Source organism: Pseudophryne corroboree, chromosome 7, assembly GCF_028390025.1.
Source record: "Pseudophryne corroboree isolate aPseCor3 chromosome 7, aPseCor3.hap2, whole genome shotgun sequence".
Lineage (NCBI taxonomy): Eukaryota > Metazoa > Chordata > Amphibia > Anura > Myobatrachidae > Pseudophryne > Pseudophryne corroboree.
Genome location: NC_086450.1, coordinates 71,183,788 through 71,427,580, shown reverse-complemented (window position 1 = coordinate 71,427,580; position 243,793 = coordinate 71,183,788). Strand labels below are relative to the sequence as shown.

At 46.8% G+C, this 243,793-nt stretch overlaps 2 protein-coding genes across 25 annotated transcripts; one reads left to right on the top strand and one right to left on the bottom strand.

Annotated features, from left to right (window-relative positions):
- Positions 1-2,649: 2,649 nt before the first annotated feature.
- Positions 2,650-38,169, bottom strand: SLC19A1 (solute carrier family 19 member 1). 3 transcript variants are annotated; one of them, XM_063933285.1, is made up of 6 exons: positions 38,048-38,169; positions 34,622-34,896; positions 17,039-17,792; positions 12,248-12,440; positions 11,029-11,170; positions 2,650-3,631 (listed from the first exon to the last, which is right to left on the bottom strand). In XM_063933285.1, the coding sequence occupies exons 2-6, from the start codon at positions 34,880-34,882 to the stop codon at positions 3,449-3,451; spliced, it is 1,533 nt and encodes a 510-aa protein (XP_063789355.1). In that variant the 5' UTR covers positions 34,883-34,896; positions 38,048-38,169; the 3' UTR covers positions 2,650-3,448. The 3 variants fall into 3 exon arrangements, with proteins under 3 accessions (XP_063789355.1, XP_063789353.1, XP_063789354.1); XM_063933283.1 differs by having other exon boundaries at positions 38,060-38,161; XM_063933284.1 differs by having other exon boundaries at positions 38,011-38,104.
- A 10-nt stretch (positions 38,170-38,179) lies between these two features.
- LOC134944600 (poly(rC)-binding protein 3) lies at positions 38,180-198,981 on the top strand. Of its 22 annotated transcripts, none has more exons than XM_063933292.1 (16): positions 38,180-38,370; positions 62,297-62,417; positions 68,705-68,792; positions 119,290-119,393; positions 120,701-120,724; positions 123,142-123,174; positions 135,059-135,175; positions 136,419-136,550; positions 138,463-138,612; positions 142,242-142,385; positions 146,407-146,448; positions 160,255-160,333; positions 160,676-160,735; positions 180,339-180,391; positions 190,913-191,082; positions 198,809-198,981. In XM_063933292.1, the coding sequence occupies exons 4-16, from the start codon at positions 119,325-119,327 to the stop codon at positions 198,822-198,824; spliced, it is 1,089 nt and encodes a 362-aa protein (XP_063789362.1). In that variant the 5' UTR covers positions 38,180-38,370; positions 62,297-62,417; positions 68,705-68,792; positions 119,290-119,324; the 3' UTR covers positions 198,825-198,981. The 22 variants fall into 22 exon arrangements, with proteins under 22 accessions (XP_063789362.1, XP_063789370.1, XP_063789369.1 ...); XM_063933300.1 differs by lacking the exon at positions 198,809-198,981 and adding an exon at positions 195,583-197,828 and having other exon boundaries at positions 138,463-138,591; positions 142,242-142,316; positions 160,258-160,333; XM_063933299.1 differs by lacking the exon at positions 198,809-198,981 and adding an exon at positions 195,583-197,828 and having other exon boundaries at positions 138,463-138,591; positions 142,242-142,316.
- Positions 198,982-243,793: the final 44,812 nt, after the last annotated feature.

Sequence of the window (243,793 nt, the reverse complement as noted above, 5' to 3'; positions counted from 1 at the left end):
TACAATGTAGGCAAGTATGAGGTATTCTACTGGTAAAGGATGTTTTTGATCCGGGAGGGGTTGTATGTACATACCAATCCCTCAAAGACAACTTACATGTACATGTCTTTGTCAGGCACTTGAATCTTCAATTACGCCACTATGTACAAAGCTTGCCTACCATGTCCCCCCCTACACTTGTTACTGATCCTTCAGTTTCTCTCATCGATTATTTAAGTTCACATTCTTACCATACTAAATTACTGGCTACTTTGTTTACTAAGACTGATATCACCGCTGTCTGGAAGGTTGTCCATGATAGCTGGGTGAAGGATATTCCCCATTTCCCTACTATGGAGGTGCTGTTACGACACTTCCATGAGCCATTTACGTACTGCACCATTGCAGGAAGTACACTATCGTGCACTCAATAGGGCTTATATTTCACAACACCAAAGATCACTTATGGTTGTAGAGGAGACTGCTCATTGCCCTAAGTGTTGCTCTCTGATGGCCACTTTTTATCAAAAAATTTTTGAATGCCCCAAAATAAGGGGTTCCGGTATGAATGGTCGACAGTCATTAGGTCGACCACTATTGGTCGACATTGACATGGTCGACATGGACGACACATGAAAATGGTCGACACGTGAAAAGGTCGACATGAGTTTTTTTTACCTTTTTGGGTGTCGTTTTTTGCGTAATGTGACTGGGAACCCCAATTAGTGCACCGCGTCCCCTCGCATGGCTCGCCATGCTTCGGGCATGGTGCCTTCGCTCTGCTACCGCTTCGCTCGGCACAGATTACCGTTCCAATCGTAGTCCACGTGGATCGTAAAGTATGGAAAAGTTCCCCAAAAGAAAAAAAAGTAAAAAAACTCATGTCGACCTTTTCATGTGTCGACCTTTCATGTGTCGACCATGTCAATGTCGACCAATAGTGGTCGACCTAATGACTGTCGACCATAACATGGTCGACCATCTGAACGGATACCAAAATAAGGCATTTCTGGAATAAAGTGGTAATGTTTATTAATAATCTTTTCACTGTACGTCTTCAGCCAGACCCTCTGGCCCTCCTCTGCTACATTTCAGTAACTGGGATTTTGGCCCTCACTCTAAAACCTTTTTACCACTACTTAATATAATTATAACGGCCGCAAGAAAGGCCATTCTGACCCAATGGATCCACAAAACCCCCCATTTTCTATCTACAGTTCAACGACTTTCTATCTACAGTTCAACTTAAATTCCTTTATTTTGACAGACGAGCTTCTTTCCCAGATGTTGAAAAGGGAGCTACTCGATTTTATAAACGATGGGGAATATATATTGACTCTTTATGCCCTACAATGCAAACCCAAATTTTGCAAGTATTTGAAACCACAACTTGGATTCTACTTAGAGAAACCACTTGACCTCCTTATAGTCGGAGGCAGGCTTTGATACTATTGTTTTGCAGACTGAGACTCTCTCGGGTGTTACATTATCGAATATAGGCTCTCATTCTGAGTTGATCGGTAGCTGCCGTTGTCCGCTGCGTATCGATCATTTAAAAAAAACGGCAAAACTACGCATGCGTATGGGCAGCAATGTGCACACATGGCATACGGGTGCAAAGAACAGTTGTTTTGCACTGCTTCTAGCAACGATTCCATTCGCACAGCCGATCACCAGGAGATTGACAGGAACTGGGAGTCTATGGGTGTCAACTGACCGTTTTCTGGGTGTGTTTGAAAAAACGCAGGCATGTCCAGGCGTTTGCAGGGCGGGTATCTGACGTCAATTCCGGGACCTTCGTCGCTGCAATCATCGCACAGAATAAGTCCCTTCAGGGCTCGTCTTGTTTTGCACAAAATGTTTTTGTACCGCTCGGCTGCACAGGCGTTTGCACTCTTGCAAAGCGAAAATACACTCCCCCGTGGGCGGCGACTATGCGTTTGCATGGCTGCTAAAAGTAGCCAGCTAGCGATCAACTCGGAATGAGGGCCATACTCACTACATGCATCGCTGATCGATATTTCTGTACTTTAACACCCACTGTGCTAACTAGAATCGGATTGTATTATTTCTTTCCTATGCCCCTCCCTCCCTCCTGTGTTTTCCTACCCCCCCCCCCCCCTTTTCAGGCTTATTGTTGATTGTTACTGAGTTATGGCAAGTATGTATACGTTCACTATTATCTTTCTTGGACATACAGATGGGTCCATGTTTACCTTGACCTATAATAGGATTAATTGAGACTGGGCCAAGTCTAGCCAAGATAACCGTGGACCCATCTGTATGTAATTTTATGGAGCGCCCATACTGACTCTTCCTTGATCTGGATGGTAGGATACTCACATGAACACCTCCTTTGATCCCAAGAAATGGATACTCTGACACTTTTATATATTGCAAGCCCTTCGGGCACTAACTTGGTGCCATACCATGGTCTAGTCCGATTGTACTACCCGCCTTTATATACCATGGTAGCTCCTTACATTGATACATGCATTTCTTTGCGGTATGAGCTGGACCATCCCTAATATGTCTTTTGTTCTTTAGGTTCTTATATACTTGCCTGATATTTTTCATTTTTCTAAGACGTGAAAAAAAAAAAACGCAATAAAAAGATTTAAAAAAAAAAAAGAAGAGGGAAGGAAAAAGCCGCATGAATTCAAGCTCACAGTCTGTATCTCTGTATTTATTTTGGTCCAAAGGTACAGCAGATATGAGAAAAGTGCACACAGCACACTTTGCAGGGAAAAAAACCGTGTTTGTAAAATTAACCACATACTTCATTGTACAGCTAGAGTAATAAAAATTATAAGTGCACTTTCATTCCCATAGAGGGAGCCCATCAAATTTAGCTGATCACTGTCCTTTAAAACGGTTTTCATTAAATAATGAACCAGACAATAAATTATCTCTGGTCGGTCATTTCACAGTTTCAAGTGTGCTGGTCTTCCAGTGACTACAGTATACTACTGTAAATTAGTAGACATCCGAAACAGCGTCTCTTATAGTCAGAGTTCCAGTTTGGTGACTCTTCTCAAACTGTTGTGATCGAATAGTCATCCAAAGATTTACCTCCTGGCACGGCTGGTGCAGTGAGAATGTGTCCTAAGGCATATAAACTTACTTGAGTAATTACTTAGCATCCAAGATCAAGAACTCCTGTCCTTTGGCAAAGCCCAATCCCTGAGATTCTTCTGCAGTGGACTCGATCATCCGTTTTCAGTCTGCCAACCAGTGCTAACGGTTCTAGATGGGAATGACCCAAAGCAGCCACGTGTACCTACTCTTAACTTATACAGAGAGGCAGGATCTTGTAGCATGTACAATATGTACCTTGGCACTAGCACAACTTGGTCTCACTATTCCTAAAGATATTGTCCTAACGACAGCGTCTGCTTTCATCACAGGCTGACCTGAGTTTGTGCTAATACTGGAATACTGTCATCTCGTGTTTGGAGACGGACTGGCTTTATGCATGAGATTCCACGCCGGCACTTTTATCCGTCACCGCCTTCTGCTCGGTGGGTGCTTCCGGCTGGGTCTTGCCATTCGCTTCAATACGCTCTGATTTCTTGTACTTGATGATCACCACGGCAGCAGCAATAAGGTACGCCACAGCCAGGACCGTAAAGTAGGCAAAATAGACATAAAACTAAAGAAAACATAAAAGTGAAGAGTCAGAATAGGGAGAGCGCTTCACCGTGTATAGTGGTCACAATACTGATCATGCTGTAGCTATGGGGGAGATGGATCTGACCTTCTAAAGAGGCTCATTTGTTGCAAAAAGCGAATTTTCAGTAGCTCTCATCAGAAGGTTATACACCCCCCCCCCCCCCCTGTATCCTAATGCTAATCACTGCAATCACTGCTTAGTACAATGCAATGTCAAAATAACACAACATTGGGGGTCATTCAGAGTTGTTCGCTCGTTATTTTTTTTCACTACGGAGCGATTAGTCGCAAACTGCGCATGCACAATGTTCGCAGTGGGCCTGCACCAAGTAAATTAGCAAAAAAGTTTGGTATTTTACTCACGGCGTAACAAAGTTTTTTCATCGTTCTGCTGATCGGAGTGTGATTGACAGGAAGTGGGTGTATCTTGGCGGAAACTGGCCGTTTTCTGGGAGTGTGCAGAAAAACGCAGGCGTTTCAGGGAAAAACGCGGGAGTGTCTGAAGAAACGGAGGAGTGTCTGGCCGAACGCAGGGCGTGTTTGTGACGTCAAACCAGGAACGAAACTGACTGAACTGATCGCAGTGTAGGAGTAAATCTGGAGCTACTCAGAAACTGCTAAGAAATTTCTATTCGTAATTCTGCTAATCTTTCGTTCGCAATTCTGCTAAACTAAGCTACACTCCCAGAGGGCGGCGTCTTAGCGTGTGCAATGCTGCCAAAATCTGCTAGCGAGCGAACAACTCGGAATGAGGGCCATTGCTCACAACTCCATCTTACACCCTTACATGCAATGGGATGCGGCTAGGGAAGCCAATCCCTGGCCATTTTTTTCAATCCTGGGTATCTGGATTGAAAAATGGTCAATCCCGGGATTCCCGGAATTGTTTTTTTTTGGCTGTCTGTCCGCCCGGGCTCAGCAGCGGGCGTCTCTCCTTTGGGTTCTATGGCAGGTCACGGGCGGCTGACTGCGCAGCGCGACCTCTGACTTCACGTCACGCTGCGCAGTAAGAAACACAAAGGGCCGTCTGATCCCGCAATCCCCGGGATTGGAGCTTCCAATCCCGGGATTGAATCTCGGCCAATTTTTGGCCTTAATCCCAGGATCCCGCTGATCCCGGAATTGGCCACCCTAGATGCAGCATTTTGGCAGTCTGTATGCCAGTGGTCATGTGACAGATGCCAGAATCCCGACACACCTCGGAACACCAGCGTTGGAACACCGAAGGAGAGTATTGGGGTTAGGGCTCGAGGTGGGGGTTATAGTCTGGCACTAGGGGGGTTTAGGGTTAGGTACTAGGGGGTGGTTAACCGTAGCTGCCACCCCCCAAGGGTTAGGGTAGGGGGCAGGAGAAGGGTAAAATCCCGGTGTCGGGATCCCGCGTTCGGTCATGTCATGCACTGCAGGGGAGGCAGATATAACATGTGCAGAGAGAGTTAGATTTGGGTGGGTTATATAGTTTCTGTGCAGGGTAAATACTGGCTGCTTTATTTTTACACTGCAATTTAGATTTCAGTTTGAACACACCCCACCCAAATCTAACTGCCTCTGCACATGTTACATTTGCCCCACCTACAGTGCAGCATGGTTTTGCCCACTTGCTAACAAACCTGAATAAGGCCCTAAGTTGTAATTGTGAAAATGTATTTTGCCCAAAGTATTCTGGACTGTGGGGTGGTTTGGAATCACAGCTGTTACACATTAAAATAAGAAATTTACTTACCGATAATTCTATTTCTCGTAGTCCGTAGTGGATGCTGGGAACTCCGTAAGGACCATGGGGAATAGCGGCTCCGCAGGAGACTGGGCACAAAAGTAAAGCTTTAGGACTACCTGGTGTGCACTGGCTCCTCCCCCTATGACCCTCCTCCAAGCCTCAGTTAGGATACTGTGCCCGGACGAGCGTACACAATAAGGAAGGATTTTGAATCCCGGGTAAGACTCATACCAGCCACACCAATCACACCGTATAACTTGTGATCTAAACCCAGTTAACAGTATGATAACAGAGGAGCCTCTAGAAAAGATGGCTCACTACAACAATAACCCGATTTAGTTAACAATAACTATGTACAAGTATTGCAGACAATCCGCACTTGGGATGGGCGCCCAGCATCCACTACGGACTACGAGAAATAGAATTATCGGTAAGTAAATTCTTATTTTCTCTGACGTCCTAGTGGATGCTGGGAACTCCGTAAGGACCATGGGGATTATACCAAAGCTCCCAAACGGGCGGGAGAGTGCGGATGACTCTGCAGCACCGAATGAGAGAACTCCAGGTCCTCCTCAGCCAGGGTATCAAATTTGTAGAATTTAGCAAAACGTGTTTGCCCCTGACCAAGTAGCTGCTCGGCAAAGTTGTAAAGCAGAGACCCCTCGGGCAGCCGCCCAAGATGAGCCCACTTTCCGTGTGGAATGGGCTTTTACAGATTTTGGCTGTGGCAGGCCTGCCACAGAATGTGCAAGCTGAATTGTACTACAAATCCAACGAGCAATAGTCTGCTTAGAAGCAGGAGCACCCAGCTTGTTGGGTGCATACAGGATAAACAGAGAGTCAGATTTTCTGACTCCAGCCGTCCTGGAAACATATATTTTCAGGGCCCTGACAACGTCTAGCAACTTGGAGTCCTCCAAGTCCCTAGTAGCCGCAGGCACCACAATAGGTTGGTTCAGGTGAAACGCTGAAACCACCTTAGGGAGAAACCGAGGACGAGTCCTCAATTCCGCCCTGTCCGTATGGAAAATCAGATAAGGACTTTTACAGAATAAAGCCGCCCATTCTGACACGCGCCTGGCCCAGGCCAGGGCCAACATCTTTAAGTGGTTCAAACCAATGTGACTTTTGGAACCCAAAAACTACATTGAGATCCCAAGGTGCCACTGGAGGCACAAAAGGAGGCTGTATATGCAGTACCCCTTTTACAAACGTCTGCACTTCAGGGACTGAAGCTAGTTCTTTCTGGAAGAAAATTGACATGGCCGAAATTTTAACCTTAATGGACCCCAATTTCAGGCCCATAGACACTCCTGTTTGCAGGAAATGTAGGAATCGACCCAGTTGAAATTCCTCCGTCGGGCCTTACTGGCCTCGCACCACGCAACATATTTTCGCCAAATGCGGTGATAATGTTTTGCGGTTACATCCTTCCTGGCTTTGATCAGGATAGGGATGACTTCATCCGGAATGCCTTTTTCCTTCAGGATCCGGCGTTCAACCGCCATGCCGTCAAACGCAGCCGCGGTAAGTCTTGGAACAGACAGGGTCCTTGCTGGAGCAGGTCCCTTCTTAGAGGTAGAGGCCACGGATCCTCCGTGAGCCTCTCTTGAAGTTCCGGGTACCAAGTCCTTCTTGGCCAATCCGGGGCCACGAATATAGTGCTTACTCCTCTCCATCTTATAATTCTCAGTACCTTGGGTATGAGAGGCAGAGGAGGGAAAACATACACTGACTGGTACACCCACGGTGTTACCAGAGCGTCTACAGCTATTGCCTGAGGGTCCCTTGACCTGGCGCAATACCTGTCGAGTTTTTTGTTGAGGCGGGACGCCATCATGTCCACCTTTGGTTTTACCCAACGGTTTATAATCATGTGGAAGACTTCTGGGTGAAGTCCCCATTCTCCCGGGTGGAGGTCGTGTCTGCTGAGGAAGTCTGCTTCCCAGTTGTCCACTCCCGGAATGAATACTGCTGACAGTGCTATCACATGATTTTCCGCCCAGCGAAGAATCCTTGCAGCTTCTGCCATTGACTGCTTCTTGTGCCACCCTGTCTGTTTACGTGGGTGACTGCCGTGATGTTGTCCGACTGGGTCAACCCGGCTGACCTTGAAGCAGGGGTCTTGCTAAGCTTAGAGCATTGTAAATGGCTCTTAGCACCAGGATATTTATGTGAAGTGATGTCTCCAGGCTTGACCATAAGCCCTGGAAATTTCTTCCCTGTGTGACTGCTCCCCAGCCTCGCAGGCTGGCATCCGTGGTCACCAGGACCCAGTCCTGAATGCCGAATCTGCGGCCCTCTAGAAGATGAGCACTCTGCAACCACCACAGGAGGGACACCCTTGTCCTTGGTGACCGGGTTATCCGCTGATGCATCTGAAGATGCAACCCCGACCATTTGTCCAGCAGGTCCCACTGGAAAGTTCTTGCGTGGAATCTGCCGAATGGGCTTGCTTCGTAGGAAGCCACCATTTTTCCCAGAACCCTTGTGCATTGATGCACTGAGACTTGGCTCGGTTTTAGGAGGTTCCTGACTAGCTCGGATAACTCCCTGGCTTTCTCCTCCGGGAGAAACACCTTTTTCTGGACTGTGTCCAGAATCATCCCTAGGAACAGAAAACGAGTCGTCGGAACCAGCTGCGTTTTTGGAATATTGAGAATCCAACCGTGCTGTCGCAACACTACCTGAGATAGTGCTACACCGACCTCCAACTGTTCCATGGATCTTACCCTTATCAGGAGATCGTCCAAGTAAGGGATAACTAAAACTCCCTTCCTTCGAAGGAGTATCATCATTTCGGCCATTACCTTGGTAAAGACCCGGGGTGCCGTGGACCATCCAACGGCAGCGTCTGAAACTGATAGTGACAGTTCTGTACCACAAACCTGAGGTACCCTTGGTGAGAAGGGTAAATTGGGACATGAAGGTAAGCATCCTTGATGTCCAGAGACACCATGTAGTCCCCTTCTCTTGAATTTGAACCTCTGTATGTAAGTGTTCAAAGATTTTAGATTTAAAATCGGTCTCACCGAGCCGTCCGGCTTCGGTACCACAACAGTGTGGAATAATACCCCTTTCCCTGTTGCAGGAGGGGTACCTTGATTATCACCTGCTGGGAATACAGCTTGTGAATGGCTTCCAAAACTGCCCCCCTGTCTGCTTGTAAAGCCCCAGCGTCATGCTGAGGGCTTGGCAGAGGCGGGAGAGGGCTTCTGTTCCTGGGAACTGGCTGATTTCTGCAGCCTTTTTCCTCTCCCTCTGTCACGGGGCAGAAATGAGGAACCTTTTGCCCACTTGCCCTTATGGGAACGAAAGGACTGCGCCTGATAATACGGCGTCTTCTTATGTTGAGAGGCGACCTGGGGTAAAAACGTGGATTTCCCAGCTGTTGCCGTGGCCACCAGGTCTGAAAGACCGACCCCAAATAACTCCTCCCCTTTATAAGGCAATACTTCCATATGCCATTTGGAATCCGCATCACCTGACCACTGTCGTGTCCATAACCCTCTTCTGGCAGAAATGGACAGCGCACTTACTCTTGATGCCAGTCGACAAATATCCCGCTGTGCATCACACATATATAGAAATGCATCTTTTAAATGCTCTATAGGCAATAATATACTGTCCCTATCTAGGGTATCAATATTTTCAGTCAGGGAATCCGACCACGCCAACCCAGCACTGCACATCCAGGCTGAGGCGATTGCTGGTCGCAGTATAACACCAGTATGTTGTGTAAATACATTTTAGGATACCCTCCTGCTTTCTATCAGCAGGATCCTTAAGGGCGGCCATCTCAGGAGAGGGTAGAGCCCCTGTTTTGACAAGCGTGTGAGCGCTTTATCCACCCTAGGGGGTGTTTCCCAACGCACACTAACCTCTGGCGGGAAAGGATATAATGCCAATAACGGTTTAGAAATTATCTGTTTTTTTATCGGGGGAAACCCACGCTTCATCACACACCTCATTTAATTTCTCAGATTCAGGAAAACTACAGGTAGTTTTTCCTCACCGAACATAATACCCCTATTGGTGGTACTCGTATTATCAGAAATGTGTAAAACATTTTTCATTGCCTCAATCATGTAACGTGTGGCCCTACTGGAAGTCATATTTGTCTCTTCACCGTCGACACTGGAGTCAGTATCCGTGTCGGCGTCTGTATTTGCCATCTGAGGTAATGGGCGCTTTAGAGCCCCTGACGGCCTATGAGACGTCTGGACAGGCACAAGCTGAGTAGCCGGCTGTCTCATGTCAATCACTGTCTTTTGTAAAGAGCTGACACTGTCATGTAATTCCTTCCAACAGTTCATCCACTCAGGTGTCGACCCCCTAGGGGGTGACATCCCTATTACAGGCAATTTGCTCTGCCTCCACATCATTTTCCTCCTCATACATGTCGACACAAACGTACCGACACACAGCACACACACAGGGAATGCTCTGATAGAGGACAGGACCCCACTAGCCCTTTGGGGAGACAGAGGGAGAGTTTGCCAGCACACACCAGAGCGCTATATATATACAGGGATAACTTTATATAAGTGTTTTTCCCCTTATAGCTGCTGTATTGTTTATACTGCGCCTAATTAGTGCCCCCCTCTCTTTTTTAACCCTTTCTGTAGTGTAGTGACTGCAGGGGAGAGCCAGGGAGCTTCCCTCCAACGGAGCTGTGAGGGAAAATGGCGCCAGTGTGCTGAGGAGATAGGCTCCGCCCCCTTCTCGGCGGCCTTTTCTCCCGTTTTTCAGTGTAATCTGGCAGGGGTTAAAATTCATCCATATAGCCCTGGGGGCTATATGTGATGTATTTTCGCCAGCCAAGGTGTTTTTATTGCTGCTCAGGGCGCCCCCCCCTAGCGCCCTGCACCCTCAGTGACCGAAGTGTGAAGTGTGCTGAGGAGCAATGGCGCACAGCTGCAGTGCTGTGCGCTACCTTGGTGAAGACAGGATGTCTTCTGCCGCCGATTTTCCGGACCTCTTCTTGCTTCTGGCTCTGTATGGGGGCCGGCGGCGCGGCTCTGGGACCGGACTCCATGGCTGGGCCTGTGTTCGATCCCTCTGGAGCTAATGGTGTCCAGTAGCCTAAGAAGCCCAATCCACTCTGCACGCAGGTGAGTTCGCTTCTTCTCCCCTTAGTCCCTCGATGCAGTGAGCCTGTTGCCAGCAGGTCTCACTGAAAATAAAAAACCTAAAACTAAACTTTTCACTAAGCAGCTCAGGAGAGCCCCTAGTGTGCACCCTTCTCGTTCGGGCACAAAAATCTAACTGAGGCTTGGAGGAGGGTCATAGGGGGAGGAGCCAGTGCACACCAGGTAGTCCTAAAGCTTTACTTTTGTGCCCAGTCTCCTGCGGAGCCGCTATTCCCCATGGTCCTTACGGAGTTCCCAGCATCCACTAGGACGTCAGAGAAATAAAGAATACAAACCGGAGGAGACGTGGTGGACAACATTAGCGGCTTGCTCCTGTCACACACACACAGTGACACTGATTTGTCACCGATTTACAACACACAAACTCACCAGAGCACTACATACTCAGACACACATAACATATGCCCTTTGACACAGATGAACCTCATGTAAACCGATCAAACCTATTAATGTTTCTCCACCAGGTTACACATTTCTGTCGCTGCTGCACATTCACACTTCTGTTACCTGTGGGTGTACAGACAGAGCCAAGCCTCTCTTGTCAGCGATAATAACCGTAATAATTGTTTTCAGGACTGTGGCAAAGAAAGTGTTAACTCCGAACACTAGTGCACAAAGTTCCTTGGATAAAGAGCTTGCAATCTGGAAACTTAAGTAGATAAAAATAAGTTAGTGCACAAGGAGTCTCCGACATGATGATGCCAATCAGATAATATAGGGGTCTATTTACTAAGCCTTGGATGGAGGTAAAGTGGACGGAGATAAAGCAACAGCCAATCAGGTCCTAACTATCATTTAAAAAACCCAGGATGTGACATGGCAGTTAGGAGCTGATTGGCTGAGACTTTATCTCCGTCCACTTCATCTCCATCCAAGGCTAAGTAAATAGAGCCCATAGTTACATGATATTTCCTCTTCATACTATAAACGTGCTTTGAAATGAAATACACACAGTACAACCTAGTCCCAAGGGGATTCTTTACTGGGGTCTGGAGTCCAGATTATGGTGTCCAATCCCGGGGATTTCGGGATTAGCCAGGCCATTGTTTTTTTTTAGTGCCGGGGAGCGTGTAACGTCTTCAGCAGACTCAGACGCTGCCCCTCTCCCTCCTTCCGGCTCCCCCTGCCCCTGGCTGTGCAGTGTGACATGGTGTCAGAGGTCACGCTGCGCAGTCTGCCGCCAGCCGCCCGGACCGCACATCACTGTCCACAGCCTGCAGCCAGTGAACCCTCCCACCCTCCTGCCTAGGATGGTGAGTATTTGGGTGGGCTGGGCGGGTCCAGGGGAGGGGGGAAATCACTGACGATTTTATTTTTAAAGTCTTAAACCCAATTTTTCAATCCCTGGCCTCACTAGTCCAGACTATCTGATGTCAGGCTTCTGCTGGTAGAATAGGTCAAATATTTGGATTGTACATTGAATATTCCAACAAAAAATGAAGTTTCCTTTTATCATCGGAAAGCATTGTCAGATATGGTTAAATCTCTAATACTATAAAACTCAAATAACGTACCATTACGAGTTCGAAGACTCTTACGTTCTACGAGGGGCTGTATATTAATACTTAATACTTCCATGGAAAGGATTCCCAAAGTTAGGGACCAGCAGAGTTTTTTCCCCCCAGCACGTTAGCTAGCTGGCTCCTGTGAGTTATACAGCCCTACAGTGAATGGCTGAACTAGCTGTAACAGTTTTCAGTTGTGTGAAACCCCCCGGTATACTTACATGGCGATGGGGACCAGGAACTGGTAAGAACTGCGGAAAAGGACATAAGCCACATAACACACCCAGATATTTGTGGTCGTGTTCATGAGGAGGAGGAGCCCAGCCTGCAGAGCAGTGACTAAACCAATCACCAGTTCCGACCACAGACTCCAGCGGATCTTCACGTAACCAGCAGCAAATGAGGTCAGGGCTCCTGGAGGGCAAACAGAAAGCAAGTCACTAACATGGAGGTTTAGTAAATAATCCTGGTCACCTGGCACTTTATCAGCACGATATCCACCATTGACTGGATAGCCCTCCTTTCAGAGGTATCACTGTCTATGTACTTATGCAGGAATGGGTTACTACAGGCTTCGGAATCTACAGTACATAGCAGAAATAATTGACCAAACGTTAGGCAGATTAATATCGACCTTTTGGCTAAGACCAGGTGTAGATGCATATGTATGCTGTGGGGCTTAAATGTGCCCCCAACAGGCAACGGACCAGGTGATGGCAACGGACCATCACCTGGTCCTCTGGTAAAGAGACCGGCTTTCTGAAGCCTGAGGCGCCATGTGCCCCTGATACCGCCTATGCACTTCTTCAGGAAGCAGTATTCTTCCATTGCTCTAGCCTTCTGGCCAGGGCAAGGATAATATTTTTTATATTCCCAGCTGAAAGGTTGAGGCCTATTTATTTATTGTACTTTTGTGCACATTTTTTGCACTTTCACTACACCTTTTTGTGTTTTTTGTGTGTCAGTCATGTTTTTGTGGGGTTTGGCTGTAGACAGTTATGGTCCGCCCTTTCCCCAAGTTTCCTGAGAGTCTCTAACTTCTGGGGATAGCTGAAGAAACCGTTTCCCAGGGGGAAGCTTCGGCCAACTCTGGGGAGGATGGAGCGACCCCGAGCCTTGAGCAGAGGGAAGCCTGAAGATCCTTGCCCCCTAAGGGGCCTTTTGGTTCAGGGGTTCAAGGGGACCCCCTGTAGCATCGGCACAGGGGTACCTGAAGATTCCCTTTTACCCCCAATGGTACCTTTTGGCTCCAAGAGGAAGGGGAGAAATGGGGCCTTTCTTCTTTTGGGTGGAAAGACCGATAAAATTATAACGATATTAGTTTGAGGTCAGCTCCACATACTCCCCTGGTTTAAATGCCATAACATTACTGGAGGGAAAAATGTTCTCGATTTGGGACTACTGGCCCTCATTCCGAGTTGTTCGCTCGCTAGCTGCTTTTAGCAGCTTTGCACACGCTAAGCCGTCGCCTACTGGGAGTGAATCTTAGCTTTGCAGAATTGCGAACGAAAGATTCGCATAATTGCGAATAGAAATTTCTTAGCAGTTTCTGAGTAGCTCGAGACTTACTCAGCCATTGCGATCAGTTCAGTCAGTTTCGTTCCTGGTTTGACGTCACAAACACACCCAGCGTTCGCTCAGACACTCCCCCGTTTCTCCAGCCACTCCCGCGTTTTTCCCAGAAACTGCAGCGTTTTTCCGCACACACCCACAAAACGGCCAGTTTCCGCCTAGAAACACCCACTTCCTGTCAATCACACTCCGATCACCAGAACGATGAAAAATCCTCGTTATGCTGTAAGTAAAATACCTAACTTTTTAGCAAATTTACTTGGCGCAGACGCACTGCGAACATTGCGCATGCGCAGTAAGCGACTAATCGCAATATAGCGAAACTCGGCAATGAGCGAACAACTGGGAATGAGGGCCACTATTAATAACAGTAGCAATTTAAAAGCAGACGTCAAAGTGCAACAACAATGGCAGACAGTCATTAACAGTGTGAGGTCAGGCGACTAAGGCGGGGAACACACTTCACAATATTAGCACAATATGTCGTTTCTAGGCAAACTGGGGTGACATACTGTGTGGATCGCACACTGTATACCCGCAATTGTGCGCTCTCCTGCAGGTCATTTACAATACCTTCTGGTTGTCCGTGCAGCACGGTCAATCAGAAGATATCTTGTACGATGACATGCTGCATTCGGTACATTTTGCCATCGTCCACTGCACAGTGTGTACGCACGGTGCCATATATTGTCCCATCGGCCACACTCCTGGGGGAGAGCTTGGAAGACCTCTGAATTGTGGTTTCTCTAATCATTTACAACAGGGTATTTCTAAGCCTGTCTGCACATCCATTATTTATCAATGCCATTTATTCAGGATTATACCCTTTCCAATGCACTATATACTATCAATTATCCTCTAAACCATCCTATTATTATGGCTGGCAATGAAGAGCAGAAAACTGAAAGTATCCTTGGTTCTCATTGATTTAGGCATGGGCCACACACATAGCGTTTTTGCCGGACCCGTTTCGCAGGACCCCCCGTCCGGCAAAAACGATATGTGGATTCACACATAGCCAGTCCTCAAGGACCCCTAACAGCTCATGTGGTGCACAGGTGTACTCATGACTCACTGACACATTTTAAAAGATCCACAGGTGGAGCTCATTATTTCACGTGTGATTCTGTGAGGAGACCTGGAAAACATGAACTGTTGGGGGTCCTTGGGGACCGAGTTTGGGAACCACTGCTCTAAATCAGTGAGAATCAAGGATACTTTCAATTTTCTGCTCTTCATTGCCATCCATAGTAATAGAATGGTTTTAACAGAGATCCATCCTAAAATTGGGTTTGATAGTTGGTTTATATATGGAGACATGAAATGTTCTGGAGATTCTCATGGGTGGGGGTTGGACCAGCAATGTATTTACGATTCCTGGAATAGGGTTGTATAATTCTGATATTCTTAGTAAACTACCAATATAGCGCTTCTATCAGTTTTAATATGTCAGTTGGAAATTAATTTTGAATGTAAAAATGCTGTCCCTCTGCCGGCTAGTAAACAGGAGCTATCACCTTAGGAATGCGACGCAAGGACAGCATCCTCATAACGGTAAGTTAGAACCACCTGCCGGCCAGCAGACAACCACACAGAATATCGGCATGCGGCACATCATTTTACTCAGCAGAAGATGCTTGTGGGTCCTACTGCATTACACTGCGTCTAAGACGTATTTTTCGCGGAAATAAAAAAACGCAAAAAGGTGATCTCCGCTACCGAGTCACACGCCACTCGCATTATATGTAATGCGACTTGTAGCGCAAGAAGCATAGATGTATATCTGAGATTGGGCGGCCATTACTGCATATATCCAGATGCACCCCTGGGATTATGCGCAAGGACATTTATTGTATTCACAAGCAATAAACTGTTGGAATTGCACTTCCTCTCATTGTGTTATCATTCCCGCACACACCAACACATTAATGCATCACCTCGCAAAGACGGGAGTGGTTCATTAGGTCGACATACATTGGGTCGACATGGTCACTAGGGCGACATGAGTTGTTGTTTTTTACTTTTTTTGGTGTCGTTTTCTTCGTAAAGTGACGGAGAACCCCAATTAGTGCACCGTGTCCCCTCGCATGGCTCGCGAGCTTCGGGCGAGGTGCCTCACTCCGCTACCGCTGCGCTCGGCACATGTTACCGTTCCCAGTTGTAGTCCACGTGGATCATTAAGTATGAAAAAAGTAAAAACATTTAATAAAATTGTGAAAAACTCATGTTGACCTAATGATTACGTCGACCTAGTGATCATGTCGACCAAACGCGGTCGAACCAATGTAAGTTGATCTAACTCGTGTCGCCCTAATGACTGCCATCCCGCAAAGACACCGGGTAAGCGCTAGGGTTACCCACTGCATCTACACCAATCTAAGCTTATATTCCATTTCCTTTGTGCCGCCACCTGCCAGCTCGCAGCCGATTGGAACTCTCCACCATCTCCTTCCTTTCCGGCTGTACCGCAGAGAATCTGGTACATATACCACATGGAATATATGGTGTCATCATTTACAACCCTACAACCCACCCCCACTATAGTACTATGCTGTAATCATTCTGTCCTGACCGTGCTCAACCCTCTCCCTCTGGGGCATACCACCTTTTACCCTTTTTTAAAACCCTGCCCTTCCGCCCCTCCCCTTTTTGTATTCGTATTGTTGTTGACATATCTTCTTATGTTCTGGGTGTATTTACTTCTTTTAGACTGGTTACTCGACTTTGCAATAAATAAAAGGGTGTCTGTATTATATCTATGGCTAAATATATATTTAGGATGGCTGTTATATCATTCAAAAATTTAAGGAGAGATGTATAAAGCATTGGAAAATGATAGAGAGAAGTTTCCCATAGCAACTTCTCCACTTTCTCTCTCTCCAAGGGGGCGATTCAATTGCTTTAAACAGCCGCAAAAATTGGTTCCATCGCTCTGGGTGTCCATTCATTATTGAACTTGTCGCGCACAATTAGACCTGGTTTAGCCACGTATAGCAGCTAAGTCTGTATAAATTGCTAGTTAGGGCGCCGAAACCACGGAGTATTCAGACGTTTCCGCTCGCCAGCTCACGAGGCAAGTGTAAAAAAAAATAAAAAATGTGTCGCCCCCCCTGTGTCTGCCTGAATGGAACAACAATTAAATTCTCTGTCAGGCACCATCTAGTGGCAGCTGCAGGGGAAAGCAGATGAATTCCCCTCTAAGACTTGATACATCCCCCCACCTTGTAGTAGCTTCCATACCCTGGACAAGTGTTCAGATGCTCATTTTACTCATTTCAGAAATGTCCCTGATTTCTTCCTGTTTCTGGAAGTTCTAAGAATAAAAAAATACAACAACAAAAAATCCTTCTAATTATCTATTTGTTTTCACAATGCCATAAGGTGAAACCAAATATATAAATTCCAATTAACAATATGTTCCTCAGAACGAGCATTCTTACCAAGAAGTGTAGAAGCAGCGTCAACACCCCCATTGTATACCCTGCGGTTGTCTGTTGCGGGATAGATCTCGTTCCACAGAATCTGCACGTAATACAGCATAAGGTAGTACCCGGCAGAGTTAAAGATCCACCACAGGGACCAGATTCGCAGTCTGGGATGACGGATTGTTCTCTTCACTTCTAAGAGCATACGGACAATCACAAACTCTCTCCACCCTGAGCAGAGACCTTCATCTTTGGCTTCTGGATTTATCTTCTGCAGCTCGGACTGATGCACCCCATTTTCCTGCTTAGAAATAGTTTTATTGAAGAAGAGGCTTCTCTTGGGACGTTGCAGAAAGAATGTGAGGATGAGTCCAAACGCCATGAAACCCAGAGAGATGTAATTGAGAGTCTGAAAAGGAACGCCGCCCACAGTGACACAAAGCTGTCCCAACACAGAGCTCACAAAGACCCCAAAAAGCACAGAGGATCGGGAGTAACTGGCTGCCTTCTGATACCTGGCCGGAGAAACCAATGAGAAGATGTATGATGAATACGCAACACGAGCCGCCATGGTGATGCCGTAGAAGAACTCCATGAACTGCATAGTGAGGACATCTGTGCCAAAGATGAGCATCAGCCATACAGAGATGTGACTAAGGCTTTGCAGGATCAACACTGGTATGTAGCGGAGATAATCGGTCAGAAGGAAAATAGGCACCAACACCACCATGTACGAGTAGCTCAGCACCGGAGTAATTTCATTGGTGACCTAAAAAGACAGAAAAGAAGGTAGTCAAAAACAACGGGAACCAAGTGGGAAGCAGCCTAACAGTCAGCCGGCAAGACCAAACATAAAGCCCTACTTTGATACAGTTCTCCCTAATAGAATGCACTACGGACTAACAAAACTCTGATGAAAAGATTTATGTAATTAAGCAAACAGTAACCTAATACGAACATGTATAACACTGCTGGACTTAACTAGACGTTTGTAATTATGGCTAGCATTGCTGCAAAAGGAGACCTCAGTGACAAAGATGTGCAATTGTTGGTGCACGTTTGAAAGGTTCTCCAACTTGTTTCACAAGCAACAGTGTCTAAGGATGACCAGACTGGCGATCAAGCGGCCGAATTGGTCAGTGTATATGCTTACCTGAATCACCCGGTCTGTCGGTACAACGGCATATCCACTGTTGTCGCAGTGGGGTGTACCCAGCATAAGAGCTGACCCCAGCATTGGATACACCCGCAGCAAGTCCTCCTTTGGGACAGACATCAAAAGCACGTGTACAAGGACCTCATTAACCCCACCCAAATGTTGGGAGTTATGCTTTGACAGGTCTTTAAGTCCTCAACCAGATTTCCTCCTACATCTCCAGCCTCCTTCCCTCACCCTCTTTGTTCTGCTAAGGACTGCCACCTCTCCTCGTCCCTGATCACCCCCCTCCCACTCGTTTTCACCATTTTTCTAGAGCTGCTGTCCACACTTAGTTAGACATTCACCCAGCCTCCCAGCCTTTTATATGTGCCCCTAAAGCTATTCTTTTCATTCTATCTTACCATCCCTCCTCCCAAGTCTTCAGCCTCTGCCCTCTTCTCCCTTTAGTCACTCACCCACAGCTCTTCTAGATTGTAAGCTTTTTTACGTATACAACTTGTTTGTTTTATACTCTATGCATAGATGAAAATAGGATTTTAATACCTACCGGTAAATCCTTTTCTCTTAGTCCGTAGAGGATGCTGGGGACGCTTCAAGAACCATGGGGTATAGACGGGATCCGCAGGAGATAAGGGCACGTTAAGACTTTGAGTGGGTGTGAACTGTCTCCTCCCTCTATGCCCCTCCTCCAGACTCCAGTTTAAGTAACTGTACCCAGGGAGACGGACATTTTGAGGAAAGAATTTATTGTTAAACCACGGTGAGCATCTTACCAGCTCACACCTCCAGTATGCCGCAGAACATGGCATTCAATAGAACACCAGCCGACGGCATGAAGAATATGCAGCAATATGCTGACATAAAGCATAACACAACCTGTGTGTAAACACAACCAATAACAGCATAACGCATGCCACGGCAAGAATAACGTCAGCAACAGGCTGACTTAAACGCAACACACAATGTGTGTAACCATACCCAATAACTGCAGATACAGTACGCACTGGGACGGGCGCCCAGCATCCTCTACGGACTAAGAGAAAAGGATTTACCGGTAGGTATTAAAATCCTATTTTCTCATACGTCCTAGAGGATGCTGGGGACGCTTAAAGAACCATGGGGTTTATACCAAAGCTCTAGAACGGGCGGGAGAGTGCGGATGACTCTGCAGCACCGATTGACCCAACAAGAGGTCCTCACCAGCCAGAGTATCAAACTTGTAAAACTTCGCATAGGTGTTTGAACCCGACCAATTAGCTGCTCGGCAAAACCGTAATGCCGAGACCCCTCGGGCAGCCGCCCAGGATGCGCCCACCTTTCTGGTAGAATGGGTCTTCACCGATTTCGGTAACGGCAATTCAGCCGTAAAATGAGCCTGCTGAATCGTATTACAGATCCAGCGTGCAATAGTCTGCTTGGAAGCAGGAGCCCCAAATCTTGTTGGGAGCATACAGGACAAACAGAGCCTCCGTTGTCCTAATCTGAGTCGTTCTGGCGACATACATTTTCAAAGTTCTGACCACATCGAGAGACTTCTATTCCGTCAAGACTTCAGTAGCCACTGGCACCACAATAGGTTGGTTCATGTGAAACGATGAAACCACTTTTGGCAGAAATTGCTGACGAGTTCTCAACTCCGCTCTATCCGTATGGAAGATTAAATAGGGGCACTTGTGGGACAAAGCCGCCGATTCAGACACACGCCTTGCGGATGCCAAGGCCAACAGCCGGACCACTTCCCAAGTAACGAATTACAACTCTACTTTACGTAAAGGTTCAAAAAAAATGAGATTGCCGGAACTGCAACACCACTTTAAGACCCCATGGAGCTCCAGGGGGGCACAAAGGGAGGTTGGATGTGTAATACTCCTTTTACGAAAGTTCGAATTTTGTAAAGGAGGCCAATTGTTTTTGGAATAAAACCGATAAGGCTGAATCTGAACCTTAATCGAGCCCAACTTAAGACCCGCATCATCTTGTGAAAAAAAAGGAGAAAACGATCCCACTGGAATCTTCCGTAGAAGCCTTCTTGGATTCGCACCAAAACACATACTTTCTCCAAATACGGTGGTAATGTTTTTACGTTACTCCTCTACTGGTCTGAAGAAAAGTAGGGATGACTTCACTGGAAATATCCTCTCGGCTAGGATCCGGCGTTCATCTGAAGATTTGGATACCAGGTCCTCTTAGGCCAGTCTGGAACAATGAGGATCACCTGAACCTTTGTTCTTCTTATGATCTTTTAGCATTTTTGGAAAAAAAATGGAAGCGGAGGGGATGCATAGACTGACTGAAACACCCACAGAGTCATTAGGGCGTCCACCGCTATTGCTTGAGGGTCCCTTGACCTGTAACGTTCTCTGAAGCTTCTTATTGAGGCGAGACGTCATCTTGTCTATTATAGGAATCCCTCAACGACTTGTCACTTCTGTGAAAACCTCTGAATGAAGACACCACTCTCCTGGATGAAGAATGTGTCTGCCGAGGAAGCCTGCTTCCCAGTTGTCCACCCCTGGAACGAACACCGCTGACAGAGCGCGCATATGATTTCGTCGCCCAGCGGAAAATCTTTCTGGCTTCTGCCATTGCTGCTTCGGATTTTGTTTGTAGAAAACCGTTATAAACGGCCCTTACCTCTAGACCGTTAATGTTTGTGACAAGCATCCTAACTTGACCCTCTTCCATGGAAGTATTCCTCCTGTGTGACAGCTCCCCCACCTCTAAGGCATGCATCCGTGGTCCCTAGGATCCAGTCCTGGAACCCGAACCTGCGCTTTTGAGAACTGCGCCGCTACCACAGGAGTGAAACTCTGGTCTTGAAAAAACAGGATTATCCCAGGTGGAAACCGGACCAATTGTCCAACTGGTCCCCCTAAAAACACTCTGGCTTTTAACCTGCTCACTGAATGGCCTCGTAGGCCGCAACCATCTTTTTCATCAACGGAATGTAATGATGGATTGACCCTGTTGCAGATCTGACCCGACTCTGGATCCTCAGAGCTTTTTCCACTGGAAGAAAAACTCTCAATAGTTCTGTATCTAACAGTATTTCCAACGCCGACAACCGCGTCGTTGGGATCAACAGTGATTCTGGCAAGTTCAGGAGCCAACCACTTTGTTGAAGAACTGTCAAGGAGAATGCAACGTTTTGCACCACTTGGTTTCTTGACCTCGCCATAATCAGGAGAGCGTCCCAGTACAGAATAATAATGACTCTTTTACTATCGAAGGAAAACCATCATACCGCCATCACTTCGGTGAATTGGTAATGACAATCCTGAATAGCAAACCCAGGTAAGCCGAATGTGGAAGAAACCGTAATTAGACCCCCTTTCTCCTTATTCAGATTGGAGATCCCTGCGCTGAGAGATTCCAGCTTGTAGTTCAACTTCTTAAGTAGAAATTTTTGGGATTTTAGAGATAGGATTGTACTGACCGAGCCGTCCGGCCTCGGGAGCACGAAAAAGCTTGAATAACAGCTTCTTTTTTTTGTGTGTGTGTGACTTGGACAGCAGGACAATGACCTGATCCTGACACAACTCTTGTATGGCGTTGCACACTACCTCCCCGTCCAGAGGAGAATCGGTAAGGTCTATTTGAAAATAATCGGTGCGGGGAAACGTCTGGAAACTGCAGTATGTCCCCCTTGGGACTCTATTCTTAAACTCACTGGTCCAGGTCCGTTCCAGGACTGACTGAAGAGTATTATACGTGGTCCCACTGTTGTGGGCTCCCGCAAGATAGACCCAGCGTCATGCTATGGATGTGGCAGAAACAGAGGATGATTTCTGCATCTGCGAACTTGAAAAGACTGCTGACCTCTTACCTTTTCACCTTCCTCTACCTGCAAAGAAAGGGAAATCCGTATCTATTCGGTCGAAATGACTGCATCCTACAATAATGCGTCACCAACCGTTGTGAGGGAACATAGGGCAAGAAGGTAGATTTACCAGTGGTATCTGCCGAGATCAACTTAACAAGGCCATCCCCAAACCAGGTTTCACCTTCACAGGGAAGAGACTCCAGTTCTTCTCAGAGTCAGCCTCAGCATTCCATTGGTGAATCCACAACGCCCTCCTAGTCGAGACCGCCATGGAATTGGCCCGCAAACCCAAGAGTCCTATATCCCTTGTGGTCGCACGGCAGTCTGCTGCAATGTTATAGATATGACCCAACTTAAGGAGTACCAACTACTCCCCCATGCGTACGTAATGCAAGTATAATCAACGTACACGCGGATACATAATGAAGAGTATCACATATCTTCCTGCATACAATCCTTTGTGACAGGGCCCCGTGAAGAACAGGGGGTGACTCTCACTTCATTCTATCCACGGCGGGAAAAGAATAAACACTCGGAATCCTCTTGAGGATTTGAAAACATCTTGTCACGGCCGCTCAGCACATGAGAAGGAATAACTTTACCTCAGCATTCATTATAAAAATGTTTATATATACCTTTAAATACACCTATGCACACAAATATCTATCTATCTATATAGCGACTGGTGTCGGATCGGCACTCTCCTAAATGGTAGTAAGTTGCTCAGATATATATATACAGGTTGAGTATCCCTTATCCAAAATTCAAAATCCCACATTTTTGGTTCCCCTACTAAGATAATGACACATATATATGTATATTATATATCTATATAACAAATCTATATATACACATAATATATAATATATAAGCCATTACCTCAGTAGGGCACCCAAAAATGTGGGATTTTGAATAAGGGATACTCAACGTGTGTGTGTGTGTGTGTTATATATATATATATATATATATATATAGGAATATTCCGAAATACGGACTTTTTTGCGTGAGATAGTGAAACCTTTGTTGTTTTTTGATCGCTCAATGTACACAAACTTTGTTTAATACACACAGTTATTAAAAATATTGTATTAAATGACCTTCTGGCTGTGTGTATAAGGTGTATATGAAACATAAATGAATTGTGTGACTATAGATACACTTTGTTCAATGCACAAAGTTACAAAAATTATTGGCTAAAATTACCTTCCAGCTGTGTGTATAAGGTGTATATGTAACATAAATGCATTCTGTGCTTGGACTTAGGTCCCATCACCATGATATCTCATTATGGTATGCAGTTATTCCAAAATACGGAAAAATCCGATATCCAAAATACCTCTGGTCCCAAGCATTTTGGATAAGGGATACTCAATATGTATGTATGTATGTACGTATATATATATATATTATATATATATATATATATATATATATATATATATATATATATATCCCTTTTGACAGGAACAGCAGGGTCCCTAGTGACGTTAATACATTCTTAATGTGTATGAAACATGTACTGAATGCCGATTTTGTGGATCTAGTCAGGAAACATTATGGTCGACATAAGAAACAGTATTCGTGTCGATCTCCGGGAGTAGTAACTGGGCAAAATAACATTTATGCGATCCCGAGGGGTCTGAGGGAAATCTATTCTATGAATATGACACCCTCCATAATTATTGCTACGTCTGTGTTCGTGCCACAGACCTATGCAACCTTACTATACATACATATACATACAGGTATAGCCCTTTCTGATATGCACCACATTATCATGCCAATTTTTACCCAGTCAGATATTGTTGGTGCCGACAGGGTCACCACCACATGTCTGTGTCTCCCATATAGTTTTCTCTTGGGAAGAACATACATCTACTGACATGTTGACACTTATTCACATGTACCAAGTACCATTAGGAGTCAGCGGTACCGACAGAGTCATTCCCACAGCCGTTTGTGGCAGAGCACTCAGCTTCAAATATGCCGACACACGTGTACCAAACACAGTACACTGGCTATAAGGGATAGACTCCAGTACATTCTGTCAGGGAAACACAGAAGGAGTTTACCAGCTCATTTCCACAGCGCTCATTATATAATGTGCTTCTTTATTTTTAACTTATAACTTGCCCCCCCCCCTCGTTTTTCACTGTGATCTGTACAGCAGTGTTTTGGAAGGACGAGTGTTTTGGAAGGAGAAAATGGCGCTGAAATGAGCTGTGAGGGGTAAGCCCCGCCCCTTTAATGGCGCGCTTCAGCCCCGCTATTTCTTACATATATTTATACTGGCGGGGGTTAAATCTAGTGCCTGGGCACTTATACATATACGTTTGCCAGTCTCTGTTGAGGATTTATATGCTGCCCAGGGCGCCATCCCCCGCGCCCTGCATCCTACAGTGCCTGTGTGTGTGGGAGCATGGCGCACAGCGCGGTACCTCAAAGACGTCACTGAAGTCTTCTGATCTTCTTCTACTCACCCGTCTTCTGACTTCTGGCTCTGCAAGGGGGGTGACGGTGGGCTCTGGGAACGAGCATCTAGGCGTACCTAGCGATCAGACCCTCTGGAGCTAATGGTGTCTAGTAGCCAATGAAGCAGAGCCTTGAAACTCACAGAAGTAGGTCTGCTTCTCTCCCCTCAGTCCCACGATGCAGAAAGCCTGTAGCCAGCAGGTCTCCCTGAAAATAATAAACCTAACAAAGTCTTTCAGAGAAACTCAGTAGAGCTCCCCTGTGTGTGACCAGTCTCACTGGGCACAGAATCTAAACTGGAGTCCGGAGGAGGGGCATAGAGGGAGGAGCCAGTTCACAACTCTTCTTTCCGATCTCTTCTTCCTCTACTAACATACCCACCGTTATTAAGTTTCTTTGTGGCATCCACTTTTTTGTATTTTCTATTACGTCCGTAGAGGATGTTGGGGACACCAAAAGAACCATGGGATATAGACTGATTCGCAGGAGACATGGGCACTTTAAGACTTTCAAAGGGGGCGTGACCTGGCTCCTCCCTCTATATCCCTCCCCAGACTCAGTTTGGAGCTGTGCCCGGAGAGATGGACATTTTGAGGAAAGGAATTAATAACAAGGTGAGCATCATACCAGCTCACGCCATAAACATGCCATTCAACTGAACACATGCCAACGGACATGAACAAAATTCAGCAACAAGCTGAAGAAACCATAACACAACCTGTGTGTAACTAGAACTAAACTGCAGATACAGTACGCACTGGGACGGGCGCCCAACATCCTCTACGGACTTATAGAAAAGGATTTACCGGTAGGTATTAAAATCCTGTTTTCTATTACGTCCTTGAGGATGTTGGGGACACCAAAAGAACCATGGGATTATACCAAAGCTCTATACTGGGCGGGAGAGTGTGGATGACTCTGCAGCACCGATTGACCAAACTTTAGGTCTTCATCGGCCAAGGTATCAAACTTGTAAAACTTAGCAAACGTGTTTGACCCCGACCAAGTAGCAGCTCGGCAAAGTTGTAATGCCGAGACACCCCGGGCACCCGCCCAGGACGAGCCCACCTTCCTAGTGGAATGGGCTTTTACCGATTTCGGTAACGGCAAACTTGCCGTGGAATGAGCCTGCTGAATCGTGTGACATATCCAGCGGGCAATTGTCTGCTTGGAAGCAGGATACCCAAGTTTATTGGGAGCATATAGCACAAACAGAGACTCTGTTTTTCTAACTGGAGCCGTTCTGGCAACGTAAATTTTCAAAGCTCTGACGACATCCAGAGACTTTTCCTCAGCCAAAGTGCCAGTAGCCACTGACACCACAATAGGTTGGTTAATATGAAAAGAGGAAACCACCTTTGGCAGAAATTGTTGCCGAGTTCTCAATTCTGCCCTATCTTCATGGAAGATCAAATAAGGGCTCTTGTGAGACAAGGCCGCCAATTCAGACACCCGCCTTGCGGATGCCAATGCTAACAAAATGACAACCTTCCAAGTGAGGAATTTCAACTCCACTTTACTTAAAGGTTCAAACCAATGTGATTTTAGGAATGTCAAAACCACATTAAGGTCCCAAGGTGCCATAGGTGGCACAAAAGGAGGTTGGATGTGCAGGACCCCTTTTACAAAGGTCTGCACCTCAGGAAGTGAGGCCAATTGTTTCTGAAAGAAAATTGACAAAGCAGAAATCTGCACTTTTATGGAGCCTAATTTAAGGCCCGCATCCACTCCATTTTGTAGAAAATGGAGAAAACGTCCAAGGTCAAACTTCTCCACTGGAGCTTTCTTGGACTCGCACCAGGAAATATATTTCCTCCAAATACGGTGATAGTGTTTTGACGTCACACCCTTCCTAGCAAGGATAAGAGTGGGGATGACTTCATCGGGAATACCCTTACGGGCTAAAATCTGGCGTTCAACCACCATGCCGTCAAACGTAGCCGCTGTAAGTCTTGATAGACGAACGGCCCCTGCCGCAGCAGATCCTCGCGAAGAGGAAGAGGCCATGGATCTTCGACTAACAACTCTTGAAGATCCGGGTACCAAATTCTCCTTGGCCAGTCTGGAACTACAAGGAGCGCTGGAATCTGTGATTTTCTTAGGATTCTCAGAACCTTTGGAATGAGAGGAAGTGAAGGGAAAACGTACACCGACGGATACACCCAAGGTGACATCAGTGCATCCACTGCCGCCGCCTGAGGGTCCCTGGACCGGGAACAATACTTTAGTAGTTTTTTGTTGTGGCGGGACGCCATCATGTCTATGTGGGGAACCCCCCATAGATTCGTTAGTAGGGAGAAGACCTCCTGATGGAGGCTCCACTCTCCTGGATGTAGATCGTCTCTGCTGAGGAAGTCTGCTTCCCAGTTGTCCACTCCCGGAAGGAAAATTGCCGACAGAGCGCTTACCCGAGTCTCTGCCCAGCGAAGAATCTTTGTGGCTTCTGCCATTGCTGTTCTGCTCTTTGTGCCGCCTTGGCGGTTTATGTACGCTACTGCTGTCACATAGTCCGATTGGATCAGGACAGGCCGGTTTCGAAGAAGATGCTCCGCTTGTAGAAGGCCGTTGTAAATGGCCCTCAACTCCAGCACGTTTATGTGAAGAAGAGTTTCCTGACTTGACCATCTTCCTTGGAAGGTCACCCCTTGTGTGACTGCTCCCCAACCCCGGAGACTTGCATCCGTGGTCACTAGGATCCAGTCTTGGATCCCGAATCTGCGTCCTTCTAAGAGGTGAGAGCTGTGTAGCCACCACAGGAGTGAGATTCTGGTGTTGGGGGATAGAACTATCCTCCGGTGCATATGAAGGTGGGATCCGGACCATTTGTCCAACAGGTCCCACTGAAACACTCTGGCATGGAACCTCCCGAATTGGAAGGCCTCGTATGCTGCCACCATCTTCCCCAGCAATTGAATGCATTGATGAATGGAGACGGTGGTTTCAGAATGAGTTTTACCAAACTCTGAATTTCCAGTGGTTTCTCCGGAGGGAGTTCCTCAGCTGGACCGTGTCCAGAATCATACCCAAAAATGCCAACCGGGTTTTTGGAATTAAGTGTGATTTCGGCAGGTTCAAGAGCCAGCCGTGATGTTGTAGAAGCGACAGAGACAGTGCAATGTCCTGTACCAGTTTTTCCTTGGACCTTGCCTTTATCAGGAGATCGTCCAAGTACGGGATAATTGTAACTCTTCCTTTTTCTGAGGAGAACCATAATTTCTATCATGACTTTTGTGAAAATCCTCGGAGCCGTGGCCAGGCCAAACGGCAACGTCTGAAATTGGTAATGAGTAACCTGGACTGCAAACCGGAGATAACTCTGATGAGGGGGATAAATGGGAACATGAAGGTAGGCATCCTTTATGTCCAAAGACACCATGAATTCCCCCTCCTCCAGGCTGGAGATCACCGCTCGGAGAGACTCCATCTTGAATTTGCATTTCTTCAGGAAATTTTTTTAGAGATTTTAGGTTGAGGATTGGTCGTACCGAGCCATCCGGCTTCGGCACTACAAATAGGCTTGAATAAAACCCTTCCCCTTGTTGCACCCGGGGGACCGGGATCACAACCTGATTTTGACATAATTTTTGTATTTGCTCCACAGAGTAGAACTCTGTCTGGAAGCGAAACTGGAAAAGTGATTTGAAAAAACGGCGAGGGTGAACGTCTTGGAATTCCAGTTTGTACCCTTGGGTCACAATTTGTAACACCCAAGGGTCCAGGTCCCAGCGAACCCAAACCTGACTGAAAAGCCTTAGACGTGCCCCCACCGATGCGGTCTCCTGTAAGGGAGACCCGGCGTCATGCGGTGGATTTGGCGGAAGCCGGGGAGGACTTCTGCTCTTGTGAACTCGAGGAGGCGTGAGTTCTCTTGCCCCTTCCTCTACCTCTGGTAGCGAGGAAGAAGTTACCTCGGCCTTTTCTATATTTATTGGGCCGAAAGGACTGCATTTAATAGTGCGGTTTCTTCTGTTGCGCAGGAGCATTAGGTAAATAAGTAGATTTACCCGCTGTAGCCGCTGATACTAAATCAGCAAGGCCGTCACCAAACAGTTCCCCACCCTTAAAGGGAAGGGACTCCATATTTTTCTTGGAATCAGCGTCAGCATTCCATTGATGAGTCCATAGCGCACGCCTAGCCGCAATTGATATAGCATTAGCCTTAGCCCCCCAGGAGGCCAGCATCTCTTGCAGCTTCTTTCAAGTACGCAGCTGCGTCTCTGATATAACCAAGCGTCACTAGGATGCTATCCCTATCCAGAGTATCTAAATCCGCAGATAAACTTTCAGCCCATTTTTCAATGGCGCTACTAACCCACGCTGACTCAATAAGCGGTCTAAGCTGCGTCCCCGTGGTAGTAAAAATAGCTTTTAAAGTAGCCTCCTGCTTACGATCAGCCGGCTCCTTAAGAGTCGTCGACTGAGCCGCAGGGAGCGCAACCTGTTTAGACAAGCGTGCTAGGGCTTTGTCTACTGTGGATGGTATTTCCCACTTATCCCTATTCGCTGCGGGAAAGGGGTATGCCACCTTGATCCTATTAGGAATGAGAAATTTCTTATCAGGTGTATTCCAAATGCCATCAAAAAGGTCATTTAGTTCAAAACAAGGAGGAAAAGAAACCAAGCGTCTCTTTTCTTTGTAAATAAAGACCCTCGTTTCTGGTGTAAAGGGGTCCTCGTCAATACGTAATATGTCTTTGACAGCCACAATCATATATTGAATACTCTTAGCCAATTTAGGATCTAACCTAGAATCAGTATAATCGGCACCGGTATCAGAGTCCGTGTCGGTATCTGTGTCATCTAATTGGTCAACACTACGTTTCAGTGACCCTTGAAATAAAGCGTCATCTACTGATTTCTTCCAAATCTGCAGTTGAGAGTCAGATTCAGTAAACTTTTGATTTAACATTGTAACATTAGCATTTAAAGCAGTTAACCAATCAGCCGTCGGCGGTGCCGACAGGACCCCCAAAACATTTGGTGTCCCCAATAAATTATCCCCTTGAGAGGAAAATTCTGCCTCAGACATGTTGTCTCCCTAACAGCACCCAAAGAAAAGCCTGTGAGGGAACAAAAGGAAAGGAGCCAGCTCACACCCCAGCGCCAAAGTGCAGGTCTGAAAACACCCTCAAGTGTCACAGAGCTGCAGCGCTATATTTCTGTATAGAAATAATCTGCCCCCCCCTCGTTTTTATAGCCCCTGGTACTTGTCTGCTGTGAGGAAGGACCAGCGCTGCTGCTTGGAGGAGGAAATGGCGCAGAGTGAGACTGGAGGAAGAAGCCCCGCCCCCAACATGGCGCGCTTCTTCCCGCTTATTTTTACATGTTTATCCTGGCGGGGGTTTGCGGGCAGTGCCAGGGCACTGTACAGATATGCCAGCCTTATTTATGAGGTATTTTTAGCTCCCCAGGGCCCCCTCCCAGCACCCAGCGGTGTGTACAGTCCGGGAGCATGGCGCGCACTGAGCAAATCATGCTGCGCGGTACCTCTATATGCAGTCTTTGTTGAAGAGAAGAGGTCTTTTCCTCACATACTCACCTGTCTTCTGACTTCTGCCTTGAAGAGGGGGGACGGTAAGCTGTGGGAGCGAGCATCCAGGAGAGCCCGGCGTTCATCTCCCCTCAGGAGCTGAAGGCATCCTGTCAGCAGCAGCAGAGCCCTGAAACTCATTAGAAGTGGGTCTAGACTGCTCTCCCCTCTTTCCCACGAAGCAGGGAGCCTGTAGCCAGCAGATCTCCCCAAAATAATAAACCTAACATTAAGTCTTTTCAGAGAAACTCTAAGAGCTCCGCGGAGTGCCTCCATCTCGCAGGGCACATTTTCTAAACTGAGTCTGGGGAGGGATATAGAGGGAGGAGCCAGGTCACGCCCCCTTTGAAATTCTTAAAGTGCCCATGTCTCCTGCGGATCCGTCTATATCCCATGGTTCTTTTGGTGTCCCCAACATCCTCAAGGACGTAATAGAAAATACAAAAAAGTGGATGCCACAAAGAAACTTAATAACGGTGGGTATGTTAGTAGAGGAAGAAGAGATCGGAAAGAAGAGAGGACAGAAAGAAAAGGAGCAAGTAAATGGCAGAGTTTTCTAGAATTCAGATGATATAGAAATGTGAATGACCCCTAAAAAGTTGGTCCATGCTGATCAGGTGCACCGACAATTTAACAGGGTGCCAATTTACACTCATGCCAGAAAAACGGAGACACCTGTCTAGTAATGCGTATAGCCTCCTTTTCGATCAAATTACAGGGGTTTGGTAAGCAGAATCCAGGCGGTCGGGATGCAGACAGCGGCATCGCGGTGATAAAATCCCAACAGATCCTGGTAGGTATTTAAACTCTACCCCTATCCCTAACCCACGCCTCCCGCAACCTATCCCTAACCTTCCCCCACCCCTGCAGCCTAACCCTAACTCCAGTACTTACCTGTGGGATCCTGCTGTCGATATTCAGAATGTCGGGATCCTGAACGTATCCCTACTACAGCAGCAACATGACAAGGCATGGACACCATGAGCTCTCTGAAGTACTGTGCAGATAGTGTACACCAAGCCTCCTGCATAATGGTCAGAAATCCCCTAATATTGGCTGGTGGTGGAATCCTGACATGTTTTCTATGGTGTTCAAATCTGAGGAAGAAGGAAGACAACTCATGAAGTTAAACACTAGAGGAATGCTCCTTCAGCCATAATGTGGTGGCTACGGACCTGTGCAGTGGCAAAATTGCTGCGCTGAAAGAGCCCACTCCCATCTGAATGAATGAATGACAAGAATAGGTTCAAATGACCAACAAGGATGGTTCCGTAGCATCCACCGGTCAGTGATGTCTGCAGATGTACCAGGGGTCCTACTGAGTGACAGCTCTGAACACCCCACACCATAACACAGCTACCTCTGGCCTGGACTGACCCTTGTTGGCATGCAGGGTCCATTGCCTCATTGTCCATCTGCCCAAAACAATTGGAACCTGGACTCATCAGACCAGTTTCCACATTTCCAGTTATCTTGCGTCCAGTAGCGGTGTTGACTAACTCAGGGGATGCGCATAGCCTTGTGCTGTGAGGCTAACAACGGGACTCAAGTGGGTACAAGTTGTCTCTTGTACCCTATAGACGAAAGGGAACGCTATGCTGCTCGAATGCTGATGTTACTTGTAGCCCCAGCATTACATTTTGGTGTTATCTGTGGCAATGTCGCATGCCAGTCAGATGTTACAATGCGTGCCAGACAATACACAACAGAGTCGCACTCTGAATGTCTTCCCAGATGTTGTGTAGTTGCAGCACACCCTTGTTTGTTGCACGTCAAATTCAGATTTCCTGTTAGTTTCGGAGTTGGGGTGAGCCATCTCCCTGGCACCTACTATAAAGCCTCATTTAAAGTCACTCAAATCATGATCCACTGCCACCTTCACTGTGAATTATATGACAATGGAGAGTAGAGATATCTGCCAAGATATAGTAACTCAACTACAAAAGATCCCATTTAATGCAGGGGTGGCATGTACTGGGAATTGAAGCTACTGTCTCACTTCATTATGGCATGCATGTACAATGCTAGCAAGGTCTGTATGTACTCCAAGTGAAGGAAGCTCTGGACCAAACAGTCAGCTGCACTCAAAGTGGGACTACTGAGTTAACGAGGCTGTGGATTTAACGATTATATTTAATCCGAGAGTGCTTGGTTGCAGATTATCTGATTTCAGCCCAACTGAGCAGAGAGAGCTTTACTTAATTTTTTTTAATACTTAAATGAGGAATTAGGTGCTACAGTATGTTAACAATGTAATAACTCAAAAGTGACAGGTGACAGCTCCTCTCAATGCAAAGTCCAGCATACAGCCATGTACACACCTGCACTTTGGCACGACTTCTCCCTTGTCTGCACTGTAAGAGCTGATGTTAGCAATTGAAACCTTTTTAACCACTCGCCTGGCACTACCGCAAGTGACCAGAAATGTGTTACCTGGCCAGGTCACATCACATACAACCGGCAGGCCCCGCTGTGTCCTCTTCTATTATGGAGGAAATCCGCACTGCACAAGTGTACTTCTTCCTGCTGCAGCGGTCCCCTGGAAGTCATGTCACGATCCGTGGCCGCTGAGCGGTTAAATTCCAACAGCGCCACGTTCGTTTACCAATACTAATGGGGGTTACACATGGGGCAATGCGGGCCCACGCGTGATGTGTACTAGCTGCGACGTGTGCTAGCCCGATCCCAACTAGACCGCAAGGCTCAATGAGGGCCTCGCGATCTAGCCAGATCTTGACTGCATGCAGTCAAGATCTGAGCCGGCAACGCGCATCGCTATCACTAGGGGCTATACGGAGCAATGTGTGCTTCATTTCTAAGCAATCTAATCAGATTGCTTAGAAATAAAGCAAAAAATCGCTCCGTGTGTACCCCCCTTACCACTGGTTCAACAGAGAAACACAAAGTCACCTGTTCAGTGCTGTATTCTGCAAGCTTTTGTTTGTTTGTTTTGTTTTGTCTCCCAAAATGTATTGTATGGAACTGAAAGTAAACAAACAGCAAAGATATTAATATACTCGACAAAAATATTTGCCATTTTAGAACACTCGACTCGTGTGTCTTCGGGGTATGTTTACTGAGCATCGGGTGATAAAACCAGGCACTGCTGATTGTTTTTATGTCTGAAATTTAAAACTGCAAAATGTTTGGCAACTTTTGGGCATAAACATGATGAGGTTAGACAACCACATGCTTAGCAAATAAACCCTAGACCCATAAGCTTGCAGCCAGATGACTCAGGTCTGGAGTAAAGGAATGAACAAAGGTTAGAGCTCGCATGCTTAGTTACCCAGCAGGTGCTGCTTAGAACATTCCTCAACAAATAAGACATGAGAAAATCACAACACACAAGTCAACTATAAAACATTGTTCTGCAATGTGGGGCACACAGAAGTGAAATACTTCAAATCTCTTATTACTAGTTACAGGACTAGAAAGGTTCTGTTTATAATAAGCCCCTTACAGAACCTACAGTATGCGCTGAGGTTATTAAACGATTTAGGTGTTTACGCACACTGCTGAAACTGTGGCCAAAGGTTTGCTCTCATTACAGGCATTTAGCCAGGATCTACTGACCAAAATAATTAAAGGACCACAGTATGATTCCTGGGGATAAAGGGAAAAAGCCAAGGTAGCTGTATTGAAAATCTGCAGATACCTCCTATCCACTTGTACGGTCTATGGAACACTTGTGGCGCATTATAAATAAAATATATTATTATTATTATTAAGATGAATAATAATAATAATAATAATAATAATAATAATAATAATAATAATAATAAAGACAATAGGAAGAGACAGGTCCTACAGGGTCACAGAAAGCTTGATTGCTTATTTATGAACCTTGAACAATGTGGAGCGAGTCTGCCATACAGATGGAGCCCTGCTCATCTATCCCTTTAATAGAATTACTTGAGCCAGTGCTGTCGGACTTAGGGAGTCATTCTGACCTGATCACTCGCTGCCGTTCATCGCAGCGATCAGGTCAGAAGTGCGCATGCGCCGGCGACGCAGTGCGCCGGCGCATGCGAGACAGCTGACTGCTGTCGTTGCCTAGCGATCGCCTCTGACCGATTGACAGGCAGAGGCAGTCGCTAAGCGGGAGGGGGTGGCACGGCGGCGTTCGGCCGCCGTTTTGCGGGCGCGGTCCGGCCAACACAGGAGTCGCCGGACCGTGCGGGGGCGGGCCGCAGCAGCTACGTGACGTCACATGCAGCCGCTGCGACCTGAGCAGTGACTAGTAACTCCCAGCCAGCCGCAGGAGCTGCTCTGGCCGGGAGTTACTCCTCAAATACAAAGGCATCGTCGCTGTGCGATGCTTTGTTCTTGTCTTGTGCGGGGGGGGGGGGGGGGGGGGCTGGCCTGACATGTGGGGCGGACTAGCCCTATGCTGGGCGTCCCCCCGCATGTCAGTGTAAGTGATTGTAGCTGTGCTAAATGTATCACAGCTACGATCAGGTCGGAATGACCCCCTTAATCCCCTGCTGTAATGACTAATCCCTTGCTGTATTGCAGCTGAGAACAATAGATGAAAGGCTTATGCTAATAAACCTTGGTGCACCTAGGTGCAGTAGAGAAGGCTAGATGAGCGAGGCTCCATCTGTACTCTACCTGTTCTTTTGTAAAGTTCCTTTCTGGGCTCAGTAGGAACGGCGTTATGAAGCTTTCTCCTGGACGCAGCTGGTTCATAAATCCATAGAAGCAGAGGTAGAAGAGCAGAATCTTCCACTGATGGTTGTCCTCGGCTGCTGCTGGCGGCTGGTCCTCGGATGGAGACTGAGCTTCTTCAGTAGGAGACTGATGTTCCTTCTCCGCCTCTGTAGCCTCCTCTGGAGGTTCTAGATTATCACTGCTATCACATTCCGGAGCCATCTCCGCATGAAATCCTGCGAAAACATCAATATATCATTTCATGCCAATCATGTCACATTAAGACCCATTATTATGTCTTCTGCTTTATGCCCAGCAAAAGAGATCTGGACAGTTTCCTGATGGTAAGAGAACCGACTTATGGCCGCTGTCAGGGAGACGTTTACACACGATTATTGTTATGTCAGACGATGTGAAGTAAGTTTCCCTCAATTATACAAAGTTCCAGAGGGCAGTGAATGTGTATAAGCAGCGCGGAGACTTGCTGGCACCCAGACCCCGGGGTATAAGCAGCACAGGGCACACGCTGGCACCCAGACTCCGGTGTATAAGCAGGACGGGGCACATGCTTGCAACCAGACTCCAGCGTATAAACAACATAAGGCACACGCTGGAACCCAGACTCCAGCATATAAGCAGCGCAGGCACATGCTGGCACCCAGACCCCAGTGTATAATCAGCACCGGGCACACGCTGGCACCCAGACCCCAGTGTATAATCAGCACCGGGCACACGCTGGCACCCAGACCCCAGTGTATAATCAGCACCGGGCACACGCTGGCACCAGACCCCAGTGTATAATCAGGACCGGGCACACGCTGGCACCAGACCCCAGTGTATAAGCAGCACCGGGCACACGCTGGCACCCAGACCCCAGTGTATAAGCAGCACGCGGCACACGCTGGCACCCAGACCCCAGTGCATCAGCAGCACCAGGCACACGATGGCACCCAGACCCCAGTGTATAAGCAGCACCAGGCACACGCTGGCACCCAGACCCCAGTGTATAAGCAGCACCAGGCACACGCTGGCACCCAGACCCCAGTGTATAAGCAGCACCAGGCACACGATGGCACCCAGACCCCAGTGTATAAGCAGCACCAGGCACACGCTGGCACCCAGACCCCAGTGTATAAGCAGCACCAGGCACCCAGACCCCAGTGTATAAGCAGCACCAGGCACCCAGACCCCAGTGTATAAGCAGCACCAGGCACCCAGACCCCAGTGTATAAGCAGCACCAGGCACACAGACCCCAGTGTATAAGTAGCACAGGGCACCCAGACCCCAGCGTATAAGCAGCACCAGGCACACGATGGCACCCAGACCCCAGTGTATAAGCAGCACCAGGCACACAGACCCCAGTGTATAAGCAGCACCAGGCACACGCTGGCACCCAGACCCCAGCGTATAAGCAGCACCAGGCACACGCTGGCACCCAGACCCCAGCGTATAAGCAGCACCAGGCACACGATGGCACCCAGACCCCAGTGTATAAGCAGCACCAGGCACACAGACCCCAGTGTATAAGCAGCACCAGGCACCCAGACCCCAGCGTATAAGCAGCACCAGGCACACGATGGCACCCAGACCCCAGTGTATAAGCAGCACCAGGCACCCAGACCCCAGCGTATAAGCAGCACCAGGCACACGATGGCACCCAGACCCCAGCGTATAAGCAGCACCAGGCACACGCTGGCACCCAGACCCCAGTGTATAATCAGCACCAGGCACACAGACCCCAGTGTATAATCAGCACCAGGCACACAGACCCCAGTGTATAATCAGCACCAGGCACACAGACCCCAGTGTATAAGCAGCACCAGGCACACAGACCCCAGTGTATAAGCAGCACCAGGCACACAGACCCCAGTGTATAAGCAGCACCAGGCACACAGACCCCAGTGTATAAGCAGCACCAGGCACACAGACCCCAGTGTATAAGCAGCACCAGGCACACAGACCCCAGTGTATAAGCAGCACCAGGCACACAGACCCCAGTGTATAAGCAGCACCAGGCACACGCTGGCACCCAGACCCCAGTGTATAAGCAGCACCAGGCACCCAGACCCCAGTGTATAATCAGCACCAGGCACCCAGACCCCAGCGTATAAGCAGCACCAGGCACACGCTGGCACCCAGACCCCAGTGTATAATCAGCACCAGGCACCCAGACCCCAGCGTATAAGCAGCACCAGGCACCCAGACCCCAGCGTATAATCAGCACCAGGCACCCAGACCCCAGCGTATAATCAGCACCAGGCACCCAGACCCCAGCGTATAAGCAGCACCAGGCACACAGACCCCAGCGTATAAGCAGCACCAGGCACCCAGACCCCAGCGTATAAGCAGCACCAGGCACCCAGACCCCAGCGTATAAGCAGCACCAGGCACCCAGACCCCAGCGTATAAGCAGCACCAGGCACCCAGACCCCAGCGTATAAGCAGCACCAGGCACCCAGACCCCAGCGTATAAGCAGCACCAGGCACCCAGACCCCAGCGTATAAGCAGCACCAGGCACCCAGACCCCAGCGTATAAGCAGCACCAGGCACCCAGACCCCAGCGTATAAGCAGCACCAGGCACCCAGACCCCAGCGTATAAGCAGCACCAGGCACCCAGACCCCAGCGTATAAGCAGCACCAGGCACCCAGACCCCAGTGTATAAGCAGCACCAGGCACCCAGACCCCAGTGTATAAGCAGCACCAGGCACCCAGACCCCAGTGTATAAGCAGCACCAGGCACCCAGACCCCAGTGTATAAGCAGCACCAGGCACACAGACCCCAGCGTATAAGCAGCACCAGGCACCCAGACCCCAGCGTATAAGCAGCACCAGGCACACAGACCCCAGTGTATAAGCAGCACCAGGCACACAGACTCCAGTATATAAGTAGCACAGGGCACACACTGGCACCCAGGATAAGCTATGGAGCTACACATGTGGAATTGAAGCTGCCGCCAATACACGCAGTATGCTGTTTGGAGAGTAGTAAGTAACAGGACAATGCAGGAACATTGCTCGCAGCCACCCGAGGGTCACCCAGGGACAGAGATCGTCTGATATATTTATTGCATTGGTTCCCTGACACTCTGTTCTCCATCCATCCTCCCTGTCAGATCCATGCTACTGCCTGTATCATGTCATGTGCTTCGCTTGACACCCCCAATCCATATATTATATTATATATATATATATATATATATATATATATATATACACACACACACAGACACAGATATCTGCTTGTCTTGTCAGTACACCACTGCCGGTGCCTCCTCTTACACAGGCAGGGCAGTAGCCCAGTGGACTCGTGGTCTCTATCAGCCTGGCTAGAGCCATCCCGACCCACCTGCACCTGGCCCCGGTGATCCGGCGGCATTACTCGCCTGTGTACTCACTTGTTGTCTTCCTTCAGTCACAGACACGTTTTAAAATGTCCCTTCTCCAGTGTCAAGTAAATACCCTGCACATTGTGTGGACTACAGCTCCCGACATGCCTTGCGCGACCACATTGCCTATCATTCCTAGCGCGACTACATGTCCCGGCATTCCGTATGTAGCTTGATTACCAGGCATTCCTTTGGCCGACTACACCTCCCATCATGCATCTCTGACAACAACAACAACAACAACAACTTTATTGTTCAGGATGAAGCGGCTAATGGACATGGTCATGCAAGTCAGTTGGCTGAGAGAGGAGAACTGCGTGGTAGGCAGCAGTATTCCCTGTCAGCCTCAGTGCGTTAGGGCAGACCCCCTGCCTTACTAGCTGGGACTATTAGTGTGCTGGAACTTGTAATTCTACAACAGTGGGTGATCCATGCTTGCCTACCTGACCCTCTCCATGAGGGAAAAAATGCTCTGTTCCTGGACTTTCCTGGTAATGTATGATTGCCATCACAGATGATGGCAGTCATACATTACCAGCAGAGGCGGATTGGCCATAGGGTTTACAGGGAAGATTCCCGGTGGGCCGACGCACCAGTGGGGCCTGTTTTGTTTGAGGACATGTGGTCCTTTTTATAGACATAATGAAAAAGATGCAAAATAATTTGCATATATGAAAATGACTTTGCCACTTAGCCTATGATTGCAGATGATCTAGTGCAGTGGTTCTCAAACTCGGTCCTCAGGACCCCACACGGTTCATGTTTTCCAGGTCACCAAGCAGCTGTACTGTGTATCACCAACTGTCACATTTTAAAAATCTACAAGTGACCTGCAAAACATGAACCATGTGGGGTCCTGAGGACCGAGTTTGAGAACCTGTGATCTAGTGTATGCTCTGTCTGCCTGCTTGGCTGACATATAAGATTGAGTGAATAGTGATTGGTATACGGTTGGTGTAATAAGCAAGAAAATATATCTTTCTAAAGAATTATATAGTTTCCTAAATTCTGAAGGTGTATCATATAATGTGCTCATAATATTTAATTTTATTTCTTTTTAACTTCCCCCTTGATGCTGGACATGCCCACTATCTGGAAAGTCTTCGGGGGAGGGTGCTGCTGCCATGGCCCATGGCTAGACCTTACACCTCTGGTGCTGCCCATGTGGGGCCACTAGTACAAAAACGCAGGCGTGCCAGGATAAAACGTGGGAGTGTCTGGAGAAACGGGGGAGTGGCTGGCCGAACGCAGGGCGTGTTTGTGACGTCAAACCAGGAACGAAACGGGCTGAGCTGATCGCAGTGTAGGAGTAAGTCTGGAGCTACTCAGAAACTGCTAAGAATTATTTATTCGCAATTCTGCTAATCTTTCGTTCGCAATTCTGCTAAGCTAAGATACACTCCCAAAGGGCGGCGGCCTAGCGTGTGCAATGCTGATAAAATCTGCTAGCGAGCGAACAACTCGGAATGACCCCCATTATTAGCATAGACCAGTGGTTCTCAAACTATGTGCTGTGGCGGGTGTGGTATGTTAGGTAGACTAGACTTAGATTGACAGTGTCTAGGTCGACCACTATTGGTCGACAGTAAGTAGGTCGACATGGTTTCTAGGTCGACAGGGACTCTAGGTCAACATAAGGTTTTTTTTTTACTTTCTTTGGTGTCGTTTTCTTTGTACAGCGACCGGGATAGCCAATTAGTGCACCGGGTCCCCTCGCATGGCTTACGAGCTTCGGGCAAGGTTACCGTTCCCAATTGTAGTCCACGTGGATCGTGAAGTATGAAAAAGTAAAAAAAAAAGTGAAAAACTCATGTTGACCTTTTTTCATTTCGAACTAGAACTTGTCGACCTAGAGTCCCTGTCAACCTAGAAACCATGTTGACTTACTGTCGACCAACAGTGGTCGACCTAGACAGCGTCGACCTACTTACTGTCGACCTAAAGACCGGATCCCTGCCGTGGCGCCCTGGGGTGCCCCAGGACACTTGCAGGGGGTCCTGGATTGGTGGTCCAGGATCAATTCAAATTATATATTGTCAGCATAATAGGCAAAACCAGTGCTGGTGGCTGCCAATAATTTATTATTTATTTATTACCAGTTATTTCTCTTACGTCCTAGAGGATGCTGGGGTCCATATTAGTACCATGGGGTATAGACGGGTCCACCAGGAGCCATTGGCACTTTAAGAGTTTAATAGTGTGGGCTGGCTCCTCCCTCTATGCCCCTCCTACAAGACTCAGTTTAGAAAATGTGCCCCTGAGGAGCCGGTCACAGCTAGGGGAGCTCTACTGAGTTCTCTTGGTAAAAGAGTTTTATTTCTTTCTTTCAGGATTTTTTGTTTTACAGGGAGGCTGTTGGCGACAGCCTCCCTGCAGCGTGGTATTGTGGGGGGGAGCAGTGTCCGCCCCGTGGGGTCCTGAGCCACTGCTCCCGCTGACTGGACGTTAGCCCCGGAGGCTCCGATCGCGCCCCGCCACAGGAAAACGCTCGCCCCAGCAGCCGGCCGCCACCCCCCCAGATGCTGAACATGGCGAGTTAGTCACTATCCCCCCTTGCAAGCAGGGGGGGGGGGCAGTGTGAAGAGGGCGGCTATTAGGGCGGGAGCGCGGCCTTAACCGCGCTCCTGGGCGGCTCAGTGTACCTTGGTGCGGCGCTGGGGGGAGCGTCCTGGGCCTGCTCCAGACCCCACACTGGTCATCTCCTGACGGGGTCTGCGGATCCGGGTCAGCCACTGTTCCTCCAGGCCAGTATAATCTCTTTACAGAGCGGGAAGCCGGCGCCATTGAAGGGGGCGGAGCTTCTCCTCAGAGCGGACCCAGCAGCGTTCAGCGCCATTTTTCCTGCCTGCTCTCACTGCCAAGTGGATCCAGGTCCCTCCAGAGCAATCTCCAGCTATCTGTACCGTACCAAGGGGGTTGTAGAAGGGGGGGGGGGGGGGGAGCTGTATACAGGCTGTGTCACCTATTAAGGGACACAGTCAGCGCTGGCTAGGGACTCCCTATACCTTTAATAGCGCTGTGTGTGGGTTGGCTCCAATCTCTGTGTCTCTCTGCCATTCTTTGGGGGGAAACTCTGCCTTCATAATACCCTGTGTGTTTGTGGGGTGTTTTGTGTGTGTGTGTGTGTGTGTGTGTGTGTGTGTGTGTGTGTGTGTGTGTGTGTGTGTGTGGTAACATGTCTAGGGACAATGTATCATATGCTGCAGAGGATTTATCCTCACAAGAGGACTCCATTCCATGTAATCAGGATTGCACAGTTTAAGCACAGATCCCTGCTAGAGAGCCAGAATGGTTAGTCTCTCTGAGGGGGACTATTTCCCAGATTTCTGATAGAATTGCTAGGACTGAGCAAGCCACTCAGGTCCTCCAGTCCTCTATGGTTGTTTGGCCTGATACTGCCTCCTCGGGGTCCCCTGCGATTCATTCTCAGAAATGTGCACTTGCAGTTGTTACGTTCCTGATGCTCAGAACTAGAGAGATGTTGTGTAGAGAGTCCAGAGCACCAGGACGTGACGCTGAAATAAGGGATGGTACGGGAATAGCCCCTAAAACCCTACCTCCGTTGTTTTACCCGTGTGGTCAATTCACGCCTGAGTGACTATGGTTTCTTGGGCCCACGGCAGCCGCGTTTGAAGGGCGGATTAGGTCTGCCCAACTCCGATGCCCCCAGGTCTTAGAGTGAGACAAGGCATGAACCGAGACAGGATAATAACAAGGGGACCTCTAACTAAAGCAAACAGAAGCTAGGGGCTACTAACTACCCTAAAACTAAATATATGTGCGGCACGCCGCCAAAGGAAAAGAACAACAAAAGATACCACTGTCCACTCCCCCACACGGCACCGCCGAGTTCCGGGGAGGACAGTGAAAAGCGGAAACCTCCGCAAAAACCACCAATACCAAAGTAAAACAAGGACTAAGCGGCCTAGGCCGCAACACGCGGCAGAAGCCGCTACTCACGAAACCGGGAGAGAACCCCAACAAGCGAGAACCCCCAGATGACCGCAACAGGTTCACTTGGACAAGAAGGATTCCCAGGACCGGCTTCAGTACTCCAGAACTCAGGAGCACAGGGAGCAGGATCGACCAGATACAGCTGACCAGGAACAGACGTTGCAAGGCAGGAACAGCATACAGGAAGCTATCACCGGCGAGGCTGCAGTGTGCTGGCTCCCATAAAAAGACCCTGCTGGCCAATGACAGGAGGGCCAGCAAGACCAGCCCCCAGACCCTAATTACTAGTTGCCGTGCAGCTGCCCTGCTGCACGAGCAACTAATCAATCCTATCTGGCAACGGGGAACGCGGTCCGCCAATGGCGTCCCCGTTGCTATGGACTCAGCGGCTGAGGACGCCCGGCGTCCTAGCGTTGCCAGGGACTCGGCGGCTACAGTACGCACGGCGTCCTGGCGTTGCTAGGCGGCGGGCAGGGAGGGAGGTGCGGCGGCCGTGAGCGTCGCTCGGAAGCAGACCGAGCGGCGCCGTGGACCGCGGCACCTAACAGTACCCCCCCCCTTGAGGAGGGGTTAAAAAAACCCTAAAGCCGGGTTTCTGAGGAAATTCCTGAAGGAATAATCTCTTAAGTTTAGGGGCATTTAAATCGTTATCCAGGACCCAAGACCTTTCTTCCGGGCCATAGCCTTTCCAGTGAACCAAAAAATAAAGCCGGCCCGAGAAACTTTGGAATCTAAAACCTTCTCCACCAAGAATTCTTGTTGCCCCTGAACATCCACCGGAGGTCTACCCTGGGAAGTCTTCCGAGGGAATCTCCTGGAAGAAAAATACTGCTTCAGAAGGGAACAGTGAAAAGTATTGCCAATTTTGAGTGATTTAGGCAAGCGTAGCCGAAAAGCAACTGGGTTGACCTTCTTAACGATAAGGAACGGTCCAATAAATTTGGGTCCCAATCTAGCCGGGGGTTGTCGGAGCTTGATGTTGCGGGTTGACAACCACACCTTATCTCCCACCTTAAAAGTGCATGGGCGTCGGAACCTATCAGAATTTTTTTTTTCTCGGAAGGCAGCCTTCTTAAGGGCAAGGTGCACCTTTTTCCAAATCATTCTGAGACGGGAAGTTAAGGTCAACGAGGAGACTGGAAAATGAGGGTAAAAAGAATTGGCTCTAGGATGAAAGCCCAAGACCGAAAAGAATGGGGACTCCTTGGTGGAAGAATGACAAGAGTTATTATAGGCAAACTCGGCCAAAGGAAGAAATTCAGACCAATCATTCTGAAGTTTGGCCGAATATAGCCGTAAATACTGTTTTAACGACTGATTAACACGTTCAGTTTGTCCGTTAGACTGTGGATGGTACCCAGATGTTAAAGAGAGTTTCATATTTAATGAGGCACAAAAACGTTTCCAGAAACGGGCGATGAATTGCGGTCCCCGATCAGAGACAATATCCCTGGGTAAACCATGGAGCCTGAACACATGGCGGAGAAATAAAACTGCCAACCCTTGAGCAGAGGGTAATCGGGGGAGAGCAATGAAGTGGGCCATCTTACTAAAACGGTCTACTACCACCCAAATGACTCGAAATCCAGCTGAAAGAGGAAGGTCCACCACGAAATCCATGGATATATGTGACCATGGCCTGAGAGGAACGGCTAAAGGCATGAGTTGCCCGACCGGCAACGATCGAGATACCTTGTACTGAGCACAAACCTGACAGGAACGGACAAATTCCCTTACATCTTTAGAAAGATTAGGCCACCACACTGAGTGAGAGATTAACTCCAAGGTCTTAGTGATACCCGGATGACCAGAAACATTATTATCATGAAACTCAGTTAGAACAGTGCCTCTCAGAAATTCAGGGACGAAGAGACGATCTGCAGGAGTGACTTTGGGAGCCTGCTGCTGAAGCTGGACTAGCTGTGTAAATAAATCCTGTGTGAGGCCAGCCCGGATCACAGACGATAGGACTATGGGGGTAGTAGCCGGGTGGTTATTGTGAACCGGAAGAAAACAACGTGACAGGGCATTGGCTTTTGTATTCTTGGAACCGGGCCTGAAGGTGATAATAAACCTGAAACGAGTAAAAAACAGCGCCCAACGTGCCTGTCGAGCATTAAGCCGTTTAGCTGACTCAATATACTGCAGGTTCTTGTGGTCAGTAAACACCGTAATGGTATGCCTTGCTCCTTCCAGCCAGTGCCTCCACTCCTCGAAAGCCCATTTAACTGCCAACAATTCTCGATTACCAACATCATAGTTGGATTCTGCGGAGGAGAATTTTCTGGACATGAAGGCACATGGGTGTAATTCCTGAGACTCCGGGTCTTCCTGAGAAAGGATAGCCCCCACTCCAACCTCTGAGGCATCTACCTCGACAATAAAGGGGAGATCCGGGTTAGGGTGTCTGAGTACTGGAGCTGAGACAAAGGCCTGCTTTAAGGCCAGAAAGGCAGACTTGGCTTCAAGCGACCAATTGGAAGGGTCCGCTCCTTTTTTAGTCAATGCCACAATAGGAGCAACCAAATCTGAGAAGGTATGAATAAAACGCATATAGTAATTTGCAAACCCTAAAAAGCGCTGAATTGCTTTTAAGTTCGTGGGTTGTGCCCAATTTAGGATGGCCTGTAGTTTTTTTGGTTCCATGAAAAACCCCTTAGGAGAAATAATATATGCCAGGAAGGACACTTCTGTGATGTGGAAATCACATTTCTCCAGTTTGGCGTCTAAATGATTTTCCCGTAACTTCTGAAAGACCAGTCGCACATGGGTAATATGTTGTTCAAAAGACTCAGAGTAAATCAAAATGTCGTCTAAATAAACGACTACGAACTTTCCAAGAAAGTCGCGAAGGACGTCGTTAATGAGATCTTGAAATACAGCAGGAGCATTAGACAGCCCAAACGGCATCACCAGGTATTCATAATGTCCCGACTGTGTGCTGAAAGCCGTCTTCCACTCATCCCCAGATTTTATTCGGATGAGATTGTAAGCCCCTCTAAGATCGATCTTGGAAAAGATAACGGCAGTCCGGAGCTGATCAAACAGTACTGAAATCAGTGGCAAGGGGTAGGTGTTTTTAACAGAAATTTTATTCAGAGCCCGATAATCAATACATGGTCTGAGCGACCCATCTTTTTTCTCAACAAAAAAGAACCCTGCACTCAATGGAGATTTCGAGGGCCTAATGAAGCCTTTTTTTAGGCTCTCCTGTATATAATCATTCATTGCCGTAGTTTCCGGCCCAGACAGGGCATATAGTCTCCCCTTAGGCAAAGAGGCATCGGAAACTAAGTCTATAGCGCAGTCATAGGACCGATGAGGAGGCAGAATATCCGCATTACCCATGGAGAAAACGTCGGCAAAGTCCTGATACTCCAAAGGAATAAGTTCTGGGGTGACTGCCGCAACCCGGACTGGACGGGAAATACATTCCTTAACACAAAAGGGACCCCATCGGGAAATCTCCCCAGACCGCCAATCTATGGTGGGATTATGAAAGGCAAGCCAGGGGTGACCCAAAACTACGGGGACAGCCGGACAATGGGTAAGGTAAAATTCGATTTTCTCCGAATGTAGGGCCCCCACTGTCAGTTGTACTGGAGGTGTGCGGTGAGTGATTACCCCATTAGAAAGCGGACCACCATCCAAGCCGTGCATGGTGATACGTTTTTCCAAAGGTATCTCTGGAACACCCAAAGCCTGAGCCCAACCAAGATCCATGAAATTTCCCGCAGCTCCACTGTCGACGAAGGCCGACACCAACGAACTGAGGCTACCAAAGGAAATTTTTACAGGAACTAATAAGGAATCATTAGAGGAGATCAACTGCAGACCCAAGTGAACCCCCTCACAATTCACTGGGTCAGAGCGTTTCCCTGCTTATTCGGGCAATTACGTGCGATATGTCCCTTGCCACCACAATACAAGCAAAGACCAGAATTTGGCCTTCTGGTTCTTTCCTCTGGGGACAGCCGGGAGAGACCCATTTGCATGGGCTCCTCGACGTCCTCAGGGAAAGTATACACACATGGACTAGGCCTGAAACTAGCTCCTCTTTCAGCCCTCCGCTCCCGTAAGACGACGATGAATTTTAATAGCAAGCTCCATGAGTTTGTCTAAAGTCTCTGGAGCGGGGTACTGCAGGAGACTGTCTTTAATAACTTCAGACAAACCGAGGCGAAACTGACTGCGTAGGGCCGGGTCATTCCAGCCACAGGCGTTCGACCAACGGCGAAACTCGGTACAATACGCCTCTGCTGGATTTTTCCCTTGCTTAAGTGCACGCAGGTGGCTCTCAGCCGACGCTTCTCTATCAGGGTCATCGTACAAAAGGCCTAGAGACTTAAAAAAGGCATCTACAGATAGCAAGGCAACATCATCGGCTTTTAACCCAAAAGCCCAGGTTTGCAGATCGCCTTGTAGTAAAGACATCACAATCCCGACCCGTTGAGACTCAGTACCAAAGGATCGGGGCCTTAAACGAAAATAAAGCTTACAAGCTTCCTTGAAATTAAAAAAATCCTTTCGGTTACCTGAAAAACGGTCAGGAAGGTGCATCTTTGGTTCTGGAATCATACTCGGGGAGGCTTGCAAAAGATCTTCCTGCGATCTCACCCGAAGAGTAAGATCCTGAACCATCTGAGTTAGTTCCTGAATCTGGTTGGCCAAAAGCTGGCTGGGATTCGGTCCAAATACTGCCGGATTCATGAGGCCGAATTTCAAGGCCACCAAAAACAAATAACTCTTAATATTATTCTTTTTTTTTTTTGGCCGGTGATAATGTTACGTTCCTGATGTTCAGAACTAGAGAGATGTTGTGTAGAGAGTCCAGAGCACCAGGACGTGACGCTGAAATAAGGGATGGTACAGGAATAGCCCCTAGCACCCTACCTCCGTTGTTTTACCCATGTGGTCAATTCACGCCTGAGTGACTATGGTTTCTTGGGCCCACGGCAGCCGCGTTTGAAGGGCGGATTAGGTCTGCCCAACTCCGATGCCCCCAGGTCTTAGAGTGAGACAAGGCGTGAACCGAGACAGGATAATAACAAGGGGACCTCTAACTAAAGCAAACAGAAGCTAGGGGCTACTAACTACCCTAAAACTAAATATATGTGCGGCACGCCGCCAAAGGAAAAGAACAACAAAAGATACCACTGTCCACTCCCCCACACGGCACCGCCGAGTTCCGGGGAGGACAGTGAAAAGCGGAAACCTCCGCAAAAACCACCAATACCAAAGTAAAACAAGGACTAAGCGGCCTAGGCCGCAACACGCGGCAGAAGCCGCTACTCGCGAAACCGGGAGAGAACCCCAACAAGCGAGAACCCCAAGATGACCGCAACAGGTTCACTTGGACAAGAAGGATTCCCAGGACCGGCTTCAGAACTCCAGAACTCAGGAGCACATGGAGCAGGATCGACCAGATACAGCTGACCAGGAACAGACGTTGCAAGGCAGGAACAGCATACAGGAAGCTATCACCGGCGAGGCTGCAGTGTGCTGGCTCCCATAAAAAGAACCTGCTGGCCAATGACAGGAGGGCCAGCAAGACCCTAATTACTAGTTGCCGTGCAGCTGCCCTGCTGCACGAGCAACTAATCAATCCTATCTGGCAACGGGGAACGCGGTCCGCCAATGGCGTCCCCGTTGCTATGGACCCAGCGGCTGAGGACGCCCGGCGTCCTAGCGGTGCCAGGGACCCGGCGGCTACAGTACGCACGGCGTCCTGGAGTTGCTAGGCGCCGGGCGGGCAGGGAGGGAGGTGCGGTGGCCGTGAGCGTCGCTCGGAAGCAGACCGAGCGGCGCCGTGGACCGCGGCACCTAACAGCAGTGTTGCAGTATGACACGGACACCGACTCTGACACTGCAGACGGTGACGTGGATGTGTCGAGGGGAACGGCATCACTTGCCAAGGGGGTACAGTTGATGATTGCAGCTGTTAGAGATGTTTTGCAGATTTCGGACACAGCTCCTGAACAGGTGGAGGAGGCCTTCTTTACAGAAAACAGGAAGCCCCCCCTCACCTTCCCAGCATCCAAAGAATTAAACGCTATCTTTGAAAAGGCCTGGTAAACTCCGGAAAATACATTTCAGATCCCTAAGAGGGTTTTGGTTGCTTTTCCCTTCCCAGAGGATGATAGGAAAATATGGGAGTTCCCGCCGTTGGTCTATGCCTCTGTATCCAGGCTGTCCAAACAGGTGGTGCTGCCGGTACCTGGATCTACCGTGTTGATAGACCCGGTGGATCGCAAGGTGGATGCTACGTTAAAATCCATGTACACGGCTTCTGGGGCTATATTAAGGCCTACTACAGCCTGTGCTTGGATTGCAAAAGCTATTGCCAGGTGGTCTATCACTATGCAGGGAGAATCGGCTACGCTGGATAAAGGTGACGTTGATATGTTTTTACGCCATATTCAGGATTCTGCTGGGTTCCTAGTGGATTCCATGAAGGACCTGGGCTCCATGGCTGCGGGGATCTCCTCCATGCCCGTCTCGGCTCACAGGGGTCTCTGGCTGCGCCAATGGTCTGCGGATGCGGAATCCAGGAAGAGCGTGGAGGGCCTACCCTACACGGGTCAGGCTCTCTTTGGGGAGGCGCTGGATGCGTGGATTGCCACGGCTACTGCGGGTAAGTCTACTTTTCTCCCCTCAGCTGCACCGGCTACGAAGAAGCCTTTTACACCAGCCGCGTCACAGTCCTTTCGGCCCGCGAGGCAAAGAAAAAACAAGCCTTCGAACACCTCCATCAGAGGTGGTCGTGCTAAAGGAAAGTAACCTGCTCCCGCAGGTTCCCAGACCCAGAAGCCCGCTTCTGATGCCACTAAGCCCTCCGCATGATGGTGGATGGCTGGGCCTGGAGGACGGTCAGGTGGGGGCGAGACTCCGACGGTTCAGCCACGTCTGGGTGTCGTGTGGTCTGGACCCCATGGTCCTGGATATAGTGTTCAGGGGGTGCAGACTGGAGTTTCAAGATCCCCTGCCTCACCGTTTCTTCAAGTCAGTCTTACCAGCTCTGCTGACGGACAAAGCGATTCTTCTGGAGGCCATCAGAAAATTGGTGGTGTCAGAAGTCGTCGTTCCGGTTCCGCCTCAGCAGTGGAACAAGGGTTATTATTCAAACCTTTTCGTGGTACCAAAACCGGATGGTTCGGTGCGGCCTATTCTGAACTCAGGGAGTTCAAATTCAAGGTGGAATCTCTGAGAGCTGTCATCTCAGGGCTAACGGAGGGGAAGTTCCTGGTGTCTCTGGACATCAAGAATGCTTACCTCCACATCCCCATTTGGTCACCGCATCAAGCATACCTCAGGTTTGCGCTGTTGGACGACCACTATCAGTTCCAGGTGCTGCCGTTTGGCCTCTCCACAGCACCAAGGATTTTCACCAAGGTGATGGCGGAGATGATGGTTCTTTTCCGCAAGCAGGGGGTGAACATAATTCCTTATCTGGACGATCTCCTTATCAAGGCGTCGTCCAGGGAGAGGTTATAGCGATCCATCACGCTCACGACACAGCTGCTCAGGAAGCACGGTTGGATCCTGAACCTTCCAAAGTCTCATCTGGAGCCGACGCTGAGGCTGTCTTTCCTGGGAATGATCCTTGACACGGAGGTGCAGAGGGTGTTTCTCCCGGTGGAGAAGGCATTGGTGATTCAAACAATGGTCCAGGAGGTCTTAAGGCCTACCCGGGTGTCGGTTCATCAATGCATCCGTCTTCTGGGGAAGATGGTTGCCGCCTACAAGGCTCTGCAGTACGGCAGGTTTCACGCTCATCCATTTCACCTGGACCTCTTGGACCAGTGGTCAGGCTCTCACCTACACATGCACAAGAGGATACACCTGTCTCCGAAAGCCAGGATTTTACTCCTCTGGTGGCTACAACTTCCACACCTTCTACAAGGCCGAAGGTTCGGAATTCAGAACTGGATCCTCTTAACCACAGATGCGAGTCTAAGAGGTTGGGGAGCAGTCGCTCTGGGGGAAACATTTCAAGGAAAGTGGTTGTTTTAAGAATCCCTTCTCCCGATAAACATCCTGGAGCTAAGGGCCGTGTACAACGCCCTCCTGCAAGCAACACATCTGCTACAAGATCGGGCTGTTCAGATACAGTCAGACAACGTGACCACTGTGGCCTACATAAACCGACAAGGTGGAACGAAGAGCAGGGCTGCAATGTCAGAGGTGTCAAAAATCCTTCTCTGGGCACAAAGGCACGCTGCAGCGATGTCAGCAATCTTCATTCCGGGAGTAGACAACTGGGAAGCAGACTTCCTCAGCAGACACAATCTCCATCCAGGGGAGTGGGGCCTCCATCCGTAGGTGTTCGAGGAAGTAACCGCTTGGTGGGGGGTTCCTCACATAGACATGATGGCCTCCCGCCTCAACAAGAAGCTGGGGAGGTACTGTTCCAGGTTGAGAGACCCTCAGGCAGTGGCGGTGGGCGCACTGGTAGCACCGTGGGTGTTCCCGTTAGTGTATGTGTTCCCTCCACTTCCTCTGATCCCAAGGGTTCTTCAGCTGGTAAGAAGAACAAGTGTTCGGGCAATCCTCATTGCTCCGGACTGGCCGCGAAGGGCTTGGTATGCGGATCTGCTGGATCTTCTTCTGGAATATCCAAGGCCCTTACCTCTTCGGGAGGATCTGCTGCTGCAGGGGCCGTTCGCCTATCAAGACTTACCACGGCTACGTTTGACGGCTTGGCGGTTGAACGCCAGATCTTAGCTCGGAAAGGTATCCCGAGTGAGGTTATTCCTACCCTGATTCAGGCTAGGAAGGGGGTAACGTCTAAACATTACCACCGTATTTGGAAAAAATATGTTTCCTGGTGTGAATCCAAAAAATTTCCTGCGGTGGATTTTCAACTCAAACGTTTTCTCCTTTTCCTGCAAGCAGGAGTGGATATGGGCCTGAGATTGTGCTCCATCAAGGTCCAAATCTCTGCCTTGTCCATCTTCTTTCAAAAGCAATTGGCTGTCCTTCCTGAGGTTCAGACCTTTTTGAAAGGGGTTCTGCACATCCAACTTCCTTTTGTGAACCCAACGGCACCCTGGGATCTTGATGTGGTGTTGCAGTTCCTACAACCAGCTTGGTTTGAGCCTCTACTGGAGGCTGACATCAAGTTTCTCACGTGGAAGGCGGTCACTTTGTTGGCCTTGGCTACTGCTCGACACGTAGCGGAATTCGGGGCTTTATCTAGTAAAAGTCCTTATCTGATCTTTCATGAAGACAGGGCGGAACTTAGGACTAGTCCGCAGTTTCTGCCTAAGGTTGTATCGGCTTTTCATATCAACCAGCCTATTGTGGTGCCAGTGGCTACAGACTCCTCAATTGCTTCAAAGGCCTTGGATGTTGTGAGGGCTTTGAAGATCTATGTGCAGAGGACAGCTCATCATAGGAAAACTAACTCTCTGTTTGTCCTCTATGATCCCAAGAAAATTGGGTGTCCTGCTTCGAAGCAGTCGATTTCACGCTGGATCAGGTTCACTATCCAGCATGCCTATTCTACGGCAGGATTGCAGTGTCCGAAATCTGTTAAGGACCACTCTACTCGTAAAGTGGGTTCTTCCTGGGCGGCTGCCCGGGGTGTCTCGGCACTACAGCTTTGCCGAGCTGCTACTTGGTCTGGTTTGAACGCGGGTTTACAAGTTCGACACTTTGGCCTCTGATGTCCTCAAGTTTGGTCAAGCGGTCTTGCAGGAGCCTCCGCGCTCTCCCTCCCGTTCTGGAAGCTTTGGTACATCCCCATGGTACTAATATGGACCCCAGCATCCTCTAGGACGTAAGAGAAAATAGGATTTTAATGACCTGAAACGGTAAATCCTTTCCTCGTAGTCCGTAGAGGATGCTGGGCGCCCGCCCAGCGCTTCGTTTTCCTGCTTTGGCTTTATAGTTCAGTTCTACCTGGTTCCTAGGTAAGTTCTGCATTGTTTACTGTTTCAGTACTGTTTCAGCTGTTGCTGAGTTTTTACCGGCTTGTTAGCCGGGTTTGTCTGTTGTGTGAGCTGGTATGAATCTCGCCACTATCTGTGTATTTCCTACTCTCGAAGTATGTCGTCTCCTCAGGCACAGTTTTCTAGACTGAGTCTGGTAGGAGGGGCATAGAGGGAGGAGCCAGCCCACACTATTAAACTCTTAAAGTGCCAATGGCTCCTGGTGGACCCGTCTATACCCCATGGTACTTATATGGACCCCAGCATCCTATACGGACTACGAGAAAAGGATTTACAGTTTCAGGTAATTAAAATCCTATTTTACATAGCGCAAACATATTCCGCATCGCTTTACAGATATTTGCCCATTCACATCAGTCCCTGCCCCAGTGGAGCTTACAATCTATATTCCCTATCACATGTACACACAGACACATTCACGCTAGTGTTAATTTTGTTGGGAGCCAACTAACCTACCAGTATATTTTTGGATTGTGGGAGGAAACCGGAGTACCTGGAGGAAACCCACGCAAGTACAGGGAGAATATACAAACTCCACACAGTTAGGGCCATGGTCATAGAAATATGTGGACAAACAGAAGCAAATCTTGTCCCACACCACGCAATTGAACCTAAGGGTGGCATATAAACACAATTTACTTAATTTTTTTTTTTTTTTTTTTCAAATAACTTTTTATTGAGTCATCATGAAAGTTACAAAAAGCACATAAATCATAAGGTTATAATACACAAACATTAAGATAAAGTAGTATACATCAACAGTGTCTACATTAATCATCGGTTAAGACATTATTCTTCCAAAAAGAAAGGTTTACAGTAATCATGCTAATGTTATCGTACATGATATAAGCAACCCAGAGGGAGGCCGCCACAGCCATCCACACCTAGACCAGGGATACCGGTTGTTCCTGTGTGGCCAGTCTAGTTAGATACCACGTGGTGTTTTTGAGGCTGTTATGAATGTTTAGGCGTGTGGTAAGGGGCAGGGTGGGGATGTAGGATTCCCACAGATGAAAGAATCGTTCCACTTTTTTACCCCTGTCTACAATGGCCTCCACCCAGTCCATCCTAAATATATGATGTAACTTGTTTAGGAATAGTGGTATTTGTGGTGGTGTACTATCTATCCAACCCTGTAGTATAGTCTTTTTCCCCGCAGCGCTTAGGGCTATCAGTAGTTTTTTACATTCCGATGGCATGCGGAGGGCAGGATCAATAATGCCCAAGACTGCCCATTCAGGGGTGAAGGGCACGTGGGTAATTAGATTTGCCTCCGCATATCTCCTAACCAGGTGCCAGAAGTATTGCACAATCGGGCATGTCCACAAACAGTGAAAAGTGTCTGCTTCACTCTGATGACATTATGGACAAGAGTGCGAGTCGGTCGCTCCCATGTGGAAGCGCCATAGTGGGGATAAGTAGGTGTTATGATATACATTAAGAAACAACTCAGTGTACATGCTTGCCGGGAGGACCTTTCTGGAGTAAAGTAGCGATTTTTCCATAGTTGGTATGGTCAGATCAGGAAAGGGAGCCAACCAAGAGGACATGCCACCCCTCACAGTAGCGTGATCTAATATTTTCCTCAAGAAAGTGTAGTGGATAGAAATGGCCTTATATCTCGGTACCGGATGTGTTAAGAGGCTATCCAGGGAGTTGGTCCAGTCCCCATCCGCAAAATGTGCGAGGACATGTCTGACATAGAATTGTGTCTGTAGATATGGAAGGGAAGATGAGACAATCACCTCATGCCTCGCTGAGACCTCTGAGAGGGTGAGCGGGCGGCGGTCTCCCACTGCCACTAGTGAGCGAATTGATGTTATGCCCTCCTCCCTCCAAGTCTGGAAGGGGTGAGCATCCATGCCGTCTAAGAAGTCTGGGTTTTTAATTAGGGGTAGATGTAAGGAGTAATACTGATTTAGTTTTGCATTGTGTCGCAGTATGTGCCACATCTTCCTGGTAGACCATAGAAGAGGGTTAGACCGAATGTGTTCAGGTATTTCCCAGTCATGCTGATGGAGGAAACATGTCAAGGCTACAGTCGGAAGGAAGCTTTGTTCGAGGGATGTATTTGTGTAAATAGAGCTGTTCTGCAACCAGTCCCTCAGGTGTCTCAGAAGAGCAGCGTGGTTACAAACCACTACATCTGGGAAATTAATACCCCCATTGGATTTAGGCTGAGTAAGCTTACGTAGCGCGATACGAGCTCGGCCCCCCTTCCATATGAAGGTTCTAATAAGTTTATTAATCTGCTGTGAGTCCTGCTTCGTTAACAGTATGGGAAGTGTTTGCAAGGGGTATAGTAGGCGAGGTATTGCCACCATTTTCAGAAGATTGGCCCTACCAAGGTATGACAGTGGAAGGCGTTCCCATCTCTTGACATCTTCGGTCAAGGTGTGTAATACCTTATGTACGTTGATTTTATAGAGTTCTGAAATATAACCTGGGACACAAATACCCAAGTATGTGATATATGTGGACACCCAATGAAAGGGGAAACGTGTGGCCCAAGTTGGACATGTTACAGCGCCGCACAACAGCAGGGTCTTCGATTTGTCCATATTAATACTAAAACCCGATATGCGGCCAAATGAAGTAATCCTGTCCATGATCTGAGCTAGGGAACATTCGGGGTCCGAAATATAAAGGAGGATGTCGTCAGCGAAGGCTGATAGTTTAATTTCCTGACTACCCACTTTTATCCCTCTAAAAACAGACCAGTCCTGCAGTGTTCTAAGCAGTGGGTCAAGGGCCAAGTTAAATAGAAGGGGAGATAAAGGGCATCCCTGACGGGTTCCCCTTTCCAAGAAAAACCGTTGACCTCTGATCCCGTTAATTAGGAGCGAGGCGGATGGAGTGCTGTAGATATATCGTATATAGTTTATAAAACTCACATCAAACCCCCTTTTCTCCAACACAGTAAATAAGTGTGGACATAGTACCATGTCGAAAGCCTTATTGGCGTCGAGGCTAAGAAGCATGTTAGAGTCTGTGCAGGGAGACTGGGATGCCGCCACCGCCGCCAGTGCCGTGCGGATCGCCTTAACCGCTTGTCTGCCAGTCACAAAACCCATTTGTGTCGTGGTGTGAATATCATGAAGGATGGATTGGAGTCTCGTTGCCATAATCTTAGCTAAAAGTTTGTAATCTACATTTAGGAGACTAATTGGTCTGTAGGAGGAGAGGAAATTTGGGTCCCTGTCAGGTTTAGGGATAAGTGTAATAAAAGCTTCATTAAAAAGCGGGGACGGGGAACTCCGTTCGTGTATTGCACGAAACAGTTCCAGTAAAGGGGACAATTTGGGCCTGTAACATGCGGTAATAATCACCCGACAAACCATCTGGGCCTGGGGACTTGCCATGGGGCAAATTAGAGATGGCGGTGTTAACTTCCTCCACCGTTATTGGACCCATAAGGGCTTCTCTCTGGTCTCTGGTCAGAGGGGGCAGCACGTCATCAGTGAGCAACTGTGTTTGTGTTTCAGTGTCTATTTGTGTCGATTGGAACAAGGACTGAAAATAGGAATGGAATTGTTCTACTATTTCCTGCGACTTTGTGATAACCCGACCGGTCCTGGGGTGATGTATGGTAGTTATAACATGACGTTTTTGGGGAGGTCTAGAGATGACCGCCAATAATCTACAAGCCTTATTGCCCCATCTGTAGAATTTGTTTTTGGTGTAGTCTAAGGAATGTTTCGCTTGGGTGACTAAATAGGTTTCAAGCAGGCGCCTGGCCTGTTTGTATTCGTCAAGAGTAGCCTCTGTAGGGTTAGCAGTATATGTTTGGAAGGTCCTGGACATAGTAGCTTTTAACGTTGTGTATTCCAATTTAGAGTCTCTTTTCTTCCGAGAGACATAACTAATAATATGACCCCTCATCACTGCCTTTGAGGCATTCCAGAAAATCTCGGGCTTGTCCCAATATTCTATGTTGTCATCAACGTATTTGGTCCAATGATAGGTTAGGTATGATTTAAAATCCTCTGAATTTGCCAAATATTGCGGGAACCGCCAAGTACGATCTGTCAGGTGCATATAGGGATGGGCCAGCGCTAGCGTGACGTGGGCATGATCAGAGATCAATATATCGAGTATGTCTACCCCCGCGATCTGGGATACTAAGTCGTCAACTATTAAAAACCTGTCAATACGAGACAAGGTTCCATGTGCTAGCGACAAATGGGTATGTGTCCTATCAGTCGGGTGCAGCAATCTCCATGGGTCAGAGAGGTCTAGTGAGTCTCGAAAGGCCAATAGATGCCTGCTCTGGGAGTCAGTAGTTCTCGGCACACTTGGTGATCTGTCAACTGTGGGGTCGTCCACCATGTTATAGTCCCCCCCCCCACTATCAAGGAGTAGTTAGTTCTGCTTAAAAGAATGTGGGCAATGTCCTGTATAAATGTATGTGTATTGACATTGGGGGCGTATAAATTGACAAGTGTGTATTTGGTATGAAACAGCTCTATGTCCATAATGATGTACCTGCCTTCGGGATCTATGATTTCTGACAGGATAGTAACAGGTAGGTTTTTCTGAAAAAGTATCGCTACCCCTCTGGACTTCGTTCGAAAGGGGGCAGCTATACAGGGGCCAAGCCATGGTGCCTTCAGGACATTTTCCTCCCCCACCAGCCAGTGGGTCTCCTGTAAGAAAATAACATCTGGGTGGAAACGTTTGAGGTGTGCGGTCACACGTCATCGCTTGATTGGGGAGTTAAGTCCCCCTACATTCCAGGAAATGAATTGTATCGGCTTCGGGGGTAGTACCTCATCTGAGGAAGGGACTACAGACGGCATGGCTTCCCAATCCCCTCAGGGCAATGTGAAACTTGACTGGTAATCAATAAATTCAGGCGGATAGCTGCGGCCCCCCTCCCACACCAAGGTCGCCAGGACATCAGCAATTTCAACCATACAAACACCAGCATGACATAAAATCTATAAAACAGTCTTAATGTGTGAAACAACAATAATGAACCATGATGACTCGTAACTCCTTTTTCCAACATTTTCTCAACTTCCAAAACCGTAGTGGGCACCAACTGGGTCCAGTGGTGCACACACAAAAATTCAACAAAATAAGTATTAAATTATTAAGGTGAACACTTATAGTATAGTACTATATTATCTATAAACTGGATACTACACCAATCAATGGCTAGCACATATCCGCCCGAGGCGGGAGTTCCCAATACAATCAACCCGTTGTTCCCTCCCGACCAACATCCTATCCATTAGGTGATTTTGATGGGGATTTATGAGTCAGAAAACGAGATCTCGCCACTTCCGGGTCCGTGTAAAACATCTGATTACCGTTCTCTTTGACCCGTAGTTTAGCTGGGTACAACAGAGCAAACCTAATGTTTTTACTGTGTAAATAGGAACAAACTTCAGAGAATTCCTTTCGTTTCTGAGCCACTGCAACTGAGAAGTCTTGGAATATCAAGATTTTATGACCTTTGACCAACAGTTCTCTAGTTTTACGGTAGGCCGAGAGAACCTGTTCTTTGGCTCTATAATCAAGGTAGCGAGCAATGACCGGGCGCGAGCGCTACCGCGCTCCGTCCTGCATCGCACCCAACCTATGGACTCTTTCGAGATGTGGGATTTCCATATCGTCTATAATTCCCAACGAGTTTGGGAGGTCTACAGAGAGATATGAGGAGAGGGCCTGGCCCACCAAGGACTCCGGAACACCTATAAATCTGAGGTTATACCTACGAGACCTATTCTCCAGGTCCTCGACTTTGTCCTGCAGTTGCTGTATATAGGTATGCTGGGAAGCTATCCCCGCCTGACAGGATTGGACCAGGTCCTCAGTGTCTCCCAGTCTCGTCTCCAACACGGTAAGACACGTTGCATGAGAGTCTATGCGAGCCAGGCCCGATTCTAAACGGGCTTGAAGGTCGTCAAATCGCCTATCAAGTAAGGGCATGAGAAAATCAGAAATCTCTTTAGCCGTTAGAGGAGGGGTTTTGTCACTGGGCAAATTAGGTGGTTCCGAACCGTGTCCAACCGGGGAGGGTGGACCTGATTTAGGGAGGGGCTCTTTCCCCTTTCCCTCCTTATAGGAAGTGTTGGATTGTTTCGGGGGCATGGTCTTGTCGAGGTATTTGTCCATACCCCAGAGGGTGAAAAATGGGGCAATCAACGTCACCTCTAAGTATTGTTTCCCCTAATATGGACAGTGGCAAAGATACAGAAGCAGTTACATATAGAGCTCGGGCGGATGTGCTAGGCCAAGCTTATTATCTAAAGCATACCGCAACCCGCATGGGAGACCCCGACTTGGGTGCAAACCTATATCTTGAAAACAATTTGAGATGTCAAGCTATACAGAATGGAAATATCGAATAAAAATAACAAACGTCACATTTAGGCCACAGCGGGCAAAGAGGAGAAGAAAATTATCTCACACAGAATACTTTGAAGCAGAAAAATAACAAACGTCATATAGAAGTTCCCATATGGGAAGAACAGAGAAATATCGCATAGAATTCCTGGTATGTGCAAAATAACAAACGTCACATCAAGCTCTCCGCAGGAGGAGAAAGGAGAATATATCACGCAGAATCCTCAGCGTGAGAAAAAACAATAAACATTACATAAAAATTCCCAGCAGGAGAAAAACAAAAAATATCACATTCAATAGTGTGAGAAATTCAACTAAAGAACCACTAGATGGCACCACTGCGGTAGATTCAATTCCATACAATCAGTAAGGCCACCAACTTAACTTGCAAGTGTAAGAAAACATATGACTAGAAGCAATATTCTATATATCCATAAACCATATGTTATGTCAAGCAATACAGAATAGAGAATCTGGTATAATAACAAACGTCACAGAAGATTCTCCGCAGGGAAAAAATAAAAATAAAAAATTTAAGATAAAATACGATATTCAATAAAATATGAAAAATAACAAACAGCACAAATAGATTCCAAAAGGAACCACTGGACAGCGGGGTAAAATTAGGATGCGTAAGTCAGATACTGCAAATAAGGTCTGTGGCCGGCAATCAAATAGGCCAAATGGAGAGTTCTCTTCTGAGAGTAGGATGTGCCGGAGCAGTACCACGTAGTGTCCGATGATACGGGAGGCCTCCCAGCAGGAGTAAATAGAGGACAGTTGGGGCAGATTTTGACACAGAAAAAAAAAATGAGATAATAGTCACAAATGTACGACCAACAGTAAGTCAGTCCCACTTTGATTAAGGGTCTCAGTGAGCCCTTCACAGCTGCAAACTAGCTTAAAGGTAAGCAGCCTATGTAAAGTTCCCAGCTGGATACAGTTATTGTGGCCACCAGCAGTCTCTGTTTCCAGCACACACAGCAAGACAAGAAGTAGGGAGTACAGATGGGGTAAATTGGAACATATGATGATGGTAAGGAAGGAGGGGGGTAAGGGTGACACAAGAGGTGGGGAGGTTCAAAGATTCGGGGTGTGCAGAAAGTGAAAATGGGGAAGTTAGTAAAAGAAGCAGTTGGGGTAGACAGACCAAGTTAGTACCTGGGGAGGAAATGTATAGCACAGCGCCCACTCAGGCAATATGCTGCCGGAGACGGAGTGCCAGCCGTGCCAGTCCAATCCGGTATGTGCGTCATGCAGTAGCAGTGACAGGCCCCAGCACCCTCATCCAAGACCGCGGCTCACCCGGGTGGCAGCGTTCAGCGCGCTGAAGTGTCCCGTTACAGCCGCCGCTTGTAGAGCAATGGAGGTGCGTCCCAGCTCCCAGCACCGTCACGCAAGAGTGATAGAGGGAGCTGACGGGCCGTAAGTCAGAGTCCGTCAGGGAAGACCCGGGCCACCGAGCAGCAGGGAGAGTGTCCGCCAGGCTCCCCCGGTGTACAGGAGGCAGGACGATCGCGCCTCCGGAGGTCCCCACACGTCCCGCAGCAGGAGCCGAGAAAGGAGCTCAGCAGAGCATTGGAGATCCCACAGCGCAGCGCCGCCGCAGGGTATGAGGTCGCCCTCCAGGGGCACACCCTGGCCTCGGGAGCGATCCGGCAGTCCCGTGCAGCAGACACCAACGGATCCGCTCGGGGGCACGACACCTCCGCTCGGGCACTCCAAGGTTAGTTGGGGAGCAGGATCGGGAACCGAGGGGGAAGATGCTGTCAGCTCTCGGGTAGGCAGGGAGATCCGTAGCCACACGGGACAGCACTACACGCACTCCAGCAGCCAAGCCGATTTTCGCGCCAAAGTGAGGCGACCAGAGGGTTCACCACTATCAGTGGCCAGACTTCCGTGGAGGAATAGTATCCCGGCCTGGAAAAGACATCACAGACATCACTCCCACTTAAGCTTTTCAAAGATGTAGTTAAATGTTATAGAAAGTCGTGGTAGGGGGTAGATGGAGGCAGATGATTAAAGCCTCTGCTGGGAGAGCTGTTAAAAAGCGGCCATGCAAGATGCCCCGCCCACCGGAAGCCAATTTACTTCATTTAATATTTATTTCTAAAGTTCTCAATAAGAAACTATTGGCCTAGGGGTGCCATGAAAAAAATTCTCATACTCTAGGGTGCCGTGCTTCAAAAAAGTTTGGGAACCACTGGTATAGACAGTGAAAATGTTGACTGAACAATATTTGACAGTGTTGTGTAATAACAATTGTCAAATGTCTGTCTCTATGCACACACGCAACTCTGCCTAAATTCCAAACGCCGGCTGTGAACTGAAGTCTAATGTGGCATAGTTGGTGCCAAAGAGTGTGAAAGACGAAGGCTACAGAGGGTGGTGAGGACAGCAGAAAAGATTGTCGAGACCGATCTCCCCACTGTTCAAGGCCTATACCTGTCCAGAGTGAAAGAGCGTGCAGGGAAAATTGTGGCAGACAAGTAACACCCCGGCCACGACCTGTTTGAAATGCTCCCATCAGGCAGGCGTTACAGGTCCATTCCCGCCAGAACGACCAGAACCACTAAAAGCTTCTTCCCACTAGCTGTTCATCTGCTAAACGATGTCTAAAATGTCTGGTGCTATGTACTGAGATGCAATTTTACACAGTATTCCCATAGTAAAGCATGTTATGTATGTATGTATGTATACATGTATGTTATGTATACATTTGTATCTCCCCTTTATGTTGTTATTCGGCGATGCATTGTAACCGCAAACAATTCCTAATAAATGCGAGTATACCTGGCCAATAAAGCTGATTCTGATTCTGGTTAGCATCGCTGCCTCACACAACAGAGGTCTGTAGTTCGATTCCCACCACCTCCGTAACTGTGTGGAGGTGTTATGTTCTCCCCAGGGGTTTCCTCCCGCAATACAAAAATGTACTGGTAGGTTAACTGGCTCCAAACAAAGATTAACTCTAGTATGTGTGTATATGTGAGCAGGGGACATTGGGGGTCATTCCGACCCGATCGCTCGCTGCAGTTTGTTGCAGCGATCGGGTCGGAACTGCGCATGCGCGGCGCATGGCAGCTTTCGCTGCCTAGCGATCGCCTCTGAGACAGAGACGGTCGCTGGGCGGGCGGGGGCTGAACAGCGATGTTAAGCCGCCGTTTAGGGGGAGCGGTCCGGCCAACGCAGGCGTGGCCGGACCGTAGGGGGGGCGGGCTGCAGCGGCTGCGTGACATCTCACGCAGTCGCTGTGGCCAGCGGCAGCGACCATTAACTCCCGGCCAGCCGCAGGAGCTGCCCTGGCCGGGAGTTACTCCTCAAATACGAAGGCATCGCCGCTATGCAATGCTTTTGTATTTGTGTGTGTGTGTGTGGGTGGGGGGGGGGACTGACATGCGGGGCGGGATAGCCTTGTGCTGGGCGTCCCCCCGCATGTCAGGGAGGATGATCATAGCTGTGCTAAATTTAGCACAGCTACGGTCAATGACCCCCATAGACTGTAAGTTTCATTTAGATCAGGGATAATGTCAGTGATAAAATATTCTCTAAAACGCTGCAGAATATGTATGCGCTATATAAATAACTGGTAATAATAATTTGCAGGGATCTCTGTCCACTAGAGTAGAATCATCACTATTATTGGCTCTTACAGCTACCCTATGCCATAGATATGACTGAAATAGGCGTCCGTTCGGCATATGCACAAATATGGTGCAACTCTGGCAACATATCCAGGAGATGTATCTTTTACGTGCATTCGCCCAGTTCCCACCCGGTAACAGCTATTTGATAGACGGAAGAAACAGCGAGATGCATCCTATTCAGAATCTACTTTTAGGAACTCTGGCATATGTATTTTTATGATGACTTGTTTTGTTTTTGAAGTTTTAGTTAACATTAAAGTCGTTTTTATTTACATAATGTTATCATTATTTAATATGACTATTTAAACATTTTTGTTTCTCCTTTTTCTGCCAAATAGCACTGGCATGTAAAGTCTTCCCACAATGAATCGGGGGGTGATGTAGCAAGCAGTCAATAGAGTGGAGAAGTGGACCAGTGAAGAAATTACCCGTAGAAACTAGAAACCAATCCGCATTGAGGTAGTACATTCTATAAAATGATGGTTAAAATCTGATTGGTTGGTAGGAACCAGTAACGGACTGGGCCTCCATTTCGGCCTGGGCAAACGTTGTGCGGGGGTGTGCCACGAGTCATGGGGGCGTGGACTCATGGCATCCCCCCATTAGCATGGCGACGCTTGCTTGGGGCAACAACGCGCGGCACGCCCCCATTTCCATGGAGACCGTTGGGGGTGGCTCAACCAGAGAGCCAGAGGCTGCGCGCGGCCTTCCCGGCTTTCTGAGGGTTGAGATGGCCAGTGAGGCCCTGGTAGGAACCATGCGAATAAGGAGACTACCAATGTCACTGGAAGTTTTCTGAGGTTCTACTGCATTTTAGACTTTGATAAATCCCGCTCTTATACAGGCAGTCATGTTCATGTGCTTGTCCTACTGGAGGCTATGGTTGATGTTTCCAAGTATATTGATGGTGGACCTAGTAGAAAGCACACTGATGGTTATTGTGCTGGACCAGAAAGTGTGAGTAGACTTGGCATGAATGTGCGCACCCGAGTATTTGCTAATCCAATTAGAAATGACAAATCACTGTACTCGCAGGGAGGGGGTGCAAATTGTCTACTAAATATGTTCTGGGAGGATTGCATGAAAAAGTGAGAAGACCTTCCTGGACCCCAAATAAGTGACTACTCTGTTATCAAGACCATATAGGAGGCTGTTAGTGGGCATACGGAAAGTACTGGATGCTTTTAAAAGGTGTCAGATGGCTGATTTGTGCATTAAAAAAAGGAAAATAATGTTGGTGTAATTAGCTCAAGGTAGATCTCACTTATGTACTCCCTAGGCCACTGATGAAGTGGTGGCAGATATAATAGAACACCCACCAATGATTAAATCAGACTGCATCTAGGCAATAGTACTTCTACACACCAATATGAATGGCTGGATGCAGATGGTGTATTATTGCAGACGGTTGATAACGGTTGTGGCGACTGGCATACAATCAATGGATGGCGCGGGTTTCCGCTTTCAGGAACATATTAAATAAGGTAGGGTAGTAAATCAGCCTTCCGCAGCTGCCCACACCTAAAGCTGCTTTGCTTGCGAATCAGAATCGGCCTGTATATGCGTTCTGAGATACTGTATTTCTTCTTTATGAGCTTATCTGATTAGATTGGAACACTTTTCTAAGTAACTACTTCAGATGCATTTGAAAACATATATAGATGCGCACACCCTCAGTGGCCATTGTATTAGGTGTATCCTTCTAGTACTGGGTAGGGTCCCCCTTTGTCCCGGAATGGCTTGAATTATTTTCAATTTATTTCAAGAACATTCCCCTAGAGATTATGGCCTGTGTTGCTATAATAGTGTCAGGCACTTGCTGCAGATTTGCCGGCTGCACATTCATGCTGTAAAGCTGAGTGCACACCTAAAGATTTATCTGTTCAATCTGTCTGATGGCAACAAAAATCTGTCCATGCTTGTGAAACCAGCTTCAGATGACATGTGCTGTGTTACGTGGCGCGTTATCCCGCTGGAAGTAGCATTTTACAATGGGTAGACTGCTGCTATAATGGGGTACACATGGGCAACAAAAATTCTCAAATAGGCAGGCGTATTTAAGCCATGCTCAATTGATATTGGCTGAAACAGTATAGTTATTGTCTTTTAGACCGCCATTCCCTGGATAAAGACTGCTGTGCGTGGAAATCCCTGCATTTTCTGAGGTACTCAGTCCACCCCGTCTGCCACTAAAAGAAATTCCACAGTCCGTTACCTATATCATGTTTCTTCCCCATTCTGATGTTTGATCTGATCAAAAACTGAACCTCTTGGCCATGTATGTCTGCATCAAAATTAACAGTTTATAGTGGGAGGCATTCATTTTGCCGGCTGTCGGGATCACGGCTGTCAGGATACCGACGCCGGAATCCCCTCACCTGGTGAAATACCGGTCCATGCCACCACCCGAGGATGAATATAGCCCTGTGGCCAGCCCGCGAGGTGACACCCTGCACTCGCCGCCAGTATTCTGGCTGTCGGGATCCCGGTGACGGTCTCCTGTGCCGGGATATCATACTGAATCCTATATGGTATATGATATATAGTAAATATATGTGTATGTGTGTGTATATATATATATATATATATTTAGTTCTTTTTTTTCTGTAATATTGTCATCGTCAATAAGCAGGAGATAAAGATCCGAGTTAGGTGATTTTGTTTATAATAATCGGCAGGCAGTGGTTAATAGTAATCATTATAGTTCAGGTAACGGCAGTAGTTACATCAATCAGACATGAGTTAATGGGTGGTTATTATAGTGCAGTATGAAGTTATAGTTCCATCAATCAAACAGTACTTGCTTCAGGCAGTAGTTGTCATAGTTATATTAATCAGGGAATAGTATATAGGGGGTCACTCCGAGTTGTTCGCTCGTTATTTTTCCCCGCTATGGAGCGATTAGTCGCAAACTGCGCATGCGCAATGTTCGCAGTGCGCCTGCGCCAAGTAAATTAGCACAAAAGTTTGGTATTTTACTCACGGCCTAACGAAGATTTTTCATCGTTCTGGTGAGCGTAGTGTGATTAACAGGAAGTGGGTGTTTCTGGGCGGAAACTGCCCGTTTTATGGGGTGTGCGGAAAAACGCTGACGTTTCTGGGAAAAACGCGGGAGTGGCTGGAGAAACGGGGGAGTGTCTGGGCGAACGCTGGGTGTGTTTGTGACGTCAAACCAGGAACGAAACTGACTGAACTGATCGCAGTGTAGGAGTAAGTCTGGAGCTACTCAGAAACTGCTAAGAAATTTCTATTCGCAATTCTGCTAATCTTTCGTTCGCACTTCTGCTAAGCTAAGATACACTCCCAGAGGGCGGCGGCTTAGCGTGTGCAATGCTGCTAAAAGCAGCTAGCGAGCGAACAACTCGGAATGAGGGCCGAAGTTCAGTATATAATTTTATTGTTATTGATTAAATATATATGATATACTGTACCAGGGGTATTTGCCAAGGATTACCCCAGCATCCCTTGTGACCAGGTGTGTGCAGGGAAGGCGTGAGGATGTACACCTGGCCAAGTATCTCCTTTGAGTCTTCAGTCCATCTGCCTACATATGTGTAGACCATGTACAGTAGTACATCACGCCCATACATACCAGTTGTCTTGTGTCATCACATCCTGCCACTGTGCAGGCAGGAAAGTGCCCTGGAGGAGAATGGGGGGGAGGGGATGGGGGGTTGCTTGCTCTTCTGGGAGTTCTGGGTGTCTCTCCCGAGGAAATGTAGGCAACCGTGCCTTATCTTTGGCTAGTTAAACACAGAACCAGTAACTTCTTTTTAATATTGCCATCTGAGCAATTCAATTTTGATTTCCTTTTTTATTTAGATTTATCTGACAAAAATTAAATCCTCACTTATTTTTGTTCCTTCTGTGTTAGAAGAGAGAGAGATAAAGCATCCCTTATTCATGTACGGAAGTGTTCTGTGCTTATTTGCTGTATTGTTATTAATAAGGGGGAAAAATAGACATATTTTGCTCCAGAAATGCAATCGGAATGATTGCTTATCATATCAAATCTGAAATCTGATGTTGGATATCTGGTACTAGTTTATCTCTGGGTGTTCTGCAATTTTTGTAGACAAGACAGAAACAGGTCAGCTAGGCAACGGGTCATAGTCTACATAGCCAGACATCATCTACTCCCCATGCAAACTCCCCCGTCCTCCACCCCCTTCCCATCTGTCTCCCTACTGTCATATCTCTTTTAACTCCTACGTGTTCTGTCACATGGGAGATCTGATGAGCCGTTCTGTTTGTAACGATCGCTACTCTTCTGTCTTATACGTAGGATGTACTGCTAATGTTATGTTCTTTTCTGTGATACAAATATGTTATATTGTTTCCAAAACCCAAAGATAAACAGGAAATAACATTATTATTATTATTATTATTATTATTATATTAAACTAACATCAACATACTCCGATGCTGTATAATACCAGTTGTATATGTGTCGCATTAAAACACTATCATTTTTATATTCAAGCAAAGAAGTCAACACACCGGGAATGAGAACCCTGATCACAAGAGCTTACAATCATTTTCGTGTAGTATATATAGGCGCTATGGTGTGTCACGTCTACAGGATGCCGTAACAGCTCACATCCCTTTAATCCCTAAAAATGAATGAGGCACATCTGTATAAGCTGTCCTGGGCGCTAGGACCGCTGCCCTTTCCCCCTGGAGACTATGTTTTTTTCATTTGTCATTGGCGTATCTCCGTTGACTCCCTTGTAGGCTGCTACTGAGTATGTTGGTTCTTTAAAAAGCAAAGGATAATGATTGTGAACAGAGCTATGCACTTCTGTAATTAACACATTGTTAGCCATTGGCTCTGCTTCATTAACAGCTGAAGGTTAATTGGAAGGTGCACCATTGATTTGGGATTGAGACAGCATTGTTTCCTGCCCCGAGGATGTGCACTCTATGACATGTGCTCGGATTCCCACTCTCGTCTCCCTGCTCCCCTTCACGCCCTTCTGAAGGGATTAATGCCACAGCAGCGGGGCCTCCTCCCTCTTATAGACCTGACCTTGCTGGGAGCTATGGCAGAGGTTACTTATAGGGTGACAATGAGCGGGCTCTCTAGCACTGGCTGCCACCCACCTTGGTCACAGACCCAACAGTACATGGTGAGTCCTCTTGCATCTTCTTCCCCCTTAACTGTGGCATGATCGTGATCAGATAAAGTTTGCGGAAAACTTAAAGTTTCACTTGTTATATGGCCCACAAGTCCGTTTACAAAGGGAAAGCTGCGACAGAAAAAGTTTTTTAAAAACGTTTTAGAATCGTTAATAAAGATGTTTAAACAGATCTGCTGAAATGGAACTGTTGGCCCAATCTCTCGGTATGTTATGCTATTGTATATAAATATCTGTGCCCCATTGTCTTTAGATATTGCCCCTAAATCATTGTTATATCCCTTTCGTATTCATCATCATTGTGTAAGTAAAAACAGTATTTCTTTTAGATATTATTATGTAGAAATTTAAGACATATTTAGTTTTTCTTTTTGCTACAGCTGTGTTAAAAATGGTTTATATACCCTATAATATAAAATAAAGGAAGTCATCCAGGAATTGCATGACCATATGAAACATCAAGTTTAAGGCCAAAGAGACAACGTTGATTTACCTTTTTTTTTTTACAATATAGTAATTTAAATAAATTATTTTTAGTAAATTATTTTTAGTAAATTATTTCTCACGATAAAGTATATATATATATATATATATATATAGTGTGTGTATGTGTATATATATATATATATATATATACTTTATTGTAAAACACAAGTATATATATATATATATATATATATATATATATTGTGTTTTACTCTGCTGTTTAGCAATGTTTGGATGCAACAGAAGCTGATGTGGGTGAGGGGCGATTTTAGTGACAGCCGAGTGAGTTTAATCTGGGACTTTTAATCCTTATTTCCCCCCATCACTAAAACTGAACACATTTGATATGAAAGCCAGGCTGTCACTTAACTCTTTCCCTGTCATAATGGTGCATTGTGGACTGTTGGGTTTGCATTGTTCTTTAATTTCTACTGGCTGCAGATCTCCCTGGCTTTGTACCCTGACATATTAACGAGTAAGCTTTATTAACGACTTCAAGTTCATAGCTACACTCTACAATTGCTTACCGTATACACGTAGAATCATCTTAGATATGACTATTAGGCCATTTGACACTGATTCCCTCTCTTACCCTTGAGTAATATCCAATAGCTTTTCTGTACTCCAGTTTATCTTACATGTCTTTGAGAATTGTTCTCCCTTCTGAAAATGTAGGTGACCGATGAGGTACAGTACACTGCTCTAGACAGAGCCTAAACTTGTGCGTAACCTGTGGACTGACCAGCAACATGTTTTTGGGATCTAATTTGCTTGGGTGTTAATGGGGAATTTGACCTGATTCATTCCGCTCTCCACAAGCCAGAGCTGTGGTGCATGGGTTTTGATGCCTGTGGCACTTGCCCCATATATGCCTAAATGGAGGCCAGTCACAGCAATCAGAAGCAGCTGGATGAGATGTAGTGTGGGCACCTACATCAGTGAATCAAATTTACAGAATACAAGGGATTTGCAAAGAAAATAGGTCACATGCGCAACGCTGCTGGTCATGTGGCTTCTTCGTAGGGCCAATAAGGTTTTTTCGGCAATATGAGCTCAGAACAAAACCTCTTTTGGAATGTACTTATTTTTTTTCCCTCAGCATTTCTGATTTTTCCCCAGCAGTGAACGGAATACATCCCCACCGATCGGGCTTCACCAAAAGATTTCTCCGACGGTTACCGTGTAGGATCCACCACCAGGCTTTTATACGGTAAGGACATTCCCAAAGTCATCAATGGAAATGGCAGTATGGAGCTAAGACTATAAATTAAATTAAAGTTGAAATATAATATGATTGCGGACAGCAAGGGGTATACTATAATCATATATGGCTGTCTTTTTAAAGGTATTTGATATGTGTTTGCTTTATCACATTTTTTTATTCATAATATTACTTGGCATTATTTGTTTGGAGCTTAATTACCTCACGAATTACATGGATAAAACTCGTATATGAGACGGTGAAATGATTTAATGGCTGCACTGAGGCCAATGTACCATAATAAAGCAAAGATGTATACAATGAAATCTCAGGGTACGTTTGTTCATGCACATTAATATATCAGTATATGATTCACTGACTACAAATAATCCCTCGTTCAACTGTAAAGCCATTATATGTCCGTGCGAATGGTAAATGTGGCCCCGTTCTGTTAGATGGCCCCATTCTGTTGGATCGCCCAATAATATCATCTCCCTCAGCCCCCAGGCATCCATTTTGTGAGATAAATCCAGTGTGCATTTTATACCGCTTTCTCCATCTCTTAAGATGTCAACGGTGCCCACTCTTTACAATCGTATTTAAGTAAGAAAAGACCTAGTATGGAAACAATAGAAATGGCCCCATTCCATATCTTTGAAAATATAAAAAGGTTTAAAATTATTATAAATTATATTTCACTGTTGAAAAGACGTAATGATTTGATCACATTCCGGTTGATATATTTATGTACTGATTATATCCTAGAAAATCACTCCCCATGTTGTAATATACTATAGCTTTTTAGATGGTTTTATTCACTGAAATGGCTACTGGTATTCGTGCCTTTTTTTTCCAGTGCTGTTGCGTCCAGTGATCCTGTATTCAGCATTTTTTCCTATTTGTTGTACGTGAGTACAGTAAATGTCTTACAAAGGATTGTGTATAAAATAAGTCATCCGAGCCTGTCGTTGTGAAGGACAAACCAGTAAATGTGTTTGTTCTACAGTGTGTGTTATGTATCAGAGTACATTATGAAATACAGTACCAGGGAGGCAGAGTCTCATTGTCATGTATAATTTCATAGGGGTTCATTAATGCTATTACTGATTGTAGCATTTAAAAACAAAATGGATTTTTTTCTTTTTTTCCCCCCGAAGGTTTAAGGACGGCTCACTCTACAATTTTTTTTGGTTCAAATTATTTGGAGGAAATTTAAAAAATTATCTCATTTTTATTTACGTCTGTGTGATTTCTGAAAATATAAACACTTCCTCAATACTAATTGATCCTTCAGACAACCACATTTTTGCTTATTAGACAGGAGCATATTAGAAGTGGATATCACGACTGGTTGATGGATGTGACGTGTATCACGTACTGTATCATAGTTTTGTTCTGGGTTTCTGGATTTATTTTGGTTTGCCAGTATGTATCTAAATGTGTGAGTCTGTATAATTTTGTAGTCAGTAATGTGATAAGCAAATATTATATATTTGAAGACCGCCTGGCTTGTTCGTGCCAGCAAAGACTAATGTTCTTTTACAGAATAGTACATATCAATGGGTTGGCGGAACCCATGTTCACTAGACTTGAGCCGTACACTCTATCTATACACGGAGTAATTTGGATGATTAAAATTTGTTATTTTGGTCCAAACGGGGCAAAAAGTCAATTGGTGTATGACCCCAAAATTGTCAATAATCTCAAAGAATAACTCATTAAAATGGACTGGTGGAAATCTGCCGTCTGCCAATGTGTGCTCATCAGCAGACTTCCCTAATTGGATGGTTCACCCTGAGTGCAGAATGATGTAATGTGTCCAGGATCTGCCCAGTTTGGCTGCCAATTGAGCATCCCCATCTATCTGTGTATGGCATCTAAAAAAGTGCATGCTTATAAGGAAGAGTAAAAGAAAGTAGCCATATCTGTTATTGTTAGTCTATCAGTCATCCCAGAATGTTCCAATGTGGCATCCTACTTATTTGTAATTTACAGCAAGGGGAAGTGCTGGTGTGGGACTGATTGCCCAAGTGGACAGTAATACAGATTCACAGAAGGACATACTGTATAGCACAGGTTTAATCCTAGATGAAATCTTTAGAATTCCGGACCAAAGCACTATGAAGTATGGGAGGAACCACATATGTTATGGAGTGTATTTCCACCAGAAGAATGTAAATTTGTACGGTGCCATACCCATATGTGTATTTAACATCATATATAACTTACAATTTATGTATTACTTAGTTACTAAATAAATTTTTGTCTGTTTGACACATGTATATATATATATTATATAGTACAACAACTATCCATGACCGAAATATGCTAATTCTACTTGCAAATCAGTTATTATTATTAACACATAAGGAGTCCAATACACTTAGGCTTGAGGCCTATAGATAGCGTTTATGTATGTCCCACTTTTACTATTATGTATATTTGATTCTTTATTACCTTTTTATTTAGTTATGTTTTAATACTCTTGATAAATGAATTCCTATAAATTGTTTTGTTGCATTTGGAACATATTTAACTAGCACCTGATTGAAGAAAAAAAGTAATACTAGTAAACTCTAGTAAAATGGAAAAAAAATACCACTTTAAAAACCCAATGTTTGCTAAAAATGCCCCGAATATTTATTTGTGAATATATGTACTCTCATCCTAAGCCCTCTGTCCCATGCTCACTGTGTACCCCATCTGTATCACCCCTGTCTGTCTGCCCCTCCTCTTTAGAATGAAAGCTCTCACGAGCAGGGCCCTCTTTCCTCATGTGCTTTTCCTTCTCTTACTTAAACTATCTTCTACTCCATACTTCCTTTCGACGACACCAAATACCTTGGTTTTCTGCCACCCTGATACTTATGTCAGTGTCGTCTGTTGATGTAGTTACTGTATATTAATATACCCTGTACTCATAGGCGTTTCTGTAATGGGTGCCAAATGAAATCCACAATCTCCCACTATGCGGAACATGGAATGCAGTATTAATATTTAACGCTATAGATTGTCTGTAGTATAGGCTGTATCAAACACTTTTAAATAATATAAATAAGGTAAGTGGTCAGGAAAAGGTTAAACATACTACAATAAATATACAAGCATAATAGAACCAGTACTGCACTTTCTAAGCACACATTCTCCCACCTCATGGTAAGGCTCCTGTTTCTTCTTCCTGGTAGATACTCTCTGGCATACCTCCCAACATGATCCTCTCCAGGAGGGACACAATGCTCTGCTTCTGGACTTTTTCTTCATTTATGATGGCCAGCACCTGTGTTGAACAGGTTAATGGATAAGAAAGGTGTTTCACCACAGGTGATGGCAATCATACAGTAAGAGGGAAGTCCAGGAGCAGAGCATTCTGTCCCTCCTGGAGAGGCTCATCTTGGGAGGTATGCTCTCTGGTCCAGTGCACGGATTGAGGACACACATTAAACTTGGTAGAAGAAGCTGCTGCCACTGCAGAAGCTCTGCTCTGTCCGTTAAAAACTGCAATGTGGTGACATCTCTAATAATCGTTTTATATACCATTGCTATTGTCATAATTTGAGCCACTTGCCAAGGGGAGAGGGGTTTCTGGGCAACCGGAAACACCGCCTGCTTTTGCCTATGTGCACCCATGTCTTATGTCCACTCTGCAGTGTGCGATCTACAGTATGTGAAGTGCATGTACGAGCGCGGAACTGTGCTCTATGCCACAAGCAAACTACATAGTGAGGAGGAAGCCAAGGTCAGAGATCAAAGTCAAACTCCAGCCATTTAATGTAGTGGCAGGTAAATCCTGTAGTTGAGGATGAGCTAATGATTAATGGTTTATTAAAGTTTCCAAAAAGGTTATTTATAAAGTTTAATTTATTTAACAGTGACAATAGCCAACTTGCCAGCAATTTTCCATTTTACCATAACACATGTATTTAATGGAACGGAACTCTGTTTTATAGGACTATTCGTAGATTTGCTTTGCAGAATGGTTCTGATTTCAGAGCGAACAATGGTGGTCATTCCGAGTTGTTCGCTTGCTGCCAATTTTCGCAGTGCAGCGATCAAGTGAAAAAACAGCAAAAATGCGCATGCGCGCTAAGTACTTTCACACAAAACTTTGTAGATTTACACAAGCTCGAGCGACGTTTTCTCATCACTGGAGTGATCGCAGTGTGATTGACAGGAAGTGGGTGATTTTGGCCATTTTCAGGGAGTGTGCTAAAAAAACGCAGGCGTGCCAAGTGAAAATGCAGGAGTGGCTGGAGAAACGGGGGAGTGGCTGGCTGAACGCAGGGCATGTTTGTGACGTCAAACCAGGAACTAAACGGACTGAGGTGATCGCAGTCTAGGAGTAGGTCTGGAGCTACTCAAAAACTGCAGGGAATTATTTAGTAGCAGTTCTGCTAATCTTTCGTTCGCTATTCTGCTAAGCTAAGATACACTCCCAGAGGGCGGCGGCTTAGCGTGTGCAATGCTTCTAAAAGCAGCTAGCGAGCAAACAACTCGGAATGAGGGCCAATATTTGAAAGTGATAATCTGATGTTCCTTCAAAGATGGGAGTTGCTGCGCTGCAATCTCAGGAAGGCATATATTTTGAAGAGTTTCTATGTGTACAGGACATCATAAGGCTAATTAGCCATGCAGATTGACCTACAGTCTACACTTAGGGCCTAATTCAAGGTTGATTGTAAAACAACATTTTAATCTAATGGGTAAAACCATGTGCACTGCAGGTGGGGTAGATAAAACGTGCAGAGAGCGTTAGATTTGGGTGGGGTGTGTTCAAACTGAAATCTAAATTGCAGTGCAAAAATAAAGCAGCCAGTATTTACCCTGCACAGAAACAATATAACCCACCCAAATCTAACTCTCTCTGCACATGTTACAGCTGCCCCACCTGCAGTGCTCATGGTTTTGCCCATTAGAGGAAAATTTTGTTTTGCAATCAATCTTGAATTAGGCCCTTAGTTAAGAGGTAGAAGAAATTGATACTCCAATTTAAACCAAGTCCTTTGATAGATATATTATTTAGAAAAAAACATCTTCATTGCTATAAGTTTGGAATACAATTTTTTTTGTTCATACTTACGGTTTTATTATAATGACAGTGTTAAAGTTACTTATAACAAGTTAAGCCCACTTTCTCTTACGTCCTAGAGGATGCTGGGGTCCACATTAGTACCATGGGGGTATAGACGGGTCCACCAGGAGCCATTGGCACTTTAAGAGTTTGAGAGTGAGGGCTGGCTATGCCCCTCCTACCAGACTCAGTTTAAAAAATGTGCCCGGAGGAGCCGGTCACAGCTAGGTGAGCTCTCCAGAGTTTTCCTAGTAAAAAGTTTTATTAGAGTTTTTTATTTTACAGGGAGGCTGCTGGCAACAGCCTCCCTGCAGCGAGGGACTAAGAGGGGGAGCAGTGTCCGCCCTGTGGGGTCTGAGCCACTGTCTCCGCTGACTGGACACTGAGCACCAAAGGCGTCGGATCGCTCCCCGCCACAGGGGATCGCTCGCCCCAGCAGAATGCCGCCGACCCCTTACAGAGCTGAAGAAGTGGCGAGTGATACACCGACCCCGCTAGCAAGCGGGGGGCCGGTGTGAAGATTGCGGCAGCAGGGAGGGAGCGCAGTATTAACTGCGCTCCTGGAAAGGCTCAGCGGTACATGGTGCGGTGCTGTGAGGGGCAGCCTGGGCCAGCGCTTACCCCCTACACTGGTCCAGAAGCCTGTCGGGGTCCTCGGATCTCAGCCAGCACTAATTCCTCAGGCCAGTATAATCCATGAAGAGCGGGAAGACAGCGCCATTAAGGGGGCGGAGCTTCTCCTCAGAGCGGACCCAGCAGCGTTTCAGCACCATTTTCCTGCAACTCCAGCTATCTGTAAGGTACCAGAGGGTTGTAGAAAGGGGAGGAGTCTGTAATACAACTGTGTGTCCTATTAAGGTGCACAGGCAGCGCTGACAAGGGGTCTCCCTTTGGTAAAAGCGCTGTGTGTGGGTTGGCTCCAATCTCTGTGTCTCTCTTGCCATTCTTGGGGGGGAAACTCTGTCTGCCCTCCCCTGTGTGTGTGTGTGGAGTGTTTGGTGGTCTCCTTTAGCTATGTCCAGGGACACTGTGGAGGATTTGTCCTCCCAGGATGATCCCATTCCATGTAATCAGGATAGCACTGGTTTAGCACAGATACCAGCAAGGGAGCCAGAGTGGTCTTCCTCTATCAAATCTTGGATTTCTCAGATTTCTGACAGGTTTGCAAGTAATGAATCTGCAACCCAGGTATTACAGAGCTCTATGGCAGTATGGCGGTTTCCGGTACCTCGGGACGCTCCGCTATATACCCCCATAAGCGTGCGCTTATGCATGTCACACAAGATGACACAGATACCGAATCTGACACCACAGACGATGATGGGGATGTGTTGCGGGGGTCCGCGTCTCTTGCAAAAGGGGTGCAGTTGTTGATAGAGGCTATCAGGTATGTGTTAAATGTAAATGATACCACACCTGAGCAGGTTGAGGAGGCTTTTTTCACTGAAAATAAAAAAGCCTCGCTAACCTTCCCTGCGTCAAAGGAATTGAATGCTATATTTGAGAAAGCATTGGTAAACCCTGAGAAAAAATTCCAGATCCCTAAATGGGTACAGGTGGCGTTTCCTTTCCCTGAGCAGGATAGCAAAAAATGGGAAATCCCACAGATTGTTGATGCATCTGTGTCCAGACTCTCAAAGAAGGCGGTTTTGCCTGTTCCAGGATCTACCGCCTTAAAGGAGTCGGCTGATCGGAAAATTGATAACACACTTAAATCAATGTACACTGCCTTTGGGGCCATATTACGTCCCACTATTGCTACCGCATGGATTGCAAAGGCTATAGTAAAGTGGTCGGCTGCCTTACTTGAGGATTTGGATACGATGGATAGGGATGACGTTGCATTGTATTTACGCAACATACATGATTCTGCAGGTTTTATGGTAGAATCCATGAAAGACCTAGGTTCCATGGCTGCGGGAATCTCTTCCATGTCTGTTTCAGCTCGTCGGGGACTGCGCCAGTGGTCGGCCAACGCGGAATCCAGAAAGAGTGTGGAGTCCCTACCCTATACAGGTCAGGCTCTCTTTGGGGAAGCTCTAGAAGCGTGGATATCCACGGCTACAGCGGGTAAGTCTCCGTTTCTTCCCTCAGCAGCACCTGCTCCGAAGAAATCCTTCTCTTCATCTGCAACACAGTCCTTTCAGCCTAACAAGCCTAGAAAGGTCAGACCGTCCAATACCTTAGGGGAGGTCGAGTTAAGTCCAAGAAACCTGCCGCTGCAGGTTCCCAGGAACAAAAGCCTGCTTCAGGTACACCAAAGTCCTCCGCATGACGGTGGACCGCGCGGCCTGGAGGTGGGGCCGGTGGGAGCGAGACTCAGATACTTCAGTCACGTCTGGGTATCGTCCGGATCAAGCTTACCAGCTCTGTTGGCAGACAGCACTGTACTACAAGAAGCTGTCCAATAGCTGGTGGAGGCACAGGTCATTGTGCCAGTTCCTCCTCCTGCGCAGGCCACAGCTTACTATTTGAACCATTTCGTGGGACCGAAACCGGATGGTTCGGTCAGGCCCATTCTGAACCTAAAATCATTGCACCCCTTCCTAAACGAGTTGAAGTTCAAGATGGAGTCTCTCAGGGCGGTGATATCAGGTCTGGAAGAGGGGGAATTCCTGGTATCCCTGGATATCAAGGATACATACCTCCACATTCCAATATGGCTGCCACATCAGGCTTATCTCCATTTCGCATTGCTGGACTGTCATTTCCAGTTCCAGGCCCTGCCATTAGGCCTCTCCACAGCACCAAGGGTGTTTACCAAGGTGATGGCAGAGATGATGGTTCTCCTCCGCAAACAAGGGGTGAACATCATTCCATATCTGGACGATCTGCTGATAAAGGCATCGTCCAAGGAGAAGCTGCTGCAGTCCATTGTTCTCACAACACGCCTCCTCAAGAGTCATGGTTGGATTCTGAACCTTCCAAAGTCACATTTGGAACCAACCCGGAGGTTGTCCTTTCTGGGAATGATCCGGGACACAGAAGTGCAGAAGGTGTTTCTTCCACAGGAAAAGGCGTTGCTGATACAAACTATGGTCCGGGATGTCCTGAAGCTAGCCCGGGTGTCGGTTCATCAATGCATTCGCCTGTTGGGAAAGATGGTGGCCTCTTACGAGGCTCTCCAGTACGGGAGGTTCCACGCTCGGACCTTCCAACTGGATCTTCTGGACAAGTGGTCGGGATCTCATCTCCACATGCACTGGAGAATTTGTCTGTCGCGGAAGGCCAGGATTTCGCTCCTATGTGGTGGTTACAATTACCTCACCTTCTGGAAGGCGGCAGATTCGGGATTCAGGAATGAGTCCTTCTAACCACGGATGCGAGCCTTCGGGGCTGGGGAGCAGTCACTCAAGGAGTAACTTTCCAAGGACGGTGGTCAAGCCTGGAAGCCGGCTTGCCCATCAACATCCTGGAACTAAGAGCCGTCTACAACGGTCTTCTTCAAGCGGCCCCTCTTCTAAGAAATCGGGCCATTCAAATGCAGTTGGACAACGCAACGACAGTGGCTTACATAAACCGACAGGGCAGAACGAAGAGAAGAGCGGCAATGTCAGAGGTGATGAGAATACTCCTCTGGACAGAAAAACGCACATTGGCGCTGTCAGCCATCTTCATTCCAGGAGTAGACAACTGGGAAGCAGACTTCCTCAGCAGACACGATCTCCATCCAGGGGAGTGGGGTCTCCACCCGGAGGTGTTCAAGGAAATAACAGACATTTGGGGATTACCCCATATAGACATGATGACCTCTCGTCTCAACAAGAAGCTTCGGCGTTATTGTTCCAGGTCGAGGGACCCACAAGCAGTGGCAGTGGACGCCCTGGTGTCTCCGTGGGTGTTCCAGTCAGTGTACGTGTTTCCACCACTCCCACTCATCCCAAGAATCATAAAGCTCATAAGAAGAACAAGGGTTCAAGCGATCCTCATTGCTCCAGACTGGCCGAGAAGGGCTTGGTATGTGGACCTTCTGGATCTCCTGCAAGATGAACCGAGGCCTCTTCCCCTTCGGGAGGACCTGCTGCAGCAGGGGCCGTTTGCCTATGAAGACTTACCGCGGCTACGTTTGACGGCATGGAAGTTGAGCACCTGATACTTGCTCGGAAGGGCATTCTGAAGGAGCTCATTCCTACCTTGATACAGGCTAGGAAAGGGGTAACGTCTAAACATTACCATCGTATTTGATAGAAATATGTCTCTTGGTGTGAATCCAAGAAGTTTCCTACGGTGGAGTTTCAACTCGGACGTTTTCTCCTCTTCCTGCAAGCAGGTGTAGATATGGGCCTGAGGTTGGGATCTGTGAAGGTCCAGATTTCGGCCCTATCCATTTTCTTCCAGAAACAATTGGCTGCCCTCCCTGAGGTTCAGACTCTTTTGAAGGGAGTTCTGCACATCCATCCTCCCTTTGTACCACCTACGGCGCCTTGGGACCTTAACGTGGTGTTGCAGTTCCTCCAGTCGGATTGGTTTGAGCCTCTACAGGAGGTTGAGGTCAAATTTCTTACATGGAAGGCGGTCACGTTGTTAGCCTTATCTTCTGCTAGACGCGTGTCCGAATTGGGGGCTTTCTCCTGTAAAAGCTCTTACTTGCTCTTCCACGAAGATAGAGCTGAGCTCCGGACACGTCAGCAGTTTCTTCCGAAGGTTGTGTCGGCATTTCATATCAACCAACCTATTGTGGTGCCAGTGGCAACTGACTCCTCAATTACATCAAAGTCCTTGGATGTTGTAAGGGCTCTGAAGATATATGTGAAGAGACCTTCTCGTCACAGAAAGTCGGACTCTCTGTTTGCCCTATATGATCCCAAGAAAATTGGGTGTCCTGCTTCTAAGCAGACTATTTCTCGCTGGATTCGGTTCACCCTCCAGCACGCTTATTCTACGGCAGGACTGCCATGTCCAAGATCTGTTAAGGCCCACTCTACTCGTAGGTGGGGTCTTCCTGGGGGGCTGCCCGGGGTGTCTCGGCAGTGCAACTTTGCCGAGCTGCAACTTGGTCTGGGTCGAACACGTTTGCAAAGTTTTACAAGTTCGATACTTTAACCTCTGATGATCTGAAGTTCAGTCAATCAGTTCTGCAGGAGCCTCCGCGCTCTCCCTCCCGTTCTGGGAGCTTTGGTACATCCCCATGGTTACCTACCGGTAAATCCTTTTCTCGCAGTCCATAGAGGATGCTGGGCGCCCGCCCAGCGCTTCGTTTTCCTGCAATCGTTATCTGGTTCTGTACAACTTTGTTTAGTTATGTACTGCTGTGTTACTTGGTATGTTATGTTTCAGCAGTTGCTGAGTTTTTCAAGCTGGTTAGCATGATGTGCCTTGTATGTGTGAGCTGGTATGAATCTCGCCACTATCTGTATTAAATCCTTCTCCCGAAGATGTCCGTCTCCTCGGGCACAGTTTCTAGACTGAGTCTGGTAGGAGGGGCATAGAGGGAGGAGCCAGCCCACACTCTCAAACTCTTAAAGTGCCAATGGCTCCTGGTGGACCCGTCTATACCTCCATGGTCCTAATGTGGACCCCAGCATCCTCTACGGACTACGAGAAAAGGATTTACCGGTAGGTAACCAAAATCTTATTTTTCTTTTTTTTAGGGGTGGTGTTGGAATATTTCATGACTAAGGGGGTAATTCATACCTGATCGTAGCAGCAAATTTGTTATCAGTTGGGCAAAACCATGTGCACTGCAGGTGTGGCAGATATAACATTTGCAGAGAGAGTTAGATTTGGGTGAGTTATTTTGTTTCTGTGCAGAGTAATTACTGGGTGCTTTATTTTTACACTGCCTTTTAGATTTCAGTTTGAACACACCCCACCCAAATCTAACTCTCTCTGCACATGTTATATCTGCCCCCCCTGCAGTGCACATGGTTTTGTCCAATTGCTAACAAATTTGCTGCTACGAACAGATCTGAATTACCCCCTAAAAGCATTACATTATTCAGTGCAAATCAGCCAAAGTGAATTTACACATGCTGGACTGTACATAGGACCTGATTCATGTTTGTAAGTAAAGCAAAAAAGCAAGCAACTGGGCAAAACCTTGTTGCACTGCAGGTGGGACATATGTAACATGTGCAGAGAGATGTACATTTGGGTGGGTTATATATTTTTTTAAACATAATTTTTATTAGTGAGATCATAGAATCAAACAGTGACCAACATATTTGAGTATAACATAATACATTATAAACATAGTTTAACAGTTGGCATTCATAGAGAAAAACAAAAATATGATCGATTTTTAACCCACAAATCGGGTAATAAAATATAGAAAGGATGTCAGTCAGTAGAGAGACTGACCAACTGAGACCGAAGAGTAAAAAAGGTGAAGAAGAGAGAAGAAAGGAATAGAAGAACAGAATAGAATCCACGGGTGGGGTCCATCAATTAAATCTAAAAGTATCGTATACAGCATAGGGCGTTACAAGTTGAAAGGCGAAGGGGCATTTTGGATAGCCAGCCACAGGCTCCATATGTTATCAAAAAACTTAGAGGAACAGTTAATAACACTAGTCATATATTCCATACGGTAAAATTCCAGATACGAGATATTATAGACTGTATGGAAGGAGGAGCAGGGTTTTTCCAGTCTACTGCCAATTGACATGTCATTACAGAGAGCACATGGCGCAGCAGTTTATTTTGAAATTTTGTCTGCTAGAGAGGACGGGGCTCAATGTGGAATGAAAGTGCCTAAGTTGTAAAAATTTATAGAAATACCTGGAGGGAATGTCAATATCTTCTTGAGTCTAGAGTCTCTAGTGATATCATTCAGATACAAAATACCTCTATCCAGCCAAGGGGCAAATAAGGGTTTGTGTTTACCAGTAGGGAATGCTGGGTTATGTAATATAGGGATAATGAGGGAGGGGGTCTGGGCCAAGCCGTATTTCCTATTGGCAAAGTCCCAAACTGTTAGTGAATGGGACACTATGGGGTGGGTGGTCACATTTCTAGGGCGATGGGGCCTTGGGAGCCAGAGGTGTGGTGAAAGAGTAGAGAGACCTAGTTCATCAGCTTCTCTAGATACCCAGACCCTCCGAGAACCCGGGTTGCACCATTGTATACAATGTGCAAGCTGCGTGGCTAAATAATATATTTTAAAGCCTGGAATACCCAGACCACCACTAGATGTGGGGCGCTGTAATAGTTTACGTCGAACTTGGGGACGCTTGTTCGCCCAAATGAATCGTGACGTGTGAAACTGCAGAAATGTAAAAACAGAAGAAGGGATAAATATCGGAAGGGTCTGGAATAGGTAGAGGACCTGAGGGAGCACATTCATTTTCACTGAATTCACCCTTTCTATCCAGGAAATAAAAAGGCTAGACCAAGAAGATAAGTCTGACTTCATTCGGTCTAGACGTCTGGGGAAATTAGCTTGGTATAGTTGATGGTGACGATGTGTTAGGAAAATGCCTAAGTATTTAATTTTTTGCTTGTGCCATTTAAACGGGAAGGAGTCCTCCAAGGAGAGTTTGATAGGGCCAGGAATATAAAAATCTAATACTTCAGTTTTACCGGTATTAATTTTATATCCCGAATGTTGAGAGTAGAGGTCGATTTCAGAATGAGTGGCCGCAGCGATTGCGTCGAGGACCCTAGGGATAATAGGATATCGTCAGCATATAAAGCAATTTTATGCTCAGAAGGACCTACAGTATCTTCACTCCAGATATATCAGCATTAGTTCGAATACTTGCCGCCAGCGGTTCCATAACTAGGGCAAATAACAGAGAGGAGATAGGGCATACCTGTCTGGTGCCATTAGTGATTCCGAAAGCAGAGGAGGGGAGGCGATTGACAGAGACCATAGCAGTAGGGGATCTATAGAGTGCTGAGACAACATCCAAAAACTTGCCAGAGAAGCCCATCCTCTGGAGTACCGAGAAAGCGAAGGACCAGGATATTCGGTCAAAGGCCTTCTCGACATTCAATGCAAGCATCAATGATGGTAGCTTTTGTTTATGAATAGAATAAATTAAATCTATGGTTCTCCTGGTGTTATCAGAGGCCTGACGGCCAGGAATAAAGCCCACTTGATCTGGGTGTATCAAGTGTGTGAGTAGGGGGCTAAGCGATTGGCCAGTATTTTGGCATAAATCTTGAGGTCTGCGTTCAATAATGAGATAGGCCTGTAGTTGGAACATTGTGTGGGGTATCTCTCCGGTTTCGGAATCACTATAAAATCGGCTTGCGCAGTTGCCGGTGCAAACTATGACCCATCCAGAACATTTTTAAAACGAGAAGTAAGACAAGAGGCCAATTCTGTGATGAATATTTTGTAATATTGAGCTGTAAAGCCATCTGGGCCAGGGGCCGCTGAGGACCGCATAGATTTTATAGCGGCAATCGTCTCTTCCAGCGAAATGGCCTCATTGAGTATAGAGAGCTGATGTTCCATCAGACACGGCAAGGGGGTTTCTAACAGGAAGATTGTTAAGGGAACTATAGAAGCCTCTAAATTCCTCTATCATCAGTTTAGGATCATAGGTGAGTGCATTTATTTTGTGTAAATATATATTTTCTATCATGCCTGCAGCTCGCTTGCTTCTCAGCTTTTTGGCTAAAAGACTGTCTATTTTATCAGATTTATTGTAGAACCTTTGATGTAGCTTCTGTAATATAGCTGCTGCACATCGTGACAAAAGGGTATTTAACTGACCCCTGAGGTTATCTATCCGAGAAAGCAGGGAGTCACTCGGGGCAGTTTTATGTTGGGCTAAACGCGCAGAGATTTGAGACTCTAATGAGTAAACTTCTTGTGCCGCCCTTTTACGTATGGCTGAAGCTTTCGACATAAAATGACCACAAATAGTGGCTTTGTGTGCTTCCCTAACAAGGCCGGGAGACCTCGGGGGAGGCATTTTCCTTAAAAAAAAAAATTGCAGGGTTGATTTAGTGTCTACAAGAGTTCAAGGATGTGATAGAATAGTGTCGTCTAAGCGCCATTTACGCGTCCTATTGGGGGCTCTGTAAAGCTCTACCAGTGTTATGCACACCAGTGCCTGCAGGAATGTACTGGTGTTTGAACTGTTATACACACCAGTGCCTGCAGGAATGTACTGGTGTCTGAACAGAGAGGGATGCAAAACAAATGAACTCACAGACAGACTGGGAAATATGACATAACGTACACAGAAGGTGATAGGGTAACAAAACCAACACAGAGTGAACAGAGAAGCCCAGAGGCTAAGAAACTGGGTGTCTCCCTAGTATTAGAAATGCTCAGATGGAAAAAGCAAGATGTTGTGTTTTAATACGTAGAGAACCCGAAATGCTGTTGCTAAGGGCAACAGCAAAACCCTAAAGGGTTACCAACGGGTGTGGCAGTAAACTCCTTGGTCAGAGATGGAATAATAGACACAAGGAGAGTCTCCACAATCCTAATTCTCACTTGCAGGGCCCAGGTTCAGCTTACTGCCACTAAACTGACACATGGACGCCCTGCACAGTGAGAGAGGATTATGCAGGCAGGTCTGAAAGTACAGCCACAAACCTGCTGGGTTCACAGAATAGCAAAAGAACCTCAGCAGGCTAAACGACTGACTCCAGTCTTACTGCTAGGTCTGGATTGGCAGAGTGTAGTACCAAATGCCCAGGCCTATTTGCAGTAAGCAACAACAAAATACAAAGCTACACAGTACTGGCTAACTTTCAGGAACTGATTAACCAACAAAGATTCAGCAGCATCTGCTTAACCTGAGAAGAGGCCTTATAAAGCAGGTGCTGTCCACGCCCCCCTCAGACCTCACAGACTGTGAGCACAAAAACCAGCACCGGATCCCATGCCTGTAACCACTGCACAGCAAAAGACCCGAACCGGAGTATCAGCTGCGCTCAGGTTACTCCGCTAGCACTTGTCTCCCGGTTGCCATGACGACGTGGCAGCACAGGGCAGGAGACCCTAACAGTACCCCCCCTCTGACGAGGGGTCAAAGAACCCCTACCACCGGGTTTATCGGGGAACTGCGAGAAGAAAGAGCGTATCAGTCTGGGGGCATGAGGATCACAACTGCGCACCCACGACCGCTCCTCCGGGCCATACCCCTTCCAGTGCACCAAAAATGACAGCCGACCCCGAACCATCTTGGAGTCAAGAATCCTTTCAACAACAAACTCCCTCTGGCCACGTATCAGAAGAGGGGAAGGTCTTCCTCTGGAAGAAGGATTACTAATCGCCCGTTTTAAAAGGGAACAATGAAATGTTTTATTGATACCCAAAGAACGGGGCAGATCTAACTGAAATGCCACCGGATTGATAACCCTGGTGATCTTATAAGGGCCGATGAACCGGGGGCCTAACTTATGAGATGGCTGTTTCAACTTCAAATTCTTGGTAGACAACCAGACGAAGTCTCCTAATTTGAAGCTGCAGGGTCTTTTCCGCTTATCAAAAACCCTTTTGGTCACTAATGACACAGACACAAGGGCTTTCTTCACTTTCCTCCAAATACCTCTAAGGACCGAAACGACAGAGGAACCACCAGGCGTGGAGTCCAGGGGGTCAAAAGAATTGGCCTTAGGATGATGCCCATACACACAAAGGAAGGGAGAGATCCCTGTAGCAGAGTGAGCCGCGTTGTTATAGGCAAACTCCGCCATTGACAGATGAGCAACCCAGTCAGTCTGACACTTGGAGACATAACACCTGAGGAACTGCTCCAAGGTCTGGTTCACCCTTTCAGTCTGCCCATTAGACTGCGGATGGTAGCCTGACGACAAGCTGACAGAAATCTGGAGATCGGAACAAAATGCCCTCCAGAATTTGGCCACAAACTGGGATCCGCGGTCAGAGACCACATCAAGTGGCAACCCGTGGAGGCGCACAACATGCAGCATAAATAATTCAGACAGGCGTCTGGCCGATGGCAGCCCAACCAGTGGAACGAAGTGCGCCATCTTCGAAAACCTGTCAACGACAACCCAGATGGCTGTCATCCCAGAGGATTTGGGCAAGTCCACAACAAAATCCATTGAAATGTGGGTCCATGGCTTAGATGGAATAGAGAGTGGATGTAATGGGCCAACAGGAACCCCTCTAGGAGTCTTATTTCGGGCACAGATGTCACATGCCCGAACCCACTGATCCACATCCTTAGCCACTGAGGGCCACCACACCGCCCTAGATAGCAACTCCCGAGTTCTGGCAATACCCGGGTGACCTGCCGACTTCTTGGCATGGAATTCCAGGAACACTCGCTGTCTTAACCTAGGAGGCACAAACAAAAGACCTACCGGAAGGTCTGGAGGAGCCTGCTCCTGTGCTCTAAGGACTAATGACAAGAGGTCCTGGGTAATGCCCACTTTAATACATGATGGGGACACAATGGGCAACGGCTCCTCGGTGGTCTCCTGGATTGGAGCAAAACTCCGCGAGAGCGCATCAGCCTTGATGTTTTTTGACCCAGGGCGATATGTTATCAAAAAATTAAAGCGAGCAAAAAACAAAGCCCATCGTGCCTGCCTGGCATTGAGACGCTTCGCTGACTCTAAATATGCCAAATTCTTATGGTCGGTGAGAATTGAGACCACAAACTTAGCCCCCTCAAGCCAGTGTCTCCACTCCTCGAGTGCATCCTTAATAGCCAACAATTCCCGGTTACCCACGTCATAATTCATCTCGGCAGGCGAAAATTTACGGGAAAAGTAAGCACAGGGATGAAGGCGATTATCAGACACTCCCATCTGAGAGAGCACTGCCCCAATACCCATCTCAGAGGCATCCACCTCCACCACAAAAGGACGCTCTGGATCTGGGTGTCGCAGCACCTTGGCCGAGACAAATGCCCTTTTGAGACGGGCAAAAGCCGCTTTGGCCTCACGAGACCAGTGAGCAACATCCGCCCCTTTCTTAGTGAGTGCCACCAAGGGCGCCACTATAGACGAAAATCCAGCGATAAATCGTCTATAAAAATTTGCAAAGCCCAGGAAACGCTGAAGCGCCTTCAAACTAGTGGGCTGCACCCAATCCAGGACTGCCTGTACCTTGGAACCCTCCATTTGGAAACCTTCTGGGGAGATAATATATCCTAGAAATGCGATTTGCTGAACTTCAAATTCGCACTTCTCCAGCTTCGCCCCAAGCCGGTGATCTCTGAGTTTCTGGAGGACTAAGCGTACATGCTTCCGATGTTCCTCCAGGGAATGGGAGAAGATTAGGATGTCATCTAAGTATACAACTAAGAATCTATCCAAATATTCCCTGAGCACATCGTTCATGAAATCCTGGAAGACTGCCGGGGCATTACAGAGCCCAAAAGGCATCACCAAATATTCATAATGCCCTGAGTGGGTATTAAAGGCAGTCTTCCATTCATCCCCCTCTCTTATTCGGATTAGATTGTACGCACCGCGTAGGTCAATCTTAGAAAAAATGGTGGCAGTACGAAGCTGGTCAAACAAGACCGAAATGAGAGGCAGTGGGTATGAGTTTTTAATCGTGATACGGTTCAATTCCCTGAAGTCGATGCAGGGTCGCAATGAACCGTCCTTTTTACCCACGAAGAAGAACCCCGACCCAACTGGAGACTGTGAAGGTCTGATAAATCCTTTAGCCAAGTTCTCCTGAATGTACTCTGCCATAGCCTGAGTCTCAGGACGTGACAGGGAGTACAACCTGCTCTTGGGAAGCTTAGCATTCGGCAACAAATCAATGGCACAGTCATAGGGGCGATGGGGAGGTAGTACCTCTGCAACTTTTTTGGAGAACACGTCCGCAAAATCTGCATAACACCCTGGCAATCCTGGCAAACTTAGCTGCGAGAGCCCGACTGGAAGGCTCAAGCAACTCCTGAAACAATCAGTACCCCAACTAAGAATCTCCCCAGAGACCCAGTCAAATTGAGGATTGTGGGCCCTTAACCAGGGTAACCCCAACACCAATGGGACAAAAGTACAGACAGTCACATAAAAGGACAATTTTTCAGAGTGTGTGGCTCCAATAAACAAAGAAATCTGGCTAGTGCAAGAGGTAATTTTACCCTGGGATAATGGTTCCCCGTTTAACCCACAAATCTCAATTTCCGACGCCAAGGGTACTAAGGAAACAGAGTGTTTCAGGGCGAATTGGCGGTCCATAAAAACCCCGTCGGCCCCACTTTCCACAAAGGCCTCAGTCTTGACAGTTTGACCGAGGATCTTCAAGGTCACCGGAATGATAAAAGTCTTCTTGGGAAATTCTGACTTCTGGCCTGACAGGATATTTCCCATCACCCTCAGGCCCTGAAGTTTTCCGGCTTTTCTGGGCATGATACTACCACATGACCCTTATTCCCACAGTACAAACACAACCCCTGCTGTCTCCTCCGCGTCTTCTCACGCGAGGAGAGGCGGGTAGCCCCAATCTGCATAGGCTCCTCGGAAAATTCCTCAGAGTCTGAGGTTCCCTTGGGAAAGAAGGAAACCTCGGTCTCCCTTTCAAGCCTACGCTCTCTCAGCCGTCTATCCACCCAGATGGATAACTGCATGAGCTGATCCAAGCTATCAGGCAAGGGATATTGTACCAGTTGGTCTTTTATCTGGTTAGAAAGACCTCTTCGGTACTGGTGTCTCAGGGCTGGGTCATTCCACTGGGTATCATGGGCCAACCTCCGAAACTCCGTACAGTAAACCTCAACTGGCCTTCGCCCTTGCTTAAGGATCGAAATCTGAGCCTCGGCTGAGGCCGTCTTGTCAGGGTCATCATACAACATGCCCAGTGCCGTAAAAAAAGCATCAACACTTTTAAGCGACGGACAGTCAGGCTGCAACCCATATGCCCAGACCTGTGGGTCTCCTTGTAGCAAGGAAATCACTATGCCCACCCGCTGAATCTCTGACCCAGAAGACTGAGGCCTAAGCTGGAAATATAACTTGCAGCTCTCCTTGAAACAAAAGAACTGCGAGCGATCTCCAGAAAAACGATTCGGAAGATTTACTTTCGGCTCCTTAACAGCTGAAGGTGCTGCTGCTGCGGGAGCTCCGCCAGCGGCCTGGGAGGTGTGCATTTTAATGGACAAATCATTAAATTGACGAGTCAGGACCTGCACCTGATCGACCACCTGTTGCAACGTATTTTGAGGGGTATGCTCCATATTCCCACAAAATTTCAACAGGAGTATTGGGCTGCTGAATATGTTATGCACACCAGTGCCTGCAGGAATGTACTGGTGTTTGAACTGTTATACACACCAGTGCCTGCAGGAATGTACTGGTGTCTGAACAGAGAGGGATGCAAAACAAATGAACTCACAGACAGACTGGGAAATATGACATAACGTACACAGAAGGTGATAGGGTAACAAAACCAACACAGAGTGAACAGAGAAGCCCAGAGGCTAAGAAACTGGGTGTCTCCCTAGTATTAGAAATGCTCAGATGGAAAAAGCAAGATGTTGTGTTTTAATACGTAGAGAACCCGAAATGCTGTTGCTAAGGGCAACAGCAAAACCCTAAAGGGTTACCAACGGGTGTGGCAGTAAACTCCTTGGTCAGAGATGGAATAATAGACACAAGGAGAGTCTCCACAATCCTAATTCTCACTTGCAGGGCCCAGGTTCAGCTTACTGCCACTAAACTGACACATGGACGCCCTGCACAGTGAGAGAGGATTATGCAGGCAGGTCTGAAAGTACAGCCACAAACCTGCTGGGTTCACAGAATAGCAAAAGAACCTCAGCAGGCTAAACGACTGACTCCAGTCTTACTGCTAGGTCTGGATTGGCAGAGTGTAGTACCAAATGCCCAGGCCTATTTGCAGTAAGCAACAACAAAATACAAAGCTACACAGTACTGGCTAACTTTCAGGAACTGATTAACCAACAAAGATTCAGCAGCATCTGCTTAACCTGAGAAGAGGCCTTATAAAGCTGGTGCTGTCCACGCCCCCCTCAGACCTCACAGACTGTGAGCACAAAAACCAGCACCGGATCCCATGCCTGTAACCACTGCACAGCAAAAGACCCGAACCGGAGTATCAGCTGCGCTCAGGTTACTCCGCTAGCACTTGTCTCCCGGTTGCCATGACGACGTGGCAGCACAGGGCAGGAGACCCTAACAGTACCCCCCCTCTGACGAGGGGTCAAAGAACCCCTACCACCGGGTTTATCGGGGAACTGCGAGAAGAAAGAGCGTATCAGTCTGGGGGCATGAGGATCACAACTGCGCACCCACGACCGCTCCTCCGGGCCATACCCCTTCCAGTGCACCAAAAATGACAGCCGACCCCGAACCATCTTGGAGTCAAGAATCCTTTCAACAACAAACTCCCTCTGGCCACGTATCAGAAGAGGGGAAGGTCTTCCTCTGGAAGAAGGATTACTAATCGCCCGTTTTAAAAGGGAACAATGAAATGTTTTATTGATACCCAAAGAACGGGGCAGATCTAACTGAAATGCCACCGGATTGATAACCCTGGTGATCTTATAAGGGCCGATGAACCGGGGGCCTAACTTATGAGATGGCTGTTTCAACTTCAAATTCTTGGTAGACAACCAGACGAAGTCTCCTAATTTGAAGCTGCAGGGTCTTTTCCGCTTATCAAAAACCCTTTTGGTCACTAATGACACAGACACAAGGGCTTTCTTCACTTTCCTCCAAATACCTCTAAGGACCGAAACGACAGAGGAACCACCAGGCGTGGAGTCCAGGGGGTCAAAAGAATTGGCCTTAGGATGATGCCCATACACACAAAGGAAGGGAGAGATCCCTGTAGCAGAGTGAGCCGCGTTGTTATAGGCAAACTCCGCCATTGACAGATGAGCAACCCAGTCAGTCTGACACTTGGAGACATAACACCTGAGGAACTGCTCCAAGGTCTGGTTCACCCTTTCAGTCTGCCCATTAGACTGCGGATGGTAGCCTGACGACAAGCTGACAGAAATCTGGAGATCGGAACAAAATGCCCTCCAGAATTTGGCCACAAACTGGGATCCGCGGTCAGAGACCACATCAAGTGGCAACCCGTGGAGGCGCACAACATGCAGCATAAATAATTCAGACAGGCATCTGGCCGATGGCAGCCCAACCAGTGGAACGAAGTGCGCCATCTTCGAAAACCTGTCAACGACAACCCAGATGGCTGTCATCCCAGAGGATTTGGGCAAGTCCACAACAAAATCCATTGAAATGTGGGTCCATGGCTTAGATGGAATAGAGAGTGGATGTAATGGGCCAACAGGAACCCCTCTAGGAGTCTTATTTCGGGCACAGATGTCACATGCCCGAACCCACTGATCCACATCCTTAGCCACTGAGGGCCACCACACCGCCCTAGATAGCAACTCCCGAGTTCTGGCAATACCCGGGTGACCTGCCGACTTCTTGGCATGGAATTCCAGGAACACTCGCTGTCTTAACCTAGGAGGCACAAACAAAAGACCTACCGGAAGGTCTGGAGGAGCCTGCTCCTGTGCTCTAAGGACTAATGACAAGAGGTCCTGGGTAATGCCCACTTTAATACATGATGGGGACACAATGGGCAACGGCTCCTCGGTGGTCTCCTGGATTGGAGCAAAACTCCGCGAGAGCGCATCAGCCTTGATGTTTTTTGACCCAGGGCGATATGTTATCAAAAAATTAAAGCGAGCAAAAAACAAAGCCCATCGTGCCTGCCTGGCATTGAGACGCTTCGCTGACTCTAAATATGCCAAATTCTTATGGTCGGTGAGAATTGAGACCACAAACTTAGCCCCCTCAAGCCAGTGTCTCCACTCCTCGAGTGCATCCTTAATAGCCAACAATTCCCGGTTACCCACGTCATAATTCATCTCGGCAGGCGAAAATTTACGGGAAAAGTAAGCACAGGGATGAAGGCGATTATCAGACACTCCCATCTGAGAGAGCACTGCCCCAATACCCATCTCAGAGGCATCCACCTCCACCACAAAAGGACGCTCTGGATCTGGGTGTCGCAGCACCTTGGCCGAGACAAATGCCCTTTTGAGACGGGCAAAAGCCGCTTTGGCCTCACGAGACCAGTGAGCAACATCCGCCCCTTTCTTAGTGAGTGCCACCAAGGGCGCCACTATAGACGAAAATCCAGCGATAAATCGTCTATAAAAATTTGCAAAGCCCAGGAAACGCTGAAGCGCCTTCAAACTAGTGGGCTGCACCCAATCCAGGACTGCCTGTACCTTGGAACCCTCCATTTGGAAACCTTCTGGGGAGATAATATATCCTAGAAATGCGATTTGCTGAACTTCAAATTCGCACTTCTCCAGCTTCGCCCCAAGCCGGTGATCTCTGAGTTTCTGGAGGACTAAGCGTACATGCTTCCGATGTTCCTCCAGGGAATGGGAGAAGATTAGGATGTCATCTAAGTATACAACTAAGAATCTATCCAAATATTCCCTGAGCACATCGTTCATGAAATCCTGGAAGACTGCCGGGGCATTACAGAGCCCAAAAGGCATCACCAAATATTCATAATGCCCTGAGTGGGTATTAAAGGCAGTCTTCCATTCATCCCCCTCTCTTATTCGGATTAGATTGTACGCACCGCGTAGGTCAATCTTAGAAAAAATGGTGGCAGTACGAAGCTGGTCAAACAAGACCGAAATGAGAGGCAGTGGGTATGAGTTTTTAATCGTGATACGGTTCAATTCCCTGAAGTCGATGCAGGGTCGCAATGAACCGTCCTTTTTACCCACGAAGAAGAACCCCGACCCAACTGGAGACTGTGAAGGTCTGATAAATCCTTTAGCCAAGTTCTCCTGAATGTACTCTGCCATAGCCTGAGTCTCAGGACGTGACAGGGAGTACAACCTGCTCTTGGGAAGCTTAGCATTCGGCAACAAATCAATGGCACAGTCATAGGGGCGATGGGGAGGTAGTACCTCTGCAACTTTTTTGGAGAACACGTCCGCAAAATCTGCATAACACCCTGGCAATCCTGGCAAACTTAGCTGCGAGAGCCCGACTGGAAGGCTCAAGCAACTCCTGAAACAATCAGTACCCCAACTAAGAATCTCCCCAGAGACCCAGTCAAATTGAGGATTGTGGGCCCTTAACCAGGGTAACCCCAACACCAATGGGACAAAAGTACAGACAGTCACATAAAAGGACAATTTTTCAGAGTGTGTGGCTCCAATAAACAAAGAAATCTGGCTAGTGCAAGAGGTAATTTTACCCTGGGATAATGGTTCCCCGTTTAACCCACAAATCTCAATTTCCGACGCCAAGGGTACTAAGGAAACAGAGTGTTTCAGGGCGAATTGGCGGTCCATAAAAACCCCGTCGGCCCCACTTTCCACAAAGGCCTCAGTCTTGACAGTTTGACCGAGGATCTTCAAGGTCACCGGAATGATAAAAGTCTTCTTGGGAAATTCTGACTTCTGGCCTGACAGGATATTTCCCATCACCCTCAGGCCCTGAAGTTTTCCGGCTTTTCTGGGCATGATACTACCACATGACCCTTATTCCCACAGTACAAACACAACCCCTGCTGTCTCCTCCGCGTCTTCTCACGCGAGGAGAGGCGGGTAGCCCCAATCTGCATAGGCTCCTCGGAAAATTCCTCAGAGTCTGAGGTTCCCTTGGGAAAGAAGGAAACCTCGGTCTCCCTTTCAAGCCTACGCTCTCTCAGCCGTCTATCCACCCAGATGGATAACTGCATGAGCTGATCCAAGCTATCAGGCAAGGGATATTGTACCAGTTGGTCTTTTATCTGGTTAGAAAGACCTCTTCGGTACTGGTGTCTCAGGGCTGGGTCATTCCACTGGGTATCATGGGCCAACCTCCGAAACTCCGTACAGTAAACCTCAACTGGCCTTCGCCCTTGCTTAAGGATCGAAATCTGAGCCTCGGCTGAGGCCGTCTTGTCAGGGTCATCATACAACATGCCCAGTGCCGTAAAAAAAGCATCAACACTTTTAAGCGACGGACAGTCAGGCTGCAACCCATATGCCCAGACCTGTGGGTCTCCTTGTAGCAAGGAAATCACTATGCCCACCCGCTGAATCTCTGACCCAGAAGACTGAGGCCTAAGCTGGAAATATAACTTGCAGCTCTCCTTGAAACAAAAGAACTGCGAGCGATCTCCAGAAAAACGATTCGGAAGATTTACTTTCGGCTCCTTAACAGCTGAAGGTGCTGCTGCTGCGGGAGCTCCGCCAGCGGCCTGGGAGGTGTGCATTTTAATGGACAAATCATTAAATTGACGAGTCAGGACCTGCACCTGATCGACCACCTGTTGCAACGTATTTTGAGGGGTATGCTCCATATTCCCACAAAATTTCAACAGGAGTATTGGGCTGCTGAATATGTTATGCACACCAGTGCCTGCAGGAATGTACTGGTGTTTGAACTGTTATACACACCAGTGCCTGCAGGAATGTACTGGTGTCTGAACAGAGAGGGATGCAAAACAAATGAACTCACAGACAGACTGGGAAATATGACATAACGTACACAGAAGGTGATAGGGTAACAAAACCAACACAGAGTGAACAGAGAAGCCCAGAGGCTAAGAAACTGGGTGTCTCCCTAGTATTAGAAATGCTCAGATGGAAAAAGCAAGATGTTGTGTTTTAATACGTAGAGAACCCGAAATGCTGTTGCTAAGGGCAACAGCAAAACCCTAAAGGGTTACCAACGGGTGTGGCAGTAAACTCCTTGGTCAGAGATGGAATAATAGACACAAGGAGAGTCTCCACAATCCTAATTCTCACTTGCAGGGCCCAGGTTCAGCTTACTGCCACTAAACTGACACATGGACGCCCTGCACAGTGAGAGAGGATTATGCAGGCAGGTCTGAAAGTACAGCCACAAACCTGCTGGGTTCACAGAATAGCAAAAGAACCTCAGCAGGCTAAACGACTGACTCCAGTCTTACTGCTAGGTCTGGATTGGCAGAGTGTAGTACCAAATGCCCAGGCCTATTTGCAGTAAGCAACAACAAAATACAAAGCTACACAGTACTGGCTAACTTTCAGGAACTGATTAACCAACAAAGATTCAGCAGCATCTGCTTAACCTGAGAAGAGGCCTTATAAAGCTGGTGCTGTCCACGCCCCCCTCAGACCTCACAGACTGTGAGCACAAAAACCAGCACCGGATCCCATGCCTGTAACCACTGCACAGCAAAAGACCCGAACCGGAGTATCAGCTGCGCTCAGGTTACTCCGCTAGCACTTGTCTCCCGGTTGCCATGACGACGTGGCAGCACAGGGCAGGAGACCCTAACAACCAGAATATAAACTCCCGCATGATCCGTCCACGAACAGGGAGTGATGCCTGCATCAGAAACCAATATTGTGGTTGATTGGGACACATGTACCATATCTATGCGAGAGTAGTGCTGATGTGGTCCAGAGAAGTGGGTATGATCCCTAGCGGTGAAATGTTTAAGGCGCCAGGTGTCATGTAGATTAAGCTGTTTGAGGGAGGATGTTAACGTGAGAGAGGCATCAGTTGGGGTTGCTTCCTTGTTTTTTGGTGGGTCAGATTTATCTAAGAGAGGATCAATAACGGTATTAAAGTCTCCACCCAAAATAAGGTGCCCCTGTGCTACGCTATTTAGACGCAGAGAGAGTATGCAGAAAAAATGTCATTGATCTTGATTAGGGGCGTATACTGACACAAGAGTAAGAACTTCTGTACGGAGGGTACCGATCACTATGAGATACCTCACAATTGGCCTACCCTGGAGATATTCATGCCATTACAGACAGAGATCTCCTCATGATCGGCCTACCCAAGAGATATCTATACCATTACAGACAGAGAACTTCACACGATCGGCCTACCCAGGAGATATCTATACCATTACAGACAGATAACTCCTCACGATCGGCCTACCCAGGAGATATTCATGCCATTACAGACAGAGAACTCCTCACGATCGCCCTACCCAGGAGATATCAATGCCGTTACAGACAAAGAACTCCTCACGATCAGCATTCCCAGGAGATATCCCTGTCATTACAAACAGAGAACCCATCACGATCGGCCTACCCGAGAGAAAACCATGCCATTATAGACAGAGAACACCTCGAGATCGGCCTACCCAGGAGTTATCTATGCAGTTACAGACAGAGAACGCATCATCTTGGGCCTACACACAAGATATCCATGCCATTACAGACTGAGAACTCCTCACATTCGGCCTACCCAGGAGATATTCATACAATTACAGACAGATAACTCCTCATGATTAGCCTACCCAGGAGATATTCATAGTGTTACAGGCAGAGAACTCCTAACGATCGACTCACCCAGGAGATATCCATGCCATTACAGACAGAGAACTCCTCACAATCGGTTTTCCAGGAGGTATCCATGCCGTTACAGAACGAGAACTCCACACAGTTGGCCTACCCAGGAGATATTGATTCCATTACAGACAGATAACTCCTCATGATCGCCCTACACAGGAGATATCCATGCCGTTACAGACAGAGAACTCCTAACGATTGGCTTACCCATGACACGCCTGTATTTTTCCAGACACTCCCTGAAAACGGTCAGTTGACACCCACAAACGCCTTCTTCTTGTCAATCTCCTTTCAATCGCCTGTGCGAGCGGATCCGTCGCACAAACCCATCACTGAGCGGCGATCCGCTTTGTACCCGTGTGACACGCCTGTGCATTGCGTTGCATACGCATGCGCATGTTGGACCTGATCGCCCGCTGTGCGAAAACGCACAGCATCGATTAGGTCTGAATTAACCCCATTATCTAATTCTAAAAGTTTTATGTGTGTTCTGGTCATGTTGTATAGAAATAAAACTCACCTATTCCATCTAGTGGACATACAGTATATGGCATGTACAGTACTTGATTTCAGACTGTGACCCCTGATTTGCAGGGTGCTGCGTCAGCGAGCCATGTCTGTAAATAGGTATTCAGCAGTGGCTTCTATCAGCTGATGTACTGTGATTTGTATGCCTGTATTGGGATTGTTGAGGCTGGCTGTGAGCTTTTGTGAGCAGCTTCTGTAAAGATCTGTAAGGATTTTGGGGGTCATTCCGAGTTGATCGCTCGCTAGCTACTTTTAGCAGCCGTGCAAACGCATAGTGGCTGCCCACTGGGGAGTGTATTTTCGCTTTGCAGAAGTGCGACCGCTTGTGCAGAAGAGCGCCTGCAAAATCATTTTGTGCAAAACAAGACCAGCCCTGTAGTTAATCTTCGTGTGCGTTGATTCTAACGATGGAGGGACGGCTTTTGACGTCACACACCCGCCCAGCGTTCGCCCAGCCACGCCTGTGTTTTTCCACCCACGCATACGTTTTTCTAAGCACTCCCTGAAAACGGTCGGTTGACACCCAGAAACGCCTACTTCATGTCAATCTTCCTGCGTTGTGCCGTGCGACTGAAAGCTTTGCTAGAACCTGTGCAAAACCACGATGCTCTTTGTACCAGTACGTCACTCGTGCGCATTGCGGTGCATACGCATGCGCAGATTAGCCATTTTTTTCACTGATCGCTGCGCTGCGAACAACGGCAGCTAGCGATCAACTCAGAATGACCCCCTTTGTCCAGTGGGATTTCTTATTATCTACAAAATTACATTGTTGATGTAAAAAATAAAAAAGTGGTATCTACAGTATATACTGTATGTAATTATTGTGCTCTTTTGCAGAATGAATAATGTGTAATCACTACTGCGGGTGATATTTTGGTCTTCAACCAGATATGGGCCTGCTGGGTGCACTATGGTGCAGTTAGCTGCTGGGACCACTTGGCTCCAGTCTGGTTGCATTTATTGAAGAGCTGTTCTAATTACCATTTGCAGTTCTGGAGATCTGGTTGGCTGCAACAGTTTGGGGGTGGGTGCAATGAGGTGTAGAGTACATGCTGCCAATAGGTGACGCCACTGAAAGTGGTCCTGGAGAGGTGGTGGAACTCATTTTCCTCGCCACCTAGTCCGCCTGTCCCCCATCCTCACATTAAGCGGAGCCAGGGCCAATGGTAGTATTTTTGGCACCCCCCCCTGCAAACTATAAATTCGTGCTTTACTTCCCATACTTTAAAAAAAGGGACACTGATCTCACAAAGAAGCAACGTGGTCACATAATAGTACCTCCAAATTACACGACTCAGTAGCACAATCTTATTCAAATTACACCGCATGTAGTGCCCCTGATTTATATTACACCACATAGTAATGCCCCTTATTCAGGGTTACGTCTCTACACAGTGGTACCCTCTATACATGTTATGCCACACAGTAGTGCCCCTTATATATAACACCCACAGTAGTGCCCCTTATACACAATTCCCACAGTAGTAGTGTTACTTACACGTAATGCCCACAGTTGTAGTGCCCCTTACACAAAATTACCACAGTAGTGCCATTTATACACATAATGCTCACAGAAGGGCCCCTTATACACAAAATACCCACAGTAGTAGTGCAGCTTTTATATTGAATGCCCACAGAAGTAGGGCCTCTTACACATAATGCCCACAGTTGTAGTGCCCGTACACATAATGCCCACAGTAGTGCCCCTTATACACATCTCTGACTCTGTCACTCCAGCAGCTCATCGCCGGTGTCTCTCCAGCAGCCCCATGCCCTGTATCCTTCCAGCAGCTTCCCTACCTCTCTTGTCCCTCCAGCCCCCTCTCATCTTGTCTTCAAGATGCGCAGAGCCTGCTTCTCTTCATGCCTCCTCTTCACTTCACTTGAGGTGACAGCGTTACCTCACATACGCTGTGCCGGAAAAGGAAGCCACTGGAACCTGAGGAGGGGATGAATGCTGTCCGACAGACACAGCATGTGTGAGTACCAGGAGAGGTAGGCTGTAAATGAAGGACCATGGAGCCACCAGGACCCGAGGAAGGGGCAGGTGGCTGCAGCTCATCAGTAACACTAGCGCGGCCTGTATCATATATTGACGTAGGTGATGGGGCAGGTTTTTCTGTTGGATTTACTGTGCAGGGCAATAGAGGTGGTGGAACTCAGTTCCACCTCCTTTCCCCCCCACTTTAACCCCTGGGTGGTGGGAGACATTAGGGATTGGTGGAGAATATGGCAGTTGCATTGGTAATCTCTTTTTTAAACTGTAGTTGCTGTTGGAGCCTGGAGAAGATAAGAAAAGTGGGAGTTATAGAGACAGGTTAAGCAAGATTAAAACTAACTACAACCGAGAGACAGAGGAAGACAAGGCTGTGTAAGGATGCGTTATCTGAAGATGGCAAGTAGTGTGGACCCTCTGTGCAAGGCAGTAAGAAGACAATTGCCAGTTTGAGGTGTGAGGACCATTGGTAGAAGTTAATGCATAGAAAAGGATTACATGGCATTAACATCCCTGTATGCAAAGGGGATAATCAGCGCTGGAGCAGGGCTCCTTGCCACTCCGTTCTGCCCCTGAACATGTGACATCACATGAGGAAGTGGAGCCACCGGCAGGAGAAAGTGTAGAGTTGCCCAGATGCTCTGGGTGGCTCTACAAACTGCAGGGTGCATGTCTGGAGCTGGATGCAGGGACCGTGGGACTGCAGTGGTGCTGCTCCCAGGGCCCTGTGCCCTGGACAACTGCACCGTTCCTCCCTATGGCCTGGGGCTGTTGCTGTGGTGGACATATGTTCACATACCCACAAACCAAGCTGCAAATAGCATTTGACACTTGCTCTTGCTGGCTGTAGAAGAGGCGTGACATTGGAGGGAAGAAGTGATCTAACATTGGTGTCTGTGTAACTGTGCATTTATACACCTGTCAGTAGGCGTATCATCTGCATGTGCCTGAGAGCTGGGGTACACACTGCACCAGCTAGTCGCTTCTGACTGACGGGACATTTACCTCTAAAGCTGATCGCAGCTTTCATCATACTCCATATCATACTACATTCAGGGGAAAATGGAACGGGTTGCGTTTTTGCAAAGAGGCTCGAGATTCAAGACAAATAGAATTCCGCCTTAATCTCCCTGTGACGCAAGTCGCCCTCCATATGTTCCTAATATTAAAGATACAGTTCGCCAGGTGTGATAGTTAGCGAGATGAAAACTCACCGGATATGGGCCAGCATATCAGGGCAACGAGATTGATGAAATCCAACATTTGAGGCCTATTAGCTCACATATATGGAATATTACAACACATGCAAAGCCTATAGAAGCCAGATGGCCATTTCACTATAAATATCACACTTCTGTTGTGTGCGATGTTTAATATTTATTTAAACAAACATTTTTCATGTATAGTTGTTCTACCACTGTTCATATATAAGTTGCAGTCTCTGTTGTTGTTGTTGTTGTTGTTGGTAACTGTGTAAAGGATTTGTCGGTGGTTCTGGAGGCATTACAAGGGTCTCCGTTTGAGCCTCTTGAATCTGCAGACCTTAAGTGGCTTTCTCTTAAGGTATTGTTTCTCTACTGGCTATTGCCTCTGCTAGACGGGTGTCGGATTTGGGTGCCTTGTCTAGTAGGTCCCCCTATCTGATTTTTCACCGTGACCGGGCGATTCTTAGAATACGTCCCGGTTACCTACCTAAGGTGGTGTCTTCTTTCCACCTTAATCAGGAGATTGTGGTTCCGAACTTTATCTCTCCTCAATTGTCTTCCAAAGAGCGGTCTTTGGATGTGATACAGGCTCTCCGTATTTATGTAAAGAGGACAGCTCCTATCAGGAAGTCTGATTCTCTCTTTGTACTGTTTGGTTTTCACAAACGTAGCTGGCCTGCTAATAAGCAGACCTTGGCCAAATGGATTAGAATGGTGATTGCACATGCTTATGTACAGGCTGGCCTTCCAGCTCCTGATACCATTAAAGCCCATTCTCCTCGGTCTGTTAAACCTTCTTGGGCGGCCCGCCGTGGTGCGACCCTTGAACAATTGTGCAAGGTGGCTATGTGGTCCTCAGTGAACACATTCATAAGGTTCTATGCCTTCAATACTTCCGCCTCCCAGGATGCTTCCTTTGGACGCCGTGTTCTTGTGCCCGCTGCAGTGTGTCCCCTCCCATGAGGAACTGCTTTAGGACATCCCCGATGTTATTCCCTGTGGAACCCAGTGTACCCCGCTACAGAAAACGAGATTTATGGTAAGAACTTGCTGTTGTTAAATCTCTTTCTGCGAGGTACACTGGGTTCCACAGGGCGCCCACCCTGACGCACTTAGCTTCTTTGGGTTTGTATGGCATTAGCCGCTGACACCTTCTCCTGTTGTGAGAATGTGGTGTATGTGGCTACTAACGATTGTCGTTTCTTTTACCTGCTACTGCATTGGACTGGTTAACAAAACTGAGCTCCTGTGCACGGAGGCGGGGTTATAGAGGAGGTGGCGCTATGCATTCTGGGAACAGTCAAAGCTTTTAGCCTGTTGGTGCCTCGGATCTAAATCCTACTCTACACCCCGATGTTCCTGTGGAACCCAGTGAGCTGCTGGACCATCCATTGCCTGTTACTGCCTATGAATCTACCAACACTATAAACCTACAGATATGTCACTCACACCATGCCTCCATAGTTACAGAAACGTCTTCACCTAACACTGTTGTTTTATTTATAATTTCTTCTGTTTCAGGTACCGTATCTTATTCACCCCTGGAATACACAACCTATAATGTATATTATTATTACATTTTATTTATAAGGCGCCACAAGTGTTTTGCAGCGCCATGCAAAGGGCATACAATAGAACAGTACAGGGAGACAGAACTTAACATTACAGCAAAAATAACAAATCTCTAGTACAGGTAACTAAGAGCACCACAATTCTCAATACACAATACAGCTAAGATGTAAGCAGCAGGGGAGTAATCAGCATACTACTAGGGTCTGGCGGCAACAGATAAAGATGAGCCTTTACCGGCAGGAGAATATGCGGGTAAAGATAGTCGCTGAGCAGGAGAGGACTGTAAGTGAAATGTGAGGAGAAGAGGGCTTTGACAACAAGAGGGAAGAGGGCCCTGCTCTGAGGAACTATCAATTTAGTGGGAAGGGGCGACAGACAGATGACATGAGATGCAAGCAAGCGGGAGGTAGCCTGATGGCAGGATGTAAGCAAAGCAGGGATGGTCAAGGGATGAGGAAGAGGGTTGGAGGAGCAGCCTCAGGACTAGGTTATGCATTGGAAGGGTATGCTTCAATGAAAAGGTGGGTTTTCAGTGCCCGTTTGAAGCTTTGCAAGGTCAGGGAGAGTCTAATGGAGCGGGGGAGAGCGTTCCACTGAAGGGGTGCAGCACTGACAAAATCTTGAACTCGAGCATGGGAAGCAGTGACCATGGTAGAGGAGAGGTGATGGTCATTGGCCGACCGTAGGGGGAGGGAGGGAGTATGAAGGGAGAGGAGGTTGGAGATGTAGGGAGCAGTGGAATTAGAGATGGCCTTGTATGTGAGGGTGAGGAGTTTGAAGAGCATTCTATTGGGAAATGGGAGCCAGTGCAGATGTTGTCGAAGGGGAGTGGCAGAAGTGTAGAGGCAGGAGAGGAAGATAAGCCTAGCTGCCAAATTGAGGGCAGATTGGAGGGGAGCAAGATGGGAGCGAGTGAGGCCAGTGAGGAGTATATTAATGTGAAGTAGTGACCTTACTTGATCATTAGGCCATGACAAAGTAATTATAGCTTTTATACTTCTGCTGAACAGTCCATAACAATGTGCATAGTCATAACCCTAGTCTATTAACTGAGCCCCATAGGATCCATATATTTATTTATCCTATATAATGTCTGTGGGATACAGTCATTCTGTTGGATGGCCTGAATGGCCAAAGCTTGATCCTACAGGATCAAGGGCTGAATGGCCAGATCTGTCTATATTGGCTCCACACACGTAAGGCATAGATCCTGTTAATAGACACTTGGGCCAAGTCTCAGAGGGTAGATTAATACCCCTTTTTCACCAAAGCCCCGGGTCCGACCCGAGATTTGGAACACGATTGCAATCCAGGTCAGACCTGGGACATACCTCATTACACTGCGGTGCCGACTTGGTTTATTCATGGATCGGCGCCATTCACACTGCACACAGGTGCAATGCCGGCAGTTGGAGATGACATCATCTCCAGGCGCCAGGAAATCCCGCTCTCACCATGCTGTAAACGGGTCTTAGGTCAGAGACCCGGGTTACCCATTTACACTGCAGCTCACCTGGGTCCTCCCCAGCTAAAACCCTGCTAGCTACCTGGGAAGGATTGGCCGTGTCACTGGACCCATTTTTTGGGGGACCCTTTTCCATTGATATCCTGAGTTGATGTGCATTCACTTGCAAAAACCTGGGATTTTCAAGTCAGTGGAAAAGGGGTACTACTAAAGCTTCTAAAAATTAAAAGTGGAACTGTTGCCCATTGCAACAAATTAGATTCTAGCTATCATTTCTCGGTTACACTCTAGAAAATGATCGACTAATGTGATTGGTTGCTTATGGCAACACCACTTTCATTTGTAGAAGCTTTGGTGAATCTACCCCCAGATCTGCAGGCATATGGACGGCTTTACGGGTCAGCCAGAGTGGTGTGTGACTGAGGGTAGAGTTTTTAGTATAATAAGGACTTTAAATAACAACACACTTTAAACCAAATCCTCCCTAGTACTGTATATAGCAGTGTAGTCAATAAAATCCCTTTAGAGCTCTCCCACTACTAGATGGAGGTATTGTCCTAGTCCCACTTATAAAAGGCTTTACTTACCCTCTGAACATTGACATAATTGTCAATTGTACTGAATAGTCAGGGCCCTGCGGGGCTGTTTCTGTGCATGTTCCATTAGTGTACCTGAAAATGGTTAATGTGATTTGTCAGACTGCAATGTACAGAAGAGCCGTGATTTCCAAACACAAAGTGTATGCTGTGTTTAGTCGCCGCTAAGTAGCTTGCAGTACTGCTATTGGTAATCTGTGTGTGTCCATCATTCATTTATACTACGTAGAAATATAGAAATACACTGTTGTTGGGAAAATAAGTCATAGCCATTAAGATGATCTATACTAACATTGCTTTGACAATTGTTGCACACATCTCTACTTCTTTATAGACAATAGTACACACTGGTAGTGCCACAGTATTACACTGTTTTTTGTGTGGATTGGGTGTCAAATGCCAGTGGTCGGGATGCTGACTGCCACATGACCGCCCGTGGTATACCGACAATGAGAACCCTGACATCAGACAGAAGTAAGTATTTTACCCCACCCACCTATCCTACCATAACCCTCCAGGGGTGTCAGCTAGGACTAATCCTTGGGTGAAGTTGGCTACAGCCCCCCCCCTCCCTCCCCATCCTTCCAGTGCCTAGCCCTAACCCTCCCTTGTGCCTAACCGTAAACCTTCCCCCTGCCCCCCTTGTCCCTAACCCCCACCCCGATACTCACCTTCGGGATGTCGGCTTTCAGTGCCCCTATGCCGCTGTACTGAGGGGTGCCGGGAATCCGGCATCAGTCACGTCTGCCGCCATCCCGACTGCCGGTATGCCAAACGCATCCCTTCTGGGTAACATAAAGTAGCTGTTCCACAACAATGTTTGCAGAAGAGCGTTATGTAATAGAGCAGCAGTATTAAACATCCCAAGCATTATAATAACCCATAGCTGGGTAGCCATGGTGGTCACCATATAGCCACAGACTAACCTTATACATAGACCAGGGATCTGCAAGCCGAACCACACATGTCAGATGCGGTACTCGGCAAAGTTTTAAGTGGCACACGGGAGGTTTTAAAGACTTACCACCAGCGAGGACCTATATGTAAATTCCTGACTAGGAAAGCCAATCCCGTGCTTTTAACTATAAGGCCGCCCCCTCGCCCCGCACACATAACTCACCATATTCCGGGGGCGGTCGGGTGGGGAACATCCTCCTCTCTCCTGGCGGCTCCAAGCGGCGTGTGACGGCGCAGCGTGACCTCTCACGCTTCACTGGGGAACCGGAAGAAGGAAGCCGGGCAGCGTCTGCGCGTCCTGTGGACGCTCAACACTGATCCCTCAATCCTCGGGATTGGAGCTTCTAATCCCGGGATTGAATCCCGGCCATTTTTGGCCCTAAATCCCGGGATCCCGCCGATCCCGATCCCAGGATTGGCCACCATATTCTTCACTTAAATTTAGGCCTTAGTATTTTATAATTAAATTAGCAATTTGCTTATTCAGTTGCAGATACTGTAGCAATCAATACCAATACGTTGACACTGATTTAACTGTTGACTGGTGTTTTGGTTTTGCTGGCTGCAAATCCCTTGAGTGTTCCCTGTTTTGGAGTGTGGCAGACAGACAGATTGCCCGTCATGCTCTACATCCAGAGAGCTCGCAGTAGCAGAAGCTACAAGACTGATAATTGGTCTGGGAAACTGAGTAACACAATACTATTTTGTTTTTGACCTTTTTAGCAATCATTTAGTCCTTGATCGCAAGCTTCTTACTGATGAAGCACTCATTGTCTCAGGAAAAAAATGAGAGATACTTATTGCAAAAGAGTCTGCCATCAGCAAGATTACAATACTGCCTACATGTTTATAGAGTAACACGTTTAGGGTTTCACCTGAATTGCCAATTTATGTGACGTGAAGATGAAGTGAAAAGTATTGTAATTGATGTTGGTAGATGGCAGTACGCTTCAAACTACCAAACCAATGTTACTTTCCCTAACAGCTAAGGAAATAAAACCTTATTATGTGTCACGTGGACAGTGATTCCAATAACAAAATGTTTTCCCAAACACTGTCCCTCTCAGCAGCAGAGTCATGCGTGACCCTGACTATAATACGTGTGACAGGGCACTGTACAGATGAAAATATTTTACAATCATAATAATTAGACTATAGCTGAATTGATCACTGTATTTATGTACTGGATTTTATAAATGTAAGGTCATTATGGCACATAATCTGAATGCTCTTTAGTTGGGTCTGGTTGTCCTGTGTCACTTGTCACCCACATAAAGAGGGTCAAGAAATAGCAAAGTTTATTGAATGCAGAGCATGTGGAAGGTTTTCATCATTAGCATGTAAACCACTGTGGAATCCTGAGATGGGGCCTGGGGTAGTTTAATTAAAATGCACATCCCTGTCATTTTGTCCTCTCTATATTTACCTATAATATCGAAACAATGTTTAGTTCTACTTTAGGGATTACGTTCCCATTTTTTTCTTTACCTATCTTTAGCTGTTTTGACTTTTGGACAATCCTTATCCTGCAAATATTTTTCTCTATCGTCCTAGTGGATGCTGGGGTTCCTGAAAGGACCATGGGGAATAGCGGCTCCGCAGGAGACAGGGCACAAAAAGTAAAGCTTTAGGATCAGGTGGTGTGCACTGGCTCCTCCCCCTATGACCCTCCTCCAAGCCAGTTAGATTTTTGTGCCCGGCCGAGAAGGGTGCAATCTAGGTGGCTCTCCTAAAGAGCTGCTTAGGAAAGTTTAGCTTAGGTTTTTTATTTTACAGTGAGTCCTGCTGGCAACAGGATCACTGCAACGAGGGACTTAGGGGAGAAGAAGTGAACTCACCTGCGTGCAGGATGGATTGGCTTCTTGGCTACTGGACATCAGCTCCAGAGGGACGATCACAGGTACAGCCTGGATGGTCACCGGAGCCTTGCCGCCGGCCCCCTTGCAGATGCTGAAGTAAGAAGAGGTCCAGAATCGGCGGCAGAAGACTCCTCAGTCTTCTAAAGGTAGCGCACAGCACTGCAGCTGTGCGCCATTTTCCTCTCAGCACACTTCACACGGCAGTCACTGAGGGTGCAGGGCGCTGGGAGGGGGGCGCCCTGGGAGGCAAATGAATACCTATTTTGGCTAAAAATACCTCACATATAGCCTCCGGAGGCTATATGGAGATATTTAACCCCTGCCAGAATCCGTTAAGAGCGGGAGACGAGGCCGCCGAAAAAGGGGCGGGGCCTATCTCCTCAGCACACAGCGCCATTTTCCCTCACAGAAAGGCTGGAGGGAAGGCTCCCAGGCTCTCCCCTGCACTGCACTACAGAAACAGGGTTAAAACAGAGAGGGGGGGCACTAATTTGGCGATATGCTTATATATATATTAAGATGCTATAAGGGAAAACACTTATATAAGGTTGTCCCTATATAATTATAGCGTTTTTGGTGTGTGCTGGCAAACTCTCCCTCTGTCTCTCCAAAGGGCTAGTGGGTCCTGTCCTCTATCAGAGCATTCCCTGTGTGTGTGCTGTGTGTCGGTACGTGTGTGTCGACAGGTAGGAGGACGATGTTGGTGAGGAGGCGGAGCAATTGCCTGTAATGGTGATGTCACTCTCTAGGGAGTCGACACCGGAATGGATGGCTTATTTAGGAAATTACGTGATAATGTCAACACGCTGCAAAGTCGGTTGACGACATGAGACGGCCGACAAACAATTAGTACGGTCCAGACGTCTCAAAAACACCGTCAAGGGTTTTAAAACGCCCGTTTACTTTAGTCGGTCGACACAGACACAGACAGGGACACTGAATCCAGTGTCGACGGTGAATAAACAAACGTATTCCTTATTAGGGCCACACGTTAAAGGCAATGAAGGAGGTGTTACGTATTTCTGATACTACAAGTACCACAAAAGAGGGTATTATGTGGGATGTGAAAAAACTACCATAGTTTTTCCTGAATCAGATAAATTAAATAAAGTGTGTGATGATGCGTGGGTTCCCCCCGATAGAAAATTATGGGCGGTATACCCTTTCCCGCCAGAAGTTAGGGCGCGTTGGGAAACACCCCTTAAGGTGGATAAGGCGCTCACACGCTTATCAAAACAAGTGGCGGTACCGTCTATAGATAGGGCCGTCCTCAAGGACCAGCTGACAAGGCTGGAAAATATAATAAAAAGTATATACACACATACTGGTGTTATACTGCGGCCAGCGATCGCCTCAGCCTGGATGTGCAGAGCTAGGGTGGCTTGGTCGGATTCCCTGACTAAAAATATTGATACCCTTGACAGGGACAGTATTTTATTGACTATAGAGCATTTCTATATATGCGAGATGCACAGAGGGATATTTGCACTCTGGCATCATGAATAAACGCGATGTCCATAACTGCCAGAAGATGTTATGGACACGACAGTGGTCAGGTGATGCAGATTCCAAACGGCACAGTATGGCCGTATAAAGGAAGAGGACTTGTTTGGGGTCGGTCCATCGGACCTGGTGGTCACGGCAACTGCTGGAAAATCCACCGTTTTTTACCCTAAGTCACATCTCTGCAGAAAAAGACACCGTCTTTTCAGCCTCAGTCCTCTCGTCCCTATAAGATCATATCTGCCCAGGGATAGAGGAAAGGGAAGAAGACTGCAGCAGGCAGCCCATTCCCAGGAACAGAAGCGTTCCACCGCGTCTGACAAGTTCTCAGCATGGCGCTGAGACCGTACAGGACCCCTGGATCCTACAAGTAGTATCCCGGGGGTACAGATGGGAATGTCGAGACGTTTCCCCTTCGCAGGCTCCTGAAGTCTGCTTTACCAAGTCTCCCTCCGACAAGGAGGTAGTATGGGAAAAAATTCACAAGCTGTATTCCCAGCAGGTGATAATTAAATTACCCCTCCTACTACAGAAAAGGGGTATTATTCCACACTATATTGTGGTACTGAAGCCAGAAGGCTAGGTGAGACTTATTCTAAAAATTTTTTTTTGAACACTTACAAAGGTTCAAATTAAGATGAAGTCACTCAGAGCAGTGATAACGAACCAGGAAGAAGGGGACTATATAGTGTCCCGGGACATCAGGGATGCTTACCTCTATGTCCCAAATTTGCCCTTCTCACTAAGGGTACCTCAGGTTCGTGGTGCAGAACTGTCACTATCAGTTTCAGACGCTGCCGTTTGGATTGTCCACGGCACCCCGGGGTCTTTACCAAGGTAATGGCCGAATTGATGATTCTTCTTCGAAGAAAAGGCGTCTTAATTATCCCTTACTTGGACGATCTCCTGATAGGGGCATAGTCCAGGGAACAGTTGGAGGTCGGAGTAGCACTATCTCGGATACTGCTACAATCAGCACGGGTGGATTCTAAATATTCCAAAATCGCAGCTGATCCCGACGACACGTCTGCTGTGCCTAGGGATGATTCTGGACACAGTCCAGAAAAAGGTGTTTCTCCCGGAAGAGAAAGCCAGGGAGTTATCCGAGCAAGTCAGGAACCTCCTAAAAACAGTGCATCATTGCACAAGGGTCCTGGTAAAAATGGTGGCTTCCTACGAAGCAATTCCATTCGGCAGATTTCACGTAAGAACTTTTCAGTGGGATCTGCTGGACAAATGGTCCGGATCGCATCTTCAGATGCATCAGCGGATAACCCAATATCCAAGGACAAGGGTGTCTCTCCTGTGGTGGTTATAGAGTGCTCATCTTCTAGAGGGCCGCAGATTCGGCATTCAGGATTGGATGCTGGTAACCACGGAGCCCAGCCTGAGAGGCTGGGGAGCAGTCACACAAGGGAAAAATTTCCAGGGAGTGTGATCAAGTATGGAGACTTTTCTCCACATAAATATACTGGAGCTAAGGGTAAATTTATAATGCTCTAAGCTTAGCAAGACCTCTGCTTCAAGGTCAGCCGGTATTGATCCAGTGGGAAAAACATCACGGCAGTCGCCCACGTAAACAGACAGGGCGACACAAGAAGCAGGAGGGCAATGGCAGAAACTGCAAGGATTTTTCGCTGGGCGGAAAATCATGTGATAACACTGTCAGCAGTTTTTCATCCCGGGAATGGAAACTGGGAAGCAGACTTCCTCAGCACGACCTCCACCCGGGAGAGTGGAAACTTCATTGAGAAGTTTTTTCCACATGATTGTAAACCGTTGGGAAATACCAAAGGTGGACATGATGGCGTCCCGTCTGAACAAAAAACGGGACAGGTATTGCGCCAGGTCAAGAGACCCTCAGGCAATAGATGTGGACGTTCTGGTAACACCGTGGGTGTACCAGTCGGTGTATGTGTTCCCTCCTCTGCTTCTCATACCTAAGGTGCTGAGAATTATAAGACGTAGAGGAGTAAGAACTATACTCATGGCTCCGGATTGGCCAAGAAGGACTTGGTACCCGGAACTTCAAGAGATGCTTACAGAGGTCTTATGGCCTCTGCCGCTAAGAAGGGACTTGCTTCAGCAAGTACCATGTCTGTTCCAAGACTTACCGCAGCTGCGTTTGTCGGCATGGCGATGGAAAGCCGGATCCTAAGGGAAAAAAGGCATTCCGGAAGAGGTCATTCCTACCCTGGTCAAAGCCAGAAAGGAGGTGACCGCACAACATTATCACCACGTGTGGCGAAAATATGTTGCGTGGTGTGAGGCCAGGAAGGCCCCACAAAGAAATTTCAACTCGGTCGTTTCCTGCATTTCCTGCAAACAGGAGTGTCTATGGGCCTCAAATTGGGGTCCATTAAGGTTCAAATTCGGCCCTGTAAATTTTCTTCCAGAAAGAATTGGCTTCAGTTCCTGAAGTCCAGAAGTTTGTCAAGGGAGTATTGCATATACAAACCCCTTTTTTGTGCCTCCAGTGGCACTGTGGGATCTCAACGTAGTTCTGGGATTCCTCAAATCACATTGGTTTAAAACCAGTCAAATATGTGGATTTGAAGCATCTCACATAAAAAGTGACCATGCTCTTGGCCCTGGCCTGGACCAGGCGAGTGTCAAATTGGTGGTTTTTTCTCAAAAAAGCCCATATCTGTTTGTCCATTCGGACAGGGCAGAGCTGCGGACTCGTCCCCAGTTCTCTCCCTAAGGTGGTGTCAGTGTTTCACCTGAACCAGCTTATTGTGGTGCCTTGCACCTACTAGGGACTTGGAGGACTCCAAGTTGCTAGAAGTTGTCAGGGCCCTGAAAATATGTTCCAGGACAGCTGGAGTCAGAAAATCTGACTCGCTGTTTATACTGTATGCACCCAACAAGTTGGGTGCGCCTGCTTCTAAGCAGTCGATTGCTCGTTGGATTTGTAACACAATTCAACTTGCACATTCTGAGGCAGGCCTGCCACAGTCTAAATCGGTTAAGGCCCATTCCACAAGGAAGGTGGGCTCATCTTGGGCGGCTGCCCGAGAGGTCTCGGCATTACAACTCTGCCGAGCAGCTACGTGGTCAGGGGAGAACACGTTTGTAAAATTCTACAAATTTGATATCCTGGCAAAAGAGGACCTGGAGTTCTCTCATTCGGTGCTGCAGAGTCATCCGCACTCTCCCGCCCGTTTGGGAGCTTTGGTATAATCCCCATGGTCCTTTCAGGAACCCCAGCATCCACTAGGACGATAGAGAAAATAAGAATTTACTTACCGATAATTCTATTTCTCGGAGTCCGTAGTGGATGCTGGGCGCCCATCCCAAGTGCGGATTATCTGCAATACTTGTACATAGTTACAAAAATCGGGTTATTATTGTTGTGAGCCATCTTTTCAGAGGCTCCGCTGTTATCATACTGTTAACTGGGTTTAGATCACAAGTTGTACGGTGTGATTGGTGTGGCTGGTATGAGTCTTACCCGGGATTCAAAATTCCTCCCTTATTGTGTACGCTCGTCCGGGCACAGTACCTAACTGGCTTGGAGGAGGGTCATAGGGGGAGGAGCCAGTGCACACCACCTGATCCTAAAGCTTTACTTTTTGTGCCCTGTCTCCTGCGGAGCCGCTATTCCCCATGGTCCTTTCAGGAACCCCAGCATCCACTACGGACTCCGAGAAATAGAATTATCGGTAAGTAAATTCTTATTTTTATTGTATTATGCAGAACCTTCATAAAAAATATGTTTTAGCTGAAAAAATGTACATCCCTAATGATATCCTATGAGCAGGGAAGCAATTACCTGTGCAGACCAGGTTCCCCATGTGAACATACTATATTTCATGTAGCTATTACACAGGGGAAATTCCACATGTGTCCTCATACATCTATCTTCAATACACCATGCAGAAAGAGTTGCCTGAAAAAATTAGCTGACAGGTCCTGTGCCACTCCGCCAGTGTCGGGAGTCTATTCTTCCCCAGAATGAGTCTTAGTCACAACACGATGCGACTAAGACACACGGGGAGATTCTGCAGAATAATTTGATATGCGACACTTGTATATCTGTGTCTGTATACTTGCAACTGAGTCTGTATATGAAGCACAATGGTACTTGGTATGGAAAAAAAGCCACGGCCACTTCATTTTAGCATTTAGAATACAGAGTCAGAGACTTAGTTGCACACAGATATACACTGTGTCGTATATCAAATTAATCAGCACAGTCTCATTGTGCATCCGAGTTGCATTGGGTTGCGACTTAGACACATTTTGTGCAAAAAAAAGATACAAAAAAGATGCCCGATGCTAAGCAGAATCCCACGGTACCTGGCATGCCAAGAGCGACTGTTTGGCGTGACTGCAGCAAGATGTATGAGTCCACATGGTATGTACAGTCATTTGTAATTAGGTTTAAAGTTACATGGCTAAAGCTACAGTAGAGAAATTCAGAGTATGCTTCAAATGTAATCAATTTATTATTCATATGATGATTAAGGAATGATTGTACTTGTAGGGCTTAAATGTACTTTAGATGAGTACACTACACATTATACAGTAAATGTTTTGGTGTCCTACTATTTCATGGTCAGGGCCGATTCTAGCCCTTTTTGCGCCCCGGGTGGGAAATAGGGGCGTGACTTCATATGGGGGCGTGGTCAGTTACGCCCCCTGTACAGTAGAGTAGCGCCGCTGAAATGCTGTGCGGTGCGCGATGACATCATCGCGCACCGCACAGCAAAGGTCCTCTCCACAAAGGGAAACTAGACGCTATGCGTCTAGTTCCCTTCACAGCGGGACACAGCGGGCAGCGGCAGCGGGACACAGCGGGGGCACAGCAGTAGCGGATCTTGCCATGGTGCGGCGCCCTCCGGAAGGCGGCGCCCCGGGCAAAAGTCCTGCTTGCCCGTGGCAAGATCCACTACTGTTCATGGTGTATTACCCACTGACTTACGTAGATACATCCATCGAGCAAAAAATTATTCCTTACATTTTTTTTTTAGATATTGGCTACGGAGAGGCAAGTACGTATATTGGATTCATAACAAGAGAATAAATGTTTCATGTGCCATGATCACAAACGCATGCAGAAAAGATTATGACTGTCATTATTTCCAACCCCCTCCGTCATTATGTCAGTCCTCAGACTTATCAGAGAAGAGACACACTCCGAAACTGCGTTCACTGAATTATGCATCATGTAAGCTGTAATCTCTCTTTGCTCTGCACTAACCCAGCATCTGCTCTGATCCAGAGATCATGGTAGAGGCTACACAGAACGATTTGTCACCATTACTTATTTATAAAGTGGGAACATATTCTGCAGCACCGTACGCTGGGGATTTGACTAAAGTAATGACGCTTGATTTGCAAATTAGAAAAATCGAGTTTACCTAACATAGGAGACGTAAGCCCTTAAATTGTACAACGCTTTATTGATAGTGCCATAAATTGCCGTTTTTTTTGTGGTTTTTGGACAGGAAACTGTGGATGAGCTTTGTGAACCCTTGATAAATGTTTACTGACAATTTTACTAGTGTTTTTGAAACTATTTATAATAATATATTGTTTATTATTTGTCATATGAAACTGTATAAATGGAATTCTCAGTGATCTATAGGGCAAAGAGTCTCGGACCCAATATAAAGCCTTGAGAGCACCACTGGTGTACTATATGTTAGTGTAGTAGATGTCATTGCTGCCTCCTGTCACTGCCACTATTGTGTAAGTGCATGACACAGCCAATCTAGGACAGTGCTTGGATGTGTGCATTTCAGTGCAGGCCACTGTGTACATCTAGGGCCACTCTCCGATGGGTAAGAAAAGACTAGTGTTCCCGACAGTACAGGGCACATGAAGCGTGAGTAATCCAATAACCCTGGAAGATCTCACCGCCCCAGCACATGACCCACTTTTTCAGTCAATTGGAAACATTTACACAGACATGGGAATTAATTGTGTATTTGTCAGTATGTGGTGTGCTGAATGTAATGGTGTGCTGTATGTCTTGTGTTTCTCCTACTGATTATATATTGTGTTACTGAATCTACCTTAGCTGTAACATTTACACAACAAATTTACACTCCTGAGTGCTCATGCCAGTCTGTCACTCTGTGTGTCTGTCTGCTTTATCAGTATAATCGCAGTGCCAGTTCCTGGAATGAGCCCACTGGTTACTTATCGCTAACAAATGGCCCTCATTCCGAGTTGTTCGCTCGGTAATTTTCTTCGCATCGCATCGATTTTCCGCTAATTGCGCATGCGCAATGTTCGCACTGTGACTGCGCCAAGTAAATTTGCTATGAAGATTGGTATTTTACTCACGGCATTACGAGGTTTTTCTTCGTTCTGGTGATCGGAGTGTGATTGACAGGAAGTGGGTGTTTCTGGGCGGAAACTGGCCGTTTTATGGGTGTGTGTGAAAAAACGCTGCCGCTTCTGGGAAAAACGCGGGAGTGGCTGTGGCTGGAGAAACGGGGGAGTGTCTGGGCGAACACTGGGTGTGTTTGTGACGTCAAACCAGGAACGACAAGCACTGAACTGATCGCAGTTGCCGAGTAAGTGTGGAGCTACTCAGAAACTGCTAAGAAGTGTCTATTCGCAATTCTGCTAATCTTTCGTTCGCAATTCTGCTATGCTAAGATACACTCCCAGAGGGCGGCGGCTTAGCGTGTGTAATGCTGCGAAAAGCGGCTAGCGAGCGAACAACTCGGAATGAGGGCCATAACCAGCAGCAAACACGCACACTGTCATTCGCTGTCATTGTGTAACTGGCACTAGATGGATCAGAGCTAGTTGTAGGTTGCAATGTGTTACCACACATTTCCACTTTATTGGAAACATTCTCCATTGTGTATTGTTGTCTTGTAAAGGTGTTGTACATCTTTGGACAGCCCCTGTTAATTATGATCACCTTTTCCAGACCTACATAGCTAGGCTTGCTGTACTGTGCTCCCTTTAAACTGGGACACTAATGACTTACACAGGTTCTGTGTAATCCATGAGCATTCCGGATTAAAGGGATAGTATGGTAAGCCTATACATAGGGGGTCATTCAGATCTGATCGCTGCATACGCACCACAATGCGTACGTGCGTCGGACAGCAACAAAGGTTAGCGATGGGATGGTGCGAAAATACGTTCGCACGGGCATTTGCAAGGGGATTGACAGGAGGAAGCCGTTTGTGGGTGGTAATTGACCGTTTACTGGGAGTGTCTGGAAAAGTGCAGGCGTGCCCAAGCGTTTTCAGGAAGGGTGTCTTATGTCAGCTTCGGCCCCGAGACTGCACAAGGTGGATTTTAGCAGCTCAGCGTACACATACGATCGCACACTTGCACGACGAATTTACACTGCCCCTGGTGGCGGCGGCTAGCTGAACGCAGGACAGAAAAATTTGCAGCCCAGCGATCAGATCTGAATGACCTCCATAGCTCTCACAGAGTATGGATGGTCATCTTAAGATGGCTATCGAATAGTGGTGGCATTGGAAAATGCTGTCAATGTTAAACCATGCGCATGCAGCAGTAAATGTCTAAACTTTGCATATGCGCAAATGTGCTGAAATGCAGGGACTGCTTCTGGGTTTCCGCAGATGAAATGCAAGCCATCGGATGAGTATCGGAATGATGCATCTGAAGAAGGGCAACCGGCGCAAACCTGGTATTCAGTGGAAAACCATTCCATTGGATCGGGAACATCGATGGCTGCTAACCAGCAGTTTCCAATGTCCATCCTCATCACTGAGTATTTCAGCCGTGTGTCGGCAGCAGTGACATCTGGGAGAGCTGAGAGTTGTCAGAGCTGGAGAACACAAGCCCCCAGAGCTGCTTCAGCAATTAGGATGGGGGTGGGGGAATATCCTCCCTGCCTGTGATAACTGCTCTCTCCACTCCTGGCTGTCAGTGCTGGTGATTCTCGGCTACAAACAGGCAGGTCTGTGTATTCCTAGAGTTTTCCATCAGAAGAGGGTACATAGATGGGGTTGTTAAAAACAAATGTAGAGAAAGTTTAAGAAATGCTCATATGTAAAGGAAAATTTGTGTTTTTCTTTGGGGGGAAAAATCAGCATATTTCATTTTTTGCCAGTGTGGTCAGATGTGTAGATCTGTATGGATGAATTCTTAATTATCTGCCAATACTGTCTCTCTGGCTACTAAGTTGTCTCAGACATTGTATAGGGGTAATATATCCAAACTACTCATAACTATGGAACATTCGTGTTACTCACTCATATGAAGTGAACTGATTGGCAGTAAAAAATGTTCATTAGTCATTAGTGGAGACTATTTTATATTTATATTTCATAGATCTATATTAGAAATAATTAATTAGAATAAAAAGGCCAGACTCTGATTTTGAAGTAAAGACAAAAAAAACCCCCAAGTACAGTAACTATGCACCTGGGTAATACCATGGTGCGCTGCAGATGGGGCAGAAGTAACATGTGCAGAGAGATTTAGATTTCGGTGGGGTGTGTCCAAATTGAAATCTAAATCAAGCTGTCCAGCACTTGTGGGCTATATGCATAAGCAGCCAGTATATAACCTGCACAGAAAAATATAAATGTATTTGCTCTCCTTGCATAGCAACATGGTTTGTTCCAGATATGCAGTTACGTTCCTGTTATTGCTTTACTTCCAAATCAGAATGAGGCCCAATGTTATATCCCGGAGAATTATAGACTGTACTTCTATTGTTATGTAACATTCTTTTTTTTTTTTTAAAGTGTTTTAAGTACCTCTACTGTATGTTACTATGTTTATTGAAGTGGTCTCTGTTTTAAAATGACATTTTGCCATATTACAATTCTTGTGATAATGGGGCAGATGTATTAACTTGGAAAAGGCATAAGGAAGTGATAAACCAGTGATAAATGCAAGGTGATAAATGCACCAGCCAATCAGCTCCTAACTGTTAATTTACATATTGGTGCTGATTGGCTGGTACGTTTATCACCTTGCATTTATCACTGGTTAATACATCTGCCACACTGAATACACCTTATGCATACTTACCGACTTTCTGGCACAACAGGGTGCGTGGCATTGTCCTAGGTGGGCAGGACGGGGACGAGGATGTGTGATCACGGCCCCGCCCCCTTCTATACAATACCCAGATTACCAGGATTGTAAAGTGGGGGGCAAGGCTACGATGATGCAATTCAGTGCATATTGCGTCATCAGCCCCTCTGGATCTCTCACTTTTGCAGATTGCTGCAGGCAGGGGCTGGTGACTGTGCGTGTGTGGGGGGTAGGGGGAGCGGGCAGTGGGGGCCGGCTTCGGGAGACTTCTTGCCCACTTCTCTTGGTGGCTGGAAGTGACACTCGACTTTCGGGAGACTCCCGTCCGTTTTGTCCATTGTGGCATTTAGTAGCAGTGTATAGCGAGCGTTGATTTTGATCACATATTACGTATGTTTCCAAAAGACCCAGGAGATACATTGTATGTAACTTTAATAACATGAAAAACTATTTGTTTCAAACTCCTACTTGTCCCTCTCTGTTATTGGTCGAGCCTTATAAATGATCCATTGTATGCAAAGTGATGACTACTACTTTCCTAAGAAATAAATATTTTTTTGTACTTTCTAAAGCTCTAATATGCTCAAGCACAGTATTATAATATGAAAAGTATATTCATTTATGCTGCTTGTGCGACGTCCTCTGTGTCCATGGAGTCGTGCACTGTGATCACAATGGTATCCGGGTGATAGATCTACATTGTCTAGATAGACGGTTAATAGGTCAACACCACGTGGTCGACATGCATTAGGTTGACATGGACAAAGGTCGACATGGACCAGGTAGACAGCAGAAAAGGTTGACGGATAAAATAGGTCAACAGGATCAAAATGGTTGACACACATATGATCGACACAATTTATTTTATTTATTTATTTTAAAAATTTGCTTTATTTACCATCCACATGAACTACGATTGGGAATAGAAACCAGCTGAACACAGCGGTAGCAGAGCAGGGCACCTTGCCCCGAAGCGTGGCGAGCGAAGCAAGACCGCAAGGGTCTACGTTTGCCATAATTGGAATCACACATCATGAAACATAGAAAATGACACCAAAAAAGTGTTAAAAAAAATAGTGTTGACCTTTTCGGTGTTGACCATTTCAATGTCAACCTTTTGATCCTGTCAGCCTTTTCTACTGTCTACCTTTTCACCCTGTCAACCTAATGCATCTCACCCATATGGGATTGACCTAATTCCTGTAGGTCTTCTATACCACACCCAATCACAATATATGCAAATAAAAGTATCCAAGTATATTACATGTATGCTGTATACTGCAGAACTGACCGCTGTTTTGTATCCTGTTTGTGACGCCAATCTGGATGCCGGTAGAAGGCTTTGAATCCTTACCCAGCATGTATAATACATTTTTAAAGGATGCTATTTTGGTGGATTTTTTTTTTTTTACATACGATATATGCTTTACAACTTGTATGGTTATTGTTACTGTTTGCTTGCAAGTGACTAGCAGAAAGTAACTTTCCATCTTATCGTGCACTATAATATCCTTCATGCTAGAAATACTAACTTTTACTCAAATTAACTACCTAGCATATTTATCTGGCCAGATCACCTATGTCTGATACGTCATGTACCATAACTCAATATTTGATCGTTGTTTCGTATAACTTTGACGTCCCTGAATTATTATTATTATTTTTTACATATTTTCATTGTAACATGTCAATAAACAATTATACATGAAGTAATAAAAAAACTATTGAAATGAGTGACAATAAAATGAGCAAATATATCAGATTATTGAGAAAGGCATTGCATGTTGGGTCTAATTCAGGTGCCGTTGTTCTTGCTGCTGCCGTTGCAATCTTTTGCCACGTGCAGTTGCGATTATATGCTAATTTGGGCAGAAGCTAACCTGAGCATAGGAACTCCCACTGCTGTTTCATCATTTCCCTCCAACAGCATGTCATTTCTGATACATCGGTACCATCGTCACAAATCAGGTCATGATGCAGAGTCTGATTGCCTCTGTAGACGCGCAGGCTGAGCTGCTTACCTGGGACGCAGAAAGCTCTCTAGTAGCAAGTAAGATCACAACTGCTAATTGATGCACGCCCAGAAAACGCCATCTGACGTCCATGACACACCTGCGTTTGGCCGACCACTCCCCGTTACCAAATGCTATCTACCTGTCACTCGTTTTGTGACTAATTTCACGGTGCAGTTGCAATTCACTTGCTGAGCGTGATCACTGCGACTCAGACGCATGTTCAGTAAAAAGAAATTGTCTGATTTGCGTACAATAGCAGCATTGTGACCGCATCTGAATCAGGTCCATTATACAATCAAACGTAGGGGTCAATCCAATTGGCTGCGATATTATCACCGCTGCGAATCAGCACAGCAGCGGCCACACTTTATGGCGGGCAGAATTTGCACAAAACTGCTCGCCATCCCATAGAGGTCCAGCAGTTTTGTGGGAATTGCGGCTGATTCGCGTCCGTGAAGGGTACAAGATCAGGTGCCATTGCTGGCGTTTAAACACCGTTGCAAAGGCTCTTCAGTGTTCAAAGGTAATTGAATTGCCCCTATAGACAATGAGCCAGCCAAATAATAATAATTGTGAAAGAAATGCTTGGAAGGCATGCCGTAAAGCATACCTCACAGCTTTCATGTCTCCTGAGTAGAGGCATGGCCGCGTCTGGAAAGGGTCTGGGGCTTAGCACTGAGACCCCCCGTTTTCATCATTTGGGGGGGTGTCCAGCACTCCTTGAGCGGCTGGACAGCCCCCGGCTCTTCTCCTTGCCCTGATAGAGGGTGGGACAGCAGGACAGTGTCCAATTAGTGGGACTGTCCCGCTAAATTCGGGACAGTTGGGAGCTATGCGTAAAGTGCAAGTAACTGTACAAACATTTGTTACAAACTGATTATGCAAAACAAATCCATAAGGCACGACGGGGTCCAAGAAAAAAAGAAAAGAAAAAGAAAATGGAGGGGTTGGGGGGACGAGGCACAGGGACGATATAAGCAAGTGGTCAATTTGCCAGGATAATAGGGCTATCATTCATACAGGTACGGGTTTCATGCCAAGTAGTAGTATGGAAACATCTTTTAATGCGCTGCTGGACAGGATCTGAGAGACTGTGCAGTGTAGCTCTCCTACAACAGTAGTTTTTGAGTGCGAATTTCATGAGCCAGGCCTACACCCAATACATGCGGAAGATGCAAAATAACTTTTCTTGAAATATTACCATGAACAGTTGGGTTGGAATCTACATCTGAAGTATAGTTTTCCTAGCAGAGTCTGGAACCGCTAAGAGTAGTTTATGCCCACCTACAGAAAACCTGGTACTCTGGTCCCGGAATTATTAGTCTCTTTTCTCCCTACTTTGGCCATGTAAGGAAAATCGCTGTTGTTCATACTGGTCTTTGAAAATGGGTCATGGGAATTTGGATAAATGACATGTTTTCTTCTTACTTGTTCCTTGTATTTCTCAAAATATATGCTCCTTTCATTAATTCACAGAAATACAGTTGTGCTAATTTTGAATTGTATTTAGTGTATTGATTTGCCTTTGCATAAATGATGTCTTTATCACAGGTGCCCCAAAGAACTTTCACCCCTGCACTTAGAAGATGGAATCCAAAGTTTCAGAAGGAGGTTTAAATGTCACCTTGACAATTCGTCTTCTAATGCATGGCAAGGTAAGCGAATCAGACAGTACCGTCTGCTTTTACCAGTACTGAATAACTGTTAATGGTGTGAATAATTAATTATATATACTCAATGGGTTGGGTATGCGTGACTGGCAGTCACGCTGGAGACCGTCGGTCACCATGCCGACGCCAGTATCCCAGCTTGCAGATGGCCGTCGGGGGCGAGTAGAGCAAAGCCGCTAGCGGGCTCGGTGGCGAACTGTGCTCGCCACAGTTTATATTCCCACTCTATGGGTGTCGTGGACACCCAGGAGTGGGAATAGTCCCTGTTAGTCAGCATGCCGACTGTCGGGACTGTAAGGGGGTGGGATTCCGGCGTCGGTATTGTGACCGGCGGTTTCCTGACCACCGATCACATAACTGCCTCCCTACCCAATATATATTTATATCTATTGGGAATAGTAATCTGCCCGAAGCGTGGCGAGCGTCTGCGTTTGTACTGATGGCCACAGAACATGAAATATACAAGATTTTGCCCAAAAACCAGGTGTCGGATTTTTTTGTACAGACTTTTTCACTCTGTCAACTTTTTTGTACCTGTTGACCTTTTGTACCTATCAACTTTTTTACCCTGTCGCCCCTTTGTACCTAGAGTATCGACCTTTTGTACCTGTCAACCCAAAGCATGTCGACCATATTGTGGATCTATTGACTATCTATCTAGACATTGTAGATCTATTACACCACATCCACTGTACTGTATGTTAATGTAACATTACATACCATTTGTTAAATATCTTAGTGCAGTAACTACTAGATGGTGCTGCTCATTCTGCCCACCAATTCACTTTCATTGTTCCTGACACTCCTCACCTCCATCATTCAACTCAACCTCTGTGTTCTTCTCAGCGTTAGTGTCCCTCTGAATAGACAACTGACTCCTAAATATATGTATTATGTCACACTACTGAAACCATCGTAACTGGTTCTGCTCCCCCGGATTGCTTCACATGTTTAGATGATGCTTAATATGTATTTTTATTTTAAAGTTAGTACAGTAAAATGAAAAGCTTTATTGCTACTAAAGGTGCTGGATGGGCTGCCCCGGATGGGCCATTTTGCAATGGACCTAATTCATGCTCCTTTTTGAAATGTTCACCTATGGTGCAAAATACATCGGTAGCATGAACCTGGTTACATACTGGAAAGTGTGAGTAGCTTATATACTTTCTGGTAGATTTAATTATTATTATTATTAGTAGTATTAGTATTATTATGTTATTACTGTATTTGTATTGGAGTTGTACATTTTGTGAATCTTGACACTAAATGTATACATTTTTTTTTCCCCTCAGGAGGTTGGCAGCATAATTGGGAAGGTAAGATCCCACTGGGGAGCAGCTATAATGTTTTAATAAACTGTGATACAAACACAAATATAATTTTGCACTTATAAGCTGGAAAGCCGTGGTTACATCTGGCCTCTCTTCTGCCATCTAGTGGGGGAAAACTGTTATGCTGCACACAGCTTAAAGCAACAGTTCCCATTACATGAGAGGGCCATATGTAGTACCCCGCGATTTGCAGCGAGACAGTCATTAGATTTAAAGCTGCAATTCATTTAAACAACATAATGTCAACATGCTAATTAAAGTATTTTAACTGTGTCGACATTATATTTTTAAACATGATTGTAAAGCATCACATTTAAAGCTATATTGCCGACACTGTTACAACGCTTTAAAAAGCATCAGTACTGCTTCGGCATTATGCCGTCAGCATTACGCTGTCCACATAGTAATTGTCAACATTGTAACTTTCGACAGACTACTTCCCCTATGGAAGCCCTATGCAATCCCAATCTGCCCCAAGACAGACCAGACTCGTGGATGGTTCTGCTACATATATTTGCATTGCCACTCTGTAGTATGGGATTGCGATAGTGGCAGGGACAAAATGGCACTACCACAGGCAGCCATACTCCCTTTAGATGCTTTTTATTTGTACAAAGCTACCTACCTGTCAGCCAAGTGAATGTTAATGTGTACACCCACTGGCCAGTCTTTAGAAACAACGGCTGCAGTTGCTCAGAATGTCCGCTGGAACTAAAGATGCCGGGGCCAGAAGCCAAGTGTACAAGGATACAGTTGTTGGCTGCGATATGCCTCCAAACCTGTCACAACGTGACTGCATTTTACTCATCCCCCCCATTACCTCCCCCAAGTGCTAACTACCTGTCAAACAATCTTCGGCCAAGTCCTCACTATGGGCCTAATTCAGACCTGATCGAAGATGTGCTAAATTTAGCACATCTACGATCAGACGCCCAGCACAGGGCTAGTCCGCCGCGCATGTCAGGCCTCACCCCGCCGCACACTACAAAAGCATTGCACAGCGGCGATGCTTTTGTACTTGAAGAGTATTTGTACTTGTACTTGAAGAGTAGCTCCCTACCAGCACAGCTCCTGCGCGCTAGCAGGGAGCTACTCGTCGCTGTCCGGGTCACACGCAGCCGCCACGGCCCGCACCCCGCACGGTCCAGGCATGCCTGCGTTGCCTGGACCGCGCACCTAAAACGGCGGCCAAACGCCATCGGCTCACCCCCTTCCACCCAGCGACCGCCTCTGTCTGTCAATCAGGCAGAGGCGATCGTAGGGCTGAGACAGCCGTCAGCTGTCTGGCATGCGCCAGTGTGACTTAGACGTGTTGGAGAGGAGTGCGCTCCAGCGATGTCTCCATCTCCTGTAGTGAGGCCACCGTGCGTCCATTACCAAGATGGCCACCGAGGATACGTCTGTGCATCTTGTCATTCTATCTGAGCGTTGCAGTATTGCATGGCTGTGTAGTACTTAGCTCCTACATAATATACCTGTTACTGCTGTTCCAGCATGATTGGATGTTTCTCTGCAAACTGCTGCTATACTCCGCTACCTGTTTACTGTGAGTTCCCCTGTACCACAGAAATCTTCTATAAACCTATAAGTCTGGTTAAGGATCACTGTGTGGCCTAAGTTTATTGATTCACATTCCGCTAGTGCCTATTGATAGCCTCACCAGTTCTACTCCAATAGCACACATACATATGTGTCCTCATACAGCTAACCTCCATATGCCACGCAGTGCGAGATGCTCGTTGTGAGTGAGCCGCCAGCTTCCGTGAATCTCTGCTAATGTCAGGTGCCTTTGTTTTGCTGAAAATGCGTCTTAGTCATAATGCAATGTGACTAGGACGCACAATGAGAATGTACGGATTAATGAGATATATGACACTTGTATATCTTTGTGCAACTGAGCCTGTCTACGGAACAGAACAGAAATTGTAGTGGAAAAAAGCTGCGGCTGCTACATTGTAGCACTTCGTATGCAGAATCAGAGAGTCAGTTGCACACAAGTGTCATATATCACATTAACCAGCACATTCTTGTGGTGCGTCCTAGTTACATTGTGATGTGAATAAGATGAATTTTGGCAAAAAAGATGCTCAGCGCTAGAAGATTCTCACGCGACCTGGTGTGCTTTTAGAGGTTATTTGGCGTGACAGCAGCAAAGATACTGTATATGAGGACGCATCTGTATATCAACGCATGCACAGCTGAAAAAACATTAGCCAACTGCAGATATGTTAGCGTTGCGCCCTCCTCGGAAACAGGCCTCAGACAGGTATTTACTGTATGTTGCTACTGTATGTGGCTGTCTAAAAAGACAAAATAATAATTTCACACCAGGCAGCGACTGGTTCTGTTTTGCTAATGACCTATAAAACGTCACTATACCGTTTTTTCTTTTTTTTTTACAGAAAGGAGAAACTGTAAAAAAGATGCGGGAAGAGGTGAGTGGCAGCACAAGCGTTATGTAATGCAGGTGCTGACAGCAAATACCAGGCCCGTCCGCTCTGCAGCCCAGGGGTCAGCACACCCAGCATACGTGCCATATGCAGCGCGCAGTACAAAGTGACATGACAAAGTACAGGAGATGTCATTTCAGATTCAAATTAACACCTCAACATTTTATGATTAGAGGAGCAATTTGTTTATTCAGTTAGAGAAAACAAGCAATGGCAATTAGCCAGGGGCGGTTTTTTTTTAAGAAGAGGGGGCCCGTGTGCAGACTCCAGGTGGGCCCCCTCCTCATCACGGCTCTGTAAACTCTGGCATTGTGCCAGAGTCTACTGGGCATGTGCAGGTCTCTGGAAACATAGCGCCTGCCATGTTCTGGATGCTAAATTCCTACTGCGCATACACGGCGGACATTTTGCCAGCAATTTTTTTTACTGCGGCTGGAGCTCCTACACGGGACTCCGAAATGGTAAATAAAACACGGGTGCAATATGTGCAGTGTGCACCATACACATTGTACCTATAATTGAAACGCCAATGCAATTAGCCTAAACCGATAAGCTCAGTCGGTATATTGGTCTTGCCGACTGCCACCGTACTGCTCTCACTACTTCCCCCACTTTATAGTTGTGTGGTGTGAAATGTATTCATTTACATACTTTCTATAATGAAAAGGATGTGTTATGTTTGTTGGTACCATATAGCACTGGCACACTGGGCATCAAGCCGCCACACGGATAGCAAATGGTTGCCAACCGCTGCTGTAGCACAGTGACTGCATGGAAATTCCAGGGACTTTTTATCATCCCAAATTTTCACTAAAAGTCATTACCTGTACTATATAATGTCCTCATTCTAATTGGAAAGAGCAATATCGAATTTCTTTTAGTTTAAGCTACTTTGTCATCACGTCACATACTGTATTCGAAACAAAACAAAAACAATAATAATACATGGGCCGGAGAAAGGGCATGATTCAGATCTGACCGCGAGTCTGTGTCCGCACGCAGATTCCCGATTATCGTGAATCTGCGGCTGCGCAAAGTCCGTTCTGTGCATGTGCAGAATGGGCCTTGCGATCTCACCCGTACTTCCCTCTGCCGCTGCCTGATAGAGACATCGGCGTTAAGTGGGTGGGGAGGGAGCAGGGGGATGCCTGCTCCCCGTTTTCTGGGAGGGGAGAGTCAGGGTTCCTGCTTGTCACCATGGAGACTCACTAGCATGGCAGCCCCCGCTTCTGTCAGTCAGCTGAGTAAGCTGGAGCTTACTCAGCTGGCCATCTGCGTGTGGAACATCGTGACGGTTGGATCCCAGCTTGCGATGTCAGTTGCAGCGCTGGGATCGCAGCAACACGCAGGAGGTGTCCGTTCTACTGAGACTTCTCCTGCACGTACCTCCATGAGATCAGATGCAACATTGCATTTCCGTCCATCTCTGAATCAGGCCCAAAGTGTATGGATTTGGCCTTGCCTTCCAGCATCAGGGGTGCCTGTGATGGAGCAGGATTCACAAGGGGTGTAACTTTCCAATGTACAGCGTGAAAGTGCTCGGAACAGGCTGCTCACAATGTTTATGCTACTGATTGTTGGCACGTTCATTAAAACAGAAATAAAAACATAAATTGTTGCTATATTTTATCATCAGATCCCGCTTCTGCCTACCTATTTCTTATTCTCCATTAAATCTGGTCATCATAAGGGTTATGGGGGCCATACTTTTGAGTCACGCATCCATGTTTTGATGATTGGGTCAGCTGATTAAAAACGATGATTGGCGAGCCAAGGGGAAATCGGGAAATAACAATCCCCAACCAGCCAAGCCCAACCGTTTTTAATAGCAGAATCGGCAAATAGAGGATTTGCAACATGTTGGATTTTCACGATACTCCGTTCCAGGCATCGGGAGAATGCGGAATTGCCCCAATAGCTGCCTAATGTATGAGCACCATAAATTGCAATGTTTGATGTGTGCATATAGGTCACATGGGTAAATATATACAGAAATTCTAGATGTTTTTATATTACATACATATTTCACATAAACAAAGTAACAAAATTTGACAAATACTAAATGGTTATACAACAACACTAAAAAGTGTAAAATATAATATTATAATCCGTTATAGCTGGGGCACTGTCATTTTTTTATAGTGTATGTTAAGTGCAGGCCGATTCTGTATAACATGGGCCTGATGCATAGATGAAGGAAAAACATGAGTATGTTGTTCCTGAGCTGTGTGCATGGGGGAAAAAATTTATATACACTCATAAGTAAACAATACGCCTTATATTAGGTTGAACCCAATGGTCAAATTGTCTTTTTTCAACCTCAGAAACTATGGGGGTCATTCCGAGTTGATCGCACGTAGCAACTTTTTGCTGCTTATGTGATCAACCTGACGCCGCCTATGGGGGAGAGTATTATAGCATAGCAGAGCTGCGAACGCTTGTGCAGCCCTGCTATGCAAAAAAAGTTTCAAGTAAAACAAGACCAGGGCTGCAGTTACTCACCCAGTGCGACGGATCCAGCGTCCCGGTCCTGACGTCAGACATCCGCCCTCCAAACGCCTCGACACGCCTGCGTTGGACTCACCACACCTGGAAAAGGGTGAGTATCCGCCCCGGAACGCCTCCCGCCTGTCCATCTTCTTGCGATCGCCGCTGCGATCACATTTCTCGCCGGCGGCGTCGTTGCCCGGAAACGATCGTCGCCAGGCAACGACACGCGTTCGCAATGCGTCCGCTGCGCATGCGCATTTCTGAACCGTTCGCACTGCTGCGTGCGAACGGGTCGGAATTAACCCCAATGTTACTATGACTGATTTTGCATAGCCTACAGAGGAATTGGTATGTGCTCCCTGAACACTGTCTATGGGGGAGGTGTATCAAACTTTGAAAAGATGAAATACCAGCCAGTCAGATTCTAACTGACCTGTTACAGGCTGTATTTGAAAAATGACAGTTAGGAGAAGATTGGTTGGTAGTTTATCTCTCTCCAAGGTTTGATACATCTAACCTTGAGCAGGATGCATTAAGCATTGCAATCCCGCCACTCACCGCATGCATATCGGCATTTATTAATGCCGTATGCATGATCATTTTAGCAAAGGACAGCTCTCCGGGTAAGAGTTGTTCTTTGCGATGCCGGGACTTCCAGGTTTAGGACCCGGGAGCATACTTGCCTACCTGACCCTCTCCATGAGGGAGAAATTGCTCTGTTCCTGGACTTTCCTGGTAATGTATGATTGCCATCACTTGTGGTGAAACACCTTTCTTATCAATTAACTGGCTCACCACAGGTGATGGCAATCATACATTACCAGGAAAGTCCAGGAACAGAACATTTTCTCCCTCATGGAGAGGGTCAGGTAGGCAAATATGCCCAGGAGTCTGTCTGCGCATGCGGTTGGATCCCTCTCAGAGCAAAATGTGTATAGAAGCCTATAGGCTTCTATTGAGTAACGCCACCCAAAGATGGCATTACCCATCTGGTCCAATCTCCGGAATACATCGCATTCTGGAGTTTGGTGCATGCGAGGTAAGTGAGAAACCTCTGAAAACCGTAAGGACCAAGGGGTATAGACGGGCTCCGCAGGAGATAGGGCACCTAAAAATAACTTTGACTATGGGTGTGCACTGGCTCCTCCCTCTATGCCCCTCCTCCAGACCTCAGTTAGATTCTGTGCCCAGAGGAGAAAGGGTACACTGCAGAGAGCTCTCCAGAGTTTTCTGTTTTGAAGAATTTGTTAGGTTTTTTATTTTCAGGGAGTCCTGTTGGCAACAGGCTCCCTGCATCGTGGGACTGAGGAGAGAGAAGCAGAGCTGGCTTTACGGTTGGGCTCTGTTTCTAGGCTACTGGACACCATTAGCTCCAGAGGGTGTCGGAACACAGGTCTCACCTGGGGTTCGTCCCGGAGCCGCGCCGCCGTCCTCCTCACAGATGCCGAAGATAGAAGCCGGGTGAGTATGAGAAGGCAGAAGACATCAGGCGGCAGAAGACATCAGATCTTCATGAGGTAAGGCGCGCAGCTCCCACTATACACACACACAGAGCAGCACTGAAGGGTGCAGGGCGCTGGGGGGAGGCGCCCTGGGCAGCAATATTCCTCACTTCTGGGCATGTTAAGATGGATTAGGCTGCGGAGGCAGTAAATCCAAGAATCCCCCGCCATTTTAATAAAATAAGCACTGGGACCGAAGCCCGCCGTCGGGTGGGCGGGGCTTGATCCTCAGCACTAACCAGCGCCATTTTCTCCACAGAGGCTGCATGCTGAACGCTGGCTCCCTGGTCTCTCCCCTGCTGAACTTCACAGGCTGGAAAAAAGAGGAGGGGGGCACATTGGCGACGCAGTGAGTGGGAATTGGAATATTATTATATAAAAAAGCGCTATCTGGTCATATTTTTCCACAGTGTTATTAAGCGCTGGGTGTGTGCTGGCATACTCTCTCTCTGTCTCTCCTAAGGGCCTGGTTGGGGTTTTGTCCCCTTGTAGGTTAATCCCTGTGTGTGGGGGGTGTCGGTACGTGGTGTCGACATGTCTGAAGCGGAAGGCTTCTCCAAGGAGGAGGTGGAGCAAATGAGTGGTGTGTCCCCGTCGGTTGTGCCGACTCCGGAATGTATGGACATGTGGCATATGTTGAATGCAAGTGTGGCATCTTTACATAAAAGGCTTGATAAGGCTGAATTAAGGGGGACATCAGGGGGTCAATCCTTGGATTGGACCGACTCACAGGGCCGTTGGGGTCTCAAAAGCGTCCCTTAACACAAGACACTACTACCGACACGGATTCTGATTCCAGTGTCGACTATGACGAAGTAAAATTGCACCCTAGGGTGACTAAAACCATTCAGTGTATGATTGTGGCAATAAGGGATGTGTTGCATATTGAGGATGAACCCTCGGTCCCCGACACAAGGGTATACATGTTTAAGGAAAAGAGCAGATTATTAATTTTCTCACATCTCATGAATTAAATGATTTCTTTGGAAAAACTTGGGAGACTCCGGAAAAGAGACCGCAGATCCCCAAAAGAATTTATATGGCATACCCCTTCCCTAAGCAGGACAGGGAGATTTGGGAATCACCCCCCACTGTGGACAAGGCCCTGACGCGCTTGTCCAAGAAAGTGGCGCTACCGTCTCCTGACACAGCGGCCCTTAAGGACCCTGCAGATCGCAGGCAAGAAACTACCTTAAAGTGTATTTATTCTCATACGGGTGCTGTGCTAAGAACGACAATTGCGTCGGCATGGGTGTGTAGCGCAATTGCAGCTTGGACAGATGAGCTGACAGATCAATTTGCTAATATGGATAAGGATACTATATTCTTAACTCTAGCCCATATTAAAGACGCAGTCTTATTTATGAGGGATGCTCAAAGGGACATTGGACTGCTAGCTTCTAGGGCCAATGCCATGTCTATCTCGGCGAGAAGATCCTTATGGACTCGCCAATGGACGGGTGATGCGGATTCCAAAAAACATATGGAAGTACTACCCTATAAGGGTGAGGTATTGTTTGGGGATGGGCTGACGGACCTGGTTTCCACAGCTACAGCAGGTAAATCAAATTTTTTACCATATATTCCCCAACAGCAAAAAAAGTAACACCCTATCAGATGCAGTCCTTTCGGTCGCACAAGTCCAGAAGAGGTCGGGGATCCTCTTTCCTCGCCAGAGGTAAGGGCAGAGGCAAAAGAGCACCTGCTTCGGCAGGTGCCCAGGAACAAAAGTCCTCCCCGGCTGCTCCAAAACCCACAGCATGACGCTGGGGCTCCCCTGAGGGAGTCCGCACCGGTGGGGGCACGTCTTCGACTTTGCAGTCAGACCTGGGTCAGATCAGACCTGAATCCCTGGGTGTTGGAAATAGTTCCCAGGGGTACAAACTGGAATTCGAGGAGGTGCCCCCGCGCCGATTTTTCAAATCGGCCCTACCAGCTTCCACATCGGAAAGGGATGTAGTGTTAGCTGCAATTCAAACGCTGTGTATACAGCAAGTGATAATCAAGGTTCCCCTGCACCAGCAGGGAAGAGGTTACTACTCAACCCTATTTGTGGTCCCGAAACCGGACGGTTCGGTCAGACCTATTTTGAATCTGAAATCCCTAAACCTGTACATAAAAAGATTCAAATTCAAAATGGAATCACTCAGAGCGATAATAGCCAACATGGAGGAGGGGGAGTTTATGGTGTCTCTGGACATAAAGGATGCGTACCTTCATGTCCCCATATATGCCCCCCATCAGGAATACCTGAGATACGCTGTACAGGATTGTCATTACTAATTTCAGACGTTGCCGTTTGGACTTTCCACGGCCCCGAGGATTTTCACCAAGATAATGGCGGAAATGATGGTGGTCCTGCGCAAGCATGGAGTCACAATTATCCCATACTTGGACGATCTCCTGATAAAAGCGAGATCAAGGGAGAAATTGCTGAGCAGTGTGGCGCTCTCTCTGAGAGTGCTTCAGCAACACGGTTGGATTTTAAATCTACCGAAGTCACAGTTGATTCCGACAACTCGACTGCCGTTCCTAGGTATGATACTGGATACGGAACAAATGAAGGTTTTCCTCCCAATAGAGAAAGCCCAGGACATCCAGAACATGGTCAGAGACCTGCTAAAACCAAAAAGGGTGTCAGTTCACCAATGCACTCGAGTTCTGGGAAAAATGGTGGCGGCCTACGAGGCCATTCCCTTCGGAAGGTTCCATGCAAGGACTTTACAATGGGACCTTCTGGACAAGTGGTCCGGGTCCCATCTGCACTTACATCGGAAAATAACTCTGTCCCCAGGGGCCAGAGTGTCTCTCCTGTGGTGGTTGCAAAGTGCTCACCTGCTGGAGGGTCGCCGGTTCGGAATTCAGGACTGGATCCTGGTTACCATGGACGCGAGCCTCCAAGGATGGGGAGCGGTCACACAGGGAAAAAATTTTCAGGGACTTTGGTCAGACCAGGAGTCCTGTCTACACATCAATGTGTTGGAACTTAGGGCCATTTACATCGGCCTTCGACAAGCGGAGATTCTTCTTCGAAACCTACCGGTTCTGATTCAATCAGACAATGTCACAGCAGTGGCTCAGGTGAACCACCAAGGCGGGACAAGAAGCAGAGTCGCGATGGCGGAAGCCACCAGGATTCTTCGCTGGGCGGAAAATCATGTAAGCGCTCTGTCGGCTGTCTTCATTCCGGGAGTGGACAACTGGGAAGCAGACTTCCTCAGCAGACACGATCTCCATCCAGGAGAGTGGGGACTTCATCAAGAAGTCTTTACAGACATAACACGTCTTTGGGGAACTCCTCAAATAGACATGATGGCGTCACGCCTCAACAAAAAGCTTCGGAGGTATTGTGCCAGGTCTCGGGACCCTCAGGCAGTGGCAGTAGACGCTCTGATAACACCGTGGGTGTTCAAATCGGTCTACGTGTTTCCTCCTCTTCCTCTCATCACAAAAGTGTTGAGGATCATAAGGCAAAGAAGAGTACACACGATACTCGTTGTCCCAGACTGGCCTCGAAGGGCCTGGTACTCAGATCTACAAGAGATGCTCACAGGAGATCCCTGGCCTCTTCCTCTGAGGGAAGACCTGTTGCAACAGGGGCCCTGTGTATTTCAGGACTTACCGTGGCTACGTTTGACGGCATGGCGGTTGAACGCCGAATCCTAGCAAAAAAGGGGATTCCGGAAGAGGTCATCCCTACTTTAATAAAGGCTAGGAAGGAGGTGACGGTTAAGCATTATCACCGTATCTGGCGAAAGTATGTGTCTTGGTGTGAGACCAAGAACGCACCTATGGAAGATTTTCATCTGGGTCGTTTTCTCCACTTCCTACAGACAGGAGTGGATATGGGCCTGAAATTAGGCTCTGTTAAGGTTCAGATTTCGGCCCTCTCGATTTTCTTTCAGAAGGAATTGGCTTCTCTTCCAGAAGTCCAGACGTTTGTAAAGGGAGTGCTACACATCCAGCCTCCTTTTGTGCCTCCAGTGGCACCGTGGGACCTCAACGTGGTGTTGCAGTTCCTAAAATCACACTGGTTTGAACCGCTTAACAAGGTTGAGTTGAAATTTCTTACTTGGAAGGTGGTCATGTTGTTGGCCTTGGCATCAGCAAGGCGAGTATCAGAATTGGCGGCTTTGTCACACAAAAGCCCCTACTTGATTTTTCATGTGGATCGAGTTGAATTAAGGACACGTCCGCAATTTTTGCCTAAGGTGGTTTCTTCATTCCATGTGAATCAACCTATTGTGGTGCCTGTGGCTACAAGTGACCTGGAGGATTCCAGATCCCTGGACGTAGTCAGGGCCTTAAAGATTTATGTAGCCAGGACGGCTAGAATTAGGAAAACAGAGGCTCTGTTTGTCCTGTATGCGGCCAATAAGATTGGCGCACCTGCTTCGAAGCAGACTATTGCTCGCTGGATCTGCAATATGATTTAGCAGGCCCACTCTACGGCTGGATTGCCGGTACCAAATTCGGTTAAGGCCCATTCCACTAGGAAGATGGGCTCTTCTTGGGTGACTGCCCGAGGCGTCTCGGCATTACAACTTTGCCGAGCGGCGACTTGGTCGGGGTCAAACACTTTTGCTAAATTCTACAAGTTTGATACCCTGGCTGATGAGGACCTAGCGTTTGCTCAGTCGGTGCTGCAGAGTCATACGCACTCTCCCGCCCGATTGGATGCTTTGGTATAAACCCCATGGTCCTTACGGAGTTCCCAGCATCCTCTAGGACGTAAGAGAAAATAAGATTTTAAACCTACCGGTAAATCTATTTCTCCTAGTCCGTAGAGGATGCTGGGCGCCCGTCCCAGTGCGGAAACTCTGCAAGACTTGTATATAGTTGTTGCTTACATAAGGGTTATGTTACAGTTGAAATCGGTCTTGGACCGTTACTGTTGTTGTTCATATGGTTAACTGGTTATGTATGATCCAGGTTACATGGTATGATTGGTGTGGGCTGGTATGAATCTTGCCCTTGGATTTCTAAATCCTGCCTTGTATTGTCCATCTCCTCTGGGCACAGTTCTCTAACTGAGGTCTGGAGGAGGGGCATAGAGGGAGGAGCCAGTGCACACCCATAGTCAAAGTTCTTTTTAGGTGCCCTATCTCCTGCGGAGCCCGTCTATACCCCTTGGTCCTTACGGAGTCCCCAGCATCCTCTACGGACTAGGAGAAATAGATTTACCGGTAGGTTTAAAATCTTATTTTTTGGAGGTTTGGATCATAGTTGCCTACCCTCCCTCATTCTGCAGGAGACTCCCTGAAATAGTAGCAATCTCCCTCACTCCCTGAAAAGTCCAGCAGTCTCCCTGATTGCACCTTACCCCCATTATGATGCTATTATATTCTTTGGGGGGAAAATAAATCAGAGCTACATACATTCAAATAGTGTCATTTCCCTGCATTGGTTATAAGGCACAATGATCCCTATGGCCACTTACAGCAGTGACATGCGGTGGGGTGAGGCAGAGCCTTTCCTGTCATACTAACGTTTGTACCAGATTTTTGTCTGCGTAAAGTATATGAAAAATTCAAAAATATGTTAGAAATATCTTCTTTGCATTATTCTAATGATTTTTACAGCCAAAACTCTGGAGTAAAAAGTCTATGGCAGGTGAGGCAGTGCCTCACCTGTGTATCTTTTCCACACATCTCTGATCAAAACTCACCAAATTTCCAGGAGTGTATACTGCTGCACCTGTGTATAATGCCCAGATGTACCCTTTGGCTCATATATTGCACGTAAATCTGGCTCTGGTGCTAGGCAGTGCCTCCTGAGCTATTTAGCTCACCGCACGTCCCTGACTTACAGTATATTGAACCTCTTGTAAAACACAATACACAAGCAAATCCTGCAAAATATCAGTGTCTTTTCTTCAACAAATAGATCTTACTAGCTTTGGGGCTCATTTACATTTGGATGTAAGTCATTTTTATGACACGCCTCTCAGATGTAGCCGTTTACGTCCGTGCTGATAGGTGTTATAAATAGGGATAAAATGCAACGGCTGACAGCAGCATCAGTCAGAAATTTTAGTCAAATCATCATGCATAGGAGACCACAAATAGGTTGAACTCGATGGACAATAGTCTTTTTTCAACCTCAGATACTATGTTACTATGTTACTTTGTGTTACTTTCACAATCTCCCTGACATTCTTTTTCAAAAGTAGGCAAGTATGGTTTGGATGCATTTTTCACATTGATACATATCGCCCTTTAGTACTCCACTACAGCCCAGTTACCCTTCTTCAGCTGTAAGTGTAGATGCAATGAAAATGCATATGATTTTGCATTGCCCGTACTTGTGTACACTTAGATTTTATGCATGCGCAGTACAAAAACAAGCAAGACATGCTTCACCAAAGGGTGTACTTTCAGCTCTGCAATCAGCCCCTATGTGGGAAGAGAGACAGAGGGCCTAATTCAGAGTTGATTGCAGCAGTAAATTTTTTAGCAGTTGGGCAAAACCATGGGGGTAATTCCAAGTTGATCGCAGCAGGAATTTAGTTAGCAATTGGGCAAAACCATGTGCACTGCAGGGGAGGCAGATATAACATGTGCAGAGAGAGTTAGATTTGGGTGGGTTATTTTGTTTCTGTGCAGGGTAAATACTGGCTGCTTTATTTTTACACTGCAAATTAGATTGCAGATTGAACACACCCAACCCAAATCTAACTCTCTCTGCACATGTTATATCTGCCTCCCCTGCAGTGCACATGGTTTTGCCCATTTGCTAACTAAATTCCTGCTGCGATCAACTTGAAATTACCCCCCATGTACACTGCAGGGGGGCACAGATATAACGTGCAGAGAGCATTACATTTGGGTGCGGTGTATTCAAACTGAAATCTAAATTGCAGTGTAAAAATAAAGCACCCTGCACAGAAACAAAATAACCCAGCCAAATCTAACTCTCTCTGCAAATGTTATATCTGCCCCACCTGCAGTGCACATGGTTTTGCCCAACTGCTAACAAATTTGCTGCTGCGATCAACTCTGAATTACCCCCAGAGACTAGAGTATTTAGGAAATTCTGTACCCTTCCCTGAAGAGAGGGGTTTTAAAGCTTTGAAAGTCTTGATACAGCTGTATAAAGTAAGGGAAAGCATTCCAGAAGATAGGTGCAACATGGAAGTCGTCTAGTAGGTGGGAATGGGAGGTGGTGATAATACAAATTAAAGTGCTTAAATAGGGCAAAGATCAGGACATACTTTATGGTACATGGAGATGTGACAGGAGAGATAGGCAGGTCCAATACTGTGGGGACTTTGACAGTAAAAATAAGGACTTGCTACAGAATCCTGGCAGAGATAGGCAGCTAAGGCTGGGACTGACAGAGACTCAGTGACTCTTCTCTCTGGGCCTGACTCAGACAAGGTTACAGTAGCTATCCCTGCTGCTCACATGGAAGCAGCAGCGATAGCTCCCACTAATAAGGTAATGCAGCAGGGGGCGTCACATCTCCTGCATGCATTACTCATTTGAGCTGCATCCGTAATACTATCGGCGGGCCACGTGACCCTTGGGGTCGTGCAAGTCCGAGCGGTAGGCCAGGAAATCCTCGTCCTCTGGCGGAGATCCTGGCCTCATTTCTCCCCAACAATGGCGGTAACGCCTCCATTTTGAGAACCAGCGGCCGTCCCGTCCCCATATGGCATCCGACTGTCAGTGATTGGCCGACGTCACATACCCAGATTTGCACATGTGCAGTACGGGTCTGGCGCATGTGCAAAGTACTTAACATCAGTACTTTGCGGCATGCGCTGCATCAGCAACGTGACCTGAATCAGGCACTCTGTCATCACTGATCACCATCATTGCCTTTCATTTTGGGTCATCTAAATGTTTGTATAAAAATATATTTTTACTCTCTAGAGTGGAGCTCGAATAAACATTTCAGAAGGGAATTGTCCAGAGAGGATCGTTACCATCACCGGACCAACAGATGCTATTTTCAAGGCCTTTGCCATGATCGCTTATAAGTTTGAAGAGGTAAGAGAGTCAGATCAGCGTCAGAGGCGTCCGCTCATTCCGTACACCACAAATGGTCACCTTTAGTTAGAGACGCTGGTTATGTGCAGGGCACTAGGGGATTATCACAGGGATGTTTTGGTTCTTAGCCCAGCACAGATAAATAGCTGTTTATATAGAATATTTTAGTCATTTCCATCAGTCCCTGTCCCAGTGGAGCTTACGATCTAATTTCCTTACCATACGGACACTCACTAAGGTTATTTTTTTTATTTTATTGTCAAAGGCCAAATTAACCTACCAGTATGTTTTTGTATTGTGGGAGGAAACCCTTACAAAAAATGTACCCTGGGAAAACCCACATATACTGTATACAGGAAGAACATACAAACCTCACATATATAGGGTCCTAAGTAGAATGGAACTCATGAGCCAGCACTGTGATTCAACAGTGCTAATCATTGTGCTACTATGCTGCCATATAATGCTGTATGACCCTAACCAGTGATAAAGACTTCAGGAAGAGGGTATTGAAGTATATTTTAATGAATATGAGGAGAATCTTTTTAAATCAATACTTCTCCGACCCTCCTTCATTTGTCTTTCCAAGTGCTCCCTCCAGCTTTTCTACCCTTCCCCTTAGTATGTAAGCTCTTACAGGCAGGACCCTCCTCCTTCTTGTTCTTCCCTAGCATACTCCATGTCACCAGTGCCACTCGATGCGTTTGTCTGACTTGGCGCAGACTCTCCACCTCTCTACAAAACTTCGAACGGGCTCTTAAGACCCAATTCTTTCTTCTCTCACGAGTAGGGCCCTCTTCCCTCGTGCTTATCCTTTTCTTACTTTAATAATCCTCAAGTGCCCAAATCCCGCCATTTTTTGACCACCTTGGAACTTATCTCTATGTCATTTACTGGTGTAGTTACCCTGTACTTGTCCTATATTGTCTTCAACTGTAAGTCACTGTTTTCCTGTTTTGATTATGTGCATATGTACTCTGTAATTGGGCGCTGCGGAACCCTTGTGGCGCCATATAAATAAAGGATAATAATAATAATAATAATAATAATAATTAGAAGGTTTGCAGAATTTGATGTACTTACTTACGAAGTAAAATACAGTAGTTTTTAATGTTCCCAGTGATGGCATGTTTTGAGCTTACAGCAGAGGGCAGTATAGTTCCTTTACTGAGGACTGTTTTTAGGAATTTATGTTCTGTAGTTGGAAGTGTTACATTGGTTAAGAAATATCCTTTCTTCTCAGGATATCATAAACTCAATGAGTAATAGCACCGCAACCAGCAAACCACCAGTGACTTTAAGACTTGTAGTACCAGCAAGCCAGTGCGGCTCCTTAATCGGAAAAGGCGGCTCCAAAATCAAGGAAATTAGAGAGGTGAGTGAAGTAGGAAAGAAACATTAAATCAGCTAGAACGTCTTTTTGCGTATTTATTTTTAAATTATAAATTAAGAACGTATTAAAAAGCACAAATGGCATGCTAAGGCCACCAAAACATAAGGAGGAATTCATGGTTTTAGGTGCCTATTAGTACTTGTAGTCCATCGGGCGATAATCATATTGTCAATGGGCGCAAGTGCTACAGACGCCCATTATGTATCACGCATGTCGTGCCCAAATATTTCGGGTTTAGCCACTTTGCAAAGTATTGGGCGTGCTGCCGAAACGGCAGTTTGGGAACCCAAAAGTCCTGCTTTGGGTGGATATCTATTCGCCACCTCAGGAGGGTGCAAGCACAAATAATGGACATCCACTGTATTTCTGCCCATCTGCAAAGCAATAGAATAGCTCCTGTCCGGCGCACATTACTTACGGGCACCCAAAAACAATTGAATTCCCTCCAAGGAAATATACAAGCATGGCTGTCATCAGAAATTTTGGATTCCTACAGGGAAAAGTGATATTTGATCATAATAGCTCCTGGCGCTATATTTAGTACAATAAATAAAAAATCTAAATAATGTGATTAGTGAATGCAGGGTATCTAGGGTTAAGCTGCTAAATTGCTAGTGAAAAAGAGGCATGTGCGATTGCCTCCAAAACAACTGGAAAAAGAAAAAGATTCATGCGTTTGTCTAACTTCAGGACACAATAATATCTACTTATCAATATGAATAACACAGAGGCTTAGATATAGATACAATCAGTGCCGGACTGGGCCATGAGGGGCCCACCGAGGAAAACCAGTGGTAGGGTCCCTTGCTTAGGGATGTGGCCAGTCTCCAGAGGGGGTGTGGCCAGCAGCCACAATGGTTTGCCTAACCATTAGAGAGTGAATGGTCTGGGCCCCAGTATATATTGTAAACAATATAATGTAACATATGTATAACGCAAGTGCACAGTCCTGAATCTGATCCCTAGAGGTGGAAGTGAGCCTCCAGGCGGTGGGGCTCATCGGGCTTACCACTGTGGGCCAGTCCAACCCTGGATACAATGGTAAATCTTCACCAGGGCTGGATTAAGGCTTTTGAGGAACCTGGGGCAACTAAATTGTGGGGGGCCCTCCAATAAAATGGCCCCTTAAGCCCCCCCGCCCCCCCCCCCCCCCCCCTCCCAATGTGGCCACAGTATCCTGAATGCTGGGATCCCGAGAGCCAGCATTTTAAACTGCCTCCCCATTAACCTGGCCCGGAACATTACTAATAGTAATTGCAATAACCAGTGTACACTGTTAAAAATGCAAAAACACATATAATCACACTGTAATAATGCAAAGTGCCACTGGTAAATAGTTAGTGGTAAATTGTTATTTATAGTAAATGGAACTGCAATCAATGTACCAGCTTTAATAATTAGGCAGTATTAGTGGAACTGGTGTAGGATGTAAGTGTCCAGAATAGTGAACAATTCTCAATAACTACCGCTCCTAGGACCCTTAATCTTGCGGAACTCAATTTGACTCCTTTGCTACTGATGGTCCAGCTACATCAGTGCTGGTTGCTCTTAACATCAGCGTCACGCCCAGTCTCCGAGTGCCAGCCGCCCAGTGACACCAGTGCCAGCCGCTCCATGCAATGGGAATCAGAAGATTCAGAATTACATATAAGGAAATTGAGTAGCACATATTAATCGGTAGCCCTTATATTCACATGCCCATAATAGTTGTCAGAGTATATGTTACTGACAGGTACATCAGAGTGTCGCCTGAGATCTCAGTGGAAGTAGACCAAGAGCTACTAAAGTTTATACCCACCAGCCTATTCGGTTCCTCCTTTAACCCCTCTGATGTCAGCCCTGCATGCAATAAGGTGAATTGGTCATATTGTAATTGACATGCCTCCTTCTACAGTCTACAGGGGCCCAAGTACAGGTGGCCGGGGACATGCTGCCCAACTCCACAGAGCGGGCGGTTACCATTTCGGGCACTCCTGATGCCATCATCCAGTGTGTGAAGCAGATATGTGTGGTGATGCTGGAGGTACAGTCTGTCGGAGCAGCGGTAATGTATAAACACCCAATCCACAGCTTATTTAAAAAACAACCTCACTAGGAAGACAGAAGACAGTTAATAGTGTGAGAGACAGCGCCCCCTATGGGACTGGCAAGAGAAGTTACAGTATAAGCTTTCAGAACGTTTTTGAAAGTGTCCAGAATATGTACATATTTTGGGAATGATCAGACTACGTAGGAGACAGGGTAGCAACAGGTTATTATGGGCCAAAGACACTCAGTTGTGCCTTATTGTGATGTCATCAAGTCAGGAAGTAAGATTATGCAGAGTGATGACATAAGAGTGAGGTTGTCACCTAGCAAGGACATTAAGGGGGGGTGTATCAAGCCTTGGAGAGTGATAAAATGCAGAAGTTGCACTGAGCAACCAATCAGCTCAGGTGTATTTGGCAATTGCTCCACTTTGTACAGTTGCTTTCCAAGACTTGATACATCTTCCCTTGTATGTGTGGAAATGTTAGCATTCCAAGTATGCTTGTTGGTACAAGGTAGAAGCGGCCATTTTGTGAGCTGACTGAAACATACTGAAATCATAAGCTGTGCTTTCACAAACATTGTTCCAGACAGACAACATGACCGCCTCCACCGAGGAATGGAGACATTAGGCTCATTATGATGTCACTGAGTTGAATCATTTTATCTTAAATTTACATAAGAGGAAATGTATCACGTTTTGGAGAGAGAGAGAGATAAAGTGGAGCAGTTGCCCAAAGCAACCAAACCGTGTCTGATTGTTATTTCAAAGACTATGAAAGATAAATGACAGCTAGAGGCTGACAATAGTAATACTTGGAATACTCGCTATTAGTATTATTATAATACAGTGACATTTAGAGAAGTTAGACATACACACAGTGGGCAAAAAATGTGAACGACTTGGTAATTGAACTGCACCAAGCATATTCAAAGCAAGAGCTTCCACACAGCTGGGCGGGCGAGTGCTCGATCCATCTGCAGTTGCTAGTCTGCATTGTACTGCGCATTTCTAATTCTGGGCATACACTCCTCAACAGACCACGTTGCGTTTTGTATCCCGATGGACGGAATGCCGGCGGTCATATGACCAACGTCGGAATACCGGTACCACTCAGGATACTGGCGCCGTAAGAACGACAGTCGACATCCTGAAGGTAAGTATCGGGGTCTGGGGGTGAGGTTTAGGGTTAGGCACTAAGGGGTGTTAGGGTTAGGCACTGGGTGTTGGGGTTAGCCCTAGCCCCCCCCCCCCCCCCCCTCCCAAGGGAGAGCCCTAGCTGCAACTCCCGGAGGGTGTGGGTAGGGGAGATGGGGTGTGAAAATACTTACCCCCTGAGAAGTCGGGATATTCAGTGTCGGACTGCCGGCATCCGACGAGCGGTATATCATACCGAACCCATCAGACGGGTGGTCTTCAGTTTGCCGGCTGTCGGGATCCCGGCGCACAGTATACCGGCGCTGGAATCCCGACACCCGGCATTCCGACACCTTTTCTCCCTCTTGGGGGTCCACGACCCCCATGGAGGGAGAACAGATAGCGTGGCATGCATAGCGCACCACCGTGCCTGCAAGGGGCTCATTTGCACTCGCCCAGCTGTCGGTATGTCGACGGTCGAGATTCAGGCGCCGGTATGCTGGCCGCCGGGAACCCGGCCACCGGCATAACATACTACACCCCATCAGACCAACAGACTGATTACCTGCTCAAAACATCCAGTATCATTGCCATACACTGTCAGATTTAACCTCCCAACCAAGCGATTGGTTGTCCAAGATCTTGGCACCTTATTGAGCATTCACAGGGGAAAAAATAATAAATGTACATAATGGACTGGTCGACACGAGTACACAGGCTGTACTCTGCAATCGGGAATGAGGTACGCAGCATGCTGTTGCCATGCCTGATAAAATTATTTTTAAAAAAGTATGCACTTTTCCCCCTCACAATTAGCTACTGTATACACTTATTTACACCAATGATTTCCTCTCATTCTCTGCCATAATATACAGTATTTCTGTGAGATAAAAAAATATATATCTTGGTCACAGAAATTTCCAAGACATATACCCAGCCAAGCCCTCTTTAACCACTTAACTGATGATTCCCCCCCCCCCCCCCCCACCCAAAAAAAAATGCTCAATTGTTGTTGTTTTTTTTTTTTATGAGTGAATTAGGTGAAGAACATGAATTTAACCCTATTCAAAATTATTTTAGTTAAAAAAAATATATTTTTTTTTACTTTTTTTTTTAAATAATTGTTTTCAATCCTCGAAACATTGATCGGGAACATAGTGAACATCGGTAACATCGCGACTTTAGTTTTTAGAGCCCGGACAGCTGCCAGGTACACCAGCGGTGTAGGGAAGTTTCTCTTCTCTGCCGCTGCTAACACAGTTTATCTGACTGGTCGCATCCTGTGCGACCAGGTCAGATAAAGCACTTGAAGGCATGGTCACATCTGATGCAAGCATGCTAGGCAAGTGGTTAAACCTTAAGCCTTACTAGAAGTCTCTTTTTCACCCACAACAGTTGGTTTATAAATGATCAGGGGCAGTTGTACTAAGCCTTGGAGAGTGATAAAGTGGCGAGAGATAAAGTACTGGCTGCCAGCACATCTGCAATGAATCCAGCAACAAATGCAAACACAAGACACACTTACCCTGCTGACACCTGATTCATTATCTCTACACAAATATAATGTGGCTCCATCCCTGTCTTTCCCAGCACTGATCTGACTATGGGGTGCTCGGAGCCTGCTGGGGACTGATGCGGAGGAGGTGGGCGTGGTACTGGAGGAGGCACTGTTGGTCCCGGGGTATGAGGCACAGTCTCACAGGGACAAAACACAGCTCAGTGATGTTGACTATATAGTCAAAATTGCTAAGAAAGTTAGTGCATATCGCTCTGTGTGTACACAGCGAGCGAAAGCGATGCACATCCCCGCCAGGTCGCTATCGCTATGAAAAATAGACTGTGCAGGCAAGTCACTTTCGACTATGTCGCTGGAAAAGTAAAAACATCCCCCTATTTAAATGAGTTAGTAAAAATCGCTGGTAAGGTTAGTCAGAATCTCCTACTGCCAGTTCAAGGTAAATCGCTCAGTCAAAATTGCTCATAGTAACAATCGGTCCGTGTGTACGGACCTTAAGGTACAGGGAATGTGGGTAAGCCTCTCTGATGATGTCAGTGCGCAGAACGCAGAGTTACCATCTGGCACAGCATTCTGGTTCAGTCCCAACACTCTACTAGGGGTCACACACGGATACGACAAGAAGTCCCAGTGACCCAGGAGCGGTGCACTGCTGGTACCGCAGTTAAGTTGCTGGACCAGGGATTCCCGGACATCACACGTCCAGGATTAGGCAGCCTCCTGACTCCGGACAAAGCTGCTGAGACTTGTAGAATGTAAAATGTGGAACTCAGGTCAGATTTTATTGTGTCCAGACAAGGCACCCCTCTGTGCAAGACCTTGCTTTGACTATACATGATGTCAGTCATTTTACCAGGTATTTTTTGCACCCCCACATTTATCTCATGTTACTGAATATTAGTAGTTTGAGGCTATTTTACACCTGGTAAATGTTGTCTGTTTCTGGTGGGTACTCTAATATTGTCTCTCCCTCTCCTGTCCCTTTTCCTAGTCCCCACCAAAAGGTGCCACCATCCCTTACCGTCCAAAACCCGCCTCCGCCCCTGTCATTTTTGCAGGTGGTCAGGTAAGAGCGGACCCACTGGGTGCCTCCACTGCCAACCTCAGCCTATTGCTGCAGCACCAGCCTCTGCCCGTTAGTTTACAAAGATTTTCTTGCATGTTATCTCATCCTGCTGACTGTCACTCATCAGACTGGAGCATTAGCTCTGAGACACTGCCGGCCTAGCGTTCACGATGCACAAAGCTAATACACAGAGAACAAAGTGGTTCATTTTGACAAGGATTTTCAATTTAGTTTTAGTCTTAGTCGCTTACTTAGAATTAGAGATGAGCGGGTTCGGATTTACTCGGTTCTTAATGCCAGAACTATCGCAAGTTCTTTTTTTCAGTTTTTTTCTTATTGGCTAACCAAAACACGTGACGTCCGTAAGCCAGTAAGGAGGTTCGGGTAAATCCAAGTAAAACCGAACCCGCTCATCTCTACTTAGAATTGTAGTCGGTTTATAGTCACATTTTAGTCTTTCTCTTTTGCTTAGTTTTAGTCAAGATTTGGTCAGTGGATCTCACTTTTCATTTTAGTCTAATTTTAGTCATAACTTTTGCAGTTTAGCGATACAGTAATGGATTTTGCTGAAGAACATTTCTCTAAAATTCCCCAGAGAAGTTTGCATACCTTAAACTATGTGTTTAGTAATCTAGGTTCAGTAGGCTGAAAATGTGTTACATACTGAGTCTGACTTACCATAGTGCTCCCATATATCATATACAAATGAATGCCTTAAGTTTGTTAGAACAAATAAGTGCAATACACAATCATGTTTCCTTTACAGCAGGTCATATTTATTTTCTGCAAATATCTAGAACATGTCAATTAATTTAAAACCCTACGTCCAGTGTTAATTCCAGTGTCCTTTGACAAGGATTTTAAATTTAGTTTTAGTCCTAGGGTTCTATTTACTAAGCCTTGGATGGAGATTAAAGTCGCCAGAGATAAAGTACCAGCCAATCTTCTCCTAACTGTAATTTTTCAAACACAGCCTGTGACATAGCAGTTAGGATCCGATTAGTTAATAGACCCTTAGTCACTTTTTTGTTTGCTTTGTTTTAGTTAAGATTTAGTCAGTGGATCTCAATTTTCATTTTAGTCTAGTGTTAGTCTAATTTTAGTCCTGATATAAACTGTAGTCGACGAATATTTTTAGTCAAAGTTTTGTCGACAAAATTAACACTGTGCTGTAAGGCACCACATTATAGCTGTAGAAACGGGCTCATGGTCTGAATCGCCTGTATGGTAATTGTCATTAACTAGCAACGTGTATTGATGCAGTATGTAGGGAGAGATGTGTCAAATGTTCTAAAGTGGACAAATATAAAAGTTGCCACTATCAACCAATCAGCTTGTAGCTATTATTTATCTAGTACATTCTATAAAATGGTAAATAGATGCTGATTGCTTTGGGCGAATTTACCATTTGTCCTCTTTAGAAGGTTTGATACATCTCCCCCTTACTGGGTTACTGGCTGGCTTTGCAACCACTCGCTAGCCCATACTGCGGCTCTTATATCATGCATCACATAGTGGTCTATTTACTAATACTTGAATGGAGATAAAGTGGACAGAGATAAAGTACCATCCAAACAGCTCCTAACTGTCATGCTACAGGCTGGGTTTGAAAAATAACAGTTAGTAGCTGATTGGCTGGAATTTTATCTCTGTCCAAGCGTTAGTAAATTATAAAAATCTAAAAAAACACACCTTAGTTACTTAACATACTGATTATCTGATACACTAATTGATATTGCCTGCTTCTATCACATTATTATTATTATTATTATTATTATCCTTTATTTATATGGCGCCACAAGGGATCCGCAGCGCCCATTGCACAGTACATAACAAATGAGCAAACAAGAAAACAGCACTTACAGTTCAAGACAATATAGGACAGATATAGAAAACCCGGAGTTAGGTGCCATCAAAGGGAGTACGGAGTATAAGATAGAATAAGTAAGAAAAGGAAAGGCACATGAGGAAAGAAGTCCCTGCTCTTGTGAGCTTACAATCTAAAATGTGAGGGGCTAACAGACCGGAGTGACACAAGAGGGGTAGACAGCGAGCATAGACAAGAGCGTTAGGAGGAGAGTTGGCTGTGTTTGGTGAAGAAGTGGGTCTTGTATACTGTATACACAAGTTACATGTTGCCTGTAGATGGAATGTGAAGGCTTGTATTCCTACAGTCAGTCATGCTTGTGGCCCCTTCACAAATGTACTTTAATGTACTAAAAATGGTCCGGCAGTGATATTCAAAGCTAATGGTCTCTCATCCTATGCATGATTGGGAGGGTAAATCTAGCTGTTTCATCTGCTTCCAATTTAATTAAGGGACTAATGGGAGTTGTCTTTATATCGGCTTTAGCTAAACAATGTCTAGATTGTAATTATCCACATATGTTTGGTGTTATAGAATAGTATATAGACTAGAAACAGCTTGTACCTAGTAGTGACTTCATCTACCGAGCTTAGAGATAGCTATCTGTATCTTGCAAAATGAGTGGTAGACATCAAAGGCCTGTCTACTAAAAAAATGCAAAGTTATAAGGCGAGTAATTAACCATATACCTGAAAGCAGTAGTAAATTAAAGCTATCAAGTGCCTAGGGGTATTCAAGCAATGGCCCCATGCCACAAATATCCCCCGCTGAAACTCATACATCCCCTACAGAGCACTTTTTAAGGGAGCACACAGCAAGCTCCTCATTCTAATTTAAATAAATGAAGAAAACTTTATGCGTCAAGGTATTGTTGGCATATACAGACCTAACTCCAATTTTATTTTAGCTTTTGTCAATGTCATACTTAAAATATGGTGCTGAATGGATTGACTTTGACATCCTTAAGCCCTGGGGCCCATGAAACCATTAAAAATTACCTGTTATGGTCAGTATTTAATGTAATGGGAATCAGAAACTGTTTTGACATAATTTTATTTCACCATAATTCGAATACTGTATAGTGTTACTACAGCCAAAGCCAGGATCACATATCCCGAACGGAACTTTACACAGTGGGGTTGACTTTGTAGAACCCTTAAATTATTTGTGCTCCCTTTCCTCTCCCTCTCCTCTCAGTGAGGTTGAGGGATGGGAACAAGTGTGGAGAAAAAAATAGATGAGAAGGAAGGAGAGAGAGGTATAAACCGCATAAACAATGTATGTAAACAAGATCAAGCTCTAAAATGTGTGAAGAGCGTCCAAGAGAAAGACAGCAAAGAGTTCATAAAGGGATTTGGCCAACCAGTAGAGGACATGCAAAGAACAAGGTCCATTTACAAAGGACGGAACAGGGGTGTGTAAGGATCACCCATTTTGACTGGCAGGAGAGTACATATTGGTGTAGTGTCCATAGAATGGAACCAAGTACTCAAGTTCATCCAAGATCCTGCACCACCAAGTTATTGATCCCTAGAGGAGGCACTCTGGCAGTGGGACCCACTGGGGATTTCCCCTGTACACCTGTGGGCCAGTCTGATCCTGGCTGTTAGGGAAAGCACAAAATTAAAAGAAAACTAAAATGTGAGGGGACTGGCATCAAAGTGATCAGCCAAAATAAACCACAATTTTCTAAACGAGCTTACAGTGTTCTTTAACAGGGCTGCAATCACCTTATTTCAAATAATGGGATGCCCTCTTCAGCATGGAAAACCCTATGCTTCAGTCTCTCTCTGCAAATTATAGTAAATGATGTACTGACCCAAGGGGGCAGATCCAAGCCCTTAAATCATCAGCTTTACTGGTCACAATTTTCATTCTTTTGCTGTGTTCTCAGAACAAATAAGAATACATTTTACTTGCTGCTTTAAGTTCCCCCATTAGTGAAAGTCCAACCTGGGACCCATTATAAAGCAATTTGAGCAACTGTATAAATAAAAAACACATAATGTAGTTTTCTAATCGTCACATTGTGAAATAAAATGAAGCATGCTTGGTATTTCTTTTGATCCCCTGTGTAAACTAGCATGGTTGAGGATGATGTATTGCAGCTCCCTGGGTTAAACATATTAAGATAATCACAGTCATCCTCGACTTGTATCTATAGCGCTGTTTCCTTATGTACTACACCGTACTGACATGCATTTATTTCACCTTCTGTTTCAGGCCTATTCCATCCAAGGACAGTACGCAATCCCCCACCCTGATGTGAGTTCTCATCTCTACTTTTCTACTACCCTCCTCTTCCTTACTCTTTCTTCCCCAGCATGCTAGTGTTACTGATAATTAATATTAGACTATAATATTAATATGTCTGAGATGGGAGCTCTGTATCTGTTATACTGAGGGCAGTCATGGGATGTGTGTCACAATAGAAAGAGGACTTGGCTTTTTCTTAGCTGTTTCTCTAGGGTTTATACTATATATATAGTACACCTGACACGTTCTAAGCTGCGTAATAAACTGTTGTGACTATCGCTGCCGAAGAGATTCTCCAACTAAAGGTGGAATTTAGATGCCTGGCTACCCACATAACAAGCAGTTATTACAGCCCCTACATTGCAAGCGGATGTAGTTATGTGACCGGCGGTCAGGAGACCGACACGCCTCCATCCCGACCCATCAAATTCCTGACAGTCCGCATGCCGACTAACAGGGACTATTCCCACTCGTGGATGTCCATGACACCCATGGAGTGGGAGTAGAAACTGTGGCGAGCGCAGCTCACCACCGAGCCCGCAAGGGGCTTCATTGTGCTCGCCCACCCCCCCATTCTAAACCCTGTGATCCCGGCATTGGTGTGGTGACCGGCGGAATCCCAAACGCAAGTGGGGTGCGAGGCGAAACTTGTGATGTAAATCAATGCGTTTTTCCATTCCAGATTGGCAAATCGCGTCATTCGCACAGAATTGAATTAACCACCTAAAATTCCTTTATCCTAAACAAGTTTTTTGTTTCAACCATGAAAGTTAAGGAAGCGACCCATAAGTCCTTCCAGTGAATAAAAAGAAAAGAAGAATCCTTTGTTGCAGGAGGCCATAAAAGAAGAAAAGGACAAATAGGGACAAATGTAGAGTTGAATGCAAATCATCTGTAATTACGCTTACATTGTGTGCACGAAACTAAATACGTATATTCAATCATATGCTGAGTTCTATCTATGCAACTGCACCACCTCTATACAGTATATATGTGCACTTTGCTTCTTTGCCATCGTCATTATCCATGCGCACTTACACCATCCCTATACCAACACAGCCTCACTGAACTTTGCCTACGAACCATAATCACCAAATGATCCATCTTTGGGGTCAACCAATTAGCTGCGAAGTGTTCAATGTGCCGTTGCCGCGGCATTTAAGTGCAGGCAACTGCATCTGATCTCACAACCCTGTCCAGCCTGGATTCTGCCTGAATGTGCACAAAATTGCTCGCTACCCCATGGAGTAAAGTGCATCCGCTGCTAATTGGATTGACCCCTTTATCTGCAAGCGGAGATGTGATAGTTGTGTATGCTCTGCTACATAACACATGTAGGAAAACATGCAAAATATGCGCTGAAAAGGGGCGTATGTTCAACTCTGCATCAGCCTCACAGTGTGTACCATGTTTACCATTTCAGTTGATTAATAAAATAGTTGTTTGTGCTCACCTATAATTTGGTGAAGATCAAGTGTTGAAATTGCTTATGAATTAATATCAGCTTTACAACGGAGTAGATATTAATAATTTATAATATAGAGTATATATATTAGAGTTATATATATATATATATACTGTATATATAAACTTTTTTGACTCACAGCGCCCTAGAGTATCAGAATTTTCTGCAGCGGGGTACACTGGTATTCCACAGGGAATAACATCGGGGTGTAGAGTTGGATCTTGATCCGAGGCACCAACAGGCTAAAGCTTTGACTGTTCCCAGGATGCACTGCACCGCCTCCTCTATAGCCCCACCTCCAGGCACTGGAGCTCAGTTTGTAAGTTGGTGCCTCCAGTGCAGGTCACTAACAGGGGGGGCTGCGCTAGGCAGCCCTAATAAGAGCTTTTTAAGAAGAAAGAAGACTTCAAGGGACACAGCACAGGCACTAGATGCTGTGTATGTCATGCTGACATTCTGTGCTGCGGCTTCATGACCTCCCCCCCAGCGGCACTGCATACTCCCACGCCCTGGTTGCTGGGTACTTGCAGCGGAGACGCTCCAGTCATCAGGCACACATCACCGCTGCTCTCCTGGATCGCGTTGCCGCACTTCAGGGAGGAGGTAAGAGGGTCCCCCAGGTGGGACCCACCGAAATCGCGATCCGGTCACGGTCCCAAGAGATGTACCGCACCGTTGGCGTGGACACTGTGGCCGTGCAGGGACCCCACTATATCCACCAGGGCAAGGAGCGCAGGTCGGATTTACTAAAATGCGTTTTATTATAGGCTCCATAGTACCCGGTGGTGAAGTCCAGCAGAGGGGATAAGGCGCTGACCTGTATCCCCTCCCCCAGCTCCAGGCACCATCTACAGCAAGTGTTCCCACCCTGGAGCTGCATCTCTCTCTCTCCCTAACTCCCTGTCAGCGTTTGGGCGCCAATTACACAGAGCTGCGCTGATTCTGGGACTGCTGGGCACTGTCTCCTCTGTAAAGCCGCCTACCTCATCGGCACTGTGCATTTGCAGGACACTTAAGTATTCTACGTGTTGTTTAGACAGCGTTAGTTAAGAACAAGTGCACTTCTATATGAATAGATATACATCCAGTGGTTACTGTGCATTGTTATATCTGTATACATACATATCTTTATGTAGTATTGCTAGTCCAGTGCAGTTTTATTTTTTATATGTAATCATTTCTGCATTGTACCTGTGACTGTGTGTGCCTATAGCTGCTGTGTGGATTCTATTCTGTGTATCACACATATTGCTATCACTATATTCTGTGCCCTGAGGGTCTAAGTGTGTCAGGGTCTCATATACCATATAGTGTTCCACAGGATATACTGTTTTGTATTTTTCACTGTGTGTTTCAGTCACCTCATGCCACTTAAATCCTCTGTTTGTGCTCCGCAATTGCGGTCACATATCTTAGGGGGGTTTTGTCAGGTATTGTGTTTGTCTGGCTATATTGTACTGATACGCCCTAAGGCTACATTCCCAATAACGTCTGCTACACAGGGCGGGAAATCCGCAGACGCTCCTACATCATGCAGTGCTGGCACCACGGATTTACCTTAGGAAAAGATTTCTGCTGAGGGTTCAGGTACTGGGTGTTATGCACCCCCTACTCAGCCTGCAGCACCTGTGGCATATCAGGATCCACCTTGGGCTGCATTTTCAAATATGCTGACTACGCTTGTAACATGACTTACGCCCCCTGTGGGACCTCCTGTGCCATTACAGCCACATATTGTCCCTGTAGTTAATCCACCATGGGCGGATACTCTGTCAACCCAGTTACAGCAATTAAGTCAGTCCTTGGTTAAACAAAAACCTAACCCCTGCCCTACTGAGACCAAAGGGTCATCTAAGTGGGCCATTTCTTCCTCACAATCCACTAATATTTCGGATGATTCTTCCGATTCGTATGGGGAATATACTGATCCATCAGATGCTGATACTGCTGCTTCTGATGAAGATTCTACAACACAGGTTGATGGTCCTGACCTAGTGGAGGCTATCAAGCTGATTCTTCAGATTGATGATGAAATTGACCCTACTGATACGTCTAAGAAACCTGATAAGTTCAAATGTCAGAAGATTACTAAATTAGTCTTACCACATTCTGACCATTTAATTGACATATGTCAGGAATCCTGGTCTTCTCCAGGAAAGAAACTTTCCCTGTCTAAAAAGATGTTAGGATAACGAGCTATCTCTGCGGAGTTGAGTAACAAGTGGGAAACCCCGCCACCAGTGGACTCACATGTAACCCGTCTTGTGGTGTCATCTACTCTGCCTGTCACCACCGTCACCTCTTTGAAGGAACTGACGGATAAGCGTGTGGAGGGTTGTTTGAAGTCTATTTACACTCTTACAGGTGCTATACATAGACCCAGCGGTGGGATTCAGCCGGTTCGCACCGGTTCTTCAGAACCGATACCTAAACTTAGGTATGGTTCTTAGAACCGGTTGCTAATTGCGTGGGTGCTCCCGGGCCCGAGCACCCATGGACCGCGAGGAGCACTCATGGAATCCACCGCTGCCCCAGTAGCGCTAGCCGCCGCTGCCCCCGCAGTAGATTGAGACACGCTGGGGGCTGCGGAAGTGCTTCTGTACAATAGCAATGTAAAAAAAAACAACCAAAAATGGCCGCCGCCAAGGAGGAGACAGATGCTAGAGGTCACATTTGACCTCTAGCACCTGTCTCCTCGGCGGCGGGCATTTTAAGAGGGTGTTTTTTTTTACACTGCTGTGACTGCTATGGTACAGAAGCGCTTCCGCAGCCCCCAGCGCGTCTCAATCTACTGCGGTGGCTGCGGGGGCTAGCAGTAACCACTGAAGTCCGCACCCACCCTTTTTAACTTTACTGGGGCAGCGGCCAGGAGATACCTGGCAACACGCAGGAAACCTCTGACAACGCACAGGAGACCCCTAGCAACATGCATGAAACCCCTGGCATCGCACAGGAGAACCCTAGCAACGCGCATGAAACCCCTGGCAACGCACAGTAGACCCCTAGCAACATGCATGAAACCCCTGGCAACGCACAGGAGAATCCTAGCAACATGCATGAAACCCCTGGCAATGCACAGGAGACCCCTAGCAACGCGCATGAAACCCCTGGCAATGCACAGGAGACCCCTAGCAACATGCATGAAACCCCTGGCAATGCACAGGAGAGCCCTAGCAACATGCATGAAACCCCTGGCAACGCACAGGAGACCCCTAGCAACGCACATGAAACCCCTGGCAACGCACAGGAGACCCCAGGCAATGTAAGTGGCATTATTGTGTGTGGGCATAAAATGGTGTCAGGACCATAACTGTGTGTATCATAATATGTAATTGGCATTACAGTGTGTGGCATAACGCATAATGGGTGTTATTTGAGTATTAAATGCATGAATTATTAAACTACCTTTCGGTATACTTAAAATGGTCATTAGGACATAGAACCGGTTGTTAATTTATTTGAATCCCACCACTGCATAGACCCACTATGGCAGCCCCTTGGGCTGCAAAAGGCATAAAAGCATGGGTTCAAGCAATTGAGGAAGAGCTACCTCTGAATTTTTCTGACACTGCCAGACAATATCTGTCATATATTACCACAGCCTCCCACTATATTCAGGAGGCGGCCTCTGATGCAGGCGTTATGGCGGCCAAGGCATCTACTACGTCTATCCTGGTTCGCCGGATTCTGTGGTTACGGTCCTGGTCGGTGGACCTGGACTCTAAGAAGACCTTGGAGGTGCTCCCTTTTAAGGGAGATATACTGTTTGTCGGCCAAGACTGCGTTTCTCTCAAGTACTAATGCTTCGGTTCCGAAGGCTAAGAGTACTACTTTTCATTCGTTTGGACCTCCAGGTAAAGCATAGGGTCAGGCGTACCCGAGACAGGCTCACACTTCCAAATCCTCTAAGCCCAAACCTAAACGTTCTTGGGCCGCCCATCAGCCTGCTTCCAAACCGTACAAGCCTGCTGCATGATGGGGCGGGCCTCCCCCTGGGGGACCCCAGGGTGGGAGGCCTACTTCTGCAGTTCGCCCAGGTATGGTTAAAGACCACTTCGGACGCCTGGGTGCAGGAAGTGGTCTCTCACGGGTACGCAATCTCTTTCAAGAGACGTCCCCCTCGCCAGTTTTGCTCAACGGTTATCCCTTCGGAGCCGTTAAAAGCACAAACTCTGCATTTGGTTGTCCAATCCCTCCTGGATACAGGAGTGATAGTGCCGGTGCCTCTGTCTCAGAGAGGCAGGGGATACTATTCGATGCTGTTTCTAGTTCCGAAGCCGAATGGATCCTCCCGGCCTATACTCAACCTCAGCTCTTTGAACAAATTTGTGAGGGTGTCAAAATTCCGTATGGAAACTCTGCGCTTTATTGTATTGGCTTTGGAACCCAAGGTCTATATGGTATCCCTGGACATACAGGATGCTTACCTACACATACCTATTGCCATGTCGCATCAGCAATATCTTCGGTTTGCTATTGGCAACCTTCATTATCAGTTCTTTCTGACTGACCACGGCTCCTCGGATCTTTACCAAGGTCATGGTGGTCAGGACGGCCCTTTTCTGCCGTCAGGGTATCAGGATCCTGCCGTATCTGGACGACTTGTTGATCCTAGCAAACTCCCCAGAGGTTCTCCTCCATCATCTGGAACTGACGGTCCAATTCCTACAAGCCCATGGGTGGCTCATCAACAAAAAGAAATCCTCACTGGTCCCTGCTCAGAGCATGGTGCACCCGGGGGCATTACTGGATACACACAACCAATGTTTGTTCTTGTCTCCATAGAAGGTCCTGAAACTTCAGGACAGAATCAGATGCTTCCTCTCTCGCCAAAGAGTGTCGATACACTTGGCGATGCAAGTATTAGGCCTCATGGTGTCAGCTTTCGACATGGTAGAGTACACTCAATTTCGTTCCTGCCCTCTGCAGAGGTTAATCCTTCCCAAGTGGGATGGCCTGCCTCATCGGATGAGGTCTCAACTGATCTCCTTGACTCCAGAGGTTCGTCTGTCACTGAGTTGGTGGTTGCAGGACCAACAATTAAGCAAGGGTCGTCCCTTCTGGATCTCCAACTGGGTCCTCCTAACGACAGATGCCAGTCTGCGGGGTTGGGGCGCGGTGTTGGAGCAACACTCCCTCCAGGGTCGGTGAACCAGGGAGGAATCTCTCCTCCCGATAAACATTCTGGAATTGCGGGCAATGTTCAATGCATTGACACTGGCCCTGCTTTTCGTACAGAACAGGCCTGTTCAAGTACAATCAGACAATGCCACCATGGTGGAGTACATAAATCATCAAGGCGGTACTCGAAGCCGCATGGCAATGATGGAAGTGTCAAAAATTCTTCGATGGGCGGAATGCCATCTGCCAGCAATATCGGCAGTGTTCATTCCGGGGGTCCTCAACTGGGAAGCGGACTTCCTCAGTCATCAGGACGTACATGCCGGGGAGTGGAGTCTTCATTCGGAGGTCTTCCAACTCATTGTGGACAAGTGGGGTCTACCAGATGTAGACCTGATGGCGTCTCGACACAATCACAAGGTTACGGTCTTCGGAGCAAGGACAAGGGATAATTAAGCAGCATTCGTGGCTGCACTGGCAATTCCATGGAACTTTCATCTGCCATACGTGTTCCCTCCAGTGTCACTCCTGCCCAGGGTACTACGTGAGTTCAAGCAAGAAGGAGGAATACTGCTTCTGTTCGCTCCAGCGTGGCCCAGATGATATTGGTTCTCAGACCTGCAGCGTCTCTCGATTGAGCGTCCTCTTCTACTTCCTCAACGCCCAGACCTCCTTGTTCAGGGCCCTTGTGTTTACCAGGACCTGGCAAGACTAGCTTTGATGGCGTGGCTCTTGAAGCTTCAGTACTAAGGACCAAAAGAGTTTCTGAGGCGGTTATTCAAACTATGTTGAAGGACCGCAAATCGGCTTCTGCACGGATTTATTATAGGGTCTGGAATTCTTACTTCACCTGGTGTGCTGCTAAGAATTACGATGCATACAAGTTTAGTACTTCCAGACTTCTGGCTTTTTTGCAACAAAGCCTGGATTTAGGCATTCACCTGGCCTCCCTCAAGGTTCACATTTCTGGCTTGTCAGTGTGGTTTCAGTGAAAATTTTTATCTATTCCTGGCATTCATACATTCACTCAGGGCGTACTATGGATTTAGCCTCCCTATGTCCCTCCTGTGGTTCCATGGGATCTGTCTGTTGTTCTTAATGCCCTTCAAGAGTCTCCGTTTGAACCTCTTGAGTCTGTTGACCTTAAATGCCTTACGCTTAAGGTAATTTTTCTATTGGCTATTGCCTCTTCTAGGAGGGTGTCAGACTTAGGCGCTTTGTCCTGTCGTCCACCCTTTCTGATTTTTCATTGTGACAGGGCAGTTATCTACCTAAGATGGTGTCATCTTTCCACCTTAACCAAGAGATTGTGGTTCTGGTCTTTATCTCTCCTGGTTTGTCCTTCAAAGAGCGGTCTTTGGATGTGGCACGGGCTCTCCGTATATATGTAGAAAGTACTGCCTCTATCAGGAGTTCAGATTCTTTTTTTGTACTTTTTGGTTTTCACAAACATGGCTGGCCTGCGAATAAGCAGAACTTGCCCAGATGGATTAGAATGGTGATTGCACAAGCTTATGTGCAGGCTGGACTCCCAGCTCCTGCTGCTATCAAGGCCTATTCTACTCAGTCTGTTGGACCTTCTTGGGCAGCCTGTCGTGGCGCGTCTGCTGAACAGTTGTGCAAGGCGGCTACGTGGTCCTCAGTGAACACGTTCATCAGGTTCTATGCCTTTGATACTTCCACCTCCCAGGATGCTTCGTTCGGACGCCGGTTTCTTGTGCCCCCTACAGTGCGTCCCCTCCCATGAGGAACTGCTTTAGGACACCCCCAATGTTATTCCCTGTGGAATACCAGTGTACCCCGCTGCAGAAAAGGAGATTTATGGTACACTGGTTTCCACAGGGCGGCCACCATGATGCACTTAGCTTCTTTGAGTTTGTATGGCTTTAGCCGCTAGTCCCTTCTCCTGTCGTGAGAATGTGGGTCTATGTGACCAACATCTACCATCTCTCTTACCTGCTACTGCATTGGACTGGTTAACAAAACTGAGCTCCAGTGCCTGGAGGTGGGGCTATAGAGGAGGCGGTGCAGTGCATCCTGGGAACAGTCAAAGCTTTAGCCTGTTGGTGCCTCGGATCAAGATCCAACTCTACCCCCCCGATGTTATTTCCTGTGGAAACCAGTATACCTCACAGAAAGAGATTTAACAATGGTAAATCTCCTTTTTTTCACAGCACCCATAGGCCAGAAGTTTCTTATCGAGATATTCTGAAAAAAATGTTAAATTAAGTTAATTGAGTATATATGTCATCCTTAGGTTAGGTTGTGTGGTGAGGAACAGTATTCTCTACTGTTTGTCAACATATTTTACGATTGGAAGCCACCAGCACTGGTTTTGCCTAATACATTGACCATAAATAATTTGAATAGGTCCTGGACCACCAACCCAGGGCAGCCCTGCAAGCGCTCCGGGGCACCCCAGGGTGCCACGGCACACAGTTTGAGAACCACTGATATAGAGTGTTACACCACTTACTAAGTCATAAACACATGTAACCACTCGCAGTGATATGGTAAGAGATGACTTTTTATTTCATCTTCATTTAAAAAGCTTCAAATAGTGTAACAACGTAGACATCAAAATATAATATAATTGGATAACTCACAATTTTGCTGAGGTAACAAGCTAGAAATAATCCTGTATGGTACTACAATCACCAGCCAGTCTTTGAACATCATCCTCCTATGGATGGATGGTCCATGTCACCACATTTTATGCGTTTCACCAGTCGCTGATTACGTCTTCAGAATAGGGCTGTCTGTTTTATTTAAAGCCCATATCTGAACCTAACTGGTTCAGCCTTCCCAGTAATCACCATAGTTTAAAGGTCATACAGAAATTGATAACCATGGTTCAAAGGCCAGGCAACACAAATTCAATGCTTTGCTTATGAGTTGCCTGGCCATTCATCAATGCTTATATTGTACATGAGTTTCGGTTGCCTGAGGAAGCTGAAGTTTCTGGATGGTATTAAGGTGAACATTTACTGTATATGTATTTATGAATTAGTAAGTGGTCTTACACTCTACACTGGTCTATGGCATAGCAGTCATTTGGATACAGATACAAGGATGAGGATGTGGTTAAGATGCCGGTTGTCGGAATCCCAGCTGTCGGAATACCGACATCCGTCAGAATGTTGACGATGGGATCCTGACAAAATTGAGCGCTAATTCTATAAGTGGCACCTGTAAAAAAAAAAGAATTTTTTTTGTTTATTTAAAACAACAGTATGTTTACAGCTCCTTCTGGAGCAATTTTTGTGGTTTTCAAGCTTTGGCCAGTCTGGACTTATGGTCTTACCCTAACTGTCCCTACCTTGTGTGGCCGCAGGATTCCTCAGCCTAGAAAGCTGTCCGCGGCTTCCGATTTCTTGCTGCTGTGTTGCCACTGCGTCCAGCTGGGAACGGGTGGATGACATCACTCTTGGGTCTGCCGGACGGCAGTGTGTGCTTCTCCTTTTTTCAACCACTAGTCACCAATGCGTTTCGTGCGTGTACCACACTTTTTCAAGGTGGACTATCATGTGTTCTAAGTTCACTATTTATAGGTAAAAAACGTTATAATTCCATTAGGAAAAAACGGGGTGTGTGTTAGGTTTAGATGACGCCCAGGGGGTTGCAGGTATGCTGGGAGGGGGGAGTGGGGGGGGGGGGGGGGGGGGTGTTAGGCTAAGTAAGGGTAAGGTTGAAAGAAGAGAGGGTTAGGGTTGGGGGGTAGGCGAGAAGGGGTCACATACCTATCTTGCCCTTGTCAGAGTTTCAAACATTGGGATTCCAGCGTTGGTATTGTGACCGCCGGCATCTCGTCCAGTGGTCAAACATACTGAACCCTAAGGCTGTACAGAGGTAATTTCAACGCTTGATCTTCACTAACCTGCAGATTGACACAAACACAGATTTTAAAAAAAAAAAAATTTGAAAAATTAAAAATGGTACACAGTGTTTGTACTTTTCTTCATTTCCTCGGAGAGTTCTTCTTTTCTAGATCTAAGCTGAAAGTGTACTCGTAGAGTAGCTATCACCATTGATATTTTTCTGAAGTATACTTGTTGTAGAAGTATAAATCACATTTTTATTGCTATACATCTCATAGATGGTATTGTCTAAATTATAAGTGACAGAATGGGGTTTATTTGTTGTGTTGTAAATCCTGTCGCTACTGATTGTGTTTATACCCGATATTTAAGGGCAGTATATTCACTTGCAAGACATGGCTAGTAAAAGCAGTGCCATTTTAAATTTAATTTAGGAACATGATCAGAATCACCGGCTTTTACAACTCAACGCTTCATAAATAAACCAAGGAATCTCTTCCCTAGCAACTTATTGCTAAATGGAATTCTAGATCAGTATTCACATTGAATGAATAATTAATAATACATTATTGTTGTCATTATTATCACTAGTATAAGGAGACCCTGCATATGCCAGGTCACTACATCTCACTTCACTCCACTCAATCCCCCACTCCCCCCCTCCACCATGTCTCCTTCCCAGTTCACCACCCAATTTCTCACCCCTTCCCTTTAGTATGTAGACTCTAAGTATCGTGTAGACCTTGTCGTCTACATTCCGACATAGTCACTGTCGACATATATTCCCAATAAAACGTATAGATCCCATATATATTTATAGTCCATAGTCAGAGAACGACCTTTTCAAGGACCATATACAGTAGGCTCCTGCCTAGTAGAGGAGGCAGGGCTTCTTTTTCATCTTCCTGTTATCTTTGTTCTTATGTATGCCTACCAATTTAAATAATTAATGATAATCTTTAACTATGCTGGAAAATATATTTGTAGACTTATATGCGGAATCATACATAGGATCAGTATCCCGTACAAAGTAATTAGCATTTCCTTTCTTCCTCTCATTTGTGAGGGTAGAGATTAAATTCATTGAAAAAAGTAAAACTTTTGAGCAAAGATGCAAAAATATGAATTCAAAAATTTGGGCAAGATTGAACAATTTACTTTAAAATGCTTCATATATGATACATCATTTTTTTTTAATAGTTCTTTACTTACTATCACTCTGTAATGGCAGAACGTAGACAAATGTTTTTCCATGGTTACTGGCGAAGTTGCGTCCAGTGTCCATCTGACATCAGTTCTCTAGCCACAGCATGCATACAGCCAGCACAGCACAGAGTATTGCTCCAGACAGAAGTAACATCTAATTTGCTTACATATCCTTAGGCTTTGTATTTTGCTAATCCTACATAGCTAACCATATTGGTTTTCCTGAATCCAGTTTTTGGGGCGGATTCATTTGCCCATGAAGCTCTGTTGTAGCTTTGTGTGTTATATCTCAGCGCACATTAGCAGCCATTATGGTAGTGAAAACATCGCTGATGAGCACATTTGAGCTACAGTAGGATCATTACCTAAACATTCTGCAGAAACACAATGTGTGAGCCTACTACAGGGACTTCAGGGCTCATTATGGATTCTCAGTATCCTAATTACATAGAAACATAGAATTTGACTGCAGGTAAGAACCTTTAGGGTTAGGTAAGAGAATTATGGTTGCGGTATAAGGGTTAGGGACTAGGGTATAGGTTTAGGGTTTTAGGTTATAGTGAGGTTTACAGTTAGGGTTAGGGTTGTTAGGGTATTAGGGTTAGGGTGAGGGGTTAAGGTTTAAGGTAGGGATGCAATGTGTCCCGTATTTATCAGAAGTGTACCAGATTTTGGCTTTGTGCTCCAGCATGACCAGGATAGTGGTGCAGAGAGGGTGGTTGACTTGTCCAGTGGTCAGCTGGATTGCAGGGTGTAGGGGGGTAGCTGAGTCAGTCAGCACTGAGTACAGGAGCCATGGGAGAAAGTCTTAAAGCAGAAGTGCAGCAATCACAAGTTATTGCCCTGCGGTGTCCAAGCAGGGTGCCAATCAAGCAGTGTCCAGGACATGGAGAACGCAGGTGTTTGAGTTTTTGGGAGGCCAAAGTGCGGTTTCTTCAAAGTCGTTTTAGAGTAGTAGAGATTTCAGGTTGACGGTTTTTATTATATTATGTCTACCTGGATAATACAAATCTCATATGAGCTGTCTTTTGCTACATATGATGTGTTGGCCTGTAGCCTTGTCCTTCATTCATGTTGGACAATGACTGACAAGATCACTGAATCCCCACAAAGCAGACTCAAGTGAGGTTCACAACTGTACTACAATATTCCTGGAATTACTTATAGCTCTATCTTCACAGTCTACCAATGGTTAATGCTTAAACGTCTTTTTATTTTACTTGTGTATTGCAGAAAAGGTAACAATTGCAATAACAATGTTATATTCCCGCTCTCCCAGCTTTCCCTCCTGGTTACTCCCCACCCTCTTACACTATAAATGCTATAGGGCAGGGCCACTTCCTTTGCTTTCTCCCCCTGGACCTAAAGCTGTCACTAGTATGACTATAATCCCCTGTCTTCCTTTTTTTCCCATTGATTCTGAGTGCCTTCTGCTCCCTTCTCCTAGGAGTACCATCATTCCTTGCTTTAATAAGAATTAGTGAGACTACCTCAATCCTTCCGTCACTCACTCTGTAGCCATATTTAAATCCATACCTCTCCGAAGTCCCACATTAGCACTGCAGCAGCACCACAAATTCCCAGACAAATGGTGTGGCGGACATTTTTCCTGAGATGTGCGCACGTGTAGCAGAAAGGCATCTGTGAACAAGAGGCAGACGCCATCTTCCCGAAGTCCCGCACATGTGCAGTATACTCTGGCACAATGTCAGTCTCTACCATGGAGCCTGCACAACGACTCCCTCCTCTCTTAAAGCACCCCCTAATTAACAGGTGCATGCCTATGGTGTCTGAGGACATTCCCACATATTAACCACTATTTATTCAAACATAGATTTAGACTATACGTTAGTAAGCCCTTGTGACTGTTGTGACTAACATGAACTTGGGCTGCCAGTATTAAGAATAAAGCAGTACAACATACAGTAGGACACGGTTTCTCCTTCCTCCTGCCCAGTGTAGTAAACAAGGTCTGTCTCAATAGTAGATGTTATTGCAGTATAAGGAATAACTACACCTTTCCAGGTCATATCCACTTCATCTTCGGGGCAAATCCTCTCTTCTCTAGGTTGTGCACATGTCCCATGGCTCCCTGGTAATTTATTTTGTTTTATTTTATTATTTGATTCTGTTTTCTTGTGCCTGTGACTTCTTGTACTCTCTAACAATAACCTTCTTAGTTCTAATGTCCCTCCTACCCCTCAGCAGTTGACCAAGCTCCACCAGTTGGCCATGCAGCAAACCCCTTTTACTCCCCTCGGACAGACCACCCCTGCTTTCCCTGGTACGTACCCAACTTTCCCGTTCTAGAGTCTTCCTTCTTTTCTCTTCTCACGTCTCAGGCATTTCACTTTTCGTTCATGTATGATTTTATGCACTAATGTTCGTGTTTGTACACTACAGTTAGTAATGCTTTGATAACTTCATCAGGTTACACCTCATATTATGTGGTTGGGTCTTAGATCGTTTCTCTTGGTGGTTCTTCAATAGGCAAAGTCAGTTCTGCTATAAATACTGCTGGATTTTATACTTTTTATCATCAGTTTCTGAGCTTTTTGAGATGATGTAAAACATGCAAATGTTCTCAAGGGCAAGAAAGTTAAATATATTTCTTCTTTCTCCTTAGGAGAAAAGCTGCCCTTACATTCCTCTGAAGAAGCTCAAAACTTGATGGGCCAGTCAGCAGGTAACACACTTGTAGTAGAACTAGATACAGTCACATAGAACTAGTTTTGCCAACACTACCTTGGTGCTGAGGGGGTTAAAAGAATTGAAACATCAGGGAATAAACCACGGTGGTAGAGCCATTCACATGATTTACAGACATTTCGTAAGATTACCTGTCATTTGTCTATTACCCAGACTCAACGATATCCATACTGTGCATCCAGGCTTCAGTCTATAGCAAAGTCATATAGATTGCTGTAATAATTAAAATATCTCTATGACCCAGTCCACTTCATTATCCTTTTGTGTATTCGGTATTCAGTCCACAAACTGAACATAACCATGATAGTATTCACACAAAGTACCCACACCGTTGACCAGGGATGTTAAGAATGCCACCTGATTGTAATGGCGGATATAGGGGGAAATTCAGATCTGATGGCTGCTATGTATTTTTTGCTGTCCTGCATTCAAATAGTTGCCGCCTATAGGGGGAGTGTATTTTTGCTGTGCAAGTGTGCGATCCTATGTGTACACTGAGCTGCTAAAATTCTGTGTGTGCTGTCTCTGCACAGCCTGGACTTACTCTTCCAGTGCGATCACATCAGGCTGATCAGGGCTGGAGCTGACGTCAGACACCCTCCCTGAAAACTAGAGATGAGCGGGTTCGGTTTCTCTGAATCTGAACCCGCCAGAACTTCATGTTTTTTTTCACGGGTCCGAGCGACTCGGATCTTCCCGCCTTGCTCGGTTAACCCGAGCGTGCCCGAACGTCATCATGACGCTGTCGGATTCTCGCGAGGCTCGGATTCTATCGCGAGACTCGGATTCTATATAAGGAGCCGCGCGTCGCCGCCATTTTCACACGTGCATTGAGATTGATAGGGAGAGGACGTGGCTGGCGTCCTCTCCATTTAGATTATAAGAGACTGAGAGAGATTTACTGGAGCTGACTAGGAGGAGTACTGTTACTGTAGAAGTGTAGAGACTGAGTGGAGAGAGTTTACTAGTGAGGACAGTGCAGTTTACTTTATAATCCGTTCTCTGCCTGAAAAAAGCGATACACAGCACACAGTGACTCAGTCACATACCATATCTGTGTGCACTGCTCAGGCTCAGGCCAGTGTGCTGCATCATCTATTATCTATATATAATATTATATATATCTGTCTGACTGCTCAGCTCACACAGCTTATAATTGTGGGGGAGACTGGGGAGCACTACTGCAGTGCCAGTTATAGGTTATAGCAGGAGCCAGGAGTACATAATATATTATATAGTGAGTGACCACCAGACACACAGTGCAGTTTATTTAATATATCCGTTCTCTGCCTGAAAAAAGCGATACACACAGTGACTCAGTCAGTCACATACCATATCTGTGTGCACTGCTCAGGCTCAGGCCAGTGTGCTGCATCATCTATATATATTATATATCTGTCTGACTGCTCAGCTCACACAGCTTATAATTGTGGGGGAGACTGGGGAGCACTACTGCAGTGCCAGTTATAGGTTATAGCAGGAGCCAGGAGTACATATTATATTAAAATTAAACAGTGCACACTTTTGCTGCAGGAGTGCCACTGCCAGTGTGACTGACCAGTGACCTGACCACACTGACCACCAGTATAGTTAGTAGTATACTTATATTGTGATTGCCTGAAAAAGTTAAACACTCGTCGTGTGACTTCACTTGTGTGTTTTTTTTTTTTTTATTCTATAAAAATAAAACTCATTCTGCTGACAGACAGTGTCCAGCAGGTCCGTCATTATATAATATATAATATATACCTGTCCGGCTGCAGTAGTGATATATATATATTTTTTATATCATTTATCATCCAGTCGCAGCAGACACAGTACGGTAGTTCACGGCTGTGGCTACCTCTGTGTCTCTGCACTCGGCAGGCAGTCCGTCCATAATTGTAATACCACCTAACCGTGGATTTTTTTCATTCTTCTTTATACATACATAGTTACATAGACATCTTCTCTTTATCAACCAGTCTATATTAGCTGCAGACACGGGCCCTCATTCCGAGTTGTTCGCTCGCAAGGCGAATGTAGCAGAGTTACACACGCTAAGCCGCCGCCTACTGGGAGTGAATCTTAGCTTCTTAAAATTGCGACCGACGTACGCGCAATATTGCGATTACAAACGAGTTAGCAGTTTCAGAGTAGCTCCAGACTTACTCTGCCTGTGCGATCATTTCAGTGCTTGTCGTTCCTGGTTGACGTCACAAACACACCCAGCGTTCGCCCAGGCACTCCCACCGTTTCCCCGGCCACTCCTGCGTTTTTTCCGGAAACGGTAGCGTTTTCAGCCACACGCCCCTGAAACGCCGTGTATCCGCCCAGTAACACCCATTTCCTGTCAATCACATTACGATCGCCGGAGCGAAGAAAAAGCCGTGAGTAAAAATACTTTCTTCATAGTAAAGTTACTTGACGCAGTCGCAGTGCGAACATTGCGCATGCGTACTAAGCGGATTTTCACTGCGATGCGATGAAAAATACCGAGCGAACAACTCGGAATGAGGGCCTCAGTACAGTACGGTAGTTCACGGCTGTGGCTACCTCTGTGTCTGCACTCGGCAGGCAGTCCGTCCATAATTGTATACCACCTAACCGTGGATTTTTTTCAGTCTTCTTTATACATACATAGTTACATAGACATCTTCTCTTTATCAACCAGTCTATATTAGCTGCAGACACAGTACAGTACGGTAGTTCACGGCTGTGGCTACCTCTGTGTCTGCAGTCGGCAGGCAGTCCATAATTGTATACTAGTATCCATCTCCATTGTTTACCTGAGGTGCCTTTTAGTTGTGCCTATTAAAATATGGAGAACAAAAATGTTGAGGTTCCAAAATTAGGGAAAGATCAAGATCCACTTCCACCTCGTGCTGAAGCTGCTGCCACTAGTCATGGCCGAGACGATGAAATGCCAGCAACGTCGTCTGCCAAGGCCGATGCCCAATGTCATAGTACAGAGCATGTCAAATCCAAAACACCAAATATCAGAAAAAAAAGGACTCCAAAACCTAAAATAAAATTGTCGGAGGAGAAGCGTAAACTTGCCAATATGCCATTTACCACACGGAGTGGCAAGGAACGGCTGAGGCCCTGGCCTATGTTCATGGCTAGTGGTTCAGCTTCACATGAGGATGGAAGCACTCAGCCTCTCGCTAGAAAAATGAAAAGACTCAAGCTGGCAAAAGCAGCACAGCAAAGAACTGTGCATTCTTCGAAATCCCAAATCCACAAGGAGAGTCCAATTGTGTCGGTTGCGATGCCTGACCTTCCCAACACTGGACGTGAAGAGCATGCGCCTTCCACCATTTGCACGCCCCCTGCAAGTGCTGGAAGGAGCACCCGCAGTCCAGTTCCTGATAGTCAGATTGAAGATGTCAGTGTTGAAGTACACCAGGATGAGGAGGATATGGGTGTTGCTGGCGCTGGGGAGGAAATTGACCAGGAGGATTCTGATGGTGAGGTGGTTTGTTTAAGTCAGGCACCCGGGGAGACACCTGTTGTCCGTGGGAGGAATATGGCCGTTGACATGCCAGGTGAAAATACCAAAAAAATCAGCTCTTCGGTGTGGAGGTATTTCACCAGAAATGCGGACAACAGGTGTCAAGCCGTGTGTTCCCTTTGTCAAGCTGTAATAAGTAGGGGTAAGGACGTTAACCACCTCGGAACATCCTCCCTTATACGTCACCTGCAGCGCATTCATAATAAGTCAGTGACAAGTTCAAAAACTTTGGGTGACAGCGGAAGCAGTCCACTGACCAGTAAATCCCTTCCTCTTGTAACCAAGCTCACGCAAACCACCCCACCAACTCCCTCAGTGTCAATTTCCTCCTTCCCCAGGAATGCCAATAGTCCTGCAGGCCATGTCACTGGCAATTCTGATGAGTCCTCTCCTGCCTGGGATTCCTCCGATGCATCCTTGCGTGTAACGCCTACTGCTGCTGGCGCTGCTGTTGTTGCCGCTGGGAGTCGATGGTCATCCCAGAGGGGAAGTCGTAAGCCCACTTGTACTACTTCCAGTAAGCAATTGACTGTTCAACAGTCCTTTGCGAGGAAGATGAAATATCACAGCAGTCATCCTACTGCAAAGCGGATAACTGAGGCCTTGACAACTATGTTGGTGTTAGACGTGCGTCCGGTATCCGCCGTTAGTTCACAGGGAACTAGACAATTTATTGAGGCAGTGTGCCCCCGTTACCAAATACCATCTAGGTTCCACTTCTCTAGGCAGGCGATACCGAGAATGTACACGGACGTCAGAAAAAGACTCACCAGTGTCCTAAAAAATGCAGTTGTACCCAATGTCCACTTAACCACGGACATGTGGACAAGTGGAGCAGGGCAGGGTCAGGACTATATGACTGTGACAGCCCACTGGGTAGATGTATGGACTCCCGCCGCAAGAACAGCAGCGGCGGCACCAGTAGCAGCATCTCGCAAACGCCAACTCTTTCCTAGGCAGGCTACGCTTTGTATCACCGCTTTCCAGAATACGCACACAGCTGAAAACCTCTTACGGCAACTGAGGAAGATCATCGCGGAATGGCTTACCCCAATTGGACTCTCCTGTGGATTTGTGGCATCGGACAACGCCAGCAATATTGTGTGTGCATTAAATATGGGCAAATTCCAGCACGTCCCATGTTTTGCACATACCTTGAATTTGGTGGTGCAGAATTTTTTAAAAAACGACAGGGGCGTGCAAGAGATGCTGTCGGTGGCCAGAAAAATTGCGGGACACTTTCGGCGTACAGGCACCACGTACAGAAGACTGGAGCACCACCAAAAACTACTGAACCTGCCCTGCCATCATCTGAAGCAAGAAGTGGTAACGAGGTGGAATTCAACCCTCTATATGCTTCAGAGGTTGGAGGAGCAGCAAAAGGCCATTCAAGCCTATACAATTGAGCACGATATAGGAGGTGGAATGCACCTGTCTCAAGTGCAGTGGAGAATGATTTCAACGTTGTGCAAGGTTCTGATGCCCTTTGAACTTGCCACACGTGAAGTCAGTTCAGACACTGCCAGCCTGAGTCAGGTCATTCCCCTCATCAGGCTTTTGCAGAAGAAGCTGGAGGCATTGAAGAAGGAGCTAAAAGGGAGCGATTCCGCTAGGCATGTGGGACTTGTGGATGCAGCCCTTAATTCGCTTAACAAGGATTCACGGGTGGTCAATCTGTTGAAATCAGAGCACTACATTTTGGCCACCGTGCTCGATCCTAGATTTAAAGCCTACCTTGGATCTCTCTTTCCGGCAGACACAGGTCTGCTGGGGTTGAAAGACCTGCTGGTGACAAAATTGTCAAGTCAAGCGGAACGCGACCTGTCAACATCTCCTCCTTCACATTCTCCCGCAACTGGGGGTGCGAGGAAAAGGCTCAGAATTCCGAGCCCACCCGCTGGCGGTGATGCAGGGCAGTCTGGAGCGACTGCTGATGCTAACATCTGGTCCGGACTGAAGGACCTGACAACGATTACGGACATGTCGTCTACTGTCACTGCATATGATTCTCTCAACATTGATAGAATGGTGGAGGATTATATGAGTGACCGCATCCAAGTAGGCACGTCACACAGTCCGTACTTATACTGGCAGGAAAAAGAGGCAATTTGGAGGCCCTTGCACAAACTGGCTTTATTCTACCTAAGTTGCCCTCCCACAAGTGTGTACTCCGAAAGAGTGTTTAGTGCCGCCGCTCACCTTGTCAGCAATCGGCGTACGAGGTTACATCCAGAAAATGTGGAGAAGATGATGTTCATTAAAATGAATTATAATCAATTCCTCCGCGGAGACATTGACCAGCAGCAATTGCCTCCACAAAGTACACAGGGAGCTGAGATGGTGGATTCCAGTGGGGACGAATTGATAATCTGTGAGGAGGGGGATGTACACGGTGATATATCGGAGGGTGAAGATGAGGTGGACATCTTGCCTCTGTAGAGCCAGTTTGTGCAAGGAGAGATTAATTGCTTCTTTTTTGGGGGGGGTCCAAACCAACCCGTCATATCAGTCACAGTCGTGTGGCAGACCCTGTCACTGAAATGATGGGTTGGTTAAAGTGTGCATGTCCTGTTTTGTTTATACAACATAAGGGTGGGTGGGAGGGCCCAAGGACAATTCCATCTTGCACCTCTTTTTTCTTTTCTTTTTCTTTGCATCATGTGCTGATTGGGGAGGGTTTTTTGGAAGGGACATCCTGCGTGACACTGCAGTGCCACTCCTAGATGGGCCCGGTGTTTGTGTCGGCCACTAGGGTCGCTAATCTTACTCACACAGTCAGCTACCTCATTGCGCCTCTTTTTTTCTTTGCGTCATGTGCTGTTTGGGGAGGGTTTTTTGGAAGGGACATCCTGCGTGACACTGCAGTGCCACTCCTAGATGGGCCCGGTGTTTGTGTCGGCCACTAGGGTCGCTAATCTTACTCACACAGCTACCTCATTGCGCCTCTTTTTTTCTTTGCGTCATGTGCTGTTTGGGGAGGGTTTTTTGGAAGGGACATCCTGCGTGACACTGCAGTGCCACTCCTAGATGGGCCCGGTGTTTGTGTCGGCCACTAGGGTCGCTAATCTTACTCACACAGCTACCTCATTGCGCCTCTTTTTTTCTTTGCGTCATGTGCTGTTTGGGGAGGGTTTTTTGGAAGGGCCATCCTGCGTGACACTGCAGTGCCACTCCTAGATGGGCCCGGTGTTTGTGTCGGCCACTAGGGTCGCTAATCTTACTCACACAGCTACCTCATTGCGCCTCTTTTTTTCTTTGCGTCATGTGCTGTTTGGGGAGGGTTTTTTGGAAGGGACATCCTGCGTGACACTGCAGTGCCACTCCTAGATGGGCCCGGTGTTTGTGTCGGCCACTAGGGTCGCTAATCTTACTCACACAGCTACCTCATTGCGCCTCTTTTTTTCTTTGCGTCATGTGCTGTTTGGGGAGGGTTTTTTGGAAGGGCCATCCTGCGTGACACTGCAGTGCCACTCCTAGATGGGCCCGGTGTTTGTGTCGGCCACTAGGGTCGCTAATCTTACTCACACAGCTACCTCATTGCGCCTCTTTTTTTCTTTGCGTCATGTGCTGTTTGGGGAGGGTTTTTTGGAAGGGACATCCTGCGTGACACTGCAGTGCCACTCCTAGATGGGCCCGGTGTTTGTGTCGGCCACTAGGGTCGCTTATCTTACTCACACAGCGACCTCGGTGCAAATTTTAGGACTAAAAATAATATTGTGAGGTGTGAGGTATTCAGAATAGACTGAAAATGAGTGTAAATTATGGTTTTTGAGGTTAATAATACTTTGGGATCAAAATGACCCCCAAATTCTATGATTTAAGCTGTTTTTTAGTGTTTTTTGAAAAAAACACCCGAATCCAAAACACACCCGAATCCGACAAAAAAAATTCGGTGAGGTTTTGCCAAAATGCGTTCGAACCCAAAACACGGCCGCGGAACCGAACCCAAAACCAAAACACAAAACCCGAAAAATTTCAGGCGCTCATCTCTACTGAAAACGCTTGGGAACTTCTGGGTTTTTCTGGAAACTCCCAGTAAACGGTCAGTTACCACCCACAAACGGCCTCTTCCTGTCAATCACCTTGTGAACGGTTCCGGTATGAATGGTCGACCATGTTATGGTCGACAGTCATTAGGTCGACCACTATTGGTCAACATGGACAAATGGTCGACACATGAAAAGGTCGACATGAGTTTTTTTTTTTTGTCGTTTTTTGCATAAAGTGACGGGGAACCCCAATTAGTGCACCGCGTCCACTCGCATGGCTCGCTTCGCTCGCCATGCTTCGGGCAAGGTGCCTCGCTCTGCTACCACTGCGCTCGGCACAGATTACCGTTCCCAATCGTAGTCCACGTGGATCGTAAACTATGGAAAAGTTCCACAAAATAATTTTTTTTAAAAACTTATGTCAACCTTTCATGTGTCCACCATGTGTCAATGTCGACCATGTCAATGTCGGCCAACAGTGGTCGACCTAATGACTGTCGACCATGACATGGTCGACCATCCAAACGGATAGCCTTGTGAACGCCCGTGCAAACGGATTTTTTGCACATTGCAGTGCATACACATGCACTGTTATGAGCTGATCACCTGCTGTGTGAAAACGCACAGCAGCGGTCAGATCTGAATTACCCCCAAAGTACAGCCTTATGAGGGCCATACATCTACGGGCTGATTCCTCTGTTCTACTGAGGCCAATACAATCCGCCGGTGTACTCCGATGATCAGCGTTTTGTCAGGGCATCTGCAAAATCCTACATGTTAAAAATTCCCAACTTGCAAATTCTGATCCTTTTTGGCTCACAATCGGCGAATCAAGGATTTCCAACATGTTGGATTTTTCCAATCCCCCGACCCAGTCACTGGGAGAACAATGATTACAGGGAGAACAATGATTACAGGGGGAACAGTGATTACAGGGAGAACAGTGATTACAGGGAGAGCAGTGATTTCAGGGAGAACAGTGATTTCAGGGAGAACAGTGATTACAGGGGGAATAGTGATTACAGGGGGAACAGTTATTACAGGGAGAACAGTGATTACAGGGAGAACAGTGATTTCAGGGAGAACAGTGATTACAGGGAGAACAGTGATTACAGGGATAACAGTGATTACAGGGAGAGCAGTGATTACAGGGAGAACAGTGATTACAGGGATAACAGTGATTACAGGGAGAGCAGTGATTACAGGGAGAACAGTGATTTCAGGGAGAACAGTGATTATAGGGAGAACAGTGATTACAGGGATAACAGTGATTACAGGGAGAGCAGTGATTACAGGGAGAACAGTGATTACAGGGAGAGCAGTGATTTCAGGGAGAGCAGTGATTTCAGGGAGAACAGTGATTTCAGAGGGAATAGTGATTACAGGGAGAGCAGTGATTACAGGGAGAGCAGTGATTACAGGGAGAGCAGTGATTTCAGGGAGAACAATGATTACAGGGGGAATAGTGATTACAGGGAGAGCAGTGATTACAGGGAGAGCAGTGATTACAGGGAGAACAGTGATTTCAGGGAGAACAGTGATTACAGGGAAAACAGTGATTACAGGGAAAACAGTGATTACAGGGAAAACAGTGATTACAAGAAAAGCAGTGATTACAAGAAAAGCAGTGATTACATGGAGAGCAGTGATTACAGGGAGAACAATGAATACAGGGGGAACAGTGATTACAGGGAGAACAGTGATTACAGGGGGAACAGTGATTACAGTGGGAACAGTGATTACAGGGAGAACAGTGATTACAGGGAAAACAGTGATTACAGTGATTACAGGGAGAACAATGAATACAGGGGGAACAGTGATTACAGGGAGGACAGTGATTACAGGGGGAACATTGATTACAGGGAGAACAGGGATTACAGGGAGAACAGTGATTACAGGGAGAACAGTGATTACAGGGTAAACAGTGATTACAGGGAGAACAGTGATTACAAGAAAAGCAGTGATTACAGGGAGAGCAGTGATTACAGGGAGAACAATGAATACAGGGGGAACAGTGATTACAGGGAGAACAGTGATTACAGGGGGAACAGTGATTACAGGGGGAACAGTGATTACAGGGAAAACAGTGATTACAGGGAGAACAGTGATTACAAGGAGAGCAGTGATTACAGGGGGAACAGTGATTACAGGGAGAACAGTGAATACAGGGGGAACAGTGATTACAGGGGGAACAGTGATTACAGGGAGAACAGTGATTTCAGGGAGAACAGTGATTACAGGGAGAACAGTGATTACAGGGATAACAGTGATTACAGGGAGAGCAGTGATTACAGGGAGAACAGTGATTACAGGGATAACAGTGATTACAGGGAGAGCAGTGATTACAGGGAGAACAGTGATTTCAGGGAGAACAGTGATTATAGGGAGAACAGTGATTACAGGGATAACAGTGATTACAGGGAGAGCAGTGATTACAGGGAGAACAGTGATTACAGGGAGAACAGTGATTACAGGGAGAGCAGTGATTTCAGGGAGAGCAGTGATTTCAGGGAGAACAGTGATTTCAGGGAGAACAGTGATTTCAGAGGGAATAGTGATTACAGGGAGAGCAGTGATTACAGGGAGAGCAGTGATTACAGGGAGAGCAGTGATTTCAGGGAGAACAGTGATTACAGGGGGAATAGTGATTACAGGGAAAACAGTGATTACAGGGAGAACAATGAATACAGGGAGAACAGTGATTACAAGGAGAGCAGTGATTACAGGGGGAACAGTGATTACAGGGAGAACAGTGAATACAGGGGGAACAGTGATTACAGGGGGAACAGTGATTACAGGGAGAACAATGAATACAGGGGGAACAGTGATTACAGGGAGAACAGTGAATACAGGGAGAACAGTGATTACAGGGGGAACAATGAATACAGGGGGAACAGTGATTACAGGGAGAACAGTGATTACAGGGAGAGCAGTGATTACAGGGGGAACATTGATTACAGGGAGAACATTGATTACAGTGATTACAGGGAGAACAGTGATTACAGGGAAAACAGTGATTACAGTGATTACAGGGAGAACAATGAATACAGGGGGAACAGTGATTACAGGGAGAACATTGATTACAGGGAGAACAATGAATACAGGGGGAACAGTGATTACAGGGGGAAAAGTGTTTACAGGGAGAGCAGTGATTACAGGGAGAGCAGTGATTACAGGGGGAACAGTGATTACAGGGAGAACAGTGAATACAGGGGGAACAGGGATTACAGGGAGAACAGTGATTACAGGGGGAACAGTGATTACACGGAGAACAATGATTACAGGGAGAGCAGTGATTACAGGGGGAACAGTGATTACAGGGAGAATAGTGATTACAGGGGGAACAGTGATTACAGGGAGAACAGTGATTACAGGGAGAGCAGTGATTACAGTGAGAACAGTGATTATGGGGAGAACAGTGATTACGGGGAGAGCAGTGATTAAAGGGAGAGCAGTGATTACAGGGAGAGCAGTGATTACAGGGGGAACAATGATTACGGGGAGAACAGTGATTACAGGGAGAACAGTGATTACAGAGAGAACAGTGATTACAGGGGGAACAGTGATTACAGGGAGAACAATGATTACAGGGAGAGCAGTGATTACAGGGGGAACAGTGATTACAGGGAGAATAGTGATTACAGGGAGAGCAGTGATTACAGGGGGAACAGTGATTACAGGGAGAACAGTGATTACAGGGAGAGCAGTGATTACAGTGAGAACAGTGATTACGGGGAGAACAGTGATTACGGGGAGAACAGTGATTACAGGGGGAACAGTGATTACAGGGAGAACAGTGATTACAGGGAGAACAATGATTACAGGGGGAACAGTGATTACAGGGGGAACAGTGATTACAGGGGGAACAGTAATTACAGGGGGAACAGTGATTACGGGGAGAACAGTGATTACAGGGAGAACAGTGATTACAGGGAGAGCAGTGATTACAGGGAGAACAGTGATTACAGGGGGAACAGTGATTACAGGGAGAACAATGATTACAGGGAGAACAGTGATTACAGGGAGAATAGTGATTACAGGGAGAGCAGTGATTACAGGGGGAACAATGATTACAGGGAGAACAGTGATTACAGGGAGAACAGTGATTACAGGGAGAGCAGTGATTACAGGGAGAACAGTGATTACAGGGAGAATAGTGATTACAGGGAGAACAGTGATTACAGTGAGAACAGTGATTACAGGGAGAACAGTGATTACAGGGGGAACAGTGATTACAGAGAGAACAGTGATTACAGGGAGAACAATGATTACAGAGAGAACAGTGATTACAGGAAGAACAGTGATTACAGGGGGAACAGTGATTACAGGGAGAACAGTAATTACAGGGAGAACAGTGATTACAGGGAGAGCAGTGATTACAGGGAGAACAGTGATTACAGGGAGAATAGTGATTACAGGGAGAACAGTGATTACAGTGAGAACAGTGATTACAGGGAGAACAGTGATTACAGTGAGAACAGTGATTACAGGGAGAACAGTGATTACAGGGGGAACAGTGATTACAGAGAGAACAGTGATTACAGGAAGAACAGTGATTACAGGGGGAACAGTGATTACAGGGAGAACAGTGATTACAGGGAGAACAGTAATTACAGGGAGAGCAGTGATTACAGTGAGAACAGTGATTACAGGGAGAGCAGTGATTACAGGGAGAACAGTGATTACAGGGAGAACAGTGATTACAGAGAGAGCAGTGATTGCCCCGATTCTTCCCTAATGTATGGCTCCATTAGTTGTAGCTGATGGTTTGCTACATTTATTTTTTCAGCAGAAACATAATTATATAATAATTAAGTCATATCTTAATTTCTGATCTTAGTGAGCGCAGTGCCACGGCCGTAGAGAAAAGCAGCTGTAGACTCCGGCCCTGAGACCAGTGCTTAATATTGTTGTAATATAAACCAAGACAGGTGTGTGAGATAGTTGGCAAAGGCGGTATCTTGCCTACTGAGATGCATTGAAATTCTTGGCTGTGACACAGATGTGTACTTTGCAGATGATCTAATTGTGCATATACAGTAAGCACATCTGGGAACTCCAACAAGCAACACACTCTCTATAGTCTAAATAAGAAAACCTAACTGTAACATTTTACCATCAAATATAACCATTATACTAATTTAAGGGTAACAAAGTAGTTTTTTTTTTTTTTTTTTTTCTTGGCTGGGTTTGAGGCTGCTCAGTATTATCTTGGTTGTTTTGTGATTGGTCTTAAATCCTTGAGATATTCTTAACTATGGCACTCATTCCGAGTTGTTCGCTTGCTCGCTACTTTTAGCAGAAATGCAAACGTAAAGCCGCCGCCCTCTGGGAGTGTATCTTAGCATAGCAGAATTGCTAACGAAAGATTAGCAATTCTGCTATTAAGTATTTCCTTGCAGTTTCAGAGTAGCTCCAGACCTACTCCTAGATTGTGATCACCTCAGTCTGTTTAGTTCCTGGTTTGACGTCACAAACACGCCCAGCGTCCGACCAGCCACTCCCCCGTTTCTCCAGCCACTCCTGCGTTTTAGCCTGACACGCCTGCGTTTTTTAGCACACTCCCTGAAAACGACCAGTTTCCGCCCAGAAACACCCACTTCCTGTCAATCACACTACGATCAGCAGAGCGATTGAAAAGCTTTGTTCGCCCGTGAGTAAAATAGCATAGTTTTGTGTAAAAATACTTAGCGCGTGAGCCCTGCTGTGCATATGCATGCGCAGAACTGCCGGATTTTAGCCTATTAGCAATTCTGCTAAAAATAGCAGCGAGCGAACAACTCGGTATGAGGGCCTATGTCTCATGGTTTAAAGATTTCCTGAGCTTGATCTCATGTATAAAAGAGGCTCTATATATACTGTGTATATATATATATATATATATATATATATTTCTCTGACGTCCTAGTGGATGCTGGGAACTCCGTAAGGACCATGGGGAATAGCGGCTCCGCAGGAGACTGGGCACAAAAGTAAAGCTTTAGGACTACCTGGTGTGCACTGGCTCCTCCCCCTATGACCCTCCTCCAAGCCTCAGTTAGATTTTTGTGCCCGGCCGAGAAGGGTGCACACTAGGGGCTCTCCTGAGCTTCTTAGTGAAAGTTTAGTTTTAGGTTTTTTATTTTCAGTGAGACCTGCTGGCAACAGGCTCACTGCATCTAGGGACTAAGAGAGAAGAAGCGAACCTGCCTGCTTGCAGCCAGCTTGGGCTTCTTGGCTACTGGACACCATTAGCTCCAGAGGGACCGAACACAGGCCCAGCCTCGGAGTCCGGTCCCAGAGCCGCGCCGCCGGCCCCCTTACAGAGCCAGAAGCAAGAAGAGGTCCGGAAAATCGGCGGCAGAAGACATCAGTCTTCACCAAGGTAGCGCACAGCACTGCAGCTGTGCGCCATTGCTCCTCATACACACCTCACACTGCAGTCACTGAGGGTGCAGGGCGCTGGGGGGGGGCGCCCTGAGCAGCAATAAAAACACCTTGGCTGGCAAACATACATCACATATAACCCCCAGGGCTATATGGATGTATTTTAACCCCTGCCAGAATCCATAAAAATGCGGGAGAAAACTCTGCGAAAAAGGGGCGGAGCCTATCTCCTCAGCACACTGGCGCCATTTTCTCTCACAGCTCCGTTGGAGGGAAGCTCCCTGGCTCTCCCCTGCAGTTACTACACTACAGAAAGGGGTTAAAAAAGAGAGGGGGGCACTAATTAGGCGCAGTATTAATAAAACAGCAGCTATAAGGGGAAAAACACTTCTATAAGGTTATCCCTGTATATATATAGCGCTCTGGTGTGTGCTGGCATACTCTCCCTCTGTCTCCCCAAAGGGCTAGTGGGGTCCTGTCCTCTATCAGAGCATTCCCTGTGTGTGTGCTGTGTGTCGGTACGATTGTGTCGACATGTATGAGGAGGAAAATGGTGTGGAGGCGGAGCAATTGCCTGTAATGGAGATGTCACCCCCTAGGGAGTCGACACCTGAGTGGCTGAGCTTATGGAAATTACGTGACAGTGTCAGCTCTTTACAAAAGATTGATGACATGAGACAGCCGGCTACTCAGCCTGTGCCTGTCCAGGTGTCTCAAAAGCCATCAGGGGCTCTAAAACGCCCGTTACCTCAGATGGCAGATACAGACGCCGACACGGATACTGACTCCAGTGTCGACGATTAAGAGACGAATGTGACTTCCAGTAGGGCCACACGTTTCATGATTGAGGCTATGGAAAATGTTTTACATATTTCTGATAATACCAGTACCACTAAAAAGGGTATTATGTTGGGTGAGAAAAAACTGCCTGTAGTTTTTCCTGCATCTGAGGAATTAAACGAAGTGTGTGATGATGCGTGGGTTTCCCCCGATAAAAACTGTTAATTCCTAAAAAGTTATTAGCATCATACCCCTTCCCGCCAGAGGATAGGGCACGTTGGGAAACACCCCCTAGGGTGGATAAAGCGCTCACACGCTTGTCTAAACAGGTGGCACTACCGTCCCCGGATACGGCCGCCCTTAAGGAACCTGCTGACAGAAAGCAGGAAAATATCCTAAAATGTATATACACTCACACGGGTGTGATACTGCGACCAGCAATCGCCTCAGCCTGGATGTGCAGTGCTGGGGTGGCTTGGTCGGATTCCCTGACTGACAATATTGATACCCTGGATAGGGACAGTATATTACTGACTATAGAGCATTTAAAAGATGCAATTCTATATATGCGTGATGCACAGAGGGATAATTGCCGACTGGCATCAAGAGTAAGTGCGCTGTCCATTTCTGCCAGAAGAGGGTTATGGAGAAGACAGTGGTCAGGTGATGCTGATTCCAAAAGGCATATGGAAGTATCGCCTTATAAAAGGGAGGAGTTATTTGGGGTAGGTCTAACAGACCTGGTGGCCACGGCAACGGCTGGGAAATCCACATTTTTACCCCAGGTAGCCTCTCAACATAAGAAGACGCCGTATTATCAGGCGCAGTCCTTTCGGCCCCATAAGAGCAAGCGGGCAAAAGGCTCCTCATTTCTACCCTGTGGCAGAGGGAGAGGAAAAAGGCTGCAGCAAACAGCCAGTTCCCAGGAACAGAAGCCCTCTCCCGTTTCTGCCAAGTCCTCAGCATGACGCTGGGGCTTTACAAGCGGACTCAGGCACGGTGGGGGCCCGTCTCAAAAATTTCAGCGTGCAGTGGGCTCACTCACAGGTGGACCCCTAGATCCTTCAGGTGGTATCTCAGGGGTACAAATTGGAATTCCCCTTCGCCGTTTCCTAAAGTCTGCTTTACCGACGTCACCCTCCGACAGGGAGGCGGTATTGGAAGCCAGTCACAAGCTGTATTCCCAGCAGGTGATAATCAAGGTACCCCTCCTACAACAGGGAAAGGGGTATTATTCCACGCTGTTTGTGGTACCGAAGCCGGACGGCTCGGTGAGACCTATTTTAAATCTGAAATCCTTGAACACTTACATACAAAGGTTCAAATTCAAGATGGAGTCACTCAGAGCGGTGATTGTAAACCTGGAAGAAAGGGATTATATGGTGTCTCTGGACATCAAGGATGCTTATCTCCATGTCCCAATTTACCCTTCTCACCAAGGGTACCTCAGGTTTGTGGTACAGAACTATCAGTTTCAGACGCTGCCGTTTGGTTTGTCCACGGCACCCCGGGTCTTTACCAAAGTAATGGCCGAAATGATGATACTCCTTCGAAGGAAGGGAGTTTTAGTTATCCCTTACTTGGACGATCTCCTGATAAGGGCAAGATCCAGGGAACAGTTGGTAGTCGGGGTAGCACTATCTCAAGTAGTGTTGCGGCAGCACGGTTGGATTCTTAATATTCCAAAATCGCAGCTGATCCCGACGACACGTCTTCTATTCCTAGGGATGATCCTGGACACAGTCCAGAAAAAGGTGTTTCTCCCGGAGGAGAAAGCAGGGAGTTATCCGAACTAGTCAGAAACCTCCTAAAACCAGGCCAAGTGTCAGTGCATCAGTGCACAAGGGTCCTGGGAAAAATGGTGGCTTCCTACGAAGCAATTCCATTCGGCAGATTCCACGCAAGAACTTTCTAGTGGGACCTGCTGGACAAATGGTCCGGATCGCATCTTCAGATGCATCAGCGGATAACCCTGTCACCAAAGACAAGGGTGTCTCTCCTGTGGTGGTTGCAGAGTGCTCATCTTCTAGAGGGCCGCAGATTCGGCATTCAGGACTGGGTCCTGGTGACCACGGATGCCAGCCTGCGAGGCTGGGGAGCAGTCACACAGGGAAGAAATTTCCAGGGCTTGTGGTCAAGCCTGGAGACATCACTTCACATAAATATCTTGGAGCTAAGGGCCATTTACAATGCCCTAAGCCGAGCAAGACCTCTGCTTCAAGGTCAGCCGGTGCTAATCCAGTCGGACAACATCACGGCAGTCGCCCACGTAAACAGACAGGGCGGCACAAGAAGCAGGAGGGCAATGGCAGAAGCTGCAAGGATTTTTCGCTGGGCGGAAAATCATGTGATAGCATTGTCAGCAGTGTTCATTCCGGGAGTGGACAACTGGGAAGCAGACTTCCTCAGCAGGCACGACCTCCACCCGGGAGAGTGGGGACTTCACCCAGAAGTCTTCCACATGATTGTAAACCGTTGGGAAAAACCAAAGGTGGACATGATGGCGTCCCGCCTAAACAAAAAATTGGACAGGTATTGCGCCAGGTCAAGGGACCCTCAGGCAATAACTGTGGACGCTCTGGTAACACCGTGGGTGTACCAGTCAGTGTATGTGTTCCCTCCTCTTCCTCTCATACCAAAAGTACTGAGAATTATAAGACGGAGGGGAGTAAGAACTATACTCGTGGCTCCGGATTGGCCAAGAAGGACTTGGTACCCGGAATTTCAAGAGATGCTCACGGAGGACCCGTGGCCTCTACCTCTAAGAAGGGACCTGCTCCAGCAAGGACCCTGTCTATTCCAAGACTTACCGCGGCTGCGTTTGACGGCAGGGCGGTTGAACGCCGGATCCTGAAGGAAAAAGGCATTCCGGATGAAGTCATCCCTACCCTGATCAAAGCCAGGAAGGATGTAACCGCAAAGCATTATCACCGCATTTGGCGAAAATATGTTGCGTGGTGCGAGGCCAGTAAGGCCCCGATGGAGGAATTTCAACTAGGTCGATTCCAGCATTTCCTGCAAACAGGAGTGTCTATGGGCCTAAAATTGGGGTCCATTAAGGTTCAAATTTCGGCCCTGTCAATTTTCTTCCAGAAAGAACTAGCTTCAGTTCCTGAAGTTCAGACGTTTGTTAAAGGGGTACTGCATATACAGCCTCCTTTTGTGCCTCCAGTGGCACCTTGGGATCTCAATGTAGTTTTGGGGTTCCTAAAGTCACATTGGTTTGAACCACTTGAATCTGTGGAGTTAAAATATCTCACATGGAAAGTGGTCATGCTGTTGGCCCTGGCCTCGGCCAGGCGCGTGTCAGAATTGGCGGCTTTATCCTGTAAAAGCCCTTATCTGATCTTCCATTCAGACAGGGCGGAATTGAGGACTCGTCCTCATTTTCTCCCTAAGGTGGTTTCAGCGTTTCATCTGAACCAACCTATTGTGGGACCTGCGGCTACTAGTGACTTGGAGGACTCCAAGTTGTTGGACGTAGTCAGGGCCCTGAAAATATATGTTTCTAGGACGGCTGGAGTCAGAAAATCTGACTCGCTGTTTATCCTGTATGCACCCAACAAGCTGGGTGCTCCTGCTTCTAAGCAGACTATTGCTCGTTGGATTTGTAATACAATTCAGCTTGCACATTCTGTGGCAGGCCTGCCACAGCCAAAATCTGTAAAAGCCCATTCCACAAGGAAGGTGGGCTCATCTTGGGCGGCTGCCCGAGGGGTCTCGGCTTTACAACTTTGCCGAGCAGCTACTTGGTCAGGGGCAAACACGTTTGCTAAATTCTACAAATTTGATACCCTGGCTGAGGAGGACCTGGAGTTCTCTCATTCGGTGCTGCAGAGTCATCCGCACTCTCCCGCCCGTTTGGGAGCTTTGGTATAATCCCCATGGTCCTTACGGAGTTCCCAGCATCCACTAGGACGTCAGAGAAAATAAGAATTTACTTACCGATAATTCTATTTCTCGTAGTCCGTAGTGGATGCTGGGCGCCCATCCCAAGTGCGGATTGTCTGCAATACTTGTACATAGTTATTGTTAACTAAATCGGGTTATTGTTGTTGTGAGCCATCTATCCAGAGGCTCCTCTGTTATCATGCTGTTAACTGGGTTCAGATCACAAGTTGTACGGTGTGATTGGTGTGGCTGGTATGAGTCTTACCCGGGATTCATAAATCCTTCATTTTTGTGTACGCTCGTCCGGGCACAGTATCCTAACTGAGGCTTGGAGGAGGGTCATAGGGGGAGGAGCCAGTGCACACCAGGTAGTCCTAAAGCTTTACTTTTGTGCCCAGTCTCCTGCGGAGTCGCTATTCCCCATGGTCCTTACGGAGTTCCCAGCATCCACTACGGACTACGAGAAATAGAATTATCGGTAAGTAAATTCTTATTATTTTACTTTTTTACTTTATTTGACAAATGTTTGGAAGGGCGTGTTTTGTTTTGTTCAGTTCATTACATGACACTTGTTACTACACACTGTTCTTTGACATTGTTCTGTGTTTACTCCATGTTAGCTTAGACATTTGCTACAAGTCATAACAAACATGCTTTGTGCGTAGCTTTATATTGGTATTATTATGAGAGCGTGCTTGCGGCAGGTAGGTGCTGTTGGTTTCCATTATCAGTCGTTTCGTGGTCTGATGTGAGTTGTACAGGAATATTAAAATGACAACACTACCTATCAACGACCCACAATACATACTGTAGATAAAGTTCAGGTAAGTGTCATTTACTGTAAGACCTTTGAGCCTGTAAGTACTTATCAGAGCTACATCTGATATTTTCTATTAAGGTGAGTGAAAGTGGAGATAATTGTGAGATAAGTCTTTTAATTCTGATCTCATGGCTAAGAGTTTGGACTGCTAATGTAAAAAGATGAGATGACATGAATTGGGTACATTGATTTTTTTATTTTTATTTTTATATCACTCTAATACCCTTTCTTCACATAACAGGTATGGATGCCAGTGCCCAGGCAAGTACTCATGAACTCACCATACCAAATGATGTGAGTACACATATTCCCTGCTCAGTTGCTCTATATGTTAATATTCCAAAACTATTGTTGTCAATATTTTGAAATGACTGTTTTAGAATCACAATGTATAGTAGGTGTCTGGTCTGTAACATGGAAAGCTCCAGAAATGTCATTTTGCAGATTCTCACACATGCAATCAATCATCCACAGCCCAATCAAGCATTTAGCTCCACCTACAGTACTCTCATTGTGAGCGTACTAACGCTGGCCATACATTAGTACAAATCGCAAAAGATGCGAGCAGTACTAGGATCCTCGCCTCCAGCCGCAAGGCATACGATAGATTGTACGGTGCTTTTCCACCGTACAATCTATTGTACCACCCAAAATGGACCGCAACCAGGATCGACTGACTATATGTGCAGCACATATGGGGCCTAATTCAGACCTGATTGCAGCAGCAAAATTGTTCTCTAATGGGCAAAACCATGTGCTCTACAGGTGGGAAAGATATAACATGTGCAGAGAGAGTTAGATTTGGGTGGGGTGTGTTTAAACTGAAATCTAAATTGAAGTGTAAAAGTAAAGCAGCCAATATTTACCCTGCACAGAAACAATATAACCCACCCAAATCTAACTCTCTCTGCACATGTTATATCTGCCCCCCCCCCCCCCCCCCCCCTGCAGTGCACATGATTTTGCCCATTAGGGAACAATTTTGCCGCTGCAATCAGGTCTGAATTAGGCCCTTGATCTGTTGATGCAATGTATGACCCGCAGGGCTGCGCATCGCATCGTAAGGGTCCTTTAAAAGTGTACGATATGCACACGATACGTCATACGACGTATCGAAATTGTGCATTCGTACATGATATCGCGTAGGTGTATGGCCATCTTTCTCATTCACGTATAATATTTAATATTTTGGCTTTGTTTTTTTCTATGTGGCATGAGATTTTGCATGTTACGCTGTCATTTTTACAGCTAGTAAAGCAGGCTTATTTCAGTGCTAGGAGCACACTCCTGGTCACACCACCTCTGTGCTACCGGTATGATACCGGTACCCCTACACGACATGTGTTGGGTACATATAACTTAGTATACATGCAGATATAAGTTACTTACTATCTTTGATTCCTCATTCACCCTTGTTCTTCCCACGTAATCTATGTAACATTTATTACTTATCTTTCACCTGTGCACTATTATTATTATTTTTAAATTGCTAAATACATTTTTCAAAGAAAGAATATCTCTTAACGGTCTATAATAGGCTCTTGCTGTCCAGCATCAGGCCAGCTCCTCTTTGGAGATTTAGAGTGGGTGGTGGGTGAGCAAACATGTGGATCCTTGCCAGGGGTGTATCTAGGGGTCCGAGCGCCCCTGGCAAAGTAAGGGGCTGGCGCCCACCCCCTACACACATTTGAAATAAGGTGTGAGTATTGGAAATGGGGCATGGTCTTGTGGGGGAAGAGCGTGGACACAATAGTATCCCTAATTCAAATTATGCCACACAGTAGTGTCCCTCATTCACATTACACCGCACAGTAGTGTCTTGTATTCACGTTACACCATCCCTACCCCTAACCCACCTTTCCCACAGCCTAACCCGCCCCCCCAGCCTCTTCAGTGCTGCCTAACCTTAACCCACCCTTCCTAATCTCGCTCGCTGCAGCCTAACCCTCCCATCCTTGCAGCCTAACCCTAATTCTCCCACACAGCTTGCCAGTGGAGACTTTGGCACCAACTTGATTCTAATTTTGGCATTCTGCATCGCTATCTATGTTGGGATGCCAGCATCAGCATTCTGTGCAGTTTCGGGATGCTGGCGTCAGATTTCCGACTGCTGGGATGCCAAACGCCGGCACCTTGACTGCATCTCAAATGCTGTGAGATGAGCCTCAAATGGACCCAGCCATTAACCAAACACCATTAGTTGGATGGTAGAAGTACTTCAGGGTGCCATCACTTCCAAGATAAAATGATTAATTATACAATTAACTGATGTACATTTCCTTGAACCTGGCCTTGAAATAGGTAACATATGTTTTTCTGACGTCCTAGTGGATGCTGGGAACTCCATAAGGACCATGGGGAATAGCGGCTCCGCAGGAGACTGGGCACAAAAGTAAAGCTTTAGGACTACCTGGTGTGCACTGGCTCCTCCCCCTATGACCCTCCTCCAAGCCTCAGTTAGATTTTTGTGCCCGGCCGAGAAGGGTGCACACTAGGGGCACTCCTGAGCTTCTTAGTGAAAGTTTAGTTTTAGGTTTTTTATTTTCAGTGAGACCTGCTGGCAACAGGCTCACTGCATCGAGGGACTAAGGGGAGAAGAAGCGAACTCACCTGCGTGCAGAGTGGATTGGGCTTCTTAGGCTACTGGACACCATTAGCTCCAGAGGGACCGAACACAGGCCCAGCCTCGGAGCTCGGTCCCAGAGCCGCGCCGCCGGCCCCCTTACAGAGCCAGAAGCAAGAAAAAGGCATATGGAAATATCGCCTTATAAAAGGGAGGAGTTATTTGGGGTAGGTCTGACAGACCTGGTGGCCACGGCAACGGCTGGAAAATCCACATTTTTACCCCAGGTAGCCTCTCAACATAAGAAGACGCCGTATTATCAGGCGCAGTCCTTTGGGCCCCATAAGGGCAAGCGGGAAAAAGGCTCCTCATTTCTGCCCCGTGGCAGAGGGAGAGGAAAAAGGCTGCAGCAAACAGCCAGTTCCCAGGAACAGAAGCCCTCTCCCGGTTTCTGCCAAGTCCTCAGCATGACGCTGGGGCTTTACAGGCGGACTCAGGCACGGTGGGGGCCCGTCTCAAAAATTTCAGCATGCAGTGGGCTCACTCACAGGGGACCCCTGGATCCTTCAGGTGGTATCTCAGGGGTACAAATTGGAATTCGAGACGTCTCCCCTTCGCCATTTTCCTAAAGTCTGTTTTACCGACGTCTCCCTCCGACAGGGAGGCGGTATGGGAAGCCATTCACAAGCTGTACTCCCAGCAGGTGATAATCAAGGTACCCCTTCTACAACAGGGAAAGGGGTATTATTCCACGCTGTTTGTGGTACCGAAGCCGGACGGCTCGGTGAGACCTAAATTAAATCTGAAATCCTTGAACACTTACATACAAAGGTTCAAATTCAAGATGGAGTCACTCAGAGCGGTGATGGCAAACCTGGAAGAAGGGGATTATATGGTGTCTCTGGACATCAAGGATGCTTATCTCCATGTCCCAATTTACCCTTCTCACCAAGGGTACCTCAGGTTTGTGGTACAGAACTGTCACTATCAGTTTCAGACGCTGCCGTTTGGTTTGTCCACGGCACCCCGGGTCTTTACCAAAGTAATGGCCGAAATGATGATACTCCTTCGAAGGAAGGGAGTTTTAATTATCCCTTACTTGGACGATCTCCGCATAAGGGCAAGATCCAGGGAACGGTTGGTAGTCGGGGTAGCACTATCTCAAGTAGTGTTGCGGCAGCACGGTTGGATTCTTAATATTCCAAAATCGCAGCTGATCCCGACGACACGTCTTCTATTCCTAAGGATGATCCTGGACACAGTCCAGAAAAAGGTGTTTCTCCAGGAGGAGAAAGCCAGGGAGTTATCCGAACTAGTCAGAAACCTCCTAAAACCAGGCCAAGTGTCAGTGCAGCAATGCACAAGGGTCCTGGGAAAAATGGTGGCTTCCTACGAAGCAATTCCATTCGGCAGATTCCACGCAAGAACTTTACAGTGGGACCTGCTGAAAAAATGGTCTGGATCGCATCTTCAGATGCATCAGCGGATAACCCTGTCACCAAAGACAAGGGTGTCTCTCCTGTGGTGGTTGCAGAGTGCTCATCTTCTAGAGGGCGCAGTTTCGGCATTCAGGACTGGGTCCTGGTAACCACGGATGCCAGCCTGCGAGGCTGGGGAGCAGTCACACAGGGAAGAAATTTCCAGGGCTTGTGGTCGAGCCTGGAGACATCACTTCACATAAATATCTTGGAGCTAAGGGCCATTTACAATGCCCTAAGCCAAGCAAGACCTCTGCTTCAAGGTCAGCCAGTGCTGATCCAGTCGGACAACATCACGGCAGTCACCCACGTAGAGAAGCTGCAAGGATTTTTCGCTGGGCGGAAAATCATGTGATAGCATTGTCAGCAGTGTTCATTCCGGGAGTGGACAACTGGGAAACAGACTTCCTCAGCAGAAGTCTTCCACATGATTGTAAACCGTTGGGAAAAACCAAAGGTGGACATGATGGCGTCCCGCCTAAACAGTGGACGCTCTGGTAACACCGTGGGTGTACCAGTCAGTGTATGGGTTCCCTCCTCTTCCTCTCTTACCAAAAGTATTGAGAATTATAAGACGGAGGGGAGTAAGAACTATACTCGTGGCTCCGGATTGGCCAAGAAGGACTTGGTACCCGGAACTTCAAGAGATGCTCACGGAGGACCCGTGGCCTCTACCTCTAAGAAGGGACCTGCTCCATCAAGGACCCTATCTATTCCAAGACTTACCGCGGCTGCGTTTGACGGCAGGGCGGTTGAACGCCGGATCCTGAAGGAAAAAGGCATTCCGGATGAAGTCATCCCTACCCTGATCAAAGCCAGGAAGGATGTAACCGCAAAGCATTATCACCGCATTAGGCGAAAATATGTTGCGTGGTGCGAGGCCAGTAAGGCCCCGATGGAGGAATTTCAACTAGGTCGATTCCTGCATTTCCTGCAAACAGGAGTGTCTATGGGCCTAAAATTGGGGTCCATTAAGGTTCAAATTTCGGCCCTGTCAATTTTCTTCCAGAAAGAACTAGCTTCAGTTCCTGAAGTTCAGACGTTTGTAAAAGGGGTACTGCATATACAGTCTCCTTTTGTGCCTCCAGTGGCACCTTGGGATCTCAATGTAGTTTTGGGGTTCCTAAAGTCACAATGGTTTGAACCACTTAAATCTGTGGAGTTAAAATATCTCACATGGAAAGTGGTCATGCTGTTGGCCCTGGCCTCGGCCAGGCGCGTGTCAGAATTGGCGGCTTTATCCTGTAAAAGCCCTTATCTGATCTTCCATTCAGACAGGGCGGAATTGAGGACTCGTCCTCATTTTCTCCCTAAGGTGGTTTCAGCGTTTCATCTGGACCAACCTATTGTGGTACCTGCGGCTACTAGTGACTTGGAGGACTCCAAGTTGTTGGACATAGTCAGGGCCCTGAAAATATATGTTTCCAGGACGGCTGGAGTCAGAAAATCTGACTCGCTGTTTATCCTGTATGCACCCAACAAGCTGGGTGCTCCTGCTTCTAAGCAGACTATTGCTCGTTGGATTTGTAATACAATTCAGCTTGCACATTCTGTGGCAGGCCTGCCACAGCCAAAATCTGTAAAAACCCATTCCACAAGGAAGGTGGGCTCATCTTGGGCGGCTGCCCGAGGGGTCTCGGCTTTACAACTTTGCCGAGCAGCTATTTGGTCAGGGGCAAACACGTTTGCTAAATTCTACAAATTTGATACCCTGGCTGAGGAGGACCTGGAGTTCTCTCATTCGGTGCTGCAGAGTCATCCGCACTCTCCCGCCCGTTTGGGAGCTTTGGTATAATCCCCATGGTCCTTACGGAGTTCCCAGCATCCACTAGGACGTCAGAGAAAATAAGAATTTACTTACCGATAATTCTATTTCTCGTAGTCCGTAGTGGATGCTGGGCGCCCATCCCAAGTGCGGATTGTCTGCAATACTTGTACATAGTTATTGTTAACTAAATCGGGTTATTGTTGTTGTGAGCCATCTATCCAGAGGCTCCTCTGTTATCATGCTGTTAACTGGGTTCAGATCACAGGTTGTACGGTGTGATTGGGGTGGCTGGTATGAGTCTTACCCGGGATTCATAAATCCTTCCTTATTGTGTACGCTCGTCCGGGCACAGTATCCTAACTGAGGCTTGGAGGAGGGTCATAGGGGGAGGAGCCAGTGCACACCAGGTAGTCCTAAAGCTTTACTTTTGTGCCCAGTCTCCTGCGGAGCCGCTATTCCCCATGGTCCTTACGGAGTTCCCAGCATCCACTACGGACTACGAGAAATAGAATTATCGGTAAGTAAATTCTTATTATTTTCTTTATTACACTTAACAAGTTAAAGTTTTCACTTACTTACTACTTACTTACATCTAACATGCATGAAAATCGTGTAGTTTTCCAGGTACTACAGTCCCTTCTCCCAAACACTGACACTTGTTTATTGTCTTCAACAACAAATAGATCTATAGCACTGTGCTATATAACAATTGCTGTGTACCTGGTGAGAGTCTGTTACTGCCGGTGTGGCTCCCTTGCTGTCGGGAGCTCCCAGCAACAAGGGCTGCTGGGAGCTGTTGTTTATTTTGAGTCTGATTACAAGTGCGGTGCTGCTGGACACCGGCGCCGCTCCAGCAGTAACAGACTCTCACCAGGTACAGTCTGACAGTACTACTTTTCTACCCTTTAGCCGCGGGTGGCACTGCCAGGCGGCGCCCCCTCCTTGCCTGGCGCCCCTGGCGAGTGCCATCCTGGCCAATGGGTAGATACGCCCCTGATCCTTGCGTAACTAATGCAGAGCTCCGTAACTAATGCATGCTGCACAGCTTTGGGCTCTTCCTGATAGCCCTGTGCTTTGGCAGTATTCCCTTATAAAGGGCCCCATACGCTTATACGACCACATGTCGCAGGCGATCACCCCGGCAGCCTCTCGGAGGGCAGGATCACCCAAGATACATCGTATGCTGTCCTTTTGCATACGATGTATCTTGGGCGATCCTGGGCGATCCCAGCCATGCCACCAGGTCGGACCTGATTGAATGTGCAGCACATTCAATCTGGAGGATCCGATCCGATGCTCACGGAAACGCGCATCGGATCGGAAACACCTCCAATATGCCCGATTTCATCCGATATATCGGGCCGAATGCCAGAAATTGGATGAAATCGGGCATTATTGCTCTAGTGTATGGGGCCCTTAAGATTAATAATGAATAAGAATAATAAGAATAATAATTCAAGTAGTGCCCCTAATGAAAAGAACTAATAAAATATTGGTCCCTTAAAATAAAATTAAATTTCCCCCATTGTAGTCAGATATATTTGGCAAATATAATATTGACATTTGCTGCAACAAGCAAGAAAGCCAGCCATCAACTGTACAGAGCAAGGCTGGTGCCCATTGGGGGACTTAAAAAGCAGCGTTCAGTACCCCCGGCTCCACAAGGAAACTAGCCACATACTACTAACCTCTAGGGTTCTTCCTGAAACCCTTGTGGGGGACAGGGTGCTTAACAAGTTATGGGTCCCTCTAGTGGCAACTTTATGAACCTAATATGTCTGCTTATTATAGCCCACCACAAAAGACTTGTAATTTAATATATATTTTAATGGAATAAAACATTCCCTTACTTTACAATTTTATAAAACATAAATTAAAATGTGTTTTTCTTCTTCGCCCATCATAACCCAAATTGTCAGAGAAAACCCCTCAAACATTAGGCAAAATGTGTTTAACAAAATTGTGAGAAAGGGAGACTATACATTTTTCCATGCTGGTTGCTTGTGATTGGCCGGCAGTGTAGGGTCTGGATTGAAGTAAAGACAGTACATAGACAATAGGTCGACACAAGATCGTCAACAGGCAATAGGTTGAAAGGGTCAAAAGGTCAACAGTTAAATGTTGACATAGACTTAGGTCGACAAGGTTACACAGGTCAACAGGTTCAAAAGGTCGACACACAATATTTTGTTGTTATTTTAACCCTAGCCTTAATCCTTCCCCGGTACCAAACCCTAAACCTCCCCCTAGTGCCTAACCGTAACCATCTGCCAAGTGTTTAATCCTAACCATACCTCCAAGTGGCTAACCCTAACCCACCCCCTGGAGGCAAACCCTAACCTCCCCTTAGTCCCTAACTGCAGTGTCGGACTGGGGCATGAAGGGCCCACCAGGGTAATGGAATGGTATGAGCCCATGCTTAAGTGGTATGCTCATCCACCAGAGAGAATATGGTCAACCATTGCAGCTTGGCTAACAACTGGGCAAAACTTGGTGTCGTTTTTTTTATAGAAGTAAAACCAAGAACCCATGTTTAATAGTGGTCCTGCTCCACTAGGTAACCGCTCCTCTTAATAGAGTAACCATGTACAGTTTGAGATTGGTTTGGACCGAGCGCTTGTGTGTGCAAGTGTATGGTGTGCTGAAATTTGTAAAATAATAAAATAAATAAAATAAAAATTAAGTTAAATAAAGTAGAAAAATGAAATAATAAGGGGAGGGTTTGGAAAGGGTGGGGGAAGGAAGTGCAATGTTTACAGCTCCTTTTTGAATATTTGTGGAGATGATCCTTGAAAAAGAATCCTGCTGCGGATTCGAAACGCGTTGGAGTACAAGAAGAATGAAGCTAACACCGAGGACACGAAGCCCGCCGCCGCCAGCGCCCGAACACCGGAAGTAAACACCCGAACTTCCGGTTTGACGAACGGTGCAGCGGCTACAGTGCGGCCAGGAAGAGTGGAACGTGAGTCACAGCATAGACAGGAGAAGTTACCCGCTACGCTGTCACAAACACCAGAGCTACACCTGTACTGGATAATAGGGTAAGTCAGGGAAAGTTTTCCACTGCAAAAGAACAGACTGTGCCCTTCTATCAAAGTGTCTATAAGCTCCACAAATATTCAAAAAGGAGCTGTAAACATTGCACTTCCTTCCCCCACCCTTTCCAAACCCTCCCCTTATTATTTCATTTTTCTACTTTATTTAACTTAATTTTTATTTTATTTATTTTATTATTTTACAAATTTCAGCACACCATACACTTGCACACACAAGCGCTCGTTCCAAACCAATCTCTATATACGTCAAATAATAACCTGAGCAGCTTCATTCCACAAGCGCAGCAAACTATATTTACTCATCATGTACAGTTTGAGTCTGGAACATTAGGGGACCCACCAGTGATTTCTCCTGTACTCCTGTGGACCGGTCCAACCCTGCCTAACCGTAACTGTCTGCCAAGTGCTTTACACTAACCATCCCCTCTGGCAGCCTAACTCTCCCACAAGTGCCTAACCCACCCCCTGTTGCCAAATCTTAATCTAACCCCTGGTGCCTAACCATAACAATCCCCATAGTGCCTAACCGTAACAGTCTGCCAAGTGCTTAACCCTAACCATCCCCTCTGCCAGTCTAACCCTAACCCTCCCCCAAGTGCCTAATCCTAACCCTAGACCTAACCCTCATGAAAAAAACATGTGTCAATATTTTCTGTGTCGACCAATCGACTCTGTCGACCTAAATCCATGTTGACCATCTAACTCGCTCTGCACATGTTACATCTGCCCCACCTGCAGTGCAAGATGGTTTTGCCCAATTGGTTTGCTAACAACGCTGAATAACCCCCTCCGACCACAGAAAAAGCCTATTCATTATTTAAAATTATTATTTTTCATTATTATTATTTACAGCAACTATTGTAACCTGTGATTGTCTCTGCCACTTTATCTAGTTATACAGTGATTCAACAACATAGCGTGTAGCTAGCCATGATAGTGAAAGCCACATTTATCAATGGTTTGGTGTTTAAACAGGGAGAAATCATACTGCACGGGCATTACATTGGTTAAAGATTCTTTCAGCACTAACAGAATTCTTTCAGTAATAACTCTGGTTATTTAGGATGTCCGGGCAAATCACGCTTCAACCAAGGATGCAGCCACTGGCTCTGGCACACACATAACTGTTGCCCCCCCCCAAAAAACGCCAGTAGCATGTTAATCAGGCTGCAATGTTTGGGGTACTGCAAGCAGCATCGCACCCGCAGATCGGCACATGCACAGATCCAAAAACATCAGCCATCTGCGAATTCATTGAAATAGCGTCCACTTTGGAATCAGCCCCATAATGCATTGCAGTTATGTCAAGTGAACATCTGCAACTTTGCAAGCATATACTGTAATATGCATGTGAATTATTTGCAATGAAGTGTAGTGTATCGTATGACATTTGTCCTCATGCTAATTGCGTATTGAGAAATTACACAACAATTATGGAAGTTATGTAAATGTTTTTTATTTTTTTATTTACATTTTGTAATACATAGTACACCTTTAGAATTTGAAGCACGGTAGTAAACGGCACGTAAAAGTAACAGGTACAGGGCCTAATTCAGACCTGATTGCAGCAGCAATTTTTTTCTCTAATGGGCAAACCATGTGCACTGCAGGTGGGGCAGATGTAACATGTGCAGAGAGAGTTAGATTTGAGTGGGTTATTTTGTTTCTGTGCAGGGTAAATACTGGCTGCTTTATTTCTATGCTGCAATTTAGATTTCAGTTTGAATACACCTCACCTAAATCTAATTCTCTGCACATGTTATATCTGCCCCCCCCCCCCACACACACACACCCCTCTGCACTGCACATGGTTTTGCCCATTAGAGAAGTTTTTGCTGCTGTGATCAGGTCTGAATCAGGCCCACAGTACATTACCTATATTGTGCATCCCCCTCACTGTTCCTGTACCCTCCCGACCCTGGACATGTTTCAGCTGCTCTCATTTTCCAGCTAATAGGCTGCATCATCGGACGCCAAGGGACCAAAATCAATGAAATTCGACAGATGTCTGGAGCTCAGATAAAAATTGCCAGCGCCATGGAGGGGTCAGCAGAGCGCCAGATCTCTATCACTGGGAGCCCAGCTAACATCAGCCTCGCTCAGTACCTCATCAACGCCAGGTAGGCAGGGTCTGCAGAAAATAAATGGACGTCTCTATCCAGAGGCCTCATACAGACATGCAATGCCCATTTTTTGTAACCTTGGGAAAAGTTAATATAAAAATATTTAAATAATAATAATAGTAATAATAATAATTTTAAAAAACCAGTATAACCACATAGCAGCAGCACATATTGTAGGCAACAGTTGTCATAACCTACTGTACTGTGACTGTCAGTGGCTAAATCCAAGATTATCACATAATAGGGCAGATGTACTAAGACCTGGAGGGAGATAAACTTTCAACCAATCATCTCCCAACTGTCATTATTCAGACACAGGGGCTCCATTTATCAAGGAGTTTTATCATACGACACAAGTTTTAAAACTCGTGTATGATAAATGGTGCTCCAGCCAATCCACTCCCAACTGTCATTTTTCAAACACATGACAGTTAGGAGCTGATTGGTTGGAGCACCATTTATCATACGCAACAATTTATAAAACTTGTTGCGTATGATAAAACTTCTTGATAAATGGCCCCCCACACCCTGTAACAGGGCAGTTAGGAACTGATTGGTTGGTAGTTTATCACTCTCCACTTTATCTCTCTCCAAGGCTTAGTACATCTGCCCCTAAGCGTGATATCAGTTATATGAACGTCACTGGAAAAGAAATGACTTACAGCATTGAAGAATGGGGTATTACTGGGTAGTAATGTCTGGAGGAGCTGAAGGCGTGTGGAAAAAGGAATTTGAATCCAGTACCAGCATGAGCTGTGCTGAAGCCCTTCTTATCACAACAGAAGTTACTGTTGTTGTGGTAGCATACTGTGAGCTGACTGGTTTGCTGACATTTTCTGCATAATAATATCCTTTACTTATAATGTAGTGCGCAGTACTGTACATTGAGGGGATTTGTGATATAAATAACACACAATGATAGAAAACAAATAAAAATGACCCTACCCAAATTAATCTACACTCTAAGATGTGTGAAGAACAATTGATGAAAGTAGCAAAATAACAATTGGTGGCAGAAGTGGGGTAGGGTTGTGGCATCAACCTCCAATTCTGAAGTAGGCATATGCATATGGCATTTCTATGCAGATATCGGTGGTGAGACATGGTTGGCATGAGGAAAAACAGTGGAAAGTGGACACATAGTTGAATACAGATGTTTGGGCACATGCCGAGTTGTCCGCATCTACAGTATGTGACTGCGCTACCTCTATCTGTGCATTTAGTTTCATAGCTGTTGTCCTTTTAAAGAATGCACTTGCACCAGCCCTAACCTTGGTGCAGACAATATCAATATCTACCCTGTATAGTCCATAAATCTGTGTCGACACACACCATCACTAAACTTAGCCTATGTACAAACGCCACAGTTGTCACCCAGCTACGCCCATTCAGTCCATTGATCCAGTAAGGTCAATTATTCTGGCAACCGAACCACAGGCAAACTCACTTACCCCTAATCATAGAAAGCATTGTTGTAAGCAGACTACTTACGTAGAACAAGTATCAACTTCATACTCGTTTCACTTGCTCATTATCCTGCAACTCTAGAAGAAGGTAAAGGCTGTATTCTTGTCTTTCGTATTAAGAAACTTTGGGGTATATTCAATTGAAGTCGAAAACTGCCATCTGTCGAAAAGACGTCAGTTTTCAACTTTTTAAGGTCGAATCCTGATTCGACCTATTCAATATTTAGCAAAAGTTTTCGACAAGTCGATGAATTCGACTTGTCAAAAAGCACGTGGATCGGCGGAATAGCTGCCGATCCACGTGCTTGTGTCGAAAATGGAGCCAAAACCTATAGGTTTTGTCCCCCTATTCGACCATCTCAGTCCGACATCAAAATGATGTCGGACTGAGATGCGGACCCAGAGGAGGAGAGGGGTGGGGGGCGCATGGAGACGGGGGGACATCCGGCGGGCATACAGGGAGATCAGCGCTACAGTAGTGCTGCAGCTGGATGTCACTCAGCCGCCCGACCTCACGGCAGCTTCCAGCTGCCGTGAGGTCGGGCGGCTGAGTGACATCCAGCTGCAGCACTACTGTAGCGCTGATCTCCCTGTATGCCCGCCGGATGTCCCCCCGCTGGTCTCCTCGCGGTTCGGCCCCCTTCTCCTCCTCTGGGTCCCATCTCAATTCGACTTGAAAAAGTCGAATTAAGATGGGATTGAATAGGGGTTGTCGGATCCATTCCGACAAATACATGTCGGAATGGATCTGACTTTAATTGAATATACCCCTTTGTCTTTGTGATGATGCCATCAGGATTCTGGGCCTAATTGATGTTTGTGCATACGTGCCTACGCAGCTGCAAATGTTTTAGGCTACGGAATTGCTACTCATCGCAAGTTAAGCAGCTGCCTAGAAAAGAAGACTGATGCCCACTGGAGCCATCTCAAACTCATTCACAACTGTGTACACATACGCAGCCTACAGTATTCACAATAACAAGGAACACTAATTGCTAGGGAAGCCCTATGACTACGCAGACCGGACACGGCAGTATAGATGCTGGCGCTATGTTTCTGTATGTACATGATCACAGCTGACAGCAGGGGTGTAGTATGGTATGCCGGCGGCTGGGCTCCCGGCGACCAGCATACCGGCGCCAGGAGCCCGACCGCTGGCATACCGACAGCGTGGCGAGCGCAAATAAGCCCCCTGCGGGCTTACTGCGCTCGCCACGCTGCGGGAACGGTGGCGTCTCCCTCCATGGGGGTCGTGGACCCCCACGAGGGAGAATATGTGTCGGTATGCCGGGTGTCGGGATTCCGGCGCCGGTATACTGTGCGCCGGGATCCCGACATTCGGCAACCAGAAGACCACCCGACAGCAGATACAGCACCCTGTAAAGGGCCACCTCTGCTTTCCAGAATGGGGCACAACCATTTTTTCTCTGCAGAAATGGCTTTCAGTTTATGGCACCTCTGAGGTTCCATAGAGCAGCAGTACAAAGTAAAATGACTAGTTACAATTTACATGGAATTTGGATGTACAGTATAACTGCATGAGCCAGGCAATGACATTTTTGGAAGTATCTCATTGTATCCAAATATTTATATGGCTAGATAGAGAACTGTTGCACAGTTATTAATGTGTTACATCATTTCCCCAAATAATCTCTATTCTGTTTCACAGCTGATGAAAGCTTGTTGTATCCAAATGCGTCATTGTCATCTTGGCTCAGACACACAAGTAATAAATCCCTTGAACTCGGTGAACAGAATGTTATATTTCCATGCACCTCAGCTGTCATGGACATCAGAAGTAGAACAGCATGTGAAGACACTGATGGTTCAGAGCCTAAATTTATGATGTGACAGAAAATTTCACAATTTATTCACATCTTGTTCAAATAATTCTTCCTAACCCTGCCATATACACTGTCCATGTCTTCATGTGCTTTCAGCACACATTCCTTTATAATGCTCATGTGACAGTCTGTTCCCATCTATTATGGGAGACTACCTGTCACTTACAATGGTTTCAGAAAGTGTTCTGTATAATCCACACACCGAACACATGTCTGGCGCAGGTTGACCAGGTTACTTACCGTGATCCATTTTCTTCTGAAATGCCTTCTATTCGTTACTTTTGAAAAAGGCATTTAAGGGGGATTTTGAGAGCAGCAGCTATGCGCACAGTGCTGGAGAGGGCGCCTACAATTCTGAGGTAGCACACAGGATAGTGAGATGCCCACTAACGTCAACCAACTGCTTACATATCGGCATAGCGTGCCTATCAGGATTAGGCCCATAGAGCCAACTTGGTGAGTGATTACGGGGTCTATTTACTAAGCCTTGAAGTGAGATAAAGTGGAAAAAGATAAAGTACCAGCCAATCAGCACCTAACTGCCATGTTACAGGCTGGGTTTGAAAAAGGACAGTTAGGAGCTGGTTGGCTGGGAATTTATTTCCGTCCACTTAACCGCAATCCAAGGTTTAGTAAATAGGCCCCTAATTTCTGTCAGCACCACCTAGTCTGACACCTGCTACAGTCACAGTGCATTGTGGGATATATGTTACTTTGGGGCAGATGTATTAACCTGGAGAAGGCATAAGGAAGTGATAAACCAGTGATATGTGCAAGGTGATAAAGGCAGCAGCCAAACAGATCCTAACTGTTAATTTACATATTGGAGCTGATTGGCTGGTGCCTTTATCACCTTGCACATATCACTGGTTTATCACTTCCTTATGCCTTCTCCAGGTTAACACATCTGCCCCTTTATTCTACTGTCACTAACTGCTGCCTTTATTTTTCCCCTTCATACCCCTCATACATCCATCCACCCCATGACTTAAACGTTGCTTTTCCCTACATTTGTTGTTTTCCATTGTCTGTGAAATACTGTGTCCCTACCATCTGTTCCTCTGACTTGCCTTACTTTCTCTGTTCTCCTCACATTCTCTTCATCCTTCTGTCATCCTTTGCAACCTCCTCTCTTTCGCTCCCCCTTCCCCAACACGTCCTCTTCCTCTCCATCTTCTCTCTTCCAGGCTGACTTCTGAGGTTACTGGAATGGGCGCGCTGTAACTTCCTCTCCTAAGTCTTCCTTCTCTGACTCCTCTGGCCACTGCTGACTGTCTTCAAGAATTATTTGCTTTATTCCATCCTCCGTGCGACTCTACAGAGCTGTATGATAGGTGCAGGACTTGCCAAAGCCGCTCATGTAACCCTGTGTGTAGTTACATGTAGCTCCAGCGTGTGACATGCCAGTCACATAGGAACACACTCAGCCATTGTGAGACCGCATTACAGGCCTGCACATATGTACAAGTATTGCAATACATGCATGTTGAGTCATGATCTTGCAATAACTTGCAAGCCACTACATACTGGTCATTACTTCTATGTTCTAGCTAGACTCCATATACAGCATATTTAACATTGGTGTTCACACAGCGGCACATGCATGCAGCATATTCTTTGATAAAGGGTAAATATTAATAATCATAATTATAGGAATTGGAAAGTCCATTATATCTAATGAATTATCCGCTGCTGTTTCATTTATTTATTGTATTTGTTCATTTTGAATGGATTGGTAATGTGATACTGAACGTAAATGGATTTGTGTTTAGTCATTTGGTAATTAGCATGTACACATCACATCTAGTACAAGTAGGACACTTACTGTAACCCATAGCAACCACTCAGATATTAGGTTACCTTTGATTACGTTTTACTGCTAGAACTTGATATCTGATTGGTTGCTGTCAGTTACAATGGAGGATCGATCTCTGCACTACATTATTATATAAGCCCCCATAAAGATGAGTAGGCCAGAAAGTGTCCAAGACAAAAGTAGAAGACCCAGACTACTGGCCATAATACTGTATATGCTCTTAGTTTCATATGGTATATTCCAATTACAACTTCCCACTGACGTTCCTTGTGAACATATCGTTAATGAGGTTGAACGCCTTTCTACAACCACAGCTGGTTAGGCTTACCTCCCCTCATGTACTTTTACTATGGTGATTAATTCAGACTGCTCTTACGTCAGCACTGCAGGACCCACGCACCCCGATAACAATGAGGACCTGGCTAGAGGTGGAGGCCCACCCAAAAAAGTACATGAAAGGAGGTTTGTATAACTAACAACGGGGTGTACAAAGGTGTACAAGTCCTTCAAAAAACGGAGTCATAATTTGCTATTCACAAATCACCCAAACCGGGTACATGATTGTAAAGAGGATATACAGAATCCATGTAAATTATTCCAGACCTATGGATTCTCTCTATGAGATCCCTCTCTACTTTACCGACAATGTATTGCCCCCCGGCTTCTGATAACGTTTTATTCTGTACAAATGTTATGCTTTCATCAGGCTTTCGCTAACAGTCCCTAACACTGCCTATAGTAACAGTCCCTAACACTGACTATAGTAACAGTCCCTAACACCGCCTATAGTAACAGTCCCTAACACCGCCTATAGTAACAGTCCCTAACACCGCCTATAGTAACAGTCCCTAACACCGCCTATAGTAACAGTCCCTAACACCGCCTATAGTAAAAGTCCCTAACACTGCCTATAGTAACAGTCCCTAACACCGCCTATAGTAACAGTCCCTAACACTGCCTATAGTAACAGTCCCTTACACTGCCTATAGTAACAGTCCCTAACACTGCCTATAGTAACAGTCCCTAACACTGACTATAGTAACAGTCCCTAACACCGCCTATAGTAACAGTCCCTAACACCGCCTATAGTAACAGTCCCTAACACTGCCTATAGTAACAGTCCCTAACACCGCCTATAGTAACAGTCCCTAACACTGCCTATAGTAACAGTCCCTTACACTGCCTATAGTAACAGTCCCTAACACTGCCTATAGTAACAGTCCCTAACACCGCCTATAGTAACAGTCCCTAACACTGCCTATAGTAACAGTCCCTAACACCGCCTATAGTAACAGTCCCTAACACTGCCTATAGTAACAGTCCCTAACACCACCTACAGTATGTACATAGATATTTCTTGCTTTAAGACATATAACAATGCTCCCCAATTACCTCAGTACTCAGAGAGATTATTTTACCTCATCCTCCATTCCTTCTGCTCCAGGCGCATCTGATTTTACTGTTTGTTTCATTATTGGGGCTCCCTTAGCTTCTGATGTCTCCGCTGTGGAATGAAACTTAGTTCATTTAAGTATGATAATGTTGTCTTATTCTTCTTTGGGATTATTGATGTGTATGCAATAATTATTTATTCAAAAAGTCTAATATATATTATTCTGTGCACATTAAAGACTCTGACTGCTTATTTGTCTGTGAAAATAAGCATGCAATACCTGTGGGATGGTATCAGAATTCCAGCGTTTGGGATGCCGGCGGTAAGAAGACCGACAGCGGCATCCCGACACCTGTTAGGCAATTACCCTAATACCTAACCCACCTAACACTCCCTACCCTAACACCCCCTCCCCCCCGCAGGTTAACCCTAACCCTCCCTGGTGGTACCTAACCCTAACCTTCCCCGCAGCCTAAACCTGACCCTCCCACCCCCGCAGCCTAACCCCACCCCTGCAGCCTAACCCTCCCTTCCCCGCAGCCTAACCCTAACAATCCCCCCGCAGCCTATCAGCTGCCCCGGCATACTTGGGTACGGGATGCCGGTGTTTCGGAATCCAGAGCCGGCATTGCAATCCATGTCGGCATCCCAGCGCCAGTATTCCAAGCAGTGTCGGGATTTCGGCTTTGGTATTCCAACTACCGGGATCCTGAAGAGATGGCAGAATTGAATGTGTCCAAAGTGCAGACACAGAACAGTATGAACAGAACAAGAAAAAGTGACTTACAGTACAAGAAAACTGCAGGGCATGGACGTGGTTTAGAAATATTGGTACATCAGCACTTAATTAAGCAGCAGGGTGGCAGAACCCAAGTGTTAGGGAGTATGCAGTAGATGATAGCATACGCGAGGGAAGGAAAAGCACATGAGGGAAGAGGGCCCTGCTCGTGAGAGCTTACAGTCTGAAGACTTGATGACTGATCAGTAATTAAGTACATAATATGGGTCTGATACTCTGATTCAGAGTTGACAAAGTAGGCATAAATGACTCTAATACAAGGACATGGAAAGATAATGTATTACCACCCTTATGCAGAGCAAAATGTATCTCGAGATATATATGACTGCGCAAATGCAGCACATGCACCTGGTTTATGCCAAATTATCCTAATCTCCTAACGGGCTTATATGCATGTTTCTACAGATGTGAATTTCCCTGACCACAGCCTTACCATACTCACCCTATGTCAGACCTCTCCCCCTTCTGCAGTGAAAAGGATTACACTTGCCAGGTATACACAGGGCTGCAATTGTTCATATGCACATGTTCAGTTTGTGAGGTTGTGCAGGGGAGATGTCACACAAATTATGCTGTGCAAACTGCCATATTACTCTGCTCACTAGGGAGGAGATGTGTCAAGCCTTGGAGAGAGATAAGGTACCAACCAATCCACTTATGTCATGTTACAGGTCATGCTGGAAAAATGGCAGAAGCTGATTGGTTGGTGCTTTATCTTTCTAAGGCTCGATTCATCTACCCCTAGGTAACAAACTGCAGAAAACAGCAAAAAATACATTGGTTTTATCCAGGCTAGAGATGAAAAGCTCGGTTCCTGTTTTTTCCTGCCCGGTTTGGATCGATGTACGTCAAAGCACGTTATCTTCCTGAGCTGATACATCATCATTACGGAGCTCCCGGCACTCACATGAGTCTATGTAATGCATATGCAGTCTAAAGGGGACATTTACTAAGCAGTGATAAGAGCGGAGAAGTGAGCCAGTGGAGAATTTGCCCATGGCAACCAATCAGCACTGAAGTAACATCTATAATTTGCATACTATAAAATGATACAGAGCTGCTGATTGGTTGATGGGGCAACTTCTCCACTGGCTCACTTCTCCACTCTTAATACTGCTTAGTAAATGTCCCCCTAATTCACCCGAGAGCTGCGAGTTCTGCAGTGATGGCATAGGAGGGCGACAGACGTGGCCACGTGCTTGGAACCGCTCATCTCCAATCCAGGCTTATCTGTTTAAATGACAGTATAATTACATGGATGCTATTTGGCTTGTTTTTTTTATTAAATATATGAATATTTCTGGAATAAATAATTGGCAGGAATACAATGTGCAATACTTACAGTAGGAGTAAGAAAAGATTATCTCACTCCCAAAGGTCCACTTTAATGTTTTCCATTCACTCAGCAATTCCAACAAACAATTCTAGTTGGTGTGTGGAGGCCAAAACTGACTGGGATTGGGATCCATCAGCCATTGATCAAGATTAATGGTAAATTGGGTCAGACCTTGTCCAACACTACTAGAAGAGCACCATAGTGTATGTACTTTTATACCTATGACTTGTGTGCAGTGCCATATGGGCCTGGGGTTTAAAATGTTCAAGGGCTTAATGTGAGAAGCGAGAAGGTGTGACCTGTGCTGTGTGGGTGTGGCCTGTGAAGTGGGTGTGGCCATGTGCTCTTGGGTAGTACACAGAGCCGTCTTAGTAGCAGTGTAGGCCCCTGGGCACAGAAATGCACTGGGGCCCCTACCCATCCTCCAGCAGTAGGGGTGGGGGGTGCTGGCAGCAGCAGCTTTGATGTCCCGCAGGCGGTAGGGGGGGTTCTATCTTTCGCTCAGCATGTAGGACCTGGAGAAATCATTTCTGCTAATTACTCCTTTACTGCACAGATGGGGCGGGAAGGAGAACACTAAACTGTAGAAGGGGACATTGGGCTGAATGAAAGGCCCTGGTACATGACTTCCAGGGTAGTAGGGGATGTTGAATACGTAGGGGAGGGGTTGATAGTGGAGTGGGCATAATATTCATAATTTTCTGGTGGGAGGGCAGCTTGCTTGACTGCAGATATCTCAAGTTCCTGAAAATAGATTTCTTAGCTTTGAATGGGATAAAAAGCTAGAGAATCCCACCTTTAAGTAGGTTCTAGGGACTTGGGGATCAGCATTCAGGAGCCAGAGCAATCCACCAACAAAATTATAAAATTGCATACCGGGTGTGTGGAGCTGGAGCAGGGACCTGCTGCTGGAAGGCTGATATCTCTGGTTCTGGGTATAGTATAGACAAGCTGCCAGTGTCCACCGAAGGGGAGAGTCCCAGCGTTTTGAATATACCCTCAAAAAACTCTAAGTCAGACAGAACCTGAGATATCTGGCTGGGAAGGACAATTATCAGGCTAGGATGGAGACCACTGCTTTGAAGTAAGATATCTCCGGTTCCCCAGGGCCGATTTTCAAAAATCTGGTACCCCTGAAAAGGGGGGACCCTCAGCTATCAGCCTAGGGCCCTTTTACTCCTGGGGCCCTTGGGCAAGAGCCCATTGAGTCCATACGAAAAGACGGCCCTGGTAGTACACACCACCTACACTATCATCCCCAATGCCCTATATATGTAAAAATATAGTAGAAATAAAAAGTAGAAATACAATTTTAGTATGTGTAAATTATGTCTGACAGTGTGGTCACCTGGTGGCACTGTCATAGTGATGGGCAGTGGCGAATTTCCCATTAGGCACGTAAGGCACGTCCCTAGGTGCAGCACTTATTTGGGGGCGGCACTCGGATGCTTGTGTTGGCACTGTCAGCCCAAAAAGTACCAGTAACTGCAAAATATTTCCACTGTACTGTACCATATGCCATCTTTAATAGAATGTAAATGGGCTGGACATGCACATACTGCCCCTGCAAGCTGCCCTACTTAATAAATATGTATATATGATTAAAAATAATAAAATGTCATAATTAGTGGCTTTTGCTTTACTATTCTATCAAATTGGCTATCATCAAATGAAGGTTTATATTAAAATTAGGCAGGGTGAGGGGAGGAGCGGCCGTTACTGTTGTGCCTAGGGGCACCCTCACCCCTAAATCCACCCCATTGGTGATGGGCCTATTTTTATGTGAATGTTTGGAGTTGTTGTCAAATCCACCCCATTGGTAATCTGTCCAGAGGCAGAGGAGTCATTTGCAGCTGGGCTCCTGCTCTGAAGGGGGCACCTCTCCTCCCATTCTGTGACACCATTAAATTAAGTTGATAGCTGCTACTCTCTTATCAGTAGCCAATTGCCTCACTGGTCCCTGTACCTTACAAATCTAACCCTTTTTATTATACTTTAGATACACATTTTACAAGTGTCATACCCAGGATTAGAAACCACAACCTATTACACTGGAAGCAGACACCTTACTGATGAAGCTATTTGCTCCTATATAGGAAATATGAGAATTCTAACTACATGAAGTTACTTCTCTGACAATTACATGTAACTTCGTATAGTAAGAATTCTCCTGCTTCCTATACAGGAGCAAATAGCTCCATTAGTAAAGTGCCTGCTGTCAGTGTTACAGGTCATGGGTTCTAATCCTGGGTATGACTGCTAAGAAATGTGTGATTTAAAAGACAATGAAATGTCACACACACACACACACACACACACACACTTATCTCGCCACTGGGACGAACTTATGCCGCTGAATCTGTCTCTCTCTGTGTGGCTAAATCAATCTGGCTGCTCAGTGTTTGGACTGATGACCTCCTCAAGGTGTTGTTTGCTTTGAGGTGATATCCAGGGAAGCTTATAGTGGGTTGGATATAAAGTACTCTGGCCTACCTAGGAGAACGAGAATGCATAACCACTTTCCCCACAATGCCAAAACCACGCCGCTCCTTTTTTCCTCACACTATAGGTGCATAATCAATGATGGGTTAAGCTCCCCCAGTACTGGGACTCATCCAATGTCTTGGCCCCAGATGCCTCAAACACTTTGGCAAACTATGTCAGATTATAGATGAGTGGCATGTCCTTGGAGGGTGACTGTAGTAGCGGTTCCTCTTTGGGGATTGGGTGGTTGGCTGTGCAGCACATTAGACAGAAGCGGCCAGCCCCCACCGTTGCAGAAGCGTTATAAGCCATTTATCACTCCTGTATAGGCACTGCATACACACCTATACAATCAATGGGCGTTCATCTGATACTGGCAGAATAGGCTGACGATTATATAGGTGTGTACCCAGCTTTACACGAGTCATAGAGTGAGGATCAAAAAAGCATTATTTGAAGAGAATAAAATTGCATTCAATTAATTAATGGGGAACCTAAATGTAATTTTACGTTGTAGAAGTTGACATTTCCTATTTTGCAGATCTAGATTTAAATTACAGCCCAAGCATCTACCAGCTTCTGCTCAGATGAATCATGAAGAAGCATGTCAGGTCTCTGGGGTTTTGTGGACTTGCATCTGGAAGTAGAGGGTTGGCTTGGGTATAAGGAGAGTGTAGTATGCTAGGAGGCCTGATGAAGCTCCTCCTCTTGTGGTAGTTGACTGAGTACAAGAGGGTTTGCGGTGTTTAGTCTGGTGTGGGACTGACGGGTGCAGGCAATTTGCCAAACTATGGAGCACTGTGCTTGATGAACCAAAGGCTGTCTACAGTCAAGTCAGAAGACAACGGATACGCTGTGTTATTTGGTGAATAGTGAGAAAGTGCTAGAGGGCTCGCACACAGGTGGTCATTCAGGTGCAGTTGCACCTGATACCCTTGGCGCAAAGTACCGTTTTCCAAATTTCGTTCATGCGCAGGGTCCATTATGTACATGCACAAATGGGTCCTGCGGCATAGGGCGAAGGCTGGCATCAAACTGCCATTGATTGAAAGTCTGATGCTGTTTCGGTAGGGGGGAGGGCTCCATTTGGAAAAATGGAGGTGTGATGCCATCGTTTAAGGGGTGGAAAGAGGCCAGTGATCTCGGTCATAGGACAGAGATTCCCTGTCCTCTGTGATGGATGGCTTGCGCCATACAACATGGGCACCGTAAGCCGCCCGATGGTCAGTTCTTTGATATGATGCTGCGTCTTAGGATGCAGCTCGAATCACTAGTGCGGTAGGAGGCATCTGCATGTAATAGACCCGTCCTGCTGTATCTACATACAGAGCTATCACTGCTGCATCCAAGGTATCACCAGTTATAGCAAAACCAACCGCACCTGAATGACCCCCACAGTCCTGGATAGATCCTAGAACTGTAAGTGACACAGTGCAGAGTGGATGTAGACACTTGCTGGACAGAGTGTCACTCATTATTGTAATAGAGTATTGAGGAGTGAAGCGCACCACACTGTGCTTACTAGATGAGTGAACAGAATAGGACAGGAACTGGTACTTGCTAAATGAAGTGCACAGTGTAGACTGGACACTGGTACTTGCAGACTGGTATGCACTGCAAAAAATCAATAAATGTGCTTGCATACTGAAGTGCACTGCATAGGATGGATACTTGTACTTGCAGACTGAGGTGCACTGCGTAGAATGAATTCTGGTACTTGCAAACTCGAACTAGCTGTAACTAGCCAACAGGAGTGAAGCTGTTCACAAGGACAGCCTTAAATAGGGAGTCCTGTCCCGTTATAGGTCAGCTGATCCTAGAGCAGCTTCTGGTTGGTGATCAGATTGTCAGCTGACAGGAATCAAGATGGTGGCATTCATGTACCAGCCGTATGGGAGATTATCCTAGGGGTGGTATTCATGTGACCGCCGGTCAGCTGACCGACAGTCACATGACCTCCTCCACCAGCCCGACGGGTCACTGTCCCGATGGTCGGCATGCCGACCAACAGGGACTATTTCCACTCGTGGGTGTCCACGACACCCATAGAGTGGGAATAGAACCCACCGAGCCCGCAGCGTGGCGAGCGCAGCGAGCCCGCAAGGGGCTTGCTGCACTCGCCCCTCCCCGCCGGGATCCCGACGTCGGTATGCTGCCGGGATCCCGGCGTCGGTAAGCTGACCCCGCCGGTCAGCAGTACTACACCCTATCCTAGAGATGTATAATCCACCCAGCTGATTGACTGATACAAGATTTAGGGATGTCTTTGGTGGCCCGCTGGCACCCCTAAGACCAAGAAGCAGCAGTGCCGCACCAAGTAAAGCCTGATGTGCGATATACATAATATAGGAGGGTAATAAGGTGTACATAAAGAATGGCATCTGAAATGACCGTCCCACCAGTCCGCCTGTTATGAAAACGATTTTCTCTTACGTCCTAGAGGATGCTGGAGTCCACATTAGTACCATGGGGTATAGACGGGTCCACCAGGAGCCATTGGCACTTTAAGAGTTTGAGAGTGTGGGCTGGCTCCTCCCTCTATGCCCCTCCTACCAGATTCAGTTTAGAAAATGTGCCCGGAGGAGACGGTCACAGCTAGGGGAGCTCTCCTGAGTTTTCCTGGTAAAAGTTATTTTTTAGAGTTTATTGTTTTACAGGGAGGCTGCTGGCAACAGTCTCCCTGCAGCGAGGGACTGAGGGGGGGAGCAGTGTCCGCCCTGCGGTGTCTGAGCCACTCAGTCTGACTGGACACTGAGCTCCAGAGAGGTCTGATTGTTCTCTGCCACAGGGGACCGCTCGCCCCAGCAGCATGCCGCCACCCCCTTGCAGAGCTGAAGAATCGGTGGCGAGTGAGACACTGACCCCCCTAGCAAGCAGGGGGTCGGTGTGAAGATGGCGGCAGCAGGGTAGGAGCGCAGTAGTAACTGCACTCCGGGGATTGCTGAGCGGTACATGGTGCGGCGCTATGAGGGGCACCCTATGCCAGCGCGACACCCTACACTGGTCCAGAAGCCTGTTGGGGTCCCCGGATCTCAGCCAGCACTAAATCCTCAGGCCAATATAATCTGATGAAGAGCGGGAAGACTGCGCCATTTGGGGGGCGGAGCTTCTCAGAGCGGACCCAGCAGTGTTCAGCGCCATTTTCCTGCCTGCACGGCGCTGACAAGGAGAATGAGGTCCCTCCACTGCAACTCCAGCAATCTGCAAACGGTACCAGGGGGTTGTAAAAGGGGGGGCGTGGGCTGCAATACGACTGTGTATCCTATTAAGGTACACAGTCAGCGCTTAAAAGGGGTCTCCCTTTGTTTAAAAAAAAAAAAGCGCTGTGTGTGTGGGTTGGCTGCAATCTCTGTGTCTCTCTTGCCATTCTTGGGGGGAAAACTCTGTCTGCCCTCCCCTGTGTGTGTGTGGAGTGTTTGGTGGTCTCCTTTAGCTATGTCCAGGCACACTGTGTCATATGCTGCAGAGGTTTTGTCCTCCCAGGATGATCCCATTCCATGTAATCAGGATAGCACTGGTTTAGCACAGATGCCAGCAAGGGAGCCTGAGTGGTTTTCCTATATCAAATCTTGGATTTCTCAGATTTCTGACAGGGTTGCAAGTAATGAATCTGCAACCCAGGTATTACAGAACTCTGGCAGTATGGCTCGATTCTGGTACCTGGGGACGCTCCGCTATATACCCCCACAAACGTGCGCTTGTGCATGCCACGCAGGATGACACGGATACCGATTCTGACACCGCAGACGGTGATGGGGATGTGTTGCGGGGTCTGCATCTCTTGCAAAGGGGGTGCAATTGATGATAGAGGCTATCAGGGATGGGTTACATATTAATGATACTACACCTGAGCAGGTTCAGGGCCGTAACTAGGGGGGGCTAAGGGGTCACGTGCCCCGGGCGCCGGAGTTGAGGGGGTGCCAAGAACACTGCCTGGCACTGGGCACTGGTAGCTGCGTCCACCAGCCGCCTTGCAAGGTAACGCTCTCCCCTCCCCCCTCACAGCCTGCCTTGTGCGGAAGGGAGACGGCTAATCTGACCATAGTGATCTGCGTGCGTGGATAGGGGGACGTGGTGTGAGCAGAGCGGGAGCTGACCGGGATAGTGCCTGATGCCGCTGCCACTGAGACAGAGTGAAGTGGACCGGGGGTACGTAGTGTGAGCAGAGCGGGAGCTGACGGGGATGGTGCCTGATGCCGCTGCCACTGAGAGAGAGTGAAGTGGACCCTGCTTCACTCTCAGTGGCAGCGGCATCAGGCAGCGTCCCCGTCAGCTCCCCCTCTGCTCACACTACGTACCCCCGGTCCACTTCACTCTCTCTCTCAGTGGCAGCAGCATCAAGTACTATCCCGGTCACATATTGTACACTGCTGACACGGAGCTGATGCGTGTAATGACTGCTGGGGGTATATTTAAAAGTCAATTTTTTAAATCGATTTTAGATCGATTTGAATCGATGTTGGGTTTACAGTGTTTAAACACACATTTATTGTTTATATTTTTTAATTGTTAGTAAATGCTTGTTTTACCTCTGGAAGCCCAACATCCCTTTTGAAGCCCAACATCGATTAAGACCAGTTTTTTAAATCGACCTGTATGAAATATACCCCCTAGCCTCAGGTGAGACCGGTCACACTTTTATAATGTGCTTCTAATATGTGTTGCTGTTCTTGTTTGTACCTCTACAGTTGTTGAGTTTCTGTGAGTGTGACATGCATTAGTGCAGTTGCTAAGTACTGTAGCTAGGGATGGACATCGAATGACGATGGCTCACACCATCGATGTTTTTGTTTTGTTGATAGTAGTTTTACCACTTGATGGCAACTTTCCGATGTTTGTCGCCATCAAATGGTAATGAGTCAATGTTCACCATTTTTAAATAGTGTCAGTCACAGCTGTGTATATACTACTGCCGCACACAGGCCCTGATTTGGATTTTACACAGACCTGATGGATTACATAAGGATCCGATAGTGGGTGATCTGCGCCTGTGCGGAATGAGTCCTGTGATTGCGTTTACAGTGCCCGACAGCATGATTAGCAGGGGCGGGAAGAGGGCGGTGCCTACCAGCATTACAAAAATGTGTGTGTGTGTGTGTGTGTGTCAAAGGAATTGAATGCTTTATTTGAGAAAGCATGGAAAAACCCTGAGAAAAAAAATCCAGATCCCTAAACGGGTACAGGTGGCATTTCCTTTCCCTGAGGAGGATAGAAAAAAATGTGAAAACCCGCCGATTGTTGACGCATCTGTGTCCAGACTCTCAAAGAAGGTGGTTTTGCCTGTTCCAGGATCTACCGCCTTAAAGGAGACGGCAGATAGGAAAATTGATAACACGCTTAAATCAATGTACACTGCTTCTGGGTCATATTACGTCCCACTATTGCTAGTGCATGGATTGCAAAGGCTATAGTAAAGTGGTCGGCTACCTTACTTGAGGATTTGTATGCGATGGATAAGGGTGATGTTGAATTATATTTACGCAACATACATGATTCTGCAGGTTTTATGGTAGAATCCATGAAAGAACTGGGTTCCATGGCTGCGTGAATCTCTTCCATGTCTGCTTCAGCTCGTTGGGGACTGTGGCTGCGCCAGTGGTCGGCCGATGCGGAATCCAGAAAGAGTGTGGAGTCCCTACCCTATACAGGTCAGGCTCTCTTTGGGGAAGCTTTAGACGTGTGGATAGCCACGGCTACAGCGGGTAAGTCTCAGTTTCTTCCCTCAGCTGCACCTGCTTCGAAGAAATCCTTCTCTTCTTCAGCAACACAGTCCTTTCGGCCTAACCAGCCTAGAAAGGCCAGAACGTCCAATACCTTCTTTAGGGGAGGTTGAGTTAAGTCCAAGAAACCTGCCGCTGCAGGTTCCCAGGAACAAAAGCCTGCTTCGGGTACGCCAAAGTCCTCCGCATGACGGTGGACCGCGCGACCTGGAGGTGGGGCCAGTGGGAGCGAGACTCAGACAATTCAGTCACATCTGGGTATCGTCCAGCCTGGATCCCTAGGTGATAGATATTGTATCCCTGGGATACAGGCTGGAATTTCAAAGTCTCCCTCCTCATAATTTTTTCAAATCAGGCTTACCAGCTCTGCTGGCAGACAGCACTGTCCTACAAGAAGCTGTCCAAAAGTTGGTGGAGGCACAGGTCATTGTGCCAGTTCCTCCTCATTCGCAAACCACAGGTTACTATTCGAACCTTTTCGTGGTACCGAAACCTGATGGTTCGGTCAGGCCCATTCTGAACCTAAAATCATTGAACCCCTTTCTAAAGGAGTTCAAGTTCAAAATGGAGTCTCTCAGGGCAGTGATATCAGGTCTGGAAGAGGGGAAATTCCTGGTATCCCTGGATATCAAGGATGCGTACCTACACATTCCGATCTGGCTGCCGCATCAGGCTTATCTCTGTTTCGCATTACTGGACTGTCATTTCCAGTTCCAGGCCCTGCCATTCGGCCTTTCCACAGCACCGATGGTGTTTACCAAGGTGATGGCAGAGATGATGGTTCTCCTCCGCAAACAAGGGGTGAACATCATTCCATATCTGGACGATCTGCTGATAAAGGCATCGCCCAAGGAGAAGCTGCTGCAGTCCATTGTTCTCACAACCCGCCTCCTCAAGATCCATGGCTGGATTCTGAACCTTCCAAAGTCACATTTGGAACCAACCCAGAGGTTGTCCTTTCTGGGAATGATCCTAGACACAGAAGTGCAGAGGGTGTTTCTTCCACAGGAGAAGGCGTTGGTGATACAAACAATGGTCCGGGATGTCCTGAAGCCAGCCTGGGTGTCGGTTCATCAATGCATTCGCCTGTTGGGAAAGATGGTGGCTTCTTACGAGGCTCTCCAGTACGGGAGGTTCCACGCTCGGGCCTTCCAACTGGATCTCTTGGACAAGTGGTCAGGATCTCATCTCCACATGCACCAGAGAATACGTCTGTCGCCGAAGGCCGGGATTTTGCTCCTCTGGTGGCTACAATTACCTCCCCTTCTGGAGGACCGCAGGTTCAGGATTCAGGAATGGGTCCTTCTAACCACGGATGCGAGCCTTCGGGGCTGGGGAGCAGTCACTCAAGGAGTAACTTTCCAAGGAAAGTGATCAAGTCTGGAAGCCGGCCTGCCCATCATCATCCTGGAACTAAGAGCCGTCTACAACGGTCTTTTTCAGGCGGCCCATCTTCTAAGGAATCGGGCCATTCAAGTGCAGTCGGACAATGTAACGACAGTAGCCTACATAAACCGACAAGGCGGAACGAAGAGCAGAGCTGCAATGTCGGAGGTGACAAGAATCATCCTCTGGGCAGAAAGACACGCATTGGCGCTCTCAGCAATCTTCATTCCGGGAGTGGACAACTGGGAAGCAGACTTCCTCAGCAGACACGATCTCCATCCAGGGGAGTGGGGTCTCCATCCGGAGGTGTTCAAGGAAATAACAGACCTTTGGGGGTTACCCCAAATAGATATGATGGCCTCTCGTCTCAACATAAAGCTTTGACGCTATTGTTCCAGGTCGAGGGACCCACAAGCAGTGGCAGCCCTGGTGTCTCGGTGGGTGTTCCAGTCGGTGTACGTGTTTCCACCACTTCCACTCATTCCAAGAGTTCTAAAGCTCGTAAGGAGAACAAGAGTTCAAGCGATCCTCATTGCTCCAGACTGGCCAAGGCGGGCTTGGTACGCGGACCTTCTGAATCTCTTGCAGGAAGAGCCGAGGCCTCTTCCTCTTCGGGAGGACCTGCTGCAGCAGGGGCCGTTCGCCTATCAAGACTTACCGCGGCTACGTTTGACGGCATGTAAGTTGAGTGGCTGATACTTGCTCGGAAGGGCATTCTGAAGAAGGTCATTCCTACCCTGATACAGGCTGGGAAAGGGGTAATGTCTAAACATTACCATCGTATTTGGAAGAAATATGTCTCTTGGTGTGAATCCAAGACGTTTTCTACGGTGGAGTTTCAACTCTGACGTTTTCTCCTCTTCCTGCAAGCAGGTGTGGATATGGGCCTGAGGTTGGGATCTGTGAAGGTCGAGATTTTGGCATTATCCATCTTCTTCCAGAAACAATTGGCTGCCCTCCCTGAGGTTCAGACTTTTTTGAAGGGAGTTCTGCACATCCAACCTCCCTTTGTACTGCCTACAGTGCCTTGGGACCTTAACGTGGTGTTGCATTTCCTCCAGTCGGATTGGTTTGAGCCTATACAGGAGGTTGAGGTCAAATTTCTTACATGGAAGGCTGTCACGTTGCTGACCTTAGCTTTGGATAGGCGTGTGTCCGAATTGGGGGCTTTATCCTGTAAAAGCCCTTACTTGATCTTCCACGAAGATAGACCTGAGCTCCGGACATGTCAGCAGTTTCTTCCGAAGGTTGTGTCGGCATTTCATATCAACCAACCTATTGTGGTGCCAGTGGCTACTGACTCCTCAATTACATCAAAGTCCTTGGATGTTGTGAGGGCTCTGAAGATATATGTGAAGAGAACTTCTCATCACAGAAACTTGGACTCTCTGTTTGTCCTATATGATCCCAAGAAAATTGGGTGTCCTGCTTCTAAGCAGACGATCTCTCGCTGGATTAGGTTCTCTATCCAGCACGCTTATTCTACGGCAGGATTGCCGTGTCCAAAATCTGTTAAGGCCCACTCTGCTCGTATGGTGGGGTCTTCCTGGGCGGCTGCCCGTGGTGACTCGGCAGTGCAACTTTGCCAAGCTGCAACTTGGTCTGGGTCAAACACATTTGCAAAGTGTTACAAGTTCAATACTTTGGCCTCTGATGATCTGACGTTAAGTCAATCAGTTCTGCAGGAGCCTCCGCGCTCTCCCTCCCGTTCTGGGAGCTTTGGTACATCCTCATGGTACTAATGTGGACACCAGTATCCTCTAGGACGTAAGATAAAATAGGATTTTGGTTACCTACCGGTAAATCCTTTTCTCGTAGTCCGTAGAGGATTCTGGGGGCCCACCCAGCTCTTCGTTTTCCTGCAATCGTTATCTGGTTCAGTACATCTTTGTTTAGTTATGTACTGCATTGTTACTTAGTAAGTAATGTTTCAGCAGTTGCTGAGAGTTTCAAGCAAGTTAGCTTGATGTGCCTTGTATGTGTGAGCTGGTATGAATCTCACCACTATCTGTGTTAAATCCTTCTCTCGAAGATTTCCGTCTCCTTGGGCACAGTTTCTAGACTGAGTCTGGTAGGAGGGGCATAGAGGGAGGAGCCAGCTCACACTCTCAAACTCTTATAGTGCCAATGGCTCCTGATGGCCCCGTCTATACCCCATGGTACTTATGTGGACCCCAGCATCCTTTATGGACTACGAGAAAAGGATTTACTGGTAGATAACCAAAATCCTATTTTTTCAGCCACCAAATAGTGCTTCTCCTTCTGGCACCTTTGGACAGTGGAGTTGGGTAACATGGCACCAGCCCTGGGCACGACTTTTACCGAAAGCTCTCTTGGAGTGAACATATGGGAAGAGAATTTAATTTACTGTTTAATGAAACCCCACATCTTGCAGATTGTAAGGTATGCAGAGAAGCTACCCTAAATGTGTATGTAGGTGTGCTGATCCATCCTTCATCTTGGTAATGGCTGTGATCACAATACAGGCGTCATTACAATTGTATTTCATTTTCTGTTTCTACATAATTAAAAAGACTGCTGATAAAAATTATGTAATTACGCTGGAATGTAATGACAGTATGACCTCTGACCCCACCCACCTGTGTCACAGATGCACAAGAGCAAGATAAGCTGGGTACACACTTAGCAATGTGCACCCAGCCCGACATCGCTGCAGACAGGACCCTGCATGTCACAAGTGCAAGCACACTTGCCGATGCCAGGTCCTACGGGGGGGGGCTACATGAGGATGTAATCGCTAGTGACATACTCCATCGGCCCGATGGTGGATCGCGGGAAACACTAGATGAGTGGTATATACTAAACAATGTGCCTGATATGTAGCTCCAATTTGCAGGATCGGTCGATGGTCAACATATGTGTACCCAGCTTTAGGGGTGGTGATAGAGTAGTGGGGCAGGGAGAAGGACAGGTGGGTAAGTGTTAGGGTAAAGAGAGAGGAAAGGGGGAAAGGGGTGGGGAGAAATCTGGTCTTTAGGTCGACAGCACTTAGGTCGACACTCATTAGGTTGACCACTATTGGTCGACATGCATTAGGTCGACATGGTCTATAGATCGACATGGACAAGGTTGACATGGAAAAAAGTCTACATGAGTTTTTCACTTAAAAAAAAAAAATTGTTAAACTTTTTCATACCTTACGATCCACGTGGACTACGATTTGGAATAGTTGCCCGAAGCTCACGAGCTATGCAAGGGGATACGGGCACTAATTTTGGTTCCTGGGGGCTAATTCAGATCTGATCGCTGCTGTGCGTGTTCACACATCAGCGATCAGGTTTGAAATGTGCAGTCGCCGCAGTGCGCCGGCGCATGGCATACAGCCGACGTCTGTCTTAGCCCTGCGATCGCCTCTGCCTGATTGACAGGCAGAAGCAGTCGCTGGGTGGGAGGGGGTGGGAGGGGATGGGCCAGTGGCGTTTGGCCGCCGTTTAGGGATCGTTGTCCAGGCAATGCAGGCGTGCCCGGACCGGTGTGGAGGTGGGCCGTGGTGGCTGCGTGACATCACACACAGCCGCTGCAACCCGGGCAGTGACGAGTAGCTCCCTGTCAGCGCGCAGGAGCTGCACTGGTAGGGATCTACTCCTACAGTACAAAAGCATCAGCCCTGTACGATGCTTTTGTACTTGGACGGCGGGGTAGGGCCTGACATGCGGGGTGGACTAGCCCTGTGCTGGTCGTCCCCCCGCATGTCAGGGAAGCTGATTGTAGATGTGCTAAATTTAGCACATCTACGATCAGGTCGAAATCACCCCCCTGGTCACTTTTCCAAAAAAGCCAACACCAGAAAAAGCCACACAAAAACTCATGTCAACCTTTTTCATGTCGATCTAGTCTACGTCAACCTAATTAAACATGTCGACCTTATGATCCACACCCGTGAGAAAGAGGGGGGGCTGGAGACACAGAGAAAAAAAAAAATATAATCTAGTAGTCATTTACAGTAACAGCATTATATAAAAAAAAAAAAGATGGTTAAGTGCTGCTGTGCTGTCACTGTCCACTAGAGGGCTCTGTTTGTCCACAGGACTGCCACAGCACTATTCCAGCTTCTGATCTGTGTGTAACGTGTGTATATGTTTCCACTGTATCTGCCCAGTAAATTCCTATAATTAAATCATTTCAATGCTGCTATTTCTGGCAGAATGAATCTCCCCCTAGGTCCTAGTCATAGCTGGATGTGACGGTGTTTCTGCCATGGTGTGGTACCAACTGTATAATGACTTCTCTAACAGACTGACTTTATGTACAAGTGCCTGTTACTGCCACACCCTGCTCGTTCTCACCACTACGCGGAACGCTGCCCCGCTATGCCCACTGACTTGGGACACACTTGAAAACCACTTTGAATGAGTCATAGCCTCATCCTGACCATAACTGGAACATTGTAGCCGTTACATCTCTATTCTGACCATTATGGGTAGAGTGTAGCCACAGGAGACCCACCCTAATCATATGTCTCATAATATAACTAAGCACACATATCATACTGCAGCCAAACACCCAAAACAAGGATTCTGGCCCAAAGCCACTGTAATAGTATGTGCACATACATAGGCCCTCATTCCGAGTTGTTCGCTCGTTATTTTATTATCGCAACGGAGTGATTAGTCGCTAATGCGCAGTGCGACTGCGCCAAGTAAATTTGCTATGCAGTTAGGAATTTTACTCACGGCATTACAAGGTTTTTTCCTCGTTCTGGTGATCGTAATGTGATTGACAGGAAGTGGGTGTTTCTGGGCGGAAACTGGTCGCTTTATGGGTGTGTGTGAAAAAACGCTACCGTTTCTGGGAAAAACGCGGGAGTGGCTGGAGAAACGGAGGAGTGGCTGGGCGAACGCTGGGTGTGTTTGTGACGTCAAACCAGGAACGACAAGCACTGAACTGATCGCACTGGAAGAGTAAGTCTCGAGCTACTCAGAAACTGCACAGAGAAGTCTTATCGCAATATTGCGAATCTTTCGTTCGCAATTTTACTATGCTAAGATTCACTCCCAGTAGGCGGCGGCTTAGCGTGTGCAAAGCTGCTAAAAGCAGCTTGCGAGCGATCAACTCGGAATGAGGGCCCTAGTTAGCAATAGTGGTCGACCTAGATAGTGTCGACCTAGAGACCGGATCCCTGTTCAAAGATACTATTGTAGAGACTTACTATCATCTCTTCACACACATTTACGTACTGTGCTTTTGATTTCATCCAGTTGCTGGTGATAGACATTCAGCAAATCAGCCAGGAGGAGGTGACACAGTTCAACAGAGATATTTACCATACCTCCTAACTGTCCCGATAAAGTATGGCAAATTCTATTCAGAGTATTTGTACATAATGTAAAAGAACACAGAATACAGTTTATTTCCAATTGGTTTTGAATAGGATATCGCCCAGATGGCGGCCTTCATTCGTGAAACACATTTGTATATACGATTCTGAAGTGTGGTATCACTCGGCGGGTTATTTCAGGCGTTATCGCTGCATTTTCAGGTGTGAAAACATGGTGGTGACTTTACCAATGGACCAGTATACCGGGGTCACAAGTTTCAGCGAGAAGAAAAGAGCTATGACATACTGTACAGTATCTATGCCAGAACATCTTTCTTTCAGATACTATACATGTGTGCCACCCCTGTGTGCCCTGTGCCAGATAACTGGTGTTGCCGTTGACCCCATGGCACCCACATATGGGGATCCGCACACATAGCGCCTCTACACTATTGGGACACATCACTATGTACCCAGCTCCCTGCACTTCCCAGTCGCGGATGTCAACTAATAATGACACTGCAACACCATCACTGTGCAGCACAGGGTTCAGTAGCGTGCCCCCCCCCCCAATGTTAGTGGCCATGATGCCACCACAGACCTTATTCTGGCCCTTTGTTCACCCAATGGTGGTCATTCCGAGTTGTTCGCTCGTTATTTTTTTTATTTTTTTGTTGCAACGGAGCGATTAGTCGCTAATGCGCATGCGCAATGTCCGCAGTGCGACTGCGCCAAGTAAATTTGCTATGCAGTTAGGTATTTTACTCAGGGCATTACAAGGTTTTTCCTTCGTTCTGGGGATCGTAATGTGATTGACAGGAAGTGGGTGTTTCTGGGCGGAAACAGGCCGTTTTATGGGAGTGTGTGAAAAAACGCTACCGTTTCTGGGAAAAACGCGGGAGTGGCTGGAGAAACGGAGGAGTGTCTGGGCAAACGCTGGGTGTGTTTGTGACGTCAAACCAGGAACGACACTGACTGAACTGATCGCAGATGCCGAGTAAGTCTCGAGCTACTCAGAAACTGCTAAGAAGTGTCTATTCGCAATTTTGCTAATCTTTCGTTCGCAATTTTACTATGCTAAGATTCACTCCCAGTAGGCGGCGGCTTAGCGTGTGCAAAGCTGCTAAAAGCAGCTTGCGAGCGAACAACTCGGAATGAGGGCCACTGTTGGAGATTCTCCTTTTAAAGCCCCTGTCCCTGCATGTGATTTTTACTACATTCAGGAGAATGTTTATTTCTTATCACGGTGAATAGCCATGATAAGAAATTGTAATCATCGGCCCCTCAGGTCCCGGAAGGATGCGACCACAATATGATTGACAGCGGGGAGCAGCATTGCGGGCACCTGGTCCGGACAACAGAGGTGTGTCCAGACGGTTTTCGTAGTGGCCGCGTGACCCGAAAAATGGAGGCGATGTGCCTGCATACGCAGCCATGCTGCATATGCAGGGGGGTCATCCCTAGTTTCCCGTTCTGCGATGCGATCGCAATTCAGATGCAACCACAATTCCATTGCGATCGTATCGCTGGGCGACTCCCAGCATGCGATCTTCAGCAGTAGCAGATTCTGCTTTTTAGCTGAAGCTGAATAGTGTCCTATATTCTCTCTGTATAGAGATATGGGGACAGACATATCAGGGGAAGCACGGCAGACATATGTAAACTGAATATGACACGTGTATAACACAGCATTGCGATGTTCAGCATGGTGGCACAGTGGTTACCATTGCTATGTCATAATGCTAGGACTGTGTGGAGTTAGGATGTTCTCTCTATGATTTATGGGTTTCCTCCAAGTACTCCCGCACTCCAAAGACACACTGGTACATACTTACCGACTTTATGGCTACTCTCTCCGGGAGAGAGCAGCCAGGTCGGCTCAGCAGGGGGGCGGGCAGTGACGTGACGTGAAGAGGGGGCGGGGCCAGAGGCGGAGCGGGGGCATTGTGGAGTCGGAACGGGGGCATGGCCGATGGATCGCGTCATGTAAGCCACGCCCCCTGCTTTGTAATTCCGCTATTCCTGGCATTATACAGCAGGGGGCGTGGCTATGATGACGCGATTCAACAAGAATCGCGTCATCGCCTGCCCAGACCGCCAACTTTACTCACTAGGTGGGCGGCCAGGCAGGGGGGACTCCTGAAATCAGGAGACTTGCCTGCTCTTCTGGGGGTCCGGGAGGGTCACCCGATTTTCGGGAGCCTCCCGCCCATTCCGGAAGAGTAGGCAAGTATGCACTGGTAGGATCATCTGCTTCTGATGAATGTAACCCGAGTGTAGTGTATCCATGTGATACGCAGTATAAATTGTTAGCTCCACTGGGACAGAAGGATCCTTACACGGAAAACAGTTATCTCTTATTTGGGGTTTTTTAATCCTCCTTTTCCCATCCCTATGGAAAGCTTCTGGCATCTATGAATCCTGCTGGTTCTGTGAGAGTACTGCCCAGCAACAAGGGGGATTTCTTTCCTCATTCATATAGAAATAATAATTATTGTATCCAATAGTGGAAATACTGGTGTGCGTGTTAGTGAGGGGAGGAAGTCACAAGCCAGCAGCTGAGCAAGGGGAATATAAACACACACTTGGTTTGTGTAAATTGTTGCTGAATTCTGCCTTCTGCCCAATGGTTAATAAAGGACTCCCCACGCTAAATTGACTAAATAAAACCACAGGGACTTTGCTCCCAGGGACGATTTGCTAGGGTCTGGGGGGCTTGGAAAATCTTTCAAGTTCTTTTTTTCCTTCCAGATTGTTTTAGTTAGGATTTCCAGATGTTCTGTTTAGTGTATGTTTTTCTGCTAAAACTGCATAAATAATGTATCATAGAGGACGAGTGCCCCCCACCGCGCTGTCACTTGGTTCATAGGCACAATAATTCTTCCAGCTTTGTAGTAACAACGCTGAGGCCAAGCACAGAGTAAACAGTTTTGCCCCTTCCCCCAGGCTGCTTTTGTTGCACCCCCCAATTTCGCCAGTTACAATATTGACTATGGGGGTTATTCAGGTTGGATTGCAGATTCTGCTAAAAATCAAAATCTGCAATCCTTATCGTATGCTGGGGGCCGCCCATTGCTAATTACAGTTGCATTAACTGTGGACGACCTCCTGCCTCCGTAACCAGGCTGCGAAGGCAGGCGGACTGTCGCCATTTTTTCCATCGGAGCGGCTGCATGTGACGCCACGCAGCCATCCCAAAAACGCTGCCGACCCACCGTTTTCCCCATGCTGCCCCCACAACAGTCCGTCGCCACCCCGTAAATGCCTCTACCTGTCAATCAGGTAGAGGCATTTGCAATCAATGCAATGCGAACACATTGGCTGGGCCGCACGCGCACAGAACGGGACCTGCACATGTGTACTGAATCCGGACGCGGGGAAATTGTGGTCCTATGTCCTGACTGTGCGCCTGATTCAGAGATGTACGGTATTGCAAAGCCATTGCGTCTTTGCCCCCATTTTGTAAAATGCTCCCTGTCATCACCCCCATCCATGCACAGTTATACAAACATCATAGATGTACGTAAACCATTGGATATGTGTACATCTCTTTATTAGGCCCTGGACTGGAAGCATACATGTATTGGCTACTTTTCATGCATCATAGAAACATAGAAACATAGAATGTGACGGCAGATAAGAACCACTTGGCCCACGTAGTCTGCCCCCTTTTTTTTTTAAATCATATTTTTATCTCAACCCTTACCTGATCCTTATTTCTTTGTAAGGATATCCTTATGTCTATCCCATGCATGTTTAAGTTGCTCTACTGTCTTAGCCTCTACCACCTTGGGCACCATACTACAAAAAGGATATTCTGGAGCTAGAAAAAGTTCAGAGGCAGGCAACCAGACTAATTAAGGGCATGGAGACGCTGGAATACGAGGAAAGGCTTGCAAGGCTGGGCATGTTTACACTGGAAAAGAGGAGACTAAGAGGGCACATGATCAACATCTATAAATATATAAGGGGACAATACACAGAGCTTGCACAGGACCTGTTTTCGGTAAGATCAGTACAGAGGACACGTGGACACTTGCTTAGGTTAGAGGAGAGGAGATTCCACACAATGAGGCGTAAAGGTTTTTTCACAGTAAGGACAATACGTGTTTGGAATTCCCTGCCTGAGGGAGTTGTAATGGCCGACTCAGTCAACACCTTTAAGAATGGGTTAGATCAGAGGTTCTCAAACTAGGTCCTCAGGACCCCACACAGTGCATGTTTTGCAGGTAACCCAGCAGGTGCACAGGTGTATTAATTACTCACTGACACATTGTAAAAGGTCCACAGGTGGAGCTAATTATTTCACTTGTGATTCTGTGAGGAGACCTGCAAAACATGCACCGTGTGGGGTCCTGAGGACCGAGTTTGAGAACCTATGGCTTATATAAATTCCTAATGGATAAGGATATCCAGGGTTATGGTGCGTAGTCGCGCACTATAGTTACTATGAAAAGAGGAATAAAACACAATGGCCGACATTAGCATCAGACAAAACTTAGACCAAAACAATCCTGCATAGGAGACCACAAATAGGTTGAACTCGATGGACAAATTGACTTTTTTCAACCTTAGATACTATGGGAGTCATTCCGAGTTGATCGTAGCTGTGCTAAATTTAGCACAGCTACGATTATCTTTCCTGACATGAGGGGGGATGCGCAGCACAGGGCTAGCCCGCCCCGCATGTCAGTCCGGCCCCCCTGCAGAAGTGCAAAGGCATCGCACAGCGGCGATGCCTTTGAACTTCAGGAGTAACTCCCGGCCAGCGCAGCTTTAGCGTGCTGGCCGGGAGCTACTCCTCGCTCCCTGGTCCGCAGCGCCTCTGCATAACGTAACGCAGCTGCTGCGGCCCGCCCCCGTTCGGTCCGGCCACGCCTGCATTGGCTGGACCGCGCCTATGAAACGGCGACCTAATGCCGCCGTTTCGCCCCCTCCCGCCCATCGATCGCCTTTGCCTGTCAATCAGGCAGAGGCGATCGCTGTCCTGCTACGGCCTTCGGCCGCCCCGCATGCGCAGGCACACTACGGAGCCGGCGCATGCACAACATGGGCCCGTTCACTCTGCTGCGTTAAAACACAGCGAGCGAACGGGTCGGAATGACCCCCATGTTACTATGTTACCTCTGATGGGAGGCTATTCCACTAGTCCGCTACCCAGGAGATGATATGAACATGTCTTCTGCTGCACTTGCTGATGTGATTTGCATTATCCAGTGGATGCTGGATGCCCCTGAGATGGGCAGGGTGGATGCTCAACTTGCCCCTGAGATGGGCTGGGTTTGGGGTCTCCCAATAATCTGTGAGTCACGTGAACAGTCTTGAGGAGTATACAAAAATGATGTATTATTCTTGCAACTAAAAGAGATTTTTTTTTTTTAAATTCACTTTTGCCATACATGCCTAGACCCTGTAAAAAACGGGTGTGGTTCATCAAATCGACAGTGTCTAGGTCGACAATGTTTAGGTCGACCACTATAGGTCGATAGTCACTAGGTCGACATGGATGGAAGGTCGACAGGGTTTCTAGGTTGACATGTGCTAGGTCGACAGATCTAAAGGTCGACATGGGTTTTTTTTTTTTTGGGTGTCGTTTTCTTCGTAGAGTGACCGGGATCCCAAATTAGTGCACCGCGTCCCCTCGCATGGCTCGCTTCGCTCGCCATGTTTCGGGCATGGTGCCTTTGCTCCGCTACCGCTTCGCTCGGCACACTTTACCGTTCCAATCATAGTCCACGTGGATCGTTAAGTATGAAAAAATTAAAAAAAAGAAAAAAAATGTGAAAAACTTATGTCGACCTTTAGACCTGTCGACCTAGCACATGTCGACCTAGAAACCCTGTCGACCTTCCATCCATGTCGACCTAGTGACTGTCGACCTATAGTGGTCGACCTAAACATTGTCGACCTAGACACTGTCGATCTTCAGACCGGATCCCGTAAAAACCCCCTGAATAAAATGTGTTAAAACAGTGAAACTGTCTTATGTTGGAGCACGGTGGTTATTTGTAAATGAATACAGTATACATATATCAAATAGAGGGCCTCAGATGTGATTGGAGGTGTGCCATGATACACAAAGTACCAATGGTTTATACTTTGTGACACAGGATGAAGGGATGGCATCAGCGCTTGATAATCTGATGCCACTTGGGGCAGCGACGGACTCTGTTTCTCCATCATTGTCGGGGAGGGAAGAAGCCAGGATCTCTGTCAAAGGACAGGGATTTCCTGGTCTCTGTGTAGGATTTGCGGCGACCGGCTTGCTCGACCCCATGGGTCACGTAGCCAGCCGATGGTGCTAAAGAAGATCCAATACTGCATCCTTGGATGCAGCTCGGATCAGTAATGCAGCCGAAGGCATGACGCCCCCTGCTGCATTACCATATTAGTGCTATCGCTGCTCCTGCTTCTATGTAAGCAATAGAATGAGAACGTGTAGCCAGTAGCAATGCTACGGTAGTGCTGCTAAGAGGAACCAAAGTAAGTAGACCTGCCCAAAGAATCACGTATTAGGGCATGGCACAGGGCGTAGTGAGCACTAACACTTGCCAGGCCCCCCCTCTTGGGTTGTGTGACATTAGTCTACCCGAGTCAGTACTCCACAGCTACCCGCTGTGCCACATGCATCCACTGACACAGCCAGCATTGTATCACAGACATACCTGCAAAGAGCCCCAACAGAAAACGGACACACACAAAAACACCAGGGTCAGGTGAACAAAGAGCACTCAACTCCTAACACCTATATACCCTCTGCTAACCCCTCCCCTTACAATCCTATTGGCTAATCACAAACCATGCAACAAGAAGATCCCAACACATCTAACCGTTCCATCTATAGATGGTAAAACTAAATATATTGCAAATTATGAAGACCCATCGTTTATTTTCCCCAGGCCAGTATGACATAATGACATTACGTCATTTTACTTTGCAGTGATGTACAAGAATAGGAAAAAGAAGCTCATGCCAATACAAAGGGACAAATTGTGTCGCCCGCAAATTGGCCATAGTTGAGAAAATTTGCTCTTTGCTTGCATCTTAGTCGCCCGTGGCAGATATAAGCATCTTAGCAGTTCTGGATCCTATTCTTAGTCTCACAGAACGCCACATAAAATGGGTGTAATAGGGCTACATTTGGTAGTTTACACGTAGTATAAGTAGGCATACGCAAAAATATGTAAATCTTCTGTACCCACCATAGGCTGCTCTAAAGCTGGGTACACACTGGAGTGATGTGATGATGTCATAAAGGACGGAACAATGTCATGAGGGACGGAACAATCCCTTGTTCCGTCCTTCACTACAATGCACGGCGCTGCATGCAATATCGTCCGGTTGGCCGTGCAGCACGGCCGACTGAACTATGGGGGTCATTCCGAGTTGTTCGCTCTGTAAATTTCTTCCCATCGCAGCGATTTTCCGCTTAGTGCGCATGCGCAATGTCCGCACTGCGACTGCGCCAAGTAAATTTGCTATGCAGTTAGGTATTTTACTCACGGCATTACGAGGTTTTTTCTTTGTTCTGGTGATCGTAGTGTGATTGACAGGAAGTGGGTGTTTCTGGGCGGAAACTGGCCGTTTTATGGGTGTGTGTGAAAAAATGCTACCGTTTCTGGGAAAACGCGGGAGTGGCTGGAGAAACGGAGGAGTGTCTGGGTGAACGCTGGGTGTGTTTGTGACGTCAAACCAGGAACGACAAGCACTGAACTGATCGCAGATGCCGAGTAAGTCTGGAGCTACTCAGAAACTGCTAAGAAGTGTCTATTCGCTATATTCGCTATATTGCTAATCTTTCGTTCGCAATTTTGATAAGCTAAGATTCACTCCCAGTAGGCGGCGGCTTAGCGTGTGCAAAGCTGCTAAAAGCAGCTTGCGAGCGAACAACTCAGAATGAGGGCCAATATCTCATGCGACCACGGGTAATGGGATCGCAGGTGCAGTCACAGATGCGTACTAGAGGAACCAGGCCCAGAATGTGAACGTTTAAAGTACCATAGTAATGGAATATTAGATTAGAATGTAATACAGTAATGCTATGACTTCTGAAAGTGACTAATAAAACTCTATAGTTGAACATTCTGTTCCTGCCGTTTGTCGTAAAAAGTAATAATAAAATGCCCAGAAGCTATAGAATACGAGGGCACCAGAACTGTACTATGCTGAGCCAACAATCTGGACCTGTTATAAACCCTACCACACATCTTACCCTCTGCTTCCCCTCAAAGTCAAAGGCTGTGATCTCCTGACATTATATTAGTGTTATTATTAGACTCCTGCAGAACAGCGCTCCCCAGTGTGAAACCCATGGGGACACCGTGCTGTTAATAAACCAGTCAAGATGAATTTACGTTACCAAGCTGGAAAAAATAAGTCAGGGCAACCAAGGAACAAGGAGGGGAACCTGTAAAGTATGAAGGAAAATAAAGCTAACCTGTTATATATAATACCCCGAAACATTCCTAACGGAACGGGGGAAATGAGTTCATTCAGGATGACAAGTAACAGGTGAGTCATAAATGATTACGGGTGGGGTCCAAGCCAACAACTTCTAAGGACTCATAAGGAATAGTTGTATTTACTGTGCTGGCAGAATCAACTAACGCTCTTACTGTACATGTAGCTTTGCTGAGCTCAGTAGACGTTCACACGTTTCCAGACTATGTGGCAAGTATTTCTACACAGATCAGGGGAATACAGGTTTGTAGGTAGAGATATGTCAAATGGGGGTGATTCAGACCTGATTGCTGGGCTGCTAATTTTGCTGTCCTGTGTTCAGGTAGTCGCCGACCAAGGGGAGTGTAAATTTGCCCCGTGCAAGTGTGCGATTGCTTGTGTACGCCGTGCTACAAATACCCCACACTCGCCATCTAATGTTTTTACCACTGTGTGTAGTGTGTGGGCAGCTCAGGACTATACTCCTACAGTGCGAAGAGAACAGGCTGATCGGGGCCGGAGCTGACGTCACACACCCTCCCTGAAAACGCTTGGGAACGCCTGCGTTTTCCCTGACACTCCCAGTAAATGGTCAGTTACCACCCACAAACGGCCTCTTCCTGTCAATCACCATGCAAATGGCTGTGCGATTGAAATTTTCGCACCAGCCTGTGGCTGTTCGGCTGTTGTTGTTTGCGACGTGCGTTCGCATTGCGGTGCATGCGAATGTGCAGTCTATCGATAATTGGCCACTGTGTGAAACGCACAGCAGCCATCAGGTCTGAATTGGGCCCAGTGAGCATGTATCCACCTTATAGTTGGTTCTATACAGACAGAGGAAACGCACCTGTTTGAACATACAATCCAAGAGTGGGATGATGAAAGGAATACACCTGCATTTTAGATACAGGGGCAGATGTACTAAGTCTTGGAAAGAGATAAAGTGGAGAGAGACATAAACTACCAACCAATCAACTCCTGGCATATTTCAACCACAGCCTGTAACATGGCAGTTAGGAGCTGATTGGCTGGAACATTATCTCTCTCCACTTTATCACTCTCCAATGCTTAGTACATCTCCCCCACAGTGTCTAATCCCTAGCTGTCTGCTTTCCCGAAATGTACAGGAGACTTTCAGGGTCTTCGGGAATCCCAAGAGAGCAGCCCACCCTACAGGATCACACCCATTTCCCGAAAGTAGCAATCGGGGCACATGCTTTATGATGTGATTTGTGGTGAATTGCATCGGCCCTTCACCGTGTTAATCATGGCATTGCGCAACTTGGAGCAGGATCATGATGACGAGATTCGCATCACTATGGTATATCCAAGGTCATGTTCTACAAGTCATCAGGTATGATTTATTTTGACACAATGATGAATCACGCACGCATTATACAGATACTGCATGTGCAGATATTTATGCAGAGCTTTCTGAAAGCTACTAGTTCTGAGCAAGTGTAGCTGGGGAAGTTTGAAAACGAATGTCGCTTCTACAGGGTGATGGAACAAGCTGTAGGCTTGGCTCATCCTGCCTGCAACATCTCCAGATAAGGATTCTGCTGGATTAAAGGGGGTCATTCCGACCTGATCGTAGCTGTGCTAAATTTAGCACAGCTACAATCACTTACACTTACATGCGGGGGGATGCCCAGCACAGGGCTAGTCCGCCCCACATGTCAGGCTGCCCCCCCCATGCACAAGTACAAAAGCATCGCACAGCGGCGATGCTTTTGTACTTGAAGAGTAACTCCCGGCCAGCGCAGCTCCTGCGGCTAGCAGGGAGTTACTTGTCGCTGCCCGGGTCGCCGCAGCTACGTATGACGTCATGCAGCCGCTGCGGCCCACCCCCGCACGTTCTGGCCATGCCTGCATTGGCCGTATCGCGCCCACAAAACGGCGGCCAAACACCACCGTGCCGCCCCTCTCCCGGCCAGCGACCGCCTCTGCCTGTCAATCAGGCAGAGGCAATCGCTAGGTAACGATGAACGGCAGCGAGCGATCAGGTCAGAATGACCCCCTAAGACATTCTGACATATTTCATGTGATTCATGGAATCAGGAATAAATTTATGAGCATATATCATGTTTCATCCCATGTCAGGTAGTTTGCTGTGGTTACATGCAAATGGGGAATCACTGCCATATTGCTCTTGAGTGTACTCTGACAAAGGCATTTGATATGTGGCACTTATTATCTTAGTTGAACACCTACTAGAGAATATTAATCTGCAGGAAAGTATCTCCAGCAACGCTATATTGTCACTGAGAACTTTTCCTGGCTGTACCTATTTAGTGCAGTGCTCACTTATTAGATGATTCTGAGTTGCTGCTGCAACTGCATTTGCGTCCTTTGTCACAGTCGCATAACTGCAGCTTTATGTTAATGCTAGTGTAGCCCCCCTCCTAGTGTACAGCCCTCCTTATGGTGTCAGCCCTCCATCTGGTGTCAGTCCTCCCCCTGGTGTCAGCCCTCACCATGGTGTACAGCTCTCCCCCTGGTACCAGCCCTCACCCTGGTGTCATACTCCCCCTGCTGTCAGCCCTCCCCATGGTGTCAGCCCTCCCCCTGTTATCAGCCCTTACCTTGGTGTATAGCCTTCCCCTGGTATCATCCCTCCCCCTGGTATCAGCCCCCCCCCCGGTGTCATACTCCCCCTGGTGTCAGCCCTCCCGGTGGTGTATAGCCCTTTCCCTGTGAAGTACCCCCACGCAGCGGTACATAGGCCCTCATTCCGAGTTGATAGCACGTAGCAACTTTTTGCTGCTCGTGCGATCAACTTGACGCCACCTATGGGGGAGTGTATTTTAGCATAGCATGGCTTCAATCGCTTGTGCAGCCCTGCTATGCTAAAAAGTTTCCTGCAAAACAAGACCAGGGTCAGAGTTACTTACCCTGTGCAACGGATCCAGCGACGAAGGTCCCGGGATTGACGCCAGACATCCGCCCTCAAAACGATACAATGCTGGGGCTATTAGGCAGTGTCTCTGTTTTATTGGCTTTGCATCTCCAGTCAGAATCCAGTGCTGTATCTCTTTCACCACTTCCAGATCTGTGGGACTAAGGCTGAATGCATTGGCATTTTCTTTTACTACTTGGAGGACCCCGTCTTTGTGATCCTCTGGGGTGCGGGCATCTCCGATCTGTATCTCCTTCCACCAGTGTTGTGCTGAGGCGCCTGCAGCACCACCTTTGGTAACTACTTGGTGCTGATTAGTTTGTAGGGATGGGTATATGACATTTTAAAATGAAGTCCATAAGAGCTTGGCCAACAGTTGGTGTCGATATAATTTAACGGTGTGGTTGTGGGGGTTCAGTATCTGTACTCGTATCCTACCACTTGTCACTGTGACTAAACTGCTGGTTAACACAACTTCTTGCTGAGCAGATTCCAACCATGGCTCAATCAAAGCTTCATAACTCTTTCCCGTGGGTCCACAGCGTGCTTTTCCCCAGAGGATGGTTTCTGAGTTCGGTTGGAGACGGACGGGTTGTTGTCTGTCAATCTAACAGTCCCTATCTCTCCTGAAGCATGGGCAAATCTTTGGTGACCCTGGAGCACCTTAATGGTCTTCTACATGACTCGCCGCTCCCTTGTCACTAGGTGGAATAACTCGCTCTTCAAGGTGGACAATAACTCTCTTGGGCATTGCTGTAAAACATTCATCCCCAAGATCATGGGCGGTGCTTTTCCCTCGTTGCTTTTGGTGATCAGGTATCCTTGTAGCGGGAGGTGGACCTTCCCAATTCTCATATCAGCCTCCCAGTATCCTACGCAGGGGATTCCCAGACCATTACTAGCGACCAATTGTAGCCACGAAGGGGGTGGCATCAACAGTTGCTCTTTGTCCCAATAACGTCTGAACACTGATAACTGAATGGTAGTAATTTGGGATCCTGTGTCCACCAGAGCTATGATTTCGACGCCATTTATGATGATGGGGATGGTCGGGCACATTCCAACGTACCCGGGCCACAATTCTTCAGGATTCAGATCTACTCCTCCTGTTTGCCCCGAGGCTTGGCCCTTACGCTCGGGGTGTCGCAGTTTAAAGACTCTTCTTGCCGACATTGCCTCTCAACGTGCCCAGCCCTCTGGCACCTCCGGCAAATGGGGCAACCTTGTGCATCGAAATGATCTGAAGGTCTCCTCGGTGTGGTTCCTACCAATCATCAGGCCTCCTTCTTCTCTGCCTCCATCTTGACTCCTCATCATCAGACGCTGGAGATTGGGCCAAACTGTGTACCTCTCTACGCATCTGTGCATTCCGAATGTCAGATCTTTCATTTGCTTCTTCAACAATTGTAGTGGGTCGGTGGATGGCAACTGGGACCCTTGAGAAACGGCGTTCAATCCCAGAGACATACGGAGTGCTTGACTTGAGAGTCCCGGCATTTCTGGAAACTATGTGCTTGGCATTGCAGCTGTACCTATCACCTTAATAGCTGCCTCTTTGAAGTCCAAGAACTTATGTTGCAGGCGCTGCAGTCGCAGTATTCTCAATTGTGAATGAGTTCCCTCCCCATTGGCTCCTTCGATCAATTGATTGATTAAAGCCTTGTCTGTATTCTTTACTTCGTCTTTGTCGACAGCTTGAACTGCTTGGAGAGCATCTTGCAGGATAAGGGAGAAGTCTCACAGGCCCTCTCCTGCTTTCTGCTTGCACCCGTAAAATTGCACTTTCAAAGCGGATGCAGTTCGGGTTTCAAATGTAGTTGACAAACGCTTCAACGCTTGCTCAGCAGTCTTCTTCTCCTCTGTTGGCCAGGACGTCACTTCATGAAGGGCCGGACCTTTAAGTTGCCCAATAAGTATCTCAACCTGTTGCTGGTCGCTTAGCGAATACAGGCAAAACATAGAACGCATCTTTAACTTGAACTCGGCGAGAGTGCTTCCTTCCGCGCCATGGGTTTCTCCGGTGTACATGGAGAGTCATTGGGCCCCAAAGTAATAAGGAATGGTAATTGGGTTATTCTGTGTTGCTGACGGAGCTGGTGGATTCCCTCCGCTGCCGGATGGTAAGTCCGGGGCTCCTTGGGCTGGTTGGTCAATCGACATGGTCTCTTCAAGCTTCCAATCTTCTCACTTTGGACTTCACAAATCCTGTTCATGATGCCACTTGAAGTACCCCTACATGGCAGTACATAATGTGTTAGGTGTGTTTACCTTGAGATCTGCTTCGGTTACTTCACTCCGGTGCAGAGAGGTGAGAATCGTGGGAACACTTGAAGACACGCTGAGGCAGGTCTCGTATCAAAAGGAATGAGTTTTTATTAGAAGATAAGCAACACACTTATCAGAGACTTTTCAACAGATCATGACATACGTATAAAGCATGCGGTGAACTAGCAAAAAGCACTACCCTGCATATTGACCATGGCAAATCCCGATATAATATGGGATAACATTTACTAAGGCAATATACAAGTCTGATATTCACTATTGCAAATAACAATGGCTAAATAGCATGCGCAGACTGTATCACGGTTTTCCTAAGCATACACAACACATGACAATGTGCTTTTCAACACATTAGCATTTGCAACAATAATGGACCATAATACATTCAATATCATAAATACATCAAAACACCTCAATAACATGCATTAGCAATATTATAACATTCAATAAATCAAACCATATACCTGGATATGTGTCGGGTTCCCGTTATGAAACTAGCGTCCTGCAAAAGTGTTCCTCCTCTACCTGTGCACAGGATTTTTGGCAAAGAGTCACTACATGAGCAATTAAAGTTATGCGATGTCACTCCACAATGGCAAAGGAGAAATAGCAGGAATGGTCCTTTTCCGGGAATATGCAGGAGTAGTGGCAGAATAGCATGAAGTGACACGCTGTACAATGGATCCTTGGATAGCAACGTAAATGTGGGTGTATAAATACACAATGTATATTGTCTCTCGCTATGGGCAAAGATGGGAGGACCCCGTTAAATAAAGAGGATAAGTTATACTGGCTAAAGGCGTTCCCTTAAATGGACCAAGGTATGGGGCATATCGGTTACTCACGGCTGAAGAATGCTGTCTTCCATTTATGCCCGGTCTCGATCTGGCATACTTTGGCGGTCACTGAGCAGTTGCCCAGGCCTCTGCTGCACTGCGGTCCACAGGGCTACTCTCTTCAGACACCTGAGCAGTTGCCTGGGCCTCCGCTATGCTGTGGATCGTTAAGTATGAAAAAATCCACAAAAAAAAAAAATGTTAAAAACTCATGTCGACCTTTAGACCTGTCGACCTAGAAACCCTGTCGACCTTCCATCCATGTCGACCTAGTGACTGTCGACCTATAGTGGTCGACCTAAACATTGTCGACCTAGACACTGTCGATCTTCAGACCGGATCCCGTGAGTCACGGGACTGCTGTCTTCTTCATGAGGCTGTGACTTTAACTGCAATAATGTCTTTAAGGCAGACTGCGTTCTTAATACAGGGCTGGTTCCCTATGCAGGCTTTCTTCTCTGCTGGCATGCAGGCTGGCTCTTGCAAAACTGTGTTTTAACTGTAGGCTATGTGTGCTATGCGGCTGCTGGGCTCTCCCTTCTGGGCTACAGGGCTGATGCTGATACTGGGCTCACAGATGCTGTAACCAGAGGTGTAGCAAGGTGTCATGGTGCCTGGAGCATGGTATGTATCGGCACCCCCCTCCCCTATACTGAATTGGGGGCGTGGCCACCAGGGCCGGTTCTAGACCTTGTGATATCCTTTGGCATGCCCCCCCCACACACACCCAACAGGATAAGCTTAGTGCGCGCCGAAGACGCGAGGCAAAAAAAAGGAGCGTAGCTTCATAGGGAAGGGGCGTGACCACAGTTATGCCCCCTGTAGTTATGGACCCAGTAGTTGTGCCCCCTGTAGCTGTGCCCCCTGTAGCTGTGCCCGGAGTAGTTGTGCCCCCTATAGCTGTGCCCCCAGTAGGTGTGCCTCCTGTAGCTGTGCCCAGAGTAATTGTGCCCCCTGTAGATGTGCCCCCTATAGATTTGCCCCCAGTAGTTGTGCCCCCTGTAGATTTGCCCCTAGTAGATGTGCCCTCTGTAGCAGTGCCCGGAGTAGTTGTACCCCCTGTAGATTTGCCCCAGTAGATGTGCCTGGAGTACGGAATTTGGAAACTTTCACAAATTTGTCCAAAGACTTGAGGTTGAGAATGGGCCGAGAGGACCCATTTGGTTTTGGACTAAGGAACAGCATTGAATAGTATCCCCTGCCTCTCTGAGCCAGAGGCACCGGCACTATCACTCCTGTATCCAGGAGAGATTGTACCACCAAATGGAGAGTTTTTGCTTTTACCTGATCCGAAGGGATGTTTGTTGAGCAAAACTGGCGAGGGGGGACGTTATTTGAAAGAGATGGCGTATCCGTGAGTGACGACTTCCTTTACCCAGGCATCCGAAGTGGTCTGTAACCACACCTGGGCAACCCGTAGAAGTCGGCCTCCCACCCTGGGATCCCCCAGACGGAGGCCCGCCCCGTCATGCAGCAGGCTTGTCTGTTTTGGAAGCAGGCTGATGGGCAGCCCAGGCACGTTTAGGTTTGGGTTTAGTGGATTTGGAAGTGCGAGCCTGTTTCGGGTACGCCTGAACCATTGCTTTACTTGGAGGTCGAAAGGAAGTACTCTTAGCCTTCGGAGCCGAAGGAGTAGTACTAGGCAGACATGCAGTCTTAGCTGATGCCAAGTCAGCAACAATCTTGTTGAGATCTTCCCCAAAAAAGTATGTGTCCCTTAAAAGGGATCACCTCCAATGTCTTTTTAGAGTCCAGATCTACAGACCAGGAGAGCAACCAGAGAATCCGGCGAGCCAGAATGGACGTAGTAGATGCTTTTGGCCGCCAGGACACCTTCATCAGATGCCACCTCCTGAATATAATGAGATGCTGTAATAATATATGAAAGACATTGCCTAGCATTATCAGAAAAATCAGACGGTAGTTCCGCTTCAACTTCCTGAACCCAGGCTTCAATAGCTTTTGCCGCCGAAGAAGCCGCAATAGTGTGACTATGCACAGCTCCTGCAAGAATGTAAATGCACTTCAAGCAACCCTCCGCACGCTTATCCGTCGGTTCCTTCAGCGAGGTGACGTTAGTGACAGGCAGAGCAGAGGACACCACCAGACACGTGACTTGTGAGTCCACCGGTGGTGATGTTTCCCCATTTTTACTTAACTGCAGCAAGGGGATAACGAGCTAGCATCTTTTTAGACAGGGAAAATGTATTTCCTGGAAATTCCCAGGATTCCTGACGTATGTCAACCAAATGGTCAGAATGGGGTAAAACTAATTTAGTAACCTTCTAACGTTTAAACTTATCTGGTTTCTTAGAGGTAGCTGGAGGCTCTTCATCATCATCAATTTGAAGAATCAGCCTGATAGCCTCCAAGAGGTCAGGAACATCCATTTGTGTCAGAGATTCCCCATCTGCATCAGTGTCTGAAGGGTCAGTGTAAGCGCCAACTTTATCGGGTGAAGTATCTGAAACGTGTGGATTGTGAGAAGGTAATGGCCCGTTTAGATGACCCCTTGGTCTTAGGCGTGCGAGGGTTAGGATTTTATTTAGCCGGAGACTGATTTAATTGCTGTAACTGAGAGGACAGGGTATCTGCCCATGGTGGATTACCTGCAGGGCAATATGTGGCTGTAATGGCACAGGAGGTCCCATAGGGGGCACAAGTCTAGTTACCAGCATAGTCAGTAAATCAGAGAAGTTAGCCCACGGAGGGTCTTGATTTGCCCCCGGTGCTGCAGACTGACTGTGGGGTATAGAACCCCCAGTACCTGAACCCTCAGCTGCTATGTTTTCCTCCGGGTAATCCATTGCATCAGCACTGCCAGGTGCAGGATCAGCCATGGAGTTACCACCCTGTTTAGCAGACATTATGTGTAAGCGTAACCTTAGGGAGCAGTGGTGTAAGTTCGTCACAGTCGCCCGGAGGCAAGATAAATATTGGTGCCCCCCTATTTCCTATATTAAGATAAATATATGTATGTGTGCGTGTGTGTATATGTATGTATATATGTGTGTGTGTGTGTGTGTGTGTGTGTGTGTGTGTGTGTGTGTGTGTGTGTGTGTGTGTGTGTGTATGGAGTGTTCTGAAAAAAAAATTATATACTGTATTTATACATTTAATTGTCTTTTATTTTAAATCACACATTTCTTAGCAGTCATACCCAGGATTAGAACCCATGACCTGTTACACTAACAGCAGATACTTTACTGATGGAGTTATTTGCTCCTGTAGAGGAAGCATGAGAATTCTAACTACATGAAGTTGCGTGTAATTGTCAGAGAAGTATCTTCATATACTGTAGTTAAAATTCTCATATTTCCTATACAGGAGCAAACAGCTTCATCAGTAAGGTGTCTGCTTCCAGTGTAATAGGTTGTGGTTTCTAATCCTGGGTGTGATACTTGTAAAACATGTACCTACAGTATAATAAAACAGGGTGTGATTTGTAGCGTGCAGGGACCAGTGAGGAAGTCGGCCACTGAAAAGACAGTGACAGCTATCAATTAACTTAATTCAATGGTGTCACAGAATGGGAGGAGAGGTGCCCCCTTCAGAGCAGGAGCCCGGCGGCAGATGACTCCGTTTCCTCCCAGAGTTCTGCCTCTGTTAGGGAGTAATAGTACAATTTAAGCAGACAAATTACCTGACAAAAAAACCCTGTATCAAACAGAGGATTTAAGAGGTATGTGGTGACTGTAAAACACAGAGAAAAATACCAAATAAGTATATCCTGTGAACAGTGTCGGGCTGGGGCATGTAGGGAAATGCAGTGGTAGGGGCCCATGTTAGGGGTGTGGCCAGTCTGCAGAGGGGGTGTGGCCTGCCACCTCATTGGTTTGACTAACCACTAGAAAGTGCAACTTTTGGGCCCCTTCATAAATATATACCAGTGATTTTCAACCTTTTTTTTTACTCGCGGCACACCAAGCAATATTTTAAAATTGCCAAGGTACACCATCAGTTCCCCACAGGAAAAAAATAATAATCCACACATACATTGGCCTACACAGAAAAAACAATCACATTGTTCTCCACATAAATCATGGTGCTCCCTACATAAATCCTATTGCTCCCCACATTAATCAATCACATTGCTACCTACATAAATCATGTTGCTCACACATAAATCAATCACATTTCTCCCCACATAAATCCTATTCCTCCCCACATGAATTATTCACATTGTCCCCCCCCCCCCCATAAATCCTTATTCTCCCCACATAAATCCTATTGTTCCCCACAGGAGAAATAAAATAACAAATATTAGCCCGTGCCGGTCAGCTGTTCTCCTCCCTGTCCCTCAGTGGCAGGGGTTGTTCATAGTGGAGTGCTGCGGGGGCGGCAGGCAGTTGTGGATGTGGGTGGGCAAGAAAAGCTGTGGGTGCAGGTGGGAACTAGAAGATGTGTATGCAGGCGGGTGGGCTGGCTGGGTGGTGAGACGCGGTGGCCGTGACCTATGATATCACACTGCCGTGTCTTCAAGGCATAGGTCACGGCCGGAGCACGACTGATCCTCTAAGAAGAGCCTGGGCCAACAGTTCACTCTGAAGGTGCAGGAAGCTGCTCTGGCTCCGCAGCACACCTTCCAACTGGTCGGCACACTGGTTGAAAAAGCCTGATATATACAGTAAATTCAGCTGCTGCATGCATGATAATGTACCAGATTAATAACAGATTAATAACAGCAATGCACTGTAGAAAATACACCATAGTCCAGTATAAGGTAACATATGTATAATGTTTAATTTGAGTGCACAGTCTGGAACCTGATCCTTAGGGCAGGAGGTGGGCCCACAGGCAGTGGGGCCCACCGGTGGTTTCCCCTGTACCCCTGTTGGCCAGTCCGAGCCTGCCTGTGAAACACTATATTATATGAAAACACTGACGCACTTAGCCCCCCTCAGGGTATAGAATATAGGGATAGCAATATGTGTGGGATACACGGAATAGAGATCACACAGCAGCTATTGGCACACACACACACACACACACACACACACACACACACACACACACACACACACACACACACACACACACACAGAGTCACATGTACAATGCAGAAGTTATTACAACAACAATAAAACTGCACTGGACTAGCAATACTAAGTAACTGCACTACTAAGTAAAGCTATATAGATATAACAATGCACAGTAAAGACTGGATGTATATCCCAGGGTACTTGTACTAAATATCCCTGAATCTATGCACTTGTTCTTAATTAACACTGTCTAAAAGACAAGTAGAATACTTACGTGTCCTGTACAGGGCCGTCTTTTCGTATGGACTCAATGGGCTCTTGCCAAAGGGCCCCAGGAGTAAAAGGGCCCTAGGCTGATAGCTGAGGGTCCCCACTTTTCAGGGGTACCAGATTTTTGAAAATCGGCCCTGGGGAACCGGAGATATCTTACTTCAAAGCAGTGGCCTCCATCCTAGCCTGATAATTGTTCTTCCCAGCCAGATATCTCAGGTTCTGTCTGACTTAGAGTTTTTTGAGGGTATATTCCAAAAGCTGGGACTCTCCCCTTTCGGTGGACACTGGCAGCTTGTCTATACTATGCCCAGAACCAGAGATATCAGCCTTCCAGCAGCTGGTCCCTGCTCCAGCTCCACACGCCCAATATGCAGTTTTAAATTTTCATTGGTGGATTACTCTGGCTCCTGAATGCTGATTCCCAAGTCCCCAGCACCTACTTCAAGGTGGGACTCTCTAGCTTTTCATCCCATTAAAGCTAAGAAATCTATTTTCAGGAACTTGAGATATCTGCAGTCAAGCAAGCTGCCCTCCCACCAGAAAATTATGAATATTATGCCCACTCCACTATCAACCCCTCCCCTACGTATTCAACATCCCCTACTACCCTGGAAGTCATGTACCAGGGCCTTTCATTCAGCCCAATGTCCCCTTCTACAGTTTAGTGTTCTCCTTCCCGCCCCATCTGTGCAGTACAGGAGTAATTAGCAGAAATTATTTCTCCAGGTCCTACATGCTGAGCGATGGACAGAACACCCCCTACCACCCGCGGGACATCAAAGCTGCTGCTGCCAGCACCCCCCACCCCTACTGCTGGAGGATGGGTAGGGGCCCCAGTGCATTGCTGTGCCCAGGGGCCTACACTGCTGCTAAGACGGCTCTGGTCCTGTAAATGCACAGCGCTGATGATGCAGGCAGCTTTACATAGGAGACATTGCCCAGCAGTCCCAGAATCAGCTCAGCATGTGTGAAATGGTGCCCAAACGCTGGCAGGGAGTGAGGGAGACAGAGAGATGCAGCTCCAGGGACATTTGCAGTAAATGGCGCCTGGGGCTGGGGGAGGGCTACAGGTCAGAGCCTTATCCCCTTGCTGGACTTCATCACCGGGTACTGTGGGCCTTAGTAAAATGGATTTTTATGGAATGCGACCTGTGCCCTTGCCCTGGTGGTCTAGTGGGTTCCTGTACGGCCACAGTGTCCACGCCAGCGCGCGTGGTCCGTCTCCTAGAGACCGCTCCGGATCGCAATTTCCAGCGGGTCCCGCCTGGGGGACCCTCTTACCGCCTCCCTTGATGCGGCCACGTGATCCTGGAGAGCAGCGGCAAGTGTGTGTGCCCTAAAGAAAATCGGAGCCTTCCGCTGTAAGTACCCTGCAACCAGAGCGCAGGAGTAAACACGCGCCGCCAAGGGAAGTGAAGCTCTTTTCAGGGCTGCCTAGCACAGCCCTCCCTGTTAGCTGCCTACACTGCAGGCACCAACTTACAAACTGAGCTCCTGTGGGGATCCGGTCTAAAGGTCGACACTGTCTAGGTCGACAATGTTTAGGTCAACAATCACTAGGTCGACAGGGTTGGAAGGTCGACAGGGCTTCTAGGTCGACATGTGCTAGGTCGACAGGTCAAAAGGTCGACATGAGTTTTTTTTTTTTGAACTTTTTCATACTTAACGATCCACGTGGACTACAATTGGAACGGTAATCTGTGCCGAGCAAAGCGAGCCATGCGAGGGGACACGGTGCACGGACACGGTGCACTAATTGGGGTTTCCGGTCTCTTTATGAAGAAAAAAAACAACCTCATGTCGACCTTTTTACCTGTCGACCTAGCACATGTCGACCTAGAAACTCTGTCAACCTTCCAACCCTGTCGACCTAGTGACTGTTGACCTATAGTAGTCGACCTAAACATTGTCGACCTAGATACTGTCAATTTGATGATCCACACCCCTCCTGTGCACGGAGGTGGGTTTATAGAGGAGACGGTGCAAGGCATCCTGGGAGCAGTCAAAGCTTTAGCCTGTTGGTGCCTCGGATCAAGATCCGACTCTACACCCCCAATGTTATTCCCTGTGGAATACAGTGTACCCCGCTGCAGAAATGTGGATTTATCCTCTTGTCAGCTGCAATTAGTTTCTCATCTGCTGCTCATTCTTAACGTCAGTGTATATGCGCTCTCACAAATCTTGTCACATTAGGAGTGCTTCCCATGATGATGCTGCGGCTGCCTTTCTTAGGCGCTGTGGTATACGGCACAGCTGTTGTGCCTCCTTTGTGTGCTGTGCCTTCTACTGATCACCTTTTAGTTCCCAGCATTCTACAAGTGCCCTTGACCAAAGTAAACAGATCATAAGCCGCCATCATAAGCAGATGAGACCATTTGGGCCTCATTCAGTTGCCTGCATAAGCAACTTTGACCAACTACAGGCGATTCATTGCCACAGGTATCCCAGATGCATCTTAGGGCCCAATTCAAACCTGATTGTTGTTGTGCGAAATTGCACAGCGGTAAATTATTGAATGACTGCGCATGTGTATGCGCGACGCCAAACAGCGACAGAATGGTGCACAAAATTTTGATTGCTACATGTTCGCAAGGTGATTGGCAGGAAGAGGCTGTTTGTGGGTGGTAACTGGCTGTTTTCTGGGAGTGTCGGGAAAAACGCAGGCGTGCCCAAGCGTTTTCAGGGAGGGTGTGTGGCGTCAGCTCCGGCCCTGATCATCCTGTTCTCATCGCACTATAGGAGTAAGTCCTGGGCTAAGCAGAGACTGAAAAAAATCATTAGTTGGTGAGTGAGTTGCGAACGGATATACAGATGTCTACTGTTTATTGAAGTTTACGTACGGCGTACACATGCATCCGCACATTTGCACGAGGCGCCGGTTTTCATTCTTTATGGGCGGCGGCTATCTGATGGCAGACCCCTGCAAAAACGCACAGCAGCGATCAGATCTGAATTAGGCCCTTAACTCATAGTTTACTGTTTGTTAATATATATGTGCCGTGCGCATGTTGCGGGTATGTAAATGGCAATGCGGTCTATTTAGAGTTGTCTGCAGCGATCTGTCTGATTTCAGAATGATGTCTTGCACCAAGGATAAGTATAATGCCAACTCAAACTGTTATTCATGACAACTACTTTTGCAAGCGGGTGGATGGGACACAGTGGGATTGCACAGGTATGCCCGACTCCAAATTCAAGCATTTATTTCCTGCAGTGGCTGCAGATGAAGCCGCTTTTTGTGTATCTCTGAACTATCTTGTCCAGTCTTCTTGCTGACCATCTTCTTCTGCATGACAGAATTCCCAGGAGGTATTCAATTAGCAAATTAATGCTAGTGCACAGGGGCAAAAGGGGGGGGGGGGGGGGGGAAGCTCTTTTTGGGGCACTTCTAAATGGATATGACATCAAATGAAAAATAAAATGTAACTTTTAATTGGAACCTCTATAAAAGGTACACTGGGGGTAATTCTGAGTTGATCGCAGCAGCAAGTTTGTTAGCAACTGGGCAAAACCATGGGGGTCATTCCGAGTTGTTCGCTCGCAAGTGAATTTTAGCAGATTTGCTCATGCTAAGCCGCCGCCTACTGGGAGTGAATCTTAGCATCTTAAAATTGGGAACGATGTATTCGCAATATTGCGATTACACACCTCGTAGCAGTTTCTGAGTAGCTTCAGACTTACTCGGCATCTGCGATCATTTCACTGCTTGTCGTTCCTGGTTTGACGTCACAAACACACCCAGCGTTCGCCCAGACACTCCCCCGTTTCTCCAGCCACTCCTGCGTTTTTTCCGGAAACGGTAGCGTTTTTCCCACACGCCCATAAAACGGCCTGTTTCCGCCCAGTAACACCCATTTCCTGTCAATCACATTACGATCGCCAGAACGATGAAAATGCCGTGAGTAAAATTCCTAAGTGCATAGCAAATTTACTAGGCGCAGTCGCAGTGCGGACATTGCGCATGCGCATTAAGTGGAAAATCTCTGCGATGCGAAGATTTTTACCGAGCGAACAACTCGGAATGACCCCCCATATGCACTGCAGGTGGGGCAGATATAACATTTGCAGAGAGAGTTAGATTTGGGTGGGTTATTTTGTTTCTGTGCAGGGTAAATACTGGCTGCTTTATTTTTACACTGCAATTTAGATTTCAGTTTGAACACACCCCACCCAAATCTAACTCTCTCTGCACGTTATATCTTCCCCCCCAGCGGTGCACATGGTTTTGCCCAACTGCTAACAAATTTGCTGCTGCGATCAACTCAGAATTAGGCCCACTGTATGGTGTACTGAGTATCCCAAACCCAGCACTTGTAGCACTCAATCTTGCCTAGATGTGGAAATGGTTGTAAATAAAATAATTGTGATGTAGAACGACTCCAAAAGATCTAGAAGAAATTCCTGAAACTATTCAATGCCTTCTAGTGACATCTTCAGGAAGATGGCAGCGCACAGTGAAAGCAAGGACTGTGGAACTGTGCCAAATGCTTTTGCTCTCTAGTGCTCATGCACCATCTTCCCAAATATCACTGAGCAGATGACTCCACCACCACGAAGTAGGGGCCTGTCTACCTTCAAAAGGTAAGAATAACTGATGGATGCCCTCCCACAGGTAGCAAACAGGCCCCCCCACTTTGCAGCGCGTTACGGGACATGGCTACACCCCTGACTAGGCCACACACCCTGATTAGTATGTTATCATGAAATAAATAATAAATAGATAAATGTTTAAAAAGGATTGTCAAAGTCGAAAAATATTGCAGTACACACATCAAGTACAAACTACACACAGATGCCCTCCGTGCGCGTACTTATTCTGCCGTACGTGCACATATCCGCAATTTGCTTATGGTCGCTCCCGCGGTCCTGCGCATTAGCGCGTGGTATGGGTATTTACGGTAGAGTTTGTGAACGCATGGAAAGCTATCAAAACACATTACATATTTAATCCAAATAGTGCACAATGTACACATAGTCTCCCTGCACCACATCAGTAAGTTACAGCAGTTTAAATGGTAACAGTACAATGGGATTCACCTTTACAGGATAGGAGGGGACAGAACAAGGTTATAAGGTGGTGTTTGGTATCCAGCTGTAGGGTATTTTAAGGGTAACATTCCGGTGTTGGTCTGCAGCAGATCGCATGTTCCTGCGGATAGTTATGTGCAGGAGCAGACTATAGATATAAACTGTATTTACTGTACATTATATATGCGGCGGGAATCCAAAGGAGACCACCCACAAGAGCAGTTGGAACAGACATCGCCCACCTATTCAAACCAACCTATCACCTCTCCTGTACTGTAAATGACCATCCCTGTGTCCAATGGACAAAGAGATTACAGTATCCATTGTGTTAGGTTTTGGAAGAATTGTATAAAGAGAGCCTGCTGCAGGCCTGGTCAGACACAAGACTCACAAAGTTATCTATCAGATGACTGAGGACCAGACTGGGTAGCGCGGTGAATCCAATCACGTATGTACCATTGACTGTAGCCATTATTCTGTTGTATTGTATTGTATTTTATATATTGTAACCCCCTTTCAGTAATAATATGCTGTGGTGTCGGAACCCAGCAGTTTAATTACAATCTGGTCTGGTGTCGTGTCTTCCTTTCCCTGCTAAGGTTTAAAGTGTATTATTATTGCATTGCATAGCTGTTAAGGGTTTGCGGTGTATCTCTGGGTGTGTACGCGCTGTGTGTACTTTGTACCGTCAGCGCAGCGTTTGTGTGCAAAGTCCGTACACAGTACGGGACTCTTTACGCTAACAGCGTAAAGAGTACGTAGAGTGTATATTAAGTATAGCGGCCGCAGCGGCTCCATGGTAAAGTGTATTTAAAGTGTGCTTAAGGTATAGCTTTTCATTCCTGTATATAAATCAGCATTATCAATTGGGGGTTCCGTCAGGGATTCCACATACTCACAGCCTAACAGGTCACAGCAGACTTAATCTATCAGCAAAAGGGTGGACAGAAAGTATCCTACGTACCTTTTCTTGGTCGGTGGATACACTAAAAACCCTACTTGTGTGCTGATTAGATGATGTCTGCTCTGTATGGTTTGTAGAGATGCTGGTAGAACCCGTCAAGTAAACAGGAAAAAAGCTATTTAAAAATCTGTGAATTTTTTTGTGGTGCCAAAAGTGTACACAACAAAAGGCACCCATACCCTTTGTATACCCTCTCACATTGTTGCCATAAGACTCAAATTGTTAGATTCATTTAGATCTGTGTGAAACCGGTTACATTTTATTGCTATATAGTTAAAACTAAAATAAATGTTTAAGGAAGTAAGTGTAAAGCACAAACGCAGTCTGGCCTGGTTGTAAAGGTTTATACAGAAAGAAACTGTGTTGTGTTAAGTGAGCGATTGTAGTTAGTATTGCTCACATTTATAGAAGTTGTGGGATTTGTTTTATTGTGGATGTACGGTTTTGTACACGTGTCTCGGACAAAGTACAGGACTGCGCACGCAGCATAAGAGATACGCACAGTCGCGTGTTATCGCAAAGTGCGTAAGCAGGGCCGGTTCCGGGGCTTCTTTCGCCCCGGGCGGCATTAGGGGCGTGGCTTCATACAGGGGGCGTGGTCAGTTACGCCCCCTGTACTGTAGTAGGATGTGTAGTGCGCGATGACGTCATCGCGCACCGCACAGCAAAGGTCCTCTCCATGAAGGAAAACTAGACGCTAAGCGCCTAGTTCCCTTCGTGGAGAGGACCTTTACTGTGCGGTGCGCGATGACGTCAACGCGCACAGCACATCATTACAGTTAAGGTCCTCTCCAGGAAGGGAAGCTAGACGCGTAGCATCTAGTTTCCCTTCACAGCGGGCAGCCCATGAAGGGAAACTAGACGCGTAGCGTCTAGTTTCCCTTCACAGGACAGCGGGGCAGCGGGGGGGGGGGGGGGAACCACAGCAGCAGCGGATCTTGCCATGGTGCAGTGCCCTCCGGATGGCGCCGGCGCCCTCCGGAAGGCGGCGCCCCGGGCAAAAGTCCTGCTTGCCCGTGGCAAGATCCGCTACTGTGCGTAAGAGTACGGATGCTAAGTACAAATTACACAATAGTTCGTTTAGTTTAAAGGTGGGACAGTAGCCACGCTACAATAGCACAAAACTGCCCGGTTTCTAAAGCAGATTAATATAAAAAAAATTTTTAGTATAAAAGCATTTTTTTTTAAATTGCCTCTGGGGTAAAGCTGCCAACCTGAATGAATCCAAATTTTCTGTACAGAAAAACAAAGTGTATTTCAGTGAGCGAACGTAGGAGTGAGTGGATATTTGAACCCCGGGAATTCAGGATCCCGTCGTGTGGTACATCAAGTAAGTGGAGGCTTGGTGGCGTGAGGTGGCTGACTCACATTAGTATAAGGTTTAATACGCAAATTGTGAGGTGATTTGCAAAGGAGCGTGATAGTGCATAAGTATTGCGAAGTATTGAAGTAAAAAGGTTTTTGTATTACGCTCCGGGCTGAGGGTCACAGTTTGTACATTGACCCGTGGTTGTACGGCAGATAGGTAACAAGTACCTATACGCTGTGCAATTGGACCGCGCGTTTGTGGGTGCGATATATTCAGCGCAACTTGATACCCCTTTACGAACTTTTGCGTAAAATCGCGGTATCATTAGCGCTGTGTAGAGCATACGCAAGCGTGATTTGTGTATAAGTGTATAGGAAGTTTTCGCTGGTCTCTCTCAGGAAAATCTCCAGCGGTGTATATTCACTGGAATAGGTAAGTCACTCCTAAACACTTCAAGTGAATAGAAACCAGATAGGGGCCTCACTGGGTTCGCGGTGGTCACTATTGGAGTGAGTCGTGGTACTCAGTGGAGAAGGAGTGGGTAAAAAGCGCTCTAAGAACTTTCACCGTCTATTCGTATTGTGCATTGGGGATTGTGGAAAAAGGAAAAAGTCCGCGATGGGATCCAATTGCACAAGCGGTGGACGTTTTGTAGCCAGGGTTCAGGTTGAAGAGCCGCGGCCCAAGGGGTCAGCCAGGTTTGTTATGTGTGGTAAATATGGATCACACACGGAAGACTTTTTGTCTGAATGGGTACGTATGACTGACAAAGATAGGGTACCATTCCCTAGGGTGGGCAGCTTTGAACCAGAGGTATTACAGAACTTAAGGATATGTCTGATAAAATCCAAGAAACAAAGGATTAGACATACAGATTGTTTACATTTATGGCAACAGGAGGGGGATGTGCAAAGGGAATTAGCTCGCGCAGCAGGTTCCAAACCTAGCGGGAAAACAATGGCGTCCGCACCACCACCACCATATATTGTGGGGGAGAAAGTGGCTACAGACAATGGTACATTGGTACAGGATAGGAGAGTAAATGATAAATGTACTAACGCTAACCCTTGCCAGTTGTATCCCATTTTAAATTTTCCCCAGGACTGCGAGCAGGAAGATGAGCCCAGCATGATATCGGCACTCTCTCTAGCAGCCACCATACAGGACACTCAGGTGGGCACGGCCCAACCAACAAGAGCAGTAGTCAGGCCCCCTAGCGGATGGATAAGTGAGGTCGTGTCCACAGGTAAGTACGGTACCATACATTATGCAGAGACAATAGCTCCACACATTGTAGAATCAAACCCGAATGATGTAATTGAATTAAATCCTGTCAGGGTGATTGCAGTCCCCAATGGGAAGACTGACGCTCAGGGAGTCACTCCCATCAGGAACATTGCCATGCACTGTCCCTGGTCCCGAGCAGAGTTAAGGTCAATTATGTCAGAATTTCCCGATCCCAGAAAAGATCTAGTCGCATGCCAGAGGTTCATTAAAGAGTTAGGTAACGCCAACGAACCCACGAACAAAGATTGGCGAACAGTGCTACGGGTATGTTTACCCTCAAATATTGACCCCGCAAAATTCATAACTGATTGTAATTTAGACGCAGAAGTACCTCTCACTGATGAATACAATCAGGAGAATGTACTGCAAATCAATCTGCAATTAGGAGTATATTTCCCTACTGTTGTCAAATGGAATAAAATCTTTTCCATAAGACAAAAGGAAGGTGAAATGGCATCCGAATATTTCCATCGAGCACTACAGGAAATGTCTAGATACACTGGGATCGAGGACATAAAAGATAATGCGCATCACAGGGAGGTAGCTGTTACTGTATTAATGGAGGGGTTAAAAGAGGCATGAAGAGCAAGGGTACAGAACTCTCTACCAAACTGGAGAGGTATCTCGGTGGCTGTGTTGAGAGAGTCCGCTATCGAGCACGACAGGAACATCAGTAAGCACAGGGAGTCTCAGGGGGAAAAGTTGATGACAGTGAGTATAGACGCACTTGCCAAAACGCCATATCAGCCGAAACCCCAGACCCCTGATGGTAAGTCACGTATAGTAACATGCTATGCTTGTCACCAGGTAGGACATTACTCGAGGGAATGTAAGAATAAAGGTACACATAATGTATACCGACCCCCTAGACCAGGATATGAACCAC

Excerpts from the sequence above, each read along its gene's own strand:
- SLC19A1 (XM_063933285.1), bottom strand. The coding sequence starts at position 34,882 with ATGGCTCCGGAATGTGATAGCAGTGATAATCTAGAACCTCCAGAGGAG. Across the intron at positions 17,793-34,621 it reads GGAACTTTACAAAAGAACAG|GTCACCAATGAAATTACTCC; the intron begins GTAGAGTACAGA and ends CTGTCTTTTTAG. Across the intron at positions 12,441-17,038 it reads CGCTGCTTCTACACTTCTTG|GAGCCCTGACCTCATTTGCT; the intron begins GTAAGAATGCTC and ends TTTGCCCTCCAG.
- LOC134944600 (XM_063933288.1), top strand. The coding sequence starts at position 119,325 with ATGGAATCCAAAGTTTCAGAAGGAGGTTTAAATGTCACCTTGACAATT. Across the intron at positions 123,175-135,058 it reads TAAAAAAGATGCGGGAAGAG|AGTGGAGCTCGAATAAACAT; the intron begins GTGAGTGGCAGC and ends TTTACTCTCTAG. Across the intron at positions 135,176-136,418 it reads TCGCTTATAAGTTTGAAGAG|GATATCATAAACTCAATGAG; the intron begins GTAAGAGAGTCA and ends CTTTCTTCTCAG.